This window comes from Schistocerca gregaria, chromosome 7 (genome assembly GCF_023897955.1).
Source record: "Schistocerca gregaria isolate iqSchGreg1 chromosome 7, iqSchGreg1.2, whole genome shotgun sequence".
Taxonomy (NCBI): Eukaryota; Metazoa; Arthropoda; class Insecta; order Orthoptera; family Acrididae; genus Schistocerca; species Schistocerca gregaria.
The window spans coordinates 216,851,041-217,100,520 of record NC_064926.1 but is presented as its reverse complement, the minus strand read 5'-3'; the positions used below and the strand labels follow the sequence as shown (position 1 = coordinate 217,100,520).

The following is a 249,480-nucleotide window of genomic DNA, read 5'->3' as shown; positions in this document are numbered from 1 at the left end:
CTCGCGTCACACTGCGGCCAGATGTATGTGTACTGTCCAAGCAAATTGTCAGCATTACAGATAGGTCAGCTGGCGAGCGTGTGTTACGTATCATACAGCTGTGTGCAACCCATATACCCTTACATAACTCTCTCCAGAGAAAAAGAGCAACCATAGGTGGCTCAAAACGACCTCCTGGGCATTATGAATCTATTTCACCATTTGAGGTATCAGAAGGCATTGCAACATGTATTTCATTTGCAGAAACAAACATTCGGTACAGAGAAACGTGCCTTCAGGATGACAATATCATACATGACAATTGCTGTTAACAAAAAACAAAATAATAAAAGCAATAAAAACACAATACTGACAATCAAGTATGCATTAACATTACTATATGAATCAAAGGACTTAATTCTATTTGCTGCTTCAATGAAGCTTAGGTCATTACTGGAAGAAATTACATTTTCATGGATATCCTTAATTGAATTATTGTCTTCAGAAAAACCTGATAAGGAATGCTTTCCATATGTTAATATATATGAATCATTGTAATAAACAGATAACATTTTCATTAATGGGAAGTGTCCAGTTGCATGAAATGTAGTTGGCAATACACTAGGCATATGAAATAGTTCACATGATAACTCAATGTGTGGCATTCAAGATTAATCCACTATTATTCAGTTTGAGTTTAAAGGGTAGCTCAGGTGTATCATAACTTTTTGCATGTAAATGTGACATCAAGGGTGGAGTTAAACAAGAAAATTATACCTTCAGAACATTATTTAAAAAATGGATGATAAAAATGCGTTAAAATTCTAGGGCAATCATCTCTTGGGGGATGATTCATAAACAATTCCTTCTCAGAGCTGTACTCTCTACTATCTAAGAATACTGCTGATTCAGGGCAAATTAACTTACGACTACATTTACACATATGCAAATCATTTTCATTTAGGGACACAAAATATCTTTGATCGTCGCTGATGCGTAGAAAATCATTTAGTACGGACTTTACATGAATGCCTGACTGTCTTCAATTCACAGGGTGAGTATAAATCTCATACACTTCAAAATTATGCTTTGATCTAGCACTGGGTATAGAAACAATAACAGTTAATTCATCTTACAATCATTAAAGAGAGTGTGGTGATTAACTTATAGTAGTCGTATAAATTGTAAGAGTTAACAGGATAAATCATAGTATAGGTTGCATTTAGCTTTCGCTCAATTGATAGTAGGATCTGTAAAAATTATCCTGGCTGGAGTAGTACGCTGCTCAAACAATCATTTGAGCTACTTTCTAAGGCTGTTCTTAAGTTAAGGACATCAATTCTAGCATTTGATAAAGTATCAAGTCATCATTAACAAAAGAGTGTTTAAATCTAAGTGTGCACTCACAGCATTTAATCCTCAGAATAGTTCTTGGATATTTGTGTTCGTTTCATTGCAAATTATGTGGAAATGTGAGATAAATTGCTTTACAATTTGTTCAAAGAAAACTGTGTGTTTAGTAATGGTTCTTTGCATATTCTTTAATATGATAATTTCATTAGAGAGGTTAGTTGAATTTGTACTGGACTGTTGTTCAAGAGCTAATATTTTGCCTTTAACTTCCAGAAGATCTTTATTAGTTAAAGTACCAAGTATGAAGGATACTCCCTCCAAAATCAAACCAGGCACATTTATGCCTAATTAAAGATTTGTGTGGCAAAAGCTTTAAAAAACAGTAAATCTCTTGTTCATAATTAATAAATGTAGACACTACCTGCGTTTTGGCTGTGATGCTGTTATTATACCAAGATGTGCCCATTTCCAAAGTTGTATCATTACCCTTAACAGAACGAATTAGATCAATTTGCTTCTTTACAGAATTGAACTGTTGTGGGATTTCACTCAGATTGTACGAGTACAAGTTTTGCATTACTTGTTGAAACTACCGTGTCTGATCATGGTTCAAACAAAACACCTGTACTCTATGGTACTATTACTACAGCATTAGTAGTATATGCTGTTGTAGCAAACATTAGAATAAAAATGAACATGGTTAATTAGTTCTAAGTACTAGAGTTAACAATGAACATAAAATAAATGAGTTTCCTGTGGTCACCTGTGGAATAATGGGTTTAGTATCATTTGTTCAGTCGTGTAATAGCTTCAATACTAAATTTCCACAACACATTCACATAATCACGTGGCTGAAATAAACACACGCATTGCACTCACACACAATACACACGTTTACGCAGATTGTAGGGGTCTCTAGAGCAGGATCGTTCAGAATGTGGCGATGCCTCAGCCTCGAAGTCTGGACTGCGACCTCGAAATCCTCGCTTCCTGGGTTTGGGAACACCAGGTCTGCCTCTGGTTCAGTCCTCGTCGTCTTGCAGGAAATTTATTCAGAAATGGCTTTACACAATTGACATGAATGACAATTGGACAAAAGAGCAGTTGGAGCTTAAGAGTCACTGGCGACAACACATCCAAGATTCAATATGGTCCTCTCCAAAACTTCTTAAACTTTTTGACTTGACTCTTCTTTAACACAACATTGCTCAGATACACAAGGTCTCCAACTCGATACTGTTGCACTGCCACTTGGTGGTTGTGTTGTCTTGCTTGCTGAAGAAAGGATTAATGATTTCGCTATTTCACTCCCCTCCATGCTTCCTTTAGCTTTCATGCTAGATCTCTTACGTGTTCATTGCTGATTCTGGCAGTCAATCGTGCACAGTCCAAGGGTGAATGGATACTTCTTCCATAGGTGATCTCGTATGGACTTACGCCTGTTGAGCTGTGCATTTTGGCATTGTAACAACTTACAAAGTATGGTAAACAGACATCCCAATTGTCATGTTTGCTGCCCACTTAATGGCTAACCATTTTAATAATTTTTCTGTTGACTCGCTCGACTCTTCCATTTCCTTCAGGGTGTGCTGGTGTAGTCCTTAACTGAGTAATTTGCTTGAGCTTACAAGTCTGTTTAAGTAATTCACTCATAAAATTTGTTCCTTGATCACTAATTATACTTAATGGTGATCCAAACTTAAGAATCCATTCTTTTACAAAAACTTTAGCTATAGACTCAGCACTCTGATCAGGTATTGGTATCATGAGAAGGTATCTAGAGATATGATCTAACATTGTCAATATGTATTTGTTTCCATCTTTAGTCTTAGGCAATGGTCCTACGACATCTATTCCTACTCTTTCAAATGGTTCACTTGTCTCTGGCTGTTCTTGCAATGGTTCTCTACTTTTTCCTACTTTATTCTGTCTGTTATAGGAATCGCATTGTGAAACAGACTCGAAAACGTCAGCTTTGTGGCTCAGCCACCTAAACCTATGAACTATTTTAATGTTTGTTGTTTTTTTACCGAAATGTCCTGATAATAAAGAATAGTGTTGCTCTCCCATGATTTGCTCTTTCATGCTTTCTGGAATAATTAAGCGGTTTCCTTTACTAGTTATTTTGTACAATAATCCGTCTATTTCGACAAAACGTTGATCTTTTTCCATAATTTGCATTGTGGATCTTCATCTTGAGCTACCTTTAACTCTTCTTCTTGACTTATTGTAACACAAACATTGATTTTTCTACTCATCACTCATTGCATCAGCATTCCCATGGTATTTACCAGGTTGGTGACTAACCTTAAATCGGTACTCACTCAGTCTTAATGCCCATCTTGTTAATCTGGAACTTGGATCCTTTAAGCTCAATAACCATTTAAGTGTGGCATGATCTGTAATAACTGTAAATTCTCTTCCTGTTGAGAACTATCTGTTATGTGTCATACCAAAAACCAAAGCACAAAGCTCCTTCTCAGAAGTAGTGTAATTACATTCTGCTTTGTTTAATTATCTGAAAGTAAATGAGGTTGGATGTTCATGACCATCACCTTCTTGAGACAAGATTGCACCTATGGCAAAATTGGATGCATCTGTTGAAAGAATAAAAAGTTTACTGATATCTGGATGGGCTAACACTGGGGCTGTGGTTAGAGCAGTTTTAAGTTCTTCCATTGCCTTTTTGCACTCTGTTGTGGCTCTATTCTTCAGTAGCTGTGTCATTGGACGTGTTATATTCGCATAACTGGCTATAAATCATCTGTAGAAATTTGACAATCCCAAGAATGATAGTAGTTCTTTCAAATTTTGTGGTTCAGGAAAGTTCTTTACATCTTTATTTAATTTTGGATCAGGCCGAACACCTTCACTGGTTATAGCATGACCAAGATAGTTAACTTTACTTTGTGCAAAATGAAATTTATCTATTGACAAAGACAGTTTTGCACTTCTTATACACTCAAAAATGGCTTGTAGTCTCTCAGTATGCTGCTTCATGATTTCACCAAAAATTATCATATCATCAAGGTAAACAAGTGATTGTGTTGGGGTGAGACTTGTAAAATTGAATCCATCAGGCATTGAAATGTAGCTGGAGCATTACAAAGTCCAAACAGCATACGAAGATACTTGTATACTCCTGTTGCTGTTACAAATGAAGTTTTTGCTTGATCATCTGGATGCACTGTTAACTGGTGATAACCACTTGTTAAATCACATACTGAAAAAATTCGACATCTGCTCAAGTAATCCAAGGTTTCCACTGAATTATGTAAAGGGTAAATGTTGGGTGTGGTCACAGCATTCAGAGATCGGTAATCAACACAAAAGCGGAACTGTGGTTCTCCTGAAATTGATTTCTTCTTTACAATTACAACAGGCGAACACCACAGTGGGTCTGAAGGATGTCTTGGTTTTATAATTACGGCTTATAATTGCTCTTTAACCATGTTTTCTACCAACTCTCTTTGACTGAATGGCATTCGGTAAGGTTTTAGTGTGACTGGGACTGCATTCCCTGTATGAGTACGACACTGAACTAAATGAGTGACAGCTAAATTTGCACGCTCTTGGAATAAACCTGCATACTCCAACAAAACAGACACTAAAATCTTCTGTTCATCAGCTGTCAAATGTTCTATGTTCTTCCAAATCTTCATTATTAACTTTGTCTTCTTGTTGTAATTTTGTGGTACTGTTACAAAAATCTGTGTTTATAACTGCAGCATTTGTTACCTCGCCTGGAATCTGTATTGTGTCACTTTTACTTATGATTGACACTTCAGCAACTTTCATTCCTCATGGCAAAACAACATCCTCATTGCTCATATTCGTTATTGTAACCGGGACTTCTGCGACATTCTGTCTCATCATTGTAGCAACACCTACACTGCTAGCAACATAACAATGCATTGTATCCAGTAACTCACTTTTCTCGGATCACTCAATTAATAACAAAGTTCCTTCCTTGCATTGGGGTTACTTAATTTCCATGTAGATTGTCTTTCCTGCTCCCTTGGGAATTTGCTCAGGCTGATCAATTTGAACATCGACTCAGACAGTTTGAACTGATGCATCATTTGGGCGGTCCATTTCCAAGATCTGAACAATTTCGTAGGTTGTAGTTGCTACGGCCTAGTCTCATCTTTCTTTCTGCAACAAATATCTGTGCCTTGTTAGTGGACAAGAAATCAAATCCCAGTATACCGTTGTAACGCGTTTCATCATTTGAAACTACACGCACCCTTGCTGTGTTTTTATCTTTTTCTTTATTTTCACCTTAATCTTGGCCTTGACCAAGAATTAAATTACATCAACTTCTCCGTAGTTACGTAGATTTCCTCCGTTTAACCCTCACACTTTTAATAGTGGCAGTTTCAATTTATCCCATGTATCTATGCCACACCACATTAATGAGGTCCATGCTCCTGTGCCAATAAGTAGTTTGTGTTTCTCCCATGATATACAGCACCTATCACGAAGTCATTTTCAGTCTGATTTTCACTGGAACTAACAGGAATCACAGTCTCTGGCAAGGGGCAGACCGAGTGGTGGCCTGTACATCCCCGTACTCGTTTAAAGATCTGGCTGGTTGTCTGTGGTTCACATTACCTTTCTTCTTGTTGCAACAATCTCTCGAAACATGACCCTGCATCCCGCAATGACAGCAGATTTGATTCTCTTTACAATCCTTATGCTTGTGACCCAGCTTATTGCATCTGTAGCATTGTACTATTGTGTTGAAAACTCTGCATTCTTGTTTCTGCATCTCATTTGGTTGCTTTGGTGCTTCAATGAAACTAACAGGTGACTCTACTGCTTCCTGAAACGTTTTACATCTTGCCAATCAAACAGCTTTGCTTGCTTTCTCTTCGTGCAACCCATGAATGAATGTGTCCAAGGCTCTCTGGTCAGCTTCGAACAACTGAATGTGATTTTCATTTTCATCCTCTACTAACTTGTACGCTTCAGCGTTGATGTTTTTAATTCTGTCAGCAAATTGCTCAATAGATTCGTCTCGTTGCATTTGCAAACTGTAAAGCTGTTCTCTGTAAAATCTGATTGCGTTTTTTTGTTTAAATCTCTGAACAACAGTCGTTCTAAACTGAGTGTAATTTTCTGTTTTCACGGAAATAGGCCCCACACTAATGAAATCTTGTGCTGCTCCCTGAATTCTTAATTTGGCAACAATTAGCTGCATGAACTATCACTTGACAAGTCTTTTGGAATGTTACACTTGCTTCTTTCTGCTTTTAACTGCCAAATCTCTTCATGCAGTTTATTAATAACAGTTTGTAGATCGACAACGTTACTCTGACTGGATTGTGACATTTTGTCTAATTTAACGCCAGTGAGTCATACAAATGTAAAATAAAAATCCATCACTGCCTTCCATATTCTAGACAAACTGGAGTAGACCAACCTGAATTCCAGCATTAGATGTCCATGCATAGTCAGAAGATGTTCATACTGCTGCTGCTACTACTTGAAGTTCACGTTGTGCTACATCTCTTCGGGACTCTAGATTTTCCATAATTTCCCAAATCTGACACCACGTCTATAAGGGGATGGTTTGTGTTGTTGCCCCAGATGATAATTACATGAAATATTTGTCAGGATTTGTAAGCAATGGGTCCTTGAGGTATGGCAATACGCGAAGATCGAGGCATAAGTTTAAACATTTTTACTAACAAAAGGCTGATTATAAAACATGCATGCTTCATGCACCCAATATCACTGTGTCTGACATCCTAACAGCAGCTAATTACGGTTGTATCGAAAGGTTCCATGGTGAGCTAAGAAAAGAGACACATTCACACCCAAGGCCGCACTAGTTTTTGGCGCGCTGCGGACTGCGGGCAGTCACTTACTACTTGCATCGCGCTGCGGCCAGATGCACGTGTACTGACCAAGCAAATTGTCAGCTTTCCAGATAGGTCGACTGGTGAGTGCGTGTTTCGTACCGTACGGCTGTATGCAGCCCATAAACCCTTACATTGCACTGAAATCTCATATGCCATCAGGAGTTCAATTCAAGTCAAAGATCATTCAGATCAGTATCCCAAGATATTAACAGCTGAACTGTCAGAAACTTTTCTAGTGTTTAGAGCGCGCGGGAAAAACAAACACCTAAACCTTTCTGTTCGAGCTCTGATTTCTCGTATTTTATTTTGATGATCATTCCTACCTATGTTGGTTTTTGCATTCGGAAGAGAAAGTTGGTAACTGAAATTTCGTAAAAAGATCGCGCCGCGATGAAAAACGTCTTTGCTGTAATAACTTCCATCCCAATTCGTGTATCATATCTGCCACACTCTCTCCCCTATTACGTGATAATACAAAACGAGCTGCCATTTTTAGCACCCTTTCGATGTCCTCCGTCAATCCCACCTGGTAAGGATCCCACACCGCGCAGCAATATTCTAACAGAGGACGAACGAGTGCAGTGTAAGCTGTCTCTTTAGTGGACTTGTTGCATCTTCTAAGTGTTTCCTGCCAATGAAACGCAACCTTTGGCTTGCCTTCCCCACAATATTATCTATGTGGTCTTTCCAACTGAAGTTATTCGTAATTTTAACACCCAGGTACTTAGTTGAATTGACAGCCTTGAGAATTGTACTATTTATCGTGTAATCGATTTCTTTTGGAACTCATGTGGATCACCTCAAACTTTTCGTTATTTAGTGTCAACTGCACTTTTCGTTATTTAGTGTCAACTGCCACCTGCCACACCATACAGCAATCTTTTCTAAATCGCTTTGCAACTGATACTGGTCTTCGGATGACCTTACTAGACGGTAAATTACAGCATCATCTGCGAACAACCTAAGAGAACTGCTCAGATTGTCACCCAGGTCATTTATATAGATCAGGAGCAGCAGAGGTCCCAGGACGCTTCCCTGGGGAACACCTGATATCACTTCAGTTTTACTCGGATGATTTGCCGTCTATTACTAAGAACTGCAACCTTCCCGACAGGAAATCACGAATCCAGTCGCACAACTGAGACGATACCCCATAGGCTCGCAGCTTGATTAGAAGTCGCTTGTGAGGAACGGTGTCAAAAGCTTTTCGGAAATCTAGAAATACGGAATCAACTTGAGATCCCCTGTCGATAGCGGCCATTACTTCGTGCGAATAAAGAGCTAGCTGCGTTGCAGAAGAGCGATGTTTTCTGAAACCATGCTGTTTACGTATCAATAGATCGTTTCCTTCGAGGTGATTCATAATGTTTGAAGACAGATATGCTCCAAAACCCTACTGCAAACCGACGTCAATGATATAGGTCTGCAGTTAGATGGATTACTCCTACAATCCCAAACACTGGTGCAATCTGCGCAATTTTCCAATCTGTAGGTACAGATCTATCGGTGAGCGAGCGGTTGTATATGAGTGCTAAGTAGGGAGCTATTGTATCAGCGTAATCTAAAAGGAACCTAATTGGTATACAATCTGGACCTGAAGACTTGCCCGTATCAAGCAATTTGAGTTGCTTCGCAACCCCTAAGGTATCTACTTCTAAGAAACTCATGCTAGCAGCTGTTCGTGTTTCAAATTCTGGAATATTCCATTTGTCTTCCTTGGTGAAGGAATTTCGGAAAAGTGCATTCAATAACTCTGCTTTAGCGGCACAGTCATCGGCAGCAGTTCCGTCGGCACTGCGCAGTGAAGGTATTGACTGCGTCTTGCCGCTTGTGTACTTTACATACGACCAGAATTTCTTCGGATTTTCTACCAAATTTCAAGACAATGTTTCGTTGTGGAACCTATTAAAGGCATCTTGCATTGAAGTCCGTGCCAAATTTCGCGCGTCTGTAAATTTTAGCCAATCTTCGGGATTTCGCGTTGTTCTGAACTTCGCATGCTTTTTCCATTGCCTCTGCAACAGTGTTCAGATCTGTTTTGTGTACCATGGGGGAACCGTTCCATCTCTTACCAATTTATGAGGTATGAATCTCTCAATTGCTGTTGCTACTATATCTTTGAATTTGAGCCACATCTTGTCTACATTTGCATAGTCAGTTCGGAAGGAATGGAGATTGTCTCTTAGGAAGGCTTCCAGTGACACTTTATCCACTTTTTTAAATAAAATTATTTTGCGTTTGTTTCTGGTGGATTTGAAAGAAACAGTATTGAGCCTAGCTACAACGACCTTGTGGTCACTAATCCCTGTATCAGTCATGATGCTCTCTATCAGCTCTGGATTCTTTGTGGCTAAGAGGTCAAGTATGTTTTCGCAACCATTTACAATTCACGTGGGTTCGTGGACTAACTGCTCGAAATAATTTTCGGAGAAAGCATTTAGGACAATCTTGGAAGATATTTTCTGCCTACCACCGGTTATGAACAAGTATTTTTGCCAACATATCGAGGGAAGGTTGAAGTCCCCACCAACTATAACCGTATGAGTGAGGTATTTATTTGTTACGAGACTCAAATTTTCTCTGAACTGTTGCGCAACTATATCATTGGAGTCTGGGGGTAGGTAGAAGGAGCCAATTATTAACTTAGTTTGACTGTTAAGTATAACCTCCACCCATAGCAAATCGCACGGAGTATCTACTTCTACTTCACTACAAGATAAACCACTACTGACAGACACAAACACTCCACCACCAATTCTGCCTAATCTATCTTTCCTGAACACCGTCTGAGACTTCGTAAAAATTTCTGCAGAACTTATTTCAGGCTTTAGCCAGCTTTCTGTACCTATAACGATTTCAGCTTCTGTGCTTTCTATTAGCGCTTGAAGCTCAGGGACTTTCCCAGCACAACTACAACAATTTACAACTACAATTCCGACTGTTCCTTGATCCAAGCACGTCCTCTATTTACCATGCACCCTTTGAGATTGCAGCCCACCCCGTACTTTCCCGAGGCCTTCTAACCTAAAAAAAACCACCCAGTCCATGCCACACAGCCTCCGCTACCCGTGTAGCCGCCAGGTGAGTGTAGTGAACTCCTGACCTATTCAGCGGAATCCGAAACCCCACCACCCTATGGCGCAAGTCAAGAAATCTGCAGCCAACACGGTCGCAAAACCGTCTGAGCCTCTGATTCAGACCCTCCACCCGGCTCTACCAACTGATCCTTTCTTCTAGTCAAGTTGTGCCACAAATTTCTCTTCTCCCCAATTCTATTCAATACCTCCTCATTAGTTATGTGATCTACCCATGTAATCTTCAACATTCTTCTGTAGCACCACATTTCAAAAGCTTCTATTCTCTTTTTTGTGTAAACTATTTATTGTCCATGTTTCACTTCCATACATGACTACACTCCATACAAATACTTTCAGGAGAGACTTCCTAACACATGATTCTATACTCAATGTTAACATTTTTCTCTTCTTCAGAAACACTTTCCTTTCCATTGCCAGTCTACATTTTATATCTTCTGTACTTCGACCATCATCAGTTTTTTTGGTCCTCAAAGAGAAAAACTCATTTACTACTTTAAGTGTCTCATTTCCTAATCTAATTCCTTCAGCATCACCCGATTTAATTCGACTACATTCCATTATCCTCGTTTTGCTTTTGTTGTTGTTCATCTTATATGCTCCCCTTATATCCTCCATTTCGTTCAACTGCTGTTCCAGGTTCTTTGCTGTCTTTGACAGAATTACAATGTCATCGGTGAATCTCAATTTTTTTATTTCTTCTCCATGGATTTTAATACCTACTCCGAATTTTTCTTTTGTTTCCTTTACTGCTTGCGCAATATGCAGAATGAATACCATCCGGGATAGATTGCAACCCTGTCTCACTCCCTTCCCAACCACTGCTTCACTTTCATGCCCCTCGATTCCTATAACTGCCCTCTGTACAAATTGTAAATAGCCTTTTGCTCCCTGTATTTTACCCCTGCCACCTTCAGAAATTTGAAAGAGAGTATTCCAGTCAGCATTGTCAAAAGCTTTCTCTAAGTCTACAAATGCTAGAAACCTAGGTTGCCTTTCCTTAATCTGTCTTCTAAGATAAGTCTTAGGGTTAGTATTGCCCCATGTGTTCCAACATTTCTATGGAATCCACACTGATCTTCCCCAAGGTCGGCTTCTACCAGTTTTTCCATTTGCCTGTAAAGAATTCGTGATCATATTTTGCAACCATGACTTATTAAACTGAAAGTTTGGTAATTTTCACACCAGCCAGTATTTGCTTTCTTTTTGATTGGAATTATAATATTCTTCTTGAAGTCCACAGGTATTTCACCTGTCTCATACATCTTGTTTACCACATTGTAGAGTTTTGTCAGGGCTGGCTCTCCCAAGGCTATCAGTAGTTGTAATGGAATGTTGGCTACTCCCAGGGCCTTGTTTTGACTTAGTTATTTCAGTGCTCTGTCAAACTCTTCACGCAGTGTCATATCTCCCATTTCATCTTCATCTACATCCTCTTCCATTTCCATAATATTACCCTAAGGTACATCACCCTTGTATAGACCCTCTATATACTACTTCCATTTATCTGTTTTCCCTTCTTTGCTTAGAACTGGGTTTCCATCTGTGCTCTTGATATTCATACCAGTGGTTCTCTTTTCTCCAAAGGTCTCTTTAATTTTCCTGTAGGCAGTATCTATTTTACCCCTAGTGATATATGCCTCTACATCCTTACATTTGTCCTCTAGCCATGCCTGCTTAGCCACTTTGCACTTCCTGTCTATCTCATTTTTGAGATGTTTATATTCTTTTTTGTCTGCTTCATTTACTGCACTTTTATATTGTCTCCTTTCATCAATTAAATTCAATATTTCTTCTGTTACCCAAGGATTTCTACTAGCCCTCATCTTTTTATCTACTCGATCCTCTGCTGCCTTCATTATTTCATCTCTCAAAGCTGCCCATTCTTCTTCTACTGTATTTCTTTCTCCCAGTCTTGTCAATCGTTCTCTAATGCTCTCCCTGAAACTTCCTACAACCTCTGGTTCTTTAAGTTTGTCCAGGTCCATCTCCTTAAATTCCGATGTTTTTGCAGTTTCTTCAGTTTTAATCTACAGTTCACAACCAATAGATTGTGGTCAGAGTCCACATCTGCCCCTGGAAATGTCTTACAATTTAAAACCTGGTTCCTAAATATCTGTCTTACCATTATGTTATCTATCTAAAAGCTTCCAGGATCTCCAGGCCTCTTCCAAGTATACAACCTTCTTTCATGATTTTTGAACCAAGTGTTAGCTATGATTAAGTTATGCTCTGTGCAAAATTCTACCAGGCGGCTTCCTCTTTCATTCCTTACCTCCATTCTATAGTCATGTACTACGTTTCCTTCTCTTCCTTTTCCTACTATCGAATTCCTGTCACTCATGACTATTAAATTTTTGTCTCCCATCACTATCTGAATAATTCCTTTTATCTCATCATACTTTTCATCAATCTCATCTGCAGAGCTAGTTGGTATATAAACTTGAACTACTGTAGTAGGTGTGGGCTTCGTATCTATCTTGGGCACAATAATGTGTTCACTATGCTGTTTGTAGTAGCTTACCCGCATTCCTATTTTCCTATTCATTATTAAACCTACTCCTGCATTACCCCTATTTGATTTTGTGTTTTTAACCCTGTAGTCACCTGATCAGAAGTCTTGTTTCTCCTGCCACCGAACTTCACTAATTCCCACTATATCCAACTTTAACCTATCCATTTCCCTTTTTAAATTTTCTAACCCAATTAAGGGATCTGACATTCCATGCTGTGATCTGAAATAGTATTGGCCTAAATTATCAACCTGCTTTGCCGGCAGTCTACATGTCAGGAACAACAAACAGAGCTCCAGTCACTGACATGTAGGCTGCCCTGCACAACAGAGCATGTTGTGTTGCAATATTATTGGCCTCCTTTATTAGCTTACTTTGCATGGCAGCCTATTTATCATGGGCAAGAAACAGTTTTCAAGTCCCTGATGTGTAGGCTGCCCTACATGAGAGGCATGTTGTGGGGTAGTAACAGCCTGCTTTATCGACATCTCATGCAGGGGCTACATGTGTGGGTGGGCATGGCTGGGAGAAGGTTGAGATCAATAGAGGAGAGGATGGACGGGGAGAGGGATCAGGAGGGGATGAATGGGGAGAGAGGGTGCAGGAGGGGATGGACTGGCAATTTGGTGCAGGAGGGAATGAACATCAATAGTGGGGAAGGAGGGGAGGGACAGAGAGAGGGGACGAGAGGTCGGATAGAGAGTGGTGGAGGAGAAGATGGACAGAGAGAGCTGAAGGAGGTGGAGGATGTGGTGGACATAGTGGTTGGTGGAGGAGATGGACAGAGGTATGTGGGCAGAGTGAGGGGAGGAGGAGATGATCAGAAAGAGAGGGAAGGTGAGATGGTCAAAGAGAGGGAAGAGGAGGGTAAGCTGCAGGAGACACGGGAAAGGTGTAGAGGAATAGTGGGCAGATGGAAAAGAAAGAGGAGGCAGAGGAGATGGACAAATAGATGGACCAGGAGAAGATGAACAGACAGAAAGAGTGGGTTGGAGGAGATATACATATGAAGCTGTGAGGATGAGGTGGACAGAGAGACATAGGTAGGAAGAGTAGGACCCAGAGAGGTGGGAGTGGGAAGGAAGTATGTGCAATATATGTGTCAAATATGTATGCAGCCCAAGCCACGGTGAACAGGCTAGTATGTCATCCTAAACCTCTGGATCAATTTCAACTAAATTAGATACATAAACTACCTGCTGTATGAGAATGAGCATGGCGGGGATTAGAGTCTCCTAGTTGCCATAGAAGCAGAGATATGGGCAACAAAGTGTTTTCACCCATGACATGCAGGCTGCCCTGCACAACAGGTGTGTTGTGGAATTAGTATCACCATGCCTTGCAAGGGCTACATAGACATGTGAGTTGTGGTGAAGAAGAGAGATTTGTGATTTGGGGGGGGGGGGGGAGGGGGAGAGATGGATTGTGTGAGAGTGGGGAGGTGGAGGTGAACATGGAGAAAGGGAAGGGAGAAATGAATTGGGGGGGGGGGGTGAGGAGGAGGAGGAGGAGGAGGAGGAGGAGGAGGAGGAAGGCAGGCAGGCAGGCAGGCAGGCAGGCCGGCCTGGCTTGAGCCGCGAGAATTGGCAGTCATGTGTCTGTGACATGTGCTTGCTTGTGTACGTGAATGCTGAATGTTTCTCTGTTTATCTTTTGCTGATTAGGGCTGTGGCCAACAGCTTTGTGTAAGTGTCTTTTAATTGTGCCTGTCTGCAACTAAATGTGTCTTCCATATGGTAAGTATCAATGTGTCTTTTCCTACATTGTTGATATTCTGACATGGAGTTCCTATTGTTTAAAATATAGAACAAGCTTTACAGCTATTGGCTTATGACAGAAAAGTAAGGTCTGCTATACTGGGTTTATGTGATTTCATTGTATTCTACAGTTTTCAGGTCCCTTCATCATGTTTCAGTTTTTGCTGTTTTGCAGATGAACATAAAAGTACTCTTGAAACTGCTTGCATTGTGCCACAATTTGTATATGTCACATATAAGGGCAAGAATTGGCATTCCTTTGTAAATTTTACTGAAATGAAACATGAATTGAATAATGCAATACACAGAACTATAGGATGGCTATGTCGCCTTTCCTCTTCTCCCACACAGCAGGCCCTCTAGGTATGGCAATTACGTCCTTGTATAAAGGGTGATCAAAATTTTGTAGCATATGCAAAGTAGTACAACCCTGATGCAGGTGTATAAGCACCAACATGCAGGCAAGAGATTAACGTGGCATTCATGTCTTTCCTATGTGGGTATGGTATGAGCAAACATGGAAATGTGAACTATAGTGACATTATTACCAAATGAGTCCAAAGAGGAGCAAAGTGCTGCTATTCTTTTCGTGGTGCTGAATGACAAACACCAGCAACATCCATTAGAGAATTAAGAATGTGCATAGGGTAGCATGTCAGCCAAAAGCCATTGTTGTGGAATGGTGTGCCAATTTCTTTGCTAGTCGCAATTCTAAATATGCTTGTCGATCTGAGAGACTAGTTTCATCAATTATGACAACAATGATTGATCACCCTATTGTCCTGATCTGTCCTCATGCAATTATCACGTCTTCAGCCCCTTAGAAAGAAGCTTGAAGAGTCAATGATTCCTGTTGGATGAGGATGTGCAGCATGCAACATGTACATTACCAAATGGCTACCATCAACCTGGTGCACCAGTAGGTTGATTGCCGCAGTGCTCACAACAACTTTGCCTGATTGTCATACCGTTTCTGGACAGTACGGCCTATGAATGGAAACTTTTTGATCACCCCTTATAATTAACTATGAAATATTTTCCATTCATTTGCAAACTGTATTCTATACTTTATAGGACATATATAGTCAAATTTCAATTCTTAAAGTGTATTTAGGCAAATTTTTCTGTCTTCTAGCGCTACTGTTATTTTCTAATTAATTTAAAAGGCCTCTAGAAAACAACTATTAATGAGAATGGTTTATTTATATGGTAACCCTATTACCTTAGTATTGAATAGATGCAAAAGTTATATTTACTTTCACTTAATGTTAGCATGATTAACTTAAGACTCATCAGTGCACTGTACCAATCTGCTACAAAGGGTGCATATGAAAGTGCTATTTTTCATGGGGCCATATCTCAGGTTATATTGATCACAGGGATAAGGGATCAAGTGCTTTGAATAGGCCTCAGTTAGCAACCATTTGTATACCTGCCAAAGAACAGGCATACTGTAGCTATCTTACAATACAGGGTCAAAATTTTAAAATTTAACACTTCCTCTAGTCCATGCGAACTGAACATTCGTTGAGATCTAAGGTGGACCTTACACATTTTATAAAAGTACCATTTGTTCATGTGTGGCTCCCGAGAAAATCCTGAAAAACAGTGATCTTTGATACTAAAAGACCAGTTGCGGGTGTGGCCTCTTCTAGAATTTCTATTCATGGCAAACTGCCTAAATGTTCTTAAGATGATGTTCTCAGGAAATATTGAAACATTTTTCGATATAATTATTCATTACCGAGACCCAGAGGTTCAAAGTTAACATAATTATGCACATTAATACCTGGTTTAACAATACGAGAGAAGGAAAGTTGCTATTCACTATATAGCGGAGATGCTAAGCCACGATAGGCACAATAAAAAGATGCACACAATCACAGCTTTCAGCAATTAGGGCCTTTTTCAACAGTAGACACACACACACACACACACACACACACACACACACACACACACACACGTAAGTGCAACTTGCACACACATCTGCAGTCTCAGAGAGCTGAAACTACACTGCCGGTGTAGTTTCAGCTCTCTGAGACTGCAGATGTGTGTGCAAGTTGCACTTGTGTGTGTGTGTGTGTGTCTATTGCTGACAAAGGCCTTAATGGCCGAAAGCTGTGATTGTGTGCATCTTTTTATTGTGCCTACCACGGCTCAGCAACTCCGTTATATGGTGAGTAGCAACTTTCCTTCTCTCGTATTGTTACATTCCGTCCTGGATTTTCCATTCTTTGATAATACCTGGTTTAAGATGTAAATGTAGTTTTAACTTAAGTAGTGAACACACGGCAATGGTTCTGGGGTCATCGCAGTGGTTCTGCGGTCACCAAACTATATTTTTAATCTGCATTATTTTACCAATAAATCATTATGACATACTCTTTCTGTATAATGGGCACTTCACGTCTATACAAACATGCCCAGAGTGGTACTGTGGTGACAAAAAATGTGTTAAAAGGGTCTTAACAATCCTGAACAGAACTTAAAACAAGTGTCAAAAATTATGTAAAACTGTAAAGATGCTCACCCAGTAAAATATTTCTAATAACATTTTTAAACAATGGAAAACCCAGGATGGTCTAATGACAATACTGTGAAAGGGATAGATTGCTACTCACCATTTAGCAGAGATGTTGAGTTTCAGACAGGCACAACAAAAAAGACTGCTAAACATGTAGGCTTTCAGCCAGAAGACCTTCTTCTGAAACAGACAACATACACACATATTCAGGCAAATGCAGCTCACATGCAGATGACCACTGTTTTTGGCAGCAGTCTGGCATGCGTGTGTGTGTGTGTGTGTGTGTGTGTGTGTGTGTGTGTGTGTGAGAGAGAGAGAGAGAGACATCTCCGATACATGGTGAATAATAATCTACCCTTTTCATAATATTGTTAATAACATTTTTACTCTTTTAAGGTGGAAATCACAATTCTAGCATTAATGGTGACTTGTGATCAGTGAGCATAGTTTCCAGAAAAAATGTAAAGCAAATGATTTTGTGTTAACCATATATAAGTAATCATATGTGTTGTTTCACTGGCCTATAGAATCAATATTATACAAGCAGAACACCCTGCTGCAGAAGAAAAAAGAAGGGAACCAACAGAAAAAATGCTCCTGAGAGAACACAAGAAAGACAAACATGTCTCTCTTTAAAAGACTCTTGACAGAAATATGGGGAACTAGCTGTCTTAATCTGCATTCTACAATCGTCATGAAAAAATTTGGCATGCAAACATATTAGCGCTCTTTTGTACTGAAAATGAGTAGCAGAGAGGGAAAGAGAGTGACAATGGAAAAGAGAGAAATCAGTACCAGTCGGAGAGAAAAAGGGAGGAGACATTAATGATGGGAGACAGAAAGTGGCAGTGAAAGAGAAAGGGAGATGGATGAAGACAAAAGCAGTGGGAGCCAAAGAGACATGAGATATTGATAGTTAGAGTATGGTCAGTGGTAGTAAAAGAAAAAGAGAGATGGATGAAGACTGGGGCAGATGTAGCAAAAGAGAGGAGGCAGTTGAAATGAAAAATACAGATGAAAAGAGACCATACATAATCTTTCTGGGTCTGGACCCTTCCAGACCAGCAAATTTTTAATGTATGTGTAGGAGAGAACGCATTTTGGATCGAGATTTTAAACACATTTGTATAAGAGAAAAAATAAGTTAGATCCCCACTCCTCACCCCCCTCTCCCAGAATTTCTGAGCTGCTGAGGTATGATGGAAACAATGGCAGTGGGACATAAAAACAAAATTAAGCAGTGTAATAGATAGGGGAGCAAGTGGCAGTTGGATATACTGTAAATCAATAGAAGAAAAAGGAGACAGTGGAGAGAGAAATGTATAGACAGTGGTGGTGGAAGGGAGATGCTGAATATGAAGGCAAACAGCTAAGAGAGACTGGTTAAAAGACTTAGAATGTTTTCTGTTAGAAGAGTGTGAATATGTTTGTATGCCAAAATTTGTGGTGCGGAAGGTAGACTGAAGACTGAGGCAGCTGGTTCCCCACTTTTTCAGCAGGTTAAAAAGGAGCATATTCGCCTTTTTTGTGCTGTGGCTGGAACATATTGCCACTGGTTTAAAAATGCTTAATTCTTTAAAACAAATGAAACTTACCTTGAAATATCACTTCAGTTCAATTGGACAATCAACACAATCTCTGTCACACTAAGTACTGCAACTTCCTTCGTGTTACCAATGTGACAAAATGTTTTAATATTTCCACAGACTATTTATTACATGACAAGTACATGCTTGCTGACTGGCCAGTGACCCCAGGGCACATGCACTCGATGGTACTATGCTACTGGAAAGAAGTCCAACTTATGTATTAGGTGTAATATTGTTACACCACTACAGATGAAACTTTCAGACAAACTAAAGCCTAAAATTTTAAGAGCCTTCAAGTTTTTGGTAATCACTACATTGTTTAAGACACACAGGAATTACATACATTGGCTGTGAATGGGCATTGATTTCAATAAATGGGGACAGTTGAAAATTTGTGTCAGACTGCGATTCAAACCTGGGTGTCCTGCTCACTAGGCAGATATGCTGATCACTGCACCATCCAGCCACAGTCATTGGTCATTCATTGTAAGTGCACAGCTACCCTAGCACACCTCTTGTCTGCCCCAAACTCTCAACTTACCCACACACTGCTATTGTAGTAACCTTTTCCCATTATCCTCATTACTCATGGATTTCTCCAATTCCTGTAAGAGTTCGAGCCTGGCATGCATCCACACTGAAGTGATCATTGGCTGTCTTCACCTTAAAAGAACATACACCACATATTTATATACATTATTTAAGCTATCATTTATATACATTATTTAAGCTATCTTCCCCATGAACCATGGACCTTGGTGTTGGTGGGGAGAGTTGTGTGCCTCAGCGATACAGATAGCCGTACCGTAGGTACAACCACAACGGAGGGGTATCTGTTGAGAGGCCAGACAAACGTGTGGTTCCTGAAGAGGGGCAGCAGCTTTTCAGTAGTTGCAAGGGCAACAGTCTGGATGATTGACTGATCTGGCCTTGTAACAATAACCAAAACAGTCTTGCTGTGTTGGTACTGCGAATGGCTGAAAGCAAGGGGAAACTACGGCCGTAATTTTTCCCGAGGGCATGCTGCTTTACTGTATGATTAAATGATGATGGCGTCCTCTTAGGTAAAATATTCCGGAGGTAAAATAGTCCCCCATTCGGATCTCCGGGCGGGGACCGCTCAAGAGGATGTCATTATCAGGAGAAGGAAAACTGGCGTTATACGGATCGGAGCATGGAATGTCAGATCCCTTAATCGGGCAGATAGGTTAGAAAATTTAAAAAGGGAAATGGATAGGTTAAAGTTGGATATAGTGGGAATTAGTGAAGTTCGGTGGCAGGAGAAACAAGACTTCTGATCAGGTGACTACAGGGTTAAAAACACAAAATCAAATAGGGGTAATGCAGGAGTAGGTTTAATAATGAATAGGAAAATAGGAATGCGGGTAAGCTACTATAAACAGCATAGTGAACACATTATTGTGCCCAAGATAGATACGAAGCCCACACCTACTACAGTAGTTCAAGTTTATATGCAAACTAGTTCTGCAGATGACGAAGAAATTGAAGAAATGTATGATGAAATAAAATAAATTATTCAGATAGTGAAGGGAGATGAAAATTTAGTAGTCATGGGCGACTGGAATTCGAGTGTAGGAAAAGGGAGAGAAGGAAACGTAGTAGGTGAATATGGATTGGGGCTAAGAAATGAAAGAGGAAGCTGCCTGGTAGAATCTTGCACAGAGCATAACTTAATCATAGCTAACACTTGGTTTAAGAACCATAAAAGAAGATTGTATACATGGAAGAAGCCTGAAGATACTAAAAGGTATCAGATAGATTATATAATTGAAAGACAGAGATTTAGGAACCAGGTTTTAATTTGAAAGACATTTCCAGGGGCAGATGTGGACTCTGAACACAATCTATTGGTTATGACCTGTAGATTAAAACTGAAGAAACTGCAAAAAGGTGGTAATTTAAGGATATGGGACCTGGATAAACTGAAAGAACCAGTGGTTGTACAGAGCTTCAGGGAGAGCATAAGGGAACAATTCACAAGAATGCGGGAAAGAAATACAGTAGAAGAAGAATGGATAGCTTTGAGGGATGAAGTAGTGAAGGCAGCAGAGGATCAAGTAGGTAAAAAGACCAGGGCTAATAGAAATCCTTGGGTAACAGAAGAAATATTGAATTTAATTGATGAAAAGAGAAAATATAAAAATGCAGTAAATGAAGCAGGCAAAAAGGAATACAAACGTCTCAAAAATGAGATCGACAGGAAGTGCAAAATGGCTAAGCAGGGATGGCTAGAGGACAAATGTAAGGATGTAGAGCCTTATCTCACAAGGGGTAAGATAGATACTGCCTACAGGAAAATTAAAGAGACCTTTCGAGATAAGAGAACGACTTGTATGAACATCAAGAGCTCAGATGCAAACCCAGTTCTAAGCAAAGAAGGGAAAGCAGAAAGGTGGAAGGAGTATATAGACGGCCTATAAAAGGGCAATGTACTTGAGGACAATATTATGGAAATGGAAGAGGATGTAGATGAAGATGAAATGGGAGATACGATACTGTGTGAAGAGTTTGATGGAGCACTGAAAGATGCGAGTCGAAACAAGGCCCCCGAAGTAGACAACATTGCATTGGAACTACTGACGGCCTTGGGAGAGCCAGTCCTGTCAAACCCTACCATCTGGTGAGCAATATGTATGAGACAGGCGAAATACCCTCAGACTTCAAGAAGAATATAATAATTCCAATCCCAAAGAAAGCAGGTGTTGACAGATGTGAAAATTACCAAACTAACAGTTTAATAAGTCACAGCTGCAAAAGACTAACGCGAATTCATTACAGACGAATGGAAAAACTAGTAGAAGCCGAACTCGGGGAAGATCAGTTTGGATTCCGTAGAAATGTTGGAACACGTAAGGCGATACTGTCCATATGACTTATCTTAGAAGATAGGTTAAGGAAGGTCAAACCTACGTTTCTAGCATTTGTAGACTTAGAGGAAAGCTTTTGGCAATGTTGATTGGAGTACTCTCTTTCAAATTCTGAAGGCAGCAGGGGTAAAATACAGGGAGCGAAAGGCTATTTACAATTTGTACAGAAACCAGATGGCAGTTATAAGAGTCGTGGGACATGATAGGGAAGCAGTGGTTGAGAAGGGAGTGAGACAGGGTTGTAGTCTCTCCCCTGTATATTGAGCAAGCAGTGAAGGAAAACAAAAGAAAAATTCGGAGTAGGTATTAAAATCCATGGAGAATAAATAAAAACTTTGACGTTCGCCGATGACATTGTAATTCTGTCAGAGACAGCAAAGGACTTGGAAGAGCAGTTGCTTGGAATGGACAGTGTCTTGAAAGGAGGATATAAGATGAACATCAGCAAAAGCAAAACGAGGATAATGGAATGTAGTCGAATTAAGTCGGGTGATGCTGAGGGAATTAGATTAGGAAATGAGGCACTTAAAGTAGTAAATGATTTTTCCTATTTGGGGAGCAAAATAACTGATGATGGTCGAAGTAGAGAGGATATAAAATGTAGAATAGCAATGGCAAGGAAAGCATTTCTGAAGAAGAGAAATTTGTTAACATTGAGTATAGATTTAAGTGTCAGGAAGTCATTTCTGAAAGTATTTGTATGGAGTATAGCCATGTAGGGAAGTGAAACATAGACGATAAATAGTTTAGACAAGAAGAGAATAGAAGCTTTCAAAATGTGGTGCTACAGAAGAATGCTGAAGATTAGATGGACAGATCACATAACTAATGAGGAAATATTGAATAGGATTTTGGAGAAGAGAAGTTTGTGGCTCAACTTGACCAGAAGAAGGGATCGGTTGTTAGGACATGTTCTGAGGCATCAAGGGATCACTAATTCAGTATTGGAGGGTAGCATAGAGTTTAAAAATCGTAGAGGGAGACCAAGAGATGAATACACTAAGCAGATTCAGAAGGATGTAGGTTGCAGTAGGTACTGGGAGATGAAAAAGCTTGCACAGGATAGAGTAGCATGGAGAGCTGCATCAAACCAGTCTCAGGACTGAAGACCACAACAACAACAATTTAAGCTATGTTTCTTTCACGTCAAGTTTTAGTGGTCTCAGACACTATACTTTCATGCCATAGATATCAATAAAGTTCAGTGTAAGTTCCCAGTGCTAAGTTAAGCTCCAGCTTCAGTTAAGTGTGAGGTGCAGCAAAAGCAGGAAGGACAACTTTGTCACCATGCTTTGAAAGGATCAAAGACGGATAATGTTAGCTGCCTGCTACACAGTGATGCCACTTTAGGCATCCATGTGCACTAATAATCAGCAGCTATGTTGTAAATTACACATGGATGTGACAAGGTTCTGTGAAAGAATATCCCAGAGTTTTTCATATTCATACCCACTCATTACGCTGTTTATTTTTTAGCTCAGATGAAGGACATGAGTTTGCCACACTACTTGAGTAGCTGTTACATCACTGAAGTTGGCAGCAGTCGTAAACATAAGACAGTCGACACAAAGTTTATTGACATTTACCTGCAAGAATCAGGCAGCAAAACCTAACCTCATCCTAGCATCAACATTGTGTCTCTTCTCACTGTTGCCAAGTTTTGCAATTCAACAGTTATTGTTATGCTGCAATGGCAAAATTTAATTTCATACTCATTATAACTAATAATTTCCATATCCAACATTTTCAAACTTAAACAAGAATTTTGTGGCTCCCATATCTAAGCCCTTGGCCATGGTAACAAGAAGAATGTCACCACCTTATTTAGGTATTGTGCAAATTCTGGATGGACTGAACTGGTTTCTCTGTTTGGATAGTCAGTTATTTTCAAGTAATATGGCTCATCAGGTACAGTTACCTCAAAAGTGCATATTCCTCTGTGTCATAGGCACTAAATTAGTTTAGCAATGGGATCTTGGATCCTCGTGAAAATTTGAATCAGTTTTTTCATGTCCCTCTATTGCTGTCTCAGGGTTTGAGGCACATGTGCCCCTTCCCTTGGCCATACCCCATTCTTTAAAGTATTCTGTGTTCCTTTTCTGCTCCAGGGCAAGTTTCAGAGTGAATTTCAACGCCTGCAGGAGGAGGGCATCTTTATCCCAGTTGCAAACAGTCAGTGGGCCACTGTCGGTGGGCCACTGCCATTGTCATTGTGTATAAACCAAATAGTTCACTAAAGACTTGTGGAGACATCAAAACCATGGTTAATGCCCAGTCCATCATTGGTGCTTGTCCTACACCTAAGTACAAGACATCATGGCATGCCCTCACCCGTGACAAGATCTTCACATAAATTGATATGGGCAATGCACATCTCCTACTTCCACTTATGTGGCATCAAAAACATCTTGGTCATCAACACTTCATTTGGAGTTTTTGAAATAATGTGCTCCCCTTTGGCATTGCCAGAAGAGGCCATAACTTTCTGGGACATGACATTGAGATATGCCATACCCTCTTGACAGCGGAGAGGGGGGGGAGGGGTTGGCTGTTATTTCAAGGCCATTAATTCTTTCACACAGCAACCGGTCAGACATCAGTGTCAAGTGGGTGGATTCCACAACAGGGCTACAGCAGACACTGCATCAAAAACAGTCATATGGTTTCACATTGCCACTGGTCCAGCAAGTGGCAGCATGATCTCCACAAGAGGTCAATGGCCCTGCAGAGCTACTTTCCTTTGCAGGGTCACATGGTCACAAATAGACCCAGCTGTATTGTGGCATGTTCATGGTATTTAGGCCAGAGCCCGGGCTTCATCAGGTAGTTGTACTAACGAGTTTTGTCCACCATGCGCCGACCACAGTAGCAGTTCATCAGAGTCCCATTAAAAAACCAGCAGGATCGTCGACATCGTATTCGAACCATCACCATCCTCTGCATGGAGCACCCAGTGCCGTCACCAGGATTTACTAAGATGGGGGACCTGCACTGAGGACTTTGGAGCTGGCCATAGTAGTGCTTTGTGTTATTAACGTCATCAGCCAACAAACGACACATACTCTTACTGATCTGCCAAGGCACAGGACTACAATCACATCATAACGGCTATGGTACATGTGTGTATTGTGTTCTTAGATCGCCAGTGTTGGCAACGGACAGACACGAAACACTCATGGCCGAAGTTAACGGATTTCTACTGGTTTCAGCCCATCTGGAACTAGGGAACATACGTTCAGGACGTTGTGAACAAACTATAGACTAATTACAGCTGTCACAGAAGCGTTTGACCAATAATTCTTCTGCCCTAAACACGCAGAAAACGCCATTGTTCTGTCGGATGTGGCAAGATCAAATATGTACCCGCCAGCTAGCGACTAGTTTCACCCACATAATGCGGAACGCAACGCCGCGATGCCTTTTCTTTGTTCAATTTTATGCATGCACCAGTAGCGCAACTCCACATGCGTATTGTTCATGCGTAATTTCCTGGGAATGAAGGCCGTGGGCCGGCTGAGGTGGTCGAGCGGTTCTAGGCGCTTCAGTACGGAACCACGCGGCTGCTTCAGTCGCAGGTTCGAATCTTGCCTCGGGCATGGATGTGTGTGATGTCCTTAGGTTTACTTAGTTTAGCGTACTGATGACTTCAGATGTTAAGTCCCATAGTCCTTAGACCCATTTGAAGGCCGTGGGTAGTTACACACTGCCTCCCAGCTTTGCTCGGAATTTCTTCCGCTGTTTGACAGACGACAGGCAAAAGGGTCACATGTGTGCTATGTCGCTGCAGTTTGCTGAGCTGTCTAAGGAGAGTTACGTGCAGCGATGCCTGTTTACTCAAAAAACGCACACTGAAATTTACAGATGATTGTAGACAAAGAGGCTTCATATGGAGTACCACTTCTGAAGATTATTTGAATAAAAATTTTGGATGTGATTCCCTAAGCAACAAGTATTAGATGGAAAGTCTCCGATCATATTACTAAGAAAAAATGATGTAAGTCTCGAAGAAGGAAAACAAAGAGAAGCAGCCTTCAAATTTTGTTACATGTAAATAACATAATCAATATACAAAATCGGAAAATGCAACCTCCGTTTTAGTGAATTCTAGGGTTTGCGTCGTTCCCGAAATTGTCGAGTCCGAGAATGTTAATCTGTACCGGTAAATAATCTTTCATGATTAAAGTTGTGCAAACACCTTTTTTATAAAATAAAATGCAAATACCGCAATGAATGCCAATAAATCTTCACATAACGCTAAACACACGTCAGTTTTAGGAATAATTACTGCAATGCTTTGTTTCGAAATGTGAAATAAATATTTCAGACTAGTATATAAGTTTATAGTTACCAGCTAACTAATTGCCAGCCCAGCCTTAGTTGTGCAGTTTCCCAATAGTCCAGTTAACAAACGAAAAGCAGGGAAAAAATCGTGTTGTCGCATTTTTTTTTATTACAGTGATAGGACGGACTGCCATGAGCAACAGTAAAAATCTCCATCGCCAAGGGTGACCGTGATGTGGTGGGGGTGGGGGTGAGGGTGGGGGTGGGGGGGGGGGGAGGAGGGAGGGAGTTACAGGTCACTTTTAAAAGTTTTTCTTGAATAGTGCGAAAACCCAAAACTTCCATCGAAAATGTTTCCCAGCTCAAAATTAAACTACATTAAATTTCATATAAAAAAGGTCCTAATCATATTTTTCTAGGACTAATAGATTCCACATTACAGGGGATGAAAAGATCGCGGATTATTAAAAGTATGATCTAGTCATGTAATAGGGATGAGGGTGGAGTGGCGAAATAGAAACGCGATGGGAGACAAGACGCTGGATTGTGGTCATGCAGTTCCTTCCTTGATAGTTATGCAAACTGAAGAACGAGCAGGCGATTCCCCACACTCTACACCCCACTTCGACCCTCCGTAGTGTGCCAGTCAACGCAACGCACAAACATGCTCGGTGGTCTTTATTTTCCACGAAGTGCATTAACACTACATAGAATTCAGATATGAGTTGCTAATAACAGTGACACAAGAAACTCGTATGGACAAGATCTACGTAAATCTCTGCACAGTATTATACACTGCAAGGGGAGAAACTTATTCTTAGTCATCGTGTATGGCAGGTGTAGCATCCTTCCGCAAAAGGCAACTTCCACCACGAGCGTTGCTTGCTTTTCAGTTTACAGGCAGAGTATTTCATGCGTACTGAGTAGACAAAATAACTTCACCTAGAACTTATTATATAGTTTATTAAATGATTACATGCCTTCCCTCATGCTTCATATGGCTCTACTGCACTTACGCGTGATGCACACATTTAATATCTATTCTTGACCCATTTCATTTAACAATGAACATTAATTTTATACCATTGAAATACTATTTTTAATAACACACGATTTTTTCCATCCCTCGAAACTTGGAACCTATTAGCCCTTGATAAAAAATACACAGGACCTTTTTTGTAGGAAATTTAATGTAATTTAATATCTTTCTGGGAAACATGTTGGCTAAAGCCGTGGTTTTCGAGTTATAAAAAAATTTAAAAAATCTCGAAATGTAGCGTCAAAGATTCTCGCCGCCCACGCCCCCTCTCCGCCCCCCCCCCCCCCCCCCCCCCCCCCGCCCTCCATTTCGCCCACAGCTGTTTTAGTATTTTTGCTCATGGCGCTCTGTCCTACAACAGTACACAAATATGCGAGTACACGAATTTTCCCACCATTCGACTTTCGCTGTGACCTCCATAAATGTGCAAACAAAAGGTCGACGTCACCTACTATTTCTTGTACCTCAGTTATTTAGATACTTTTTTGCCGGCAGTCGCCTTCGTGTTTTCTTTTTCGTCACAATCAGCGCAGAACAAATTCCTGAGCAAACGTGGAGGTGCACAGCAAACTGCTTAGGAAATGAGGCAATGTTTGGACATAAGGACGCGCATGTATACGTGCATTCTTTCCATTCATTTTTGTACATGCTCCTTTATTCCCGTGCGTCTGTGGTTGCACACAAGGGAAGAGGCGTCGTACAAACGTACTGAACAGCTGCTTGGCCAAACAGCACCAATAAAGACTTCGACGTGTGATGCTGTACCGGCTAGTAGGCTTCGAAAATTTTCGTGTCCTTCCGGAATGGTACCGGTATAATTATGTTTTTACTAGTGCGAAGAGTTGTGTGATTGTAATTGCATCCTGCAAAGAGGAGGATATGGGGACTTCAAAGCTGCCTGCCAAACCCTTATCTGTGGATTAGCAAAGTACTACATCGCAAATAAAAGAATACACGTGAGAATGTCGGCAAGTAAAAGTACACATCTTGTAACCGAGGATCGACCATCCAAGAGCAATAAGACTGATTGATAACATTGCTTTTGACTTTGACGAAATTTTAGGCAGGATGTGATTACATGGTTGTGAAAGCAGATATCAAAACTCGACGACCACAATGTAGAGGAGACAACGTCACAGGGTTCACTAAGGGAGCTACTTTAAGCAAAAAAGATACTTCAAGCAAAAAGCTAAAACTAAAGCCGTTTCTTCTTTCTTTTTTACAAGAAAATCGTGGAAATAATTAAATATGTTGACACATTTCATCGATGTACGGCTGCATTTGAACGATTTCTCTTTGTTTTTCTTTTCCCAGAAAACCCTCAACATATTTATATGTGCTGAAATACGTCATCGATGTACATCAGACTTTGGATATGGCCACAGGCCAAAACTAACTAGTAATGCAAAATAAATGTTTAAGTAAAAGTTCGATTTGTTCCAATGAAGTGAACATCTAAAAATACGTTGAACCTGTGGACTCGAGAACGAGGAAATTAAAATAAATTTTTCCTCTTTTGTTGCTTTCCCTGCAGTTGCCACTGACGCATGAAAATTATCTTCATTAGCACATTATTAACACAGTTGTTCACAAAACATAATACTGAGCATCTTTTATGTCTTGACGATATCCTTACAGGCCTGCATGTTGACTCAAACAGCTTCTAAATGTAAATTTATCGTGTTGCATCTATTCTGTTTCGTGATGCACTTAGCGAATTCCTTTCGTTAATCCATAACGACAAAGTCATTACTTCCTATCATTTCACTGAACACAAAAACTTAACAGTTGCCGCAATTTATCAAACTTATCATATTATCAGATACGCCGGAAAAAAAAGATCTAAGCTGGAGAGCCTAAGGTTCTCTCATCTAAACAAGCCTCTACACCATACTGAATCATAGAACAATGACAAATTCCTTTGAAACTGTTTTGCTGGTGTATGTCCGAGTCTACATTTCGAATGGCACACAATTAACTTCGAGCGTAGATTGAAGCCGATTATAACTGAGTGCAAGAGCGCCGTTATTAAATTCTTCCTCAATTCTAAGCCGCCTTCCGGCAAGTAATACATTCATAATTAACATATAACAAAATCTATTTGCACCCTCTGCCTAGTTTACTTAATTTCTCGTCTATCAGATAACGTTCCGTGCCTTCTGGATTTTGGTTTGTTCTTGAAACGATATAAAAAAGTGCAGGGCAATTGTTTCAAGAACATGTAGGTGATTTGCCTACAACAAATAATTGCACAGCAGTCCGGTATAATGTTTTAACGAAAAAATATTAATTCGCAAAAAACTCACTAAAAAACAGAAGTAACAAAAACTAGGAGACTCTATAGTCTTACGGCAAAGATAAAAAAAAAAACACATGACCAGAAAAAAAACTCTCGCGCACTTTTGATATCACTTTGCACCAGACATGAAAAATATCACTGCCACAAACAATTTTGCCACCATTTAAGCATACATGATTACTTATTCTGCAATAAGCAGGTGTATCGGTAGGCTTGTATCACCTCAAGACACGGACCTAGTGTAGACTGCCGTGCGCAAATTGAAATCTAAGCAAAAAAAAAAAAAAAAATTGCTTCTCACTTGCCTCTCTAGTGCAGGGGTTCCCAAACGTTTCCTTTGAGACTCCTAGAGACTTTGATGCAGCGCCTTGTTTATTTTGAAGGTTAATAAAAATTTCAAAATTCAGGAAACTTGCTTTAAATCATAACTAATAACGCAGGAACAGCAAAGTTCAGCGGAACAATGTTTGGGAAACCCACGCTAGTCATGTTGAGTTAATCTACCATCCTTTCCCTTTCAGAGGCTTATTCTATTCTTGACATGCCGCAACTTTTGAAAGAATAACTAATACATGACAGTCATCATTGGTGCAATATATCTTTTTAAATAGAGTAATGTAGTGCAAAAATTTCCATCTCTGAATATATCGATAGATACAGATATCGATACCATTTATTGTTAAAAGAAGCTTTCTACGTTTCATGCCTTTTCACAATGTCGAACGAGTGAAATATATGAAGCGCATTAACCAAAATTATTAGTCGTACTTCTTTATAACTTTTCCGCCCGCATTTAATTTTTATCTTTGTAAATGTCGATAGTTGTAGCTATCGATAACTTTTATTTATTGTTAAATAACCTTCCATGTTTCATAAGTTTTCGCAATGTCGACCGAGTGAGACATGCGAGGCGCACTCGCCAAAATTATTTGTGATTTTTTTTTTCTTTTTTAACTTCTGGACACTGACAAGTTTATACTGATGGAGGGCGACTGTGTACGACCAACGAAAGAACTCTGACGCCCATAATTTCCTAAGGTCAGTCTGCTAGTGGCTGGTGTTATGAGTGGTTGGTTATCTGACATACAAGTGCCAAGGAAAAACCTCAACTGATTTACCGATTTTTGGTATGTGTTCCGTATGTGATTTATATGAGGTACACGCGGTTAGTACAGTATGCTAGGATACTGACCGAATACGCTACATATTTCTCGTTCAGGTGACAGGCTACTCATTACGCTTAAATGCCGCAGTACATAGCGAGGTGTACAGTTAGTTTTGACACGAGGTACTTTCCATAAATTCGCACCAAGGTGGGTATGGGGTCCAATGTGGATGGTTATTGCGAGAGAGAGTGCACGAGATGCTCATAATATAAGATACGGAAATTATGTTGTCATTTGGACACGTGCATCGTTTGTTAGGCTTTTAGTTTGGTATTTTTGAGTCGCACATTGCCAGAGAAAAGAATTGTTACTACGTGCAGACATAAGCTATTATTTGAAATGCCATAAAGGGATGCATGTGTCACTGTTTTGCCATGATGTAATGTAACTGGAATGACACTATTGGACGAACAAGAACGAAGGACCAATCATCAGCTGTTATCTATTGTCTGTCACAACAAATTGTCGTTTTCAGATTAGTCTTCTTCGTTTTTCAGTTGTTAAACATCCTCTCTGCTGCCATATCATTGGCTCATCAGCAGCCCGAACACCACATCCCGTTCATAGTCTATATTTAATTAATATTATGAATGGTTTTTCTCATGTGTTTGTATGCAAAAAAGAGTCTAGTCTTGCAAATTATCAGTTGACAGTACCACATTCCTGCCTTGTAGCAAGAACAAGGCAATTAAACACACATTTCTGATGTCTTCTATATACAATGGGTTGTTTATGTTCATTGGCAACTACCAATTGAATCCCGTTTTGTCACACTTACCATGGAGGAGAATTGATTGTTCTTCGTGTCAACACCAATTGCAGAAGAATTAGATGTAGCAACGAGCACATTGCAGTGATGAACTTATATTCAGCATAGGTGAGACAAAAATGTCACTCTCCTTCCCTGTTGGCAGTCTTATCATCAGAACCGAATTCCCTATTAAATGTGCTGAATATCCTGTTATAATATCATAGTCAGTACTAAGTTTATTGCTGCATACCAACCACCCTTCTGCAGTGCATTTGCTTTCTTTTGATAGTTACACTAGTATTGTTCAGCATTTTAATACTGACATGGAAACTAAGCAACCCTGACAATCCTTAATGTAAACTTGATGCTTGGCTGGTAAACACTAATGCAGTAAATTAATTAATGATTGTTATTGTTTCTCACTGAGATGAATAAATAAGAAACTAGTTTCCTTGCTCTTCTATACAGTAACTTTGCTCTCTTGTGATTCTTTATGTAAAAAGTACTGACTGCAAATGTGGTGGTGTTACTTTTGCTATTGGGACAGTGAGCCCTTATGTATGTAGTCAGCTGATATTTTTTCCATTTCATACTTGTGACAAACACGGACATAAAAGAGATATGTATACGCACTGAATGAAAACTACAGTACTTATATCCTGGCTGTGCATTGGATGTCTGTGAATATAACATTACCTGATACACTTGAAGTTCTTCTGGCTCAGATAAGTAGATATATGAATATACATAAATATTTTAAGAGAGATCACGCACCAAATAGCAAAAGTGTTGACTTGTCGACAGGTGGACACAAATTATTTCCTTTCTACCAGAACTTTCATACTTATTTATATGGATATTTTGTGTATCAGTATTAGGTCCTGTCACTATGATGTAGAACAACTCAGTTTTTACAGATAGGCCTACACCCCACTTTCTTCAAAAAAATGTGTTGTCTCACTTAATATGTTATTACACATTGATAAATTCTTCTGTAGAGTAAGAATTGTCAAGAACATAAGATTTCAGTTTCTGCTTAGATCTAAATTTATATCTATTGTTTTCTTGATATTGTTGGCTCTGCTCTGCAGGATGACAGATTAATTCTGGATGACATTGCCTACCTTATTCTGTTGATGGCTGTATGCTTGCCATACTCTTCTCCTAACTAGTTAATTCAAATTTAGTATGAGTATTTTCACTTTCTCACTGGAATCTTTTCCCTCAATTGTTCACATTTGAGTCACTGGGCTTTGAGATATATTCAGGAATGTTCTGTCATCCATTAGAATCCTTTGGTGTCTGTTTTAGGTCCAGGAAAGATATTTTCCCCTTGAGAAATATTATTTAATTTACCATCAAACATTGTTTAATGATTGCTAAACAAGTTGGTTCACTGTATGTCACTGGTGATCCTCTGTATGTAAACCTTAACCCCACTGTACATTTACTTTATTGTTAGCCATCCAGGGATCGTCTTACAATGATAAAGGATTTGTCATCATAATACAATCAAAATAAATAGCCCAAAAATATACATACTCAGAATATACAGGGTGTACATAAAGTCTGGGAATACTTTCAATTATTTATTGCACAAGAACCAAACATTGTACAAATGTCATACATATGTATAGAGCTATTAATGAAGTATTAAGTAGTGTATTCTCTGATAAGCTAAACATATTAGTAGATGTACTCACTTGGGTCTATAGGAATGTTTGATATGAGTTGTTGGCTTTGGCCAGTGATGTTATGTGAAAGGTAACTGTCATGTTACCTTGTGGTGCATATAATCACCATTTTGTTATTAATTGTGAAAACCAATGAATGGGGAAAGGGGGGGGGGGGGCAAAGAGAGAGAGACTGGTTCTGGTGACCCACTGATCCGTAGTTGCCTAATGTGACAGTCATTTTCCCTCTTTGTGTGTTGAACAAGAATTTACTACATACTGCCCATTTGTAAATATCCTGGAGAGTTTCATTTGCTTTCACTATTAGAAGTCCCAGTATTTTATCTGTGGCTATAATGTTGCTGATGACAGCAAATAGAATTTTTTCTCTATGTCTTATATTGTCTGGAAAGTCGATGTATGTTAAGAACAGAATTGCAGCCAAAACAATGCCGTAAGTACATCTATGTACATGTGTTTCTTAACTGACAACAGTTTTACTAAAAACTGACTTCCACTGACCTGTGAACTGCTATTACTCTTTGGACCCTATTTTCCAGACAAGACTGGAAACACTTGTTTGCTATTTCACTAACATCTAGTGTGGTTTGTATGTTTCATAACATTTTATGGTCAACAGTCTGACAATGTGCCTGCAACACAATTGTCATTGTCAAGAGCTTCAAGCACCACTTTTGTGAACTTCATTAAAGAAGTTGTATTTATTCATGTATGCCTAACTCATTAGTCTATGCTTCATGACAAGGCAGCAATGAAACTGGCCTGTAGTTTCCCATTCTCTCCACGTAACCTTCCTTTAGTAAGGACGCAACTTGTGCATGCATAAAGTCTCTGGAAAAATACCTGAACTAAATGACTCATTTGTTATGTATGTTAATGGGGCTTGTATGTGCTCTGTGCATGCCTTAATAACAGAAACTGGAACCTCATCTCTACATGGTGAGCTCTGTGTTGTCATCACGACTTCAAGCTCTGTTGTGGAGAGCATCACTGTTCCTGCTGTGTAAGTCATTGTGAGTGCTACATGGGTGTTAGGAAGATTTTGCTGAAATTTTTCCACAATAAGAAAGAAAGTCACTAACAAAATTTTCCAGTTCCTGAGGATTTTCTATTCAACTTTCTCCGATTTGACTTATATGTTGTTATACTTGTATGCCTTTTCCAGATTTTTGCTTTATGACATCATGTAATGATTTGGTTTTATTTTCACCATTATATGTTTTGTTATTGTCCCCCCCCCCCCCCCCCAAGGCCCAGCAACATTACCTACCAGTTTTTTTTGTTTTTTTTTTTTTTCTTTTTTGTCATAGTAGTCCAGAAACTATGACTAGTGTAGTGCCTTTGTAAATACTGAGAAATTTAAAGTGTCCGGGAGGATTTTCTAATACCTGCAGTTCTCCATTAATTTTCCTTAGCTGCTGCTTATATGTGGCATACTTTTGGAAATTCCTCCTCATAAATTAATTTAAAAATGAGTATAATTTAGATAACATTGTTTCTATGTATATTTAATCTGAGGTTTGATACACCAATGCCCTAGAAATAGTATGTATTTTATGTTTTGAGAAGATCTGTTTGTGGGCCTTCAGTTTTAAAGGTTTAATGAAGACTACCTTAAGCTTTAGTATATGAAAATAATGATCAGAAGCCCAAATTTCTCTTGGAACGCTTTATAATTATACTTATCTACACCAGTTGCAATAAGATCTTCTCTAGTTTTGAAATGTATGCCGTCTGATATAAATGCATGACACCTGCCTTTTAAGGTAAGTAGAAAAAGCAACCAGCACCTTCATATGACAATATGCTATATTTCATTATTTTGACACCAGTGCTGTGTAATCATACCACAATGCTGTTCAAAGACTATAATTCAACTTTAGGCTAGTGTACTTTATATTTAATGGGCAGAATATTTTGATGAAGAATAGATAATTCTGAGCAAGTTTCTGTGGGTTTTGTGCTCTCTGGCATGGTGCATTCTGTCTTCATTGTACACTATGAAGAAATCTCTAAAGTGGTTGGGTCACTTTTAAGGGAGGGGAGGCTGCTGCCATGGTGTATCAAAAAAGTTTAGTCCTCCCACCTGTGATAAAAGATACTAGACAGTGTTCTGCACCAGAGGCAGCTATTACACTCTCACTTCCGGACCAGTCTCCCTTTTCCAGTTCTATCGAGTATCAGACCATGGCTAGTGTTGTCCCATCTCCTGATAGTCACCACCTTTACCATTGCAGTGTGCACCAAGTCAGCAGTCATCAGCTCTACTTTCAGCTCCGCATTGACTTGCTATGCCACTTGGCCAAGTGGAGGCCAGTGATGCAGTGACAATAGCTCAGCTGTGCTCATTTTGGTGCCACTGGTTACGGAAGCTATCGTACTGAGGCCACCACTTACATTAAAAGCCCTGTCCCTATCCAAGCTGTTCCCCGTCCCACCCACTGTCACTACGTGATCAACTTTTGTGAAATCCTTACACAAAAGCCGCATACTTTCAGTTACGTGATTCCGCACTTTGTTTCAAAATACAGATACTCCTCCCTGAACTTCTCTTGCATGGTTATATCTATACTTTCTACCTGCAGGTTGTTTGCCCTCCCAGATTTAAGTACCTGAACTTCTTTCTGGAATTGGAGTCCCTTTGTCAGTTTTTGATTTGGTTTGGGAGGGTGGATGCCTCTCGCTCGCTCAAACCTTGAGTTTCTTTCAGTGCTCGCATTTTGAGTATGCGTGTTCCCGATGTACGGCAGACCCTCTTTGTGGGGAATGTGGACACCCACTCCATGAGGGGAGCCCTTGTGTTCTGCCATACGTGTGGGTTAATTGTCATGACCATCACTCTCAATGCTCACATATCGCCCAGCATATAAGGAGGAAAAGAAGAAACAGGAGTACAAGTCCCTTGATCATTTATCTTACACTGAGGCTTGTCAGAAATGTGACAGACTTCACCCTGTGTTGATAACTTCTACCTTTGCCTCTGTTACATCTTTTCACCCTCCACCATTTTCCTTACCCCAGTCCCATCCCTCTTTCCTCTCCTATTCCTCTGCAGTTCCCATGCTCTCCCCTCTGGGTGCCACACCCCCATCCCTGGCCGAAGAAGTGTCTCCTTCTTCAGCACCTGTCAGTGATGGGGAAGCAGCAGCAGCAGCATCATAAGTCCCAGGAATAGACTTCCCTGGTGCCCCCCAGAGGTGCCATCCGCCATTTGCAATCTGTCTGACCTCTTATTTATGGATGTTGGCATGATTGGCTCCAGCCCATATGCCTCCTATTTGGCTACCTACTCCGTGATTATTCAATGGAACTGTAATGGATACTACTGTCACCTCCCAGAGATGAAATCCCTTAGTGCCTTTTACTCAGCAGCTTGTGTCTTTATCCAGGAATCTTTCTACTGATGCTCACTCACCAACCCTTTGCGTGTTCATTGCTTTCTGTCAGAACTGTTTTTCTCTTTGAGGGCTTCTGCTGGTGTTTGTACATTGATTCGTGTGGACATTGTTAGTACATGGATCCCACTTCGTATGACATTGGAAGCAGTTGCTGTCTGGGTACACTTGGACTCGGTGCTCACTGTTGCAGTCTCTATCTTGTTCCTTACGAGCCACCTACACCTGCTCCTCTAACTGCCCTCCTTCATCAACTCCCCTCTCCCATTCTCCTTTTTGGGGATTTTAATGTCAGTCACCCTACTTTTTCATCTTGTTCGCCAATTTCTTGCAGACCATGACCTGTGCTTCTTAATGGTGGTTTCCTTACTCATTTTAGTGCTACACATAGCACTTTCTCTGCCACTGATCTTTTGCTTTCTTCCCCTCGCCTTCTTCCTTCCTTACACTGGTCGCCATCTGATGACCTCTCAGGTAGGGACCACTTCCTGTTGATTCTCTCATTCCATTCCTGCCTCCAGATGACCAGGTTACCCCACAGGGCCTTCAATCATGCTGGTTGACTTCTATACACTTCCTAAGTCATGTTTACACCTTTTTTGTTAGGTTGTATTGATGAAGTTGCCTGTGATCTGTCCGATAAGATAATCTCCACTGATGGTGTTGCTATTACCTACTAGACAGGCCCTGTTAGCCATCAGCTAGTTCCGTGGTTGAGCATAGGCACTGCCACTGCCATCCGTGATTGTCATTGTGCCTTGCAACATTTTAAGTGGCACCCATCTTCTGCTGAATTGTTATCTTTAAATGTCTTTACACTGAAGTCCTTGACTTAATCAAACAGAGCAAGTGAGTGTGTTGGGATTGCTTTGTGTCTCTAGATTCTTCTGTTCCTTTGTCACAGGTGTGCACTACACCCTGCACCCTCCAAGGTTGTCAGCAACAGTCTTATTCTTGACCGTGCACTTCCAGGTGGCCTTTGTACACACCTGTCGGTATTCGCAGAATATCTCACGACCTGTTGTCAGCCTCCTATCCAGCTGCCTGCCTCCTCCAGAAGCAGCAAGCTGAAGGTTCCCACTTATGTTTTACCCCTTGTCAGGCAGAATCCTACAATGAGCCTTTTAGTGAGCTACTTCTGGACATCCCTTCCTCCCTTGATTCAGCCTCTGGTTCTGATTCGGCCCATAATCAATTGCTTCAACACCTCAGTCCTCCACTATTACAATATCTCCTCTGGATGTTTAGTCATGTTTGGCTCCAAGGCACTTTCTCCTCTCAGTGGAGTTCCTTGATAGTTACCAGTCAGTCAGCCTAACAAAAGTCCCTTGCAAGTTACTAGAATGGAGAGTGGCTCTTCAGCTCATTTGGGTCTTTGTATCTTGAGACCTTGTGTCTCCTTACCAGGTGGCTTTTGGGAGGTACAGAGTCTGACCGATCAACTGCTTCAATTAGAAACCACAGTTCAGCAGGCTTTTTCTCAACACTGCCATCTTGTTGCAGTTTTCTTCAATCTTCGTAAGCCCTATGACACTGCTTGGTGCCATCACATCCTCCATACACTCCACGAATGGTGTGTTGTTGTCGTTTTTTTTTTTTTTCTTCTTTTTCCCGCTATTCCCCCCCCCCCCCCCCCCCCCCCCCCTCCTCCTATCTATTTGTGTCTCACTGGTCGTTCAGAGTTCAGGTTGGCACTGATCTCAGCTCTCCGTAGACCCCGGAGAAAGGCATTCCACAGGGCCTCTATTTAAGTGTCCTCCTTTTTTTTTTCAACACTATTAAGACTTGGGGTCTCTGCCAGTCTATTGGTCACCCTTGCTCTATAAGTGGATGATTCCTGTATTTTGACTGACTCCCACTCAGGAGGCCTCTGCAGATTGACAGCTCCAGGATGCCATCTGGTGTGTTTCCAGGTGGACACTCTCACACGGATTTTAGTTCCCTCCCCTAAAACTGGTGCATTTCTGTTGCCTTACTATTGTACTCCTGATCCAGAACTCTACCTTGACATACACAACCTGACTGTGGTCCTCCAGTTCCGTTTCTTGAGTTGTCTTTTTGGCAACAAGATTACGTGGTTCCCCCATATCTATTATCTAAAGGTTGGCTGTTTTCTTGAACTTGATGTTCTTTGCTTCCTTGCCCAGGCCTTTAGGGGCACAGATTGTTAGGCCCTTACTGGGCATTAGTTCTGTCTTGTCCAGAGTGTTTGTCAAGTTTATGTATCAGCTGCCCATTCCACGCTGCTCCTCTTGAACCTGGTTCATCATCCTGGTATCCATTTAGCCACCAGTGCCTTTAGCACTAGTCATGTCAGTAGTCTTCTGGCTGATGCTGGGATCCCTCCCCCTTTTGGTTTGGTGGTCCCAGCTCCTGGTTTCCTAAGCCAGCACTATCTACTCTTCCCTTGTGCACACCTCCTTTTCTATTCTTTTTGTGGTTTTGAACCATCGCCCTCCTGCTGCCTGCCCTTGAGTTGTTTTACTGGTTGGACTCCACCTCACTTCTGTCCGCTGTGCTTTACAACTCCCCTCCTTGTCCTCTTCCCCACATTATCTCCCGACCACCCACCTTCAGTTAGTACTTCGTCCCTGGATTCGGATGAATGTATTCAAGGGTCTGAAAACCTCCCTCTGTCCCAAGGTATTCTGTTCTGTTCCGAACACTCTTATGGGAGCTTCAGGTTGCAATTGGTTTTTTACAGCGATGGCTCTAAATCTGCTGATCATATGGGATATGCCTTAATGTCTCCTGTTGGCACAGAACACTGTCCCTTGTGAGGTGTTTACTGCATAATTGATGCCATCTATTGAGCCTTCTGTTTTATTAAATGGTCCTACTTCACCCGAGTTTTGTTATGTATGGACTGAGTGAGTAGCCTTCAGGCTATCGTTTGGTGTTTTTCCTGCCACCCTTGATATCCTCCACCTCCAACTTTCTCACCGATCTCAGTGATGCTGCTTGTTTGGTTGATTTTCTTTGGCTTCCTGGCCATGTAGGTATCTCAGGTAGGAACTTACTGATTATTTGGCTGTAGGGGCATCCACCTATCACCTGTTCTCCATGACACCGCTGGGGAGAAGGGGGAGGGCAGAGTTTTTGGCTTTACATCAAATCCCTTGTCGCTTAGTCATCGGCTGACTCTTGGGAGGATACCCCACACTCTGATAAACTTTGCACAATCAAGGATGCTCCCACCATGTGGTGTTCTTCCCTCCACCTCACCTGGTGGAATCTGCCATCCTCTGCCGCCTTTGTATCAGCCATACTAGATTGACCCGTGATCTTTTACTACGCAATGAGCCGCCCCTGTTTTGTTGTTATGGGCGCCCCCTCAGGATGATCCATATTTTGGTGGACTGACCCCACTGTTTGGCCTCGAGCACTAAATAAGTCCTCCCACCTTCCATGTCCAGGATGCTAGCAGACAACCCTCACATGGTTATGTTTATCCTCGGTTTTCGTCTCGAAAGTGGTTTGTCCTTTAAGGTTTAAGTCCATGAATTTTCCACAGGAATTGGAGTCCCTCATTTTGTGTTCGTATTGGCCTTGCCTCCACGCCAGTCTCTCCACTCCTTTTACCTTCGTTTTGTCTGGCCTTATGTGGAGTTTTATTCCCCGTTTTCTTGTGTCCTTTTCTCCTGGTGTTCTCCCCAATGTGTCGTGATCATGGTATGGTGTGGGAATCGGGAGACACTGGTGGCAGTGCTGGTGCCCCACTGCACTTAGCGTTTCTGTGGCTCTCTTGTGCTCCCCATTTTGCCCCACATTCCCTCTTGTTCTTTCCTCTTGCTGCAGCCCTGGCACACCTTTTACCTCTTTGTTTGCCTGTTTTCCCTTCCCCCGGACTGGACTGTTTGTGTTGTTCCTCCCTTGATGTCTGCCACCTGCGATCATGCGACCAATGACCTTGCTGGTTGATTCCTCCCCCCCTCCACTCTTACCTCCTACAATGAGCCACCAAGCCACCTCCCCCTGGGCGTCCGGGTGTTTGAATAGGCTCGAGGTATTCCTGCCTGTTGTAAGAGGCTACAAAAAGGAGTCTCTCACATTTCGGCCTTCATATGATGGGCCCTGGTTGGGTTTAACCTCCATCTTTCGTAATTTTCCCAAAGAGTGAGCCAATTGGGGAAGAGTGCCTTACATGGTGCATCCTGTCCATTATGCATTGAGATCTTTAGCCCAATTTCTCATCAGTGCATTGCAGTCCCGCTCATTCTCCATCTCTTGGGTGAGGACGCCTTCCTGGGTTCGTTTTCCACCATGCACTATGCAGTGTCGTTTTCTGCGCTGACGATGACTATGGAATTCTTTGCATCTCATATCCAGCATGATAGTCAGTCCATCGTGGTGGGGCCGCCATGTACCCTCTTGGTTGTAGCCCCCTGACAACACATGGATCACTGTGTTGGTGCCTGCACCGTTAACTCCCCATGTATGCCATGGAGTAGATGCCCATCTCCCTGGGGCATCGGCACTCCCGGCAATGGCCATCCTGTCAGGTGGCCCTTGCTGAGGCTGGGTGGCACCCGTGGGGAGGACCCCTAATCGGAGTGGGTGGCATCAGGGCAGATAACACACCATGAAGCATAGTACGTCATCTCTTGCTGGTGGTCCACCGCCAGCAGTCTCTAAACAGGCAAAGGCTAACTTCATTGCTAAGAAATATGACCCAAGACCAGGCCACACCATGGGAAGAATGCCAGGTTAAGGATGGCAGTGAAGCTTATTCATATGTACGAGAGTTGATGGAGAATCTTTCATATCCATGAAGCCTCAGTTTTTTTTTTTTTTTTTTTTTTAGAGGACAAGTTTGTGGAGCTTGTCCAAAATGCGCTCTGGGTCAGTCTTCATAAAAGCAGCATCCTCTGCCCAGTCATGGGCATTACTCGCTTGTGACAAGTTGGGGGATGTTCCTGTTACCATCACGCCCCATAAGAGCTTAAATATGGTCCAGGGTGTTATATTCCACAGGGACCTTCTGTTGCAGTCTGACGATGAGCTGAGCGGCAAGTTGTTCATTTCGTCCGGCACGTCCATCGGGAGCTGATAGATAATCAGGTTGCCAGCCGTGCCTTCATCTTGACTTTCAAGAGTGACACATTGCGCGTGAAGGTCAAGGTGGTGGTCTGCTGCTGTGATGTCAATCCATATATCCATCTCCTAATGCAGTGATTTAAGTGCTGGAAGATCGGCTCTATGTCTTCCCACTGTATTTGCAGCATCAAATGTCGAGATTGTGGACGTCCCATCACATCCCTATACTCAAAGTGCCCCGTCTCCCATCTGTGTCAACTGTGGAGGGCATACGACCATAGACTGAGTGACCTACCTTGAGGCTAAAGGGAAAATTAAACTGCTACATCCTGTGGCTATGACCTCCTCTTACGCTGCTGCTATGAGAACATCTGTCGCCCCATCAGATCCTCACATTCCTCTCGCCTCTCTCAAAACCATAACACTACAGCTACCCCCTTGACGGTTGGGTGGGGAGGGGCACTTCCCTCCCTGGTGCTCCCGCACCACCTACTTTGGGAGCAACACCCCTCCCCCCTTCCAACCATTGGGGATATTAGTCCCCACTTTTGGGCCGGAGAAGTGCAAGTCTTCTTCAGCTCCTCTAGGTAGGAAGGGGTCTCTTGGGTCACACTCTTCCCAGGTTTCTGCTAGTGGGAAAGATGACGCCCGCCAATGGCTGAAGAGCCCAAAAGTAGCTGGTTGTAGGGCTTCACACTCATCCTCAATCCCAGAGACTGAGCCAGTGAAGTCCTCCCAGCCAGGGAAACCCAAGGAGCAGTGAGAGAAATCAAAGTAGAAGGTTCCCAAGACCAAGGCAATTGCAGTGGCACCCACACCACCGCTACCTACAAGCTCTGTGTCTGTAGATGAGGTGGAGATTCTGGTGTGCGCTGAGGACCTAGAGCTCAGTGGACCATTGGACACAATGGATATAGACTGCTCAATCAAAATGTCGCGGGCAGCAGGAGACTCTGAGGCGTAAACTGCCTCATTGAATGTTCTGTGCCTTCCCAGTCTCATGATCATGTAATCCTGCAGTGGAATTGCGGCAGTTTTTTCCACCACCTGGCTGAGCTATGACAACTGTTAAGCTGTAAACCTGCTTTCTGCATTGCCCTCCGGGAAACCTGGTTCCCGGTACTGCGGACCCCTGCTCTCTGTGGCTATAAGGTATACTACAGGAACGATAGCGATTATAATTGAGTGTCAGTTGGAGTTTGTGTTTATGTCCTAAACTCAGTCTATAGTGAACCTGTGCCACTTCAAACCCCTCTTGAGGCTGTGGCTGTCAGAATAAGGAAGACACAGGAAATAACTGTATAAAATGTATATCTTCCTCCAGATGGTGGAGTATCCCTGAATGTATTAACTGCACCGATTGGTCAGCTTCCTAACCCTTTCCTACTTTTGGGAGATTTCATCGCCTGTAATCCCTTGTGGGGTGGCACCGTGCTTACTGGCCGAGGCAGAGATGACGAAAGTTAACTGTCTCAGTTCGACCTCTGCTTCTTAAATACTGGGGCTGCCACACATTTCAATGTGGCTCATGGTAGTTACTTGGCCATTGATTTATCAACTTGCAGCCCAGGGCTTTTCCCATATATCCACTGGAGAGCACATGCCGACCTGTGTGGTAGTGACCACTTCACCATCTTCCTGTCACTGCTCCAGCGCCAGGCTCGCGGACGCATGCCCAGATGGGCTTTAAACAAGGCGGACTGGGAAACTTTCACATCTGCTGTCACTGTTGAATATCCTCCACGGGAACATCGATGTGATGGTTGAGTAGGTGACTACAACAATCGTTTCTGTGGTAGAAAACACGATCCCTCGCTCTTTAGGTTGCCCCCGACGAAAGGCAGTCCCTTGGTGATCGCTGGAAGCCGCTGAAGCAATTAAGGAGCGTCGGCGACGTCTACAGCGGCATAAGCGGCGCCCTTCCCTGGCGCACCACATATCCTTTAGACTGCTCCGTGCCTGCGTTCGCCAACTTATGAAACGACGGAAGCAGGTGTGTTGGGAGAGAGATGTCCCGACCGTTGGGTACCATATGTCACCTTCCCATGTCTGGGCAAAGATCAGACGTGTTTTCGGGTACCAGACCCCAACAGGTTTTCCAGCTGTTAACATAAATGGCGTGTTATCTATCGACGCAAACGCGATTGCCGAGCATTTTGCTGAGCACTATGCTCGAGCCTCTGTGTCGGAGGATTACCCCTCAGCCTTTTGCACTCTCAAACGGCGGCTGGAAGGGACATCCTCTCTGTCAGTACACGCCACATGAATCCTGTAACGCCCCATTAACAGAGTTGGAGCTCCTCAGTGCCCTTGCACATAGCCCCGACACAGCTCCTGGGCCAGATCAGATCCACAGTCAGATGACTAAACATATCTCATCTGCTACAAGTGACATCTCCTTGTAATCTTTAACTGGATCTGGTGCGATAGCGTCTTTCCATCGCAGTGGTGGGAGAGCGCTCTCATTCCGGTGCTCAAACCTGGCGAAAACCCGCTTGATGTGATAGCTATCGGCCCATCAGCCTCACCAACGTTCTTTGTAAGCTGCTGGAACATATGGTGTGTTTACGATTGGGTTGCATCCTGAAATCACGTGGCCTCCTGGCTCAATGTCAGGGCGGCTTCCGCTAGGGTTACTCTACCACTGATGGGTCCCTCGAGCCTGCCATCCGAACAGCCTTTTCCAGACGCCGACACCTGGTTGCCGTCTTTTTTGGTTTACAAAAAGCCTATGACACCACCTGGCGACATTATATCCTTGCCACATTATATGAGTGGTGTCTCAGATGCCTGCTCCCGATTTTTATCCTGTCGCTTCGTACTTTCCGTGCCCAAGTTGGTGCCTCCATATATCCAGGAGAATTGGATCCCACAGGGCTCTGTATTGAGTGTATATCTCTTTTTAGTGGCCATTAACGGCGTAGCAGCAGCTGTAGGGCCGTCTGTCTCACCTTCTCTGTATAGAGACACCAGTGCTGGTGTTGCTGAGTGGCGTGTACAGGGAGCCATCCACAAGGCACAGTCATGGGCTCTAGCCCACAGTTTCCAGTTTTCGGCCGCAAAGTCGTGTGTTACACGCGTCTGTCGCTCTCGTACCGTTAATCCAGAACCAGAACTTTACCTTAATCATGATCCACTCACTGCAGTGACGACAGATCGATTCTTAGGACTGGTTTTCGACACGTGATTGAATTTTCTTCCTCACCTTCGTCAGCTTAACAGAAGTGCTGGCAGCACTTCAGTGCCCTCTGCTACCTGAGCAACACCAACTGCGGGGCAGATCGCTATACGCTGCTGCAGCTCAACAGAGTCCTTGTTCAATCCCACTTTGACTATGGAAGTGTGGTTTATGGTTCGGCGGCGCCCTCAGCGTTGCGTTTACTCAACCCAATGCACCACCGTGGCGTTCGCCTAGCGACAGGAGCTTTTAGGACGAGTCCGGTGACCAGCGTCCTTGTTGAGACCGGAGTCCCCCCATTGCAGGATAGGCGTGCACGACTGCTGGCCAGTTACGTTGAACACGTTCGTAGTTCTCCTGTGCAACCGAATCACGTCTCCTTTTCCCACCCACGGCGGTTGATCTCCCGCATCGGTGGCACAGGTCAGGGTTTCCAATTGTAGTTTGTATCCGATTCCTTCTTTTCGAACTGGAGTACTTGCCTTTGACACCTATACTTGAGGTCCATTCACGTACACATGCTGGCCAAACAGTCTACGCGGAAACCGCTTATGAAGATCGGCTTCTCTGCAACTGAGATGAGTTCAGTACTACGCTGCAAAGTTTTGCGGCTTTGGGAGACGGAATGGCATAACAGCACACACAACAAACTGCGTGCCATTAAGGAGACCGAATGCGTGGCAGTCCTCCATGCGGGCCTCTCGCAGGGACACTGTGGTTCTTTCCGGCTCCGCATTGACCACGCTTGGGTGACACACGGCTACCTCATGCGCTGTGATGATCCACCTGTGTCGGTGCGGCGCCCAGCCGACAGTGGCCCATATCTGGGTGAGCTGTCCTTTGGCTGCCCTGCGACGGACTCTTCAGTTACCGGAATTTTAGCTGACAACACCTCATCGGCTAATTTAGTTTTACGTTTTATACGTGACGGTGGGTTTTATCATTCTATATAAGTTTTAGCGCATGTCCCTTGTCCCTTTGTGTTCTCCACTCTAATGCTTTTAGGGTGGATGTTTTAATCTGTCGCGGATTGGCTGGCTTTTCCATTTCATTTTCGTGGTCGGCCAGCCACGGTCATCTGCTTTTGTTTTTACCCCTTCCACCTGTTTCTTGCTTCTCTTCGTGGTTTTCTTTTCCTGTTCTGTCCATAGTAGTATTGGTTGCCCTTCTGTCGTTCTTCTGGTTTTTCCTTTCTCCTGTTATTGTGCTGTACGTCTCCTTTCTTTTCTTATTTTCCTTGTGCAATTATTTTACCGGGAACAAGGGACCGATGGCCTCGCATTTTGGTACCTCTCCCCTCCCCCTTTTAAACCAACCTACCGCACATCTTTCCTGATTTTGATCTTTTGTATGGCTCCACCAATGCTGCATATTATTAGCCTTCTTCAATGAGATTTTGAATTTCCCTTCTGTCCCTGGCTAAGAATAAAAATATCATTGTGTTCTGTTCTACATTATCTAAATTTTTTCCAAAACCTCGAAAGCAGTGTCTTGTTTTGCTTAAATCTGCCCTTTGTTATGAAGCTATGTAGTACAATTGCTTATTTGTGTTTCTGCATCTCCTGAAACCAAACTGAACCGCGCCGTCTTCTTGCCCTTGCCCTTGCCCTTGCCCTTTTCCATTCTTTGCTAAGTTGGTCTTGTGAGTACTTTTTACGTACGCAACTTACTGTTGGCAAATGCTAGAACATTCTTCAGCGAAGTTGGACCCAGTAATTTCTGAATTTTTCGGCAAACTATAATTATATACCTTCTCTTGCTTGTGGTGTTTTTCCGTAGGTTTTGTTTCATTAAGTTCTCCTTTTTTCCAAGCACTATAGAGAATTTTCTTTCCTGTAGAGTAATTCCCCAGACATTCCGTTCGCATAGGCGCCGCATTTTGCTAATTTTGGCAATGTTCCAAGGTTATATTGCAGAACTCGATAGTCAGTGTTTTGATCTCGGCAAAACTGTCTTATTATCCTTGAAGTTACACGCGACTCTGCTATTGCGTTTCGTATGCTGTATCAAGGCCGGCTACCTTGTGGCTGTAATTTAAAGTTCGTAAACAAGTTGTTATTCATGCTATTTGCGTAATAGAGCTTTTATGTGGGTCGCCTTCATCTAAAAAACCTAGGTCGTTCTAACCCAGGACACTATCTGTACTTGGCTTGACGAATTAAAATTCATGGCTAGTTGTCATACCGAACGGGTTCCATATGTTGCAGTTGAGAAGAAAATTTCACAAGTATACGACATCTAGTTTTGCAAAAAAAAAAAAAAAAAAAAAAAAAAGTTAGGTTCGACATCCACGTATTGTTTTTTTACTTAAACATTTACATGGGTACTCTACAAGCCACCTTGCGGTGTGTGGCAGAGGGTGCTTTGTGTACCACTGTCACTTCCGCGTTTTTCTGTTCCAGTAGCGAATAGTTCGTGGGAAGAACAATTGACGGTAAGGCTAAGTACTGGCTCGAGTCCCTCTGATTTTATCTTCATGGTATTTTCGCGTGACCGACGTACGATAAAAGCAGTATATTTGGTGACTCTTCTTGAAACGTACGCTCTCAGAACTTCAATAAACCACACCGTGATGCAGAATGCTGCTCTTGCAGCGGCTGCCACTGGAGTTCATCATCTCTCTGAGACTTTAGCGCTTACTTACTAAATGAATTTCTTTCCTTTATCAGTACTGCCTGGTACGGATCCCATACCGACGACCAGTATTAAGATGTGGTCGAACGAGTTTTCTGTCAGCTACTCTCATTGTTGGAGGACATTTCCCGAGGATCCTTCCAATGAATGTGTGGCGTCTTCCTCACTCGTTACTAATTTTGTGTGGTCGTTCCACTTTGAATCGCTCCGTAAGCGTGCTCCTAAATATTTTATGGAAGTAACCGCGAAGAGTCTCCCTGCGTACGTATACCCAAGATGTTACATTCTTGTTGAGGGCCAATTCCCAAGCACTGCATCTTGCTTCGACCCTCTGCAGGTCTTCCTGTTTCTGACTGCAATTTTATAGTGTCGCGACTGCTCTTTATACACTGAAGAGACAAAGAAACTGGTACATCTGCCTAATATCGTGTAGGGGCCCCACGAGCACGCAGAAGTTCCGCAACATGACGTGGCTTGGACTCGGCTACTGTCTGAAGTAGTGCTGGAGGGAATTGACAGCATGAATTCTGCAGGGCTGCCCATAAATCCGTAAGAATATGAGGGGCTGGAGATCTCTTCTGAACAGCACGTTGCAAGGCATCCCAGTTATTCTCTGTCTGGGGAGTTTGGTGGCCAGTGGAAGTGTTTAAACTTAGAAGAGTGTTCGTGGAACCACTCTGTACGAATTCTGGACGTGCGGGGTGTCGAAATGTCCTGCTGGAATTGCCCAAGTCCGTCGGAATGCACAGTGGTCATCAACGGATGTAGGTGATCAGACAGGATGCTTACGTACGTGTCACCTGTCAGAGTCGCATCTAAACGTATTAGGGGTCCCAAATCACTCCAACTGCACACGCCTCACACCATTATAGAGCCTCCACCAACTTGAACAATCCCCTTCTGACATGCAGGGTCCATGGATTCATGAGGTTGTCTCCATACACGTAAACGTCCATCCGCTCTATACAATTTGGAACGAGGCTCGCGCTACCAGACAACATGTTTCCAGTCATCAACAATCCAGTGTTTGTGTTGTCGGGCCCAGGCAAGACGTAAAACTTTGTGTCGTGCAATCATCAAGGGTACACGATGTTTCGTTGAATAGGTCTCACGCTGACACTTCTTGATGGCCCAACACTGAAATCTGCAGCAATTTGCGGAAGGGGCGCACTTCTGTCACTTTGAACGTCGTTGACCCGTTCTTGCAATATCTTTCTCCGGCCTCAGCGATGTGGGAGATTTGATGTTTTATCATATTCCTGATATTAACGGTACACTCATAAAATGGTCGTACGGGAAAATGCCAACTTCATCGCTATCTCGAAGATGCTGCGTCTCATCGCTCGAGCGCCGACTATAGCACCACGTTCAAACTCACTTAAATCTTGATAGCCTGCCAGTGTTGCAGCAGTAACCGGTCTAACAACTGCGCCAGGTACTTAGCTTATGTAGGCGTTGTCGACTGCACCGCCGTATTCTGCCTGTTTACATATCTCTGTATTTAAATACGCGTACCTATACCACTTTCTCCGGCGCTTCAGTGTACAGCAGCTTCATCCGTGAAAAGCCTTATGGAACCTCCGACGTTACCTACTAGGTCATTTACATATATAGGGTGATTACGTTTAAAAACCTCCGAAGCGACGTAAATGACGCTGGGACAAGTAATTCAGTATAAGACACATGGGGCCACAAATATCTGGAAATACTGAAAAAAAAGACAAATGTTGAACAAGTGAAGTCGCCAGATGACGTGTACGTAGCAGCACGTACAGTGGTTGAGCCTATCTTATCTGTCGCACCTGGTTATCCCAACTCAAGTATTCATTTCGTTTTGGCTACGGGCCTACGTGTGCAACTTGAGCGCGTTGGGTTCAGGGTTCGAATCTTGCGTCTGGCAGGCAGTACTTTTTTCATTGCGTTAGACAGTTACATGATTACATTGAGATCAGATTTATTATTTTATTTACCTGTCTCGCGGTCTCCGCTAGTTTATTGTGAAGGACAGTATTAAAAAAAACCTACCATATTGCGCCACAAATAAATGGCTACAAGCTTATCAATTTAGACGTCACCATTAAATGGACCTAAGTTTTCTTTGTCAAATAAGACCTGTAAACAAAAAAGTACGAAATGTAAGAAACACAAAATAAATACAGTTTTGCGTGGTTACTGCGGGAACAATAATTCTGTAACTTTTTCTTTTACAACAGATCAATCTTACAGAGGGTGTTCAAAATTTGCACCTTCGTGGAGCGACGTTTAGCACTGCCCAAACGCGGTATGTTGGATCGAGAATCCCAACCGCTGAACGTGCAGCGAGGCACATCACCTGGTGACAGATGTTCAAGATTTATCACCCACTTTTGGGGTATTTCCCGACATTTATGGCGCCATGTCTCTTATATTAAACTAACTTGTCGCAGCGGCATGTACGACGCTTCGAATGTTTTTTCAATGCTAATAAGAATCACCCTATACACTCTTACGTTACTTTGATGTCTGAAGGCTTCTCTCCGTTCAGAACGACATGCTAGAAACTCAACCACACACACAGTTGGTCTGATATTTCGTACGTTCGTATTTTGTTCATTAGGCGGCAGTACGGAATTGTATCGAATGCCGCCCGAAAGTCAACAAACGCCACGTGTACCTGAGCGCCTCAGTCTACCGCCTTTCTGGATCGTATGGATGAACAGAGTGAGCTGTGTTTCACACGAGCGTTGTTTTCGGAACCCGTGTTGGTCCCTAAATAGATTTTCGAGCTCCAGAAATGTCACAATAAAAATATGCCCCAAAATTCTACAACTGGCTGACGTCAGAGATACAGGCTTATTGTTTTGTGAATCTGTTGGACGACATCTCTTGGAAACGGGAATAACCTGTGCTTTTTTTTTTATTTATCAGGAACTCTCCTCCAAAGACGTGCGGGACGCTGCTGCTACAAGAGCATACTCTATGTAGAAAGAATCGTATAGGTATCCCGTCAGATCCAGTGGCCTTCACTCGAGCGATTTCGGTTGTTTTTCTATCCTATGGTCATTTATTTCGAATCGGTCATTATGTCGTTGATGGGACGGTTTAAAGGAGACACTATATTGCACGATCTTCCTCCGTGAAACAGAAGACGTTTATTATTTCGCCAATTTCTGTGTCGTCATCCGTTTCAGTGCCATTATGGTTACAGTGTGTCTGGACAGATGGCTTGGAGCCTTTTACAGGATTAATATAAGACAAAGCTTCTTAGGATTTTCGATCAAATCGATGGACAGAATTTCTTTCGAATTAGTTGAACGCTGCACGCAGAGTTCTCCCTTCGCTAATTTTGCTCTCGTTTAATGTTTGTCTGCGAGGCCGTGGCACTTTTAAATTGGCCGTGAAGTTATCTTAGCTTTCTTCGCGGTTTTGAAACACAGTTGTCGAACAAAAGCCGGTCTTTTCCATTCTCCACAACTCTGCTCATACCTGTCTAAAGCGCGGTATACAATGCTCTTAAACATTTTCCATTGATACTCGACTTTGTTAGCGCTGAAGATGAAATTTTCGTACTGACAGGTCAGATAATCAGAAATCTTGTATCTTCTCAGAAAGATCTTCGTATCTGTCTTTGTATTCCTCTTTATAGCAGTATTCAGCGAATCTGTAACGGCCTTATGAAAACGGATTAGCGAATTCCCTTTCCATGCTGTGTCGAAAAGTTCGGGTCTGTTCGCACCAGCAGGTCTTACATATTATCTTCACGAGTTATTTCTCTGATCAATTGCGCAAGGTAATTTTCGGATAACAATTTCTCATGATTCTCTGCCCCCATTATCCGTACTAACCACTCGAGTGTCCCAGTCCGCAGCGGGTAAATTAAAAATCTCCTCCTAAAACTATAGCATGACCAGGAAATTTACGCGAAATATTCTTCCTAGATTCCCCTCAACTGTTCTCCACTACTGCTGCTGAGGCAAGGGGTCTATAAAAGCATCCGACGACCATGTTTGATCCACCTTTAACACTTGTTTTCAATCAAATTATTTCGAATTCGGTATCCGTACTAACCTCACTAAATTTGTTGAAGGACATACATGTAAGATCTTCGAATTCACGTGTCAAGCATTTTGCACACCTTGAAGGATGAATAAGACAAAACTTTGATCGCAAAACTATAAATTTGATTCTGTGGTGTCGAGTTCTTTAGATCATGCAGGATCTGAATCCCGCTACAAATATTTTCGAATTAAAACGTGCTTCAGAAACAGGGAAAATGCGAGATGTGAATGCTTTCATTAGTCCTATGCAAAACGTTGTTGATGGTTTTTGTTGTGTGGCTGGTAGGCTTTCGCGACGTCCTTCGTTTTGCCGTCAATGTAATTTATGTTTATTTTGTTTCTCTTACCGTCTACAGGCGCCGGTGGTTTCATCAAGAAAAATGGGCAGCGTCAGACATAGCTTAGTATCCGCCGGCAAGTTGGCCCTCACCCGGAGTTGCAAAATACATCACGGTAAGTACCGTACTTAATTACTATTATTTTTTCATGAACTGGCTATTCGTAACTCTTACAGCAGAGCTGCAGGTGGTTCTCGGTGCACTAGTCGAATGTACCGTGGTGAATGAACTTAATCTAGCGCGCGGTCTTGTACAAGTCTTTCCTGATCGATGCCAATGGGAGGTCTGCACATATCGTCTTACAGCAGTCTCGTTCAGGTACCTGCAGACATGTTTCCTACGCCGTTTCGCAATGTGTTTGGAACCTTGTTCCATATAAAGGTCTGTGACGCACACTGGCAGCAGCGGTTCTCGTAGTGTTTTCGTACCGAGAAGCCGCTTACGCACTGAATTTGCAATGTCAACAATGTTTTCGGCTTCTTCTGGGTGGCCGATGTTTCCAGCATGTTTCGAAACACACAAACGGCTATCCGTGGCAGTGTCGGCACAGATCAAACGAAACGTTGTTTCTGGCCAGCTGCCGCACCATCTTCTCTGTGCGGCGCTACTTGTGTTTATATAACTAGTTGTGCTTTCACTGACAATGACTGTTCCGCAACCAGTTGGAATGAAGTTGATAAAAACTCGACGAAACACACATTTAACTAGATTTTTTTTCATTTAGTTACATTCATACAAACCTGTAGAACTTTCACCAGTGATTCAAAAACTTAAAATCTTATTTGAGATACAGTGTATATTTTCGGCCCACGGCGCCGACAACGTTTTCTTCAGTTCTTTGAATCATAGTGTGTTAATAGTGCATCGCCATACGCCAATATATCGTCCCCGTCACTAGGCATAACGTGGTAGACTATGCGAGTACTATTACGAGAATGGTGGTGTCATCGTTGGTGTTGCCGTCGGCGGTGGCTCGACAAATAATGAATATATGTAGCAACTGGCACATAGCCTTCTCGTATTGAATGACTCCAGTGGCCACCTGTAGCCAAACATCGCCACCCGACAGACAGATTAATAGCAACAGGGTTACACTCCCTCACCACAGGAGACTCCGAACAGAGGTTTGGAATTTAATGCATGATTTTGTCGTAGATTCTGATGATCAGAAACTGTGCGCAAAAATTGGCGATGAAAATGTTTTCACCACGGGGTTTCTAACCGGCTCTCTGGAGTCTATCGCACAATCGTACGTTAGCGACCTTAGCTACGGAGGCGGATGTGTGTCGTGGTAATACACGGGATGTGCATACCGCAGGATAAGTCAGAGTCAAATTCCGAATATACCATTCCTATTTAATCTTCGCTAGTTTTGCCATCATTTGAATGTGGCACTTACGAATAGACATTACGAAGGCCTCGGTTACGAGAAGCTAGTTTGATAAGTATCGTAAAAAAACGAAGAAAAAAAGTATCTTAAGCAACTCCCTACTTTTCGACAGTGTGTCCTTTGAGGGATATATATATATATATATATATATATATATATATATATATATATATATATATATATATACTCGTAACAGCGTTTCTCCAGCTTTGTCATCCATCGGGAAAAAATGGTTCCGCCAAACTCTGCAAAATACTCGTTCACTGAAATTATCAGTTCTTCATTTGATGATTTTTTTCCCCTAGCAAGCCAAAGTTTCAAATTAGGGAACAGGAAGAAGTCACTTAGGATTAGAAAGAAGTCACTTGGGATTAGTTCTTGTGAATAGTGTGAATGAGAAACCGATTCAATGCCCAATTCATTCACTTTCGCCAACGTTATCGCTGATCTGTGGGATGGTGCATTACCTAGTCTTTCTTCAGCCAACGCAAGTTGCAAACGATCCAACATTGGAGCATAATCGAGTCCAGTTGTCGTTCTGCCTTTTCCAAGTAATCTGTGAGGATTATTCCTCTGGAATCTCAAAAAGCATTAGCTATCACCTTACCAGCTGACAAAATGGTCTTTATCTTCTTCGGTGCACTTTCACCAGCCTTTGTTCTGACTGCCGTTTTGACTCAGGTGTGTAATGCTGGGTGCAGGTTTCATAAACAGTCACATATCGGCGCAAAAAGTCTTGCGGATTGCGATTAAACACTGTCGGGCATGGTGTTGAGATATTGTCGGATACGCCTTTGTTCGACTGTGAACAATCGCAGCACCTGCCTCGCACATAGCTCTTCACGGCCAATTCTCCGTGCAGGATATTATGCACTCGCCCAGTTGAGGTGTCTACAGTCTCATCAATCTTACGAATATTTATTCTACCGTCTTGCAACCATGTCATGGATTTTTTGAGTGGTTTCGTTTGTCGTGACGCTGACAGCTGGACGGCCAGAGTGCACTTCGTCTTCGTTGCTTGTCCAACCAATTAAATTCACTAATACAAAAGTAAATGGTCTTCAGTGATGGAACAGAGCCCGCGTGAACTTCACTCAATTCTGTTTTGATCTATGCAGCAGTCCAACCCTTCAAATGAAAATGTTGAATAAGAGCATGAAACTCGACTTTCCTCATTTTCATTCGCAACCGACAAATTGACTAATGCAGACGACTGTCAACAATGAACCGTACGCTTTAAGTTTCCCCGTTAATTTCAAATCCGACTCACTGCCGTGCCTCGCCTTAGACGAACTGTTAAATTTTAACTACAAAGTAGTAGACATTTCGATATATAGTTGTAAGCAATGCTTTCCTTAACTTTTCGTATGAAAAGGTTTAGCCCCTGAGATTCCAGTATCAGATCATGTCAGCATTGATTTTTGTTAATGTAATCTTTTTCTCAGGAAATGTTTGATATTGATTTGCAGTAGTACGCGTACGACGATTCTCTGACTGGTCAACACCCTCGTAGTTCCTGCTGTCGCAGTGAATTTATACTAAATAGAAATTTAAAAGAAAAGCATTTTAATCATGCAGAGGAACAAAATTACTTTAGATGTGTATCCAGCACAATGGTCCAATTTCAAGTCGTGAACGAAATTGTAAAACGGGGCAGTGAGTGTGAATTTGAGTTTGCTTATATTAATAAAAGTTGACTTATCTTAAAAAAAAGAAAGAAAAAAAACTTTGCTAACAATCTTTGAGAGGTAGGTTAATATCCTGAAGTGAGTGTGTCATAGCTTTCATGTTAGAGTTCATCAGACTATCGAGAAATCCAGAAATGAAAGGGGAGTCAAGAAAAGGAAAACAAACTATAATGGGATTAAAATAGTAAACAACGAACATCTCACAAAAAACTGTGCACATAGTCGGAGAATTCATAATACCAGTTTTTGTGATGGAGTTGAAAAAAACGGTTCAAATGGCTCTGAGCACTATGGCACTCAACATCTTAGGTCGTAAGTCCCCTAGAACTTAGAACTACTTAAACCTAACTAACCTAAGGACATCACAAACATCCATGCCCGAGGCAGGATTCGAACCTGCGACCGTAGCAGTCCCGGAGTGCAGCGCCAGAACCGCACGGCCACCGCGGCCGGCGATGGAGTTGAAAAGAGTGGTCCGAAGGATAGAAGAAGAATTAAGTAGAAGAGTAAAAATGATCTGCAGTAGTAATTAACAACGTTATCATTGCACTTGGAGCTCGAGCACCGCCTATTTTATGGCCCGTAAACGACTTAGAAGTTACTATGCAGTTGTCTGTAGTACCACTCTCCGCAACCGATGTTGGTGACACATGCTTGGACGTTGTCAGCAAAAGGTAAGCCGAGCTTAAACTCGGTTTACCTTTTGCTGACACCTAATATTCACTCCATTGAAGTAGTGATAGGTGGAAAAGCTTACCAGACACAAGAAGAAAAAAAAAGGAAAAAACGTGAGATGGTACAATTATTGTAGGGTTTACTACAAGTATACTGGATGGAGCTTTGATAGTACAATTACTGTGTTGGTCTACTAAAAATATACTTGATCGGAGCAAGTGATCTTTCGTGTAATATAGTATAGACATTATTTTCGTATCTCATGTTAACAAGTTCAGCTATTAATCAGTCCTGACATGATGTGACCTTGGCTAATGACTGCTGTCCGTGACACAGCGTAAAATTTTCGGTGAGTAGCGTTTATAGAACACACGCTGCAATCGCAGCAATGGAAAAGTGGCGACCTGCCGAATAATTTTGGAGATGCCACGGCCCTTTCTTCTAGGTCATACATTATTATGTCCCCCCGTGAGTTAAGTTTCTCATTAACAGCCGATTATGTCTTCTTATAAAGTTAACACGGTACTCAGCTAGGTCCGTGCATTCGTAAGCCGTTTAATGTTATTGGATCATTTCATGGAGACACTAAACTCTATCAGCCTCGTTATAACTCTACATTAATACCTAGATTTGGCGATCTGAAAGAGTAAAATGTCACATTCTAGTAATCAAATCACTTACCTCCTTGTTCTTAGGCGGACTTTACTGTGTGCAGTTAATACTATAGTTTCTTCGGAAACATCCATGGCAGTTCCAATCCATTCACGCGCGAAATGTTGTTTTCAGTGTCTACCTGCCTTGTCTGTCGTGAGGTTTCCGAGTGTGTAATTTCGCAGTAAGTAAGTTTCCTAGCATTCGGAAGACTATTTCTTTTTTTAGATGTTGTAAGTTTCGTTGGGGTTTCATTACAGTTGTAAAAGCAAACTGTGTTCTTTAAGGAGTTGTTTCTTAAAGTATTATTTTTCTGCTGCTATCGCAACGCGAATACTTGTAACATCTTTGACGCCATTTCATTAATATCACACTTTAGACGTGCTTAGCTTACGGCGTGTAAATTATGCTGAAAATCATAGTTTGAATCGATGTGATGTCTTATTTGTTCCGCGCCTGTTTGTCTGCCGAGAGTGACAGTGGGATGAGACTAGCATTACAATAGCCAAATAATAATCAAAAAAGTTCTTCCCAGTACCAACCTTTGTTGATTCTCTCACGACATGCTTGCTTAAACTGGGATTTGTTAAATCACCGTGCATCATTGTTTTAAAACTGCCAGCCTTTGTGAACGTGTTCTGTGGCCTCATTCTACTTTGGAGTATTGGTTGGATTGCGACGGGGTCGACTGCGTGGGAGTGAGCATGTGGCAGCGTGCCAGCCGAGGCGAGCCGAGTGCATTAACCAGTCGCGCACAGTTGCTCACGAAGTTGGACGCTATCAGCGAATCAAGTGTTCGTACTATAGCATGGGGATTCTCGAAGTCCCACCCACCCCTTTCTTAACTTCCTGTCCCCATTCTCTGTGTTATACAAATGCATTCACCTCTCTTGGACTGATTTTTCTTGCAATTTGAAAGTACGTACAAAAATCCTACTTCTAAACCATCTTTAATTAGCAAAAGTTATTTCGAAACTGGTACTTATTCAGAAGTAATATAAATCTTTAGAAAATTCATTTGATTTTAATGCAAGACTCTTCCAAAGAATACTCAGAATCCAGGATGAGATTTTCACTCTGCAGCGGAGTGTGCGCTGATATGAAACTTCCTGGAAGATTAAAACTGTGCCGTACCGAGACTCGAACTCGGGTCCCGAGTTAGTCTCGATCCGGCACACCGTTTTAATCTACCAGGAAGTTTAATACTGTGAACGTTTTGTGGTGCAACTGTTACTATCAAAATAATTTCCTATACATTATATGCGCCCTCATTTACAAATTCTCTATCATTTGTCGTAATATCTTCTGCCAGTTTTTCATTTGCTCCCTTTCACACACGCAAGAACTTCTTTTTCAAATCCTTTGAATAGCGGAAAGAAAAGCCGCAAGGATAACGTTAGCTCACGGGGATTCTGCTGAGAACTTTGATGTCTACTTCAAGCAAATAATCACTAGAATTTACTTACAGAATTACTGGAGTTTAATGAAAGAACAAACTATCGGGATTTCCATTCCAAGAGACGTTTAAAGTGCATCTGCTACTAGTCACCGCTCCAGGAGATGTCAAGCTTATATCTTGTAACACACTGCATCTGTCCTTCGTAATTACTTTATTTGGGAGAGGTAATGTGTCTGAAAGTTCCTTCAGGTACGTGTGTCATATCCAGTTGATTTTGCAAAAAGCAGACATAATGTCTTATGGGATAACAGCAATCAGTGATTTTGTAATGTTACTTAAAAACCGTCTTGATTGCAAATTTTTTATTCATATGACCGGTTTCGGTTCATTCAGAACCATCTTCAGATCTGATATTTCAGTTACAGGAGTAACACGATGTGACGTAGCATGTGAAAATTGCTGGATGTTGACGGGTTACTCCTGTAACTGAAATATCAGATCTGAAGATGGTTCTGAATGAACCGAAACCGGTCATATGAATAAAAAATTTGCAATCAAGACGGTTTTTAAGTAACATTATATCCAGTTGAAGTCACTCATTTAGGATTAGATCTTGTAGAGCTATCAGATTTCACAGATGTTCATTACTGAGTTTTACCCGCTGTTCCAGATAATCCCAGACTTTTTCTGTGGGATAGAGCTCGGGTGATACAGTGGGCCATTCGAAGTACAATACGGAGTTGAGTTTTCGTCAAAGTAGGAAAGTATGCGTGGTGCTCTGGAAGACACGAGTGTCCACAGCATACTCATCATGAAAGAACGGCAACTCTTGGTCCCGGAGAATGTTGAATTAAACATCCTGGTTCATTTTCATGGTAACTTGAATGAGAGCCCTAAGACAGGATGCGAGAAACACGCCTAAATCATCTCTGAACCCCATCCACCGGATCTGCACCTTCCATACTCTGCAGGTTACCGTCTTAATAGATCGTTGGTGCACTTGACGTCTCGTATCACTTTAACAGGCTTAATAGCGACTCTTCGGACCACATTACACGCCTCTACTCCGCGGCTGTCCATGTGTTCTTTGGCCAGCCGAAAATATGCACCTGTGAGCAGTACCCATTTGCGTGAAACCCATCTCCAGATATCCTTTGCATGTAGTTACCTTTGTCAGTATTTGCTTGGAATCTGGTTGAGATGGTCTTGCATTCCCTGACAGCAATTGCTGTCGAGTTTGAAACTGATTGTCGTTGACAGTGACACTCGTCTCCGTGTCCCTGTCGGTTAGCATCTTTTTAAACCACTGTTCTAATGGCGTATTAGATGTCTGCGAGTGGTACATCTTTCTTGTAGACACTATGATATGCAAACTGGACAGATTCACACACAGTGTGCTTAATGTCATGTCCAAATGCGGTAGCCGCATTTTGCCATTCTGTCATATCTTCACATTAACCTATTTCACTGCGCCAGTTCTATACAACCGAGTAGCACTTCACTACCATGGCTTACATCAGCGATGAAGGGTTACATGACCGCCTGGCATCAGTTCTACTTCGTCTACGGCTTTCCAAAGCGGCCAGTGTTTTTTTTTATATTTTTGCCGTGAGCTTACTTCCAGTGTGAGGTGATAAATCATATTCTTCTTCTTCTTCCGCTTCTCCTTCTCTCAAAATGCTAAACCTTATCTCTACAACCATAGCTTCCTCTATTCGGCAGTCCTCTTCGTCTCCATGTATGAAGAATAGCACATATAATTGGATTCCACTCTATTCTCTCATTCTTACTGGTTAGTGGCAACATTTTTGTTCTTCTGTGTTATCAGATAAATATAATGGGCCAAGTAATTGCTCGTCTTTTTGCTCCCCGCGTAGACGGCAAGAAGTGTGTGTCCTCGACGGTCCATTGGCCTTGACATGCCTTAATCCTGCAGCGTACCTGTTCGGCCTTGGTATGTTTTTCGGTGTCTTTAGCGCATACAGCTAAAGGTAGGTAGACGCTGGTGGCCTTATCATGTGCGGATGGAGATGTTCTTGATACTATGCTGTTTTCAACTGAATAATTATGAAGCTGGTATCTGTACAGACATCATTGGTGATCTTGGAGCTCACGAAGAATGAAGTTATAATTAAATCTAAACCTTTCGTTGCTTTGCTCTATTATGAGTGTAAAAGGTCGCAGTAGCTTTGTGTTGCTCCTGCTGCCCATGTTCTTTTATCTCTTGCGCACCATCCACCGAAAGATGACGTGCATTTTTTTTATTATTTTTTTTCTTCCGTCATGCTTGCTTCATTTTCGTGGAGCTGGATGGTGCTAGCTGCCTCCTGCTACTTTTAAGTTGGTTATGAGGCAACACACACTACTTAAATGCGACGTTTGCATCCCTGATGCGGTCACAATTTTACAGTGCAGGCTGGGTACTGCGTACTCTGTCAGCAGCTTAAATAGAGGATGACCCAAAAGTCCGTTAACATTTGAAAATGGACTAACTCACGGAATAATGTAGGTAGAGAGATAAACATAGATACACGTGCGTGAAATGACGTGGGCTTTCATCGGAACCAAAAAAGAGCGCAAAACTAACCAACGGATGGCTCTGAACAGCAAGTTAGTGATACCGCATGAGAATCGTGTATAAAATGAGCCCAGTGAGAGGGCGAGTCAGATCATCCCTAACCTGGCTGATAAAACACCTGCTGGAAGGTACGACTAGTATACGGGATGGCGCTCCACCCCCATACTGCTTGCACGTGTGGAAGAACTCCTGCGCACATTGTTTGACGAGGATCGCGTGCTTGGCCTACCAGGTTCCCCAGACTTCAGTCCCTATTATTATTGGTTTTGGGTTTACCTGAAGTCAACATCCGACCACAATTTCTCACCATACCTACAGATAGGCTTCACAGTGTTGGTCGCAAAATTGCCTTCGACTACAGGTTGATGGATGACGGCCGACACGTTGAGCATTTGTTACAAAGAACATCGTCTTTGCTAATAATCAGTTGTTATCCTAATTATTCCTTTTGTATCAAATGGAGCTCCTCCTGTTGTTCATTTTTTGCGCTTTTCATTTCAATGAAACACAAGTTATTTCAAGCATCTGTTTCAGTTTTTTCTTATCTACCTACATTATCCCATGAAGTATTGAATTTTCAAATGTTACGGACCTTTGTGTCACCTTGTACTTTTTGTAATTTTAGTGAATCATTCCCTTTAATGTTAGAATCTGCAACTGTTCTACTTAAATTTGTATCTGCCGTCGATTCAACGAATTGAGACACGAGAACGCCAAATATCAGCATACGCTTTTCATGTTGGAGTTCACGAAGGAGGTGCATTTACTGCTGCATTTAGTAACATCTCGGGGTTGGATCGGTGTTGATCTAACATTTCGCTGGAAGGTATTCATGCCCAACATTTCATTCAGCGGGTACCGCGTAGTCTTATCGTAAAAGTTCTATATTTGGAGTTTAGCAGATGGATGACTGAGTTTTAATTCGTGGACATTAGGTCTATAGCCATTGTTCTTAATGGAAGCTGTACCCGATTTACTCAGACGAAATGAAATGGCAGTAGTGTGGACGTCCCCCTACGTAGCTCGTCTATTAGGATATTGTAGAACGATGACCTTTCTATGCTAGAAAGCGCTTGGTCACAGGGCGAACAAGATATTGGTAGATTTTTAATAAAATAGTTCCGAATCGACACATGGACATCAACCACGGAGCGCAGATCCTTTCCCTCCCCACCCCCTCCACCTGGGATTATTCCTCTCTCTTCTAAAACACAGTAGAGTGCATCATGGGCAGAAGACAAACACTAATCTGGGACTGCGAAGGTTAGTCTTGAAGTTTTAATTCTCTGAAAAAAACGTCGGGCCTGACGGTCGAGCGGTAAAGAGCGTACCTAGGAGAGAAAAAAAAAAAGTTGAGTCGAATACCGGCTGGGCCTTGGAAATTTTCTGTCTGCCTTTACCTTTCACCAATGTGAGAAGTCGACAGGAACGACACGTGTTTCGGATTCCACGTCAAAGAAATTTCTTTGCCCGGTTGGTCAACTGGCGTAGACTAGGGACGAACAAATCGCCGCAATGGCGTCCAATTGGGAAAGACTTGCAACCGGCTATTGAACAACACGAAATTATTATTATCTCGAAAAAATAAAGTTGCGACCACGAAATTTCGTGATGGTGTTAGTCCTTCCTTACACATTCACCCTCCAATGCGATAAGTTTTTCCCGACGATGGATGGCTTAGCGGAAATATTGCTTGTAGAAGTCTGCAGTTTGGCTGTTCAGGAATCTTACCGTGTTCAAAATCGCTTCGGCGTCGTTCTGGGAATGGATGCCTACAGTGGAAAAGAAACAAGTCACTGTGTGCCATATCAGATGAATACGGGGGAGGGTTGTTCCTTACAAGCACAGTTTCTCAGCACCACCCCATCTGGTGCTTGCAAAAACATGCTCTGCGCCACCTAGCCCAATTATGGTTGGGTCTTCGCATTTTTCAGCATTGATGAATTCACGTTTCCACTGCTTGGTTTGCTCATTTGCCTTGTGCTCGTAGTGATCCATGTAGCACACGACCACGGTGATTAGCTGGCTCGCCTGCTTAGCTGAGTTGGAACGGGCTTGCTTCACATGCACTGGGCCCGGGTTCGATTCCCGGCGGGGTCGAATTTTTTTCTCCGACTGGGTGTTGTATTGTCCTCATCACCGTTTCATCCTCATCATCGGCCGCAAGTTGCCCAGTGTGACGCAGACTGAAATAAGACTTGCTTTTGGCGGCTGAACCCGAATGGGACATCCTGGCCAACAATGCTATACGATCATTTCATTACAGCTGGCTAAAGAAGTAATTTGGATTGGCATAACACAGCTGCTACATTTCCAATGCTACCTCAGTTCGGCGAGCCTTTCGGATGGTTGTTGAGTGGTTACGGAACACATCGGGCTGTGACTGCCATGTTCCAAATGTCATGCAAGAAGCTGAAATCTAATCCATAACCGATTTTCACTTTTTCGCTTTAGCCTCGATTGTGATGACCGGTTCTTCATAGAGAGCTTCGTTCATCTTCCAGTCTTTTTGACAAAATCGTGTGCGTCAAGTAATCAGTATATCGTATGTGCATTGTTTCTGTAAGTGACATGAGGTCTTAAATATACACCATTACCATAGCTGTTAGTACTCTCCAATATTACCCCTCCAAATCCTCCGACGACAAGAAGCAGTAACACGTGATATGATGAAACTCGAAAAACCCCAGCGACTTCCCAGTTCATGAAAACATAGAACAACTTACTGCGCACCCGATTAAAATCTAAGAGATCTAGTGTGGATAAACAGTGGCCAACTCGCTCCAGAAAGCTATAATCTAACTGATTACTGGAGTAATCAGTGGATGTCTTTCCATTGTTATAAGACGTTAGTTAAAATAGATCCGACCGTCCAATCCCAGGACTGAATAAACGAAGAATAATATGGAGCTCCCTCAACCGTTATCGGAACTGGCCACACAGTAACCAGCGCTACACAAGCGTGCAATTATCGAAGTTCTAATGCGAAGGCTGGACGTCGGAATAAACACTGGAGGAAATTTTGAAGACTACCCAAAAAGAAAGACATCGTAACTGCAACATGTGCAACAGTCAACTGGCTGGAGTGTTTGGATATCCAACTATAATGGAAAATAGATCTCAGCTTCTTTTAGCTACTGCTTGTTCTCCAGCTTTCATTATTACCTATAGATACATATACAAGGTGAAGACAAAAGTGCCGCTCTTGGAGGTCGGCATGCGATTTCTCATCCCAGTTAAAGACAGTAGGTTTAATAGAAACTTGATTTAAAAAGCGAGGCTCTGGCAACGTGGCCAAGAACAGGTAGTATAAACTCTGGGCTGTGCCGAAGCTGTGCCATTAGCTCAATAAGACGAGACAATGCCGTGGGGAACGGGTATGCAGACGAAACTATGTTAGTCACGTTCGCGACGAACATTTTTTTCTGTTAAAGCATCAAATTGTATCCAATTTACACGTATTTCTTTCTGTTACTGTTACCTTTATTGAAACATTAAGACGTAATACGAACTTCTTACAGAAGTAAACGACTACTTCGTTTCGTCCATGACATAAATAAAGCCAATAGAAATTGATAGTGGATACAATAACTTCATCTGTGTCCTATGAGGTACAAAAACCACAATAGATAGACTATACAGGATTGCACATTATGCTGCGCACGATAATTCCATTCAGTACGTTTGACGTCTTCAGAGTCGGTATGTACACGTACTAGCAGCGTTCACTTTAGAGATTATCAAAGCGACCACCTTGCTTCTGTAAACAGTTTGCCACTCTGAATAATACTTTGCTGGAACCTAAACAACACACCTGTATCCACCATTGCCGAAGCGGCAGGCACACGAGCTGTTAGGTCCTGTCGATCCATTGATGGAATATTATAAACTTATTCATTTAAATGTCCCCCTAATAACAATTTGGTGGATTAACGTACGGGGAACGTGGAGGTCAGAACATTGTACCTCCACGTAACCCATTTCCTTCGAAACACTTCATTTAAAAAGTTCTGCACATTCATTCCAAAGTGAGGTGGTGCATCATCAAGCTGAAACCATAGCTGTGACCGAACATCACGTGGAACGTTTTCTAATGCGGGAGGAAAAGTATTACAAAGCAACGTACGATACAGGGGAGCATTCAGCTTGTCCGACGATTGGTAAGAGCCCAAAAGCACTTATCCCATGATTCCAGCTCACATGTTAATATCAAACTTGCATGAAAGCCACGTTCTTCGATGGCGTGTGGCTTGTGTTCTGACCAATAATGGCAGTTGTGGAGGTTGAAGATTCCTTCACGAGTGATGCTAGATTCGTCAGTCCATATCATATTATTCGTAAAATGTTTGTTACCTTCTACTTGGTGCAAAAGCCATTCCCAAAGCTGTACTCGTCGAATGCGGTCTTCTGCCCGCGAGTGCTGAGTTAACGTGTTGTAGTATGGATGCAGTTCTTCGTCGTGCAGCACTTCAACAACCAGTCTTTGAGACATCTGGAACTGTCTTGCAATGTTACGGGGAACTCGCCGAGATGATCGGTCAGTGGTTTCGAAAATGGCGTCCTCTGAGTACTTCTAGACCTTGCACGACTTCTGTCCATTACTTGTAGACGAAGATTACTGGTTTCCCCAAGGATTTGCACCAGGCAACGAAAAACATTCTTATCGGAATGGCGCCTTTTAGGGTATCGTGAAGCTTGCGAGCAGCAGCTTGGTTATCATATACACCCAGCACCAAACGCATATCGACATTTTCGTTTGCGTACTCCGTTGGGAGGACCCCCCTCGTTAATGTGGCAGGACTAGTGATGGTTGTGCATTGCGCAGGTAGTACACACACACACACACACACACACACACACACACACACACACACACACACACACACACACACCCGCGCGCGTAGTTTTATGGATCCCTCTGTCATGTGATGGGCTATTTTCATGTGACAAAATGTCTTGTTTATAAACGACGAGAACCAGGGAACGAAAGTTTCTTTAAAAAAGGAAGGAAACTGAAGAGGGTTCGAACCGTAGCTCCATGGTGAATGTTGATTTGATATCCCAGCAGAGTACTCAGTGAGCTACGACCGTTGGTAAGGCAGTTCGGGGTGAGTCACGTACCTCTGTACATTCCGAAGCGCTGCACAGTGTTGCCGGCTCCTCATTTTGATACATTGCTTCCAAAATGAACCCGATCTGATTTTGCCAGATAAACTTTAATTTTGTATCTGGTTGAGGAATCGCGTGCCGACCTCAAAAGTGCCGAATTTTTTCTTGATCCTGTGTATAATTCCACCTGTTTGTACTGTTTCGTATCCTTTTATCTTGTATGCACTTGTGAAATATAATTTTGTAAGCCGTACGCTAAATGTAATCCACTAACTCACGCAAGGATTGTTGCAGCATCGCTTCGAATGCAGAAAATGAATTATCGCACGATAGGCTCTTGCTCCACTTTATCAATGGGCTGTACCATATTTTTTTCTCCTCTAGTGGCGTGCTGCGGCACTGTGACGCAGAGATATCATATGTACTAGGACTAAAAACGTGTTCTTGGAAAGAAACGAAAAATGAGTAAAGTAACTTTATTTTTTCGACGTGATAAATAAAACACTGAATATATCTTGTGATTACTTATAAATTGTAGCTGCATGTTTGTACGTGTAAATTTCTACACGTTTATCTGCAGTGTGTTTCGATTATAAAACCAAATGCATAAGCAATTTTTAAAAAAATTTATTGTCATCGAAAACTACACCAAATCGATATTTGCAGGAGGTATTTACTCCTGCTTGCTTTAATTTCGCGGAAATAATAATTTGTACCCTTTCCGAATTAATTTGGGACTATACCCTACAGACAGATCAATAGAAAATATCTTAAGAGTTGAAGGGACCATCGACATTGAGGTCGTCATTGGAGACGGACCACTACCCCATTTGGACAAGAATGACGAAGATAATATGCGTATGAATTCCTAAGTGACCAAACTGCAGCGGTCATCGGTCCCTAGACTTACATACTTCTTAAACTATCTTATGCTAAGAACAACACACACGCCCATTCTCGAGGGAGGACTAGAACCTCCGGCGGGAGGGGCCGCGCAAACCGCGCAGCTGACGAAGATAATAGTCTATTACATTGTTGAAGGCACTATCCTAGTATTCGAGTGAAGTGACTTTGGTAAACAAAAGGATAGTATTCGAGTGAAGTGACTTTAGTAAACAAAAGGAAATCGAAATCATAACGGCAGTCAGGGACTTGGCGCGTACTTAGTGAGTTTGGGCTTGTGAACTACCCCTCTACCCCACCTCCACGTCAGTAGTCAAGGGCGCCGTGCAGCGAACTTGGGGCGAACCGTACTCCGTATGAGAAGTGCTTTACAGAAGGTTCGACAGGGACTTTTTTATATTATTAATAGCTAACTGATAAGTTGCTCTTCAGGTTTGATACCATAACTAGTTTCTCGTTACCCTGCGCCTAACAATATTTCTTCTTACGTCTGAATAGCTTATCGTTTTGTCATTGTGTCCGACGCAGTAGGATCATTCTAGTGCAGGCTCTGGTTATTTGTCTCGCAAACTCTCAACCGAAATTCGTCCGCAGTAAGCCACTTACGTTGTCTAGAGCATCCTCTTAGAAACCCATCAGTGGGTGTGAGTTAGTTGAATGTTCTAATTTATTCTCTGTTTACACTTAGGCCATGCAAAGTTGTGAGCAGACATTTGAAGGTGGTCTGTTATGTAAGCGACTAAACAGAGCCGGGGGCCAAGTTATGATAATTGAACAATAACTCGTTAGACGCTAATCATTTCTTAAGTGGTCACGTCCGAGTTGCTTGCCTACACAATAATGCATGAAGCGGGCGTGAAGACTATTCGAATGCTTACCGATGCGCGCAAATGGCTGAGAAACCAACAGCTATGTCGTTACTTTCGGCTAATGCGTGAAAACATACATCGCTGAAACTGTCTCATTTCAGCGTTTCGCTGTGTCATGACCCTGTCGCCTCCTTTTATGTAATCTGCAGCAACTACGCACGGTGTACGTTTATCTGCTCCAGTTTAGGGTTTCGTATCTGGACCAAGCCTGCTGTGTATTCAGAAAACAGGTTTTCTGCGCAGTTTGAGCAACGAGCCATGACGAATTTTTAGCAGCCTTGATGTTATCTCGGCAATTTCACTGAGTTTGCTTTAACGTCGGGCACTCGTATCTTACAGAATTTGCTGCACATTGACGAATTTATCCCGGATCACAAAAAAGACTGTAAAACTGTAGATTCCACTATAATATCAAATTTCGCTTTGGGAAGTGTGCTAAACGATACATTCTCCGGGAAACAAGAATTTGTTTTGTCCATGTGCTATTTGTTTGTATTGAAACGATTTCACCCGTATTTAAAGCTACCAGTTGATTCTTAAGATCGTCTTCGTTTGGGCTCTGGATTCCTATCCTGAATGAGCGCTGTCGGACATCGGTGGAAATTAATTTCAGTTTAGCTCTTGTGACATTGTCTTCGCTTTCTTTTTGGCAGGAATCATCTGCCCTCTGTTTGTGCTAAAACTTTAGGACTAAGTAGTTCATTTAGGTAGGTACGTTTGTAAGAGTCATTTGTTTATAAAAAATGGCCAATTGAGACATTCTTTGACATATAATTTTAACCCACAGCTGACGGCTTTTTCAATGATGTCTTGACTTAGTATCAATGTATAAATTTGTATTAGAAGAGAAACGCCTAGGGACTTTACAGCATTCTCGAAAGGAACAGGGAAGGCGAGAAAAGATATTGGTACGAAATGTTCTCTCCGTTACACTCTGTAAGTATTTGTCCGATCGGTATTGGCATTGTCCATTAATCGTAGTTATGGCCTCATTTCAGAGAGGGAGTGAGTACACTAGTTTCTTCAAGTATGCCATATCCAGCTGAAGCTACTAGTTGATCATTAGATGATATGGAGCTACCAATTCTCAGTTGATTGCTGCGTTTCATCCACTGTTCCAAATAGTCCCAGACATTTTGTATGAGGGTAAAATCTGGTGACTTAATGAGCCAGTTCATGTGTAACGTGGTTGCCAAATGCTCACTAAACCAGGAATGCTTGCCAGCAGTTCTAACGGAGGGAGTTTCACATCATACTCATCATGAGTATGAAGAAGAAAGGGCAACACTTGGTCTCCGAGAATGTAGAAAGAATCATCCTAATTCGTGTAAATGTTAATCTGGTTAAGTGTGCACAAGTCATGATAAGAAAAACACCCCCAAAACATCACAGAACCACCTCCGGTCTGACCTGCAGCCTCCACAAACTGTCCGTTAAATGTGTCATTGGGCTGTTAGTGCACTCGGTGTCTTGCTTCATTTGAAAAAGAAACAAAATCGTGAGTCTCCAGATCACATCACATACTTCCAGTCGGCTGTCGTCCAGTATCTGTGTTGTTTGGCTGGTTAAAGAGGTGCAGCTTTATTTGCTGTTGTGAACTATCGTGTTTTGCAAGGTACACGACTCCAAATGCCCATTGCATGCATTTCCCTTCTTAATGCTCGCTCGGAAACTGATGGAGATGGAACTGCATTCAGTTCGAAACTGTCATTGACTATGCGTAACACTTGTCTCCATTCCCTATCAGCATGTTTCTACGACCACTATTCTTACATTGTGGTACGCGACTGCTAGAGGTTCACCATTCCTTGTAGATGTGTTGATTCACCAACAAATCGGGCAGCTTCATTCACGCTGCGATCATGGCCACTTTCAAACATGATAGCTCCTTTCTCCCACTCTGTCACGTCTCCTTATTGACAAATCTCCCTGCACTGATTCCATATAGCTGGCTGGCATATCTGAAACACTTTGTTGCTACGTTGTACAACATTGTGACAGGGTCAGATGAGCATCTGGTACAAGTTTGGCGCCATATGCAAAGAGGCCAGTATGCGCTTTTAAGGTGGTGTCTGATGGTTTGACCAGGGAGCTTTTTGTAGCTGGAATATGCATTGGCCATTGTAATTAAATCAAAGCTAGCCAATTGTTAGCTAGTTATGTTCTTGAAGTGCAAGAGCTTTAATCATGTGATGCTTAGAGACACTAAGTGTGTGATTCGCTGCTGGATAAAAGGCGTCTCTACATTCTCCCTTCCCCTTAGCTAATGCACTTTTTTTAATTTCATTCACTATTTTCCATTAGGATGCCATATCGGTGTTTTCTTATCTCTGGGGCTTGAAGAACTTCTTTATTTCATCTAGTCAGACTGTGTCGTGTCCACATCTTACTTTCTTTTCATTAAAGTCATAATTGTAGTTTCTACTCCTATCTTTTACCAGATTTGTTTCTTCCCTCTCCCCAAGAAATTTCCAGCATGCATTTATACATTATTCACTGAGTAACTCTATTTTAAAACGTTTTTCACAATATGTGCTCATGCTTGACTCTCTTTCGAGAAAACCAACCCAGTAGGTTTTCTTTTTACTTTTTTTTGTATTTCATAAAATTGACCAACAGTTAGATTTAAATTCATATGATTCATTTATTAAAACCACTAACTCATTCTTGCAGCTGCTTTACTTTAAATGTGTAGAAATTGTAACAGAACACCGAAGTTCCTGGTAATGTTAGCAAAATAATGGATAATACTTTAATTTTTAAAGAAACCACTCATCATCTGACTACCAGTAGAGGGTTTTAGAGTCCTGTACCTTCAGGTAAGCAGTACAAATGTTGCACCAGCTGTTGAACTATGACTCGATCATTTAGAAGGTCCTTATATAGCCCTGTAAGAATGTAATTAAAAAAATGAAGGAACAAGCATTAGAACCCTTGCAGTATCTTGTTTTTACTTGTATGTTATGTCCAAGGTTCAGAGGGAGATCATCAACTGATGAACAAGAAGAAGGTGAAGAACACTGTCTCATAGAGATGCATCCATAGTAGATTGCAAGTTTTGTGTCTTATCGGACTACTGCTTCTGATTGTTTTCCAGCCACTATATATTTTGAAGTAATTATGACACAGCTCCATCCAAACAATTGGTAAAAGATAACGGAGCTGCAAACAAAATTTAAAAAAAATGGGAAACTTACCGGCAGGAATTATTAGTTTTATGGAAAGCCTCAGTTCTTATCCTCCTAGCACTACATGGATTGAGAGAATCTTCTCCACATGCAGACCCATTTGGACAGTGTTACAAAAAATTTAAGAAGAGAATGAGTTGCTTACAAAAAGCCTAAATTGTACTTGACAGCTATTAAAATTCTAAGTAAAGTTAGTTTTTTCTGAAGTGTGTTATTTAACTATGTTTCTTGTATTGGCAGAAAAAGTTGAAACACAGTAATAGTAAATAAATTATTGTGATGGTAAACAGTTGCTTTCAATAAATATCATTGCTTTCTTCGTGTAAGGCAAACTGTGTAATATTTTGTTTGTTAAATTTTCATAATTAAATATGGTTGGGTACTTTGGTGGGTTTTTAAAAGTTCTTAACTCATGGTTTTGTGGGTCGCGTTAAATTATGCCAACCTGGTTTCGCTGCCGTAAGTGAAAACTAGTAGTAAACGCTAATTAGAAATTTACGTGTTGTGGCATTCACGTGAAGCTTTGTTTTGAGAGCTCAAAAATTGGTTCAAATGGCTCTGAGCACTATGGGACATATTCTGAGGTCATCAGTCTCCTAGAACATAGAACTACTTAAACCTAACTAACCAAAGGACATCACACACATCCATGCCCGAGGCAGGATTCGAACCTGCGACCGTAGCGGTCACGCGGTTCCAGACTGAAGCGCCTAGAACCGCTCGGCAAATCCGGCCGGCTTGAGAGCTCAGTTTAGCTTATCAAAAACAATCCAGGTCATTTTAAAAGTTCTGTAAAGACACATCCAGTAATGGCCTTTTTTGCCCTAAATACAAAACCTCACAACTAGTTCTGTTACTTCATTGTTTGTATGTAGTTTCCTTTTGGCATATGTATTAACGCCATTGTATTATTACTATAATTGGTTTCAGGCCTATTTCGGAATTGATTTAATTAACATTTTTAATGCTGTCCTCTAATATTGAGGCTATATGCAATTTAAAAAACGCAATTTATATTTTGCACCTGTTTAATAACAGGGTGCCGATGGTGTTCTACGATGCACTTACTTTTCCGCTAGTGAAGCCTTTGTTCTGGTTTTAACATTGAGTATATATCAACTAGCACATTTGAAAACAGCTGCAACCAGCAGAATTACACACGATCGTAAATAAGTGTAAGTGACGCCATGTTGTTACATGTGTAAAGAATTGAGAAACAAAGCAAAAATAAAGCATTTTTGCTGTCAGTGGAAACACACTTTAATGAGAAAGCGTGTGTCAGAGCTTTAAGAGCAATAACTGTCATGTAAATCACCAGGTGGATTGCCTGCAGTATTTGTATATCTCCACTACATTCAGATGCTTTGTTCAAGAAAGTGAACAAGAAAATTGGAAATGGTTTCCAGTTTTCTTAAATTGATACTCGTCTGTCCCCCCTCCCCAACCTTGTCAAACAACAAGAACCAGCACCACCACCACCACCACCACCACCACCACACGAAACTCGTTTGCTCTGAGCGGTAACGTTTTACACATTTATGTAGCGTATTTTCAGTTTGACTCGTGGACTTTGTAATCCGTGTGCCGCCTATTAAATATTGTACAGACGTTGATGTATCGGAAGGTTCTTGTTTGGGTGCGAATTACCGTAAGTAATTGTGGAATTAAAGTGAAAGGCTACTAGAAAGTATGAAAAGTCGAAGATCATATGTCGTACCACTATATGAACATTTAAAATTACAGCTCTGTGTGCAAGTTTCGTGAAAGCCATTAATTACTTTTTTACACTATCTGATTACATGACGTTGGTAAGTTATTGGTACTTACCTTGACATTACTGCATCAACCCACCCCATCAGAGACAATAGGGATGAAAAGCCATCGAGACTCACAAGTCAGCCAGTGACCCTGAAGGCCTTTGGCTTTCAGACTAAAATCATTTTTTTACTACCTCTTCCAACCCTCAACCATAAGGATTCGAGGTATACCTTATCCCTATCGGTTCCTTTTGCAGGCAGTAACTGCAGTTGGGTTAAGCTGCTTCACACTTTTCACACTTGTGCGTCCTTTCTCACACCACATGCACACCTGTAGGCCAGTTGTCATTAGGACTATTGCTATTGAGCTCAACAGCTCCGGATACTATGGATTCCAAGGATAATATTTGGCGGTTTCGATCATATTTACCACTTTATTTCCACTACACTTATTTCCATCAAGCCTCTAGAGGTGAAATGTTTAGGAACTTCCACCAGTCAGCCTTAAAACACCAAAAACTGTTCCCCAAGAAAAATCGACAGAAATAAGTAAAATACTCGTATGTCTACTAAACATGGGCTCTGAAATGCATACCTTACGAGGTATGAGCATTTGTTTATCTTCGATACTATGAAACATCTCTTCTACTGCAATGTTTATGCCTTCCTTATTTTGGGAGGAGGATGTATTGACGAAAAAAACGTGTAGTAAATATGGGGTCAAGAGTGCATACTTCGATAGCTATGAGCAGTTTCTTATCTTCGCTAGTGTGAAACACTTCTTGTACTGAAAAAGTGCTCATAACTCTTAAGGTATGCATTTTAGAAGCTATGTTTATTAGACATATTTTTTCCTGGTTTTACTCCATACTATCTCATTTTTCGAAGTACGAAAAGCAAAGAGCTTCCCTGAAGTTTTTCAGTGTTTTTTTGGAACACATTGTATCTTTCCACATAGTAAGTAATTCATGTGAACTTCACACACACACACACACACACACACACACACACACACACACACACACACAAACGTGCATTGTTTGGAATGTATTGACTAATGGGAGCAGTTAGAGCACTGTTTTTGTTTACGGAGCTACGTTGCAGGGCCGACTGAGAACGCGACAGCGCGCAGTAGTCTTGTTAAAAATAGCGGCGCGAGTGCTAGGCAAGCACTTTTGGCAGGTCTGGCGGAGCACACGAATGCCTCGCGCGTAGCGGCTGCACGAGAGGTGCCAGTGTCAAGGCCGCAGCGAACCTGCGTGATAAGCGCCGAGTTGCTTTACGTAAGGCAGGCAAACACGACGTCTCAATAGCCGCTGATCACACCTACACTTCCCGACAGGCCTGTTACACCGCTAGTCGCGTCATGTTGTGACAGCAGGAGAAGATCAAGCAGTGGGCTGGTACTCTGGGTAACTGTTCCAGTTCTAGTTAGTTCACGCTGATGCAGATCCAGCTTCGTTTCCGCACTCTGTGTGTGCAGTTTAAGTGTAATAACTACATGAAAAAGATGAAGCACCTCGCCCTCCTGCACGTCGATACTTCTAGGTGTCCTCAAGAAACTGTCTTGGAATTCCCGGGATTGATATCTTGCCAGTATCTATATCGAAAAGAGGCAAAAATTGTTGAGATTCTCGAGTCTCATAATGGGTGAATTCTACATAATAAGTTTGCACGGAACCCTAAGTGCGAGAGTAGCCCTACTCGCACTTCGCCAATTTTTAATTCCTGCACGTTGGAAAATATCGAAAATTGTGTGCAGTGATATTTATTTAAAGAGTGATGGCAGAACAGCCGATTTGTTAATAACAAGTGAGTCTGAGCCTTGGCGTCGTTTATGCTTTCAAAGTAAGCGTGAAAACTGTACATTATTAACAGAAAATTGTCTGCAGAACAGTAAGTGTTCACTTTGCAAATGTGATGATGCAAATTTGATCAAAGTTATGAAGTTGTAAAACGATCTGATACACCGTCACCATGAAGACAATCTATCTACAAGTTAAATTGACGGTTTGAGGCGATGTTCTGTAGCTGGCTTACGACTCATTGGCCACCAAAAATCAGCAATTGCCGAAGAAAATTTGCAGCTGACTGCACAGGCATTCAGTCACGCAAGGAATCTGCAAGAAGAGGTTGTAAGGAACTACAATTTCCCGACAGAAGTATAAGAAAAATGTTGGAAACATTACATATGAAGCCTTATAAGCCTACATTACTACACACACTAAACGAGAATGGTACTGATCGAAGATGTGAATTTTGAGACTAGTATGTGATCCGCAATGAAGATGATCCTAACTTTTACAAAACAATCTTGTGGTCTGATAAAGAAAGGTTTAAGTTAAATGAAAGTGAACAAACACCATTGCATGTATTGGACTTCTGAAAATCAACGATTTGTTATTGAGGAGGAGTTAAATGTTCCTGGAGCTACGAATTGCACTATTATATGCAGCAAAGGAGTGGTGGATCCTTAATTTTTTCTAAAAAAAAATGGTTCAAATGGCTCTGAGCACTATGGGACTTAACATCTGTGGTCATCAGTCCCCTAGAACTTAGAACTACTTAAACCTAACTAACCTAAGGACATCACACACATTCATGCCCGAGGCAGGATTCGAACCTGCGACCGTAGCGGTCACGCGGTTCCAGACTGAAGCGCCTAAAACCGCACGGCCACACCGGCCGGCCTTAATTTTTCTATAGGACTGTGACTACGGAAAAGTACCTTGAAGTATTAAGAGAAGTTGTTGATGAATTACACAATACGTCATTGAATTAGACAATACCCTTGTACTGAAGTTATACAAAACAAGCTCATTTGGCAGGAAGAGTGCGCTCGACAGCACTAGGGATTAGACGGGATCAGCAGCAGCAATAGGTGGTTGTCGTGTACGAAAAGTGTGTGCCTGTTCTGCATTGAATACTGGTTGTGTGAACGATGATCGTTGGGCCGCCTTATTCTTCATCCAGGGTACCTCAGTTTTCGTGTTCGAGCGGCATCTGACATGTATGTATTCGGGACCAGTGTCTTACCGCAATCTATGCTAGGGGTAATACCATACTGCGACTGCATTGACGTACTAGATGTTCACTCTCGAGCAGAGGTCGTATTTTACTCTTTGTTTCTAATTTTTCATTCTTTAAGTATTGATCGACAACTATAAGAAACACACAGGTTTTATGCGCGAGGATTATACCCAATTATGAATGATTTTTCCAAACAACTTAACTCTGTTTGAAGATCCTCTCTTCTTATGCGGTTTCTTTGTTTGTTACTGTTAGGATGTTACTCGTTTATCTAAACTTCAGTGTCATTGCCCTTTTTGCTATAGTCGTACTATATAGTTCGGCCATGCAGAGTGTCCGAAACTTTACTGCCATTGGCTATGATGTCTCAAGCAACGAAATCCTTGGATAGAGTAAGTACTTACATTCAAATGTTTGAATATCTTGAACCGAGCCGGGAATGAACATGTAGTTTTTTATTGACATAAACTTACACCTAATAGCAACAACTGAAGATCATAGCTCGTGTTCAGCCAGTCTAAAAGCATGCATTACAAATAATCAGTTGACAGACGTAGACTGGGGTTCAAAATTATTACTTGCATACAAATTTTATGGTCGTGATGTATTTGTTGGTCCAACAGTGTCCGGATTTCTCAGAAGTGTAGAAGTTAACAGGTGTTTGCCCACGAATATTTTCGCACACGATCTGATTCCATTGAAGATTCTACATTGAAAACAATTCCACTGGTACGCCTCCATACAGTCCCGACTCTCTCCACACGGTTTCCATGTTTTTGGAGCTCTGAAGACAGAAATCGTGGCCGTCGATTTGCTTCCTACGACGAGGTGAAGCCTGGGTATGAGTATGGTTCCGTAGACAAGGGTTTCCCAAACTGCGTTCTGCGGAGCACTAGTGTTCTGCAAAAAGTGAAAAAGTGGTTCGCGAAAAAGTGTTAATAACTCGGCAGTTTGTTCCTACATTTTGACGATGCTAATTTTTTTTATTTTATTGCGATTTACGTGTTATCAGTTACGTTTTAAAATTGAAGTAATCGTTTAATAAAACAAGTTTCTTCTTTTTTTTTCAAATTTTATTAACCTTAGAAAAAAGCAGAATGTTCCATCAAGGTACCATAAATCTCTTAAGTGTTACGCCAGAGAAGTTTCGGAACGCACACATTTTTCCACTAAGGCACTGACTGTCTTGTCACACAGTGTATAAATGTATTAACAGTTATGGCGATGCTTTTGAAATAATAAACAGTGTACTTACGTTTTTTCCATTTGTCTTGTTTTGATTTAATTGATCCTCACACTATACATGCAGTCTTGATGCTTAAGACTGCTCGTACTGGAGGTATTGTGCGTGGAGCAATAGTCAGCATTTCGAATAATCAGAATACTACACTCCTGGAAATGGAAAAAAAGAACACATTGACACCGGTGTGTCAGACCCACCATACTTGCTCCGGACACTACGAGAGGGCTGTACAAGCAATGATCACACGCACGGCACAGCGGACACACCAGGAACCGTGGTGTTGGCCGTCGAATGGCGCTAGCTGCGCAGCATTTGTGCACCGCCGCCGTCAGTGTCAGCCAGTTTGCCGTGGCATACGGAGCTCCATCGCAGTCTTTAACACTGGTAGCATGCCGCGACAGCGTGGACGTGAACCGTATGTGCAGTTGACGGACTTTGAGCGAGGGCGTATAGTGGGCATGCGGGAGGCCGGGTGGACGTACCGCCCAATTGCTCAACACGTGGGGCGTGAGGTCTCCACAGTACATCGATGTTGTCGCCAGTGGTCGGCGAAAGGTGCACGTGCCCATCGACCTGGGACCGGACCGCAGCGACGCACGGATGCACGCCAAGACCTTAGGATCCTCCGCAGTGCCGTAGGGGACCGCACCGCCACTTCCCAGAAAATTAGGGACACTGTTGCTCCTGGGGTATCGGCGAGGACCATTCGCAACCGTCTCCATGAAGCTGGGCTACGGTCCCGCACACCGTTAGGCCGTCTTCCGCTCACGCCCCAACATCGTGCAGCCCGCCTCCAGTGGTGTCGCGACAGGCGTGAATGGAGGGACGAATGGAGACGTGTCGTCTTCAGCGATGAGAGTCGCTTCTGCCTTGGTGCCAATGATGGTCGTATGCGTGTTTGGCGCCGTGCAGGTGAGCGCCACAATCAGGACTGCATACGATCGAGGCACACAGGGCCAACACCCGGCATCATGGTGTGGGGAGCGATCGCCTACACTGGCCATACACCTCTGGTGATCGTCGAGGGGACACTGAATAGTGCACGGTACATCCAAACCGTCATCGAACCCATCGTTCTACCATTCCTAGACCGGCAAGGGAAGTTGCTGTTCCAACAGGACAATGCACGTCCGCATGTATCCCGTGCCACCCAACGTGCTCTAGAAGGTGTAAGTCAACTACCCTGGCCAGCAAGATCTCCGGATGTGTCCCCCATTAAGCATATTTGGGACTGGATGAAGCGTCGTCTCACGCGGTCTGCACGTCCAGCACGAATGCTGGTCCAACTGAGGCGCCAGGTGGAAATGGCATGGCAAGCCGTTCCACAGGACTACATCCAGCATCTCTACGATCGTCTCCATGGAAGAATAGCAGCCTGCATTGCTGCGAAAGGTGGATATACACTGTACCTAGTGCCGACATTGTGCATGCTCTGTTGCCTGTGTCTATGTGCCTGTGGTTCTGTCAGTGTGATCATGTGATGTATCTGACCCCAGGGATGTGTCAATAAAGTTTCCCCTTCCTGGGACAATGAATTCACGGTGTTCTTATTTCAATTTCCAGGAGTGTACGATGTTGCTCCCAGGATATCCCCACGAAGTGTTGATGTAGGTCTACCCAAATTGTATCCTCATTGGAGCACTGCGAAGTGAAGCACAGCATTTAAGAGTCCTCACAGAACAACGTGACCGATAGATGCGCAGTCGATACCAGTCAGGGCAGGTGTGGGAAGGGGGGTGGGGGTGGTGGTGGTGGGAGGGAGGGGGGTCATGGGCAGGCTCTGAAGGGGAATGCCGACGGCTGGAGAAGTAGTGCCGTTCTAAACTGAAGCTACACTCGCATTTTTTGTGAACTTTAATTGGAGCCGCCATCCCCCCGCCCTCTCTTGCTGACCCTTGCATGATAACCATTCAGGAAGATCTCTCTCCTCTGCTTTGGTTAGTATTTAAAAAGAATTCCGCTGAAAATGCAACAAAAATAGCGATTTATTTTCACCTGGCCTGTTAAATATTTGCAACTGTCAGAGAACTGTCATGAGTCGCGAAATTTGGGTAAAACCTACATTTCTCTTCTTGCAATGTTAAAATGTGCTTGTTTTGCCAAAGCACGGCAGTGTTTACACGGTGTCACCTCACTAACATGTTGTGCAGACTCAGTTGCGATAGAATTCTGAAACAATGGTTAAAGTGAGAAACTCAGGAAAATTAAAGGCAGTAGCTTATGAAAAAGTACATCCTCAGCACAAAATAAACGTGTAGTCACTTCACTTATTTTGTTCCAAATCCACAGCATTTCTTGTTTCACCATCTGTTGAAGGCCTTTGAAAATTTTCGTTCCAAAAATCTGCGGTTAGTCGAATTACACTGTAGATAATGAAGTTTCCTGATAACTATATGGCAAAATATTCTCCTCATTGCATGCTATCATTTGCCAAAATCTCATTTCGATTTTTCAAACTCTCTAAGAAATACGAGGAATGTTGTGGATTTTTCACTCTGGCTTTATCGCCGGCGTGGCACGATCACAACTGAGTGTGTGTCGTCAATGTCGAGAAAGTTGATCTGATGTAGCAAAGACCTGTGTACAAGTCTAAAAAAAATGCACTATGTTAGGTAAATTTCATACACAGCAACATGTAATATGCACCATGCGCAAAATCATAGCGGCACCTGTTTTTCTCTGCAAACTTTTTCGAATTTCGCGCAGTGTCTCACTACCAAGTAAATATCACAATAACTTTGACCACTAACAAAATGATGGGCGTATCATCATGAATCTGACGTATAAAGCTATAAGTAATGCAAAACTTAATTTTTTTACTGGCTAATTTCTGTAAAATCGTTTGAGAAACATTGCAGGACGTGCGCCTCGATTTTCTCATCGCCGACCGGACGAAAGGTAGCAAACACTTCCCCCTCCCCTTCCGAAAAAATTATTAACTCGACCAGCGCTTTGGACGAATATTGGTCACTGCGCATCGGCCACCGTACTCTGCGAGGACTGTACCTGTGGCTTATATAATGTTACGACACGCAACAGTGTCTGATCGCTAATGTTGGCAATGCCTTCGTGGACAAATGTTTGCCGGGCCCACATGTTACCAAGGTTGTTTGCTATCGTTGCAAAAATGCCTGCCACCCAATGCTTTCATCATTCCAGGAAAGACGAAGTAGTCACTACACGGAACTCAATTTTTTAAGTTTTTTGTATATAGCGTATACAAGAGCAGTGAGAGGCCTTTACGGAGTATGAAGCACAAACAGAAGCAAAGGAAATGTGACGTACGTGTTGTCTACTGTAGTTCCTGATCAACAATCCATGTAAACCTGCCGACTAAAAGGACAATTCGAAAAGATTCACATGATGACAGAGGAAGGCTTGGAAATAAAGTTAACTCCCGAAACCCCATTCCTACCAAAGAGAAACTAGCTATATGATTTAGGTATATGACTAAAATTGAATGCAATTTTTCACACAATGTGTATGACTACAATAACTTTCCCAGTTAGTTAAAGATGTCTTAGATGAAGAAGTATTATTCGCAGATGATGATGATGATGATGATGATGATGATGATGATGATGATGATGATGGGCATGAGGTCGAGGACTCAGGGGATGAGAACAGTGAGGACGATTGATGTGGAATCATTGATGTACATATTACTTCCCCTTCTGTTTCAGACACAATCGTAACACTTTTTGCTTCATTGACACTTAATATGCTTTTGGCATCTTTTCTGTTGTAAGATACATCGGTATGAAAAATTGATACAAAGAATTGGTTTCCTCTTTAATCGCATTCACACATGGAGTTTCTTAATTTTAATTGTTTTATTTTTTTTAGCTGTCTCTTAGCAGTTGTGTATGCCCCCGAGTATCATGCTCAATCCAGTATAGTCACTTTCATGAATGATGATGAAATGATAACACAAACACCCAGTCATCTCGAGGCAGGTGAAAATCCCTGACCTCGCCGGGAATCGTTCTCGCTTCCCGAGCAGGGGGTCGATTCCCGGCGGGGTCAGGGATTTTCACCTGCCTTCAGACGACTGGGCGTTTGTGTTGTCCTCATCATTTCATCATCATTCATGGAAGTGACGATATTGGACTGAGCAAAGGTTGAGAATTTGTACACGCGCTGATAACCGCGCAGTTGAGCGCCCCACAAACCAATCATCATCATCATCGAGTATCATGTTATTGGCGTCTGCTTTTTGTTAGGCAACAACGGTTCTGGTTCGTCCAATGTTTCATTACTTTGAGTTTCAGTGATGTCATTATGTCATCATTTGTAACGGTCGTTGCATTATCAGTTTCCATCATGTTTCTCGATATATTTCTGTTTGTTACATTTGGAATTTAAAATGCCATATGGTTTTGGTAGGTCCATGGGCAGATTGAAGTTGCTGCTTGCAACAACTAATATTTATAATTTTGATAATGCAGTTCTGTTCCTGTCTTCCTCTATATTTATTCCTTCAACTTTCCCGCGCGCAGTTCCGATGACTGGTATCGTGTACCACTGGGTTTTCCTGAAAGAAAAGAATTAGGTATTCCATCAGTAAATGATTTTTATATGAACAACGAAAGTGAACTGTGGCTGCAGACGCGCATACTGCTGCCGAAAGCTCCGTAGTGGCAGAACGTTGCCTTAAACGAAGCAGCTTACGCCGACAACCGGTGCAATTTAAAAGCCGAGGCCCCTCCTCTCTCTGCTGCGTGCAGTGCGCGGCGGGCCGTAACCGTTATGTGCCTTAAGAGCATAACCTGTCAGCAGCCGTCAGTGCCATCACATTGCTCGATGTATGTCTTCGCCATTTTCGACAGTCGTGAATTCTTATGTTTCCACTGCTTGTTTCGCTCCTTTGTGTCGAGATCGTAGTGACACCCAGCTCTCGTAGATGGTGTTTGGATGGCGAAGGAAGACATCTGCATTGGTGTGACACAGCTGCTACATCCCAGCTGCTGGTTCCGTGGGCTTTTTGTGTGGGTGGTGAACAGTCGCGGACTCCAGCCGATGGCGAACTCGTGTCACATTCAAATTCGTGCAGGATGTTTAATCCGTCGTGATCTGACAAGATATCGCATCTTACTTTATTAAAAAGAGCATAAGATATTCTCTTTCGCCATAAACCTGACAGGACTGCTGCGCTCCGTTTATTCTTAGTTTGGCAAATTGTTAACATATTGCAGAACTTTTGCGGATATATTATTCGTGGCGCCTTGCGTGTAGTTGTTTGTGAGTCATTCTGTGCTTGCCTTTGAGTCTTTACCGTGATAATTTGGTCTTCATATTTTTACCCCAATCTGTTTATGCTAGTAACTGTTTAGAAGCCAAAATATTGAAGATATTATTAAATTTTCGTTTAGAATATTCTTTACTTATTAGTCCCGTCAGGCCTACAGCTTCATGTTCTTGCATGACAGGCCATGGCAAGAATATTGGAAGATACAGCGATAATGGAGTTTTCCCCATCTGATACTGATACACCATATAAGGAAAGCAGTGATTCTAAAACAAAACATGTCATTGAGCAATTCGAACTCTCCAGTTTGCAGACCAAACAAGCAAAAAATGATACCGCGCCGTATGTCATTATCAACAGATTTATGCTGAAGAAATTCAATTTGGAGATGGTAGTGATGACAAGAAATGTCTTCCAGTTACTTTCAGAACAATAGAAGAAAGAAGGGGTTTGCATTTTAAAATGTAATTTGAACTCAAAATCGTGGAGCTCATGGCCAGATTTAACTGCTAATCATGGAAAATGTGAAAACTGTGATATTTACAGTTCAGAATCGGGAACTAAATCATCAATATCAATCAGAATCAGGAACTCATTCAAAGTCTTCATAATATAATGTGTTTTTGTGTCAATAAAAGAGAAAATTGTTTATCAAAGCCAGTTCTCAGGAAGTAACGTTTATCGATTACTGGACCATTGTGTTGTGATGGGACTCTTTGAGCCCTTTTTTTGAAAAAATCAAACAAAAGACAAAAATATATATGTCTTCGGTTTTGTTTGTATTAGAACAATGTCCTTCCCGCCATAATGGCATGAAAATATTGATAATTGTCTACGCTAAAGAACAAAAATTTAGGCCACAAAGGGTTAAAACTGGTCTGTGACTGATATTGAGGTTTTCCACCATAGCGTCGAGTGTGATATACCGTTCTTTGTGCACCAGGGCATCCACTTCTTCAATTACCGATTCTTCAGCGGAAGATGTCATGTGACGTAGTGCTTCTTGAAAGTAAATTCGTATGGCTTGAATGGCTGAATGTCCGCAAGTAGGATGTTCAGCTGCCAGTTTGCGTGGTTTTTCAGTTCGACGCAACTGCGGCAACTTCCGTTGCTTTAACACACTGGGGAAGGATACCTACAGTTTAACGTGGAACTGATTCACGTGTTGTTCCTGGCATATACTCACATAAGGCTAGATAGCGTAAAGGCTGAATGAAAAATTACAGTGCCTGACCGAGATTCGATCTCGCGACCAGGCTCGCACTTTACCACTAGACCACTGAGCCAAGCTCGTTGTGAAGGCCGCGCGCAGGATCGCGTTTTGGGGTGGCCTTGGTGTTCGGTTCCTGTTTGAGCTAGGAACATGGGGTAAAGAGTTTTTGGTTTAGGCCGGACCAGCGAACATTAGTGTAGCCTTTCGAACATTGTCTTACTGTAGCTATGTTACAGTATATTAAGCAAATTTTGTACTACGAATTGGAGCTGACACCCATGCAAATTGTAATAAGCGATTAATTCCATTTGCAAAAGATTTTAATTGGGCTGAAATTAATGCTCAACTAATGACTTCATTTGTATGGACATAGTTCGGTTTTTACATCCAAAAACATGCAAAAAACATGTTTTCTGGGAGATTCTCGAGTTGCTCCACTTCTGTACTTTAAACTTCTACGAATGGTCAAAGTTTTCTCAAAAGTAGATGAGTTTATAAAGTCACAAAGAAATTTTTCCATCCAGCATACTTTATTCGATGTCGAGATACGATGGTTTAAAGTCGAGCTACATGTAGCGTATAAAATTCGTTCATTACTTAAACTGAATGCGCTGGAACAAGTAAAAGTGAATTAAAAAAATTAAAAATATTCACTCTTAAGAAAACTCGCTTTCAAAAATGTAGCTTCATTCGGATTTTACGTGCAAAAACTACATTGGATTTTTTTACGCGCGCCACTTGTGTGTTTCAAACTTGTGCGAATCGGGTCAAATTTTATTAGAAGGTGGAAAAAGACATGCAGTTAATGGTCGTCCTGTTTTGTGAAAGCTTGATCCGTTGCCACGATATAAGCAACTTGGTTCGAAAGACAATAAAAGAAACGTGTACAGGGCAGTTGTCGCCCAAGTCAACAAGAATCTACATCGGTTGCCGAGCTATGACGGTGTAATGTCAAAATTGTGGTACAGTAAAAGTTGGGAACCAGAATGAAAAATGCTTGAACTAGCTTTTTGAGCTATGTGTCTACTTCAAAAATATTTAAATCGAAAGATCTTGACATATTCGCACTTTTTTACGAGTTAATCCTGCTTCCCCATCACAGTGAGCTCTTATAGACCCACCCTCTGCTACATGTATGGTGAGGGGTGTAAGAACATGTAGACAATAATTTATGCGCTTGTGGGGAGTGGGATGCATCTACAATATGAAGTATACGAGAGTAGGGGTGCACCTATAATAGGAAGTATCCCAGAGTGCGGATGCATGCATCTTAAACTTTAATGAAGCATTGTGTCGTATGGCATGACATATGTTGGATGACATAAGACCGCGTGTCATGTTATACATGACATGACATCATGTATGATGTTACTTTACTACACTCTTCATTATGCTAGATGACATGGGTACTAATACTAACAACTAAAAAAACAGGATGTTTTGATTTAAATGTCTGCTCTGGGCGTATTCGCCTTTTCTGTGCTGTGGTAGGAGCATTTTTACTTCTGGCTCAGACATGTTAGACCACACTAAAAGCGTCTGCATCACCAAGGTGCATTATTGTCTTGCACTTCAGCCAACCAAGATTGTGGTATTGCAACGTTGTTCGCCTTCAAATGCAGAAAACTAATTACTTCGCGATATTCCACTTTGGAGTGTGCAGCGCCATTTTGTTTTTTCCTACTCTAGCAGCGTGCTAAGGTATCATACGGCAGGCATTTCGATTTGTGTGAGGACTGCAGACATGTTCCTGCAAGTAACCAAACAAATTAATTATGTAACATTATTTTTCGAGGTGATCATTATAACTTTGGCCACTGCTCGTTGACGTTATGGATAGAAATTACGTCTATAATTCATCGCATTTACATGGAGCGCCCACTTTCTTTACCACTTTTCCATTAAGGAACAGACACTATCTTCATTGTCCTGATTGTGAGCAGCTCATCAGACATGCCGTTCCGCGAAATAAGAACGAGTACGATATCACGACCACGCGACGCTCGCTGATACAGCAGTCGCCAGAAGGCGGGGAGGGTGTGTCGCAACGAGAAGACGCTGCGGCTTGCGCCTCGGTTGCGATTGCTGTGCTGGCGTCTGGCGTTTCGTACAGCATTCGTCAACTACCACCGCTTGCAGAAACACGAGAAATTAACAGAGTATAGATCTCTAGACGCCCAATGCCTTGTATGTGGAACGTTTTGACAGAGGTATGTCCTGTAATCTACACTCTGAACAGGCCTGCACATAGGATTATTCTTCGGGTGGGGTGGATCGGAAATCTGATTTTACCTAATGAGACTTTTATGTTATAATATAAGTACAGATTCGATTAAACCTTTTAACAGATCAAACAGGCGGACGAAAATTGACTTGCTGTTTTCATTCGCCTGAAAGCATGCATAAGTGTTAATACCTCAAAACTGCTAGATAAATATTTAATTTACAGCAGTGTTACTGAAGTATCGGTCTGACATAGTAAGTTGTAGAAAGTAAATACATGGAAAATTATAAGAAACTAACAGGGAGCTACAAAGTAAAATAGAGATTATTCTTTTTTTTCTACGTGAAAGGCATCTCTTTACATTACACAAGTTTTCGAACAAAGATACTAACCTTGAGCCTGTTGTGTTCTGATAGAGCCGAGACGCAGCAATGTTGCACCTAAATTTTTCTTTGCATGGCTAAGTTCAAAATGACTCTTAAGCACTATGGGACTTAACATCTGAGGTCATCAGTCCCCTTAGAACTACTTGAACCTAACTAACCTAAGGACATCACACACATCCGTGCCCGAGGCAGGATACGAACCTGCGACTGTAGAAGCAGCGCGGTTCCGGACCGAAGCGCCTAGAACCGCTCGGCCACAGCGGCCGGCCGTGGCTAAGTGTGGCGCTGGGACTGTAGACAAAGGAAGATAATAAGTTCAAACCTGTCATTGGGTAGTCTATTTTCAATTACACGGAAACCTTTACGCAAATACAGATTTAGTAATGTTACGAAACTGTTCACCGTATACTCTGTTTTACAAGAGTTGAAGCCTCGTATAGTTTCGTGAATTTATCGTGGCGCGTTTTCATCAATTCCTTCTTTCACTTGACTTTGTCATAATGAAAAATGAATAATACACACATCAAAAAATGTTTTGCATCACCTCGGTTCCTAGAGTTCCGGAACCTTTACAGAAAATTGGAATACAGATCAACATAAACATCATTTCTGTCCCTTTTTATGGCTCATGAAAACCACACATTTCATGTTTGCCACCATACAGTGAGACCATCAGAAGTGGTGGTCCAGATTGCTGTACACATCGGTACCTCTAATACCCAATAGCACGTCCTCTTGCATTGACGCATGCCTATATTCGTGTCATACTATCCACAAGTTCATCAAGGCACTGTTGGTATGGGTTGTCCCACTCGTCAACGGCGATTCGGCGTAGATGCCTCAGAATCGTTGGTGGGTCACGTCGTCCATAAACAGCCTGTTTCAATCTATCCCAGGCATGTTCGATAGGGTGCATGTCTGAAAAAGATGCTGTGGTTATCCTGAAGGAAGTCATTCACAAGATGTGCACGATGGGGGCGCGAATAGTCGTCCATGAAGACGAATGCCTCGCCAATATGCTGCCGATATGGTTGCACTATCAGTCGAAGGATGGCATTAACGTATCGTACAGCCGTTACGGCGCGTTCCATGACCACCAGCGGCATACGTCGACCCCACAAATGCCACCCCAAAACAGCAAGGAACCTCCACCTTGCTGCACTCGCTGGACAATGTGTCTAAGGGGTTCCGCCTGCCGGGTTGCCTCCAAACACGTCTCCGACGATTGTCTGGTTGAAGCCATATGCGATACTCATCGGTGAAGAGAACGTGATGCCAATCCTGAGCGTCGGCATGTTGTTGGGCCCATCTGTACCGCACTGCATGGTGCCGTGGTTGCAAAGTTGGACCTCGCCATGTACATCGGGAGTGAAGTTGCGCATCGTGCATCCTATTGCGCACAGTTTGAGTCGTAACAGGACGTCCTGTGGCTGCACCCAAAGCATTATGCAACATGGTGGCCTTGCTGTCAGGGTTCCTCGGAGCCATAATCCGTAGGTAGCGGCCATCCATTGCAGTAGCAGCCCTTGGGTGACCTGCGACCGGCCGCGGTGGCCGTGCGGTTCTGGCGCTGCAGTCCGGAACCGCGGGGCTGCTACGGTCGCAGGTTCGAATCCTGCCTCGGGCATGGGTGTGTGTGATGTCCTTAGGTTAGTTACGTTTAAGTAGTTCTAAGTTCTAGGGGACTTGTGACCTAAGATGTTGAGTCCCATAGTGCTCAGAGCCATTTGAACTTTTTTTTTTACCTGTGCGAGGCATGTCATAGACAGTTCCTGTCTCCCTGTATCTCCTCCACGTCCGAACAACATCGCTTTCGTTCACTCGGACACACCTGGGCACTTCCCTTGTTGAGAGCGCTTCCTGGCACAAAGTAACAACGCGGACACGATCGAACCACGGTATTGACTGGCTAGGCGTGGTTGAACTACAGACAACAAGAGCCATGTACCTCCTTCGTGGTGGAATGACTGGAACTGATCGGCTATCGGATATCCTCCGTCTAATAGGCGCTGCTTATGCATGGTTGTTTACATCTTTGGGCGGGTTTAGTGACATCTCTGAACAGTCAGAAGGACTGTGTCTGTGATAAAATATCCACAGTCAACGTCTATCTTCCGGAGTTCTGGTAACCGAGATGATGCAAAACTTTTTTTGATGTGTGTGTTAAGAAAGCATTTTGATACTAGAAAATTTCTTTTGTATCTGGTATAAGCCCTTACTTTTGTATCTAGTATAAGCCCAAACATTTCGAAGACGGGCCGCCCCTTCCCCCTCCCTCCGCCCCGCTCTATGTGTGTAGGCCTGACTGAATGTAGACACGTCGACGAACTGAAATATTGTGAGTATAACAAGAGGATGAGGTTCTTCTATTCACTTGGGTGATTAAAGTTTGTATTGCGTTATTTCCTTAACTGACTAAAAATTTCCGATTGTGCTGAAGTCTGACTTATCTACAGGGTGTTTCAAGAAGATTGCCAGATTTCATAAGACTTCATCTTCCACGAGAATGAACATCTTCCACGTGAATGGAGATAGAAACCTGGGATGAATATTAACCTAGGCATCGAAGCTTAAAGGTTGTCTTGGCTACATTTGTGGTTCATGTTGTTGCAGTATGGGTTTCCCTTTCCAAAACATTTGGCTGAACTGCTATGCCGCATATTAATGCGAAACGCAGTAGCTCCAGACATGTTTGCAGCAGTATTTGGTGACTTTGACGGTCGTCTAGATGTTCGTCTAGCGTATTGTGGACAGAATGAACATTTGTAAAAGCAATGGAAACTTTGATTCTAAACGTTATCGTAAAAAGTACTCCAAATTTGTAAGTGCTTGCAGGTAAAAGAAATATCTATGTAAACTCGGGTGCTTATTTTTGAAAGTAAAAACTTTTATGCGTAAGTTAAAATTCGCCGCAAGTTTCTGTCTTCATCCATGTAGGAAATATACTTTTGTTTTGGAATGTCTTTAATTTTAGGAGACCCCTAAATGTACGAATGCCGTTTTTTCCCGTTGGCAATGGACAGACAGACTGACTGACTGTTGGTTTTTAAATAATCTAACGTAATTAATTTAATTCAACCTTTGGGAATGGATGCACATACGTCCTAGATGTTTACTGAGACGCTTTGCACGATTCACCATGTAGTAAAAACAATACTTCAGCTAATGTTGGAGACATATAGCTGCACTGGATTCTCTGCACCAAAGCGGACAATAAATTTTACATAATGTTCACATTTTGCATCTTGCTGAATTGGTCGCAGATGAAGGAACTTTAATGCAGAGAAAATTAGACTCCAGTATTTCATTTATTAATCACCGGATGACTATATAGTTACATGTTTGGCTTACAAAGAACATGAACAGTCTTCTCATGTTCTCCTACCTCACTTCCACCATCAAGAAAATTTATCGCCAATATAACTTCCAGGTTATAGCTGCTATCACTTTTTGCCATAATGTAACTTCGTAGTAATGACCTCTCGGAAGAAAGATCGGGGTTTAACGTGAGCATAGCGGTCGTTAGAAATGGAGCACAAGCTCGGAATATGTCAAGGATGTGAAAGGAAATAGGCCTTTTTGCCTCAAAGGAACCATCCGGCCATTGGCCTCTCGGGATGCTGTGAAGAATTAAAACTGAATGGAGATGCCTGGAACGAAGCCTGCCGTTCAGTCCCTCTTCATCATTGTTGAAACGAAATCGTTTCTCCGTTCCACTGTGCTCACGTGGACTTTGCCGTCTCTTAGTATTTCTTCTAATGCTAAATTTTCCGGCAGAATAATTGAGAAATCCATATTTATCAGATGCCTTTCCTGCTTTCGTCATACGAATTGGCGAAGTGTTTACTATTCCGAAAAGGAAAAGTTAAAATGTCACCTCCGATCTTTGTCATTTTGTGGTTTTTCTTTAAACCCTGTAGTCGAAATCCGACATTGTCTCCTCGACAAAGCTACGACCATTTCGTTGCCCAAGCCAGTGCTGGGACAACGGAAAGTTTGTTTCGTTGTGTGACAGAGTTGTGTAAAGTTATGAAGATGACAGAAGAAAGTGCTATCAGCAATTTCCTTAAGTGTAGCAAGACAATCGAGATTGAGTATGAATGTGAGAATTTTTTGTTCTGTAGATCGGTACACGTAGAATGCTAGTTAAATAATATGATGATATGACAAGTGATCAGGAGTGCGTGCAAACTGAAGAGCCAGTGAAGTAGACATAGTGTGTGGCAGTCACGTAACTTGTCTGGTCGCAATCATGCCACTGTTTTCAGTGGCGTTTTCAGGTCATGGATACTAGAAGACATTAGTCCACTTTCGCAACTTCTTTCGGTTGTAATGCATCGTATTCAAATGCCTCTTGGATGATTTTATTTCCCATTGTACTACCACCCCTGCTACTGTCGAAGTGCAGCTGCCGATTCGCCTTTCAGTTTGCCGCTGAGCCAGTGGGCATATGCGAGGTTGGAACAGGTACCTTAATTTTGCCGGTAAGGAATTCCGATCTTGGTTGAGATGCAGATTTCGATTTAGTTCTCACTGCGTGATTGAAGAATGGTAGTTACCTATCATATTTAGCTCTGTGAAATCTATTTGACAATAATCTGTGTAGAACATCGTTCAAATTTTTGTCACACTTTGCTATTTCGTTACTGGATAAGGGAAATTCACTTGCCCACTGTGTTCATATAATTGGTAAAAACCAAACTGAGGTGCTTGCATGCCGCTATTGGAGAACACAGCAAGCTGTGAACCATTCTGTCTGCTGGCTTAATGCCAGCAGCAGCAGCAGCAGCAGCAGCAGCAGCAACATCAACAGTAGCACCATCAGCAACAGAGAAATCTGTGTGTGACCTTGAGAACAGCTACATAAAGTGGAAACACAGAGAAGACTGATAACAAATTTAACTGATAGCAGTAAATGGCTCACATTATCGTTAAAAGAATCGCATCGAGCGCTGGCAGTAAATAACTTTCGTAGATAGCGTTATTTATGCTAATACACTGCTTATTTTTCTTTACTCTATACCTATGTAAGATCCGCTCGTAGACCAAATAGTGAAACATTTTTATTTTCAGAAGGTCGTGGAGATGAATGTTTCAGCAGCGTTTTGCTGCTACAGAAGTTTTTAATCACCTGTCAGTTACTAGGAAGCTAGAATAATTTCTCCTCCCGTTCCTGGCGATACTAAAATTTATGAAACGACAGTATGTCGATTGCACCCTTTCGCTCTATTGCACCAATTTTAGTGGTTTGTGTGAACAACTAATATGGTCTATGAATACTTATCCGGCATTATTTCTGAAAATATTTATTTTTGTGACTATGCTCAGTGGTTCTCCCTGCATGAATGTAATGAATGGATGTAAACTAGATGTTAGAATTCAACATTATCTCCTTCCTTATTAAGGTTTTTTAAGTGTCATCTTACTCGTTTTTGCATATTATAACTTCATACCAACACACATTTTAGAAGGTTGAATTGTATTCGGAAGAGATGACGTTCTACTGCACTAGAAACCGGAAAGAGCTACATACAGCTTGCTTACCTGTAGGATAACGTGAAGGAAGCAGTATTAGGATTTAACGTCCCGTCGACGATTAGGTAATTAGATTGTATCGGAGAAGAATGTGGATGGAAATCGACCGCGTCCTTTTCATGGGAGCCATCCCTCCATTTGTCTTCGGCAATTTAGGGAGACCACGGAAAACCGAAATTTGGATGGCCTGACAGCGGTTTGAAACACTGTCTTAGAGTGCTTAACTGCCCGCTCGGTTGTGTGTATATAACGAGGAGCTAATCTTCGCTGTTTTTATACCTTTCAGGGACAGTAGCGCTTATTTGTTGAGGTCTGCGTATGTGGTCTTAGACTCTGCTAACCCTGGAAAAATTGCAAGTGTTTTGGACGTAAGGATGGATTGTTTTTTGTTACTTTCTCTGGTAGAACGGTTGTTTCACTGTGTTAACACGCTTGTTATTCTCGTAAAAAAAATCTATGCGGACTACACAACTCCTAGTTATGTTCTGAGATGAGCTACGAATTGAGTTGCGTGGTGCTGGTGTGTGGGTAGTTCATATTTTGAGCCGTTGTTAGAGGAGGGAGGAGCTTACGTGTAACTGTTTTGCTTCAGGCGCTACTGTGATAAATCTGGCGCTCGAACGGCCGTGGTAACAGCGTGCTAGAGGTCAACACCACAGACGGCCCAAGATTAGTCTTCGGGCCCCCTCTGAGCGTTTGGCATCAATGCTGGCGAAGCAATAGCTCAGTATCCGCAAGTTGAAACGAGATCAAGAGAGCAGACTCCTCCATCAGTGCATTCCACTGCGTCGCCGTGGCATGCACTAATTTAACGCCTTCGCTGTAAACTATATTGTTCGGAAATGAGGTGTAGGAGCCTTAGAGTTTGCCACCTATCGGAAGAGACATGATACAAATATTCACAAAACGTAGAGATTTGTTACATTGATTATTATCTTGCCACGGTATAAAGATAACCTACATATTCCTTGCCTGCCATTTACTTCTTCGAAAGTACACACGATATAGTATTTACTACAGTTGGATTAATATGAGACATTTTTTTCTGTACGTTCCCAACACCCCTCCCTTCACCCTCACCCCCTCAGTCATTTAAAGCCATCCACGCAAAAAAAAACGAGCCTTCGTTGAAGGCAGTGGTTACAGTATTATTTTCAGTTTCATATTCTGCTCGGATCGGATTGCGGGTACCTCTTGAACCTAGCGAGAAATGAGAAGCTTAAGTTAGCAACTCTTTATCGACCAGTCGCACACTGTTGTTTTAATTCATGTATTTTTTGGTGCTCTTAAAATTCAAGGATGGGTTTTATTTAAAGCGTGTTTTCAAAGAAGATTATTAATGGGGTATTGGTGATTTATTTTTTTGTGGACCTCTTAATTACAGCAAAATAAATAGCAATAGTTTATGAAACTGCGTTGCAACAAGAAAAATAACACCCTGCTATACCAATGTATATTAAGCAGCCACAGCCGTGGGAATGATAATTTCCGCATTATAACACGCTGAATACAATGCGACGCTGTCTACAACACAGTAGAATTTTATGGACGTTGACTCTGGGCGCGAAAACTTACGTGTTGCAGGCTAAAGTGTCCGTAGACATCGTCTCATCTCTTTCTGAAGCACTAAATTTATTCTCAAAATGCTTCTGGGGTCTCCTGCAAGGAACTCCAGAAAAGTCTTGCAAAGTTATCAGTTACATGTTTTCCTCAGCACCTGTGTGATATTTTTAATATCATTTGCACCTGTTTTTGGTTTATTGTATTCCAGTCAGTATGGTGCCTTACTTTATTATGTTTCTATTTGAAAATTCCGCGTCCCGCCGTGATTAGACATCATCAGAGTATCGAAAACAAAAAAAAGCTAATTACAAAAATTATCCTATAAACATTATAAGCCTTGGTTCTAAACTGCGCCAAAAAATTTAATTGGCTTCAAATGACTGAGCACTATGGGACTTAACATCTGTGGTCATCAGTCCCCTAGAACTTAGAACGACTGAAACCTAACTAACCTAAGGACATCACACATATCCATGTCCGAGGCAGGATTCGAACCTGCGACCGTAGCGGTCACGCGGTTCCAGACTGAAGCGCCGAGAACCGCACGGCCACACCGGCCGGCGAATTTAATTAAAACCACAAACAGTACCCACGTAAAACTGTCAAATAAAGTTCATTGCGCCAGCTACCAAAGATCTACGTCAACCACATACACACAAACTGTCTGGATGAAAATCCGGTTGTCAGAATAACTAAAGGAACTGTGGGGACACACACAGAAAATTTCGGCGTGTGTGAATTCCTAAGGGACTAAACTGCTGAGATCACCGTGTCTTACACTTACACATTACTTAATCTAACTTATGCTAAGCACAACACAGGCACCCATTCCCGAGGGACGACTCAAACCTCCGGCGAGAGGGGCCTCGCAGTTCGTGACATGGCGCCTCAAACCGCGTGGCCATTCCGTGCTGCGAAAATTTCGGAAATCCGCTTACAATCACAACGGAACAAGATCTGATACTCTAATAAAGGAAACCAACGAAGAAATAAAAGTATCTTTAATTTATTATTTCAACAATTCAATTTCTCTACGTCGTATTTGCTGGAGATAACTGAATTTCAGGGCGTCAAAATTGGAATTAGTCTGTATATTATCTCTCAATTTAAATCAAAGTAATAATAAATTATCAGTCGATTAGTAGAGTCCTAAGTGGTTTGGCAAACCTATTGAGTTGATTTTTGTCCCTCTTGGGCTGTCAAATTTTGATGTAATTTTACTGAACTGGTGACATTCTCTCTATAGTGGTATGCAGGGCTGTCTGATGACTTGCCTCTTGATTAAAAGTTCATTCGATGACAGAGAGCTTACAGTATTTCATCAAATGTCGTAAGCCTATACCATCAAAATAAAAAAAAAAATACGACCTGTGATTTGATAGCAGATACGTAGCGTCCCTCCCATGAAGCAAACTTTGTATCGAAGTTGTGGATCTCACTCATAAAAAAAAAAGACTGGTGACTTTGGGATTTTTACTTATTGCTCTTGAATTTGTCGATGTAAGTGTGGTTGAAAATCAAAATCTTGGAGAATCTTCGCTGTATTTGCAAGTACAACCCATATTCTTATAAGGAGACGTCCCCAGGGATGGATTGTTTTTTGTTTTTGTTTTTTGTTGTTTTTTTAACCTATCTGTACAGTGATGTAGGTTAGGGTCCCGGGCATGACAGTCTGCAGCCAATCGCTCTAAGGGGCTTTAATTGTGAGTGATTGATTAAAAAAATCGTAATTTCGCTTTAAAAATAGTTTTATTATTCACGCTAGTGGCTTACTGTAATGATTAAGGTGCATTCCATACATTCAAAAGGTTGTGGGTTTAAAACTCCTCAGGTGCTTTGAAATTTTTTATCTTTTAATCTTTATCGAAATGATTTTGACCATTATTTTTATTCATTTAATGTGTAATCTTTGTCAAGCCATTTTAATCGATTTGCTCTCATTTTATCCTCCTTCCATACTTTTCCCATTTGGAACCTGTGTGCGCGTCAATTGAATTATTTTCAACTATCCTCACAACATTTAAATATTTCAAGTTAACGATTTATCACTTAAAAACAAAAGATAAAACAATTTATGTATACTTACTGTGTAATGGTGTCAGAAACGTATTTTTCGATACAAGATGAACACCTTTGAGGATGGTGATTGTCCTACAAACATTCCACACATACAGAATGTTGTGCATTCGAAAATTAAAAACGTAAAAAGATGATTAATATGACGGGACAAAGGATTAGAAATAAAAAAATACATTTGAACCAAATAGCCGAATAAAAAACCAACCTTATCGTGATGGAATCGTGCTACTCCTCACCTAAATTACAACTTAAATAATGAAATAAGGTAAATTCGACTCCAATTCCAACGTTGGATGTTTGATAGGGAATGACCTGTATCTCTTTGTTGGCTGAAATGGCTCTGAGCACTACGGGACTCAACATCTTAGGTCATAAGTCCCCTAGAACTTAGAACTACTTAAACCTAACTAACCTAAGGACATCACACATATCCATGCCCGAGGCAGGATTCGAACCTGCGACCGTTGTGTAAGGTTTCAAAAAGTCATTCCTACCCCGAGGGACGCCTCCTTGTTAGTCCTCAGCGCTGTACGGTTTTCTCCACAAATGTCTTAATTATAGAACAACAGGATCCTTCGTGTCGAATATCAGTAAGATGTCTATCTTCCAGATGTCTAAAGATGCTGAATATTATGAAGTAATAACTCCATTTCCATAATTAAATACTTTAATGAGTTGATTCTTCTTCCTTTAAATTAAGGTTAGGCTCCCAGGTGTAACACACTGCAGCGATTCACTCTCGTGGGTCCTCGTTGGCGAGTAATCGAGAAAAAAATTTCACAAATTCGTGTGATAATCTAGAGACTTAAAAATAATTTTCAGGCTGTAAACCAATATGTATAAAAACAGTAAATTTCGACCAGTGCTTTTATCTGAGATTGAAATGTCTTGTGTTGCATTTCTTCTTAATTTGTGAAACAAGTAAGTCACTAGGCTGTACCACTTCATGGCAACCCCTTCGTGGTAAATGCACCTGATGTCTTCATCGTAACTCCTGTCAGGTCACAGAGACGCTGTTTTATGATAAACTTTCTTTCTGGCGATCTGTCCGTTACGAACATAATCTTTTAGCACCACAACATGGTAATTCCCGAAAACACTCAGCATCTCCTTGCTCTTTGTCCCGTGATGATTGGATCTGTATTTTTCGGTGTTGGAGGAATGGCGTTTCCACTATTTGTTTTACTCCTTTGTGCCGCATTCCGGAGGAGTACGGTTGAAACCAGTGTCCAGCCATCCTCATTTAGGTTTTCCGTGATTTCCCTAAATCGTTTCGGGCAGATGTCGGGATGGTTCCTTTGAAAGGGCACGGGTGACTTCGTTCTCTCCGAAGGGACCGATAACCTCGCTGTTTGGTCCTCCCCCCCCCCCCCCCCCCCAAGTCAACCAACCTACCTACCTACCTACCTACCTACCTTTTTGTCGGGGTCTCTCAGCGCTCGGCCGCTTTGATGAGCCGTCAAAGAAAGCCATCAGGATTGTCCTGACACAGCTGCAACATTTCCGGTGCTGTTTCGGTTCGGTGGATTTTTCTGAATGGGTGTGAACAACGAAAAACTCAGAGGGCTGCCATCTTTCCCATGTGCAAAATGTCGTGCAAGATGTTGTAAGCTAGTCCAGGACTGATTTTCACTTTTTCCACAATCGCCTGTATTGCGATACTCTGGTTTTAGAGCAACAGAGTCTCCAGCTCGTTCGCGAGTCCCCGTGCTTCACAGAGAAGTGATCTGCCACTTCATTCTCCGTCGTTCAGTATTGTTTGACAACATTGGAAACGTCTTCGCCACCCATCCATTGTGTTAATATGATGGCTGTTAGCGTACACTTCCACCTACTCGGTATGCACTATTGAAGTGCGGTTCTGTGTTAAATGCAGAGAACGAGTTACCACACAATATTACTGTATAATTAATCTCGAGGTTAAAGCTCACTCTTATGTCCGTGTTTGCATACAAACAAATTTGTTTTTGGATAGGTCCATCCTTGTGACGGCACTTTTTTCCTTGTTTTACCGAGATATGTTATCAGTGAATTTTTTATTTTATTTCTGTTACATAACAGGAAGAGAGCTCTTTACTTTTTTTTGAGCTATCAGTTTTTTTACTGGTTTGTTGCGGCCTGCCACGAATACTGTCCTTGCCAACCTTTTCATTTCAGAGTAACAGTTGCACCCTACGTCATCAATTATTTGCTGCGTGTTTTCCAATACTGTCAGTCACCTTCCCCTTGGCAGTCCTGGAGCTCCGAATGGGCACAAGTCTGGAATCTTTTGCCCGTGAAGAGATCGTAGTGACTCTTTTCCTAATTACAGGCCACATTTCCTGTGGATGCACGTTGTCTGTCTTTAATGTAGTGGTTGCCATTGCCTTCTGTATCGCACGCCGTTCATCATTGCTGATTCGTCCACATTTCAGGGGCAATTTCCCACCCCAAGATCAAGATATTGGCCTGAACTTCTGTCCTCATCTCCGCCCTGTTTGACGAGGCCGTTGGCACAACAAGGATGAATTATGACGCAGAAAGTCTTGCTGATCATTTTTATTCGAACGTTACCCTTTCTTTACCATCTGTACTTGTAGAATTTCAGTTTTTAAGAAAAGTATTCGCAGATTAGAAAACAAACAAAATATTTTCTTATATGAACCTTGTTAACACTTCCTGTGGTGCTTGTGACTTTCTGTATTTTGCGTTACAGCTTTTTTTCTTTAAGTTTGCCATCTGTAACGATAGTGAACTTATAAAAATTATAAAAAAGTGTGTGAAATCTTATGGGACTGAACTGCTAAGGTCTTCAGTCCCTAAACTTACACACTACTTAACCTAAATTATCCTATGGACAAACACACACATCCATGCCCGAGGGAGGACTCGAACCTCTGCCGAGTATAAAAATTATATCAATTGAAAATTTACGATTAGGGATGTCAGATTGTTGTCATTAACATTATTTTATTCTATAGAAAGAATTCTCTCTCACGAAAGATCGAGAACAGTTAAATGTGTCCTGGGTGGGGGTTCCATCAATGAGCTGCGTCAATTTATCTTGGCTCTCTAGCGGCGTGCTGCGGTACGCTGGTTTGGTGATTTCGACGTCTGTGTGCACTGCGGGCATCTATCCGCAAACAACCAAGGAGTGAATTACTTCATCATTTCGAGATGATGGTAACTCTTGACTACTAGGCGTATAAAGAGTACATACTAATGGTGATAAATTAATCCCTCCTTGCGGTGTAGGGCAATGATGTAAATTGGTCTGCTAGGGGACGCTCAGTAAGTAAAGTAATACATTCTTTCTTAAAGCAGGTTGGTTTTATTCAGAAATCCGATATACCATATTATTCTCCACTCTTTTGGCTACAAAACTCTATTTTTTAACATACTCTGTTGAGTTGAGACGATTTTACGTGACCATACTGGAAGGCCCAAAGACTCGCCGTGCCTTTGTTCATTGCCAGGTCTCCACGGACATCGTGCGAGCGCTTATGATGCAGTGCTCGGTTGTCTGCACTTCCGTTACAGGCGCCATTTCGAAGGCTATGTATAGTGCCACACCCTATCGGAACTTCATGAAGTAGGGGGCTGAAGTGGGAATATTCCAATAAGTTCAGCAATAAATTCCGCATTTTTTCACCCGAAATTGTCCAAGGAAAAAAAGTGCTGCATTACTTATTGAACGCCCCTCGTAGTTACACTGATAAGCTAAAACATTATGATCAGTGCCCATAGTGTGACGTTGGATGCCGGCTGGTGGTGTTACGGGTGAGTGACACGGTAACGGATGTATGTAAGCGGAGCGGACACGGACGGGGACATGTCTACCGAAAGAGTGCAAGACTGGTGCACGCACAAATGTTTCAAAGCACACTGTTAATCTTTCGTTGTTGGACATGGAGCTCCGCAACAGACCACACCTACGTGTTCACATGCTGACCCAACGACATAGTCAAACACGATTTCAGTGGGCACGGGATCATCGGGATTCGTCATTCGATCAATGGAAACGGGTCGGCTCTTCGGTTGTATCACATTTTTGCTACACTAGGTCGATGGTCGTCTCCACAAACGCCTTCACCGAGGTGAACGGCGGCTCTGAATGTGCAGCGTGAGAGGGACGCAGGCTGGTGGAAGCAGTATTATGCTGTGGGAGACTTTCCGCTGCGCTTGCATGGGACCTGTAGAAGTAATCAAAGACACGCTGACAGCTGTGAACCACCTGCATCCCTTCATGCTTTGTCTTCTCCGACTGCGATAACATCTTTCAGCAGCACAATTGTCCGTGTCTTGGAGACAGAACCGTGTTACAGTGATTTGAGGAACATTATAGCGAGCTCACGTTGATGTCTCAGCGACCAAATTCACCCGATGTAAATCCTATGGAACTCATTGCAAATCAACGGCCCGTTATTTATGCGAATGTCTATAGACATCTGATGCTCCGTACATCCACAAACCTACTGTTGGATCTCTGATACGCAGAATCAATGATGTTTTTCGTTCCAAAGACGGACGGACAAGCTATTAAGCAGATGGTCATAATGTTTTGGCTCATCAGTGCATATTCGATTCATGGAAATAGTGGCTTTCAGCAGCGACTGCCAGAATGCTCCATAGTCACAAAAAAAAGTGTAAGGGTTGTTAAGTATTTAAATACACTACTGGCCATTAAAATTGCTACACTAAGGAGAAATGCAGATGATAAACGGGTATTCATTGGACAACTATATTATATTAGAACTGACATGTGATTACATATTCACGCAATTTGGGTGGATAGATCATGAGAAATCAGTACCCAGAACAACCACCTCTGGCCGTAATAACGGCCTTGATACGCTTGGGAATTGAGTCAAACAGAGCTTGGACGGCGTGTACAGGTACAGCTGCCCATTCAGTTTCAACACGATACCACAGTTCATCAAGAGTAGTGACTAACGTATTGTGACGAGCCAGTTGCTCGGACACCATTGACCACACATTTTCAGTTGGTAAGAGATCTGGAGAATGTGCTGGGCAGGTCAGCAGTCGAACTTTTCCTGTATCCAGAAAGGCCCGTACAGGACCTACAACATGCGGTCGTGCATTATCCTGCTGAAATGTAGGGTTTCGCAGGGATCGAATGAAGGGTAGAGCCACGGGTCGCAATACATCTGAAATGTAGCGTCCACTGTTCAAAGTGCCGTCAATGCGAACAAGGGGTGACCGAGACGTGTAACAAATGGCACCCCATACCATCACGCCGGGTGATACGCCAGTGTGGCGATGACGAATACACGCTTCCAATGTGCGTTCACCGCGATGTCGCCAAACAGGGATGCGACCATCATGATGCTGTAAACAGAACCTGAATTCATCCGAAAAAATGATGTTTTGCCATTCGTTCTCCGAAGTTCGTCGTTGAGTACACCATCGCAGGCGCTCCTGTCTCTGATGCAGCATCAAGGGTAACCGAAGCTGTGGCCTCAGAGCTGATAGTCCATGCTGCTGCAAACGTCGTCGAACTGTTCGTGCAGATGGTTGTTGTCTTGCAAAAGTCCCCATCTGTTGACCCAGGGATCGAGACGTGGCTGCACGATCCGTTACAGACATGCGGAGAAGATGCCAGTCATCTCGACTGCTAGTGATAAAAGACCGTTTTGATCCAGCACGGCGTTCCGTATTACTCTCCTGCTCCCACCTATTCCATATTCTGCGAACAGTCATTGGATCTCGACAAACACGAGCAGCAATGTCTCGCGATACGATAAACCGCAATCGCGATAGGCTACAATCCGACCTTTATCAAAGTCGGAAACGTGATGGTACGCATTTCTCCTTTTTACTCGAGGCATCACAACAACGTTTCACTAGGCAACGCCGGTTGCTGTTTGTGTATGCGAAATCGGTTGGAAACTTTACTCAGAGTAGCACGTTGTAGATATCGCCACCGGCGCCAACCTTGTGTGAATGCTCTGAAAAGCTAATCATTTGCATATCTCAGCATCTTCTTCCTGTCTGTTAAATTTCGCGTCTGTAGCGCGTCATCTTCGTGATGTAGCAATTTTAATGGCCAGTAGTGTACATATTGTATTCGCACCTCATGAGATGACTGATTAAGAAACGATTTCTAACGGAAAAATGTAGAAAGGAGGAAGATTTTTTGTTATTGTGTGCGAGGAGAAGGGCTGGTGGTGTGTTTCCAGTACGTACTGGACTGGTGTGCCGGGCGCCGTCCGCGTCGCAGTTGCGCGGCCGCCGGCTGGTGGAGGCGTGCTGCCACGAGCAGCAGCTACAGTCGCGGTCGCGGCTGCCCGTCGCGGCCACCGCTAGCGCTGCCGTCGGCCGCTGCACCAGGCGCATGCTGCGCCAGCTCTCCTGCCACGCCGGACTTGCTGTCACCAGTGAACAACTGGCCAGTAAGCAACTCTCGCGACAGCCCTGCCCGGGGTCCCATGCGCAGCCAGGCTATCTGCGCTGCAGCCACAAAAAATCTCTGTTGTAGTGCTGTGTTGCGGAGCCTCTCATAATCGCAAGAGACAAACGTGGTTTCGTATGGGCTTACTCAGGCCACGACGTTTGGAACGCGGATTCACTGCAAACTTCGTACACTCATAGTACCCCATGAGGGCAACAAAATGTGTAAGCGGTAGCGCGCACTTCTCGAGAGTTATTGAGAAAATCGCAAGATAATTTCGGTCGTCGAATATATATGTGTGCGTGGCCATTTTAACCACGAAGCGGCTGCAGCCCAGTGGTGCTCAGTGGTAGCTCAGCGTGTTCGGCCAGAGCGTTAGCTACCCTTTATAATTGGAAAACTGAGCGAACGGTTGAACGAACAAACTGAACGGGTGTCATCGGACGCCCGCCCTGAACAAATTCCACGCACAATATAGAACAAAAATTTAAAAAAAAGTGTTTGGCGTTCAAGCCGCTGGGTCGCTGGATCGAGTTCCGTTCGTGTTTTTCTTTTTTTTATTTTCAACACAGTCATTTTCTTTGCTATTTATATTACAATTGATATAATGGGAAGAATACGTGTAATCGGATGAACTTTTATTAAATTTACAATGTTATTTGGCAATCTACTAGTTTTTATTATCACAAATAATATAATATTCATAACTATCGACTAGTGAACGACCAAACGCATAAAGTGACATTAAAAATGTGTGCTTGTGCGTGTCTTCAAAACTGTTCGTATTTAATCGAAAGAGAACGAGAAATTGCTTATCGGAAGACGCTATTAAAATACACTCGATACTGCATAACCAATTATCAGCGCTGATTTTTAAGGAAATACTGCGCTATGCATGGTTTGCTTCCAGACTATCGTCTGAAAGAGAGGTTTTTGAAAATGTTAACGAGGTTTGTTTTTCCACGGAAAACGTCAAAAGACCTTGCGTATGCGGAAACATAGCATTTATTCAATGCAGCTGGTGCCACTTAACTTTGTTTTCCATGTTTTTACGAAAAATATCACACTGCAACTTGTACTCGTAATGTCGAAAGCGACGATTAATTGTACATCTTTCGAAAGCCGTCTGTGCCGGTCAAAACTTGGAGGTAACAAGTCGTTTCGGGCTCCTTCCAGCTATAAGGGATTTCTCAAATTACGGACAAGCATAAATTTTCAGTATCACTTTATGCGTTTGGCCGTTTACTAGTCGATATTTATGAATATTACATTATTTGTGATTGTAAAAATTAGTAGACTACCAAATAACATTGTAAATTTAATAAAAGTTCATCCGATTACACGTATTTTACCCATTATATCAATTTTAATACGAATAATAAAGAAAATGACTGTGTTGAAAATAAAAAAAACTGACGAACGGAACTCGACCCAGCGGCTTGAACGCCAAACACTTTTTTTTTTAAATTTTTGTTCTATATTGTTCGTGGAATTTGTTCGTCCGATGACACCCGTTCTGTTTGTTCGTTCATCCATTCGCTCAGTTTATTAGAAAGTGTAGCTAACTTTCTGACAGAACACGCTGAGCTACCGTGCCAGCACCCCTCCGCTGCCGCCGCTAATGGTTAAAATGGCCACGCACAGATATATATCTGACCACTGAAATTATCTTGCGATTTTCTCAGTAACGCTCAGAAGTACGCTCTACTGCTTACACATTTTGTTGTCCTCGTGGAGAATTAAGAGTGTACGAAGTTTACAGTAAATCCGCGTTACAAACGTCGTGGCCTCCCCTTGTCAGTTTTCCGATGGACAACTGAAATGAATTAAATCACCTTCAGCTCTCAAATTGTACGCTCCCTCGCGCCTAGTGAAATGCGTGGCGCATCAGTTAGCAAAATCGCTCAAGACATTTAAAAATATAGTTAACGGATTTCTGGCAGTTTGAAGTGTGTTCGATATCCCATAATCCATACCGCATTCCATCCAAACTAGGAACCATAAAATTCTTTACTTACTGCCGCCAGACGCAGATACTTGTCTTCTTGAAGCCAGTGACAACAGTTTTCAAAATCGGTCCTAATTAACGAGTTACTGCGCGGCTTGCACAAGGTACCATAAATTAAGTCATCTAACAGTTTACTGACTCAGGTCGTCGTAGTTGAAATTCAAAATTTTAAAAAGTTTCTTAAAAAATGTTCATCAAAAGATTTGTACCACTAAAAATTGGGAACTACTCCAAAAATTTGCCAGCATCGCCTGTTGCAGCATCGTGACGGCTGTATTCGTCACGATAGTGCCATATACAGAGCTTCTGTGGCGGCTTTACCTACTATTGTAGGCGAATAACAAAAAAAGAGCAAAGCAAAATGAACCAATCACTATAATAAAACAATATACTTCCGTGTAGTATATTTCTATGGGCAACCTCAAAATAAACCACTACTGTATGGGGCGCCTCTAGATACATCTTCGCTCTTCATCGGGGCTCGGTTCGAAGCGCACTCTTACAGCACAGCCGTATGTAGATGATACCCTACGCCCCACGGGGATAACTCTATAGACGGCTATTGTTTTCACCCACAGCTGTTTGCGCTTCGTCATCCTGGGCTTACATTTCAGCAAGATAATGCCCGCCCGCACACAGTGGGAGTTTCTACTGCTAGTTTTTACAATAAATCGCATCATGATGTACAGCTCTTTTTAGCGTCTGCCGCTGGAATAGGTTGAGCATACCCATGACGTTTTCGTGGTTTCTAAATGACACTGTAACGAAACTTGCTGCTCTTCTTTGGATCGTGTGTATTTCCTCTATCAGTCGTATCTGCCACTGATCCCGTACCAGCGAGCAATATTAATGTATTGGTAGAACGATTGTTTTGTAAGCTGTGTCCTTTGTTGATGCACAGCACCTCCTGGCGATTCTGCCAATATGTATGTCTGTCATCTGCCTTACTCGCGATTAATTTTAAGTGCTCGTTCCACTTAAAATCGCTCCGTAAACATGCTCCGATATATTTGATGGAAGGAAATGCTTCCAGTGATTGTTCTGCAGTTTTTTAATCCTACAATAAAGGATGTTTCTGATCATGTATTCAGAATACATTTAATTATATTGATGGTCAATTGCCACTCCATACCAAGCGTCGATTCTCTGCAGGTCTTTCTGCGTTTCGCTACAATTTTCTAGCGGCGCGACTTCTCTGTATACAACACCATCATCCGTGAAAAGCCTCATGTTATGTTCGACGGTGTCTACTCTGTCATCTGTGTATAATGTGAAAAGTAATTGTTCAACACTCCCCTGGGGCAGGCCCGAAGTTACCTGTGCGTTTGAACACTTCTCTCCGTTTAGAACGACTGTCTGTGTTCAGTTTGGTAGAAACTCCGATCCAATCACACAGTTGGTCAGACATTCCATACGCTCCTATTTTGTTCAAGCGGAAGTCTATCGAATGGCTTCCGGAAGTCAAAGAACACTGCATCTACGAGGGTTGAATGAAAAGTAATGCCTCCACCTTCGTTAATTGGGTTTGGATGGGAATGGTTTAATAACTCAAACTCAGCAATAATTCTTAGAATGTGATCTTTAATTACCAGTATTCACTTTTCCACATAATCTCAGCCAATTGGGTACATTTCTTGCCAATCACTAGGAACGCTTCGCCCCTCTAGAGACATACGGTACGCTGCTGTTAGAAGAGGGCCAAGTTTTTTTCGCATGCTCTGTGTAGAATCGAATTGATATCCCGCCAAGTCCAGTTGCCATACTCTGTTGAGCTATTTAAGTTGCTTTTCCATCCTTGTCCACTTATTTCAACACGTGATTTTGTTATTCAGCACCGATTTAAAGAAGGAACTACAGTGCATTTTTCCTTTGTGGATCAGTTTTTGGGAAAGACGTTTAGCATTTTGGTCGTTTCTGTTTCGCCCTCAGTTTCAGTACCATTATGAACACACGAGTGTATGAACAGATTGCATCGATCCGTTTAGTGATTTAATGTAAGGCCAAAGTTTCTTAGGATTAGATCATTGGGCACGGAGGGAGCATGGACAGAAAAACTAAATACTGTTTGTTACAAAAACTGAAGGCATTTGTAAAAATGTTTCAAATGGCTCTGAGCACTATGGGACTTAATTTCTGAGGTCATCAGTCCCCTAGAACTTAGAACTACTTAAACCTAACTAACTAAAGGACATCACACACATCCATTTCCGAGGCAGGATTCGAACCTGTGACCGTAGCGGTCGCGCGGTTCCAGATTGTAGCGCTTAGAACCGCTCGGCCACTTCGGCCGGCGGCTTTTGTAAGTTTACATAATTGGCTGACTAGAACGAGTGTCAGCTTTGCTCGTCAGCGGTAATGTTTTGAAGGTTAGTTTATCTGTGGATACGCTGGTGGCATTTTCTAATGAAACGCATGATGGTAATGAAGAAAACTGATGCAACACCGTCTGATTGCGTGAATGAAGACTTGTTTGTGAAAATATGCAGATGTATTGAAATGTAAAATTATAACGTATCGGTAGGGGAGAACATTGAACGGTGTGTTAATGTAGCAGTTGCTGCATAATGAAACATAAGGCTTTGGAACATAGTGTATAGTATGTTTTCGGAGATTGCATCAACATGTTCGTTCCACAGTTTCATGACCCATTTTGCATCTCTCTCTTATTGAGCAGTGCTGTTTAGCGTTATGTTACTTCATTTTCTTAAACACATATTTTTGCGCTTTTTTGTTTTTTTGTTAAGAACAGTGATGCATGTTTGTGAGTAATGAATGTACCAAACCTTTTGTCGCACATCGATTCCTACCCTACAGTTTTGTTTCTCTCTCCCCTTTCCGTTTTCCCCATCCCTAACATCGTTTCTCACTTTCATTTGTGCACGAAAATCCGGCGGATGAGCTATCCCAACCACACAAATATTTCTTAATTAAGATTCGTATGAAGCATATAAGAGAGATCCTACCAAAGCAGCTTCAGCTTTGTACTTCTTTTGCAAACGTAATTTATTTTTTATTCATGTTTTTGCAGGTAATGTATTGATAATACTTCCTACTGTCTGATGCAAAAGGCACATCACGGCTGATGATCTAAATGACATAGATACTGAATGAATAGATACTGAATGAAATAATTTCGCCAAGGCTGCCAGAGAACGTGCCTCAGACGGATCAGCGCCCCTTGTTGCGCAAGAGTCACGTGGACCACAACGTGACATCTCGACCAGCGAAGCGGGAATGCAGACGAGGAAAACAAGCCGCGCCGATAACTGAAGCGTAACCGAAAATGTTTTGAAAACATTGCGGAGGAGGAAAATCAATTATTTGAACGTGAGATTGAGCCCCAAACATTCCGTGGTCGAAGGGATATTGTTCTGTTATCGTTGTTTTATACAGATAGTTTCCGGTAAAGAATGTTGTTATGGAATAAATGTGAAAATTTCAGTTTTAGATTATTGAAATAAAAACATATTTTTCAGACAAGATTACACATTTTTCACAAGATCATGACCCAAATTTTTTCAGTTTGCACCATTTTGCACTTGGGACTGGTAGCAACTTTTAGGTGCTTTTGGTGTGACCCTGAACTACCACGACTGTAATTTCGCTCAGTATTTCCGTCACATACTATACAGGATTTCCATAATTATTGTTAGTAATTTGAATAGATATTGGGTTTGCTCCTCAGGTGTTCAGTGTTGAGCACTGATGGAGATGTGACTTAATAGCTGGTAGATAATTCCTAAACAATTGACTATATCCCAGTGGCCGAAAATGGTTCTGACTAAAAATATTTTAATGAAACTGGAGCTGTTATTTATTCAAATTACGAATGTGGTTTGATAAATCTGGTAAGAAAAAGTTTTGTTTCGTAAACAACTCATCCTACCTCTCGACATTGTCTCTTTGAGGGATATAAACTTGGCCCAGCGATTACCCAGCATTTTCATCCCGTCGAAAAAATGGTATCTGTCAAACTCTGCAAAATACTCGTTGACTGCAACTATCACGTCCTCATTTGATGAAAATTTCTTCTCTGTAACACAAAGTTTCAAGTTACGGGTTTCACTTGGGATTAAGTCTGTTGTACAGGGTAGGGTGGATGAGGAAGCAGTCTAAAGCCCAGTTGACCCACTTCGCCATTGTTATCGCTGATGTGTGTAACATTATGCGTACGTAGATGAGCTAATCCGGCGCCTAGAATTGCTATTAGGTACGGTGTACTTGTACAACTGAACGCTAGCGGTCCTGTGGCTCAGGGCGGGCCAGATGCAAGAGTGTCAGCAGAGGACGGCATGTGGAGTAATCGCAGTACTGGGAATTTTGACGACGGACGGTCACTTAGGAAGACAATGTTACACGAGATGGCAGTGTGTTAGACAGTCGCAAAGAAGGCTAAAGTACAGCTCTCTTAACTTTGTCAACAAGTCATAGTTGCATATTAATGCAAATCTGAATACATCGGCGATCTCAGGTAAATGAGATGCGTCCAGTGACACAACAATATTTCAGTACATTTGGAACTACAGTAATTAATATTTCACAGTGAATAAACATTTATACAATGAACATCTGGATTAACAACTTTTAATCGCTTCATGCGATTTCAGCAGAAGGTTTCTCAGGCGATAGCTTTCACTATAGCCATCTTCTCTGGAAACCATGTATATGTATCTGTTTCATTTCTTGATTAATTACGTCTTTTATACCTTTTTATTAGGCAACATTGAATTCTCCACATTTACATACCAAATGTACACATCATCAATACCTCATATTACGATAATTTTGTAGTTGTTTAATAAACAGTTTACTATTTTTCCAGTAACTTTATTTAAATGTTAATTGCTCAAGTGCTATTAAACAACTATACTAATTTAAAAATGGTAGGCACATGTGTTAGCGGACACTACAGTTGAAAATAAAAGCAAAAGACCCGTCTGTGTTGAAGGCATTAGTAATTGTTTAAATAATGTATAACTACAGTTCTGTTGCCATTTATCAGAAGTGCACATGCACAAAAGCACTGACTTATTTAAGCGGGTTGTACAGAAAGTAAGTTCCGATCGGTCGCGAAAAGGACACAACAGTGAAAACCCAATGAAGCTTTGCACAGATTTGTTGGGTAGTGTAGTGTCTCTAGTATGACTGTCGATCGCATCAAGACACTTCAGTTGCGAGTGCACTGTGAGCGAGTAAAGGTGCCTAGAACAACGATGTCTCCCGCCAAGTAGCAGGGCCCACTGAGAGGCTTTGCCTTAATGAATGCAGCCCACCTAATACAACTGCCACACACTTTCTTCTTCATGGCAATTCTCAGTCATACTCTGCAGGGGCAGTGAAGACGCTCCTGCAGCCTTTTCGGTGGGAAGTGTTCGATCACACAAGACACAGCCCTAATTGGCTCGTCCTGAGTATAATCTCTGTTCACTTGAAACGCTGGATACGAAGACAACACTTGGGCGCAGGCTACGCCCTATAGACCAGCGTAGAGAATTATTGGAAAGCACAGGCGGCTGCCTTCTATGATGATGGTGTTGGAAATTTGGTATAACACTCCGACAAATGTCCAAGTTGGAGCGGATCCTAAGTAGAGAAGCATCTGGAAAGTGTAGCTAACTCTTGCAAATAAAATGTTTCTGATTTTCACTATGGTTTCCATTTAGCGACCGATCGGAACTTACCTTATGGACAACACTCGTATTTATGGACAAACCTTTGTTTGTAATTGTTGTAAATTATCTGTGACAGAATGTTTGTAACATTTCTTACTTTATATGTTATTTTAATATATTAGTTTAGAGCACGTAAGTGGTCAAAATGAATCAGATCGTATCAGTAGAGCTTATGGACAGTGTGTTTGTGGTGGGGACGGCCTTCAGTCAATGAAACAGACAGTAGCGGAACACTATGGGAATCAAGTGGAGACTGGGACTTTCCGAGTGACTAGCTTAAGGGAGCAATTCTGTGATTTCACACGATTTCTGGAAGAATGCAGACCTGCCTACACGGTAATTCTGTGATTTCACACGATTTCTGGAAGAAGGCAGACCTACCTACACGGTAATTTGATCGTGGAGGTGTTTGATTCTGGGCAGTAAATGGCCACTACAGTACAATACAAACAGAGTTACTATTCTTCGAATTGCCTGTATTTATTTGTGAATCATCATGTTGAACTCTGAACTATTTTGAGCTGGAGAATCTTTTGTGTATAGTAATCATGAAATGGACATAGTTTTTGTGAGTCTTTGGTGAGTATTTGGATTGGCAGTTTTTGCTACCATTCTCGCAACTCTCTCAGTGTAATATTATTGCATTTGATAAGGGTATTTTCTTTCTGTATTTTTCTTGAATGTCGTAGGACCACTTACCGTTTGTTTATTTGCAACGTCCTTTCTTGAATAAACATTATTCTACATGATTCTCTGCTGTCAGCATCAATTGCAGACATTAGAATAGAACCCTTTTTATTAAATTAGTGATTTATCTTTTATAATTCCGTGTGTTTTAGTAATTCGCGATTCTAGCCAATCCATAGAGTATTTGACTGCACGATCACAACTAGAGATTATTATTTGCAGCAAGTTAGCTGTGGGGTGTGAAAGCAGATGTTCACAACTCGACCCTACGACTACATTTTTAAACACAGCACCGCATCTACATCTACATCTACATATCCCAGGTACATACAGTCAGAGTAGCTGCACATAAACACGCAGCTGGTTTGCTTATATGGATTGCTGTTGAAGAGCAACTATACAAACAGTAACCATTAGGAACGCCGCAGGTGTGGGTTGGTGAATTATCCTCGCGGAAGAGCATTTTTTTGCGTGCCAGCCTTAGTTTGTCTTCAGCCAATGCAAGTTTCAAACGATCCAGCAGTGGAGCATAATAGGGTCCAGTCCCTCTGCCTTTTTTTATGTAATTTACGGGGATTATACCCTGAAGTGCCAAAGAAACTGGTATAGGCTGCAGGCATGCGTAATGAAATACAGAGATATGTAAATAGGCAGAATACGGCGCTGCGGTCGGCAAGGCCTATATGAGACAATAAGTGTCTGACACAGTTCTTAGATCAGTTACTGCTGCTACAATGGCAGGTTATCAAGATTTAAATGAGTTTGAACTTGGTGTCGCTATCGGCGTACGAGCGATGGGACACAGCATCTCCGAGGTAACAGTGAAGTGAGGATTTTCCCATACGACCATTTCATGAGTGCACCGTGAACATCAGGAATCCGGTAAAACATCAAATCTTCGACATCGCTGCGGTCGGAAAAAGATCCTGCAAGAATGAGACCTATGATGACTGAAGAGAATCTTTCAGCATCACAGAAGTGCAGCCCTTCCGCAAATTGCTGCAGTTTTCAGTGCTGGGCCATCAACAAGTGTCAGCGTGTGAACTGTTCAATGAATCCTCATCGATATGGGCTTTCAGAGCCGCCGCGAAGCTTTACTCCTCCCCTGGGCCCGTCAACACTGTCATTGGACTATTGACGACTGGAAATATTTTGCCTGGTCGGACGAGTCTCATTTCACATTGTATTGACCGGATGGACGTGTATGGCTATGGAGACAACTGCATGAATCTGTGGACCCTGCATGTCAGCAAGAGACTGTTAAAGCTGGCGGAGGCTCTGTAATGGTGTGGGGCGTGTGCCGGTGGAGTGATATGGGATTCCTGATAGGTCTAGATACAGCTCTGTCAGGTGACATGTACATAAGCATCCTGTCTGATCACCTGCATTCATTCATGTCAATTGTGCATTCCGACAGACTTGGGCAATTCCAGCAGGATAATATGACGCCCCATACGTCCAGAATCGGTACAGAGTGGCTCCAGGAACACTCTTCTGAGTATAAGGACTCCCCAGACATGAACATTGTTGAGCATCTGTGGGATGCCTTGCAACGTGCTGTTCAGAAGAGGTCTCCACCCTCTCGTACTCTTACGGGTTTATGGGCAACCCTGCAGGGTTCATGCTGTGAGTTCCCTCCAGCACTACTTCAGACATTAGCCGAGTCAATGCCATGTTGTGTTGCGGCACTTCTGCGTGTTCGCGAGGCCCTGCACGATATTAGGCAGGTGTACCAGTTTCTTTGGCTCTTCAGTGTAGCTTGGGAATCTCAGAAACAGTGGTTATCGCCTTACCTGCTAACAAAATTGTCTTTGCATTTTTCAGTGCATTTCCCCAGCATTCGTCCATTGTTTTGACTATGGTGTGTAATGATGGATCCATGTTTTATCAGCTGTCACAAATCGCCACTGAAAGACATGCGGATTACGATCGAAACATCGCCAGACATGGTGCTGAAACGTTGTCCTGGAGTCGCCTTTGGTAGATAGGTAGAAATCGTGGCTCTCGCCTCGCATACAGCCTCTTCGTAGCCAGTGCTCCATGCTGGATACTATGCACTCTCTCAGTTGAGATACCTCTCAGCAATCTCACGAATTTTTATTCGACAGTCCTGCATTGTATCATATCTTGGTTTCCTTTTTGTGTATCTCAGTTGGACGGGTGGAGTGGGCTGCTTGTTCGGTGCTTGACGAACCATGTTTAAATTCATTGATCCAAAAGTAAATGGTCTTCAGTGATGGTGCAGGGCCCGCATGAACTTCATTCAATTCTGCTCTGATGTCTGCGGCTTCAAATGAGAATATTCAATAACAGTACGGAATTCGGGTTTTGTCGATTTTCCACTCACAGTCAACATACTGACCAACTCAAGACGTATGTCAACAACAAACTGTACTCCGTACGTTACTGGAATTCTTTGCGGTCCTGGAATAATCAAGCTTACCAACTACGAAGGCACAACAGAAACGTTCCATTCTTTCATGGAATTACCATACTTCGCAGACCGCCATTGTTCGGTTTCTGTACTCCACTTTACTCTGTTCTACTATAGTATAGCATATTATAGTATACTGTACCATCCACTGTTTCAAACTCTGTGTTCCGTAGCACACTTAATCACGTGACAAATTTCTAATAAAGAAGCATATTGCTTATTAACAATTTATCCGTGATAATAGTGGTTGGACTCCTTGACTGTTAAATTACTGAAACCAGCCACTTTTTATAGAGCTTTATTTATAGAAAGACCTATTCCGGGGCTTCCATTTTAAATTGACGCAATAATTTATATCAATGAATCAAAACAATATTTCTGTCGACTGCATTTTGATCGCTGTGTCAGCGTTTTACTGTCTTTTGTAGGTTTTAATGTCTCTCTGTCTGTGCCTCAATATGCGCCAACCACCATCGTTCATGGATCGGGTTGTAGTTCCAGTTGATGCCATGAACAATTCAACCAAATACATGGAAATCCATTGGTGCACAGTTATGTCCAGTCCTGTAGACTGTTTCAGATGATGGAGGAATGTATCAGCAAGGTCTCGTCCTGTGTCACACTTCTAAAGCAGTAGATGATGTTCATGGAAGACAACATTAATGTACTTCCGTGGCCTGGTAATTCACCAGACTTAAATCCCTACGAGAATTTGTGAAATATTATGAAAAGACATCTTGATGAAAATGTTCTGCTTAACAAAAAATGCATTCATATATGCTGGCTGAAGCGACAAATGTAAATGTGTGGAATTTGAACCCAGGTCTCCTACTCACTAAGCAGATGCCCTAACCACTGTGGCACCCTGGCACAGTGGCTTTGCACAGCTGCACAGACTATCCTAACATGCTTCCCTCCTCAATCTAAATCCTGATTCATGCCTGAGTCCACTCAGTATTCTCCTTAAACTCGAACAGCATTGCTGAGGCTCTCCAACTGTATTGCAGTAGCACTTCAGCGAGTAGGGGTGGGTACTGTGTGCAGAAAAGTGGGAAAATATTTGAATGAAATGGGTAATAAGAGGAAGAGCATCTCTAAATTGTGAAACCTAAATCAGTGGTGCAAGTCAGTCATCAGATAATGTCTTATTGTGTTAGAAAGCTGCCCCAAGTAAGGAAGTAAATTTGCAAAAGTGGTATTGTCTTTTGTCAAATATCTGCCAGTTCTTCATGCTTCCACATCAGCTGCAATATGACTACTTGTGAATTTCATTCAGTGTCTACATTAAAGTTATATTAATACAGATGACCAAGCTGCAATTGATAATGTAATGCAAGGAAATTAACAGGCAATGGTGTAAAATACTTCCTTGAGGGTGTATAGCAAAACAAATTTGCCCTGTGTTGATAAAAAACATGAAAAGTGTGCCTATTAGACTCATAAATTTGTTAAAATGAGTGACAAAAAGGTTCATCAGTACTTAACAGGACGAGGATCACCACCCAGTATTGTCAGTAGAAATACCTAAAATGGATCATAGCATTTCTAACTTTGAGAGCCAGAGATCATATCTTGAAGGAAAAGGATGGTGACATTTGGAATGGGCAAGGATGATGGGAGAGGTACAAGTCGCATAAATTTAATAATAATAAAAAATTAATGGCGCATGTCGTATAATAGGCACTTGGGTCTCGAGTCATACTAATAGCACACTCTGCAACTGGGTATTGGGCATCCTCAAAGTTGACTGTTCTATGTATCCATACAATATATTACCAAATTGGTGGTAATCACCCCCTTATAGAAAGCTGAGCACTAAACATGAGGTGGTAGACTAGAATAGTTTTTATTCTGCCTGCAATTTTGTTACTCATTTTGACTGCGATGAAGTTATTGTAGATGGTAGAAGTTGCTGCCTATAGGGACCTTTGCCTAGAAGTAGTACTTTGTATGTGCCAATAAACAAGGGCTTGTGCCAGTTGGGAGGGCAATGAAAGGTGACAGTAGATCATGGGCTTGAGCATATCGGGCAGAGAGAATCTCGCATTGGGGTTTTGCTTGAAAAATATGCAGCTCTGGCAAGTACTCTGTTGTGACATTCAAGATTTGGTGATTTGCTAGAGAAGAAATCCTGGTGTCAAGGGATAGTGTGTTAGAGTAGACAAGTTAACCATTGAAACCGAGGCTATAGGGAAGGATGTTTTTGACATGAAAGGGATGACAACTGTCAGAATAGAAATATTGGCAAGTACTTATTGGTTTGCTGTGAAGACCCTGTGAGAATACCTCTTCCTTGGACTCCAGCAGCAGGCGGCAGTTAACATTGGCAGCCACACAGACCAGAGAGAGACCTGTAGTTTGGGCCAGAGTGCCCTGGGTCATGTCAAATAATGCAGTGGGTCCAGCGAGATGGTAGTGGCTCTCAGCAACAGTGTCTGCCCCTGCAAGCAGAGGTGGACAGCCAGGAGTATGCCTGCACAAGTGGTGGCAGCTAAGCAGCTGCATAGCCCCAGGCTCGAACTGTAGATGACCAGGGCTGGAGGCCAGCAGTGGATGAAATATACCTTCAGCAGGCACGCCAGTTAGAGTGTGCCAAGCCAAGAGCATTGGACGCTGCGTGAACAGCAAGACCTGAGCCGCCAGCAGCAGCAGCAGCAGCAGCAGACCCAGCTGGATCTCCTCCAAAGCTGGGGGCTGTCAGACTTTATACTTCTGTCTCAAAATTTGTAGTATTTATATGGGCTTCGCCTGTTCATGTTTTGTCTAGGTATTGATTTCTGTTACTTAAGACACAACAGAGCCATGTTTGGAATGTGTTGCATTCAAGTCACACTTGCCACAGTGGGTCAGCTTGTATGCTGCATCAGCGATATTACGACCGTAGTCTCCTTGCTGGGCCAGGCTATGTTGTAGCTGCCCAATGCCATTGTGACAGTACTTGATGTATTAGCAGGTTGCTGGCTAATGTAATCACCTGACCCACCCAGTTGACCTGCTTTTGTGAGACTGTTGCATCAACTGTGATGGAATCTTTTTTTTATTCAGCCATGCCAAGCATATTGGTTGTGGCAAAATACTACCAAAGTGACATAGATCCAGTCAGCACCTTGAAGCCTGTCACAATGAGAGGACTAGCATATTTGTCATTGTGTATTTTTGTTAGAAGTTAAGGATACAATGTGTCAAATAGTTGTGCTTGTTGAAGTGTCAGAGCTGATGCCACGTACTTTCCACAGACAAGTATGAGAGTAGGAGAATGTTTCTGTGCTGGATGAGAGAGAGAAGGGAATGGTTATTGGCGGTCTTCCTTCAGAACATGACTACCATGGGACTCGGGTCAAGTACTATTCGAGGTGTATTGACTTTGTACCCAGAAGATTGGGAGGAAGTTGAGAAAGCGCGAAATGCATAGACAAAAGCTAATGTTCGATGCTCCCTCAATTGTTTTTGGGTTGGGACTGATTGATGAAGGTATATTACCAATTGAGCTCAGGGAATGAGATGCAATCATAAACTAGGCATTGTAGTTAAATTCGGTGTGGGACTTAAAGTTAGGATATTCCATAGAATGTATATGTTTCCAAGATGATGGAATGTGTAATATATAAGCTAGAACCTTAACAAATTTGTCTTTGTTTTCAGGGTCTGCCCAGTGTCGCCTCCAACGATGGCTTTGTTCGTCAGTGGCAGCCTTGCCTCATCCAGTACTGAGCCGCAATCTGATGACATCCCCTCAGTCGCCGTCATCCTCCTCTGGACCTGGTAGTGGTGATACGACTACAGGACCTGGTGCTGGGAGTGGCCCCACCAAACAATCACCGCCACAGCCACCACCTTCAACTACTGGACAAGGTTCTGGAAAGGGGAAGGATGGTGGGCAGCTCACTTGCCCCAAGTGTGGAGATCCTTGCACACATGTCGAAACTTTTGTCTGTAAGCATTCTTTGAGCCTTTCATTTCTCAGTATATAAATGTGCATCAGAAAAGTCGTTTTGCCACTAGAAAGAAAATAACTGGAGGTTGTTTGCAAAAATTATCTAATAAAATTTGATCTTTAATCTCACTTAATAACGCTTGTTATACGAATTTATTTTCAGGCATGCTTTCAGACTTCATGTATTGTGTCCTGTATGTAGAGACAAAGTAGTGGAACATTTGAAATTATATACGAAAATCTCAAAAGGACATATTAATATGACACCAGGCAATCACCATTCACAGAATACTTTTGCATCATAGTTACCGTGCCCCCATACAGAAAATAGTTTGAAAGTATTATAAATAAAGAGCATCATCACCACTAAGCATTACAAGAGAACTCTCACTTACAAAAATTATTGATTTAACAAGAATACACATGCCATTATTAAAAAAAAACTAGACTTTAAGCCAAAAATGCACCTAAAAGGATAGGTAACCAGCAGTGGGATCGCCTTTTTGAAACCATATACAAGGTGATGTAGGTTAAGGTCCCAGGTATCACACCCTGCAATTACTAACTGTAGTGGGCCCTTGTTTGCAAGCAATTGATGAAAAAAAATTTGGAATTTTGCATGTTGCTCTGAAGTTCTGAATAAGAGACATAATACATATTGGTTGCGTAGTGTAATGGTTATAGTATGGGCCTCAGATGCTGGAGGGTGTGGGTTCGAATTGAAGTGCTACAAATTTTTTATTTTCAAATCTTTATCAGAATGGCTTTGATCCATATTTTATGCAATTAATTGGGTTAATTGTAATTTTTAATTTCTTTTCCTTTGTCATAGCATTTTAATCACAATATTACCTTTCACAATTGCTCCCCTTTTTTCATTATTCTTTTTCCAGTTACAATCTTTGTGCATTTGATTTTAATTATTTTTATTTACCTATCATAATATTTAAACATTTGAAAATACTGATGTGCCAGTTAGAAAACGAAAGCTGAAATACCCAATTTATATAGATTGTGGAACAGGGTTAGAAATGTAATTTTCAGTAGATGATGTCATTTTTCTTGGGTCGTAACTGTTGTACAAACATTTAAAACATAAGTTCTTATTTCACTGTGGGCAAAATAATGCAGTTGAAGATTTGAATGAAAAAAGGAATTGTAAGTAAAATGAAATAAAAAAGATTAGAAATAGAAATAATGAATAAATCATTGTTAATACATAGAAATGATTAAAATCACATACACAAAGATTACAAGTGGGAAAAGAACAACAATAAGAAACAATGAGAGCAACTGAGTAAGTTGGTGATAAAATGTGTACCAAAGGAATAGAAATAAAAAATACATTAAAACTAATTAATTAAGTAAAACTAATGATCAGTCATCTTGATAAAGATTTAAAAATAAGAAAATTTCAAAGCACTTGATGAGATTCAAACCCAAAACCTTGTGCATATGTTACCTGTATTGTAACCATCACCTTGTACAATCAAAGTGTATGACATTTCTTCCTTAAAGCTGTAGAGCATCATGTGAAATTCTGAATTTTTTTGCTGTGATTACTTGCAAATGAGGCCCATCAGTGTGAATAGTTGCAGATGGTTTCATAAAGTCAGTAAGTCAGTAGCACAGCTGGAGGACCTCTCCTTGTTAGCTGGTATACATACATATGAAAGAAATCACCATCAGGTTAAGTATACATGTATACTTTAGAATATTACTCACTTTTTAAAATTCACACTGAAAACTGTTTTTGTTATACTGTAGAAAACTTGGTTTTTGTTTTCATTGTTAAGTATTTTCATTTTTGTTTGGGTATTTGGGTATGTCAGTGAGTGACTAAAAAATCTATCAGCATATTAACGGTTACCAGAGTGACAAAGACACATACAAGATGATGATGATGATGATGTCAAATTCTTGACTTTGTTGTGATAATTGTAATGAATAACTTCAGTGACATTGCTGCCAGCATCTGATTTCAAGAGTTCTTTTGCACTCCTAGCACAAAACCATGAAGAAATAATTTTTCTACATAATCATGTTTCATTGTTTTACAGCACTGTATTGTTTTGTTTGTGCCCATACACCATCAGTATCATTGGAATGACAAATATGTGGAGATGGTTGAATGGGATCTTGCCCATGTCTTTTAGCATTTCACTGATGATGCAGCATTGGAAATGTGGCTTCTTTTGGACCACAATTTCAAGCAAATAACAGAACAGAAATTAGAATACAGAGAAAAAGAAACCAGCAACCACTCACCTATAGTTTACTGATGTGCAATATAGACAACTGAAAAACCAGTGGTGAGTGCATTTCTATCTGTTAGAGAGTGTTCAATTAAAGAAGCTTTTGAGCTACTGCCCTTTTCTTGTGTAAGTTTTTGTGTCATTGTGTGTGTCTGTGGGGCACACACACATAAATGGTAGGTGAGTGGTTGCCTTTATTTACTTTTATGTATTGTTTCCGTCTGCGTAGTAATAGAATAAAAGTTAATTATACTGTATGCAGTCAAACTATATTAATGCATATTGCACATGAGCTTAGGAGAGTGCACCAGATTAACATAGTAAGCAAAACAGATGAGAAAATTCTGCCATTGGCAATATTTTAACTGAACAAAGAAAAATGTAAATTTTGTTGAATAAACAGATTGCATCCACAGTACTGGTGTTAATAAACTATCAACAGAATTTGACCACTTTTATTTCAGAAGTATCAGTGCACTGAAGAGATGAGATGACTTAATGTATTTATACGGCTCAAACGACGGAAAATCCAGGATTGAATGTAACAATGTTATACAGCTCAAACCTCTTCATGTCCATCAGAGCTTTAAAGTTGACGCAATTGCATTAATGAAAAGGTTTTTAGTATGGGATGTACTGTTCTTTCTAGAGCATCTCACAGGATACACCAACAGCCACTGCCACATTCCTGTCTTAGTGCATTCTTCTAAACTGCAGACAGTACATTACAAATCTTAAGCAACCAAAAATGCAATCAAATGCGTAATAAGTACTTCATTTTATGAGGCAAACTGAACTTCATAGAAACTGAAAATTAACAACATGAACTGATTCAATTCTTCAAATCATGAATTGTAAGTGAAAAACGCAATCGTCATGGTCGCTTGTAATATTGAAACAAACATATTCCAGTTGCAAAACAGGTTATTAAGATATTTTTCATTTAAACTGTTTCTTCATGTTCAAGGGGAGCAAACAAGAAAAAACTTTTAATTCTTTTTTTTTTCTTTTTCCTGGGAAGTATCTCTTAAGATCTTGCTACTCGTCTTCATTATTTAGCCCAGATATGGAATTAATAAGAAAATCGATTTAATATTATACTTTTATGTTTCATTATTTAGATTTTCAGTAGTTAACATCCATATTTACAACACTGTAGATGAATAAAAGAGCCAGATAATGAAAGAGTTTTGTTTGTGCTCCCAACAGCCTCAACAAGATTCGTGAAATGTGAAAAATGTCATCACTTCTTTGTTATTTTATCAGAAGTAGAATCAAAGAAAACTCTGAAGGAAAATCGTGAAGAATATAAAAACGGATTTTTCAGGAGACCGCCTCCCACACCGAAGAAGGTATATAAAGCTGGAACAATATTGATTCTGTTGTGATCTTCCTAGCTCCATCATGCATTTCTTTTTAAGCAGAGATAAATATTTATGTGCCTTGATGTGGTGTTCTTTACAAAACAGCTTCACACACATACATTGGTCAGTTTCTGTTATATTGATTTAGATTTCTAGAAAATCCTATTCCTATGCAACATGCATGTAACTTTACTAATTGTTTTTAGATCTATGACTATCTCAACAAGCATGTGGTAGGCCAAGAGGATGCAAAGAAAGTTCTCTCTGTGGCTGTGTATAACCACTACAAGAGGATTTACAACAACATACCTCTGACTCAGCAGGTGCAACAAAATCAGCAACAGCAGCAGCAACAACAGCAGCAAGTGCCACAGCAGTCGTTCACACACAGAGGTATGTAATGAGGCAATGTTCTTAAAACTACAGAAATCTGTAATGGTGCCTTGCAAAAGAAATGGTAATGAAACAAAAAATAGGCTGTTAGATTTCTTTATAATTAGCAAAATAATTTAAATAACACTTTTCTTATAATGCACCTAATACATAAGGGATGATATAAATTTACAGAAATTAAACAAGTATTGGTGCTGTGTGTAACTAAATATATCTTTTAGTTTTCAGGTGTGTGTGTGTGTGTGTGTGTGTGTGTGTGTGTGTGTGTGTGTGTGTGTGTGTGGTGTGAAACACAGTTTATTGAAAATAAAATAAATGAATAATGAGGCATCACGGAGGTGAGGTGAAGAGGGAGGAAGAGGTGGAGGTGGAGGACAATAATGGGCATTTTTATGGTTTATATAAGATATTTGAGATTGAAAGGAAGGGAAAACATAGTTAAACATAACTAGTTGCATCTGTAGATCGACAAATTAGGAATTGTAGCCAGTACTCAACTATTATGGTGTATCCATATAATTTACGAAAATTGCGGCATTTTATGGTTTTATGGATGGACAGTGACATTTCACAACTTCGTGCACAAAAATTTGAAACGTTAACATTCGATAGTCACCCCACTTCCATACAGTTTTGATTGTTCATGTGGGTCAAAGGCAAACCTGTGATAGTCACTGACTCATTCTTTGATATGATTGGTATTTTAACCATGTGATGTTTGTGTGATCATTGAAATTGGATTTAAAGCTGGGATAACAGTTCTTCTGTGTAAATCTTACATGTCGACAGGCACTGCTCTGAAAGTTCTTTGTTCTGCTCCGTTCACTTGTTGAGATTTAACCCTTATTTTTTGACCAAGTGTGAAATAATTACATTTGTTCCATGTGTGTGTGTGTGTGTGTGTGTGTGTGTGTGTGTGTGTGTGTGTGTGTGTGTGTGGGCGCGCGCTTTTTACTGTGTGCATATTCTTTGTTATGAGGTTCGTGTCATGTTCATTTAATGGTTTAAGACTTTGTGTTCTTTGACATGTTTCAGTGAAGTGTCTGACTGCCTTGAGTGTGTGTTATATTTTTATGTGACGTCCAGTGATCCAGATTCCTTTCGATATTTCAGCACATATTGAGACATTTGTTCTTGGACATTTTCATATGCTTTATTCCTATTGTAGAATTCATTAATAGAGCCAAAAAGAAACAGACCTCCAAACATTTAAAGAATCACATTCTGTTGATTTTCCATGCATACTCAAATCAAGAAAGGGAGATAAAGTTGCCTCTTGTACGGTATCTGGATGTGATATTAATATCGCACCAAATCGAAGGAAAATAACAGGAAAATCAACACCTTTTTAGCCAAGTCTGGAAACATTGATAGTGATGTAATTAGGGCCGAGTGGCTGTTTACTTCTTTTTGGTGGAGAACAATGTGCTCGTAAGTGTGGCTGAACATGCTGGTGATTTATTTAAGATGATGTTCCCCACATCAGAGGTTGCAAAGAAATATAGCTGCGGTCGCACAAAAATGGCAAATAATGTATCATCTGAAGTTAAGTGTCTTCAGATCAGAGCATTTTCTTTGGCAGTGGATGGAAGGAACAGTACAAATGACAAGTTGTATCCTGTTGTTGTATTATTCCATGGGAAAAGGTAGTGAACACTGTGCTATCCATACCAACGTTAGATGGGGGCTCAACAGGGTGAAACATAGGTAACCTGATGTTATTGCATCTGAATTCTCATAACATACAAATTGAAGACTGTGGGGCTTTCTGCTCCGACAATGCTCCTGTTATGACAAGATGCAAAAGTTTGTTTTCAGCTGTTCTGAAAGTAGTTCAACCAGGTATTGCCATCATAGGCTGCATTTGCCACTTCATTAATAAAGCAGCAGAAAAAGTTGCTGGAAGGTCACCACTTAAAGTGGATGAGATCCTTGTTGATATATTTTATTTCTTAGAGAGGGGTGTGAAAAGAAGAGACCACCTTCAGAAATTACAGAACTTGCACCATAAAGGTGCAAAGAAAATTCTGAAGCATGTATGTACTAAGTGGTTATCTTTTTAGGCAGGTGTTTGGATAAACTACTGGACCTGTGGGATCCACTTCTTTTCTTTCTTCAAGGAGGAATTAATATTGTGTCCAAAACATTTCCGCAAGCTTGACATCTTTCAGAGTGCCTAGAGTTGAACAAAGTGGATCCAAAGAGTATCAGAAGAAGAGAATTCTTGATTCTCCTACAGCAAGTGCCCCTAAAAGAATAGTATATTCTTCCGAACATGACAAACCCATCCTCAAAAGTAAGACTTGTTGTACAACATATGAGGAAAAATTGCTTGTGTTCCTGTCCTCAAACTTGAACAAGGCCTTTTGCACTTTCCTTCATGTGACTATTTCTGTATTTGACAAATTGAATGTTGTCCTTCAGACTTCTTCCCGATAAGTTCACTTTTTATTAGAACTGCTAAGGGACTCGCTAAAGCAGCTGTTCAGCAAGTTTGTTAAGCCCAAAATTGTCAAAAGCTCCTCATTGCTTGAAGTTGTTTACTACTTGATTCAAAATCAAAGAAGTGATGATGAGCTAGTTATTTGCATTCAGACTTTGAACATAGTGGATGATCTCAGGTTATACAAAATGGAAGATCCACAGTTTTCTTCCACTCATTTTTTCTTGGAAAAGTTTCCCCTTGTGTTACACAAGGAGGTGAATGAAACTACAGATGAGGTGGTGAATGAGATTCAGAGGCAGTTAACAACTCTTCAGGTAGATGACACTTTGGCTTCAAATGAAGATGCTGCAAATGATTCCAGTTTGGTCACAAATATCAAGAATTCATGGAGCTGATGGGCTCCGTAAATATAACTGAATTTCTAGAGCAATGCTATCTATTTGCACCATACACCATAGTAATGCAGAAAGTGAACATGTTTTCAGCCTTGTGAAGAAAAATAGAACAGAGGTCAGATTGTCCATGTCCAATGAATCTCTGGACTCAATTTCTATTTTGAAGACAAGGAGTTCTGGTCCCTGTTATGACAAAACATTTTCTCAAGACTTTTTGCAGGAAGCTAAAAAGGCCGCAACTACGACTTTAATGTTGAACTAGCATGTGATTTGCAGTGTTTATTATATTATTTCTAGCCTACATTACGTTAAACAAGTTTTATTTTGCAAGGCCTTTTTCAAGTATCGCATATCTACGTAATTTCTCAAGAAAGGTATGTTATGTATGCTCCAAACCAATATTCATTATGCCTGCTGCTGTGTAACATGGATTTCCTCTTGATTGTTATGTTCATCTACGAGTCATTGGCCTATGATGTAAGTAGATGTGATTTCATTGAAGTATCCTGTTTAAAGCATGAATTATTATATTTTGTAGCACAGAAGTATTATTACTTTTGTCAAGCCAGGGCAAGTCAAAAATCATTAGTTTTTTGTCACACATGAGTTTTACAGATAGCCCTTTTCAAAAGTTGGCAAAGTATGTACTATCCTGATTGATTTGGCATCAGTCAGGACACTTTAGAGTCCAGTGATTTTTTGTATTATCTACCGGTACCATGGTGGCTTTTTAGAAACACAAAAAAATATCAGATATTTTCAAGTCAAACAGTTATTTGTTAACACTGCGTTTCACATGTTACGAAGTCATTACAAACATAGGTTTGAACTTCATTCACCATTCATTTTGTGAATGAAGTTCAGCTCTGCACTAATTTACAAGATGTTTCTAACTGGAATGAATGGTCAGGTGGCTGTTGTAATGGATGTTATTGCATAGCTTTGTCGATGGATTGAAAATGAGCTCAGGAATGAAACTAATCCTGAAGTAATAAAGGAAATTAATATTGCAATTTCGACTGCTCTCTGCAATAATCTGCACAATAATTCATAACACAATTTGATAATTTCTTCAGGATTGTTTCAAAATCATGAAGTAGACGTGGGAAAGGAAGTTGAAAGTCACTAGATATTTGAGCAAACTGTCAGAATACCTTTCATCCATTCCTATAATTTGTCAGAATATGAGGACTTGAGTATGTAAATTCTGGTTAACACTTAGGTTCTTGTTAACTAAGTTTTTAACTTTTCCAGCCGATAGGCAGCTAATAGTGGTCTCTGAAGTCAGTAAAGTTACATAAATTGTGAATAGTCCATAGAGTGAATTGTTAAATTTATAATTCTTCAGTCCACTCCACTAATTACTATACTCAATACAACAAGAGAAGATCCCAGACCTCTGAAAGTTATGTTGCCAGCATACAATCATGAAGTACTAACCAAAAATCCATAAAACCATAATGATCTGGAAATGCAGCAACATTGAGGTCATAGTACGAGATCTGTTCAAAAAATTCCAGAACTTCGTCCACAAAATTATTCTGCGCTTACCTTTTACTACTTCTGCATAGTCTCCTTTGAAATACTCTTTCACAATTGGTACAGTTTCCACTTCTGGAAGCTGTTTTGTTATATCTTTTGCTGGATCGCCACGGAGCGCTGTCTGCGAATTTTCTTTTATTTCGTCTGTTATTGCAAATCTTCGTCCTTTCATTGGGGATTTCAACCTTTGGAATTAAAATAAGTTTGCAGGGGCCAGGTCTGGAGAGTATGGAGGATGAGACAGCTCAGTGACTTAGTTTTTTGTACAATAGTCACGCACCAACAGGGATGAATGATGTCCTGACTCATGAGCCATAGGAAAATTTTGCGGCAACATGGTGCATTCCAAGATGCTGTGTCAGGATGTCACAGCATTATCCAGCTGAAATGTTACATTCTTCTGCAATCTCTGTCTATCTGTCTGTCTGTCAGTCAGTCAGTCAGTCTGTCTTCAATTGGCATGCACAATTTTGTTTCCTGACATGAGCGTCATCGGTAGATGTTGAAGGGTGTCCTGAATGAGGATCATCTTTCAGTGCCATCTGGACATTTCTAAACTGTGTGAACCTTTTGTAAGATTGAGTACAGCTGAAGCACTCGTGGCTTCCTGCATCCTTTGGTGTGTCTCTGTAAAGATTTGATTGAGTTTCACGCAAAATTTAATGCAGATGTGTTGCCCCTCTAACTCTGCCATCTTGAAATTGCAAACTGAGCAACTCAATGTTCTACTCAATATAGCATTGAATAATAACTAACAGACATACAACAATGAAACTTCTGCCAGTTACACATTAAACACAGGCGCCTGCAGGAATGCCAACCGCATTTCCCACCAACACACCATTGGCGCAAAAATATGAATGTTTCAGAATTTTTTGAACAGACCTCGTACATGTGTGAAGCAGCTCTACCAAGCCGATTTTTACTGGCATGGATCTTCTGTGTTTGAATGGAGTGTAGTAAGTTTGATTCTGTCTCATCCTTGCTTATGCATTAGCTTGAAGATGCATTTCTTGGCTCATTTTTCGTGGGTGGTACTTCAGAAAGTGTTAGACTTGAAGGGAAAGGACATTGTACAGATGGTGCTAGCCATCAGGAATTCAACAGTTAACTTGATCTTACATAGTGTTTAAGCACTACTTTCACCTTTTTACAAATTATTGTCTATGAAAAAGTGAATGATTTAGTCTGATTGCATGTGATCCCTGCATTGTTACTTCAAATTAAAAATATGAAATATTGTTGACAAAAATATGTATTGTAGAACTGCTAGAGACTAGTTGATAGTTATTGATTTTTTATTTTTTTTCAGATTTAATGCATATCTCTGGCATTGGACACACCTCATCATTTGGTGTGGGCTTTCAGCAGCCAATGTCTCCTGAACCTGTGTCTCGAAGACCCTCCTCAATGGCTGTAGGAAGTGAGATTTTAGATTGTGCCACTCATGAATTACGTCTGGAGAAAAGCAATATCTTATTGTTAGGTCCTACTGGATCAGGTTAGAGCATTTCAGTATTTAAATTTTAAAAATAATGCATCCCAGTCCCCTCCATTTCAGGTAGGCTGGAGTCAGTGTTCTGTGTTTTTCATATTTGATGTGGAAGGAGAGTATGCCATTCAAAATCACCTTGAAATATTCAGTTTATGCACTTAAGCTGTTAATCTCTATTAATGTTGGAGCTGTGGACCATACTGAAATTAGGTTTTCAGCAAAGGCAAGTACACTTCCGTACTGACCTTGAGAGGCTGCAGCACATTCTCTGCCTGTTTTGTGAGAAGTCATACTTCAAACTTAAACAGGCATAAAATCACTTTTCTCTTTATTTTGAAGCCTGTTACGTGTTTTAAAAAGTACATAGTTCAGTTTTTGTTGAAAACCTTGCATGGTATCTTCATTGATGTCAGAAATATTTGAAGCTATTGGATTTCATGGCACTTCACGTAATTTCGAATTCGTTTTACACAATAGTTGTTTTTTGTGCTCTGTCTAAAAAAGGACTGCATGAAATGACATGGTTGCACATAAATTGAACCTAAGAATTTAAGCAACATTTTAGAGGATAACAAGTGGACAGTGGGGGTGGTGGTAATGGCAGGCAAGTGGAAAAATGGTAGAACACTAGAAAATTAATATGTCAGATAATTAAAACCTAGTGTAAGTGCTCTATACACATCATTAATTAATTAAGATAGATCTGCTAGGTACATGAGGTTGAGATCTCAGAATTATTTAATTTCTGTTCATGTTAAACCATGTATCAGATTTCAGAAAACAGGTTAATTTGCTGACATGTTACGCAAAAATGTGTTAATATTTCTATAAGGTTCATTTGGTTTGTGTTATTAGTTTGGTAATCAGACAATAGGTTTTAACGCAATGAGTATTAGTGTGCTCCTGTATCTCAACATAGCACTACATTCAAAGACCATGATACTGATCTTTTCCAACCTTTTGAGTTTTTTGGATTTTTAAACGTTCTGACTGATATGTAAAGTAAAGTAAACACCACTTACACATTAGGCTGTAGGCCTGTTCTGACTGGCAGACTGCTGCCTGCAAGCCAGTATGAGCAGAAATCTATGATCGTGGGACATGTGATCAGCATGTCGCCAATCCCTCCAGTCGCTATTGCCAGTAGATGAATCCAGGTGATGCCGTTGCCTCCTTATTCAAGCTGCTGCTCATTTGGCCTCATAAGAGTCCAAGTGTACCCGATACCAGACCTCCCTACACTGTCATTGAAGCCCATTTCAAGCGACTAAAACAAATATGTTGCAAATCAGGAGAAGAAGTGGACATAAAATTTGAAGACCCAGTTTTCTGAGTGGAGTTCAGAATAATATATCACTGCTATCCACATACATATCGTGTTACGGACATGGGAGTGATGTTGGAGAATGATTGACTACTGTCATGTTGTTTCTCTTGCATGCAGTTCACAGGTGGAACTGGATGGCAGGAGTAATAATACTTGTGCAGTATGTACACCATTAGTGGATAAACTTTTCTGAACATTATTACAAAAGAAATGACAAAGTTTTTTAAAAATATCTATGTAATTTAATTGTAAGTATACATCACTGAGATGTGTAATAGTCATGGCATTGAAATCATTTTCAAGGGTAGAGGAATTAAAAGTATTTTCTGCCAATGGTCTTACATGATTTCTACAAATCCTTTAGATGATTATTGAGATGGTTTGTGCAGCAAGGCTATGACAGGTATTTTCTTTCCAATTGAGCATATGTTTAGATTCCAGTAACCTTGGTTGCTGTACAGTCTATGAGCTTGACTACAGTTGAAGGGAGTGACTCCATTACAATTTCCTTCTCCTCTTCTAGTATGGCATAAAATCTGATTTTGTTGTATCATAGATTGTCTGAAGTAAAGATACACATGTGAAAACCCTACTTGGTCTTAATCTATAGTTTAAATACTTCAGATCTTTTATTTGATGTGATAAACTTAGATAATTCTTATTCGAAATTATATTTTGAATTTTAATCTATCTTTCAAGTAGATTGCTGTGAAAAGTGGTTGCATCATGAATACTATCAGGTACTGTGAGTGAACAGGTAATGTTGCTTAATAGTCTGTTTGAATATAATAAATACTTTAAAAAAAATTGTTAAAAGATGTGCTAGAATCTACATCTCTCTCTCTCTCTCTCTCTCTCTCTCTCTCTCTCTCTCTCTCTCTCTGTGTGTGTGTGTGTGTGTGTGTGTGTGTGTGTGTGTGTGTGTGTGTGTGTGTGTGTGTGTGTGTGTGTGTGTGTGTGTGTGGCAGCACCCAGTTTTGTGATTTTGTGAGAGACTGGGATGAGTTTTACATTCTGTGACACATTATGGAGATGAAATATTAACTGTTGGATTGTTGTTTCTCCATGTAGGAAAGACTTTGTTGGCTCAGACAATTGCTCAGTGTCTTGATGTGCCATTTGCTATATGTGACTGCACTACGCTAACACAAGCGGGATATGTTGGTGAAGACATTGAGAGTGTTATTGCAAAACTCTTACAAGATGCCAACTATAGTGTTGAACATGCTCAAATGGGTAATGTATCAAAAATTATGCAGTTCTACTATTTTATCTTGTCTACTGTTAATATCAATAATGTCAATCAGGAAGTTGCTAGTATCTGATCTAGAATATTCTTCCACACATTGGTTTGAGCTATTCATCAAATTTTAGAGACTAAATGCAGTATGAAATTTGTTTTCATAGTCAGTGACATGCAGAGTGGTTCTTGTGTAAAGGGTGCCCGCAATTTTGGTGCTCATTTTGAGCAGCTTGCAAACACACCTTTGACATGTGTGGCACACTCATTTTTGCACAGTATCTTGTATGATGATGTAGGTAGTGGCTTAGTAACTTGCACGATTTGCAGATAGATGAGACATAAGTGTGATGTGCACAATATCCCACACATCCAATGAAGGCACCTACATATACATTTGACTGGTCACGTGAGCTTACATAGTGGGCCAGACATAAGGTTGCCTCGTGACCATCTCTCCATCAGTTGCTGTTATCAGATTTATATCTACCTGTGGACTCCAAAACACCACGACTGTTTGCTGTGTGCTTAGTGCTGAAAATTGTGAACTAGTAGTTCCCACCTCTTTGTGCCTGTATGAAACTTAGAATACTAAATACATGTTGTCCTGGACTTCATTCTTGTACTCTGGCAAGAACTCGTAATAATTTCTATTTGGAACTCCTAAGAGTATTTTGCCAAAAACTATTCCTGTGTAGTTCATATACTAATTGATAGTTTACGTTGTTGGAAAAGTTATTTATGTTCGGTAAATGTTGTGACCCAATGTGAAGGTTAAAACATTATTTGAACATAAATATCCTCTGTAACAACAATGTAATTTGTCAATTAGTACGTGAGCCAAACAGTGATATTTATTGGCAAAATATTCATCAGACCCACAGATAGAAATTATTATGAGTTTGCTCTAGAGTAAGAGAATGAAATCCAAACACGACTTAGTTGGACAACGTGCATTTCATAATCAACGTTTCATATACGCAAGAAGTGATAGAAACCATAAGTTTATATTTGCTGGCAAAATAAGTACACAGTAAACAGTTATGAGAGTGCAGAGTTCACAGGTAGAAGTGAGTCAGATAATAGCAACTAAAAGAAAAACCAGCCATTGGGCTTACGTGACCGCTCAGAAATATATGCATTGTTCCTGCCACAGGCCCCCCCAAGGCTGTGTATGACATTACACACACTGATATGTCTGTATTGTCCATCTGCAAATCTGACAGGATTAGTAAAAATAGTTTATTTTGAAATTTGGAAATGTGTGTTACCCCATGGTAAGTGGGATTTGCAGGCTGTCTTTGTAGCTTGTTCTGAGCACGAGACTTGAGCTGTGTGAGGTAATGAAAAGATGAATTTGATTTATGGTTGATTCTCTTGAGTTCTAACAGTGGGAAATTCTTGAGAACCAATGGGTTTTTATTGGCAGTATCAAACTGTGACAACTTTGTTGACCATCTCTGTAGCAATATGCTTTTCATAAATAAAGGGTATGTTACATAGTAAATGAGCTTCATTGTTTCACAAAAAGTTTGAATGATTGTGATTTGTTGTACTACTACATAAACATCTAGTTGCAAAAATGCTGACTGTTTCACAAATTTTTGACCAGTTAGCAGATATTAAACAAAATCAGTAAATTGAGTTGCTGACAGGTTCAACAAAAAGACAGCTAAATATGTGAGCTTTCAGAGGCCTGCTTCTAAAGTAACCAACACACACACAAAGTGACTTATCAAACAAAAGTGCTGGCAGGTCGATACACACACACAAACTCACACACAAAATTCAAGCTTTCGCAACCAACGATTGCTTCTTCAGGAAAGAGGGAAGGAGAGGGAAAGACGAAAGGATCTGGGTTTTAAGGGAGAGGGTAAGGAGTGTCATTCCAATTCCCGGGAACGGAAAGACTGACCTTAGGGGGGGAAAAAAAGGGACAGGTATACACTTGTGCAGACGCGCGCACACACACACACACACACACACACACACACACACACACACACAAGCAGACATATGTAAAGGCAAAGAGTTTGGGCAGAGATGTCAGTCAAGACAGAAGTACAGAGGCAAAGATGTTGTTGAGTGACAAGTGATGTACGAGGGGCGGCAACTTGAAATTAGCGGAGGTTGAGGCCTGGTGGGTAACAGGAAGAGAGGATATATTGAAGGGAAAGTTCCCATCTCTGGAGTTGCCGGAGTGTAGTATATTATTTAGAAGAAGACCTTTTAGTTGAAATCTCGTGTACTTAGCAATCTTTTCATTGTGCCTGTCTACAGTGATAATCATCTCTGTCTGGTGAATAGCAATCTGTCTTATTTGTAACATAGACATAAACGCATAAATGATTTTCTATTGTTTTAATCAGTCAAATGATGTGGAAATAACAAAAATTCAGTAACTGGAGGTTCATGTCAAGAGATTAAACATTCTGGATGAATCAAAAGAATCTGTGCATTTAAGTTTGAAACTTGCTCATTATTTTAGTTTGTGGGCTACTTTACAAGTAGTTGCAGTGTAGAACTATATCACCGTAACATTAAACAGTTGTATTTACTTGTTTCTGTATAATTTTGTTCTGCTCACTACAGTTGTTTCACTGTCATTGATATCGTGCTGTATTTTTGTAATATAATTAATTATATAATTTGTGACTTGCATATGTAATAAAAATATGTGCAGAAAATGCCATTTTCAGGATAAAAATAAAAAATTCCTTGCAAATGTCTTTAGTACACATTTTCATGTCAAATCGGGAGAGAGGTTATCACCAATTCTCTTCACACTGGTAAAAAAAAAAGTAATCTAACATATCTGACACACAAATGGGGACCCAAAAAATTAAGAAATGAGGACCACAAAATAACAAATAAAGTTCAACTGTTACTTTATACTGACAATGTAATATTTCAGTAGACTGTAGAAGAGAAATTGTAACTCTCACATAGTAGTCACTAAAAGCCTTGAGAGGAATTGGTTTGCAACTGAATACAAAGGAAACAAAATCCACTCTAAGACAAAAAGATGCACCACAAAGGAATTAAGCAAATGGGACAGAAATCAGTGGATTTGGTGTATACGAACAGACAGACAAACTATTACCACTTCAGAAAAATTGGATGATTTATTCAAGAGAAAGAGCTTCACAAATTGAGCAAATCAGTAAAGCCTTGGTCTGCCTCTGGCTCTTAAACAAGCAGTTATTCAAATTGGCAGTGATTGACAGAGTTGTTAGGTGTACTCCTAAAGGATGTCAAGCCAAAATCAGTCAAATTGGCATATCAGATCATAATAATCCCTAGCTCATTGGAGGGCTCCACCGAGAAACATTGTTTGATGGCTGGCCCCTTACCACTTGACTCGCTAAAATACCAATTATGAAGTTGTGTTAAACAAAATATAAATTTGTTGGTTATGAAATGACCCCACACAAAAGCAAGGTGTCAAATTATGGTAGAATAACCAAAGTTGCAGCGGCGGCATTTTTAGATGACGTGAAAAAAGAACAAATTGTTTTAAAATTACCAACTAGAGATACTTGTGAAAAGAAGAAATTTTGCCAAAGCATTGTTGGGCAATGAGTTTATGTAACTTCCATTTACATAGTAATAGTAATAGTAGTAGTAGTAGTAGTAGTAGTAGTAGTAGTAATTTTATTCATTTATTGAGATTTTGCTTTACACGAAGGTCTTCTCCAGCGCAATAAATACCTGAAAATTATTACATGTGTAACATAAGATCTTAATTTCTGTGTATCATCTTCCCATGCACAAGTTCTTCTCATTGTCAATTGTATATTTTTGAGCCAGGTGGTCATAGTGGTCCTCTTCTTTCCCTCCAGTTCCCCTTCCAGCATAATGTTTAGTGTTCTGGCTTCCTCCATTCTGCTTACATGCCCATACTATTGTAATTTCCTTCTGTCCATCTCACCATGTATTCTTTCTCTTGCTTCCATTCTGTTAATTGTTTCATTGTTTCTTATTATCTCTGTTCTAGAAATTCTTGCTGATCTTCTCCGGAAGTCCATTTCTACTGCTTGCAGGTGTTTTCTCTCTTTTTTGCGTGTTTCACATTAGTAGTCCCTGTTTCCATGTCATACATGACTGTGCTCTCTGGTATCAATTTACATACGATTCTTTTGGTTCTGTTTATTATGTTTCTGCTCCGTAAGACTGATTTGCATCCCAATGATTTTCCGTCCACTGACAATTGGTTTTATTAATTTCTACCTCTGATTTTTCCCTACACCTCTAAAATGGATCCCAAATAACAGTCTTGACCTTCTCAGTTCTCTTTCCTCCATGTATAAGTCACCTGGATCATAAATGAGATTTTTTGTTTTCTGATAATTAATCTTCAATCGCCAGTTTCTGCAGTCCATTGCTAACTGATTACATATATAATATGCATCCACTCCATCTTTTGCTGTAACTGCTTGATCTTCAGCAAATAGTAAGTGATGTAAATAAACTCCATCTTTAATTTCCAGCCCCATCCCATTGCATTTATGAGATGATGCCTTGACCCGATATTTTAAATAATTCTGGTGACATGGGGCAGCTTTGTAACAGACCCGTTCTTGTTCTAAATATCTGTGAATGTTTATTACCCATTTTCACTTGACGTATATCTTTACATATTTCTTGTATTATTTTATTAAAAGACCAGTTATGTTTACTATATGTAAAGCTTGCCAGAGTAGTTTTCTTGGGACAGTATCGTGTTTTTTCGAAGTCTGTGAAAGTTAATCCTATGTTTTTGTGTTGGTTTTTTTTTTTTAATTTTTTCCCCTATGTTTCTCTAAGATCTGTTGTAATGTGGAAATATGCTCTTACGTGTAATCTACTGTCTGCGAAGCCACCTTGCTCTTTCTGGGTTTTAAAATTTATTTCCAGCTTTTTAAAAATATTTACCCAAAAATTCTCATTAAAGCGTTTATAACACAAAAAACTTGATTTTGAGCAGCTTTTGTGATTATTTTTCTTAAATATGGTATTAATATATCCCAGCTTCATTTCCTTGGGTACATGAATCACCATGTAACATTTTATTGAATAACTGTGTCATTAATTTCACAATTTTGTCACCACCATATTTTAAGAACTCCAGGTTGATACGGTGTGGTCCAGGTGATTTATCCTTCTTCCCTGCTCTTAGAACCTTACTCGCCCACTTTGGATTCCTCTTCCTTTTCCTTTCCTTCCACTGTTCCTTCCTCCAGATATTATTCTCCACCCTCATTTAATAATTTCTGGAAATATTCGTCTCACTCCTTTTGTGTTACCAGTTGAACATAAGTTTTGGCTTTTGTCGAGACATTTTTATACTGACTACGCTTCATTCGCACTCTCAAATTTTAGTTTATTATTGATGTTGGTCCATGTCCTTACCCGTGCTTTATTCTTTGCTATCCTTATTGTTTTCATTTTTGCCGGCCGCGGTGGTGTAGTGGTTCTAGGCGCTCAGTCCGGAACCGCGCGACTGCTACGATCGCAGGTTCGAATCCTGCCTCGGGCATGGATGTGTGTGATGTCGTTAGGTTAGTTAGGTTTAAGTCGTTCTAAGTTCTAGGGGGACTGATGACCACATATGTTAAGTCCCATAGTGCTCAGAGCCATTTTTGTTTTCATTTCATTCTTCTTTTCCTCTTAGATTGTTCTTGTTGCTTATGATTTATCATTCAACCACTGGTTAAATGCATTCCTCTTTTCCTTAATTACCATCATTCTGCTGTACAGGTGTGGTTGTTTCCCCTTATGCCCAGCGTCTCTGTTGCTATATTTGTGACATTGGTTTTTATGTATTCGTATATTTCCTCTGTAGTGCTTCACATGATTCTTCAAATGTCTTTTCCATTCTAGCAGCAAAGAATGGTCGTATACTTTCATCTTGTTGGCTGTCAGTATCGAATTGTAGATTTTGAGCTTTCTTGGCACAGCTCATTTTAGTGTTGTTAGTATCATTCTTTGCATTGTCCCTTGGCCAAAATTTCTTTGTTTTTACTACATAATGGTCTGATTTACTCTGGGCTCCTCTAGAAGAGTTAACATCTGCTTCCTTGAAATTACGTGTGTGCCTAATAATAATATAATCTGTTATAGAATGTGAAGTACTCTAGTGTTCTGTTTCAAAGTATATGAATATCTGTGTTTAAAAAATGTGTTGTTATTTTTCAGATCAAACTGTTCTCAAATTTGTCAGTCATTCTCCATTGTCATTAAATTCTCTCTCCATGTTTTCCCACTATCGTATGCAATTATCTAATTCCTACTCTTCCACTCATATCCCACATTATAATCAGTTCCTTCCTCCTTGGGGCTATAGGATTGTCCAGAAAGAATCTTTCTCCTGGTATTGTGTGTCATTCGTGGGTGTATATACACCAATAATTACAACTTCCCTGGCAGATAGTCATTTCCACCATAGTAATGTGTTCATTACTAAATTCTCAATTTGAGATTGTCTTTTTCCATGTTTTCTTTATTATAATTGTGACTCCTGCTGGGCTCTTACTGCTTTGGACACTCCACTCCAAATATGTACATAATAACAAAGTTCTTTACTTCCTTTGCCTTTCTTCTTGGTGTCAAAGAGTACATCCATTTTGAATCTGCCATTTTGCAAAGATAACTTGCACATTCCAGCATCCAGATGTCTTTTCCTTTTTTCTTCGCCAGTTCATTGTCCAAAAGTCCAGTTTTTCAGAAGTATATTATTAGTTTTTTTTAACATTTTAATTTTTTCATGTGAATGAAGAGCTGGCCCACTGCACAACCCCCAACCTGGGGGACCAGGTAATTTATTCCCAAGGTTTTCTTCCTTTAGCCTTTGATAAGCCAGAATCACACTATAAGGTAGCAGCCACTAGTTTTGGATTGCTGGGTATTTTATTTCCCTGGTACGCACCATATCTGGTGAGTATTCTCCTATAAGCCACCTGGGGTGGTGTCCGATGGGAGACCAGCAAAGCCACATAGATGATGATGATGATGATGATGATGATGATGGTGTGTAATTTCCTAATTGTAAAATAACTCATATTCTGCTTTATTATAGGCATTGTGTTTCTTGATGAAGTGGATAAGATAGGGGCTGTTCCTGGAATACATCAGTTGAGAGATGTTGGTGGAGAAGGTGTTCAGCAGGGAATGCTCAAGGTGAGCTAATAGAACATTCACTTGTCTTACTGATTTCATGGTGATTTTTAAACACTAGTTGCTATTATGGAATTAATCTGTTGTTGAAGAGATGTTAACTGATACTGTATGCAACATGGTGTACAGCTGGCTATTCCCTGTGTATTCAGCATTTGAATGAATACTGGCTTAGAAGTAAGGTGATACAGGTGTAAGAAACAAAGTTTAGATAATGGTGGCAAATATACCACCTATGCTAGCATTACATAACAAATGAGAAAAAGTACTATTATTAAATAATGTTTAAAATGTAATATTGTGATGATGTTGCTTTACTGTTTTCACAGCGGGAAAGATTCAGAGAAAATATTGTTCAACATTATGTGTTGGCTATTGGATATCTACTCAGAATCCAATAAATTACTGAACGATTTAGTCCTGAACACACACAGTTCAGAAACTAGTAATGGAATTCTCATGTACTTGAATGCATTTTTAACTCCAAAGAGAGGAGGAGAGCACTTCAGAAAGTTCAGATAGTATCAGTTGAGATATTAGGAACTCTGAAGCTGTCAGTAATATGACTCTGAAATGGAGCACTTCTAGTATTTATCTCTACGTATTGCTTTTCAATGCAAAAATTCGTGAGGAACATGTGGTTATGAAAGAATTTTAAAAGAGTTTTAACTGACATGACTTGCAGAAATGTAATTAATTTGGAAATATGTGAACTAAGGAAAGGAGCATTATCCCCGATGTGGAAAATATAATGAGAATTGTCATAGAGCCTATCTGTATCAAAACTAATTGTGACTAACCCCAGTTTATTCAAAAAATTGAGATATATTAATGAATGGTCCCCAGATTAATGCAAGCAATCTTTACAAATTACCAGTCCAACCATAGTCCAGTCTGCGCAGTTACTAATGATCCAAAGAGTAAACACCTGTAAACTAATTCCATAGCAAAAACCAAACCAGGAGACAACTGGTGCATATTTCCATTGCACTGTCACTGCCATTAATAACAACTGACACAGACCAGCACTGGACCAGCTTACATGTGGCATTCTGGTAAGTGTCCCCATCAGTGTGTGCCTCTGGTGACAAGTGCCATCTGGTACCACTGTGGCCAGCAGTAATGTTGCTACAGCTTCTAGGTTTCCATAGGAGAAGTGGCAGGTGCATGCAGTTGGGCAGGGTTGCTTTTGGGATTGGTGTCCTTGGGCATTAACTATGGGGGACTGAGGCAAAACAATGCTCATTGTGAGACACCATGAGACCTAGAATCCACCAGGATCAGAGAAGAATGTGGCTGCTGGACAGAATGGTGGAGACAAAGTTGATTTTGATGGCACCGCAGATAGCCATGGACAGTTGCCAAGGTATACATCAAGAACCTAAAGTGGGTGGAGATCTTCTTGGATCCAGGGTGGGTGGCACATGAACTCTCACAGGGCTGCTCCCTGGAAAGGAGAGGCGTCAAAGATGACGTGCGCAGGTGGCAGATGTAGCATGTCCAAGAGGGTGCAATAAGGACAGCTATGAAGCTGTTCTGCTGGGTTGCAGCCTTTATTCAGGCTGGCCCTGCTGTCAGAGGCCTACGGAATGAGTTAGCAGTGTTGGACATCATTTCCTTATTAAGCTAGCTCTTGAAAGTTTGTATGAAGCGTTCTGCACAATGTTGGAAGCCAGATAAAGAGTGTGATACTAAGGTGTTTAATTCTGATAAGGACACAAAAGTGTTCGAAATCTTAGGTGAACGCAGTCGTGGTATCAGTGTGGAGGTGGGTTCATGGCAAAGATTTTTCTGAGGTCGTGGTGGCGGTGGTGGCGGCGGTGGTGGTGGCAGCGGCAGAAGTGACTTGGGACAAGCAGAACAAAAAATGAAGTGAGAAAAGGAGTCAGTAATATCAAACCTCATGGAGCCCTAAAATGGCCCTGTGACATCTAGTGAATATGCTCTGCAGCTTAAGACCAGGGAGATTGTTCCTGTGGCCTGACAGGTGGAACATTGGTGAACAAGGTCTGAGATCTTTGAGCCGATGTTGGGCCAGAATACATGTTGTCACACCAAACTTTTTATCTGGGATATACCCCAGTGGGCAGTGTGCAAAAGGTTCAGCACTTGCACTCGAAGACAGAAGAACCAGGACGTGGCAGTAGTCCTCATCTGAGACCCCCAACGAACCTCTAGGTTTGTGTGTAGTTAATATCGTTGTGGCCAGTAAGGGCAAAAACCAGGGCCAAGAAGTGTGTCCGACAACTTGTGTTATAAAAAGTGAGTGAGACCTCTTAACATTGGGTCATTGCAGGGGGAGGCCATGGCTTCACATATTAAGGGAAAAGCTGAAATGACCAAATTCTGATGTGAATCAAGCTGGAAACACTCCATTTTGTGTTGGTCAGAAGTTGAATCGAGTCCCATGGGAAATTGGGAAACAGTGTCCACATTAGCATGTAACATTGTTACCCAGTAGTGGATAGGATAGTGAAAATTAAAGTGCCCAGCACTGTAGTCAGTGGGTGGTTATGCTTAAGACGAATATGGTGAGCAGTGATTAACAGTCCATGTTGGAATAAAATTTCTGTCCATAAAGAAACAATTTAGATTTCTGGACTGTGTAGGTGACAATGAAAACACCCCATTCTATTTGAATGTAGTGTTGGTGGGAGGTAGTTAGGGAATTAGAAACATATGCAGTAAGGCCAGCAGTGGTATTGGGTTATTAGTGGGGCAGGACTCCACCTGTCCCCATGTGGGAGGGGTACACTAATTGCTACGACCAGCACAATGACCAAACGAATTGCACTTCCTGCCATCATATATTGTTCAGTGGATAAGAAAGATCAGCTATGTTTGCAGTGAAATGGCCAAAATAGTTGAATTTGCTCTGAAACACTTGTTCGTCTTGTAAATTCATGGCTGGCTACAATTTGTTGATCGCTGCTACATGATCTTTCATTAGTGGAGTCCACCAGCTTAGTATCTGAATCCCCAAATATGGGAAGGTTGCTGGTATGAGGGAACACTTGCGCAGGTTGTGTTAGTCCTTTTCCTGCCAACCTGTGGAACAAGGTGTTACAAAAAAGTACAGCCAAACTTTCAGGAAACATTCCTCACACACAAAGAAAGAAAATATGTTATGTGGACATGTGTCCGGAAACACTTACTTTCAGTGTTAGAGCTGGAATGAAAACACACAGCAACAGAACGTACCAGCGTGACTTCAAACACTTTGTTACAGGAAATGTTCAAAATGACCTCCGTTAGCGAGGATACATGCATCCACCCTCCGTCGCATGAAATTCCTGATGGGCTGATGCAGCCCTGGACAATGGCGTATTGTATCACAGCCATCCACAATACGAGCACGAACAGTCTCTACATTTGGTATCGGGGTTGCGTAGACAAGAGCTTTCAAATGCCCCCATTAATGAAAGTGAAGAGGGTTGAGGTCATTGTAAAGACACATGTTCTAGCAGCACAGGTAGAGTATCCCGTATGAAATCATGATAACGTGCTCCATTGAGTGTAGGTGGAAGAACATGGGGCCCAAGCAAGACATCACCAACAGTGCCTGCCCAAACATTCACAGAAAATCTGTGTGGATGACGCGATTGCACAATTGCGTGTGTATTCTCGTCAGCCCACACGTGTTGATTGTGAAAATTTACAATTTGATCACGTTGAAATGAAGCCTCATCTGTAAAGAGAACATTTGCACTGAAATGAGGATTTACACATTGTTGGATGAACCATTTGCAGAAGTGTACCCGTGGAGGCCAATCAGCTACTGATAGTGCCTGCACATGCTGTCCATGGTACGGAAACAACTGGTTCTCCCGTAGCACTCTCCATACAGTGACGTGGTCAACGTTACCTTTTACAGCAGCGCAACTTCTCTGACGCTGACGTTAGGGTTATCGTCAACTGCACGAAGAATTGCCTCATCCATTGCAGGTGTCCTCGTCGTTCTAGGTCTTCCCCAGTCGCGAGTCTTAGGGTGGAATGTTCCGTGCTCCCTAAGACGGCGATCAATTGCTTGTAACGTCTTCCTGTCGGGACACCTTCGTTCTGGAAATCTGTCTCAATACAAACGTACCGCGACACGACAATTGCCCCGTGCTAATCCATACATCAAATGAGCATCTGCCAACTCCGCATTTGTAAACATTGCACTGACTGCAAAACCACGTTGGTGATGAACACTAACCTGTTGATGCTACGTACTGATGTGCTTGATACTAGTACTGTAGAGCAATGAGTCGCATGTCAACACAAGCACCGAAGTCAACATTACCTTCCTTCAGTTGGGCCAACTGGCGGTGAATTGAGGAAGTACAGTACATAGTGACCTAACTAAAATGAGCCCTGATATGGAAATTAAGCATTTCCGGATACATGTCCGCATAACATCTTTTCTTCATTTGTGTGTGAGGAATGTTTCCTTAAAGTTTGGCCGTACCTTTTTGTAACACCCTGTATACATGACATCAAAAATAAGCCATTTCATTGTAGAGAACCAGTAGCATCTGAAGAGTATGAAGCTGTGTTTGTACATTGTGAAGTGATGTAATAAATTATGTGAAGTGCCACCAATGTTAACACACTTCACATAAATTGCTACAAATCAATGTCATAACACACTGTTGACATGTGAACTGAGGCTGTTGGTTCTAAAATACATTCACAAGTCTGACAGTCTGACTTGCACTTGTCAGAGAGAGTACATTCCAGTGATTACAGTTGTAAGCTTTGTATAACATCTTTTGTACATGTATTGAGAACATACAGACAGAATAGGAAAAGTTGTTTGTAATAGTGGTATAAAAATACATATGTTCTGCTCTAAAGGTCTCTCAGTGGTTTGGGTACTCATACAGAACATGGTAGCAGTAATCTTACATATTACTTTGTCTGCGTATGCATTGCAACTGATGAAATACATAAAGCCAGTGATACAGCCAACAGGCTATGTTTGTGCAGTTCTGTATACACACTCTGTACTTCATTTTTGTATTCTTTTACCTTTGGCAGTGCCACTCAAAAATGAACCAAAAGCTAAACTGTAATTGTGAATTTAAATAACTTCTGCTGTCAAAAGCGGTTTTTAAAAAAATATGTAAGTACCTTCACTGCACTACATTCTACAAATATGAACTTCTGTATGTTTATCACTCACATGTTTCACTTCCACTGGTTGTGACTTGTTTGGTGTAACTGCTGAAACATACATCTTGCAGATGTCCATTTTTGCCACTCCTATGGCACATTGCATCCCAGTGGCAGCACACTGTGTGTATGTGATAAAGATAGCAATGTTTACAGCTGGACAATGTTGCTGTCACTGATGTAACCATCACTGCTGGTGTTGTTGATGGGGTTCTCCAGACTCTGGAGAATGTCAGGCCTGTGCCGGAGGTGACGTGATGTTTCATATGACCAGTATCAGAGAGATGATTGCCACAGCACTTTTCTGTTGTATTTAGACTCTGCTCTATGTGGGCAATTTCATAAGTGTGAGATATTTGAATTTCCCCCTTCACAGAAGGATCGGTCTTCCTCAGTATGTGGTTCCTCATTTCTGAGCAGGAGATAAGACACACTATAACAGTGTAGTTCTGCTCTCACAAACATTCTAAATAGCAGGTTCTACTTAGTCCATGTGTGTAGATGGCCTAAGCTGTGCAAGATTTATTGTGGCCCTGTTTTGTTGCAAAAAGGCAGTGACAGTAGAGATGCAGTGTTGGTGTCCTTGTGACATTGTGGCTATGTCGGGCATCTTACCCAGAGTAGATAAATATGGCAGTGAGCCTGCAGCTTGCAGTTTGCCAGGTGCAAGATGCTTCAAGGCATGTACTGTGAATCAAGGACTCCTTGGAGATTCGTAGGTGTCAGTTGATAACAGCCTGGAGAAGGCCTCAGTTGGATGACACCAGTTCAAGCCTCAGCAGCATGAGATCTAAGTGTGGCATGTAGACCAGTGGCTAGTGGAGGCAGCAGCTAGTTGTAGATGCAACTAGATGACTCAGACTGCTGTGGGACAGTTCTTGGCATAGGCAGCGGTCGAAGACAGATGTTGTTAGGTCGAAACAAGCCGTATTTAGCCTTGCTCAGTCAGGTCCTATTATGACAAAGCAGTAGAGGAGTAAGAGTTGCAGCGTGAAGGAATCTAGCACTCCACTGTGCCAAGCTGGTGGCTTGCATTATATCATTTCAGCACTTTTATGGGCCACACATCAGAATTATGCATGCAGCAGGCTGCCGACTGCCCAGGGGTTGCAAAGTTCACTAGAAAGGTATTGGTGCAATGTATAAAACTGCATGTGATAAAGAGGCCACAACTGTGAAACAGTCAACTGCTTTATAATGTTTCCAGCAAACTAATTTAGCCATTCTTTCCTTGAGATAAAATGTGGGTTCCTCATTAGATAATAATGATTTGTGCAACTGATTTGATTTTGAAATTTTAATCATAACAGTGTATTGTTTACTTCACTGTTCTGCACTTACCTCCAGTTCCTTTCTCTAGGAGAAATAGGAATAGATTGAGAAGGGTTGGAAAGAAGTAGATCACTCAGATGTCAGAGAGAGTACAATATCAAATATAGTACCTCTCTCTCTCTCTCTCTCTCTCTCTCTCTCTCTCTCTCTCTCTCTCTCTCTCTCTGTGTGTGTGTGTGTGTGTGTGTGTGTGTGTGTGTGTGTGTGTGTGTGTGTGTGTGTGTGTGTGTTTGGTTGGTATTTGCTTTTTCACTTTCCTCCTATTTCTTAATTGACTAGAATTTCACATCCATGTTCTTTGGAGAACAGAAGTTTAATATTGCTGGGGGCATGGTCATAGTGTAACATTCTTGAATGTACTGTGCAAGGATTGTCATGATGATCCCATGCCAAGGGAGAATGCAGTAGGTTTGAGCCTGGACTTTCACATGAAATGGCTTCTGTCCTATATAAAGAACTTGCAACACATGGTGGCAATATCGTTTTGATAAAAACTGCAGTTGAAATACTAATGTGTTACCCAACAGTGAACAAGGTCCAGCACCTGCTGAAGAGGCTGAACCACAACACTGTTAAGAAAGGGCTCTGTAATGAATATTAACTCTCTCAATTAGCATCTGCTGTGGTTGACTTGATGCTGCGTAGTATACCATGTTATGAGTAAGACTGTGATGCCATCATTGTGAAAACTTTATCATGATGGACTAGTTTGTTTCCACCAGAATCATTCTCCAATTGGTAATGGTGCAAGAGTGGTTTGCAGAACACAAGGATATTTCTCTTTTTGTTCTGGTCCCCCTGTCTCAGACCTCAGATGTATAGAAAAAGTATGGGCTAAGACTATGAAGGCTGCCATCACATATTTGCTTTCCAACCTGCCAACTATGCCTCTGAGTTATGAAGACATACAAACTGCTGCCAAAATGAGATATTGCTTACCACTGTTCCACTTTGAATCTTACGTCAGCTGTGTTAGCCATATCTGTAATGCCACGAATTATGCTGCCCTGGATGGTTGTATGGTTTTAAAAGGAACATCCTTGTTCTAAGTATCAAGATGCTGCTGAGTTGTAATTAGAAGTGTTCTGGTCTTCTATAAGCAGTACTGTACAGACTCTAATGTGATTAGCTCCTACTTAACATGGTGAGTAGTTAAAGTTTAAGCTTTGAGCAGTTTTTGTGGTGTACAGTGGAGTGCAGTGGGTTTTGGCTGTATTACAAATAAATAAATATAAATATTTTACTTATGTGCAGATACTGGAGGGAACCATAGTAAATGTCCCAGAGAGAAATTCGCCTCGTAAATTACGTGGAGAAACTGTCCAGGTTGACACTACAAATATATTGTTTATAGCATCAGGTGCCTATAATGGACTTGATAGAATTATAAGTAGGAGAAAGAATGAAAAGGTAAACCAACTTGATTATTTGCTAATGCCAATCTAACAACAATGTGAGAAATATACTGAAGTTGTTCATTTATTTCTAGTACCTAGGTTTTGGAGCTCGCAGTTCAGAATCACCAGGCCGAAGAGCAGCTACACTTGCTGATCAGGCAAATCAGAGCAGTGTGTCATCAGTGGAGGAAGACAATGCCGAAAAGGATGCATTCTTGAGACAAGTGGAAGCACGAGATCTCATTGAATTTGGCATGATTCCGGTGAGTAATTCCGGTCTCCGAAAAGAATATTCTTCTCCCCCTTCCCACCATGCATATGTGGAGATGAATCTTTTGAAATAATTTTATTTGAAATTGAGAGTAAATAATTATATTTGTATGTATAACTTGGGACCAAAATCTAAATATGCCCATTGATAATACATGTTTTACTTTGACAGGAATTTGTTGGTCGGTTTCCTGTTCTTGTAGCATTCCATTCATTGAATCAGGAACTTCTTGTTCGCATACTTACAGAACCAAAAAATGCTATGGTTCCCCAGTACCAAATGTTATTCAATATGGACAAAGTAAGTATCTTAAATTTTTGTAGTTAACATATAGTTTACTTCCACAGATAGTAGGATAATAAAAAGTATATTTTAGTTTTGATTTGCATTGAGCCACTGTCTGCTATGTTTCAGATAATTCCGAAGATTTTGAATGGTGTGTAAAACTATCAAATTATAAAAATTATGATTACATTGTATTGCAAAAGTGTATTGAAATTTCTTTGCTTTTCCCACTTTTCGTTATGGTAGGCCCATTCTACACTTAATCAAGTGTTGCCACACATCTATCCCCCTCTCTCCCCCTCGCCTTCTCCCATTTCCAGTATAAAGTTTCTTTCAGATGTAGTGGTCAAGAGTCCTCATGCTTCATTGCATTGTTTCAGGTTGATCTAACATTCTCTCCAGAGGCTTTAAAATCTATTGCAAAACTAGCCATGGAGAAGAAAACAGGAGCACGTGGCCTGCGGTGTATAATGGTGAGCAAACTAGTTGTTTTATTATTTAACAGTAATTAATTGGATTTAAAACTTTTACTAACACATTAAGTAACAACACTAGATCGCGTGTTTGTTTGAATGAGTATTTTCTTAAAGGAAATATGAAATGCAGTAAAATAATGATTATCCCTCGAATTTTTGCATTAGCAGTTGTGTTTTATTGTTGCCAGCTAAGGCACTAGTTCACTTACAAACCGCCCCTCCCCCCCCCCCCCCCCCCCCTCTCTCTCTCTCTCTCTCTCTCTCTCTCTCTCTCTCTCTCTCTCTCTCTCTCTCTCTATATATATATATATATATATATATATATATATATATATATATATATATATATTAAAAATAAAGATTCCAAGACTTACCAAGCGGGAAAGCGCCGGCAGACAGGCACATGAACAAAACACACAAACACACACACAGAATTACAAGCTTTCGCAACTGGCAGTTGCTTCGTCAGGAAGGAAGGAAGGAGAGGGAAAAATGAAAGGGTGTGGGTTTTAAGGGAGAGGGTAAGGAGTCATTCCAATCCCGGGAGCGGAAAGACTTCCCTTAGGGGAAAAAAAGGACAGGTGTACACTCGCACACACACACACACACATATCCATCCGCACATACACAGACACAAGCAGACATATTTAAAATGTCTGCTTGTGTCTGTGTATGTGCGGATGGATATGTGTGTGTGTGTGTGTGCGAGTGTACACCTGTCCTTTTTTTCCCCTAAGGGAAGTCTTTCCGCTCCCGGGATTGGAATGACTCCTTACCCTCTCCCTTAAAACCCACACCCTTTCATTTTTCCCTCTCCTTCCTTCCTTCCTGACGAAGCAACTGCCAGTTGCGAAAGCTTGTAATTCTGTGTGTGTGTTTGTGTGTTTTGTTCATGTGCCTGTCTGCCGGCGCTTTCCCGCTTGGTAAGTCTTGGAATCTTTATTTTTAATATATTTTTCCCATGTGGAAGTTTCTTTCTGTTTTATATATATATATATATATATATAGAAACTTCCACATGGGAAAAATATATTAAAAACAAAGATTCCAAGACTTACCAAGCGGGAAAGCGCCGGCAGACAGGCACATGAACAAAACACACACACAGAATTACTAGCTTTCGCAACCGATGGTTGCTTCTTCAGGAAGGAGAGGGAAAGACGAAAGGATGTGGGTTTTAAGGGAGAGGGTAAGGAGTCATTCCAATCCCGGGAGCGGAAAGACTTCCCTTAGGGGAAAAAAAAGGACAGGTGTACTCTCTCTCTCTCTCTCTCTCTCTCTCTCTCTCTCTCTCTCTCCTCTGTGTGTGTGTGTGTGTGTGTGTGTGTGTGTGTGTGTGTGTGTGTGTGTGTCTATCTCTATTAAAAATTTTATCTGTTAGGTTTGTTAACTGTTGATAGATTTTGCATTAATGATAGATTTTCTGCTAAATACATGGCATCATCATTAGTTTTGAATAATTTTTGAATGACTGAATAAGATCTGGGACCCGCTGATTATTTTGTGCTTATTTTCTTGTTCACAGGAAAAGTTGCTTCTCGACCCAATGTTTGAAATACCAGGTTCAGATGTTCTCAGTGTGCACATCACAGAGGATGCTGTCGTTGGAAAGGGTCATCCCATATACATTCGAGGCAAACCTGTTCAACAAGTGGAGGAAGACCAGTCAGTAGAACTAGAAGCACATGCTGAGGCAAAGTAGTGACATGTAAAACACTTAAGATAATTTTCCACACAGGACTAAAGTGGTAAAAGGCGGTTAAGTGAGGCAAAACATTTAATATGATCATCTGTTTTCATAGTGCTAAGAGGTTACAACTACAGTGTGCAAAATTATCAAGTTTTTATTGATATCTCTGTAAATAGTATTGGAAAATTGGTTGTTATGTTTATTGGATTTTGCTCTTAGTGGTACCTGAAAGTCTGTTAGTTTGTTTGTTTTTCTCCTTGTTTGTGGTTCCTAAGGTGTGATTGTTAGTGAGGTTCTCAGACTTGAACATGTTGACAGGAAATCACAGTTTTTGTGTGGTCCCCATGAACATAACTATTCTTGTAATAATAGTTGCTTCAAACTGTGTCTGTTGCTTGTAGCTTTCACAGACTACCTTCATTTTAGTTGTTAGGAATCATATGTACCACTATAGAAAATTCTGTGATAAACTGTGCTGAATCAGTTGTGTGTGTACATGGACACTCTACGTTGTTCAGATAAGTTTATGTTCATCCTTACAATTGTCTTTGGTGTGAGAGATTTTGTGTGAGGTTGAGTTGTGAAATGTGTTTGTAAGAGTATTTTGCACAGATTGTTTAGCAGCGAGTTTGTGATCCATAACCATCAAACATGGCTATTGTTTCAGAGGAAGTTGACGTGACTTCAGGTACAATAGTGATCATGCAGGCAGTCATTGAAAGCTCGGACAACAGCTTAAATTTCATTTAAATTTTGTGTGTGTGTGTGTGTGTGTGTGTGTGTGTGTGTGTGTGTGTGTGTGTGTGGGGAGAGAGAGATGTCGTGTGGGTTTGGGTTATATTAACTTCTCAGATATGTGGTCCTTGTGGCTTGAAATGTTTTTACTGAGTATTACGACAAGAAACTGTTGACAATAACAGATAATTTCATAGTTTTGAGTCATTTTAAAGGAATGGTGCATATTTCTTCCTTTGCAATGTGTGACATCTCAGTTCTGAACTGAAAATATGCTGTTGTTGAAATAGCTTTTTCATGTTGTTTTAAAGACAGAAGTGTACACAGACGGAAAAGAGAACTTTGCTCCCACTGTTGAGAAATGATGAACTTCAGAAGTTATGTTATTTTTGTAATAAAACTGTTTACTAAAAATGTGAGTTTTTAACATTTCCCCTTCTTCCCCCTTTTACATATTTTATTGCATTTTCCCGTATGAAACCAATCTGTAATAAAACCAGTTAACAAAATCTCATGAGTGTACAATTATGCAAATTTCTGAAGACACAGTCAGTTATCCATAACCCCTTCCTGTTTTCCTATTTATCACTCTGACTGCTTACTGCCCATGACTTCATCACAAATCTTTTGCTTGTGATGCAGATTTAGATTGGGGGGGGGGGGGGGTTGGAGGGGGGGAAGGGAAGGAATTAGGTGGGATGGCTGCACACATTTTTCTACTGACCAAAGAAAAACTCTAGGCAGGCTTTATTGAAAATGTCACTTGTTATCAGTAAATCATTCTGTGTGAATGATTGGCTGTATTTTGCTGCAGATTTATTCCCTGTGTCTTTTATAAACACTCTTGTGTATTTTGTTCATGACACTTCTGTTGCTGGGCTAATAATTTACCTTCTTGCCTAACTTCTTTTCAAAAGAGAATGAGAGGACTTGGCTTCCCTTTTGCTTTGAGCAATTACATTAAGTTGTAGAAGAAGTTGTATATATTTGTGATTCCTGTAGTAGATGTTGCTATTGTTTCCATTAGTCAGATTTATCTCTTTTTTTATTTTTTTTATTTATCTGTTTTTCTAAATACACTTTGAGTGCTTCAGAGGTGCATTTGGATAGAAAACCAAATCTGAACTATACCTTGTAGTTATTGGTTACTGTGGATTTCTCTCTTGTCCCTATGTTTATAGTAATACTTTTCACACCTCAGTTTATATTATTTGTAAATCAGCATTGTAATAATTTTGTAATATAGTGAGAAAATGTATGTCTTATACAAATCATTTATAAGGGTTTTTTTAATTGGTAGGAGCCGCCAGAAGAAAAATTGATCAGGGCATGTACCAGTCCATTTTGGAGGTTTATTATAACACTGCTAATTTTATTCAAGAATATGTCATTGTCAAGATGACCTGCAACAATATAAGTTTTATTATAATGGTTCTGTTATTTTATATGCACTAATTAATAATTTCTGTTTGCTCATTTGCTGTTCCTAGTGTGTTAATCTTTAACAGCAACATGAAGTCTTAGGACACTGAGGGGAAAAATATTATGTTGGCTCTGTCAGAAAAGACTAAATTTGTGCAATGTATTAGTAGGAAATTGGATACAGATGGTGTCATTGTGGGTAAAAACATTCTACACGGCAGTTTGTTGGAGATGCTTTATGGATTGCCGAGTATACAGCTGAAACTACGTTTAAACAGCATAAAATTATCTATTACTATTAACCATTTCCCTAGGAATATTGTCTATGAAATTAATTGTTATGTATTGTGTATAGTTGTAGGCATTTCTTCTGTTCCGTGGAAGAATCCAAAGGGTTTAAGTAACGCAGGTGTCTATAAATATTTCTCTTCTTGGTAGTAATATTGACATGGCATGTAATAAACCATCAGCACAAAGCTTTATCAAACGTAGAAAGTGTGTGTAAAATTTATAATATTTACCTTTAACAACTATCTAAATTGAAACTGAAGTCTGAAACAACATAGACAACAGGATATTGTTTTCAAGGGTTTTTTTTTTTTTTTTTTTTTTTTTTGTGCTATTAGCTTTTGGACAGTTTTATTTCAAGGCTGGTTGTACTGCCAATTTTCCAAACATTTCTCTAAAATTGCAAAAAAGAAAGATACTTAATTCTATAATACCGGTAAATTAATGTTTGACAACCACTATGGAGGGGTAAATTTCAGGTGTTGGTAAGGTTGTGTGCTGTTACATGTGTGTGTGTCACTCATGTGTCATCTTCAGGTGAGTGGTTGTTTTCCCTAATTTTTTTAATTGTTTCCACCCTGAGATTTCCTTTGTTACAATAGAATGACAGTTCAAATTTACACTTTAAAAAATGAATAACCAGGAACACACATTAGACACAGTTTGCCTGTATCAAATGTTATTACAACTATCATTGATACCGTCAGGACATAATTAACAGCTTATTTCTGGATGTGTGTTTTTGTTTCTGTTGGCCTCTTATAGTGCTGGGTATTTTACATTGAGAGAAGTTTTCTGAAGATTGCCTGTGACAACCAAAACTGTTTCTGTCTGATCAAATTTTATTTGATGCTCCAATGAATCCAAAATTTCAGAATCCTATTTGTAATAACAACTTCACCAGTGAATGTGCGACATTGTGGAAACTGTAAGATGCATTTAAAGCATCATAGTATTCTTGAACACCTTTATTTCAGACAAAAGGTGTTCTTTTGTGTCCAAACTATTCATCTCTGTAGTTCTTCTACCATTGTAGTAATTTGTATATGCCTGTTAATGTTTAGTTTTCAGGTGCTAACAACTTTCTTCTTCAAACCCACAAGGAATATGAGTGTGCATTAACTGTAGATGTAAAACATTCTAATTAGTAGAAAGAATTTTAAATGAAAATAACTATTAAAACAATAATGAATATGTCCTTCCATTTTTTCCCTGCCCTAGGGATTAAAATAATCAACACTTGCAGCGACATGTGCATTTTCTACAGAGGTTATTCTTTCATACACAGTTAGTGTTCTGTAGTAGTCTTCCCACTAATGTGTAGCTCAGGAAGTCTTGGGCTAGCACAACTCTATGCAGGTTCTATACAGGTTTCACACATAATCTCTATGATATTACTTACTCAAGTAATATTTAGCACTTGAAGAATGGAAAGACCAGGTTGGAATAACAGCTGAGCGACCACAGACATTAACTCACTCACCCCCCCCCCCCCCCTCTATCTCTCTGTGTGTGTGTGTGTGGGGGGGGGGGCTTTTTCCCCCCCTCTGCTTCCGAAGTACATTTTTGTCAATTGTTCGAAAGCTAAAAGTTTAGCAGTCTTTTAGTTGTGTTTGTATTGTTGTTAATATTTAGTACTGCAATTCTAATTAACTGTGTTTGTGTAGTTACTGAGTGTCTGGACAAAACATCATAACATTTCAATTCCCTGCAGATGGAAATCTATTGTGTTAATAGTTACTGTGGTGTCTATGTTAAACTAAATTACAGTTACATATGCTGCAATGCAACAGATATATCACTTCACTTTTGTCACATTGTTTCTACATTACTAGTTAAGTATAGTCAAGCATTTGTTCATGTTCACTGTTATTTGCATGTCACATCAGTTGTTCCCTCACAATTGGTGCTGCTGACATCTATTCACACTTCCTCCATCTTCATTCCTATTTATGTTGTTTGTTACAAGGTTCAATAACCTGCATGCATCAGTATTCATAATTAACAACTGTGAGTCATCCTGAAGGGTGTCCTAGCTTCCAGTTGTAGAGACATGCGAAAACCACATGCTCAGAGGATCCTAAATCACCACAGTTAATCAATGCTGGTTCCCTCATCTGATTTTATGAAGGTATTGGGGCCAGGTCTTGTCATAATATGAACCATACCTCTACCGGAGATGACGGGATTTGTTAGTAGTTTCTCCCTGGTGTTGGGGCTGAGACTGTATATTCAGCGACCTGCATTTCCACTGTTTCAATCCCGCTGCCATTAGTCAAGTGTCCAGTGTTGTGGTGAGATATCTTACTTTGATGTTAGCAGAAAGTGTTTCCAAAATGACCAGGAGAGTCTCTGCTTGTGTAGTGAGGCTCCCTTGCTGTGTGCCTCTTACAGTGGCTCTGTGTTATATTGGATGGGGCTTGTGAACCAACTCTTGAGGTGCAAAGCCCTCATTGATAGTCACTATTTCATTGTGGTATAGTTTTAAAACCTCCAAGGGTAAGTTGTAACTGGTAGTTCGACACAGGAAACTTTGTGCATGGCTTTAGCCATCTTATGACAGACTGTATCTCATGTGCTGAAAAGTTTCTCAGGTAGTTGTGCAGACACATGCACACAGCACTACAAAAGAACCTCATTTATCCACTGCTCATTGACCTGGATTTTCGATTCATCTGATTTAATTTTTGTTTCCTTTTTTTATGAAAAAGTTCAGTGTGCAGTTGGTATGGTATAATATGTGTACAGGTATGATGGCACCACAGCTAGCCTAGAGATGGCCAGTCCCATGCTTCCAGCTACATACCATTACTATGCTCAGTGTGGATCTGTTCCTTACAGAGTTAAGAAGCCGTACAGACATTGTTCTTGTGCTCGTGTGTGTGTGTGTGTGTGTGTGTGTGTGTGTGTGTGTGTGTGTGTGTGTGTGTGTGTGTGTAATGGCTTTGAAGCAAAAGAAAATGGTTAGTTTGATGGACAAAAAGTTGGAAGCTCTAAACAGAATAGACAATGGAGAGCTTCGGAATGATATAACTGCAGAATACGATGTAGGGATATCAACTGTGTCAGGCTGGGATCAAAACCAGGAACAAATTGAAAACTTATGTTTCAGGATGATGGCTAAAGACAGTTTGCAGAACTGCAGTACAATAAAGAAAGCAAGAAATAAAATGGTGGATGATAAATTATTTGTTTCGTTCAGTGAGAAAGAGAGCATGTTATGCCAATACCTGGTCTGACACTGCGGGAAAAGGCGCCAAAATTTAACAGCAAGCTATCCTGCGGCAATACTAGCTTCACAGCCAGCAGAGTTTGGTTGGTAAGGTGGAAAGCTCGGCATACACTAGCTTCAGTGATGGATGGGTGAAAGTCTTTTGGGATACCTCGACTGTAGGAAACTTCAAAAAGAGAATATGAAGAAGTTAGTTACTTGGAAAACGCAATGACGGATTTAGAATGCAAATGAATCCAAACGTCATCGTATGCTACCCAGTACAATTATGACTTGTAGCAGTGCATCAAGAAGATCATTTCCTTTTCCTCTTGATGGGAAAATCAAAAACATGAGGATGCATTGAAACCCATTCATTAGTCCTGTCTGCCAGTTATTTACAAATTGCAAAAAATGCTTGAGTGGACAGTAGTACTTTAAAAACTGATTTCATGATGTGATTTTGCCTAATGTGACAACGTATTTGGAGGAAAAGCATCCTGTGCTGAGGACCATATTGTTTATTAACAAATGAACTGGCACATATGGGAGTTGAGCAGTTTGTCAGTGGTGACATGAGAGGGAAGTTGTTCCCTCCTTACATGATGGCTTTTATACAACTGATGGTTCGAGGTGCACTGGAAGTCATTAGAGGTGTGTACAGATGACAGCTGCAAGGAGAACTAATTGAAGAAGAGGCTGAAGTTGTTGGCACTGAAATCAGCAAATATCAAAGATGTGATTTTTTATGGTAGCATCTTGTAGGGATCAAGTTGCTGGATTGCTGATTCTGAAATAATTGAAAGCAGTATGGCCTGCTAGTTGTGGTTCCACTGCTGAAGTTTGTGATGTTGTTAACAACTCTGAATTCCCCGGAATGTTAGCCACATTATTGGTAATTCAGATATAGATGGTAGTCACATAGACACCTGGTTTCAGAACAGTGATGTCAGTCACAGTATGAGGATCAATAATGAAATTTATATTGCTGCCAGTTTTACTGTAAAGAAAGACGGTGCTGGTGAAGTGAACAATGGAAGAGGCATATCAAGAGGAGAAATAATGCCTCATGCGGAGGCAAAGATCCAGCTGGAAAACTAGTGGTTCATCTAGAATGTCAGCCAGAGACAACTCCAGCCGAATTGATGTTAATGAAACGTCTATACAAACAAGCTGCTCTCAAACACCACAGACATTTGAAACAAAAGAAACTTGTGCTCTGTTTCAGGAAATAAACATAGTTTCTGTAGGTTTGAGGTTTTTGAGGGATATGTTGACAACAGTATTTTGTGTTTGTTTAGGTTTTTGGTTTTGTGTGAGGTACTGGGTGGAAGTTTGGGGGCAGGAAGCAAAATGTTTAGTACTGTTGATAGGCACACATGTAAGTAAGAAGTGATGACATTATCCTAACTTTTGGAACTATTAGCTCCTTCCTTGGGGAGCATAAGGGGATAGAGTGGGGAAGATAAAAGAGAGAGACAGATCAGTCAGACCCTAGGATGATACAGACTTATCTGTAGTGAGAATGAGGGTCTACTCTTGTCCTTGCTACACGTGGATGTCTATCATCCTGAAGTTGGAATGTCCTGCTGCTTTTCCCTTTTTACCTCCAATATACCCCATAATGTTTACACTGAAGTCATTTACATTCCACTTCCTCCTCCCTAGTGATGACTGCTGCAACTGTCTGCAAGAAAAATATCCCTATCTCTAGCAAAACCAAATGCCTCACTCTGCTTAACCCATGGAATCTCCCCCCTCCTCATTAATCTAGCCATAAAAATTTTCTCCCCTGAAAGTGATCCCCCTCCTTTCACAGTGACCTTCAGTTCTTCAGATTCTGGCGATTCCCATACCACACTAACCTAACAAATTTCCATGGTGCAGGCATTCCACAAGATACTGTTGCTCTGCAACTCTCACCTACCTACACCACATCTCAAAAACTGGAACTTCTGTCCTCTGACACATGGGAGAGCAGTGCCTCCCAAAAACTGTCAGATTTATTGACATCCTATTCCCACTTCAGAGCACCACCACCATCAACACCTGTGCTAACCCCATGAACCCCAAGACAACCTCCCGTAGCATCCAGACTCTGCCTTACTGATCTTTTCCATATGCCACGTCCCCCAAACTTCCTCTCAGTACTCCACAAAACCAAAACCTAAACAAACACAGAACACTGTTGTCAACATCTCTCAAAAACTTCAATTCTGTAGAAGTTCCAGTTCTGTTCAAAGACCTCACCTTCAGCCTCGCACCCATTTTCATTCCTGCTGGTCTTGCCAAAGAGCTACTCTGTTTTTCCAGTCGTCATAGTGGAAACACACTTTTGTTCCCAATGCCTCCAGCCACAACCAACCTAATCCCAACATTGAATTTTGTCTCCCTATTTTAACTATGACCCTCTCACTCTTCTACATAGTCACCCCCAGTTATCTCCATGGAATTCCTTACCTCCAACAGGACCTCACCCCTCCTTCCCTAGGCCCATTACCACAAACACTAACCTCTCAATGGGAGAAAAAACAGCCACCTGCAACCTCAAGACAGACCTTGATTTAATCATCCTTTTTGTAGACAAAGGCTCCACCACTGTCATGATGAAACCATAGTGATTAACTGACGGCAGAAAGCATCTGTCAACTGTCTGGGAGTCCTCCACTGTCAAGTCCTGTCTACATGATGCTGCTCGCATGATCTCTGATCCTTACTGAAATCCTTAAGCCCATCCCAGAATGTGTCCCCTGAATCCATTTACCTCCTCACACCAACAAGACCCTCCACAATCACCTTCTACACGATTCCCAAACCCAGTAATCTGAACTAACTACTGTGTCTCATTGTAGCTAGTTACTATGCTCTTGCATAAAGAATTTCCACTCATTTTGATCAACATGTCTGACCAATTGCTTGTAGCATAGCCTCTCATATTAAAGATACAAATCACTTCCTTCACCGACTCTCAGCAATGTCCATCCCATTAACACCTGGATCTGTACTCGTCACTGTTGACACCACCTCCCTATACACCTATACACTGATGTCCCTCGCGCCCAAGGCCTTTTCACTGCAGAACACTACCTTTTAAATTAGTCTGTCTCTGTACATACTGTCATTCCTTACACATCTAGTGAATTACATCCTCACATATAACTGCTACTGCTTTGAGGGACATATATAAAAAATATTTTGCAGCACAGCAGTGGGCACATGTGCAGCACTCTATGCCAATCTGTTTACAGGCTTCATTTGCTTTACTTGGTCCTCTTCAACACAACATGCCACCCTCCTGGACATTCACTTCTAGCTCTCTGATAACCCAGTCCATACCTCTGTCCCTTCTTTTATTGCTCACAATGAAATCCAATTCCTGGATAATATCGTGTAGCATTATGTACTATTTGTCTATCATTCTCTTATGCCAAAATTGCAACATAGCATTGTAATGATCCTTATTATGTGATACACATCACGACTGTCCATTGTTGTAACTCTTAATTTTTCAAAGTATAAATGAATCGAATGAGTGATAATGCACTTGCCTTGTGGGGTGCACATATCTACTGTAACAGCATGTTGGTAGCATAGTTGTGTGACTTTGACAAGATGACTGCAGTTATTAATGTTGAGTACTGCCTTGTTATTCTGTGCCCCACTATTGTGAACACTTGTCTTGAGAAGTGGAGATGTTTCATATTACAAACAAGTGGATCGTGGACTAACTTAACAACACCCAATTGCACAATACGTAGTTGAGAGATAAGCCACATACCAGAAATGCTAAGATTCCATACTTCTGCAACTTATTAGTCATATACACTTTACATTTTACATAGCATCGAAGACTTACATATCTTGAATCGGAGTGATATATTGAGAAAGAAAAAGGTGACCACAGTATTTTTAACAACAAAAAACTCAAACTGTGGATGTTCTGCAGGATGAACCAGTTTTTTTTTTTTATCTTAAAAGGCCATTGACAAATAATAACTGACTTGGCCAATTATTTTCTGACTACAGCCATTGAAGCTGAAAACCAGTTCATGAGATAAGTAAATATTTTAGAACTATATTGTTGTTCTAAGCATTTACGGTAAAAATCTTCATTGAATTGAAATTTTCAAAGTGCAATTATATCTTGAAAAGTAGATCTTGGCAGTTGGCACTTACACAATATTCAAATTAATGTAATTTGTGACATGTGGCAAAGGAAGTTTAAAGGAATTTTTTTTATTCATTAACTATCAAATTTAGCTTCCTTTTACTACACAGGTTAGGAATAATAGCAAAGCCCAAGAGTATTCATTTTATTCACTTTGCACTTTTTCTAGACGGCATTAGTGTTCTGTTATCACCAGCTATAATAATAAGACCAGACATGTCAATTTCAACTGGTGTAAAGCAAATAATGAGAAGCATTCAGAAAATGTGAGGGCTCTGTCACACCTAAGTTAAAGGGGGAAGTGAAATCCAGTCATTTTGTGGCTCATACAACCTAATATGTTATTAGTAAGTGTATTATTGGGATTTGTGCAAGAGAATATTTTACTCATAACCTTCATTGATGCTGGTGCAACACCATGTAGTTTAGAAATTGCCGTTTGATGTCTCAAATTTATAAAGTGTTTGAATAATAAACATCCAAGAAAGGATCAGCTTAAATTTCCTCTTCCAAAAACTATTGATTACATTCAGACATATGTGGAGTAAGTGTAGCAGTCAAGCTGAATTACCAATCAAGGTACAAAGCATTGACTAGAAGAGAACCCATGTACAAACTGCTGAAAATCATATTTGGGTATATTAAATTTACTATTGGATTACTGGTGTCCTACTATTATTATAATGAATCTGTTGCTGAACTCAGTTTGCAGACTACACTGCTGCTTATTCATGATGTTGGTAGGTACAACAATTATTCACTAAGTGCGTTTGAATGTGGATTTGAGAACCAATGGTCTGGTGTTAGTTGTTGAATAATTGACAAACATTGCTTAACAGCCTGGAGACCAAGCCCGCGCATATCTCGGGCCACAACTTTGTATGACTGGTGCTGTCTTCTATTTTCAATTTCTAGAATTATTTCAAAAGAAACATTAGCAAACATAACATCTGCTGATGTGAATGCCTGAGCCATTATGATCGCATTGATGTAATTTCATGTGCATACTCGTTAGGTTTTGCAATTTATTGTAATTCTGCTACAAATATAAATATATCATGTTTCGTGAGTGCGCTAGAAATTTGGAAGCTCAAGAGGAAGAAATTGCTCAGAAACTCACCTCACAGTTTACTCTTGAGAGGATAAGTATACTTTCTGTCATTATTTTAAGATTTTTAATTTACATAAGAAACTGAAGTAAATATGAAAAATATAGCTTGAAGCATGGCCCTTTTTTTAGTATTACTCTTGAAGACACATCTGTTACATACATGCCAATAACGCTTTAAAAAAACATAATAAAAAAATTGCATAAATGGCTGGTTTCCGAGGCCCAGTATTCTTCTAAGTGTCCAGTCTTCAATGTGTTACTTGGATGCGACATAAATAAACACACGAAGCTTTTAACAGCAACTAGGTTATGTGAAAATCCACCTTTGTTTCTTATCTCGACTGTAAGAAGTTAATCAGCTATCATAACAAGCACTTTTATAGCATCAACTCAAATAATCAGTAGCTTAGAAAATGACTTCTTGAGCTAGTACATAGTAATCATTTGTGTAGCCCGTTGGCAAAATGAGCTTCGCAGTGTGTTGATGTGGTTTGTTGGTAATCGTGTAGATCGCATGTGACATCCATCTAGATTGGCTGGAAGGAGGAGACTTTCATCCCGCACCCCCACTGCCGGATCATATTGTGATGACCTGTCGCGAGATTGATTATTGTCATCAGATGCAACTGAAATAAAATTTAAATAATGTCATTAGTGAGTATAAATTTGTACATACACATTGTGGACAGTTTAATCTGTCAGCTGTAGCTGAATAGTGTTACTCCAATCAGAAAGGCCACAGTATTTCTCTTTTGTCAGTTAATTGTAGCATCCTTTCTCAAAGCTGCACATTTGACTGTTAGTTTCCACCTAACTTTCTTATAGTTCATGGCTTCACGAGTGAATTAGTGACTTGTTCCAACACTTTATCCCAATTCCCTTGCCAGCTCACAAAGTGCTCCCTTACTTTTTGTGCACACAAGAGCTTCTAAAACCCAATGACTAAATAACTAATTATTCCAGTTGTAGTGTAATGATGTCAGGAAGAATGTAGAAAGTGAGCAGTTCCCTGCTGGAGGTGGGGGTGGGAGTGGGGGAGGGGGTGGGCGTGGGGCTAGAAAGTGAAGCAGCCAAGTATTGTCAAGTCTCTTTGTTGTTAACCATAAACAGATGTAGAGCAAAGTATGCACAATTAGAAAAGGCAATGGATGGTGAATCAGGCATCCTGGTATGCTGTCATAAGAGCTTCTCAAAGAGGCATCCTGTTGATGAGCAGCTGTGGCTGCCAATGCATTCCAATTGTTTGGCTGCGCTGAATCAGGATTGTGACAGTGGTCGTAGCGAAGCAGACTGGCAGCCAGCTTAGTCGGAGATGGTGGTGATGAATGAATGGTGAACTTTGGGCTGATGGTTGGTATGCTGCGTTTAGAAGCATTGAACACCAGCAGTGTGCAATAGCGAGGAACTTGGTTCGTACCTCGGCAGCAGGATCCCTGGCTGGTGGTATTGTGGGAACAGTGGCAGAACAAAGGCATGAAGGTGACCTAATGGCTTGGTTCTCAGGAAGCAGTCATCAGTCTGAAGCTCAACTGCATCAGTGATAGTTGGGTTAGAAGAGTGTTCAGGATCCAATGGCAGAGACCAGCACATGGCTGGCATCACTGCATAGTCCAGCCATGCTGATGACCTGCTCAGCTTGCCTGAGGGCATGTATATATGTAGCCAAAGTTGGCTTGTTAATGTGTAAGACACGTACATGTACATCAGTGCTTTAAAACTTCCTGAAGGCCAGGCCATTGCCCGGAGAACTGTGTTGTTACTCAGGAAGCTGTTAGTTTGGCGAAATGCCAAGTTGGCTGGCTGCAACCTGCATATAGAATACAGCTCTGGGCTCCTTTCTGGACCTGTGCCATTACAGTGCATAAATTGCACTGAAATGATTCCCTGCATCTTTGATGCTAACTAAAGGCAAAAAACCAGACCTGCATCTGTTGGGCAAATATGTCACCATGGTGGTCAGAAGCTTCTGGGATAGAATATTGGTAACACACAGGTGTGTGGCAAATCAAATCTCCTTCTAGCTATCCAAATTAAGGTTGTCTGTCAAAATCAAACAATGGAAAAGCCAGGATGGAACGTAACAATATTATGAAAAGGATAGTTGCTACTCACCTATAGTGGAAAGGCTAGGCCACTGATAGGCACAACAAGAAGACTGTCAGAAAGTGAGCTACCAGCCAACAAAGCCTTCATCAAAAATAGGCAAAACCACAGTCTCTGGCTGTTGAGACCAGAAAGCATGCACGAGCAGCAGTATGACAGGAAAGACAACTGGGTGCTGGGTGTAAGGCGGAGGCAGGGGCAGCTAGGGTGAGGGATGCAGGGTAAGTTTGGGGATGGAGGAGGGGAGGGGGGGCAGTGAAGTGCTGCTTGTGGAAGTGTACAGGGACAAGGTGAAGAGACAGTAGGGCAGCTAGGTGCAGCCGGACGGTTAGATGGAAAGCGGAAAAGGAGAGAAGTAAAAACACTGAGGATGTGTTGGTGGATAGAGGGCTGTGTAGTGCTGGGATGGGAACAGGGAAGTGGCTAGATGGGTAAAGACAGTGACGAAGGAAGGTTGAGGCCAGGGGGGTTATGACAATGTAGGATATATTGCAAGCAGAGCTCCCATCTGCGCAATTCAGAAAAGCTGGTGTTGGTGAGAAAGATCCAGATGGCACAAGCTGTAAAGCAGTCATTGAAATGAAGGACGTCTCGTTTGGGCACCGTGTTTGGCTGTCTGTCTGCATGAATGGCCCACTGACAATCTGTGGCCAAAAACAGCCAGACCCCCCCATTACTGAGCACACGGCCCAACATGATATTCTTCATTTCAATGAGTGCTTCAAAGCCTGTACCATCTGGATCATCCTTCCCACCAAAACCAGCTTTTCTGAATTGTGCAGGTGGAAACTCTCCGTACGTTATATCCTGTGTTTCTGTCTCTCTCCTGGCCTCATCTTCAGTCTTTTTTACTTTTCTCCCTCCACCCTCCATATAACCTCCCAACTGCACCTACTTGCCCTACCATCTCTCCACCTTGTCCCTGTATGCTCCTGCAAGCAGCACTTTACTGTCTCCCATCCCTATCCTGCTATCCCTCACACTCCCCACCCCAGCCTCCTCCTCACCCCCAGCACCCAGTTGCCTGTCCCACCATGTGCTGCTATTCGCAGCCTGGCCTCAGCAGCCAGAGACTGTGGTCAAGGGTTTGCAAGTTGGTTTGCATTTTTGGATATATATGAATATAATAGAGGGAAACATTCCACATGGGAAAAATATATCTAAAAACAAAGATGATGTGACTCACCAAACAAAAGCGCTGGCAGGTCGATAAACACACAAACACAAACATACACACAAAATTCTAGCTTTCACAACCAACGGATGCTTCTTCAGGAAAGAGGGAAGGAGAGGGGAAGACGAAAGGATGTGGGTTTTAAGGGAGAGGGTAAGGAGTATTCCAATCCCGGGAGCGGAAAGACTTACCTTAATGGGAAAAAAGGACAGATATACACACGCGCGCGCACACGCGCGCACACGCGCGCGCGCACACGCGCGCACGCACACGCGCGCGCGCACACGCGCGCGCACACACGCGCGCGCACACACGCGCGCGCACACACGCGCGCGCACACACGCGCGCGCGCACACACACACACACACACACACACACACACACACACACACACACATCCATCCGCACACACACACACACACACATCCATCCGCACACACACACACACACACATCCATCCGCACATACACAGACACACACACATCCATCCGCACATACACAGACACACACACATCCATCCGCACATACACAGACACACACACATCCATCCGCACATACACAGACACAAGCAGACATTTGTAAAGGCAAAGAGTTTGGGCAGAGATGTCAGTCGAGGCGGAAGTACAGAGGCGAAGAAGTTGTTGAAAGACAGGTGAGGTATGAGTGGCGGCAACTTGAAATTAGCGGAGGTTGAGGCCTGGCGGATATCGAGAAAAGAGGATATACTGAAGGGCAAATTCCCATCTCTGGAGTTCTGACAGGTTGGTGTTAGTGGGAAGTATCCAGATAACTCGGACAGTGTAACACTGTGCCAAGATGCACCAAGGCATGTTTAGCCACAGGGTGATTCTCATTACCAACAAACACTGTCTGCCTGTGTCCATTCATGCGAATGGACAGTTTGTTGCTGGTCATTCCCACATAGAAAGCTTCACGGTGTAGGCAGGTCAGTTGGTAAATCACGTGGGTGCTTTCACACGTGGCTCTGCTTTTGATCATGTACACCATCTGGGTTACAGGACTGGAGTAGGTGGTGGTGGGAGGGTGCATGGGATAGGTTTTACACCGGGGGCGGTTACAAGGGTAGGAGCCAGAGGGTAGGGAAGGTGGTTTGGGGATTTCATAGGGATGAATTAAGAGGTTACGTAGGTTAGGTAGACAGCTGAAAGACACTCTTGGTGGAGTGGGGAGGATTTCATGAAGGATGGATCTCATTTCAGGGCAGGATTTTAGGAAGTCGTATCCCTGCTGGAGAGCCAAATTAAGAGTCTGATCCAGTCCCGGAAAGTATCCTGTCACAAGTGGGGCACTTTTGTGGTTCTTCTGTGGGAGGTTCTGGCAACTCACTCACCCATCACAACCTTTACAGCAAACTGCAACCTCCTCTCACTGCACACAAACCCAGTCTCTCCCATCTACTCAATCTCCCACTTCCAGCTCCACTCCCTCCAAAACCTCAAAATTCCAATCAACACATTCTGGAACCACAAAACCCTAATTCAGTAGTTAACCTTTCCTCCAAACCTCTCTCCTAATCCGAAACCTCTGTCCTATCCAAAGGCCTCACCTTCAGTCCCACTCCCAGATTCAACCAAACAGCCCTCATCAAAGATTTACTGTCCTACACTTGTACTCTCTGCTGGAAATATCACTTTGCCACGAAGAGAAATGATCCTAATCCTACTCCTAATGATCCAACTCCCCAAGACACTATCCAAATTGAACCCTGCCTGGAACAGTTCCATCCTCCGTCATAGCGGGACCCACCTTCTCTTCCTCAAAATCACCCTCTCCAAATCTTACAGGAATTTCTGACTTCCAGCCTTGCCTCTCAATCCTTCTTAAAAAACCTTAATCCTAATCCCAACATCACCACTGCTGAAGCCCAAGCTATCCGTGATCTGAAGGCTGACCGATCCATCGTCATTCTTCCGGTGGACAAGGGTTCCATGACCGTGGTACTTGATCATCGAGAGTATGTGGCTGAGGGACTGTGTCAGCTTTCAGACAACACCACATACAAAGTTTGCCAAGGTAATCCCATTCCTGATGTCCAGGCGGAGCTTCAAGGAATCCTCAGAACCTTAGGCCCCCTACAAAGCCTTTCACCGGTCTCCATCAACCTCCTCACCCCACCGACACCCCGTACCCCTACCTACCTTCTTCCTAAATTTCACAAAACCAATCATCCCGGCCGCCCCATTGTAGCTGGTTACCAAGCCCCCACAGAACGTATCTCTGCCTACGTAGATCAACACCTTCAACCCATTACATGCAGTCTCTCATCATTCATCAAAGACACCAACCACTTTCTCGAACGCCTGGAATCCTTACCCAATCTGTTACGCCCGGAAACCATCCGTGTTACCATTGATGCCACTTCCCTATACACAAATATTTTGCACATCCAGGGCCTCGCTGCGATGGAGCACTTCCTTTCACGCCGATCACCTGCCACCCTACCTAAAACCTCTTTCCTCATTACCTTAGCCAGCTTCATTCTGACCCACAACTTCTTCACTTTTGAAGGCCAGACATACCAACAATTAAAGGGAACAGCCATGGGTACCAGGATGGCCCCCTCGTACACCAGCCTATTCATGGGTCACTTAGAGGAAGCCTTCTAGGTTACCCAGGCCTGCCAACCCAAAGTTTGGTACAGATTTATTGATGACATCTTCATGATCTGGACTCACAGTGAAGAACAACTCCAGAATTTCCTCTCCAACCTCAACTCCTTTGGTTCCATCAGATTCACCTGGTCCTACTCCAAAACCCATGCCACTTTCCTTGACGTTGACCTCCATCTGTCCAATGGCCAGTTTCACACGTCCGTCCACATCAAACCCACCAACAAGCAACAGTACCTCCATTATGACAGCTGCCACCCATTCCACATCAAACGGTCCCTTCCCTACAGCCTAGGTCTTCGTGGCAAACGAATCTGCTCCAGTCCGAAATCCTTGAACCATTACACCAACCACCTGAAAACAGCTTTCGCATCCCGCAACTACCCTCCCGACCTGGTACAGAAGCAAATAACCAGAGCCACTTCCTCATCCCCTCAAACCCAGAACCTCTCACAGAAGAACCCCAAAAGTGCCCCACTTGTGACAGAATACTTTCTGGGACTGGATCAGACTCTGAATGTGGCTCTCCAGCAGGGATACGACTTCCTCAAATCTCACCCTGAAATGAGATCCATCCTTCATAAAATCCTCCCCACTCTGAGTGTCTTTCCGCCGTCCACCTAACCTTCGTAACCTCTTAGTTCATCCCTATGAAATCCCCAAACCACCTTCCCTACCCTCTGGCTCCTACCCTTGTAACCACCCCCGGTATATATGGGGGGGTCTATTTTTAACAAAGGCTTTGTTGGCTGTAAACTCACTTTATGGCAGTCTGTTGTGTCTGTCTGCAACTCGGCATCTGTGCTATATGGTGAGTAGTAACTATCCTTTTCATAATACTGTTACGGTTGTATGTGATTTCCCAAAATGACTCGAGTCAAATGCCAGGATTGTTACTTTAAAAGGACACAATTATTTGTACAGTTGAGTGTGTGTTCTGTTTCCAATGACCCCCTTCTTGATGGGATGTTCCTACCTCATTGTTGAGAAGCTCTTCGCATATGTTTTGCATTTCTCTCTGAAAATGATTTTGGACGTCATGTGGCTCTAAGGAAGCACCATCTCCTCAGCATCACAATTTTTGAGTGTGTTACACATGTTTAGTACTTAAGATTCACATGTGGTTAATGTGCTCATCTCTTTCATATGATATCTTCACTCATTAGAATATCTCACTTATGCAGATGGAAGCTACGGACATGGTGCAGTTGTAGTGTATTGAGATATTCGGGATATGTTAAACTAATTGTGATTTATTAGTCTCAGAACATATAATTTGTGTATAGAGAAATTTAAACTTTCTCATAAAATTCTATGAAAGCATAACAAATGTTCCATTTTCTCTCTGATCTATATTTACTTGTGCATCTACATCAGAACCCCCACCACCCACCTTTTCCTTTTACATCTGGAAATGGCATGTGGAAAGAATGACTGCCAGTTCAAAATTTCTCTAATTTTACTTGTGTGGAATTTTTCCTATGAACATGTGGGAGGAAGTAATGTTTCCAGATTGTTCATGAAGTTTTAAAAGTGAACCTCTCCATGATGCACAATTTCTCTCTTGTAGCATTCACCACTGGAGATGGATGTGCATTACTATACACTCTCATGTTTACTAAAAGGACCTATAATATTATGTGCTACTCTTTGTTGGGTCTTATCTCTCTCCTGCTAATCCTACCGGGTAACGGTTCAAGTACTCGTAGATTGCTCAGGTGTAGTTTTGTTCTGAGGGCAAACTGTGGAGCAATTTTTTCCAGACTTAATAATTTATCCTGGTTCACCATTTGGGTGCTTTATGAATTTTTCTATATGTGCTGTCCACTTTCCACAACCTTCAAAATGTATTTACATGGCTTTTCTTCTGACAACAGTGCCCTTCTTCCATCAATGCTATTCTTGTTTCAACTGCAATGAAGACACACTCTGATCCTATTGAGGTAATAAAATGTCTTTTTCCAGTTTCATAATTAATCATACAGTGTTTTTTAGCCACCATTCAACAGTATTATTCACTATATTCAGTACTGTTGCTCCCACATTACTCAATATGAGCAGCAGTCTACAGATGAGCTTGAGTACATTTTCCTTGACTGAAAATCTGGTAGCATTGTTGCATTTGATGTTACAAGTGGGTATGTGGCTGCAGGGCATTGATGACTGTGACAGACCTATTGGTCCATACAAATTGTCTCACAGCTTGTTTTTATTCAGGACTGATGGTTACAGTTTATGTATGTTAGTTATTACATCCCAAACTTTGAGGATCAAAATTATGTGGACAGTAGAGGAATCTAAACAGAGTAGTTTGAGATATGGGACTGATGGTTGCAAATGAGTATTCAGTTTTTTGCTGTCATACACAATCCACATCTTTATTGCAACAACTTGAGCTCATGGGACCTGCTTATTAATGACCACCAGTCTGTCTCCATGCATTACAACAATCCATAAAATATACCTATTTGTATTGTTTTACAATGTTGCACCACCACTGTCACTGTGGAAGATATTTGGTATGAAGGAAAAGCAGTCAACAGACACTTCTCACATGCATGCCTCGGTCAAGATCATGTAGAGGGTGCACAGAATAGCTTGGCCTCTTATATGTGCACACGGTGTAGGAGGAGAGGACACAGTGGTAACAGTAGGGATTCTACAGAGACAGACCTCCATGTGGTAGGGGAGTACAGCTAGTTGGTCTACAAAAGACTGTATTAACTAGTTATGACAGTATGTATCCAACAGTCCACGACTAAATACTTGATACTATAATTAGTGAGTTGGCCACTTCTAATGAGTGAAATGCACAGCTTAGCAGATAACAGCAAACAAAAGTAGTCACCCCTTTGAAATAAAGGGATAGAGTTACCAGTAATGAGAATGATAATGCATTTCTATGGATAGGCTAAGTTGTGTTGTATCAGCACTAGCATCTGAAATGTTAGTTTCCAACCACTGATTCCATATCTGAGAATACTCAGCCTTACTAGAATTGTTCATCGTGGATCTGGCACTTGTGTCTACACTTGAATACTTTTGCTTAATATGAGTGATTACTGCAGTATAGGATGTTGCGAAAATATGCTGCTGTCATGACACTGATCTAAAGGAGGAATCTTTTTGTGAGAAACTGTCTTAAATAATGGACAAGCAGACAAACTTAAACTTAACCAGACAGGGTTATTCAATCCTAGTCACCTTCTTTTCTTCTAAGCAGGTGCTTAATATGTTACTCCATATGAGCAGTTTTAAAGATGTATACTGGTGAATTACTGTGTGTCGTAGAGTAATATTTTTATGTAATGGAAAGACTATCAAATTTTTTGAATTTTAGGCAGAACTCTGTGAGCAACAGGTTTAGCTTTTTGCATTAGTATATTTGTCAACTGAAAATTGCTTTGTTATAAGGACGGAGTAGCTGCCAAACTCAAATGGCCATTTTCCAACTGCACCACACAATGAGAATTGTTTCTAGTACGTTGCTGTCCACTCCTGTCCAGTCTCTTCACATCACACAGCAAAACATCACTGTCAAATTATGTTCCAGGATATAGAACAACTGCTCTCTTCTTAGTCACTGGGAAGCATCAAGTACTGCACTGAGACTGAAGTCTCCTAAGCCTGTGTGAATGATGATCCAAGAATTAGCTACTTGTCCTTTACGTTTAATGTATGTAGAGCAAAGAATGATTTAAATCACGTCATTGTAGTCTCATCAACATTGTGATCCTTATGCAAAACTGACTGGCAGTGATAGTCCTCACTCTGCCTGTACCAAACTTACAGGATATGCTGTGGTGTTGGAAGAAGCATGTCTACTCTATAGCAGTGGGACTGGCTAGTATTCTTGAAATGAAAACTATTGCTTACATTAAAGGACTGTCCTCAGTGAGCATTCACTGGTTCGATGGAAGAGCTAGATTAAGTATGCCTCGAGGCACTTACTGGGCTGTTAAAATGGACATTTACTTGTGAAAAACCAACAGATTGCTCGAAACCCTCCATCTTTGATGTATGGAATTTTCTGCTTTGTAAATGTGTTTGTAATTGGTTGTTGATTTAGTGTCATATGCTAAATAAAAATTTTTATGTTGAGAATTGATTTCTTTTAATTCTTTTTTTCATAAAGATAATAAAATTATATTTCTTGCAAATTTATTTGTACCAAACATGTTTTACCTACACATACTAGGCATCTTCAATACTGTATAATACAGAGAAGTCTATAATTATACATGTATTGATATGAGATTCATAATGATTGTTTGGCAGCTTATTTAAATTTAGCTATTTTCATTCACATTTATATGATTGTGTTTCTAGCAACATGTGGTTGCCGTGTGGTCAAGTGAAGTTACGTGCCCCACAGCAGATGATGCTACGGCAAACAGTGTTTTTATTCTTTGCCTTCTTTCATTCTCTGTGCAATTGTACGTTGTTAGGACTGAAGTATTATTACTTGCTCTCCATTAGCCTTCCTAGTGTGTTAAAGATGATTTTACACTTATGTAAGACGTCTTCTCACTAAAGTAATGGACTGGATATGATTGGTTTACTCTTCAATAAATAAAGTTATTTTCCTGAGTTAATCGAGAATTGATCATTTTTGTAAGCTCTGACAGCTCGAAGAAGCACACATAACAAATTTGAACAATCCTAATCACAACTGGTGAGCCCGATGTGATTCAAGAATGAGGAATACGCAAGACAGTCATTTACAAGGTATCAAAAGAAGCCAGGTTTTCCGTATGCTTACCACTGTTCTGGCCGCGTAATCCTGTTCCTATGGTTTGCCAAAGAAGAATCAAGTTTTCATTATGCAGAAATTGCTGCCAATTCATCAACGTTTTCCTTCAAAGTGAACCAGTTGGACCATCAATATGTTGTGGAAGTACAGGATTTCCTAATCGCACTGCTGGTGGAAGAATCTTACAAGAAACTAAACTCTGAGCTCATCTGAAGAGTAGATGCTTCACAAGAAGACCATATCCGACAAGTTCTCACACAAGAGGACATCTGGGAGTTAAATCATACCAGTACTTCTGACAGTTGGAGAGCAAAGTGGACATTGATACTGTTCCTGACAATTTGCTGTGTTCAATATAAAGTAATTGCCTACCACCACAGGTTAAAGTAACCACAGCATCTCAAATAGTGGTGTCACTGGGCACTGTTGTCGAATTTGCAGACTGCATACAATAGGCTATCACTTCTGCAGGAGTTAGCATTGTGACAGAACGATGCAGCAATACAGTGACAGCAACAGTTGTTACACACGCTGATCATGATTCGTACTGTCAAGTGTAACTACCCTATGGAAACAGCTTAGTGAACTACTATTTCAATACGGTGCTGGCATGGACAAAAGACATAATTGTTGCAGGTCCAGGAATGGAGTCTTGAATACTCCTTCATCCCTTAATATAGAACAGAGGGTATGCTGGTATCATCAGAAGTTTGGCATACATGCATGCAAGTGCAAGAAACAATGCTCATATTCAGACACTGGTAGCAGTTAATCTTAGCTGCAGCTGATTGCTGAGCAGGATCACAGCACCTGTTTATTAGTGACAGAAAATCAGATCTAAAATACACTATGTGATCAAAAGTATCCGGACACCCCAAAAAACATAAGTTTTTCATATTAGATGCATTGTGCTGCCCCCTATTGCCAGGTATTCCAAATCGGCGACCTCAATAATCATTACACATTGTGAAAGAGTAGAATGTGGCGCTTATGGACTTTGAACGTGGTCAGATGATTGGGTGGCACTTGTGTCATACGTCTATACGTGAGATTTACACGCTCCTAAACATTCCTGGTCCACTGTTTCCGATGTGATCATGAAGTTGAAACGTGAAGGGACACATGCAGCACAAAAACGTACAGGCTGATCTCGTCTGTTGATTGACAGTGACCACCGACAGTTGAATAGAGTTGTAATTTGTAATAGGCAGACATCTATTCAGACCATCACGTAGGAATTGCAAACTGCTTCAGTATCCACTGCAAGTACTATGACAGTGAGAAAACTTGGATTTCATGGTCGAGTGGCTGCTCACAAGCCACACATCACGCCGGTAAATGCCAAACGATGCCTCACTTGGTGTAAGAACCGTAAACATTGCATGATTAAACAGTGGAAAAACGTTGTGTGCAGTGACTAATCATGGTGCACAATGTGGCAATTTAATGGTAGGGTGTGGGTATGGCAAATTCCCGGTGAACATCATCTGCCAGGGTGTGTAGTGCCAACAGTTAAATTCGGAGGCGGTAGTGTTATGATGTGGTCGTGTTTTTCGTGGAGGGGGATTGCACGCCTTGTTTTGCGTGGCACTATCACAGCGCATTGATGTTTTAAGCACCTACTTGCTTCCCACTGTTGAAGAGAAATTCAGGGATAGCGATTGCACCTTTCAACACGATCGAGCACCTGTTCGTAATTGACGGCCTGTGGTGGAGTGGTTGCACGACAATAACATGGACTGTAATGGACTGGCCTGCACAGAGTCCTGACCCGAATCCTACAGGACATCTTTGGGATGTTTTGGAACCGACTTTATACCAGGCCACACTGACCGACATTGATACCTCTCCTCAGTGCTGCAATCCGTGGAGAATGGGCTGCCATTCCCCTAGAAACCTTCCAGCACCTGATTGAACGCATGCCTGCAGTAGTGGAAGCTGTCATCGAGGCTAAGGGTGGGCCAACACCATACTGAATTCCAGCATTACCAATGGACGGCGCAACAAACTTGTAAGTCATTTTCAGCCAGGTGTCCGAATACTTTTGATCACATAGAGTATCTAATAGGTACAGGTTCCATTTTGTACATGTTACCACAGACCTCTGTGCATCATACCATGTTCTGTTTTGTTGGCCACCAACAATTCCTCAATGTCGATCTATGGAATTCAGCATGTGGAACTGGACATGGGAATACGCCACACATTAATATAGGACCCCCACACATTGATCTGGGACTTAACCATTGCTGAAATATTATAGCCAATCATTGGAATGGGTTTTCTGACATTTTAGACCCTGGTGCCAGACTTTGTGAATTCCTGACTTGGGGACAGTGTGACTAGCCCGACTACAACTGGGTTCTGCCACACCACAGCCATAAACTGTGCCAAACTAGTGCAAGCCAAAGACTGTAATTATTCTTCTGAAACAGGTGCAGAATAATACCCAACATGTGTCATGTAGACACAGACATTTGGTGCTGGATTGCCTCACAGTAGCTAACGTAGAGTTTGCCACCATGTTGAAAGAAGGCATTTTCTCAAGCAGTCCATACTCATCGGTGCTGCACCTGGCCCCTAAGAAGAGTGGAGCATGGCATCCAAATGGTGATTATAGAGCACTTAACATAAGAACCATTCCAGACCATAATCCAGTCCCGTTGTTGAGAGTCAACAATCACGCCTTATGTGGTGCCACAATCTTTAGTGTTGTGCCAAGGCTTATACCCAAATAGGAATGGTGAACGAAGATACACCAAAAATAGCAAACATTCCATCATTTGGCTTGTTTGAGAGTATGTTTACGACTTTTGATCTACACAGTGCGGCCCAAACTTGACAAAGATTTATTGACTGTCGTCCTACAAGGCCTAAGCTTCTGCTTTGCCTACCTTGATGACTTCTAGATCTTTTTGGTCACCAAAGAAGAGCCTCAGAAACACCTGAGGTATGCTTTCAAATGAGTGGAGCAATGCAGTGTTGTTCTGAATGCAGATGCAGCTAAAGATATATTTGGGGAACGTGAAGTTGATTTCCTCATTCATGGTGTATCTTCCGCAGGCTTCCGTCCCCTGTCCGAAAATGTCAAAACTATTCCGAAAATTCAGAAGCCAAGCACCATCAAAGAGCTGTTGGGATGCTAAATCTTATTGCCGGCATCTATGCGAGCTGCACAACTAAAAGGGCTGTTAACTGCAGCAGTTCTGAAGCAAAAAGAAATGGCATACCGTTGCGCAATATTATGCGGTTCCATTTCTGTGACGAGAGACAGAAACACGTGTTAACTTACTACAGCACAACTCACGACTGAGCAGTTGCATCGATGTGCTGCTTGACTAGAAGCAGCTTGTAGACCAAAGTCAAAGATATTGTGCCTACGCAAGCCTGCACGATTGCCACATTTTGCAAAGAAAATCAGTCTCATTACTTTATTGTCGCACCTCGTATGCTGTTTACAGGGCTAGTGTGGAAGATTCCAGTTGTGAGTCAGATCCCGCAGTGAAGGATGGGGTTAAGCAACCGCATCACAGAAGGTGATGCTGAACCATAAGCCAGGCTCCCATAATCGAGACAGGGCTGAATCAACGTCTGATACAGTCATAGGAGGGTAGACCATTCGGCACCCCAGCTGGTGTGACTCAACCAACGAAGAGCGTTGTGATGCCATCAGCACATTTGTTTAAGCTGCCCGAATATGAGGGAGCCAAGTCAACTGGGAATTAAAAAGCAATCCCAAAAACCGATGCACCTCCACCACAGCAAGAGGTTCGCATTCAAGATAAAGCTGAGGCTCAGGGTGAACAGTACACTCCCAGCAGAAATGCATGACTCAAGTCTTGGTGGCTGTAAACTGGAAGCTGCGCATCACGGCCCAAGATTGCGCCTTGTGGATAGCTCCCTGCAGCTGCCGTTCAGCAACTGCAATTCCAGTGGAGCTGTAGTACAGGCAAAAGTCATCAGCATACAAAGAAGCTGATACGGACTTTCCCACAGCTGCAGCAAGCCCATTGACAGCAACTAAAAATAGGCAGACACTCAAGGCAGAGCCTTGCGGGAACCCATTCTCCTTGACTCGGGAGGAACCATCTTGAACATGCAAAGAACGAAGTGACAGAAAATTTTGAATAAAAATGAGGAGTGGGCCCCTAAGACCCCACCCATGAAGCGTGGTGAGGATATGATGTTGCCATGTTGTATCGTATGCCTGTCAAAAAAGAAGGCAACCAGATGCTGACAGGGGGAAATGCCATACGGATGGAAGACTCCAGGCAGACCAGATTATCAGTGGCAGAGCAGCCCTTACAGAAACCACCAAGAGATGGAGCCAGAAGGCCCTGAGACTCAAGTAGCCAACTCAACCCCTGGCTCACCAAGTGTTCAAGCAACTTGCTCTGAACGTTGGTGAGGCTAATGGGGCAATAGCTGTCCACCTCCAGTGGGTTCTTGCCAGCTTTCAACACTGGCATGATGATGCTTTCCTGCCACTGTTATGGGAACTCACCCTCAACCCATATACGGTTGAAAAGGTCTAGGAGGGGACACTGGCAGCCCACCGAGAGCTGTTTGAGCATCTGATAGTGGATGCAATCATGCCTGGGAGCCATATCAGGGCAAGCGACTAGGGCACTTTGGAATTCTCACTCACTAAATGGAGCATTGCACGATTTGGGGCGGTGTGTATGGAATGAAAGGCTCCGACATTCCAACCACTCTTTCATGGAACGGAAGGCCAACGAGTAATTCACAGAAGCGGAACTCTGAGCATAATGCTGTGCTAAGAGTTCTGCAATTGTGTCTGATTCAGTACAGACTGCTCCATTCAGGGAAAGCCCAGGGACCCTGACAGCGGTCTGATATTCATAGAGTCACCTAATCTTGGCCCAAACCTGTGTTGGAGAGGTACAGTTGCCAGAACTCCTGCTTCCATTGGTGAATAAGGCATCAGGCTCGAGCACTGAGCCACTTAAACGTAATAAGGTGTTCCAGTATGGGTGCTGCTTATGATGTTGGAGGGCCCGCCTGCGATCTCCAACGAGCTCAGCAATCTCTGGTGAAGTTGGAAACAATGTGAAAAAAGACTTTCTTCCATTGCTGCACAGCCCAGGCTTTATGGCTTCGGCATCAAGTTTCCCTGTTTCGGGCATTTACATCACTGGTTTTTGAACTCCAGCTCGCGCTGCATTTTCCTACTTGTGGAGCTGCTTTCGTGTTGTTTTTGCACTGGCAGGATTCGCGAGCGCGACATTTAGTTCTCCAGTGGCTTTTGCAGCTGTCGTACTATTATTTGTTCGTTACAGTCTTCTTCAATTAAATTCCGTCACGATAATTCAACACACAATTTTGTCCGCATTGTGGGTTAGCGGTGAAGTTTTTCCTCTTTCTCTGTATGCGGTATAAATCTTCGATGCGGTGAATCTTGAAACACTAAGGTTTTGGGCTACTTTGGTTACGAAAACACCCGCCATACGATCACCAACAATTTGGTCAATTCTTAGAATTCACTTAGCTCCGATCTAGTGCCCTCAGAACTACACGGAACACTTTTGTGACGATGACTTTGGGCTTTCAACGTATTGAGGACAATGCACAGGGTACGTCCGCGCTCAGATATATCAGCACAACATGTAGGCAGGCTTGGCTAGTATTTGCATTTATGTTCAAGCTTGCATTTTTCGCCGAGTTTCTATATTTTTGTCAAGCCTTGTGTATATCCCACAAACCAACTGATAGTGTGTGGCAACATATTACTGACTCTTCTCGGAATGTCCGTTTTCCAAATTTTAAAACTAAACCTCTCGCGAGGTACACATCTCATTCATACAGTTTGCTACCGGAGTTTTATAGATTTCTTCGTAATGTAGCATTTAGTAAAAGAATAGATGAGGAAACGTGTCTCCTTTCTGTCGAATATTTCTATGTACTTTGTTAATCCTCCCTGGTAAGGTTCTAGCACTGCCTAGCAATACTAAGGAATCGGTAGAACGAGTATTTTATAGGCCGTTTCTGTCGTGGTTAAGTTACATCTCCTAAGGATTCTTCCAATATATCTCCTGTCAACTGCTTTTTCTGCAGCTGAGTAGTGCATATGATCGCCCTACTTTCAGTCGCTTCTGGCAGTTAAGACATTTTAAGATTGCTATTACTTGTTCTAGTGGTTCGCCGCCAGTACAATAAGTGTGTGAAACAATCGTCGAACTTTTCTGCAACGAGTTACAAGGAATCAGAAAGCATGTCCGGGAGACGCAGTTGACTGGGACAATGTACAAATTCGGCGGAGTTGCGAATATGTGGGCAAGTAAGAACACTACTTCCCGATTCCTTGGAACTCATCGCGGGAAAGTTGGACGATTGTTTCATAGAACTTTTTAGGCACGTTCTGACATCAACTTTTTTCCTGTTCGACGGAAAATGTTACGAACATATCGATGGCGTGTCGATGTGTAGACATTTATTGCCTGTCGAGTCGAACTTATACGCTGAACACTTTGAAGCAAACGCACTAGAATCCGACAAGTTAAAACCCACATGTTCTATCAGTACAAGGAAGACACGTTTGTGGTGTGGCCACATGAAACAGAAAAGCTTCAAGAGTCCCTGGAACATTTAAGCTACATCCTTCGTAATATAAAATTCACGATGGACCATGAAAAATAAAGCCAATTACTTTCCTAGTTAAGAGACGACCGGATGGTTCCATGGGCCACAGTGTATACATGGAGTCCCTGAAATATTGCGATAAGCTGTGAGGGGAAGTGGATGGTGTCTGGAGGAAAGAATCGAGGATAGGAACGAACGTCTGCAAACGTCATCGAACGACGCTACAGCTCTTAAAAGGTATACGCTTTAGTGCCTGTCACTATGCCACACCTTCGGCAACAAACGTGAACTTCTACGCTGACATACCGTAGTTGTTGTATGTTATTCTGTGATCGCGGCTGTTTCCAAGATCCCAGATGGAGAAGATGGAGCTGACTGCTGCGTAGACAGCCCTTGTATCCTATGAATGCGAATTGTGGTGTGGCGATGGATAATGGTTTCAGAAACGGGTTTCCACCGGCAGTTTATTATTCTCTAAAATCTCCAGTGTTTTTTTAATATACAGGAGAAAAATAAACGGCAAATGGAAACCCGGCTTCTAGATCATCAACCAGCGAGGCTACAGTCTTGGTGGATGATGTATTATATTCACAGGAGATAAGGACTTTATAGGCAGCAGCTGGCTCCACCTTCTCCACTAGCGATCGTGGCAAACAGTCACGATCACTGAATAACAAACAACATTGTGAGAAGTTCCTCCTACAGTTCGTTAGCGACGAAGGGGTAGCCCAGCGACAGGCGCCGGCTAATCAGTAGTGTCGCTGGGTGACGTTTCCGGATACGTGTTGCTATACTCGATTTGTTCCTCAAGACACCCTGTACTGTGGGGTCTCGTCCACTCGTTGCTTATAGGGTGCCAAGGGATGCAGCGTTCTCGGAATGCTATACAAAGATTCAAACAAATAACATTAGTAGTTTTATTTGTAGAAAGCAAATTGGCAATACTTAACTGACATCAACTTTTTTCCTGTTCGACGGAAAATGTTACGAACATTCTCAAGGCTGTCAATTCAACTAAGTACCTGGGTGTTAAAATTACGAACAACTTCAGTTGGAAGGACCACATAGATAATATTGTCGGGAAGGCGAGCCAAAGGTTGCGTTTCATTGGCAGGACACTTAGAAGATGCAACAAGTCCACTAAAGAGACAGCTTACACTACACTCGTTCGTCCTCTGTTAGAATATTGCTGCGCGGTGTGGGATCCTTACCAGGTGGGATTGACGGAGGACATCGAAAGGGTGCAAAAAAGGGCAGCTCATTTTGTATTATCACGTTATAGGGGAGAGAGTGTGCTCCCTGCCGCCGTTGGATAAGCAGCCGCTGCAGCAAGTCGTATAACCCTAGCTTACTTATGCTTACTTATACTTGCGTGTTTTTGGGTACTTGCATTGTTTAATTCATATATTTCGGGCGTATTATAGTATTTGAGGGTTGTAGCATCGCGCCTTAGTACCTGAATAGTGCAAATTCGCGTAGTCGTCTGTCTTCTGTTTTTGTTGTGAACGGCCAGTGTCGGTTGGCCAGTCAGTGTGCTCCCTGCCGCCGTTGGATAAGCAGCCGCTGCAGCAAGTCGTATAACCCTAGCTTACTTATTTGTTACATAGTTTAATTAATTTCTTTGCGTGTTTTTGGGTACTTGCATTGTTTAATTCATATATTTCGGGCGTATTATAGTATTTGAGGGTTGTAGCATCGCGCCTTAGTACCTGAATAGTGCAAATTCGCGTAGTCGTCTGTCTTCTGTTTTTGTTGTGAACGGCCAGTGTCGGTTGGCCAGTCAGTGTGCTCCCTGCCGCCGTTGGATAAGCAGCCGCTGCAGCAAGTCGTATAACCCTAGCTTACTTATTTGTTACATAGTTTAATTAATTTCTTTGCGTGTTTTTGGGTACTTGCATTGTTTAATTCATATATTTCGGGCGTATTATAGTATTTGAGGGTTGTAGCATCGCGCCTTAGTACCTGAATAGTGCAAATTCGCGTAGTCGTCTGTCTTCTGTTTTTGTTGTGAACGGCCAGTGTCGGTTGGCCAGTCAGTGTGCTCCCTGCCGCCGTTGGATAAGCAGCCGCTGCAGCAAGTCGTATAACCCTAGCTTACTTATTTGTTAGATAGTTTAATTTCTTTGCGTGTTTTTGGGTACTTGCATTGTTTAATTCATATATTTCGGGCGTATTATAGTATTTGACAGTTGTAGCATCGCGCTTTAGTGTTTACTTCGTAGATTCTTATTTAAATTGCGTGTGAGTTTCGTATAGGAGGTGCAATTTCGAGTTTTAGTTACTGTAATCGTAAATTCAGCAGATTGTAGCGCAGTCGTTAGGCATTTGTACAGGTTAGTTGATACATTCTTTGTGTGTTCCGCTTGCGTTATCTAGGCACGTACTCGTGTTTCAGTAACTGTTGTTAAACATCAATTAGAATGGACAGGGACTGCGATTGCTGTGTTCGGATGAGGGCTGACTTGGCATCCCTTCGCTCACAGCTGCAATCGGCGCTGACTTCGGTCGCGCAGCTTGAGGCTGTTGCCAATGGGCACCACTGTGGGGAGCCGGACTCGGGTATCACGGGGATGTCAACCTCATCCCGTCTGTCCCCAGATCGGTCTGCCGCTGTGGTTGCCCCGGTTGCTGCCCGCAGTGGGGCTGAGCCCTCGCCTGTGGTTGATTGGGAGGTCGTTCCAAGGCGTGGCAGGCAGCGAAAGGCGTCCCCGGAGGCTGATCAGAAAGCCTCCCCGGTGCGTCTGACAAACCGGTTTCAGGCACTGTCTCTGGCTGAGCCAGATGCAGCCGCCTGCCCTGTTTCAGAGGATCATTCTCAGCCTTCAAGGTCCGGGCAATCGCAGAGGGTGGGCTTACTGGTAGTTGGGAGCTCCAATGTTAGGCGCGTAATGGGGCCCCTTAGGGATATGGCGGCTAAGGAGGGGAAGAAATCCAGTGTGCACTCCGTGTGCATTCCGGGAGGAGTCATTCCTGATGTGGAAAGGGTCCTTACGGATGCCATGAAGAGCACAGGGTGCAGCCAGCTGCAGGTGGTGGCACATGTCGGCACTAATGACGTGTGTCGCTTTGGATCTGAGGAAATTCTCTCTGGATTCCAGCGGCTATCTGATTTGGTGAAGGCTGCCGGTCTTGCTTACGAGATGAAGGCAGAGCTCACCATCTGCAGCATCGTTGACAGAACCGACTACGGACCTTTGGTGCAGAGCCGGGTGGAGGGTCTGAATCAGAGGCTCAGACGGTTTTGCGACCGTATTGGCTGCAGATTCCTTGACTTGCGCCATAGGGTGGTGGGGTTTCGGGTTCCGCTGAATAGGTCAGGAGTTCACTACACTCAGCTGGCGGCTACACGGGTAGCGGAGGCTGTGTGGCGTGGACTGGGCGGTTTTTTAGGTTAGAAGGCCTCGGGAAAGTGCGGGATGGGCTGCAATGTCAAAGGGTGCTTGGCAATTACAGGACGTGCTTGGATCAAGGAACAGTCGGAATTATAGTTGTAAACTGTTATAGTTGCGCTGGAAAAGTCCCTGAGCTTCAAGCGCTAATAGAAAGCACAGAAGCTGATATCGTTATAGGTACAGAAAGCTGGCTAAAGCCTGAAATAAGTTCTGCAGAAATTTTTACGAAGTCTCAGACAGTGTTCAGGAAAGATAGATTAGGCAGAATTGGTGGTGGAGTGTTGGTGTCTGTCAGTAGTGGTTTATCTTGTAGTGAAGTCGAAGTAGATACTCCGTGCGAATTGGTGTGGGGGGAGGTTATACTTAACAGCCGAATTAAGTTAATAATTGGCTCCTTCTACCGACCCCCAGACTCCGATGATACAGTTGCGGAACAGTTCAGAGAAAGTTTGAGTCTCGTAACAAATAAATACCCCACTCATACGGTTATAGTTGGTGGGGACTTCAACCTACCCTCGGTATGTTGGCAAAAATACTTGTTCAAAACCGGTGGTAGGCACAAAACGTCTTCCGAGATTGTCCTAAATGCATTCTCCGAAAATTATTTCGAGCAGTTAGTCCACGAACCCACGCGAATTGTAAATGGTTGCGAAAACACACTTGACCTCTTAGCCACAAACAATCCAGAGCTGATAGAGAGCATCATGACTGATACAGGGATTAGTGATCACAAGGTCATTGTAGCTAGGCTCAATACCATTTCTTCCAAATCCATCAGAAACAAACACAAAATAATTTTATTTAAAAAAGCGGATAAAGTGCCACTAGAAGCCTTCCTAAAAGACAATTTCCATTCCTTCCGAACTGACTATGCGAATGTAGACGAGATGTGGCTCAAATTCAAAGATATAGTAGCAACAGCAATTGAGATATTCATACCTCATAAATTGGTAAGAGATGGAACGGATCCCCCGTGGTACACAAAAAAGGTCCGAACGCTGTTGCAGAGGCAACGGAAAAAGCATGCGAAGTTCAGAAGAATGCGAAATCCTGAAGATGGGCTAAAATTTACAGACGCGCGAAATTTGGCACGTACTTCGATGCGAGATGCCTTTAATAGGTTCCACAACGAAACATTGTCTCGAAATTTGGTAGAAAATCCGAAGAAATTCTGGTCGTATGTAAAGTACACAAACGGCAAGACGCAGTCAATACCTACGCTGCGCAGTGCCGATGGTACTGTTATCGACGACTGTGCCGCTAAAGCGGAGTTATTGAACGCAGTTTTCCGAAATTCCTTCACCAGGGAAGACGAATGGAATATTCCAGAATTTGAAACACGAACATCTGCTAGCATGAGTTTCTTAGAAGTAGATACCTTAGGGGTTGCGAAGCAACTCAAATCGCTTGATACGGGCAAGTCTTCAGGTCCAGATTGTATACCGATTAGGTTCCTTTCAGATTACGCTGATACTATAGCTCCCTACTTAGCACTCATATACAACCGCTCGCTCACCGATAGATCTGTACCTACAGATTGGAAAATTGCGCAGGTCGCACCAGTGTTCAAGAAGGGTAGTAGGAGTAATCCATTTAACTACAGACCTATATCATTGACGTCGGTTTGCAGTAGGGTTTTGGAGCATATACTGTATTCAAACATTATGAATCACCTCGAAGAGAACGATCTATTGACACGTAATCAGCATGGCTTCAGGAAACATCGCTCTTGTGCAACGCAGCTAGCTCTTTATTCGCACGAAGTAATGGCCGCTATCGACAGGGGATCTCAAGTTGATTCCGTATTTCTAGATTTCCGGAAAGCTTTTGACACCGTTCCTCACAAGCGACTTCTAATCAAGCTGCGGAGCTATGGGGTATCGTCTCAGTTGTGCGACTGGATTCGTGATTTCCTGTCAGGAAGGTCGCAGTTCGTAGTAATAGACGGCAAATCATCGAGTAAAACTGAAGTGATATCAGGTGTTCCCCAGGGAAGCGTCCTGGGACCTCTACTGTTCCTGATCTATATAAATGACCTGGGTGACAATCTGAGCAGTTCTCTTAGGTTGTTCGCAGATGATGCTGTAATTTACCGTCTAGTAAGGTCATCCGAAGACCAGTATCAGCTGCAAAGCGATTTAGAAAAGATTGCTGTATGGTGTGTCAGGTGGCAGTTGACGCTAAATAACGAAAAGTGTGAGATGATCCACATGAGTTCCAAAAGAACTCCGTTGGAATTCGATTACTCGATAAATAGTACAATTCTCAAGGCTGTCAATTCAACTAAGTACCTGGGTGTTAAAATTACGAACAACTTCAGTTGGAAGGACCACATAGATAATATTGTCGGGAAGGCGAGCCAAAGGTTGCGTTTCATTGGCAGGACACTTAGAAGATGCAACAAGTCCACTAAAGAGACAGCTTACACTACACTCGTTCGTCCTCTGTTAGAATATTGCTGCGCGGTGTGGGATCCTTACCAGGTGGGATTGACGGAGGACATCGAGAGGGTGCAAAGAAGGGCAGCTCGTTTTGTATTATCGCGTTATAGAGGAGAGAGTGTGGCAGATATGATACACGAGTTGGGATGGAAGTCATTACAGCATAGACGTTTTTCGTCGCGGCGAGAGCTTTTTACGAAATTTCAGTCACCAACTTTCTCTTCCGAATGCGAAAATATTTTGTTGAGCCCAACCTACATAGGTAGGAATGATCATCAAAATAAAATAAGAGAAATCAGAGCTCGAACAGAAAGGTTTAGGTGTTCGTTTTTCCCGCTCGCTGTTCGGGAGTGGAATAGTAGAGAGATAGTATGATTGTGGTTCGATGAACCCTCTGCCAAGCACTTAAATGTGAATTGCAGAGTAGTCATGTAGATGTAGAGTGTGGCAGACATGATACACGAGTTGGGATGGAAGTCATTACAGCATAGACGTTTTTCGTCGCTGCGAGACCTTTTTACGAAATTTCAGTCACCAACTTTCTCTTCCGAATGCGAAAATATTTTGTTGAGCCCAACCTACATAGGTAGGAATGATCATCAAAATAAAATAAGAGAAATCAGAGCTCGAACAGAAAGGTTTAGGTGTTCGTTTTTCCCGCTCGCTGTTCGGGAGTGGAATAGTAGAGAGATAGTATGATTGTGGTTCGATGAACCCTCTGCCAAGTACTTAAATGTGAATTGCAGAGTAGTCATGTACATGTAGATGTTGATTACAGCAAATGTCGCTAGCGAGAAGCGATATGAAAACAGTAAAGTACTTGCTATACACAAAGTCCAAGTAAGCACTTGATACGGATCAGGAGTCTGATAGCATAGCACAAACGTCCATTGCAGACTGGGGCCGATCTGAGCGGCCCAAGCTAGCAGGAGCCGCTCTTATATTCACTTCTTGGAGGGAGCGCTCCTGACGCGGCGCGGTCCAATTCCGCGCACCATTGGCCGACGTTTCCTCACTGTCTTCTCTGGTTTTCTGTTCGTCTTAGTTCCGGTGCTTGTGGTTATGCCAGAACATCTACCACCTGTCGAAAGTTGTCATATTTTTAGGACACGCTGTGTAGGAAACCTAAATGCATTGATCTCTATCTCCACGCCTGGGCTGAAAGAAATTTGGTGTTAAAGAGCTTGGTCCATAGAGCTCGAACACTTTCAGCCAAGGAGAGCCTCGCTGGAGAATTAAAACACCTACTACTGTTGTTCCTAGGGAATGGGTACCCACAGCATTAAACTGAACAGGCAAGACAGTCAAAATCAAGAACGCCTAAGAAAGAGGTTGAGACTGACAAGGGAAACTCTTCATCGCACCCCCACAGATGGCCCACTGGACAGCCTGTCAAAAAGTGAACACGGAATAACGCATGAAAACAGGAAGAAGGTGTACTGAAATAAGAATAGTGGACGGTCCAAGCTCAAGATGTGCAACATCGAGCGAATTGTAACATCCACGATGCCTTGGTTATGTGGTCACGGTGTAGGCCTGTGATGAGGGAGATCTGTGTTCATATCTCCGAAGCGACCCATATTTTTTTTCCACCAAATTATGAGCTGTCCTTCCGATCATTGGCGTGTCTGTTTTCTTTCTGTAGCCCTGACAATTATCACGCTATACACTGGTTATAGAATATGAGTCATGTGGTAAGATTATACTACTGTTGCAAGTAAATGCGATGAACAGTGAGAGCAGTCGACATGCCCCAAAGACCTCTCACAGAAATGAAAACAACAAATTCACGTATGTGAACTATGGTACAAGAAAGGAATTAGAGTGTCAAAACTTCCAAAACAGAACGCAAGAGTCAAGACATAACAAACACTTACTGTCACCACAGTCGTGTATGACACACCAGACGTGTTTTCTAGAGGAGGATTCGGTAGACTTGTCATCAAATGTTCGCGGTTCTCATTCGAGGGCCACTTCCTTTCGGCTGCTAATAGAGTAGTTGTACGGAATCAACTTTCATTACACCTCGCTGTTGCAAACGGGCGTTACACCACGCCAGAAACACAAATCTGAGTACATCAATGACCGGACAGACAGTTCAAAATTTTTTGAAAAGAGGGGAAAAGGGGGGGGGGGGTTGGGGGTACGAGGCAGATTTGAACACGGATCATCCACGTTGCAATCCAACACTATGACCACATAATCGTGACGCAGTGGATCTTTCAACTCGCTTGATGTTGCACATCTTCAACTTTCGCTGCTTCTATTTTGCTTCTTTTCACTCATTTCACTACTGAGGCGCCCTGCTAAACCCGCTAGACAGGACAAGTAGTTTAAATTGTGGAAAGGGTCCAAAATAAGCGGCTGTCAGTTACACTCGACCAAACAACTTCATTTATTTGAACAAACATCACAAGAGGCAGGAAATTTTTTAAAAAAAAGCATTAATTTTTGGAATTTAATCACCTTTTGAATGCGCCAGGCAATCTCATGCCTTAAGGGCAAGACCACTTTAATTTAAAATCGGCTGAAAGCCAATGACTTAAGACTCAAACCAAAATCAGAAATTTAAAAGGCAGAACACCTTATCTTAAATCAGTTCTTTCAATTAGGCTGCAGGCTCAAACAATCTTACGCCTTACGGGCAGAACAACCTTAATTTAAAAATCGGCTGGTAGCCATACAAAGACAAACAACAAGAACAAATAAGAAAAGACAGTACACCAAACGGTGCTCAGAAGTTTCAGCCGGCCGTGGTGACCGAGCGGTTCTAGGCGCTACATTCTGGAACCGCGCGACCGCTACGGTCGCAGGTTCGAATCCTCCCTCGGGCATGGATGTGTGTGATGTCCTTAGGTTAGTTAGGTTTAAGTAGTGCTACGTTCTAGGGGACTGATGACCTTAGAAGTTAAGTTCCATAGTGCTCAGAGCCATTTGAACCACACGAATGGGGCATGTTTTACGCTGGGCAGACTATCAGAACAGTCAAGGGGACATGCAATGAACATCAGCGACACGTCCGATTAAAGCAACCATGTAAATCAGCTGTCACCGAGCACTGCCTCGAATACTCGTATAATCATAGGGTCAAATACGGTGGAACCAGTATCGCGGTGTAAATGTCAAGTTTCTGGGTCAGTTGAGGAGTCATCGAAATAAAAATGTCAGAAAACCTAGTAAACAGGAATGGAGGCTTCAATTTAAATAACGCTTGGAGTCCGGCACTCAATTTGGTAAAATCCCGTCGGCGATCTCATCCATCCGAGCTGGGAAACGCTGAGGGAATTTACGTTTCACGGGGTATCAGGGCGTGCTCTAGAAAACAAAAGAGCATCAAAGGTTGAAACAGACATCGAGTATCGAACTCGGCCATAAATAGGCGCAAGACCAACAGCAGCTCTAGTCTGGTTGGAGTCCAGGCAGCAGCGAGTACACACAACAGCAAAATTAGCAACACCTGGAGAACATGGTTGGATCGGTCGTCGAAATAATGAGCGTAGAATGGGAACAACAACTAGGCTGAATAGCGGGAAGCTCACTGTCAATCAGTTACACCAAGAAAACTTGAGATATTACAATGAAATGACAACCCTTAGCTGCTTACAGGCGTTGACATACGTCAACGGGGACAAATGAAAATGTGTGTCCCGACCGGGACTCGAATCCGGGATCTCCTGCTTACATGGCAGACGCTCTATCCATCTGAGCCACCGATAACACAGAGGATAGTGCGACTGCAGGGATTTATCTCTGGCACGCCTCCCGCGACACCCACATTTTCAACGTATTGTCCCGCACTACATTCGTAGTGCCATCTTGAGCACTGAAAGACCTGAGTCGAAACAAGGCCCCCGGAGTAGACAACATTCCATTAGAACTACTGACGGCCTAGGGAGAGCCAGTCATGACAAAACTCTACCAGCTGGTGAGCAAGATGTATGAGACAGGCGAAATACCCTCAGACTTCAAGAAGAATATAATAATTCCAATCCCAAAGAAAGCAGGTGCTGACAGATGTGAAAATTACCGAACTATCAGTTTAATAAGTCACAGCTGCAAAATACTAACGCGAATTCTTTACAGACGAATGGAAAAACTGGTAGATGCGGACCTCGGGGAGGATCAGTTTGGATTCCGTCGAAATGTTGGAACACGTGAGGCAATACTGACCTTACGACTTATCTTAAAGAAAGATTAAGAAAAGGCAAACCTACGTTTCTAGCATTTGTAGACTTAGAGAAAGCTTTTGACAATGTTGACTGGAATACTCTTTTTCAAATTCTAAAGGTGGCAGGGGTAAAATACAGGGAGCGAAAGGCTATTTACAATTTGTATAGAAACCAGATGGCAGTCATAAAAGTCGAGGGGCATGAAAGGGAAGCAGTGGTGGGGAAAGGAGTGAGACAGGGCTGTAGCCTATCCCCGATGTTATTCAGTCTGTATATTGAGCAAGCAGTAAAGGAAACAAAAGAAAAATTTGGAGTAGGTATTAAAATTCATGGAGACGAAGTAAAAACTTTGAGGTTCGCCGATGACATTGTAATTCTGTCAGAGACGGCAAAGGACTTGGAAGAGCAGTTGAACGGAATGGACAGTGTCTTGAAAGGAGGATATAAGATGAACATCAACAAAAGCAAAACGGGGATAATGGAATGTAGTCAAATTAAATCGGGTGATGCTGAGGGAATTAGATTAGGAAATGAGACACTTCAAGTAGTAAAGGAGTTTTGCTATTTAGGAAGTAAAATAACTGATGATGGTCGAAGTAGAGAGGATATAAAATGTAGACTGGCAATGGCAAGGAAAGCGTTTCTGAAGAAGAGAAATTTGTTAACATCGAATATAGATTTATGTATCAGGAAGTCGTTTCTGAAAGTATTTGTTTGGAGTGTAGCCATGTATGGAAGTGAAACATGGACGATAACTAGTTTGGACAAGAAGAGAATAGAAGCTTTCGAAATGTGGTGCTACAGAAGAATACTGAAGATAAGGTGGATAGATCACGTAACTAATGAGGAGGTATTGAATAGGATTGGGGAGAAGAGAAGTTTGTGGCACAACTTGACTAGAAGAAGGGATCGGTTGGTAGGACATGTTTTGAGGCATCAAGGGATCACAAATTTAGCATTGGAGGGCAGCGTGGAGGGTAAAAACCGTAGAGGGAGACCGAGAGATGAGTACACTAAGCAGATTCAAAAGGATGTAGGTTGCAGTAGGTACTGGGAGATGAAGCAGCTTGCACAGGATAGAGTAGCATGGAGAGCTGCATCAAACCAGTCACAGGACTGAAGACAACAACAACAACAACATCTTAGTATATGTAACTTGGGATATCACAGCGCACCACTAACTTTGTATTAGAACATTTTAGGATAGTTTTTAGTACTCTTCTGCATCAATTCACATTTTTACACATTTAGAGCAAGCTGCCATTCAGCTCACCAAATGGGAATTCTGTCCAAGTTAAACCCGTATCCCCTACAGTCACTTAAAGACGACTTTGTGTCAAACTACACCGTCATTAACAAATAGTCGCAGTCTGTTTACGGCTGTCAATTACATTATTCAATCCTTTGCAAACTTTCGTAGACAATTTCTTTGTACTTTCACTCTACCTACAAAACCTCGAACTCTACCTACTGTTGGCAGTGGAACAGGAACGTTGCGTCACGGCATGCAGCATGAACCTTTAAGTATTATTATTTTCTTTATCTCACTTCGTACATTGTTACTTGACAGATTTTATAGATTCTTTCCCTCATCTTTTTATCTATTGACGGTCTGCTGATCTCTACTGGCTCGCCGGCCGGTGTGGCCATGCGGTTCTAGGCGCTTAAGTCTAGAACCGCGTGACCGCTACGGTCGCAGGTTCGAATCCCGCCTCGGGCATGAATGTGTGTGTTGTCCTTAGGTTAGGTAGGTTTAACTAGTTCTAAGTTCTAGTCGACTGATGACCACAGATGTTAAGTCCCATAGTGCTCAGAGCCATTTTGAATCTACTGGCTGCTCGAAACTGATCAAAACAATGCATTCCTACACATCTATAAAATGTTCAAATGTGTGTGAAGTCATATGGGACTTAACTGCTAAGGGCATCAGTCCCTAAGCTTAAACACTACTTATCCTAAATTATCCTAAGGACAAACACACACACCTATGCTCGAGGGAGGACTCGAACCTCCGCCGGGACTAGCTGCGCAGTCCATGACTGCAGCGGCCCAGACCGCTCGGCTAGTCCCGCGCGGCTACACATCTATACTCCGCAACAGTGTGTGGCGAAAGTAGAGCAAAACTCCGTTCACAGGCCCTGGTGGGCCCATCGGTACCGACCGAGCGCCATGTCGTCCTCCGCCAATAGATGCGGTATTTCCGTGGCCTGGAGCTGCTATCACTCGGTTAAGTAGCTCTACAGTTGGCATCACGAGGATGAGTGCTAACCGTTCTGTCCTGCCACCATGGAAAAAAAATCATTAGTAGTACCGGGAATCGAACCCGCATCCTCCGCACGGCAGTCAGTCTCGCTGACCGCTTTTTCCCCCTTGGTTGAATAACTTGTATTTCTTCGCACTCGACAAGGAAAAAAAAAATCATTTCTTCTCGACAATGTGGAGAAAAGTAACTATATCTGCACGAAAAGAAATTTTTCTTCTAATTGAATAAAAGCAATCTTTTTGTTGCTTTAGGTTCATCTTCTAAATGACCGAAAGACAATCTTGTTTTTTTTTCTTTCTTTCTCTCTCTCTCTCTCTCTCTCTCTCTCTCTCTCTCTCTCTCTCTCTCTCTCTCTCTTTTGGAGTTTTTTGTTCCAGTTTTTCCTATGTTGCCGACTTATTGCTAGTCTCACACGTGCATCACTTACATGAAACAGCTATAACATTGTAACAGATTCTTCTATAGTGTCTACTTTCGCATGGCATCGATTGCCTAGCAGCTGGAGTAATAGAGAGCATTTGCGAGGATTCCCTGATATGATACGCAGCACGTTGCCAAATGTTTTTCTTTGGTTGGTATCCTGCGCAATCCGAATATATTGCTCTTCAATGTAGGACAAATATTCTAAGAATGTGGCATCGCGATTCTCAGTATGTCCGATCACCCATAGTGTTCACCTTGTTTCATGATAACTGGGTATCGCATGCGGTCAGGCCGCATCGATTCACGAATGTTCAGGTACCGTGCGTTCGTCCTATCGATGACGGCTAGTTGGTGGCTGAGAAAGTTCCGTATGTCCAACGCAGTTCCACAAACAGATATGTGCGCGAGCGAGTCAACGTTTCAGCATTTGTGGCAGGCGGCTGGTGCACCGAAGTGCATTAGGTGCAATTTTTCGGTCGTAGAGATTTTGTCATTGACAGTCAGATACCACAGTGAGCAAATCCTTGGAGGCAGGAATGGCTGTTGAATGTTTCGCCACAGTACTGTCCAGTTCATCTGTGATTTCTTTTCTTCAATTGGGTTTCAACGCGCAGTTTTCGTCTCGATTGTGTATATTGTCTTGTTCGGGATCTGTGAGGTGCTTGGGATACTGGCACACACATAACTAAATTCAAGAAAGTAATTCTGGATATGTTGGTGTTCCGAAGGAATCGTCGCGGGGTGCATCGGTGACTCTGGGCTCGTTGGTCTTATGTTGGTTAAGAGACTGCGGAGGCGGGCAGGTAATTCCGCTACCACTGCGTTTTTCCCCCTCGGCGGTTCCATTCATGAGTGACGCGTGAAAAGAGCGATTGCTGGTGAAGTCCGTATTACATCTAATTTCTCTGATTGGATCGTTGTGATCTTTTCGCGGGACGCGTAGCGGAAGTAATATGTTGCGCGACCCTTCCCGGGGGGTAGTGTCCCGGAATTTCAACATTACACGTTTCTGTAATACACAACGACTCCCTTGTAGCGTCTGCGAGTCGAGATTGTTAGGTATCTCCGTAACGCTCTTGCACCGAAAAAAACCCATTCTATAACGGAAAACACCGCTCTTCGTTGACTCTTCTGTGCCTCTTCTAGGTATTAATCCTATTTAGTAAGGATCTCTGACTGACTGAAAAGACTAAAGAATCGGCCGACGAGTGTTTTTTAAAACCATTTCCTTAAGATTCTTCCATTGAATTTATGCCTACTATATGCTTTTCCTGCTATTTGTTTTATGTGCTCTTTCCTCTTTAGGTCTCTCCTGATGGTTACGCCAAGATATTTTACAGTAGTTACTGTTTCCAGCAATTTATCATAAATAGTGTATTAAAACAGTATAGAATCTCTTCGTCTACTTATGTGCAGTGCATCACATTTATTTACGTTCAGGTGCAACACTCTATCATGCACCAGTCGTCCACTCTCTGTAATTAACCACAAATGTGGTCCGATACTAAGCAAGCTCGTATTTTTTTTTCACTAAACGACAATCCGATGCTGCTATCGTCTGGACGGGTTCGTATGGATAGTAGTTCTGTCGTCGTAATGTTCTGTCTGATCAATGTATATTTACAGCTTTATTACGGTATATTGATAATTTTTACATTTTTGGACCCCCTGGCTGCAATGAAATGAAACATAATTTTCGTGTATTACGCGTTTAGCCTTTATTCTCTGCAAGGCATCTTCAGTGGCCTGGAATATGTACATATTTTTACTATATAGTTTACGTTTTGGAGAAATGTACCTATAGGTTGTAAACAATTCTGGTGTTTTGTTTTTGCTATAATGTAGTAGTATTTTAAATTCTACTTACAGGTTGTATGGACGATTTTCTACATATTACGTTGCCGTTTCATTTTTGGTGCAGTTTCTCTTCTTATAATAGCCACTTGGTGTTTTTTTCCACATTCCACAGCACTAGGAACTCAATACTTGTTTTGATGCAATGTTTTGGTTTGTGTTGCCGACTGTCGCATGTTAATGCCAAAGATCGAAATTTATTGACAAATTTCGAGCGTAAGTTTTGAAGTATCTGTGATCTGCTTCTACATGGGTGTGCGTGTGTGTGTATGTATGTGTGTGTGTGTGTGTGTGTGTGTGTGTGTGTGTGAGTAGAAGGAAAGTTGAGGTGTTGAAAGGAAAAACCTTACTTTCCGATGTATCTGCAATACATTGTACATAACATAAAAATTTAGAAACAGTGCTTTTTTTTTTTTGAAATTTGTGGTAAGTTTCTATGACTGATGAGGTCATCGGTCCCTAGGCTTACACTCTACTTAATCTAACTTAACTTTCGCTAAGGACAACACATATCGCCTCAGGCCATGCGGCTGATTCCAGTTGCCAGATATTTCAATATTACTTTTAATTTAATGAAAGCTGACGCGGCATCTCGCATACTAGTATTAAACGTTTGTACAGGGCCGGAAATACGGCTGAGAAAGATTTCTAAATTGATTTTACTCATTTGAAAATGGTTTTCGAACGAAGAACTCCCCTGTAGCATATCTGATGTACCCAAAAGATTCCTACGCGATGCCCATGTCCTTATCCAACATCTGTAGGGCTGTTTTTTCTGGCCGGCCGCGGTGGCCGAGCGGTTCAGTCCGGCACTGCGCGACTGCTGCGGTCGCAGGTTCGAATCGTGCCTCAGGCATGGATGTGTGTGATGTCCTTAGGTTAGCTAGGTTTAAGTAGTTCTGAGTTATAGGGGACTGATGACCTCAGATGTTAAGTCCCTTAGTGCTCAGAGCCATTTGAACTTTTTTTTTCCGTCAACGACGCTCTAACCTCCTCAAGACAGAAACCTACTTATCGGTACAATGTATCAAACAATAAACGCGTTCCAGATGAAACTGAAATTATGGCAAGCACAAGTAAACGCAAGCAATTTTTTCATTTAAGCATCCTAAAGACGGGATGAAATCCGCAGCCATACTTTTCAGTCTGATGCAAGAATTTGAAAATCAATTTCACTTGTTGCCATCTTGAAAGTCGCGTAATTAGCGTTTTCACCTCAGATGTGTGGAAAGGCTAACACGCATGCAAGGGTAGCGTTTGGGGGATACGTGTGTAAGAAATTCATGCCTGTGGAAACTCGGCTTTACAGGAGCGTCCGAGATGCAAAGAAACAGCGAGACAGCTGCCGAAGCCGCGCAGGGGTAAATGTGAGCGGAGGGCGCCCCCAAGCGGCAGCGACTGTACGAATTACGTCACGTCCCCAGCCTTCCCCCGGCGACCGGAAAAATAGATTTCTGGAGAAAAGTGTGTGTGGCTGTGGCTAGGGGTAGGGGAGCGTCGGCCAGCGGCTACCTGGACACGAGCGCTTTCCGGACACGGGCACTGGCAGCTGCCGCGGTGGAGCGGTGCGACGCCACGCGGCCGCCCGCGGAACTACGCGCGAGACTGGGCTAACGCAATACATTAACAATCTGTTACATCGTTAATTACGAGTGATATGTTACAACGTTGCAGTACCAAACAGGTGATGTTACGTTTCAGAAGGCTCTTGATCATTTAATGCTAGGGTGTCCAACCCGCGGCCCACATGCCTCCCTTATGATAAATAAAATATTTTCGGTTTGAAACCCCGCCACGCGATGCTATTGTCTCATTGGTCCATTTCTTAACAGTATTAGCGCTAGAAGGGGTATTACACTGTCATAATATTTTCGTCAAAGTTCAAGATGGCTGACAACAACAATTTGTGAATAATCGCAGCAGTCGCTTGTACCACAATTGCACTGTGTGCAGATGCGGAAGAGAAGGGGGAAAAAAAAAGAAACATACCTGGGTGAAGCCATGGGTTTTACGACGACACGATAAAAGCATTCAACAAAACCTGTTACGTGAGCTTATAGTGGAGGACGTCAAGTCGTACACCAATTACTTGAGAATGAATGAGCATACATTTCTGTATGTGCTCAATGAAGTGTATCCTCATATCAAAGGTTATGTTAGGTCAGGTCAGGTATCTAATCTTCTTAATCTACTTTTGAATTCAGAGTGCCTCATGTTGTAAAGCGCCTCATCAGCTTCATACATCTCTATTAATTTTGTAGTTGTCTGCACACACCAACTGTATTTATCTACAATGTTTATAAAAACACTACAGACGACAGAAAGCTGCAGCGATGCTAGCGCTCCATGTGCTAACATGTCACATTGCAGTGAACAGAAGACAAGCGACTTCTTTGATCAAATCTACAGCGAGGCCCTAGATTTGATCACATATTGGACAACATTTGACGACGTTCTCTATTACACCATTAAATATCTTTGACAAAGAAATTTGGTAGAGTAATACCAGCCTACGGGTACTTCATTTGCAGCTGCGAAACTACGATACTTAGAGTAGAATAATAAAACTAATTTATGGAAATACAACGAAATTATTTGTTCTTTCTGTTCAGTTCTGATAAAGAATCTTTTTCATTTTAGTTCTGATCACTATACGTAGATAGAAATTAGATATTTTCATGTGGATTGCAAGTACTGTCAATGTTTGCAATCTAACAGCACCGCAATTCCGTTACGACGGATTTAATTTGATATCATATCCTTTGCTACAAATAAAAATCACATTTGAACATGAAAGTCTCTGTAATGGGCTTACACGAAATCTTTTTACTTTCGTGTGCATGTTCTACAATAGCAAACGATCAGTACAAAGAGATGAATTTTGTTCAATTTGTATACACTGACCAAAAAAAAAGACAAACTGCGACACCAAAAAATAATTAATGTAGAGCAATGATTAACATTGTAAGATCACAGGTAATGTACGCTTGAGATAAGCCATTGCAAATGTGAATGGTACATCAACAACTCGTGTAACCGTCAGACTGTAGGATGCAAGCATGCAAACTTGTATACATTGTGTTGTACAGGTGCCGGCTGTCAGTTCGGGGGCGGAGTTCCATGCCTATTGCACTTGGTAGGTCAATGTAGGAACAACGCTGGAGTTATTCGATGATGTCCCATAGGTGCTCCATTTGAGACACATCTGCTGCTAGATCAGGCCAAGAAAACATGTTGAAACTTTGTAGAGCATGCAGTATGTAGGCGAGTATTATCCTATTGGGAAACACAACCTGGAATGCTGTTCATAAATGGCAGTACAGTAGATCGAATCACCAGATCGACGTGCAGATATGCATTCAGTGTGCGTGAGATATCCACGGGAGTGCTCCTGCTCTCATACGAAAGCGCACCACAGACCATACATAACTCCAGGTTATACAGGGTGGTCCATTGATCGTGACCCGGCGAAATATCTCACGAAATAAGCGTTAAACGGAAAAAACTAAAAAGAACGAAACTTGTCTAGCTTGAAGGGGGAAACCAGATGGCGCTATCGTTGGCCCGTAGATGGCGCTGCCATAGGTCAAACGGATATCAACTGCGTTTTTAAAAAATAGGAACCCTCATTTTTTATTACATATTCGTGTAGTACGTAAATAAATATGAATGTTTGAGTTGGACCACTTTTTTCTCTTTGTGATAGATGGCGCTGTAATAGTCACAAACGTATAAGTACGTGGTATCACGTAACATTCCGCCAGTGCGGACGGTATTTGCTTCGTGACACATTACCCGTGTTAAAACGGACCTTTTACCAATTGCGGAAAAGGTCGATATCGTGTTGATGTATGGCTATTGTGATCAAAATGCCCAACGGGCGTCTGTTATGTATGCTGCTCGGTATCCTGGACGACATCATTCAAGTGTCCGGACCGTTCGCCGGATAGTTACGTTATTTAAAGAAACAGGAAGTGTTCAGCCACATGTGAAACGTCAACCACGACTTCCGACAAATGATGATGCTCAAGTAGGTGTTGTAGCTGCTGTCGCGGCTAATCTACACATCTGTAACAGATAAATTGCGCGAGAATCGGGAATCTCAAAAACGTCGGCGTTGAGAATGCTAAAAACGTCGGTGTTGAGAATGCTACATGAACATAGTTTGCACCCGTACCATATTTATATGCACCAGGAATTGCATGGTGATGACTTTGAACGTCGTGTACAGTTCTGCTATTGGGCACAAGAGAAATTACGGGACGATGACAGATTTTTTTGCACGCGTTCTGTTTAGCGACCAAGCGTCATTCACCATCTGCGGTAACGCAAACCGGCATAATATGCACTATTGGGCAATGGAAAATCCATGATGGCTGCGACAAGTGGAACGTCAGCGACCTTGGCGGGTTAATGTATGGTGCGGCATCATGGGAGGAAGGATAATTACCCCCCATTTTATCAATGGCAGTCTAAATGGTGCAATGTATGCTGATTTCCTACGTAATGTTCTACCGATGTTACTACAAGATGTTTCACTACATGACAGAATGGCGATGTACTTCCAACATGACGGATGTCTGGCACATAGCTCGCGCGCATTTGAAGCGGTATTGAATAGCATATCTCATGACAGGTGGATTGGTCGTCGAAGCACGTTCACCGGATCTGACGTCCGCGGATTGCTTTCAGTGGGGAAAGTTGAAGGATACTTGCTATAGTGATCCACCGCCAACGCCTGACAACATACGTCAGCGCATTGTCAATATATGTGCGAACATTACGGAAGGCGAACTACTCGCTGATGAGAGGAATGTCGTTACACGTATTGTCAAATGCATTGAGGTTGGCGGACGTAATTTTGAGCATTTGTTGCATTAATGTGGTATTTACAGGTAATCACGCTGTAACGGCATGCGTTCTTAGAAATGATAAGTTCACAAAGGTACATGTATCACATTGGAACAATCGAAATAAAATGTTCAAACGTACCTACGTTCTGTATTTTAATTTAAAAAACCTACCTGTTACGAACTGCTCGTCTAAAATTGTGAGCCATACGTTTGTGCCTATTACAGCGCTATCTATCACAAAGCGGAAAAAGTGGTCCAACTCAAACATTCATATTTGTTTACGTACTACACGAAAATGTAATAAAAATGAGGGTTCCTATTTTTTAAAAAAACGCAGTTGATATGCGTTTGATCCATGGCAGCGTCATCTTGCGGGCCAACCATAGCGCCATCTGGTTTCCCCCTTCAAGCTAGACAAGTTTCGTTCTTTGTAGTTTTTTCGTTTGACGCTTATTTCGTGAGATATTTGGCCCGGTCACGATCAATGGACCACCCCGTAGAGCCAGTGTGTGTAGCACGCAGACAGGTTGGTTGCAGGCCCTCAACTGACCTCCTCCTAACCAATACACGGCCATCACTGGCACCGAGGCAGAAACAGCTTTCATCAGAACACACAACGTAACTCCATCCTGCGCACCAATGAGCTCTCGCTTGACACCACTGGAGTGGGAGATGGCAGGGGTCAGTGGAATCCACGCTACAGGGCGCCTGGCTCGGATCTGCCCTTGGAATAATCAATGTGCAACACTTAGTTGTGTCCCTATGGTGCCAACTGCTGGTCAAGTTGCTGCTGCAGATGCAGTACCATGCGCCAGAGCCATACGCCAACACGATGGTCTTGGTAGCGCCACGTGACCGTTCGGAGCTCGGTCTTCTTGCGACTGTACAGTGCCGTGACCACCGCTGCCAGCAATCATGTACCGTGGCTACATCCCTGCCACGTCTTTCTGCGCTATCGCAGAAGCAGCATTCAGCTTCTCATAGAACTGTGACACGATCTCGTTCAAACTCTGTGAGGTGTTGAGATTGGCGTCTTCGCCTCCTTAAAGGCATTCGTGACTAACGTGAATTCATCGCTTCCAATCTCAAAGATAAACAATGTTCACGACTCTTGCAGCGTGTATTTAAAGAAAACATTTACATCCTCGCAGTGACGCTAATAGCGCCAATCATACGCGACTGAAGCAAAATTTGAAAAAAAAAAGAAAAGAAATCATATTCCAGATGTGAAAACACGCCTGTCAACTTTCGTTTATGTCGCACAACCCCTTCTTAAAGTTGCGATTCTTTTTCTGGCAGTTTATTTTGATAAAGACACACAGATATATTAACAAGAAGCTAACAGATTCAAAAAGGGTACATTACGCACTGAAATAGATGGCAAAAGTGCCTGGATACAAGAAAGTTTTCACTGAAGCTGTAGACAACCATCGGTCAACAAGAAAAATCACACAATTAAGTAACTAGCTGTTATCCGCAGCTTTGCTCACATAGCAGTAGCTTTGTTGCGAACAGTGATGGTAATCAAGGAGGAAACTGTACGTGCAATAACTTCAGCTACCCTCACGTGTCTGTCTGTTTGAGCAAGCATAGCGCCGGCCGTGGTGGCAGAGCGGTTCTAGGCGCTGCAGTCTGGAACCGCGCGACCGCTACGGTCGCAGGTTCGAATCCTGCCTCGGGCATGGATGTGTGTGATGTCCTTAGGTTAGTTAGGTTTAAGTAGTTCTACGTTCTATGGGACTGATGACCTCAGAAGTTAAGTCCCATATTGCTCAGAGCCATTTGAACTATTTTTTTGCAAGCATAGCTCATGATGTGCTCCCTCCCAACCCCCTGCCCCAGCGCTCCAAGATGCTGAACTTAGAGAAGGGTTTACTGCGGGCAGACCGCAAATGGCTACCCACAGCAGATACGTGATCTAGGGCTAGATCTGGTGTCAGACGTGCAGAGGATGCAGACTACCAACTGGCGATCAATATTGAACAAAGTTAGGGCCAGCATACAGCTACATTCCGAGCGAAGTGTTGTTATGATCCAGATAGTAAAGCTAGTGAATGAGTCCATTTTATCGTTAGTGTTTTATATAGCGTCCATTTTGCCAGTGTCGGCACCAATTGTCAAAAGTCTGTTATGAGCGATTCGATATTTCGTATGCCGTGGAAATATTTTCAAGGTAAATATAGCACATTACTGTCACCACCTGAAGAATGTGGGATTGGATTGATAGACTTCGAAACAAAATGCAAAACATTACTAGCACACAGTGTTCTTAAAAGATCATATTTCATCCCTACCAGGCTGACAAGTACCACCAGTCAATATTGGCAAAATTAGCTCAAAGCTCAGCTTTCTCTGAACCGACAAAGTCGAGAACAACTACGTAACTCAGGGAGACAAAATGTGCTATGCACAGAAAGGTACCACCGTTGATTAAGAACAGAATGGAAACTAAATACCCTCATGTCACTTGGCCTGATGTGTGGAAGTACATTCACAACAAAAGGCTAAGTCAGATGTTAGGACAGAGCGGTATAGAGTCGTCAATGAAACGATTGACACAAAGCTACACTCCACACATCTAGCGGATTCACCGAATGGTAGTAAGTGTAATGAAGAGGTTAGACTTATACACCGGTTCATCTGTAATCGTGGAAACGGAATTTGGGAAAGGACTCAGCAAAAACTTGCACCTTTACTGCGGTCGGCAGCGCAATATTTCAATACATAAGAGCACTTGCCCGCTAAATGCAAAGGTCCCGGGTTCGAGTTTCGGTCCGGCACACAGTTTTCATCTGTCAGGAAGTTTAATATCAGCGCACACTTCGATGCAGAGTGAAAATCTCATTCAGGAATATATAAGAAGTTGTAACACCAGACAAAAAGCTACATCCCGGTCAAAGAAACGATATGGTAATCTTGCTATCTGGTCTACTCGTACACTATTTAATAAAATAAAATCACCAAGTGTAATGGACTTTAAATTCAAACTGGCAGCATGCACTATGAAATGCAGAACAAACGAAATTATCAAAACAATTTTGCAAACTACGCAAGAGCATGGTATCCCGCCATCTCAGATATTAAGACCAGTGTAAAGAGAGCTGAATCCTCTCCTTTTACTTTGTAAGTAAGATGAATACTTTCACTCATTACGTTACTTGAGTTCTAAATGCATCATACACTCTTGATGTGGGATACGGGTTGCAAAAGGAAATACGCTACAGGGAAGGAGAATAAATTTATTTTATTTTTCTCTCCAATTTTTTTAAAAAAAGAAACAAGAACGTCAGTTTTTATAAGTGACAAGCGATTGGATATAGATAAAGGTCATAATTCTTTGCATTTATAAAGAAATACAGATTTAATTTTTAGAAGAGAGACGTAAAGAATTTCAGAAGAATAAAATATTTTGCATTTTAGGGATGAAGGAATGTATAATCATCAAATGGGACTTTATTATTACTTTCCTTTTTCAGTTCCGCGAAATGAAAAATGTTCCTTATCATTTAATTCACAGTTAAGCAGAAATTTAGTTCAAATAATATAACAAAAAAAGAAGAAGTTGCCGCATCCAACGAAATAGGTTAGTTAATTTCTTCCATTTTCCAGGAGAATTATTGCGTTTTAACAAACAAGATAAAAGACACAGGCGCCAGGCCGAGCGAATGGATGCGCTTTAATGGGAAGGAAGGACTCTTCTTGTGGACATCACGCCAAGTGGAACCATCATAAATTCTGATGCATATGTGATATCACTGAAGAAACTTCAAGCTCGACTGAGTCTTGTTCGACCACATCGGCAAAAGCGGGATGTTTTGTTGTTGCACGACAATGCACGGCCACATGTCAGTCAAAAGAACATGGAAGTGATCACAAAACTCGGATGGACAACACCTATAGTCCTGACCTGGCTCCATGTGACTATCATCTCTTTGGGAAACTGAAAGGCCCTCAAGGTTTGAAGATGATGACTCCCTAGTGCACGCTGCCAAACAGTGGCTCCAACAGGTTGGTCCAGAATTTTACCGTGCGGGTATACAGGCGCTGGTTCCAAGATGGCGTAAGGCAATTGAGAGGAATGGAAATTATGTGGAGAAATGAAAATATTGTTCCTAAAGGATGTGTCTACACACTGTAAAACTTTCAAACATGTAGAATAAAAGATGGATTTTTAAAAAAAAATATTGTGCAATTCTTTTGGAGTGGCCCTCATAGATCGCTCCTTGTACTGTCTCGCAGGCAGCCATCTGCCAGTTGGAGCAGACGTAAGACCTAAGCCATGAGTGATGTGCTTTGCTGGTAGGCGGAGCTAGCAGTGGAGTCGGCGTTAATTTAATCCCTGATAGCTGCAGTTGGGCCAGAATCTCCTAAAAGAAGACGATTGGGCACACAGCTCTGCGCCTTAACCAGTAACGCAACGCGGTTTTGTAAACATCTCCAAAGCAACACCCCAGTGTTGAGACAGCTACGTAGACGGCTGTTGTTTCCGTCTGCAGTATCTGTATTCGCAGTTGAAGGTTGGCAACGGCGCTGTGAGTTGTCAGAGATTTTCTTACACCGTCTCTAGCTTGCTCGCTTGATCGGTTAGATTAGAGGAATAAGGTACCTGGATGTGTTAGCGATCTGGCTTTGCGGGAACATGCCAAAAATTTCATTTTTCACCAAGATGGAACACTATCGATCGCACTGAAGCCTGCTTGTCTGAGCATTTATTAACAACCAGTAAACCCCTCTTCCACCCACGATTCTTTAAACAACTGTAGTCTCATGTATAAAACAACTGAAAACATTGGAATTGAGTTAATGTGTTAAAAATTTGACGTTAAGCATGGAAACGGGATAAAGTTTAGAAATGTTTGAAATTATGTTTAAAATTTGTTGGAAGTCGCCAAGTGATCGAATTATAAAAAACATTGCATGAATGTAGTCTGGGTAATTTGCACTCCGCTTTAAGCAAAAGGTAGTTTTCCGCGCATCTCAATGTTTACGATGCCATATCTTCTGAACTGTGTGTCATGTGGTGATATAATTTTGTGAGTACGTTTAGTGGTGCATGTGTATACTGTCCCAAAGTGCGATGTGAATGGAGTTAGTAGCAAAAAGTTTGATGAAGTTTTACTGCATGAACACCGAAAATGCAGTAAGCGATAAACTTTTTTCTTTTCATTACTTTATGGGGTGTCAGTGAGGAAAAGCTTCGAACGGATTTGAAATTATGTGAGTTTGTTGCAGTTCGTTAAGTGCTCTCACTCAAGTGCTGACTGAATATTGCCTTTGTGATTTGCACGCCATGATTTACGCTGCCGTAACTCATTTACACAGTTTTTAACTGTAATACTTGTAAATTGACGGAGGAAGGTGAGAAGTGAATGGAGAGAGGAGGGACTCTTGATATCAGCTGCATCAGGACTTAGTGCGGCATCAGCGGCGACGACTGAAAATCTGTACCAGGATGAGAGTCGAACCCGGGATCTCCTACTTATTAGGTAGTTGCATCAGCCATTGCGCCACCCGAACACAGCGTGTATCGCAACTGTATGGACTACCTCTGCACGCCTCACGGCCGACTCACATTCCCACCGAGTGCCGCTTATCCGCATACCCTGTCTATGTCCTCCATGCTCGTTACTCTTAGTTTCCCGCAGGAGGTCTGACGTATTTGTGCATCAACACAAGAAGGTGGCTCCACTATCTATCTAGGCAAATAAATTATGTAACTGTGTGGTGTCTGTTCTTTCGGACATGCAATGTAATACTTGTCTTACTGTGTTAAAACCTTTAACATAAATTCGATCTCTTAATGGGTACATTATGACAGAATTTTAAAATTTTAAATTCAGTAATAATTATATGAAATACTGAAAATCAAATGTTGTCCCTGGAATCAACCCACCCAGATAGCCGTGCGTTTTGAAGCGCCTCTTCCAGGGTGGCGGGTGCCGGTCCCTGATCGAATGCGCACGGCGCATTAGCGACGAAGGTTGGTGTGCGGCTGGCCTGGTTGCGGTTTTTAGGCGGTTTCCTACAGTCGACCAGATGAATGTTGGGCTGTTACCCAAGTCCCGTCTCAGTTACACGACTTGCGATTGTTTAGAAAACCTTCGCAGGCTTTGGCATGCCGGCCGGAGTGGCCGTGCGGTTCTAGGCGCTACAATCTGGAACCGCGAGACCGCTACGGTCGCAGGTTCGAATCCTGCCTCAGGCATGGATGTTTGTGATGTCCTCTAAGTAGTTCTGAGTTCTAGAGGACTGATGACCTCAGAAGTTGAGTACCATAGTGTGCAGAGCCATTTGAACCATTTTTGAACTTTGGCATGAGTAATAACTGCTGTACGCAGACATTTAGGGTACATAAATTCCGTCCTGGGGGGGGGGGGGGGGAGAACGAGGTGGCGACGGGTTGGGGGTTCGACCACCCCTTAAAATAAGCATGACAAACCCGTTAGTAACTTTGCCTACCCTGCGTAGACGCGGTAGAAAAGTACAAGAAGAAGAAGAATAAGTTTCCACTGGAAGCCGATTGACAGGCAACCTGCAGTGGGGTTGTGCACTGACCAGCCATTCAGTATTACAGATGGGCTGTCTCCATGATGTATCGGCCGCAAGGCGCGTACGGATCTCACGTTGCAACGTTGGCCTCCGAGGTCGCCTGGTATCACGATATGTGACTCTTTTTTCTGATATTACAATGAAATGAATACCCCTAGCTGCTTACAGGCGTTGGTATAAGTCAACGGGGACAGTTGACAATGTGTGCCCCGACTGGGACTCGAACCCGGGATCTCCTGCTTACATGGCAGCCGCTCTATCCATCTGAGACACAGAGGACACAGAGGAACAGTGCGACTACCGTGAGACCCATATCCGCAACTTATTATCCCGCACTATATTCATTCTGCCCCTGCCCATCATACTCATTATTCGCGGCTTTACTGCCGATTCCCGTAAGACTTCGGGCACTGTTTGTGCATCCGCACTGAAGATGGTCAAATGGCCGGCGAGCCTGAACTATATATACACTCCTGGAAATTGAAATAAGAACACCGTGAATTCGTTGTCCCAGGAAGGGGAAACTTTATTGACACAATCCTGGGGTCAGATACATCACATGATCACACTGACAGAACCACAGGCAAATAGACACAGGCAACAGAGCATGCACAATGTCGGCACTAGTACAGCAATGCAGGCTGCTATTCTCCCATGGAGACGATCGTAGAGATGCTGGATGTAGTCCTGTGGAACGGCTTGCCATGCCATTTCCACCTGGCGCCTCAGTTGGACCAGCGTTCGTACTGGACGTGCAGACAGAGTGAGACGACGCTTCATCCAGTCCCAAACATGCTCAATGGGGGACAGATCCGGAGATCTTGCTGGCCAGGGTAGTTGACTTACACCTTCTAGAGCACGTTGGCTGGCACGAGATACATGCGGACGTGCATTGTCCTGTTGGACAGCAAGTTCCCTTGCCGGTCTAGGAATGGTAGAACTATGGGTTCGATGACGGTTTGGATATACCGTGCACTATTCAGTGTCCCCTCGACGATCACCAGAGGTGTACGGCCAGTGTAGGAGATCGCTCCCCACACCATGATGCCGGGTGTTGGCCCTGTGTGCCTCGGTCGTATGCAGTCCTGATTGTGGCGCTCACCTGCACGGCGCCAAACACGCATACGACCATCATTGGCACCAACGCAGAAGCGACTCTCATCGCTGAAGACGACACGTCTCCATTCGTCCCTCCATTCACGCCTGTCGCGACACCACTGGAGGCTGGCTGCACGATGTTGGGGCGTGAGCGGAAGACGGCCTAACGGTGTGCGGGACCGTAGCCCAGCTTCATGGAGACGGTTGCGAATGGTCCTCGCCGATACCCCAGGAGCAACAGTGTCCCTAATTTGCTGGGAAGTGGCGGTGCGGTCCCCTACGGCACTGCGTAGGATCCTACGGTCTTGGCGTGCATCCGTGCGTCGCTGCGGTCCGGTCCCAGGTCGACGGGCACGTGCACCTTCCGCCGACCACTGGCGACAACATCGATGTACGGTGGAGACCTCACGCCCCACGTGTTGAGCAATTCGGCGGTACGTCCAGCCGGCCTCCCGCATGCCCACTATACGCCCTCGCTCAAAGTCCGTCAACTGCACATATGGTTCACGTCCACGCTGTCGCGGCATGCTACCAGTGTTAAAGACTGCGATGGAGCTCCGTATGCCACGGCAAACTGGCTGGCACTGACGGCGGCGGTGCACAAATGCTGCGCAGCTAGCGCCATTCGACGGCCAACACCGCGGTTCCTGGTGTGTCCGCTGTGCCGTGCGTGTGATCATTGCTTGTACAGCCCTCTCGCAGTGTCTGGAGCAAGTATGGTGGGTCTGACACACCGGTGTCAATGTGTTCTTTTTTCCATTTCCAGGAGTGTATATGAAGATGGTATCTGTTGTTTCGGACACGTCCGAAAGAACAGATACCATCTTCATACGTACTCTTTTTTTTGTTTGGAAGAGGTCTGCCTTGAAGGTGAGGTCTGTGTGCTTCCCATTTCAACAAATCTGAGCGAACCGAGACGCTTAATCGCTGCAGCGAGAGCAGTCGAGTTTGACTCTTCGACTGCACACCGTCCGTCCAAGAAGTTCCCAGACTGATTTTATTCCTTGCGCGCAAATGGCGTCAGGGCAGTAACTACGGTCGCAGCCTTAACCAAGAACTGTGACCAACAGACGTGTATTAAATCAGTCAGCTCCGAGCACGCAGTGTCAAGTAGCGGAAGTGCGGGCGCAGTCCGTCAACCTCATTGTGCCTGTGTCACAAACTCCCAATGTAGCAACATCTCTAAAACAAGGGGCCGAGACATCCTTCAGAATGTTTTGAAGAAAAGAAAAGTGTGTACAAAGTTGGTCCCGTACACCTTAACTCCCGAACGAAAACAAGGACGCACATGCGCCTGTGCGACTTGATCCAAATGCAAGATGCGGGCAATTCTTTTTGGAAAAAAATCAACACGGGTGACGAGACTTGGTGCTACCAATAAGAACCTACCGCAAAACGACTAAGTGCAGTGTTTCGTATGAAGGATCAACGCTTTGACTTAACCGTCATTCAAGGCAATGTGGCGCGCAAGTTCAACAGCATACCAAAGGAGGACATTTCTGACAGTGTCATCTGGTCGTATGGACGCTCTGCGCGTTGCACCCTCTTTTTTTAATTATTATTAATCTTGCCTCGAAGTTTTTGGAAAGCTATTGGCCGTTTGTGAAAGGTAAATGAAAATTTATCCTGTTGTAACTGCATGTCTGTAAAATATCCTTGCAAAATCAGATGGTTGTTTTGAAAACATAACTATTTAATTTATAAAATAACACCATGATCTTCTCTCATGTTCAGTTTGTAATATTTGTTGACAGAAAACGTTTAGGCAGCATTATGAGGTGCTTCACTGTCATTATTAGGTCAATTCTTATCTATAGATTTATGTGAGAAAAGAAAAAAAATGCCAGTGAAGTTGTAGCCCCATATGTAGTTGTCCACGCTATGAGAATACATCCTTACCTAGCACACAGGACACAAGAACAAACACACTTCACAATTTTTTCAGTCTTCACACGTATGTATAATTATTAACACGTGAATTATAAGTAACAAAATAGGCAATGGATTTTTGTGGCAGTGTGATGACGAAACGAATCACACCAATAAATACTGGAAAATAAAAATGACAGGAGCCAATAAAATGTTCTTTTATAAATTTCGTAATCGAGCTGGAGACCTGAAATAATTCCATGCAACATGAAGTGTAAAGCCTTTGTAGTCCTACGCGCAAGTTAAAATTTACCCTAGTTTCTGTCTTCATTCATGAAGATGTCTTGCGCCAGTGGAAGAATCTCTTTCATCTACATCTGCATCACTGCTTCGCAATTCACACTTAATTGACTAACAGGGGGCTCTTCGAATCACTTTCAGACTATTTCTCTACACGTCCGCTCTACGCTATTTCGCAATAACAGAAAACGAGCTGCTCTTCTTCGGACTGTATCGATGTCCTCCATCAATCCTATCTGGTAAGGATCCGATACCGCATGGCAATAATCTAAGAAGAGGACTGACAAGTGTAGTGTAGCCTGCCTCTTTAGTAGGCCTGTTTAGAAGGAATTCCTATTACAAGCTTGTAGGGGTTGTGGAGTGGACTTCATAAATAAAGTTTTGATAAGGAACCCATTTCCGGAAATGTAACATTTGGCTATAAAATACGTTCGAAGATCGAATCATTTTCAAACCTCCTACTCATGGCATGCAAACAAACGTCACCAGTGTCTGTTATAATTATGACATCTCATATCATTTTCGTCCCCTACAACAATGGCTGTGAGAGATAGCTATGTTCAGAACTATAGGTGTGTTGGCTGTGATGCTCCATGGACACTCCGTGCGCACGACTTTGAGGAGGACGCCATGTAGCACGTAGAAGAAAACTCGGCTAGAAGTACTCGAAACATTGCCCTTTCTCAGGGTTTCTGAAGAGCACACAGCTCGGAGCTCACTGGGACGTACGAATAAAACTGAAGCACAAGCTTGGAAGATAAAGGAAGAAGTGAAACTTTTGCTTCAGATTGTATGAATAACTTTTGCCTTTTTCTCCTCCCTTATACTTCTAACGCACAATCAAAAGATCGAGCTACTCTGTCTGCATTGTTAGCCACCTTTGTTGAGTAAGCGTGGGCATCTGCTTTCACTGTTTTGTTGTTCCTAAGTATTCCTTTCGTTTTATTTGTTGTAGGTGAGCGTATGTAATTAAAGACGTCTTTATCCAGTTCAGACTAAAGCTCGGTATATGCAGAAAGTGCAATGGAGTTTTTAACCTGTGGCGACTATCGACCACAAAATCAACACCTCTTTAAGTCTCATAGTACTCAGAGCCAAAATCAGCACCTCTGGATTTTGACTTGCAGACTCTTCGCTCTATGTTCTTTGCCAGTTGCGCATTGCGCGGGTTTTCTCAAGTTCGCCCATTGTGTGTTCTTGCATTGTTATAGAGCGCATCTCGTGTTGTTTATTTCTATTCCTTCATCATACAACGAAGGAATGGAAACTGCCAAAAATATGGCTTTGGAAACATATCCTGAACTACCAGAGAAATCACAACTACCGGAAGCAAAGAACAAGAAAAAGGAACCCAGAAAGTAATGCACTTAATTGAAGCTAATTTCGGCCCACAAGGAGAAAGAAAACAGTTGCTAAAGAAAGTAACATGAAAACCAGGTGAAAAAGGAAAACAGATAGGAACAGAACAGGAAACAAACTATTACTTTAAACATTTGGGAGAAAAAGCATTACAGCCTTCTACAATAAGATGGGAATCCCATAGTGAACCAGATTCTAGATAAGTTAAAACATAAATGGCTGTATTACTAATATTTATATTGATGCAGGTTAAACATTTTACAAGCATTCTGTAATGTTAAAATAAAAGTTTTTTACAGTTCTTTTTTTCGAACTTGTAGTTTTCAAAAGCACTGATACAGCGGCTTGCACCGTCCACACTAAGCCCATCGCCCAGAGGGCACACGAAGTCACGTTGTAAGATTTAGTTTTAATGAGGCAAGCAAAATTAGTCACAACTACCTTATAAAGATTATAGTGGCATTTTGTTCTCCCCATATTACTCTCTCGTGACCATTATTATTATTATTATTATTATTAGCACTGGTCATTGGCACTACACGTTGGCGAACTTTCTATTGTTCATTGCATTAATTATGTTTTATTTCAGAAATATTGCAAAATAACGAGTTTAGAAGCCATTAGTAGTTGTTTATATTTTTAGAATGTATTGTGCTATTTATAATGATTTATTATGTTGAAAAAATTCCAGTCTGGTTGCTGATTCTGGTAACTTTTTCTGTACGTGTATGTTTCTAGAACACATGTTACACCTCGTGCTGTCCCGTCATTCTCCTCGTCTAGAACAACCTTGAAGAAAGGAAAATGTCTGCCAGAAACAGACGAGACAAAGGTGGTCAGTACCACAGAATTACAAAGGATGGTGCTTACTGGAGAAATTGAAATTGACGAGACTGAAAATGGAAAATGAAGCTTTGATAATGAATTTCCTTAATGCAAAGATGAACAACGAAAACAATACGTGAGAGAAGGAAAAAGAGAAGAGTTTTAAAACACATACTGTTCTTTACACCGCCTTACCAATAGCTATTTGTAGACGATCAGCAGTTCGGTATGTTTTCATAAGAAAAATAATTAAAAATTCTGCGTTTTCTACCTGTTTTCATGCCCTCTTTTAAAAAATTCCCTCTTAGTTAAGGCTCCTCTTCATTATGATCATCGTCACGGAAATGCTGTGCAGTATCTTCAGAATCTTCTTCCAATATGTGTTTCGCAACACGATGCTGTACAAAGAAGCAAGCTATAATTATTAGATTATTTGATAAGGCAACTCTACACCCATGCTGCAAAATACGACACCGCCTCTTCAGCTGACCAAGACAACTCTCTATCACGACCCTTTCTTTTTTTTAAAACGCTTTTTGAACGATTTGTGGCTCTCCTCTGTTGGATTACGATAGGGGGTCATCAACCAGGGCTCCAGGTGCCTTAGTCACCCAAAAGAACATTGTTCTTGAATTTACTTAACATTTTATGGACACTTGAATTTCTCCATATTCTATTGTCATGTACTGACCCGTGCCAGCTAACCTCCACGGTATTGAACTGTTCCTTTGCACTGCATCTAGCCTGCACATTTATGCTAGCATTACTTTTTTCTATTGATATATTCGTCGCCAAAATGGGTAGGTTTTGGAATTCACGCGTGCTTGCAGCCAGTTACACTAGTAGCATTTGGAAAGTTACATTCTTCTAGCTACTCGTTTTTTGCCACAGTCACGTCATGTGGAGGCGAGCAGAATTTGATCCACAAGTCAGCTTTTTCCAATTTTTTGAAACACAATTCACTATTTACTCCCTGTAGTTTGATGAATCCCCATTTTGTATGCTGTGCTGGACAGGAATCCTGTATCAGCTACATACCGCAGGAAAATCTTCATCCTCTTTGTCAGGCAGAAAATGATTCGCAATCTCTTTATCATTTCCTTCGCTGAAATGATAGAGGTTTACAGAGCTCTCCAGCTGGACATCGAATTGACATTTAGTTTTTTCCGCGGCGTACATATGCTGCTAGTTGAGCCATATCTACACTATAAAAACGCGAGTCTGCTTCTAACCAGCCTTCACATTTTAGAAGCTTTTGCTTCGAGAATGAGGTCAGAACTTCTCTTAATTCATACAGTTTACTGTCGAAGCCAGAGCACAAGGAAAAGCTTCTCTCTCCGTTTTGTCCCCACTAGCCAGTCATCTTCTACATCTACATCCATACACCGCAAGCTACCTGACGGTGTGTGGCGGAGGGTACCTCCTTGAGTACCTCTATCAGTTCTCTTTTATTCCAGTCTCGTATTGTTCGTGGAAAGAAGGATTATAAGGATGCGTCTGTGGGGGCTCTAATCTCTCTGATTTTATCCTCATGGTCTCTTCGTGAGATACACATAGGAGGGAGCAATATACTGCTTGACTCGCAGAGTCTTCCACTGGAGTTTATCTATCATCTCCGTAACGCTTTCGCGATTACTAAGTGATCCTGTAACGAAGCGCGCTGCTCCCCGTGGGATCTTCTCTATCTTTTCTATCAACCCTATCTGGTACGGATCCCACACTGCTGAGCAGTATTCAAGCAGTGGGCGAACAAGCGTAATGTAACCTACTTCCTTTGTTTTCGGATTGCGTTTCCTTAGGATTCTTCCAATGAATCTCAGTCTGGCATTTGCTTTAGCGACGATCAACTTTATATGATCTTTCCATTTTAAATCACTCCTAATGCATACTCCCAGATAATTTATGGAATTAAATGCTTCCAGTTGCTGACCTGCTATTTTGTAGTAAATAATAGGGATGTTTCTTTCTATGTATTCGCAGCACATTACACTTGTCTACATTGAGATTCAATTGCCATTCCCTGCACCATGCGTCAATTCGCTGCAGATCCTCCTGCATTTCAGTACAATTTTCCATTGTTACAACCTCTCGATGTACTACAGCATCATTCGTAAAAAGCCTCAGTGAACTTCCAATGTCATCCACAAGGTCATTTATGTATAATGTGAATAGCAACGGTCCTACGACACTCCCCTGCGGCACACCTGAAATCACTCTTACTTCGGAAGACCTCTCTCCATTGAGAATGACATGCTGCGTTCTGTTATCTAGGAACTCTTCAATCCAATCACACAATTGGTCTGATAGTCCATATGCTCTTACTTTGTTCATTAAACGACTGTGGGGAATTGTATCGAACGCCTTGCAGAAGTCAAGAAACACGGCATCTACCTGGGAACCCGTGTCTATGGCACTCTGAGTCTCGTGGACGAATAGCGCGAGCTGGGTTTCACACGATCGTCTTTTTTGAAACCCATGCTGATTCCTACAGAGTAGATTTCTAGTCTCTAGAAAATCATTATACTCGAACATAATACGTGTACCAAAATTCTACAACTGATCGACGTTAGAGATGTAGATCTATAGTTCTGCACATCTGTTCGACGTCCCTTCTTGAAAACGGGGATGACCTGTGCCCTTTTCCAATCCTTTGGAACACTACGCTCTTCTAGAGACCTACGGTACACCGCTGCAAGAAGGGGGGCAAGTTCCTCCGCGTACTCTGTGTAAAATCGAACTGATATCCCATCAGGTCCAGCGGCCTTCCCTTTTCTGAGCGATTTTAATTGTTTCTCTATCCCTCTGTCGTCTATTTCGATATCTATCATTTTGTCATCTGTGCGACAATCTAGAGAAGGAACTACAGTGCAGTCTTCCTCTGTGAAACAGCTTTGGAAAAAAGACATTTAGTATTTCGGCCTTCAGTCTGTCACCCTCTGTTTCAGTACCATTTTGGTCACAGAGTGTCTGGACATTTTGTTTTGATCCACCTACCGCTTTGACATAAGACCAAAATTTCTTAGCATTTTCTGCCAAGTCAGTACATAGAACTTTACTTTCGAATTCATTGAACGCCTCTCACATAGCCCTCCTCACACTACATTTTGCTTCGCGTAATTTTTGTTTGCCTGCAAGGCTTTGGCTATGTTTATGTTTGCTGTGAAGTTCCCTTCCTTCCGGAGCAGTTTTCTAACTCGGTTGTTGTACCACGGTGGCTCTTTTCCATCTCTTGCTTCTTGATTTATTCATAAATTCCGAAGCTTAAGCTTCAAAAGGGAAAGAGTTCGCGTCACATATTCACACGACCCCTTGTCTCCGCTGTGTGCATACACTTGGCTAGAAGTTGCACTGCACGTCACACCTCGAGCTGCATTGAGGGTCCGTCTGGCTTCCAGCTAGCTGGCAGGAACGCTGCCCCTAAACGAAGCGGATGTACGGGTGCCGTTCGTGGGTCAGTCTACAGGCGGGGGCGGACAGTTGGCTAATGCCCGTTGCCTCACGTCTTTGTGACACGACACTGCGCGTGACGCAAAGGGTAGCCGCCACAACGCCGCAAGAAAGCCGGCCTGAATCTGGGAGTTAGCCCGACATCCCTTCAGTGACACCTTTTGTGTGGAGCCAAGCGCCCTGCACGCCGCTGCTGCCTCGCCTCACATAGAAATCAGAATCAAGTAAGTTAACTGTGCTTCGTAAACAGGTAGGGGCAAAAGTGGGAAAGAGATGTGAAAAATATAAGAAAAAATGGCAGAAAATTTAATTCTATCCGTATTTTGCAGCTGTGAATGTGATTGTATTCAATATCCTAACCATAGTTATTTTAGTAATTTTAAACATTTATTTTAATTTATCCTTGTTACATCAACTTCTTAAAGTTCGAATCTCTGACACTATGTCATAAACTTCATCTTTCATCACATCAGGTTAAACTGCATCCGTGAAGTGCTTTTAAACAGTTGTAAACAAATCTGCACCTTGATTGACTTTATGTGCGACGACAGTACCACCGTATGCTGACCTTAAAAGGTTAAAAATGTTCTTCATTGTTTGTTTCGTAAGTTTTCACTGCTTTTTCTACTGTTTCATATTTCCACATTAGTTTCACGAAATACGAAACCTAACACCTAAGTTTATCATAATAGGGGAACGTCTTTCATCTCATTCAGTAGCAAATATAAATTATGTATTAGACGATTTGCACCTGAAGATGAGCCACATGGTCCGAAATGCATCGTGTGATTTGGTAAAACACGAAAATATTGTAACCAAAGGCTTTTTTATTCAGACTTTCTGTGTAGGTAAAAAGCCGGCCAAGTTCGGCTAGCAATCGCGTTCTGAGGGTTCCATAAAAACTTGATTATGTGTGTAGATAGATCATCCACCCCAGGAATCGAGAATCTTGACGATTTTTGTCTTTCACCGATATAGGTGCAGCCGGCCGCTGTGGCCGAACTGTTCTAGGCGCTTCAGTCCGGAACCGCACTGTTGCTACGGTCGCAGGTTCGAATCCTGTCTCGGGTATGGATGTGTGTGATGTCCTTAGGTTAGTTAGGTTTAAGTAGTTCTAAGTCTAGGGGACTGATGACCTCAGATGTTAAGTCCCATAGTGCGTAGAGCCAGAGATTTCGGTGCTGGCACGACATCGCTCCCGAGAACTCCAAGTCTTTCAAGGATGTTTTAATTTTACTTTATAAGTTTGAATTTTTTGTGTAGTTTCGGATTTTATACTGATATTTTTCATCTATCTTGCTAATCCTGAGGTTGTATTAATATGCTATGCTAATTAGCAACACCAATTATTTTTTCCTTCTTTCTTCGTGATTCTAGGTCAACGGAAGTACTCATAGGTTTTGCGAGTATTAAAATATGACATAAATGGGCTTATCTTTTGATTGCACTGACTTAGAAGCTTAATTTTTTTAAAGCGTGAAGAACCACAAATCTTAGTACGTGACATAAATTTGAACTCAGTACGTGTACCCGTACCTGAAAAAAAAAGGCTTCTTAACAATCGAACAAGTAGATAGACGGACCGATATCAAAATGATCCCGACTGAGGTGCGGAAACCTGAAAATTAATTCTATCTTGCGCGATTCTGTAAACCGATCTTCATACTAGCACCACTCGTGTTCTTCCTAGCTGCTATTTATTCTGAGTAGGTAATAAAAAAATGCGATTCACGCACAAGAGGTCGTACACGTACACACCGTCAGCAGATATGTAAATAATTAGTGTCGCAGTTCTCTGTGAAATATAGAACGACCACCAAGGTACAGTAGTGTTGCCCTTTCCTACTGCTCTTACCAGGCTTGGTACGGTATATGTAGGGCGTAAACAGCGTCACATATTGAGTGATCGCTGTGAAGGACACGGAGATGCCACGTGCTCATGTGAGGCAGTTTTATCAGCACGTGACAGACTTTGAAAGGAGGTTCATTTTGGGTCTCCATTTGGCCGGTTGATCGAATCGTGCAATATCTAGATTTGTGGTGCATTCAGATGTCACGGTAGCTCGATATCGGACAGCGTTCGCGCATTCGCCGACGAAATTCTAGTCTACCACATCTGACCCTTCACATATTCACCTGTAGTGAGAGACAAGTAATGGTCACTAGAGATGGGCAAACTAGTTCATCCTTGGGAACTAGTTCACTGCTGAGAGTTCTTTTTTGGGGACCGTTCATTTTTACTCGTTCACCGTTCATTTGTGCTTGGTATATGGTTCTTATGAAAAACTGAAAACTAATAGTGTAGGTGACTGAAGGATGGAGGGCAGCAAGAGGGGGACTTTCCTCCCTCTGGAGTATAGAGTTTTTATTCATTACGAAGTTCTTACACACTTTTAGAACTAATTTCTGTGACTGCAGAACCTCTCGTTTAGCCAACCGCAGCCTTGTATGGTTGATCGCAGGGAAATAATATAGGGAAGCGCACCGAAAACCGGCCCCGAGTACAGACTGCTCGCCAATTACGGACGATGTGTTGCCCGTTACGAGCAGATACAACAAACAGACAAACATGTAATAATTAGGCAGTGAAGAAATAACAAGCTAATGCAAGCAAAAATTGCGAAACTATCGATGACGATGTGCAGAGAGATGGAGAAAAGAGCATGAAAATCTGGCGCAACGCGCATGGGCCATAGCTCAAGTAGTCTTGTAAACCTGTTGGTGGCTGTTGCCCAACTTAATATACCACAAGTGTCTTGTATGAAATTCTTCGTTTCGACTTCCACTACATAACTATGCTAAATTGTAAACAATAATCGTTTACACCCTATATATACTTCACGTTGTCTCTGAGTTCGTAGGCGAAGTAGAGACTTTCTGGAAGCATAAAATAAAATGTGGTTCTCTCATACTTGCGTCACATGCATACTAAAAATTAGGTTATGTTGCATTATTAAAGTTAATGCAGCAATAATAATAATAATAAAGTTCTCAGCAATAAAGTTTTTGGTTTGAAAGCTCATTCTGAACAAATGTTTTTGAGATAATAAGTAAATACGATTATACGGCAATCTATGTCATTTCAAATGGAGAGGCACCGTTTTTCCTACTGAGCCAAAATGACCCACAACCCACATTCTATTTTTTCAAAGAAACCAAACTAGCACGTAATGCAAATTGGGAATAACCAAACTTAAAAATAATTAGAGCCTTCCTAAATGTAATGTTTTGTATATGAAAGATGCACGAAAATCGTTTTATATGAATTTTCTTACACTAAAAATTAAGCAAATTATTGAAAGTTAGCTGCTAAATCAAGTCGATGAAACCAAAAAATATATGAATAACAAAAAAAACTTGCCTTGTTATAAGTATGTCTTCTGCTGTTCATCGATATAATGAAGTGAGCTGATATGTCCTTTTGTTACCTGAAAAGACGTACCTATTACATGCAACGTAATTTTTATGTAATTTACGTAACTATAAAATACTTTTTCATTACCGGTCGTGGACGCTGAATAACCAGAACCAAGTGCAAGAACAGTTTGGAACACATGTAAAATGCGGTGAACGAAACGAACAACTGGATACTGAACTAACTGGGAGCAGTCGGCAGTGGAACTGAGACAGGTGGTCATGCGAAGAAGGGAGAGCGAGACTGAGACGAGCACGGGACAGAGGCTGGAATGAGAACTGCCGAAGTGACCTTCGCGACCGAAGTGAACTAGTGAACTATGAACCGATCGTTCGTTCCCGGAAACTATAAGTAGACCACCGCGACCAAAGTGAACTATGAACCGATCGTTCCTTGGAATTCATTCCTCGGTCCTTTCGTTCATCTTGATGAACCGTTCCTTTTCACCCGTTCGTTCGCGAACTATCCATCTCTAATGGTCTCCCTGCAACATTCTGTGTCATTCCGTATCTTTTTTCAGAAACTACCAGCAGCCAGACAAGGGAGCTGCCGTCACATGCGTAGACTGCCGGTGACTTCACAACACCAACGTCTGGTTTTGGAGCAGTGCTACGAACGGAAGGCACGGATAGCTGATTAGTCACGTCGCATTGTGTTCAGCAGCGAATGCCAGTTCTGCACTAGCCACGATAACCATTGTCGGTGAGTATAGTGGGACATCGACAGAGGTTTCATTCTCCAGTGTTTTGGAGATGAACAGCGGAGTTTCTCCTGGCGTTTTGGTGTGAGGAGCCATCGGTTATGAATTCATGTCAGGATTGGCAATGATTGACGGAACTTTGATGGCACAACGGTACGTCACGGACATTCTACGTCCTCATGTGGTACCTCTCTTGCGACAGTACGCTGGTGCCATTTTTCAAGAGGATGATTCTCGTCCACTCACAGCACATGTCTGTATGTACTCTCTGCGTGATGTTGAGCTACTCATGTGGCCAGCAAGATATCCACATCTGACCCTGGTAGAACATGTGTGATACCAGCTCTGACATCAGATCTGTCCCAGTGCTAGTATCCAAGATATCAAGGATCTCTTACAAAGTTGTGGGTTTGCTTGTCTTAGGTAAGGGCACAATGGTTTTATGATGCTCTTACCAACCGTCTCAGGTCATGCATCCAGACCGGACGGAGTGCAACGTCTTACAGATAAGTGGGCTATAGTGCCAAGTTCTCCACAGAATTTAACTCGATATTGTAATCATTTTAATAACATCACATACCCTCTTAAACCACGATGTTTCAGTTCGGTTTATTCACCCCTTCTGGATGTTTCACCTCTTTGCCAGGCAGCATATTTTCGTGGGAAATAATGTTAGTAGATAATCCACATAAATAGGCGGAAAGATCTGCTTTTTTTTCACAATTCTCGATCAAACACTGGAAACAGTGGCATCTATTACATAAACCTGCGATTATGGAGAATGGCGAATTGAAGTGGGAAGTTCACATAAACCTATGGTAGTAAACGCAGATGCCAGACTGACAGTCACTGACAGAACTCTCAGGAAGGATAGTTAATGCATTTGTCCTACTGTGACCGAAGACCATCAGCGCCTTCAAGAAGAAAAATTTGCGGTTGTCACAGCGTCAAGAGTGTGCCCGTAACCTCCCCCTCTCTTATCGATCTTAATGACTGTGAGAAATTAAGCTGCGTGCACCTAATGGAAATTTGGGAAAAGCAATAGTCACCGAAGTTAACCTGTCGGTAAAGAGGGAGGAAAGGGTTACATCTAAATGAAAGGAAAAATGCAAATGAGATTGGTGGAAATTAATTTTGAGAAAATGGTAAAATTAATCAAGAAAGTAAATGTGCGGTCGTCACTTTAACAATTAATTGGCGTTAATTAGATATTTGAGATTTGGGGACAATTACGGTCGCCAGTCCTATGGACAACTACTATAATAACTGAAAAAGAAAGGTTATAACACATATAAATAGCACTAAAAGCGTGGCAACTGAAGGTTGACACGTGTTGTGAGAAAACTGAAAGTTTGTCAGAAGTAATAAATTTCGATGCACTCTAACTTAATTTAGCAAAAGAACTAATAAAACCGGAAAATTGAAATTTAATTTAGTGACTGAAATTAATAGTGAGATTTGTTCCTGAAGCACTAAGAACTTCAGTTAAATAAGGTTAGTCTTGGGTTACCTCAACAATCATTTCAAAGGCTACTGAATCTACGCTATTTAGACATAATAGATTTCACTTTGAACTTCAATTAAATGATTCTGGTCACTTAACAATAGTAACATTTAGTACGTACCAAGCTGAGTTGCAATCACAGGTAAGCTTGTGTAATCTGAATATTGTAACCAGCTATGAATACCTTGACTGAACTTTGAAATTAAAGCAGTGAAATGGAATGATATTACTTTAATGCTGGCGTCTGAATTTCAACGACACTCGGGTTTTTTCGGAAAAGGAAGGGACACTGCTTGGTAATGCAATTGGGACAATGAGCAACAAAGGTTCATGCTAAGTTGCTGTTATTTTGTGATTTGAACAGTTTGAAAAGTTGAGGCCTGCCATACAGTTCTAAAACTTTACGTGTTTCCAGTCTTCCTTGTTGGTTGATTGAAGGTTTGAAGTCGTCGGTCGAGGAGGTGGCGACAGTCACTCATTGTCGGCCGTCGCTGTCGCAGAAGCTGGATGTTGGCGCGCCTTCTTCTCGACACGGTCTCCAGCCGAAACGGGTTCTTGATGTGTGCCAGTTAATGCTTCCCTTCCGCGACACCGTGTCAGAAATTATCATAGCAAGTCGAGCGCAATTACATGCTGCCAAACCCCGAAAGGGCGGCAACTCAAGGGAGCGTCACACAACACACCTGCTCCACCGCCGTACCCCAGCCAGACTCTTCTCTGCCCGCGCTCCACGCGGCAGATTTAACACTACCAAAAATCCTAAACACTTTGGTTCTCCACACGACCTATCGATGTAATCGTTCGATAGCACAGTTTTCCCTAGGCAAGACCCAGCGTGAAAATACAAATAATATTTACAAAAGAAACCAATTATACATCGCCATAAATGCATAAATATATATATATATATATATATATATATATATATATATATATATATATATATATATATATATACAAACAGTAAAACAATTACAATAAATAGACAGAAATGTCATATCTTCAGCTGACAAAATAAGGAAAAAAAATTATAGTACAATAGATGGAAATAGGAGGATATGCATTTCCGGCGTTACATGCCGAGAAAACCAAATTTCAGGCATCGCCTCTCACCATGGACAACACACTGGCCGACGTCTTTCACTTAACGACCGCGAGCAGCGGCGTTTTTCTGGAGTTGTCAGTGCTAACAGACAATCAACACTTCGTAAAATAACTACAGAAATCAATGTGAGATGTGCGATGAACGTATCCTTTAGGACAGTACGGCGAAATTTGGCGTTACGGTCTATTGCAGCAGGCAACCGACGCGAGTGCCTTTGCTAACGCACGACATCGCCTGCAGTGCCTCTCCTGAGTTCATGACCATATCAGTTGCATCCTAGACGAACGGAAAACCGTGGCCTGGTCACAGGAGTTCCGATTTCAGTCGGTAAGAGGTGATGGCAGGGCTCAAGTGTGGCGCAGACCCCATGAAGTCATGGTCCTAAGTTGACAATAAGGCACAGTACAAACTGGTGGTGGCGCCATAATGGCGTTACATGGAATGTACTGGGTCCTCTGGTCCAATTTGGTTTGAAGAACATTTAGACAATTTGAGCGAATGATTTCCACCCAGATGGCCCGACACAACCCGCATCCAACATTTATGGGACATAATCAAGAGGTCAGTTCGTGCACAATATTCTGCACCTGTAACACTTTCGCAAATATGTGCGGCTATAGAGACAGAGCGACTCGATATTGCTGTAGGGGACTTCCAAGGACTTGTGGAGCCCTTGCCACGTCGAGTTGCTGCACTACGCCAGGCAAAAGGAGGTCCGACGCAATACTGGGAGGTATCCCATGACTTTTCTCACCTCAATGTATAATGAAAATGACTTATACGAAATTATTTTCTTAAGGTCCAATAGCAAGGCTTCAGGAATTTCCGCCGATGACCAATGTTACGGGTACGAGGGGTCCTTCCACCTGGTGTACTGTCCGCAGTTCGTGGTCTAGTGGCTAGCGTTGCTGCCTCTGGATCACGGGGACCCGGGTTCGATTCCCGGCTGGGTTGGGGATTTTCTCTGCCTGGGGTCTGGGTGCTTGTGTTGTCGTCCTCACTTCATCATCATCATCATTCGTGACGGTAGCTAGATTGGACTGTGCCAAAAATTGGATTGTATCATTGTCATTTGTGACAGTAGCTAGATTGGACTGTGCAAAAAATTGGATTGTGTAAAAATTGGAACATTGTACGGGCGCTGATGACAGCGCAGTTGAACGCCCCAAAACCAAACATCACCATCATCTGGTGTACTGATTACAGAGATTTGGACAAAAATGTGGTTTCTGGCGGATAAATATATGAGCAATAAAACATTATCATCAGATTTACCGTTACTTTTATTTTATCTGAAAAAAAATCATGAAAATCACCTAAGCCAAGAGATATCTTCATTTTTTTCAGATGTAACATTATTCTATGAGTGCCATAGTGAACTTCTTGTTGGTAAAGACACCTTCTGCATTTTCTCTTGTGCGCACCAACTTGTCGTCTTCATAATTCCGCCAATAAGGTCGTCCGCAAAAAATAGATGGAGCTATTAGAGTTTCATTGTTTACGGAAAACTTTCAGGGAGTGTGAATACGTGTTGACGCTCAAAGTACGGGATCTTGCTCGAATCAGCACCACTACCAAGGCAAATCTTCCATTCACCTAGGAGGGGCGTCACATCCTTCTTCGTCGCTAACTTCAGTTTCAGTGGGATTAGCGACACGGCACAGGGGGAGAGATTATTCTTACTGATTCGTCGGTAAACCCTATTTTTCTTCAGTCTTTTTGCTAAATCATAGTCACTTCAAATCTTCTGTGTGCCCTCTTAATACAAGGAAAAACCGCGAGAGATGGACAGAATCGCTTACATATGTTTGACCACGTAGACTGCAAGGCAGACACTTACGCTATCTGATGACCATAGTCGGTTCTACACAAAAATACTTATTGGACTTGCTGCAACAGCAGACCAGGTGAAAAAATACAATGTAGGTAAAACAGAAAAGTTAGTACATCGGAAAGGGTAAATTAATATGAGTCAGGCGTCATCTAGAAGAAACTTTGGTAAACGACTGCCAAAATTCCTCATGAGAAATACCTCCTAGCAAGGAGCTTGCAAATCGCCTAGAGAACCCACAAGAAACTACAGTTTTCATGAATTATGAAACAGACAAAAATACACTACCGGCCATTAAAACTGCTACACCACGAAGATGACGTGCTACACACGCGAAATTTAACCGACAGGAAGAAAATGCTGTGATATGCAAATGATTGCTTTTCAGAGCATTCACACAATGTTGGCGCCGGTGACGACGCCTACAACATGCTGACATGAGGAAAGTTTCCAACCGATTTCTTATACACAAACAGCAGTTGACCGGCGTTGCCTGGTGAAACGTTGTTGTGATGCCTCATGTAAGGAGGACAAATGCGTACCATCACGTTTCCGACTTTCATAAAGGTCGGATTGTAGCCTATGGCGATTGCGATTTATCGTACCACGACATTTCTGTTCGCGTTGGTCGAGATCCATTGACTGTTAGCAGAATCTGGAATGGGTGGGTTAAGGAAGGTAATACGGAACGCCGTGCTGGATCCCAACGGCCTCGTATTACTAGCAGTCGAGATGACAGGCATCTTATTCGCATGGCTGTAAAGGATCGTGCAGCCACGTCTCGAACACTGAGTCAATAGATGTGACGTTTGCAAGACAACAACCTTCTGCACGAACAGTTCGACGACGTTTACAGCAGCATGGACTATCAGCTCGGAGACCATGGCTGCGGTTACCCTTGACGCTGCACCACAGGTAGGAGCGTTTGCGATGGTGTACTCAACGACGAACCTGGGCGCACGAATAGCAAAACGTCATTTTTTTCGGATGAATCCAGGTTCTGTTTACAGCATCATGATGGTCGCATCCCTGTTTGGCTACATCGCGGTGAACGCACATTGGAAGCGTGTATTCGTCATCGCCACACTGGCGTATCACCCGGCGTGATGGTATGGGGTGCCATTCGTTACATGTCTCGGTCACCCCTTGTTCGCATTGACGGCACTTTGAACAGTGGACGCTACATTTCAGATGTATTGCGACCCGTGGCTCTACCCTTCATTCGATCCCTGCGAAACCCTACATTTCAGCAGGATAATGCACGACCGCATGTTGCAGGTCCTGTACGGGCCTTTCTGGATACAGGAAAAGTTCGACTGCTGACCTGCCCAGCACATTCTCCAGATCTCTTACCAACTGAAAAGTGTGGTCAATGGTGTCGGAGCAACTGGCTCGTCACAATACGTTAGTCACTACTCTTGATGAACTGTGATATCGTGTTGAAGCTGCATGGGCATCTGTACCTGTACACCCCATCCAAGCTCTGTTTGAGTCAATGCCCAGGTGTATCAAGGCCGTTATTACGGCCAGAGGTGGTTGTTCTGGGTACTGATTTCTCAGGAGCTATGCACCCAAATTGCGTGAAAATGTAATCACGTGTCAGTTCTGGTATAATATATTTGTGCAATGAATGCCCGTTTATCATCTGCATTTCTTCTTGGTGTAGCAATTTTAATGTCCAGTAGTGTACTACTACTAGTCTAACTGTCCTCCCACTGTAATATGTAAGCACTTTAAGTAAAAACACCCATTCTTTGTTATTCCTTCTGGTGTTGCTATTTTAATAGCGAACAGTGGAGCAATAACTTAAAAAAAAAAAACTGACGCCATGGAGACGCTTGTTGGTTACATGTTAGTGCTGCTTCTAACTGTTGCCTGCAAGCCAGTGACACTGCGGTGACCTCGCGTCGTCTGTGCGTAGCAGGCAACTGCATTGTTTAGGAGTAAGGTGTATGTTGGCACGGAAGGGGAATGATGGTTGAACAAAGAGTGTGTACGTCATTCTTTATTTATTCTTTTATATTGTAATATATATAGGCTGCCACGTAATTTCAAGAAAGGTCTATCCTGACGACACTTGAAAATACAATGTTGAACTCCCTTTCCGTGGTGTATAGTGCAATAAATGATTTCTAAGCACTGCATTGTTCTCGCCGTTTGGTCTCTCTGCTGATTACAACCACTGCGTTTTATTTAAACTTCTAATCTACGCCTCAAAAGATTTCCATATACTCTTCATAAAAAAGTAAGTATTCCTTCAATTTAAATCATTAGCACTCTATGGTTCAAATGGCTCTAAGCACTATGGGACTTAACAACTGAGGTCATCAGTCCCCTAGACGTAGGAACTACTTAAACCTAACTAACCTAAGAACATCACAAACATCCATGCCTGAGGCAGGATTCCAACCTGCGACTGTAGCAGCAGCGCGATTCCGGACTGAAGCGCCTAGAACCGCTCAGTCACGGCGGCCGGCAGCACTCTATGATTTTTCTGACTGCACAAAATTTCCATTAATTGTTACGTAAAATGTCATGCCTTAGGACAGAGGAGGTTGGAAGGCAGCATCATTTTTTTCTTTCGCTGTCAACCCCGGTAGTGTCTTTAGACGTAACGTGTCTCAGAGCCAATTTTTGTTTTCTGTGCCATGAATTTCGTAATAAAGCGACTACAAAAAACTTTTGTTGATGTGTGTGTTCAGATGTTGAAAGAATAAGAAGCGCCAACATTGGAGTATAGGGAAGCAGTGTTAGAGTTGCCTACATTCGTTGTGGGATGCAGTGCCGTTTAGTAGTGGAAAAAATACTATTCTGATAAATCGATTAATATTAGGGGGCCGGAAAGTAAAGCCGTTATTTTACATAAAAATGAAACAAATAATGGTCAACAAATTTTTGTTTTTAATCAATGATGTAACCACCTCCGTTATAATCTACAGGGTCGATAAAAACAATTTGGTTTTTGAGCAAAATATCTAGAGATGACATTTTCGACATGATCCACATTTTCAACGTAGATAAATAAAAATCCGACGGCTTAATATCGGGCGAGTGTTGTGGATGGGGCAATACCTCCAAATCCCTACTCATTGCCGGCCGCTGTTGACGAGCGGTTCTAGGCGCTTCAGTCCGTAACCGCGCTGCTGCTACGGTCGCAGGTTCGAATCCTGCCTCGGACACGGATGTGTGTGATGTCCTTAGGTTAGTTAGGTCAAAGTAGTTCTAAGTCTAGGCGACTAATGACCTCAGATGTTAAGTCCCATAGTGCTTAGAGCCATTTTGAGCCAAATTCATTAATTTTTTGCAGGGTTCGTCTTGTGCAGTGCGGTCTTGTATTATTTTGTTGTAGAGTAACTCATTTACTGTTGACAATGTTTCGCTACTTTTCAGTTAAACATTGATATAGTCGCTCCAGCTGTTCACCGTAGAGGTCTGCATTCGCAGTTTGTCCAGGTTTCAGCATCTGAAAATGGAGACGATTCTTTCGGAGAGAGCCACTGTCTTTTGGATTTTGAATTATCACGGAGGATTCGTTTATCATCTCCAGTGATCAAGAGATCAAGGAACGCTTCTGTATTGTGCCACTTAAGCAATGAGCTGCATCTGGTGGACTGATTAGATTTTTATGTTTTTACCAAACTGCTGCAAATGTTCTTGTATGGTAGACCATGATAATCGGTTAAGAGTGTTTCACAGTTCCTAGTTAGTCTGACATGGAGTTGCTTGCACTTCCGCCCTTAACATGTCATTGTCTAAAATTGTTGGTCTTCCTAATTGATACGTATCAGAAAGATCAAGATTCCCAGATTTGATCTTAGAAAATAACCTTAGGCATTAGAACGTCTGATGCACTTGGGTATATATCCTAAATGTGTGTAGTGGTAATTGTTGTGCTACTACCCTTGCGAAACTCAAAAAAGTATAGGATGCCGAATATGTACCTCTTTTGATATCACCGTAGTCTCTGTTGCAAAGGGGTTTATTGGTAATGGCACGTTTCGGCCGTTTGGAGCATTTTCAGACTGTCTGCAATTAATGACAAAAAAATTGTTGTTACATGAAAATGCGCGAGCCTTTCTGGTACGTGCAATTGCCGAGGTTAAGGCAATGGCGAGATATAAAAATTATTGTACTTGCCTTAAAATGCGAAGGCCACATTAGTTATATAGTGGAAAGCTTTAGCAACCTTACGTCAATGGGGAACACGCAATCGTCAAATTCTGACTGGGACGATTGGAAAGCTGAGTAAAGTTATATTGTAAATGTCAAATATATATATAAAAGTTCCTATCTAATATAAAATTGGTGTGAGCTAAGGAATAATAATAAAACAAAAGAAAACACTTACCATGCTGAAGTGGCAAGCGTTACAGACGATCAGACGGTCAGAAACATGTAAACATTATTTGCAGATAAATTAAAATGCGCCTACCGCGCGAAATGTATCATGAAAAATGAAGACCTTTGGCTACAGAGACTGGTTTTCTTTTTGGAATAATTAATCACTGTTGCTGCATCAGGTTTATGGAGTGGAGTAACGTGTACAGAAATGAAGATTTAGTTATTTACAAATACGGTCACTCTAACCTTAAAATGTCTTTGGTGCGACTTTGAAGCGCACAATGAGCTGATAAATGATAAGCGAATGCGGCCATGCACAGACACGACATACTTTCCGGTCCCTCTAAGAACATGAGAGAATAAGATTACAAAATGAAATCACACGTCTGCATAGGGAATAGATACCCGGTGTAGAATTTTAATAAGAATAGTGTTAGTAGTAGCTCTTCTTAAATGTCAATATTTCACACTGGAACTTTAATTATCCATTTCATTGTGAATCGTTGATTTGATGCTAGTCAGTAGTGGAAGACTAAGATACTATGCTAGGACTACGCCACAGGGAGCGTCGGAATCTATTATATGTATCAGAGCTCCACTGATGATTAATATTACGCCTTACTGAACTCACCTCACTGCAACAGCAGTCCTTACAAATTTGAGCTTGTGAGCCAACATTCTGGAACCATATCCCACTACTGATGCAATTAAACTGTCGTGAAACAACGTGATTACTCTTAGCGTAATGTAGAAATGTCGCCATACGGTATTTGTTAGGTTGTAAAATATTGCTCTTGCTCTCCTATTCACTTGATCAATATGTAGGGTGAAGGTCTGTTTCTGATCTGGCAGGACGCCCTGATACCTTACATAAACTTGTCTCCTGTACTCTGATAAGAGGGTCACATTTCACTTTGGACCTTAAACAGAGTGTAGTTTGATTTGTGTGAAGCAATGGAAAGATTAATCTTGTCACACACCGTGTTAATTCGTCGAGCAAGACTTGAGCCTTGACTTCTATTTCTGGCCGACTTCTAACTTCAGTCAAGGAGAGGAAGTTGCCGTACTTGCGTATTTGTCCTAAAATTTGGCTCCACAGTTTGCCCTCGGAGGGCATGTTATGATTCTCATCTTAGTAATTGATACATCTAGGGACATTCGCACGTCAGTCTGTCTTTAAATTAATTTTTTTAGACAATGATAGAATGACCACAGTTATGATACTTTTCTTAAGCAAGACGGCTAACATGCCCGCCAGTGATTGTCGAATAATCCCAAAATGTCCACTCTGATGTGAACCACTGTTTTAAATACCGAAGTATGGACCAGTTCGGCCGCGCGCTTGATCACCTCATTCACTTGTTTATCTTCCGTGGAAACCAAACTGTAAGACTCTTATACCATGTACACTACTGGCCATTAAAACTGTTTCTCCGTAAAGGCGTCATACTAAAAACGTTATTGGCACGAAGTACTACATTCTCGGATGTATAAATGTCTGCCGGCCGCGGTGGCCGAGCGGTTCTAGGCGCTTCAGTCCGTAACCGCGCGACTGCTACGGTCTCAGGTTCGAATCCTGCCTCGGGCATGGATGTGTGTGATGTCCTTAGGTTAGTTAGGTTTAAGTAGTTCTAAGTTCTAGGGGACTATTGACCTCAGATGTTAAGTCGAATAGTGCTCAGAGCCATTTGAACCACTTTTCTAAATGTCTGGTATTTCCGCACAACTGTCCGTAGCAGGTAGCAACAACGTCATCTGTATTCTGTATGAAAGTTCACGCAGCGGGTGTGTTATTCAGAAAGTGCATCTGAACATTGCTTGTTTGTGACCAGATCATGTTATGTTTCGTGTAAGAAGCAGAAACGCCTGCTAGCACCTGTAGGGATTTGACGGCAGCAGGTTTTTGGTCTGTCGACTCCGTGTTTTATCGTACCACGTAGTTGGTGCTCGAGGTGGTTGGAATAAGACGACTGGCATGCGAGTAAGGAATCCATGGATTCAAGGGGGCTGTACTCAAAGCAATGTAGGATCTAATTGGGCAGCTCGCTACTAAGGCCTTAGAGGACATACACTGTTCGCTCGGAAGTGCGGAATCGTACAGCTGTATGAAGTACATTGCGTCAGGAAATAGTATTGTGTGCAGCAAAATAAAAATCCACACGGATATTTATTTATTTATTTACGAGATCACAAATCTGGCATAGTCCGGGATTTTATTTTGGCAGTTTTCTATTAGAAATGAAAACAAAAAAACCAACTATGTTTGTATTACAACATCTAAAAAAAATCATTTCAATGTATTAGTGAAAGCACCTTTGAAATTAAGAAACAGCCGTACAAAGAAATACGCATAACGTCTGTATATATAAGTACAGTATCCAAATTAAGAAACGAAGCATGAAAAATACAAATTCTCTGTAATGATTATTTAACTGAGAACCTGATTATAAACAATATTTCTATTTATATATCCAGGAGCTACGATGAACAAATTCTTGATGAGCGCACCCTTGAGCAAGTGAATGAAGTTATCCTCGAGAAAAACATAGAACTAGATCAAATGCACTCCGCAGTATTTAGTAGACTGCACCAGTGACTTGTTAACTGTAATGGTAAATGCAGGCCTCACTGGAAACTGCAGACTCGTGAAGTGAAAGGAGAGATCTGTCCGGGTAAGGAGTATCTGAGGGATGTACACAGTTTCATTCTTTCCCTTTCCTGTTAAGATGATAGCCTCAAGTACCCAGCATCTTTCTAACACACAGCCTTGGGCCATTTCACAGTTTTGACGGATCGAGGCTTCGTAGTAAAGTTTCTGTGCAGTGCACGCAACTGCTTCGCGTATCTGCAACGCGATTTCGTAAATTTGTCTACGCCAAAGCCTCTTCATGGCTCTACAGTTGGCTACTGTTTTCGCCTTCAGCTGTTTTCATCTTTCAGTTGAAGTTTTCAAAAGCGCTGCCAGGCATAATTGATTTCCTTAAGTTGACTAGACGTAGTAGCCCTTACTAGTAAAAAATAAATGTAGTTATTACAACTTCAGGCTTTTTCACTCATCTCAGTATTTATGACGTCATATCTCTTGAACTGTATGTGAGACAGTAAACATTTTTGTAGGTTCATTTAGCAGCATAAATGCGAAATTTATTGCAAATAGTGACAGTAGCACAGAAGTAATACATCTACATCTACATATACGTAATTGCTCTGCTATTCACAATAAAGTGACTCGCAGAGGGTTCAATGAACCACCTTCAAGCTGTCTCTCTACCGTTCCACTCTCGAACGGCGCTCGGAAAAAACGAGCACTTAAATTTTTCTGTGCGAGGCCTGATTTCTCTTATTTTATCGTATGATCATTTCTCCCTGTGCAGGTGGGTGCCAACAAAGTATTTTCGCAATCGGAGGAGAAAACTGGTGATCGACATTTCATGAGAAGATCGCGTCGCAACGAAAAACACCTTGTTTTAATGATTGCCACTCCGATTCTCGTACCATGTCTGTGGCACTATCTCCCCTACTTCACGATAATACAATACGAGCTGCTCTTCTTTGTACTTTTTCGAAGTCAGCCGTCAGTCCCATCTGATGCGGATCCCACACCGCATAGCAATACTCCAGTGGTGACCGTTGCCTGACAGTAATGGATTGGTGTACAAAGTTTGGATGAAATCGGTCCAGTGGTTTAGGAGATGACACACATAGACACACGTACATTCATTCTAATAACATGTATGGGTTAGCTGAAAAAGATCCCCTTCGCTTGGTCTATAATTTTATTTGTTTCCTGGAAACCTTCCGGAATATCATAAAAATAAACATTAAAAAATCATAGAAATGTTAGTATTGCACACTCAAAAGTTCTTCCAGATGCTGAAAAATTCTTGCAATTACTATTAAATCTACTTTATTATTCAACAGTAATCTAATTTGATATAAAGTGTAATGTCACTCACTTATTACTCTGGTGTCCAAAATTAAAGCATCAAACTGCTATTTCCCCGTTCTGTGTTTAATTCACTATACAATCATACAAACTGTAAATAGACGTCAGTAGATAGTGTTCTGCACGAAAGATGGCTTTCCGATCAACGGACAACCATGTCACCGACGACGTTAGGGCACCTATCAAACAGGCTAGTGTTTACCGAGTAGTCCCACATCCGCATTCGCTGTGTATACAGCCGCAGACGGTGCAGCATGGCACAGAGAAAACGCCTACCCGTTCTCTGCGGTGAAGTCAATAGGAAGAATGGAAACAGGACAGTCGCAAACTTATGTGGCCCGATGCCTCAGTCTGAATCGTTCTGTTGTTCCTCTGATGTGGTGACATTTTATAGAGACCGAAGCTGTATCCCGAAAGCCAGGGCAGGGCCTATCACGTGTAACATCAGAAAGAGAGGACCGTTCTTTGGCCGTAACGGGCTCAGTACTGCAAGGCAACTGGCCAACCGGTATCTGACCGCAGCACCAAAGGGACTGTTGTATTGAGACAAACGGTGTACAGAAGGCTTCGGCAGAGTGGCCTTTATGGTCGGGGACCTGCTGTATGTGTACCTCTGGCGCGTCTTCACATAAGGGAACTTCTAGAATGGAGTCGTCAATATGCCACCAGGACTGTCGAACAGTGGGCCAATGTTCTTTTCACAGATGCGTCCAGATTTCGTCTGGAGAGTGATTCTCGACGGATTCACATATGAAGGAACACGATTTCGGCACCCAAACATTGTGGAAAGAGACCGATATCGAGGAGGATCCATAATGGTGTGGGAAGGGATGATGTTGACAGCTCGAACACCTCTTAGTGGTAGTGTACAGGTGAACTGGCAAGGTTTAACTGCTGTCACGTATTGTGACGAGATCTTTGGACCTCATGTTACCAGGTGCTGAGAATCCAGACTTCGTATTGATGGACGATAATGATTAACCCCATAGAGCATGAGTGGTTGATGTTTTCTGGAAAACAGAAGATGCTGCACGCATGGCGTGACGTGCTCGCTGTCCCAATTCGAATCCCATAGGACATGTTTGGGATGCATTAGGGAATTGGGTTCCATCAATTCATCATTCACCAACAATTCTCTAGCCTTGCGAGCAGTTCTGCAGGACAAACGGGCGTTATTGCCCCAGCATGAGGTAGATGACATCATTCGCAACATGCCCGTCGTTTCCAATCCTTTATTGTTGACAGAGGTGGTCGCAACCCATACTGTGCACATTAACCAGTTGTCGGAATTTGTGTAGAAGTTAGTTAAGTTTCATAAAAACGAGGAACTGTTAGTCGACGAGTAACTCACAACAGTGCTACACTGTTAATGGTGTTAATACAAATCAAGAGTAATGGTAATGATAAATAAAGCAAAGAATTTATTACTTCTTCGGCAACAGTTGCCGATATACATATTGTCAGAAAGGAACCCAAGGATTTTCGCAGAGTGAGAAAGAAGTGGCAGATGAAATACTCGCATTAGCGTTTCTTCAAGATGAGTCAATGGAATGTGTGGTGTCGTATACGGTAGACTGTGCGGACAACGTACATGAGAAGTATAATGATAACGATACGTGCATAACAAGTAAAAGTGATAATGAAACAGGTGGCGAGTCATGTTTTGCATCGTCATTGTCGGACAGGTGGCACAAATCCCGTCTCCAATGCAGTAAAGGGCAATCGTTGTCTGAGGAGCAGGCACTAAACGTAATTACCTACATGGAATAGCAAGAAAAAAAATCGAGTAAGTCCAGAAGCAATATAACATTGTTTTGCCTAAAAAAAACTATGGATATTCAAGGGAGGATAAGGCGCACTTGTTACAAAAACACAAAAACTGGTATTTGCTCGTTTCAAGGATGCTCGACACAGTTTACAGGATGTGCATGTTATGACCTACTACGTTATGCACATCAAATTGCGCGCGACATAGATCACAGTTATTTCAAGGGAAGCAGTGGACGGTTGCATTAACTTCAAACATAGCTACAGAACTACAACCGGTAAGATAACGAAATTTCAAAAAAAGCATTAACTTGACAATGCACAGCAAACAGCGGAATCGGCTCGAAAATTTGTAAATGAGATAAACAAACTTATCTCATCCTTCAGTAATGAATTTGTTTTCGTCGCCGACCAATCGGGATTTGAAGAGGAAAGCTTATGCCAGAAGCACTGGAAATTAAAGGTACCAAGAGAGTTGTGTCAAGATCAGTTAACGTCAGTGCCTTAACACATTCGTATTCAATTATGCAGACTGTTAATGTGGATGGTAAATCGGCTGGAAAGTTATTTATTGTGCTGCGAGAAGTTGCTCGCCCCCTTCCATTCTTTCCAGTGCGTGTGAGATCTTGCAAGGGAAGTGGGTAATATTTTAACGCCACAGCAAGCAAGAGTGGGAAGGCGGACGACTATGGTCTGAGCCCTGAGTTTGGCCAACAGCTGCTCAGAATAACTTGACTTTTCCTGATTCCTGGTCTGCGTATAAAAATCATACTTCTTTGGAGCAAACTTTCCCTCCTGAAAAGTGTGTGACATTGTAGTTCATACCACCTGGAATCATTGTGAAAACTCAGCCTCTGAATGTTTATTTTTTTCGTGCCTACCACACTGCCTGCAGCTACACCTTAAAGGATAGCCAGTGTCACGGTAAGCTCCACGACAGGCTGTTCCGCATTCAGTTGCAGGCCATCAAATTCCATCAGTTCTCATCACCCCATTACACCAGTATGATTCTATATGCATTCTTCAAGAGTGTATACCTAACAGATCGTCCTGCACGGTTTGTAACTACCCCGTTCGATCTTGATGGTGCGAACCTCTGTGATTTCTGTCTTGTTTGTCGTTCGGTGCAAGTTAAGGGTTTGTTTTGAACATTTCTTGAATGCCTAAGATGTCCATTTCGTGAAGTGTAATACATATATCCCATAGAAGATTGAGCTCTGCACTTCCCGCACACTCATTTTTTGTCACCCTGCAGATATACACGGTGAATCAGTAGGAACTAATATTTTTGCTGTCATAATTCTTTACAAAACAACTTGCTAAAGATTGAACTTGCACCCTCGTGCCAAAGGGATTCCTATTCAGTTTATTTCGTATTCTTGTTTCTTCAGCAGTTTGTGTCGGCTTTCTGAGTGTCTTAGTTGATCCTCTTCTCTAATTTTTATCTCGTATTTCATTTGTTTTCTTTCAATCTATCCATTCTATTAACTTTTAAAGGCAAATATACTTTTCACTCCTGCCTGTTTCATTTTCACGGATCTGTTTCCTTCTTTTCATTTCACTACTGGCAATAGAGGCAATCTAGGGGTAAGATAGATACTGCCTACAGGAAAATTAAAGAGACCTTTGGAGATAAGAAAACCACTTGTATGAATATCAAGAGCTCAGATGGAAACCCAGTTCTAAGCAAAGAAAGGAAAGCTGAAAGGTGGAAGGAGTATATAGAGGGTCTATACAAGGGCGATGTACTTGAGGACAATATTATGGAAATGGAAGAGGATGTAGATGAAGATGAAATGGGAGATACGATACTGCGTGAAGAGTATGACAGAGCACTGAAAGACCTGAGTCGAAACAAGGCCCCCGGAGTAGACAACATTCCATTGGAACTACTGACGGCCTTGGTAGAGCCAGTCCTGACAAAACTGTACCATCTGGTGAGCAAGATGTATGAAACAGGCGAAATACTCTCAGACTTCAAGAAGAATATAATAATTCCAATCCCAAAGAAAGCAGGTGTTGACACATGTCAAAATTACCGAACAATCAGTTTAATAAGCCACAGTTGCAAAATACTAACACGAATTCTTTACAGACGAATGGAAAAACTAGTAGAAGCCGACCTCGGGGAAGATCAGTTTGGATTCCGTAGAAATGTTGGAACACGTGAGGCAATACTGACCTTACGACTTATCTTAGAAGATAGATTAAGGAAAGGCAAACCTACGTTTCTAGCATTTGTAGACTTAGAGAAAGCTTTTGACAATGTTGAATGGAATACTCTCTTTCAAATTCTGAAGGTGGCAGGGGTAGAATACAGGGAGCGAAAGGCTATTAACAATTTGTACAGAAACCAGATGGCAGTTATAAGAGTCGAGGGACATGAAAGGGAAGCAGTGGTTGGGAAGGGAGTGAGACAGGGTTGAAGCCTCTCCCCGATGCTATTCAATCTGTATACTGAGCAGGCACTAAAGGAAACAAAAGAAAAGTTCGGAGTAGGTATTAAAATCCATGGAGAAGAAATAAAAACTTTGAGGTTCGCCGATGACATTGTAATTCTGTCAGAGACAGCAAAGGACTTGGAAGAGCAGTTGAACGGAATGGACAGTGTCTTGAAAGGAGGATATAAGATGAACATCAACAAAAGCAAAACGAGAATAGTGGAATGTAGTCGAATTAAGTCGGGTGATGCTGAGGGAATTAGATTAGGAAATGAGACACTTAAAGTAGTAAAGGAGTTTGCTATTTGGGGAGCAAAATAACTGATGATGGTCGAAGTAGAGAGGATATAAAATGTAGACTGGCAATGGCAAGGAAAGCGTTTCTGAAGAAGAGAAATTTGTTAACATCGAGTATAGATCTAAGTGTCAGGAAGTCATTTCTGAAAGTATTTGTATGGAGTGTAGCCATGTATAGAAGTGAAACATGGACGATAAATAGTTTGGACAAGAAGAGAGAAGAAGCTTTCGAAATGTGGTGCTACAGAAGAATGCTGAAGATTAGATGGGTAGATCGCATAACTAATGAGGAAATATTGAATAGGATTGGGGAGAAGAGAAGTTTGTGGCACAACTTGACCAGAAGAAGGGATCGGTTGGTAGGACATGTTCTGAGGCATGAAGGGATCACCAATTTAGTATTGGAGGGCAGCGTGGAGGGTAGAAATCGTAGAGGGAGACCAAGAGATGAGTACACTAAGCAGATTCAGAAGGATGTAGGTTGCAATAGGTACTGGGAGATGAAGAAGCTTGCACAGGATAGAGTAGCATGGAGAGCTGCATCAACCAGTCTCAGGACTGAAGACAACAACAACAAACAACTGGCAATATTTTCTCCACACTAAATTTCCACTTAAGACAGTGTTCACTACCTTATGCAATTGACTTCCGCTTAATTTCACCTTCTGTCATTTTCAATTTTTCTTGATCCACATTAATCGATTTCCAAAAATATATTGGCGCACGTATCTTGCCATCGCCTACGTATAACCTTAATAACCGTATGAGTTGGTAGATGTCGACACCATAACATGATAATGGAACACTCGAGAATATTCTCAAACGTAATGTAACATCATAGAGTATTCCGAAACTTTCTCGAACATTCTGGGACTCTCTAGAACATTCTAGAACGTTCTCGACTCTTCCGGAAGATTCTATAATATTCTGGAATATTCTAAGGCATTATTCAGTATTCTCTCCAGTCGTGGCAACTTCGGCGATCGATTCATAACTGCTTCAATGCCTTCCCATAAGAAGTCCACTGGTGCAACACGCTCTTTTGACATCTATATCTTTGAAACCAACTGCAGTTCCAAATTGAAACCTTCTCCATGGATAGGGGATGGAGGGTTACCACATCATATAACCCCCACGGCACTGCGAGGGTGAGTTACATAATTATAGCGGCACGCACAATCGTACCACGCTTAGATTTATTATACACTGAAGAGCCAAAGAAACTGGTTGGTACACCTCTATTGCCCCCGTGAACACGCAGAGGTGCCGAGACACGACGTGGAATGGACTCGACTAATATATGAAACAGTGCTGGAGGGAATTGATACCACGAATCCTTCCGGGCTGACCATAAATCCGTAAGAGTACGAGGGGGTGAAAATCTCTTCTGAACAGCACGTTGCAAGGCGTCCCAGATATGCTCAATAATGTTCATGTCTGGGAATTTTTGGTGGCCAGGGGAAGTGTTTAAACTCAGAAGAGTGTTCCTGGAACCACTCTGTAGCAATTCTGGACGTGTCGTTTGTCGCATTGTCCTGCTGGAATTGCCCAAGTCCAGCGGAATGCACAATGGACATGAATGGATACAGGTCATCAGACAGGATGCTTCCGCACGTGTCCCCAGTTAGAGTCGTATCTAGACATATCAGGAGTTCCATGTCACTCCAACTGCTCACGCTCCACACTATTATTAAGCCTCCACCAGCTTGAACAGTCACCTGCTGACGTGCAGGGTCCACGCATTCATGAGGTAGTCCCCATACCCGTACACGTCCATCCGCGCGATACAATTTTAAATGAGATTCGTCCGACCAGGCAACATGTTTTCAGTCATCAACAGTCCAATGTCGGTGTTGACAGGCCCAGGCGAGGTGTGAAGTTTCGTGTCGTGCAGTCATCAAGGGTACAGGAGTGGGCCTTCGGCTCCGATAGCCCTTATCGATGATGTTTTGTTGAAGGGTTCGCATGCTGACAGTTGCTAATGGCCCAGCATTTAAATCTGCACTGCTGTCACGTTGAACGATTCTCCTCAGTCGTCGATGGTCCCGTTCTTGCAGGATCTTTTTCCGGCCGCTGCGATGTTCAAATGGTTCAAATGGTTCTGAGCAATATGGGACTTAACATCTGAGGTCATCAGTCCCCTAGAACTTAGAACTACTTAAACTTATCTAACCTAAGGACATCACACACATCCATGCCCGAGGCAGGATTCGAACCTGCGACTGTAGCGGTCGCGCGGTTCCAGGGTGTAGCGCCAGAACCGCTCGGCCACCCCGGCCGGCCGCTGCGATGTCGGAGATTTTATGTTTTACCGAATTCATGATATTTACGGTACACTCGTGAAGTGGTCGTACGGGAAATCCCCACTTCATCGCTACGTCGGAGATGCTGTGTCCCGTCGCTCGTGCGCTGACTATAACACCACGTTCAAACTCATTTAGATCTTCATAACCTGCCATTGAAGCAGCACTAATATAACAACTGCGCCAGACACTTATTGTCTGATACAGGCGTTGCCAACTGCATCGCCGTATTCTGCCCGTTTACATATCTCTGTATTTGAATACGCATGCCTACACCAGCTTCTTTGGCGATTCAGTGCATATTGATTTATTCTTCACAATTACGGCCTGTTACCGATGAAGCTAACATATGCCACACAACTCGTTTTTTCGTATATAATAAAAAAGTGTATATATTGATTAAAGAGGAAGTCGTCTGGTAGAATTTTTTACAGAGTATAACTTAATCATATCTAACGCTTGGTTTAACAATCATGAAAGAAGGTTGTATATGTGGAAGAGGCCTGGAGAAACTAGAAGGTTTTAGATTGATTATATAATGGTAAGACAGAGATTTATTAATCAGGTTTGAATTGTTAAGACATTTACGGCGGAAGATGCGGCCTCTGATCACAATCTTTTGGTAATGGACTGCAGATTAAAACTGAAGAAACTGCAAAAAGGCAGGAATTTTGAGGAGATAGGACGTGAATAAACTGAAAGTACCATAGGTTGTAGAGAGTTTCAGAGAGAGTGGTAGGGAAAGATTGAGAACAACGGGTGAAAGAAATACAGTAGAAGAAGAATGGATAGCTTTGAGAGATGAAATACTGAAGGCAGCAGAGGATCAAGTAGGTAAGACGACGAAGGCTAGTAGAAATCCTGGGTATTGATGAAAGAATAAAATATAAAAATGCAGTAAATGAAGCAGGTAAAAAGGAATACAAACGTCTCAAAAATTAGATCGACAAGAAGTGCAAATTAGCTAAGCAGGGAAGGCTAGAGGACAAATGTAAGGATGTAGAGACTAGGGGTAAGATAGATACTGCCTATATGAAAATTAAAGAGACGTTTGGAGAAAAGAGAACCGCTTGTATGAATATCAAGATCTCAGATGGAAAACTAGTTCTAAGCAAAGAATGGAAAGCAGAAAGGTGGAAGGTGTATACAGAGCATCTATAGAAGGTTGATGGACTTGAGGGCAATGTTATGGAGATGAAAGAGGACGTAGATGAAGATGAAATAGGAGATATGATGCTCTTTCGAGCACTGAAAGACCTAAGTCGAAACAAGGCCCCAGGAGTAGACAGCATTCCATTAGAACTACTGACAGCCTTGGGATAGCCAGCCCTGACAAAGCTCTACCATCTGGTGAGCAAGATGTATGATACAGGCGAAATACCCTCAGACTTCAAGAAGAATATAATAATTCCAATCCCAAAGAAAGCAGGTTTTGACAGATGTGAAAATTACCGAACTATCAGTTTAATACGCCACGGTTGCAAAATACTGACAGAAATTCTTTACAGATGAATGGAAAAACTCGTTGATGCCGACATGGGGAAGATCAGTTTGGATTCTTAGAAATGTTGGAACATGTGAGGTAGTACTGACCTTACGACTTATCTTAGAAGATAGATTAAGGAAAGGCAAACCTACGTTTCTAGCATTTGTAGACTCAGAGAAAGCTTTTGACAATGTTGACTGGAATACTATCTTACAAATTCTGCCGGTGGCAGGGGTAAAATACAGGGAGCGAAAGGCTGTTTTCAATTTGTACAGAAACCAGATGGCAGTTATAAGAGTCGAGGGGCATGAAAGGGAAGCTGTGGTTGGGAAGGGCGTAAGACAAGGTTGCAGCCTATCCACGACGTTATTCAATCTGTATATTGAGCAAGCAGTAAAGGAAACAAAAGAAAAATTCGGAGTAGGTATTAAAATCCATGGAGAATAAATAAAAACTTTTAGGTTCGCAAATGACATTGTAATTCTGTCAGAGAAGCAAAGGACCTGGAAGAGCAGTTGAACGGAATGGACAGTGTCTTGAAAGGAGGATATAAGATGAACATCAACAAAAGCAAAACGAAGGTAGTGGAATGTAGTCGAATTAAATCAGGTGATGCTGCAGGAATTAGACTAGGAAATGAGACGCTTAAAGTAGTAGATGAGTTTTGCTATTTGGGGAGCAAAATAACTAATGATGGTCGAAGTAGAATAAGTAAAGAGAGAAATGTCTGAGTACGTTCAGTTCTGCTCAGTGTTTGTAAATCAAATAATGTAAGAGGTTTATCAGCACAATAATTCACTAATTCCATATGTAGCATCCCCTTAGAAAAGTTAGTGAATTACTGTGCTGATCAACCTCCTACGTTATTTGATTTACAAACAGCTGAGCAGAACTGAACGTACTCAGACATTTCTCTCTTTACTTATTCTGCTCAACACTAAACTGACACACAATATTTTTAGCGCAACTCAGTCTGACTTTCAATAATCTCTACAAAAGAATGGTCGTGACTAACATTAACCTATACCTTTCACGAATCACTTAGCTCACAAAAATCTTCGTTACTCGAACTACTGCAATACAGCGAGCGCCACTACTGCCAGCTAAATAAAAGATTCTAACTACTGAAGACACTAACTACTGATAGACATAGTTAGAAAATGAAAAATTTTGATAGAGGACAAACAATGTATTTACCTTAATAGTGTTCAAAAGACATAATATATATCAGTCCATGACATCCAGTCTTACAAATTTACTCTCTCTGGTGGACACACGTCCAGATCATCAGCTCTCAAAACTCCGCCATCTCCCCACATCCACCACTGCTGGCGGCTCACCTCAAACTGCGCAATGCTACGCTCTGTTAACAGCCAACTGCCCAACACTACAATAGCAAATTCCAACAATGCAAACCAGCCACAGACTGCACACAGCACAGTCAGTGATTTTCATATAGAGCGCTACAGGGCGTTACCAACATAAAAACCTAAACAGCCTACTTACAAAGCTTGTAGAAATCTCTGACAAATTCATTTCCTGCATTTTGATAATTATCCTTGTATTTAATCGATTCTTGTGACCTTATTGCTCTTCAGCTTCATGATGGTTGCCTACAGTTTCTCTGCACTTGCTACTGGTTCATGTATTCACAGAGCGTAAGAAAAGTTCGTCGAAGTGTCAAATTTTTCGAGTATCAGATGGCACATTCCAGCAGAATAATGCAAGACGCCTAGCTGCGTCCACGCTCCCCCCCCCCCCCCCCCCCCGAATATCCTCTTATTTCTAACTATGTACTACACACAAAAATCCAGTTTTAATTGCAAACAAACATTCTTCATTACCGTTAATAAAGATTGGATACCATATTTTACGGACTATAAGACGCACTTTTTGCTTCAAGAAATTGCCTCCAAAATTCAGGTGGCCTTATACTCGAAATTAATATAAAAATATGCAGTGTTTCATATTAAATTACCGCCAGTCTTAAAAACGTATATACACTCCTGGAAATGGAAAAAAGAAGACATTGACACCGGTGTGTCAGACCCACCATACTTGCTCCGGACACTGCGAGAGGGCTGTACAAGCAATGATCACACGGACGGCACAGCGGACACACCAGGAACCGCGGTGTTGGCCGTCGAATGGCGCTAGCTGCGCAGCATTTGTGCACCGCCGCCGTCAGTGTCAGCCAGTTTGCCGTGGCATACGGAGCTCCATCGCAGTCTTTAACACTGGTAGCATGCCGCGACAGCGTGGACGTGAACCGTACGTGCAGTTGACGGACTTTGAGTGAGGGCGTATAGTGGGCATGCGGGAGGCCTGGTGGACGTACCGCCGAATTGCTCAACACGTGGGGCGTGAGGTCTCCACAGTACATCGATGTTGTCGTCAGTGGTCGGCGGAAGGTGCACGTGCCCGTCGACCTGGGACCGGACCGCAGCGACGCACGGATGCACGCCAAGACCGTAGGATCCTACGCAATGCCGTAGGGGACCGCACCGCCACTTCCCAGCAAATTAGGGACACTGTTGCTCCTGGGGTATCGGCGAGGACCATTCCAACCGTCTCCATGAAGCTGGGCTACGGTCCCGCACACCGTTAGGCCGTCTTCCGCTCACGCCCCAACATCGTGCAGCCCGCCTCCATTGGTGTCGGGACAGGCGTGAATGGAGGGACGAATGGAGACGTGTCGTCTTCAGCGATGAGAGTCGCTTCTGCCTTGGTGCCAATGATGGTCGTATGCGTGTTTGGCGCCGTGCAGGTGAGCGCCACAATCAGGACTGCATACGACCGACGCACACAGGGCCAACACCCGGCATCATGGTGTGGGGAGCGATCTCCTACACTGGCCGTACACCTCTGGTGATCGTCGAGGGGACACTGAATAGTGCACGGTACATCCAAACCGTCATCGAACTTATCGTTCTACCATTCCTAGACCGGCAAGGGAACTTGCTGTTCCAACAGGACAATGCACGTCCGCATGTATCCCGTGCCACCCAACGTGCTCTAGAAGGTGTAAGTCAACTACCCTGGCCAGCAAGATCTCCGGATCTGTCCCCCATTGAGCATGTTTGGGACTGGATGAAGCGTCGTCTCACGCGGTCTGCACGTCCAGCACGAACGCTGGTCCAACTGAGGCGCCAGGTGGAAATGGCATGGCAAGCCGTTCCACAGGACTACATCCAGCATCTCTACGATCGTCTCCATGGGAGAATAGCAGCCTGCATTGCTGCGAAAGGTGGATATACACTGTACCAGTGCCGACATTGTGCATGCTCTGTTACCTGTGTCTATGTGCCTGTGGTTCTGTCAGTGTGATCATGTGATGTATCTGACCCCAGGAATGTGTCAATAAAGTTTCCCCTTCCTGGGACAATGAATTCACGATGTTCTTATTTCAATTTCCAGGAGTGTACTTGAGGTGGTACCTATGCTGCCAACAATTGAGTTTCGTGGCCTATCGCGACCAATGCACCGCGACATTGGCTCTGCCAATCGTTATAAGGCTAGATAATTAAGCTTATTGTTGCGCTGCTTGAAATAACAATGCGTTGACATATTCTACCTCTGTTACGTCTTGCAGTAATAGTGTTGCTAACAATGATTTTGAGATTTCGTTAACTTTGCATGACTCTTTCGTGATGAATGTGCAGTGACGTACTTTTTTGTCGATGAAATTCGCCAGAATAAAATACGCCAGAATTTCGGTCAGGTACGTCCACCAATCAAAATTATGTAATTAAATAAAAATCGTAGTTCGTTTCAGTGCTAGCTATTCCCACAACCTTAGATTTTTGCGATTTCATCTTTCGTTTAGCCTTACATTACGGTGATCCTGGAGTGCTACTTTAATCCCTCTAGGTAGATGTTGGCGCTTATGACTTCGTGGAGGAGTCCATGTGGCCCGCGGACTAAACGTTTGGAGACCCCTGGTCTAGGGGACTGATGATCTCAGATGTTAAGTCCCTTAGGGTTTAGAGCCATTTGAAACGTTTGAGAGATTTTTGTTAAAACTTTCAAGAAGTTCAGTGTACGTAGCGCTCTCGATGGCAGTGAAGACCTCTTACATATGAAGAGGACTGCTATGATGATGAAGAGGTGGAAGAAGAAGAGGAAGAATAAAGTTTGGATGACGACTTTCAGGGATTTTAAAGGTCAGCTCGGTTTTATAAACTAAGAAATTTTTTGTTGTCTGGTTTTCGCAGTGTAATAACAAAAATGGTAGAAATGTTACTTTAAAGAAAATTATAGTCCGTAAAATACGGTAATTAAAAAACAACAAATTAAATTTTTCTATCTTTTTCTGTTCTATGCTTCACGTAAAAAATTGTTAATCAAGATTGTATAATTAAAAACTACAAATTTAATTTTTTGTATGTTTTGGTAGTTTATGCTCCACATAAATGCTCAAAGAACATGCATCTCTGTTTAAAAACTTGAATCCATCCGGAACTGGACCCACATTCTTCATGAAGCGTACAAGCATACTACCACAGAGCCACACTGTTTGTCGACAAAAATCTACCTTCTTTTTAGAACATTAAATATGGTCGGAAAACTTAGAAGTCGATTTTCTTGAGAACTTTCGAGAGTTGCATCGAACTATTTTGGGGGAGATACATACTTCACGTAACATAAATACAATAATAGTGCAAAACTCCGAGGCAATGTGATCACACGCGGAGGTACGATTTAATTCTACACCTGGTAAGTTTGATTCATAAATTAATAAACTTTCTGGGTTCATCTCAAGTAGGGTGTACGATGCCTTGAATCTGTCTCAGTACATCGAAACGCGCCACCATCTTAATACCGTACGCTTGCAAGAGTGCTCATCTCGAGGAAACCGGGCGTGAGCCACGATCAGATTCAAACACGGTCATATTCCTCGTTTAACTTTGATCGAGGTTGGTGCACCAGAATTTTTCGTTGAAGAGTTAAATGCCAGCTTTGCCGTGGTTAACTTTTAATCGAGGTTGGTGCACTCTACCGATGGATACGATTTAGTGTTGTTAAATGTCTTAATAGTGTTGCCATATTCTGAAATCCCAAACAGAGCAAGACGTCGCAGTGGTTAGCACACTGGACTCGCAATTCGGGAGGATGACGGTTCAAAACCGCGTCCGGCCATCCTGATTTAGGTTTTCCATGATTTCCCTAAATCTCTTCAGGTAAATACCAGGATGGTTCCTTTGTCAGGGTACGATAGATTCTCTTCCCCATCCTTCTCCAATCTGAGGTTCAGCTCCGCCTCTAATGACCTCGTTGTCGACAGGACGTTAAACACTAATCTCGTCCTCCTCCTCTGAAATCAAAAAATGAGCACACCCTCAACAGGATTTATCAACCCCATTTTGGACGGTTCTAGACCGGATCTCGATAAGAGGGTACAATAAAGTAAAGATTGCTGACGTCATATCATGTATAATGGTACAAAACCTTTTTGTTTTGTTTTAAATAAATAGAAATGATCGCCGCGTCTCTTATCTGCAGCGTAGCTCAGGTAGCCGGTACTAGGTTTGCGATGATTTTTTGTTTTGGTTTTAAATAAGAAAGTACGATTGCTGTAAGACAGATTATTCCTAAATGTGCATTCCCTCTACAACATAATGCGAAATTATCAAGTTAGGTTAAAAAAAGCGAAAAAAGGATTGATCATAACGCAATATTCAGTTGTAAAAAGAAATTTTAGCTCATAAAAGAAAAGAATGTTTCAGTGCTGAATGCTCTTAATTTGACAATCATAAATGTCTTGTTTGACTTTACTTACGAGTAATAGGATGATTTAGTGGGTGAGGAATATATAATTTAAGAAGACGCAGCTGGATGAATATTCGCTAAAGATGCGTGTATCGCAGAAGAATAACGTATTAGTTGAAAACTGGAGACAAGAGGAAGTATCACAGCCAAGGAACGTGGACGTTATAGCCATCTGTGAACCGAAAAATGATAGAAGCATTGCCTGTAAGCAATGTAAATCGATATTTTCGGCTTTACCGGCATAATAGATCGATTGTAACCAAATAACAAATGAAGTAAAAAGTCTATTAACTGTTCACCATATGAGACGAAAACAAAAATCAAAACATCTTAATACGGGAAAGTAAAAATTTCGGATGTTAGCAGACATCGTAGAAATGTATCCGGGCGCTGCATTAAAAGTTGAAAATGGATAAATCCGCAGAAACCATACCTTAATGCACCCACAGATAAAACAGCAAATTAAGAACTTCGTGATAAAAAGGAACAGTACTGAAGCCTTCTGGCATTTTTATGCTTGAGTGTTAATAAAGTTTCCAATAAACATTTGCTAATGTGACCACTGGGAGCAGTGAAGCGAGAGTTACGTATCGGGCAGCCGGCGTCAGGCGCAACCCCCTTTGGACTTCCTGCGGCGATTGTGCCAGACAGAAGCTGTGTCGCGCCTTTTAGGTGGGCGGCCGGTCTTTTGTGCCCGTCCAGGTGGCAACACTGACCGGCGCAATCCTTCCTGAAAGGCGCGGAGCGCTTTGTCCCGCGTGGGCGAAAGTAATACGTCAGCATTACCAGCTCTTCTGCAGGTGTCACGGCTCCAGACCAACCCCACACCGCCAGCTACCGGCCACCGGCCAAAGCGCGCAAAAAGGGACGAAGGCGAGAGTGTAACCGACTCCGCTAGTATAAGCGCGTGTATGGTCGGCTGCAGCTATCTCGACTGCAAAAGAAAAGAGTTCTGTAAAGTAAAAGTAATTTTTACAGTCATTCCCGTCTACGAGCAGATTTACATGACAATATGCCCATGTCGCTCACGTTAAACTTTTGTAGTATTATGGAACTCGTTTTACCGTATTTGATCAAAAATGTCGTCTGCAGGAATCAACACGGATTCCGTAAAAACGATCTTGTGGAACACGGATCGCTCTGTACGTTCACGATACGCTGAAAACAGTAGTCAGCAGTGCCTAGGGTGAAGTGTTATTTTGATTCCGGAAGGTGTTCCATACACTTCCGCTTAATGAACAAACACGAGAGTAAGTAATATAAGCTCAGCTTTGTGGTAGGATTGAAGAGGTTGGCCGGCCCGTGTGACCGAGCGGTTATAGGCGCTTTAGTCTAGATCCGCGCGACCGCTACGGTCGCAGGTTAGAATCCTGCCTCGGGCATGAATGTGTATGATTTCCTTAGGTTAGTTAGGTTTAAGTAGTTCTAGGGGACTGACGACCTCAGCTGTTAAGTCTCATAGTGCTCAGAACCATTTGAACCATTTAAAGAGGTTGTTGTAAGCGGAACACATCAAGTCGATCTTAATGTACAAAAATCTTTAGAAACAGCATGCGAAGTTCAGAAGAACGCGAAATCCCGAAGATTGGCTAAAATTTACAGACGCGCGAAATTTGGCACGGACTTCAATGCGATATGCCTTTAATAGGTTCCACAACGAAATATTGTCTTGAAATTTGGTAGAAAATCCGAAGAAATTCTGGTCGTATGTAAAGTACACAAGCGGCAAGACGCAGTCAATACCTTCGCTGCGCAGTGCCAATGGTACTGTTGCCGACGACTGTGCCACTAAAGCGGAGTTATTGAACGTAGTTTTCCGAAATTCCTTCACCAGGGAAGACGAATGGAATATTCCAGAATTTGAAACACGAACAGCTGCTAGCATGAGTTTCTTAGAAGTAGATACCTTAGGGGTTGCGAAGCAAACCAAAATCGCTTGATATGGGCAAGTCATAGGTCCAGATTGTGTACCGATTAGGTTCCTTTCAGATTACGCTGATACAATAGCTCCCTACTTAGCAATCATATACAACCGCTCGCTCACCGATAGATCTGTACCCACAGATTGAAAAATTGCGCAGGTCGCACCAGTGTTTAAGAAGGGTAGTAGGAGTAATCCATCGAACTACAGGCCTATATCATTGACGTCGGTTTGCAGTAGGGTTCTGGAGCATATACTGTATTCAAACATTACGAATCACCTCTAAGGGAACGATCTATTGACACGTAATCAGCATGGCTTCAGAAAACATCGTTCTTATGCAACGCAGCTAGCTGTTTATTCGCACGAAGTAATGGCTGCTATCGACAGGGGATCTCAAGTTGATTCCGTATTTCTAGATTTCCGGAAGGCTTTTGACACCGTTCCTCACAAGCGACTTCTAATCAAGCTGCGGGCCTATGGGGTATCGTCTCAGTTGTGCGACTGGATTCATGATTTCCTGTCAGGAAGGTCGCAGTTCGTAGTAATAGACGGCAAATAATCGAGTAAAACTGAAGTGAAATCAGGTGTTCCCCATGGAAGCGTCCTGGGACCTCTGCTGCTCCTGATCTATATAAATGACCTGGGTGACAAATCTGAGCAGTTCTCTTAGGTTGTTCGCAGATGGTGCTGTAATTTACCGTCTAGTAAGGTCATCCGAAGACCAGTATCAGTTGCAAAACGATTTAGAAAAGATTGCTGTATGGTGTGGCAGGTGGCAGTTGACGCTAAATAACGAAAAGTGTGAGGTGATCCACATGAGTTCCAAAAGAAATCCGTTAAAATTCGATTACTCGATAAATAGTACAATTCTCAAGGCTGTCAATTCAACTAAATACCTGTGTGTAAAAATTACGAACAACTTCAGTTGGAAGGACCACACAGATAATATTGTGGGGAAGGCGAGCCAAAGGTTGCGTTTCATTGGCAGGACACTTAGAAGATGCAAGTCCACTAAAGAGACAGCTTACACTACACTCGTTCGTCCTCTGTTAGAATACTGCTGCGCGGTGTGGGATCCTCACCAGGTGGGATTGACGGAGGACATCGAAAGGGTGCAAAAAAGGGCAGCTAGTTTTGTATTATCACGTAATAGGGGAGAGAGTGTGGCAGATATGATACGCGAGTTGGGATGGAAGTCATTAAAGCAAAGACGTTTTTCGTCGCGGCGAGATATATTTACGAAATTTCAGTCACCAACATTCTCTTCCGAATGCGAAAATATTTTGTTGAGCCCAACCTACATAGGTGGCAATGATCATCAAAATAAAATAAGAGAAATCAGAGCTCGAACAGAAAGGTTTAGGTGTTCGTTTTTCCCGCGCGCTGTTCGGGAGTGGAATAGCAGAGAGATATTATGATTGTGGTTCGATGAACCCTCTGCCAAGCACTTAAATGTGAATTGCAGAGTAATCATATTGATGTAGATGTAGATGTAGGTAAAAGTAATTTCGCCCGTACCCTAAGCGAGTGTTTTATGACGATTGTATTGTTTTGTGTATGTTAAGGGGTGGCCTAGAAACGGCGGAGAGGCTCCGTCCCCGCCCGCAGCCGCAGTGGTCCACAACCCCACGCCGAGTACCGCAGTCCACTTCACCCCTCCGCCGCCCCACACCGAACCACTCTTTCAGGGCTATTGTGCGGTTCGACTCCCGTTGGACCCTCCCCAGGAAACGTCTCACACCAGACGAGTGTAACCCCCATGTTTGCGTGGTAGAGTAATGGTGGCGTACTCGTACGTGGAGAACTTGTTTGCGCAGCAATCGCCGACATAGTGTAGCTGAGGCGGAATAAGGGGAACCAGCCCGCATTCGCCGAGGCAGATGGAAAACCGCCTGAAAGCCATCCACAGACTGGCCGGCTCACCGGACCTCGACGCAAGTCCGCCGGACGAATTCGTGCCGGAGACCGGGCACTCCTTCCCAATCCGGAAAGCCGTGCGTTAAGCTGGGTTTACACTAGGAAGTCGCTTGCATAAGTTATTGCTGCAAGTTATTGCGAGCCGCTTGCAGCTGAGTTTACACAGCAGTACAAGAATTAAGCAAGATTCTTCCGCAAGTTCTTTGGCAAGAAACTTGCGTCAACAACTTGCTCATACTGTTTACATATGCTTTCGGTACCACGAGTGTCAGCCGAAGTATAAAATGACAAGTAGGCGGGTGATATATTCTGCAGCTCTTGTAATTGTAATGAAAAACGTGAAAAATATTTCGAGAGCATGGATACTTTTGAAAACTTTTGCAGAATGTCTTCAAATGATCTGGAGTATGTGTTGACGTTAATAGCCCTCGTCATATCAAAACGAGGCACAAGCTTCCATACTGCTATTTCAGCAAAGGAACGTTTGCTAGTCACTCTACGATTTATAGCTACGGTGAGCTACGAATAAAATAGGCATTTCATTTATTTATGTGAAACATACAACCAAAAAAAGTTTGAATTTTGAAATCTTTTCTTTGTAGAAGACTCATACAAGTCCCTAATGTGCTTGTTTCATATCCCCGTCAGCGCGATATGTAGAGCCATTTCTGACGTCTTGAAAACGGAAAATTATTTAAGGTATGTGAAAACACAACAACGAAATTAAATTTTTATTGAAATAAACTGCATTTTACAGAATGATATGCTTATAAAAATGTTTTTTTCTAATGCTCGTAAAATGGAAAGTGACAAGCTAATTAAATAGAATATGTAATAATTACACATCGTCTTTTTGTAGACTCCTAAAACAACAAGCGAGGGGATACAGGTGGCAAACGGGTTGTGTCTTCACGTTATGCTACTTTCTCTGTACTTCTTTCACAGATGTGTTGAATATCGACGAGATTTCATTTAATGCGCTCATTTTCTTCACCCTATCCTTAAAGTCCCGGTTATTCACGTTCCGTTTCTCAGGGTAGCTCTCCACGGCTTCAATAAAATGTTCTGTATCCTGCTTCATCCATACCCGTTTCTCCTCCATTTCTGAAATTTGTTTGCATATAATACGTAAGATGTTTGCATAAAACTAAGTCGCCACATGAAGTAAAATGTTAAATATGAGTGTCATGCAAACGACATACTTACTATAACTTGCGCTTCCTACTTGCAGGAAATAGAAATACATCCTAAAAGCTGCAAGTTACTTGCAGATACTTCTTGCGTGGTGTTCACACTGGAAACGGAAAACGTGCAGCAAGTCACTTCCGCAATAAATTGCTACGATCGCAAGTCGACTTGGCGATATGTTTACACTCGCAAAATTCGCGGGAAGTTCCTCCGCGGAAGTAAATTGCTGCAATAACTTGCTAGTGTAAACCGAGCATTAGACCGCACGGCCAACCGGGCGGGCTATATGACCGTTACTAATTGATTATTCACTGTCCAGTGACATTAATGTGACCGCCTTTCAAAAGACTGAATAACCACATTCTGCAGCGCGAACCACGCCGAAACGCGCAGGAAGAGAGTCAGTGAGGTTGTGGAAGGTAGTAATAAGGATGTAGAACCATGGCGACTCCAGTGCCATGGTCAGTTCTGCTTGGTTTCTTTATTGACGATACATGGCGGGGTGCCCCCAGCTTCTCGATTGGGTTTAAATTCGGTAAGTTTGGAGGCGACTGGAGAATGGTAAACTCATCCTGGTGCTTTTCGAACGACGCCGTGTAACACGTTGCATTGTACTGCTGGTGGATGCCATTGTGCCGTGAAAAAACGAACTGATTATAGGGATGGACATGGTCCCCAAGGACAAATGCATACTTGTGTTTTTCCATTGTGACTTCCAGAATAGTATAGTTCTCCCTCCTCTCGCCTGGCCCTTCCAACGATTGTTGCAGGGTGTTTGCTTTCAGATGTTTCCGAGGTACAAGCCAATAGCAATTTGTCCGGTTGATTCATCTGAAAAAGGGCACCCGAGGCCACTCAGTGGATGTTCAGTTCCGATACTGGCGTTTAAATGCCAGCCTTCGTCGCCAATGAACAGCAGTCAGCAGGGGTGCATGAACCAGCCAAGTGCTGCGGATGCCCATGTGCAGGAATGCTCGTTGAACGGTCGCTGAGGAGACATTGCTGGTAGTTCATTGTTTTAAACAACAGCTGCACGTCTATTCGCCCGTAGAGATCTCCGCAGCCGTCGTTCGCCCCTGTCATCAATGGCCCATGGTGCACAACAGTTGCATCGATATTAGACAGCGTCATTTTGCCATGCATGGTATAGACCTATTTTAACCATGGCGGCACGCGAACAGTTCATAAACTTAACCGTTTCTGAAATTCTTCCATCTTTGGCCCGAAATCCAATGATCATGCCCTTTCGAACATCAGATAACTCCCTCCATTTCTTCATTACGACTACTGCAGTTTTTTCCGCACCCCTCCCCCCCCCCCCACCTCCTTTGCACGCTTTATATATTCTCCACTACTCATGCTGCCACCTGCCATGTGTGAGTTTTCAGGTTGACGTCGAATAGGTGCTGGTCACATTAATTTGACTGTATCGTGTATTCTAGTGGTTTATGAGGTTTCGCGTGTACATTGTTGTTGCATACAGAGTGAAGAAAAATTTGCGCACTCGGACTTTGCAGCGCGATTCCTCATGGTCTAGCAATGCAAAACTGTCTCTCACAGAACTTCATACTGCAAATGTTTCGGGCAGTAAATGGCCGTTAGAGATTGATAGTCTGGCAACACTGTAATCACGTGTACGGAAACTAGGGGGTGTTCAAAAAGTCTCTCCGCAGTGCCATATGATTGTTAGCCACGCCGCAGTTATGCCGCAGTGAATATACCGAAATGAAACTCAGTGAAATACAAGTTATTAATTTACTGAATATTAATTTTTACTTACGAATGTTCAGATTAAATGAAACTTCCTGGCAGATTAAAACTGTGTGCCCGACCGAGACTCGAACTCGGGACCTTTGCCTTTCGCGGGCAAGTGCTCTACCAACTGAGCTACCGAAGCACGACTCACGCCCGGTACCCACAGCTTTACTTCTGGTTCGCAGGAGAGCTTCTGTAAAGTTTGGAAGGTAGGAGACGAGGTACTGGCAGAAGTAAAGCTGTGGGTACCGGGCGTGAGTCGTGCTTCGGTAGCTCAGTTGGTAGAGCACTTGCCCGCGAAAGGCAGGAGAGCTTCTGTAAAGTTTGGAAGGTAGGAGACGGGGTACTGGCAGAAGTAAAGCTGTGGGTACCGGGCGTGAGTCGTGCTTCGGTAGCTCAGTTGGTAGAGCACTTGCCTGCGAAAGGCACAGGTCCCGAGTTCGAGTCTCTGTCGGGCACAGAGTTTTAATCAGCGCACACTCCGCTGCAGAGTGAAAATCTCATTCTTCAGATTAAATGTTGAAAGTCAATTCGTCTAATCATGTTCCCAAACATAAACTGTAACATATCTTCTGTAACAGAAGCAGTGAAAGTGGATATTGCAGTTTTAATTCATCGATGGATTTTGGACGGTTTTTGTAGACAGTTGATTTCACTGCTCCCCAGAAGAAAAATTCAGGTGGTGTCAGATCAGGCGATCGTGGAGGCCAAAGTCCCTGTGATTTTATGCGATCACCAAAAACATTGCCGGCCGTGGTGGCCGTGCGGTTCTAGGCGCTGCAGTCCGGAACCGCGTGACTGCTACGGTCGCAGGTTCGAATCCTGCCGCGGGCAAGGATATGTGTGATGTGCTTAGGTTAGTTAGGTTTAAGTAGTTCTAAGTTCTAGGGGACTGATGACCTAAGATGTAAGATGTTAAGTCTCATAGTGCTCAAAGCCATTTGAACCAACCAAAAACATCAGCAAGCAGTGACATTGAAACGCGAGCTGTAAGCGCGGTTGCACCATCTTGTTGAAAATAACAGTTCAGTATTTCACTTAACGCAAGTTCTCCTATGAATGGGTACAGAATATCACTGCAGTATCGTTGTGCGTTTATTGTTTCGTTGAAAAATATAGGACGCACAATCCGACGTCTAGAAATTGCAATCCAAATTCCTATTTTCACAGAATGAAGTGGTTCCTCATGAATACACAATGGATATGCAGTACTCCACATACAAGGATTTTGCGAGTTCATTTACCCGGATAAATGAAACTACAGCTCGTCAGTGAAAAACGTTTCATTAAGAACACCCTTACATTTTGTTGAACGAAATTTTTGAACCATTGACAATAATGCAGTCTCTCGCCATGATCAGTATTTTTCAGTTCTTGCACGGGTGTCACTTTGTATGGGAAAAGTTCTAATTTTTTACTTACAGCTGTGTGGGCCGTTCCGACACTAACATCGATTTCCTTGGTGAGTTTTCTTACTGACTTGTTCGGACTCATGGACATTTTATCGGAAATATCGAGTAGTTTATCCTCAAACAAAACGCTAGAACGACCACTTCTCGGTGCATCTGTCACTGAACCCGTACTTCGAAATTTGTTAATCAAATCTCGCACAGTATCGCTATGTGGGAGTTTTGTCTCCGGGAAAACTGAATTAAATATTTGACGAACTGAAACTGTATTTACCGCCAGCTTTGAACACTTGTTCGACTAAAAACACACGTTCTTTAATGGTTAGTATTTTAACAGTAACAAAAACGAAACAATCGAACAAAGGAACTAAATTCGAACGTTCACGTCAACACGTAACGACACACACCAACGATACTGCTGACACTGGGTGAGATAAACGGAACAGTGGAATGTTGGGAGAGTCCACTTGAAGGGAAGTAACCGAGGGAGGCGAACAATCATACGGCACGCACGGCTAACAATCATACGGCACTGCGGAGAGACTTTTTGAACACCTCGTGTTTCTGTGAGGATACAACAGTGGTGCAGTGAACATCATTTTGGATTGGCATGCAGTAAGTCAAGGGTTCGTTTCCAGATCAAGGCCTATTTCTTTTTATTTGCTGAAAGTAGTCTGCGTGGTACGGCATCTGGCGTCTTAATCATCATACAGCGATTACAGTGGGTCTTCTATAAAACATTTGCCGTTATGTACTACGAACACAAAAATGGAAGTACAATCGTTTTCATTAGCCAGCTTTTAAAGGAACCACTTGCACGTTGTGCACGCGAACTGTTGCGCACCTCTGCATCGATTTCATTCCAAACTTGTTTTGCATGTACCCTCCCCTAGTGGCCCAACCCATTAATACCAACTATTATCCTTGCCACGTGCTGGTCCATTACATTTCGTTTGGGCCTTACGTCACCAGTAGGACTAGCAAATAATTTCGATAGGACAATTGAGGGAGGGTACACAACAAACAAGTTTGGAATCTATAAGATGCAGTGGTGCGAAACAGTTCGTGTACACAATGTGCAAATGATTTCTTTAAACGCCGACCAATTGAAACTATTGTACATCCATTTCTGTGTTCGTATTACGTAACTGCAAATGTTTTGGAGGAGACCCACTGTAATCGCTGTATGAAGATTAAGACACCAGGTACTGTATCACGCAAACTACTTTTACCAACTAAAAACAAATAAGCCTCCACCCGGAATCGAGCCCTCGACCTCCTGAGTGCTAACCCAAAAGGCTATCCACTGCGCCAATTGTAAAGCACTGCTGCTGTGTCCTGGCAGACGCAGATACCGTACTTGTGCTAACAGTGTTGCCAGATTTTGAGTGTCTACGCCCATTTACTGCCTGAAATATTCGCAGAAAAAAACTTTGTGAGAGACGTTTTTGTATTGCCATTATGTGAGGAATTGCGTTGGGAAGTCAGAGTGCGCGAATTTTTTCTTCGCCCTGCATAGAAAAGTCGCAAGGCCAGAAAATTGGGCGGTCTGTGTGGCCGAGCGGTTCTAGGCGCTTCAGTCTGGAACCACGCGACCGCTACGGTCGCAGGTTCGAATCCTGCTCGGGCATAGATGTATGTGATGTCCTTAGGTTAGTTAGGTTTAAGTAGTTCTACGTTCTAGCGGACTGATGACCTCAGATGTTAAGTCGAATAGTGCTCAGGGCCATTTTTTGAAATTGTTGCCAAATACAGTAAGGCATCATGCAAGGACAGGCCGTTGACCCTCAAATTAAACAAATGTAACTTCATTTTCGGTTTGGACGCCTTTGCCTGTCCGAAACTAACCAGTTT

At 42.0% G+C, this 249,480-nt stretch overlaps 1 protein-coding gene across 7 annotated transcripts; it reads left to right on the top strand.

The window, feature by feature from the left end:
- The first annotated feature begins 29,862 nt into the window (after positions 1-29,862).
- LOC126281493 (ATP-dependent Clp protease ATP-binding subunit clpX-like, mitochondrial) lies at positions 29,863-148,230 on the top strand. 7 transcript variants are annotated; one of them, XM_049980497.1, is made up of 15 exons: positions 30,002-30,225; positions 51,436-51,532; positions 100,325-100,537; positions 114,980-115,270; positions 118,736-118,878; positions 119,097-119,283; positions 124,979-125,167; positions 127,560-127,724; positions 134,786-134,886; positions 142,627-142,782; positions 142,862-143,032; positions 143,212-143,340; positions 143,706-143,798; positions 145,327-145,466; positions 147,527-148,230. In XM_049980497.1, exons 2-15 carry the CDS (start codon positions 51,460-51,462, stop codon positions 147,546-147,548), a joined length of 2,073 nt encoding a protein of 690 aa, XP_049836454.1. In that variant the 5' UTR covers positions 30,002-30,225; positions 51,436-51,459; the 3' UTR covers positions 147,549-148,230. The 7 variants fall into 7 exon arrangements, with proteins under 7 accessions (XP_049836457.1, XP_049836452.1, XP_049836454.1 ...); XM_049980495.1 differs by lacking the exon at positions 147,527-148,230 and having other exon boundaries at positions 29,955-30,225; positions 145,327-147,500; XM_049980501.1 differs by lacking the exon at positions 100,325-100,537 and having other exon boundaries at positions 30,023-30,225; positions 147,527-148,138.
- The last annotated feature ends 101,250 nt before the right edge of the window (positions 148,231-249,480 follow it).

Coding starts and splice junctions, on each gene's coding strand:
- LOC126281493 (XM_049980495.1), top strand. CDS start 51,460: ATGGGCAGCGTCAGACATAGCTTAGTATCCGCCGGCAAGTTGGCCCTC. Junction 125,168..127,559: donor GTTAGGTCCTACTGGATCAG/GTTAGAGCATTT, acceptor TTCTCCATGTAG/GAAAGACTTTGTTGGCTCAG. Junction 127,725..134,785: donor TGTTGAACATGCTCAAATGG/GTAATGTATCAA, acceptor GCTTTATTATAG/GCATTGTGTTTCTTGATGAA.